Source organism: Macaca nemestrina, chromosome 2, assembly GCF_043159975.1.
Source record: "Macaca nemestrina isolate mMacNem1 chromosome 2, mMacNem.hap1, whole genome shotgun sequence".
Taxonomy (NCBI): Eukaryota; Metazoa; Chordata; class Mammalia; order Primates; family Cercopithecidae; genus Macaca; species Macaca nemestrina.
Genome location: NC_092126.1, coordinates 8,006,219 through 8,250,011, shown reverse-complemented (window position 1 = coordinate 8,250,011; position 243,793 = coordinate 8,006,219). Strand labels below are relative to the sequence as shown.

At 39.0% G+C, this 243,793-nt stretch overlaps 1 protein-coding gene, 2 long non-coding RNA genes, 1 other non-coding gene and 1 pseudogene across 6 annotated transcripts; 1 reads left to right on the top strand and 4 right to left on the bottom strand.

Annotated features, from left to right (window-relative positions):
* Nucleotides 1–7,085: 7,085 nt before the first annotated feature.
* Nucleotides 7,086–173,122, bottom strand: LOC105470865 (prolyl 3-hydroxylase 2). Of its 3 annotated transcripts, none has more exons than XM_011723133.2 (15): nucleotides 172,485–173,122; nucleotides 45,762–45,914; nucleotides 44,269–44,458; nucleotides 39,250–39,381; nucleotides 37,869–38,011; nucleotides 37,423–37,512; nucleotides 35,508–35,548; nucleotides 34,172–34,266; nucleotides 25,575–25,702; nucleotides 24,927–25,022; nucleotides 24,238–24,388; nucleotides 23,240–23,357; nucleotides 22,152–22,227; nucleotides 14,634–14,774; nucleotides 7,086–8,361 (listed from the first exon to the last, which is right to left on the bottom strand). In XM_011723133.2, exons 1-15 carry the CDS (start codon nucleotides 172,953–172,955, stop codon nucleotides 8,269–8,271), a joined length of 2,118 nt encoding a protein of 705 aa, XP_011721435.2. In that variant the 5' UTR covers nucleotides 172,956–173,122; the 3' UTR covers nucleotides 7,086–8,268. The 3 variants fall into 3 exon arrangements, with proteins under 3 accessions (XP_011721435.2, XP_070946761.1, XP_070946762.1); XM_071090660.1 differs by lacking the exon at nucleotides 172,485–173,122 and adding an exon at nucleotides 153,062–153,083; XM_071090661.1 differs by lacking the exon at nucleotides 172,485–173,122 and adding an exon at nucleotides 123,242–123,428.
* On the bottom strand, nucleotides 14,781–22,144 carry LOC139361832 (S-methyl-5'-thioadenosine phosphorylase-like; annotated as a pseudogene).
* Nucleotides 77,199–80,140, top strand: LOC105470864 (uncharacterized). Its single transcript, XR_011619542.1, has 3 exons — nucleotides 77,199–77,233; nucleotides 79,062–79,166; nucleotides 80,119–80,140. It is a non-coding gene; the product is annotated as an uncharacterized lncRNA (long non-coding RNA).
* Nucleotides 173,123–211,249: 38,127 nt separating the features above from the next.
* Nucleotides 211,250–211,356, bottom strand: LOC112424790 (U6 spliceosomal RNA). Its single transcript, XR_003015729.2, has one exon. It is a non-coding gene; the product is annotated as a U6 spliceosomal RNA (small nuclear RNA).
* Nucleotides 211,357–238,672: 27,316 nt separating this feature from the next.
* Nucleotides 238,673–241,970, bottom strand: LOC105470862 (uncharacterized). Its single transcript, XR_980820.2, has 3 exons — nucleotides 241,849–241,970; nucleotides 241,615–241,674; nucleotides 238,673–239,046 (listed from the first exon to the last, which is right to left on the bottom strand). It is a non-coding gene; the product is annotated as an uncharacterized lncRNA (long non-coding RNA).
* Nucleotides 241,971–243,793: the final 1,823 nt, after the last annotated feature.

Here is a 243,793-nt window from a genome sequence, read left to right as displayed (position 1 = left end):
TGGTCTTCTGCTCTAGGAGACAGAGGACCTGGTTTTGAGTCCATATTTCTACTACTAACATTTCAGTAAAGTTGAGTAACGCACATCCCTCTCTGAGCCTCCATTTCTCCAACTCTAAAATAAAGAGCATACGCTCAGGTGCTTTCTAAGGTCCCTTCCAACTTGGAGTCAGTTATTTGCAGTGTCCTTCATTTGCAAAGCTATAAATACAAAGCACAATTGTGGCTATGATTCTTCCTTGGGGTCCCTACCATGGACTTGATCTTCCCTGTGTAGCCTGCTCTGATGAGTTAAACGCTGACCTCAGATGAATGATGAAAAGCCCTCTGTGCTGAGTTTGATGTCATTCAAATATCATTCTATTTAATTTGTAAATCCTTCTACATACAAACGACGTGTTTTGACCACAGAGTTCAAGGCATGATAGTATATTCTATGCTGATTCTGAAGGCAGGGCAGTTTTAAGTTTTGGCATGCCAATTTGTCACATTTGACATATTTGACAATCAGCCTTTAGCTGGTAAGTGGCTTGGTGGGCAATGTGTCCCTGGTTGATAGGCACACCCGATAGCTCACAGAATCCAGGGACAGCCATCTCCGCAGGGTGCCTAGCCTTTGAAGCGGCTCACTCATTCTTCAAAGCAAACTTCCTGGTACAGGGCGCAACATCTTCTGTACTTTTATTACCCTTAGAGACAAAAAAAACACATCACTCAGAAGCCAAACATCTGCAAGGAAAAATCTGTACCCTGTGCTTAGCCCTGCGGCCTGGAAGTTCAGTGAAGGCTGAAAGTGCTCCCTGTGAAGAAACCAGGGCGTGTTTAGACAGAGCTTTAATCATGTCTGACCAACTCAGAGCAGTGGTGGCAGCCATCTTGCTGAAGATGTCGCCTCCTTCTGGATTTCCGCTGGAGTGAGGAGGAGTGGGTGAGATCTAGTGTCAGATAAGCTCAAATAATTCCTCCTGCTTCCTAGTTATTCAACACATCAAAACTGCAAAATATCCTTAGAGAGTTCAGCAACTTTTTTTTACTTGAGGAACTGACATCTACTGACTTTGACTTCTGTCAAATTATTTATCTATTCTGGTGGTTTTTTATCCCCTATATAAGAATAATAATCACATCTATTGGGATGTCATGAAAAACTTAGTGAACCCGATGCTAAACGATGAAGTGGACGACTTTCCCAGAAATCTTTACTCTGTCTAGACAAGGGAGCTTCAGCAATACTGCCCATGCCTGTTCTTGACTTAATACTAAGTAGCTAAAGTTAGAATACAGTGCAGATTAAGACCACTGAGAATCCAGCTGTCCTAAAAGATGTTAACACCTTTATCTTGGATGCTGAAGGGGTGAAAACCTCCAAATAGTCTTTATTTAATTAACCAATGTTAACTTCAAAGAAATATAATTCTGGTTCATATTACCTTGTGAAAAAAAAAAAGTCCTGAAATTCTGAACTTGAAATATAATAAAAATTCTAGCATCGATTCAGTAAATGCTGCTAAACACTGGACTATCATGATAGACCAGGATATCACTCCAGCGACCAGAAGCCTTGAAGTCAGCGTCTGAGCCTCAGGAACTCTATAATTTATTCTAAATCTAAGTAGTCTGGTTGCCTAAGACCTTCAAAGGCATTTGCAAAGTTTAACACACCAAAAAACAGGTACAGAGAACAAAATAAGGGTGATTGGATACTTGTTGCTTTATGTCTATTTGACCCTTTGGTTTTAAATGAGGTAAATTGCCCCAATTAACTCCTGTTGGAGATGATTTTCTTTCAATGATTCCTTCTGTTCCTCGTTTGACACTGGAAAAGATGTCATTAGTAAAGCATTACATGGCTTTCTGGTTTTATTGAAAGACTGACTGAGTTTACCAATTGCTAGGCTTTTCAGACAACGTACCTGTGTGCTACAATATTGTCATTATTCCCATTTCTGATATGAAAGTGTAATAATTTGAGTGAAGTAGATTGGCTCCAGGTCATGTAAGGCGGAAAGTGTCATGGACTCATGGGCAGAGGAATATGCTGCTGGTAGAGCCCACTGACTTTAGTCTGAATGATGAATTCAGATGAATTCACTTCGTCTAGTTCTGATAGTAGCTACTCCTCTGCTTTTCAGAAGGAGGCTCCGTCATTCAGGGCTTCACACTACCCACTTGAATAATACCTCCCTTGCAAGGGAATACAATAAAACTTACTCTTTAACTGGTACTGATTAAGATTTTCACAGCATTCATTAAACTGCTTTCCCAAGGCTATTTCATTCCACTCCACCCCAAAACACCAACTTTCTGAACTCTCATTTTCTCTGAAGGCTCAATCCTTTAGAACCCAAGAAATCATTCAATTCAAATGCAACACTTTTCAGCTGAGGACTGATGCAATGAGAGGTCAAGTGGCTCATTCCCACTTATTGGTGGCAGATCAGGCATGCCAGATCCAGCTTACATGTCACCTTTTCTCCAACTTTTCCCTACCACCAACCACTCCTTTCCCACTTGCATGACCTTTCCTCCTACCCCTTTCACAATCCTCTGCCATAACATTCACCTTACTTTAAGTTGATCATTTGTTTACATCTATTTTTTTTCTACTTCGAGGTCCTTAAAAGAAGGGATAAAATTTTATTCATCTTTAAATGCCTCCCTATGCCTCCAACCGCATGGCCACTCAAAAACTCTCTACGAAATGAATTCATACATGACCAGGGCTTTACGACATCACCTTCTCTGTGCCTGTTTGTTTTTTCCCATTTACACAATGAAGATGGCATTGATGCATCTCTCAAGATAATTAGGTAGTTACATATGATTGCTACATGCTTCAAGACCATAAAAAAGCTTTATAAAGTCAACCACGATTACAACCTTTGAAACAATGGAATATACGATTAACAAGTGGAAAGAGATGAGGCATACCTGGTTATACTTATTGTCCATTCCCTATTTCTACCTCCACCCACCACCAGGTAGTAACTCAGAGGTAAAGACATAAACTTGGAATAAGAGAGGAGGGTTTACCTCGGGTCTGGATAAGATTATTAGGACCGATGTCATCACGCTGCCATCATGCAGAAAGGCACCTAAGTCTGATGAGAGAGGCCCAGGGCAAGACTCCCATATATACAGGTAACACCCAATTCACTGTTGAAATGAGGCTCAAATCAAGAAGGCACTTGGCCTTATCTATTCAAAATTGATTTGCCCTTCAAAAGCAGAAGATATCAGATGATTAGAAGAGGGACTGTTAAGGTAGAAAGACTGTCGAACTCTAGGCTACCCTGGCTCTCCTCTGTGGCCATTCTACCAAAAAAATAAAGAGAGGGTAGAGCATGTCTTCTTCACCTTTTGTTCTCCCTTCTCCTAAATGTACCATATAAAATGACTAGAAAACATGTATCATATGTTGACTAAATGAAGCATTCATTTAGATTTTCCTCCCCAGCAATGTGTCAGGAAAAAAAAAAATGATAGGAACATCTTGTTTGGTTATTTTTATTGCAGGGCCTTAACAAGATTTTTGAAGCCAGAGGTGACTCATTAACCCAACTTTTCACAGCTGATGCCATCCATTGTAGAGCAAAACAGAATCAATAGTCAGATTGTTCCCAACTTGGCTGTGCCCGGCCGCAGAGGTCAGCAGTGGGCACGGAAAACTCTGTGAATTATAAGGAGGAGGAGGTAAAGGGGAAGCTCTGACAGAATGAGTGTGTAGCTCCAACCCAGCAGTGAACTCAACGAGTGGTTGAGCTCAACCAGTAATCATTTTGATGTGTTTGAAGAAATCAACCAGGTTCAAAAAAAAAAAAAAAAAACCGCCTATATGTCTCCTGTTGGAAACATCAAATTATCTGGGAGTAGAGGATTTGTGGGTGGGCAATTGGAACTATGTGAGACGTCATTTCACATCACAGGTCTCTTGGCAGGAGGCAGAGAGGGCTTGGAACACGGACTTGTGGTCTGGAGCTTTTGCCAGTGGCTCCTGTTTCCCTAAAGAGCTCTGGATGTGGGAACAGGTCCACATTTTCCCACTTCTCAGCCATACCACTGTCAGTCAGCTCGGAATGTTTAATGCTTTGGCATAAAGAATGGGTGAGGTGGCCCCCATTACCTCCTTTCTTGACGTCAGTGAGGAGTCATTCCCTGTGGCTGCCTCTCTTATGTGAAATAATTCAGCATTTGTACTTCAATTAAAATTCACAGGTATATATTATTAAATAGCACTGACTCATTCCATGGCTTCTCCTCAGCTGAGGAAGTGCCAAAAATGTTATGATGTTGATGATGAAGAGTGCATTAAAAGTCTTAAGAGTGCATTAAAACTGAGATTTCCTTGTCAAACAATGTACACTCCGGGCTGTGAAGAAAGGCCTTCACACATTCGCAGTAACACTCTGCCCTGTGTCAGGGTTTTCTAAAGAAGCAATTTAAGTTCAAGATAACTTTCGCCTTTGAGAGAGAGAAAAATGATACTGGACTAGAATCTTCTTCCCTTTTGTGAGGTCATAAAAGCAGCTCAAGGCTCAGGGTATGTCTTTTAAAACAGGGCTGAATCGAATTGAATAATCCAACTTGGATTGAATATATCACAGAGGAGAGAAGAGGAAGTACGCCAACACGCGTCCCTCAGCAGGAAAATAAAAGAGGAGAAAACGTTTTCTTGATTTTGTAAAATCAGACTTTTTATTCACATTTATTATTTTATATTTAGTATGCCTGGAAGCATGGCTGGGGAGCAACAACCCTGGTGAAGCCCAAAAGACTGTGCTTCTAGCTCAGACCTGGACACTCTGAGCCGAGTGACCCCAGGTAATCACCCCACTCCACTGCTCTCCATGTCTTCATCTGCAAAATGGACATCACAATCCACGCCCAGAATACCTCCTGGGGTTCCCAGTGTGTGAACACGCTCTGTGTTATAAGCATTCAAAACAATAATATAGGTGAAAATAAAAGCTTTGTGAGCTTCAGGCTTTTCACACAAGGGAAGGATCATCACCAAGACCAATGGTAATTCCTCAGGTAACGCAGATGAGATGTACTATTCATGCACATTGGACTAGTTAGCCTAGGCTGACTCAAGCGCATTCAGCATTTTGGGAGGATTAGAAAAGACACCCTTTCTGGAAGGATAGAGCCCTGCAGCTCCATAGATTGGTAAGAAGTACCATCTCTGGGCAAATAGAATAAGACATCCCTCCCACCAGCTGGACAAAGCCCTGTGCCAGGGTTCCAGCCCCCGTGTACACTCCTGCAGGCATTCTTGCATAACCGAGTTCAATAGTCCTGGCTTTGGCTCTGGCTCTGTTGCTCAAATTCTATACCCATGGGATCATCTTTACCACCTCTAAGCCTCACTTTCTACCCAAAAAGAAAGATGAAATTGAATTGGGATTTCTATGCCTTCCTTCAGCTGTAAAAGCAACAAGAGTCCTAATGGGCTTTTCCATCCTTCTGCACAAGGGATTATGTACCATACGAACTGCAATTTCTAAGCTTGACTTTTTTTTTTAAGGCGTCTGATGACACTCCCTAAATATTTGAATGAAATTATGTGTGGTTTGATGTGGAGCAGATTAAGGAGTAAATGCTTTAGTATATACATGATGTTTCAGGTGTAAAGCAACATGGTTAACCGGCAAAACAAGAATAACTACCCTGTGTTGTCAGCAAACGGCACAAGATGTGGCTCTAACACAACGACATCTATTCAGCCTTCACCCACGTTCTGTGGGACTGAATGTAAGCATCAGTGAAGTCCCTGCCTCTCCCCTGGTGCCCACTGCACCCAGGAAGGGGGATCTTTAAGATGCCAAACAAGACCATTTCTATGTTGATGCCTCTTGCTGCTAGAAAACAGAAATCAGATCCTCACCCAGATCCTCCAATCAGCAAATCTGAGTGCCAACAAGCTCTCCACAGTGGCGGGACAAAGAGCAATCTACCTTTGCAAAGCTCAAGAACTTGTAGGCCTAAATTTCAGTTTAAGGTTTTAAAAATCAGGTTCACACATAAAAAACCCATTCACGGCCGGGCGCGGTAGCTCACACCCGTAATCCCAGCACTTTGGGAGGCTGAGGCGAGTGGATCACCTGAGGTTGGGAGTTCAATACCAGCCTAGCCAACAGAGTGAAACCCCCATCTCTACTAAAAATACAAAAATTAGCTGGGCATGGTGGTGTGCACCTGTAATCCCAGCTGCTCAGGAGGCGGAGGCAGGAGAATCGCTTGAACCTGGGAGGTGGTGGAGGCTGCAGTGAGCCGAGATCGCACCTCTGCTTGCTTTCCAGCCTGGGCGACAGCGAGACTCCGTCTCAAAAAAAGGGGAAAAAAAAAAACCATTCACGACTCTCTAAATGTTAGCAGAAATAAATTTGGTTGTACTTGTGACTATTTCTAAAATTGGTTTTGGTTTCTTTTTTTTTTTTTCTTTTTGCTTTTTGCTTTGTTTGTATTTTCAGTAGGAGGGAGGGCCTAGTTACAATCAATTATGTCATTTTCAGAGAAGGGAACTAAAGTCTGGAAAGGGAAAGAGAGTAACTCCATGTCATGCAGCAGGGCAGATTTGATAGGGCTGGAAGTATAATCCAATGCTCTTTCCACTTCCCCACGATTAAAATACAACCAGAAGGTTCAGTAAAAAACAGATGGCTCATACATCACTAACTCAAATTTTCAATTTCAATGGATGAATGTTATTAACCATTCACCAAGATTGTAAATGGCAGAAAGTAAATCTTCCCTCCAGCACCGCCAAGGCAGGTGATCTCCCAGAGGCGAATGACAAAGGCTCCCCCAGGTTAGAAGAACCCCAGCCCCCATGAACTATGCCTTTGTAGTGTCTTCCTTAGAAGTGGGACCCGGAACCAAGCATGCTCTGGATCAATACCCAGGTTGGTGGCCCTCTCTGTTCTTCAAGAACGGTGTCCCCACCTTTCCTGAGGCCACTGCACCAGCTACACTAGTCATGTCCCAATGTTGCCCCTAGGTGGTCCCAAAAGCTCCTATGTAATTACAGAACCATTCTGTGATGATAAACCAAACATTTGGAAGAACAAAAATAAATGCTAGATATTAAAATGAGGCTCCCTTTATTAAACAAATAAGGCACAAGCACAAATCTGTGTGCTGGATAGCAGCAATGAGGAGGGGCCCCAAAATATAAGCAGATGAAGGTTAAAATCAATCAGAAATTTATTTTTCTTATGTAAGTACAAAAAACCTCTTTTCATCAGTGGACCCCACTCGTAGGCAACCTGGCCATGGTGCCTGGATGCAGGCAGTATTCAAGATTTTCTTCCAAAGTCACCAGGGTGAAAAGTCATTCTACTACAAAATCTAATGACCTTTTAAAGTGTACAACTTATAGGACAGTCCTTTTTGGAGTACTGTGGAGGGTGAATCGAAGCTTCCAGTGTAAGTTTATTGTCTGGTGAAAACACCAGAGCCAAAAATTCCACCAAGGCCCTGGAAAGCCTGGAGGCCCCTCTGTCTCATACAGTAATCATCCATGAGATCTCCCGGAGCCTGGGTGAGCATTACGCCCATGATACCTGAGGCAGCGCGGACTCTGCCAGGGGGTCCTCAGACCCAAAGTGGAGCTCACTTTGGAAAGTCAGAGCTCATGGCCGTTAGCACCTAAGAGGACGTGGCTGAAAGGCACAGACCAAGAAAGGGTTTCAGAGACCAGGCACAAGTTAATTTTAAAACTGGAGCACACATGAGAGTTATAGTTTCACCACCAACAAGCTTATTCTCTCTGAGCTTTTGGATTTGCAACAAATTAATTGTGTGTGTGTGTGTGTGTTTGTGTGTGTGTGTGTGTGTGTGTGTGTGTGTAAGGAGGTGAACTGGGCTTTGATAGATACATGAAATGATGAAAAACCAGGAAAGAGAGCTGGGCGTGGTGCCTGTGGTCCCAGCTCCTTGGGAGGCTTGAAGGATCGCTTGAGCCTAAGAGTTTGAGGCTCCAGTGTGCTATGATCACATCACTGCCCTCTATCCTAGACAACATGGTATAGACCATGTCTTTGAGAAGAGAGAGAGGAGAGAGAGACAGAGAGAGTGAGAGAGAGAGAGAACCCAAAACAAGAAAGATAGATTAAGCAAGGCAACACAAGCATCCTTAGGAACAGAAGGGAGATCTGATGACTGACATTAACCTGTGAATTTATACCATGGCTCTGTACAAAAATAAAAAGATTCTCATAAGATTAACAATTTAAATAAATATTTGATAGAACATTCTTTCTCATTTTTATAGCTCATCTTTAGGGTTGATATTCAGTTCATGCTTCCCTTGCTGTTCTTGATCCAGGATTGCAATCACTTCATCAGCCTGTATTCGCTCCTGCAAAAAAGACAATTTACACATTTCTGTTACAAGCATAATAATCAGTCTCATCAGCAGACGCTTCCCAAACACTTCCTGGCATCCATCTGTACATGGGTTGATGCTAAATCCAGTTAAGCATTGAACACCTCCTCTTCATCCCCAGACGGATGCCTTCTCCTAACATTCCTAGGTCCTAAGCAATTACTTTCTAAGATTTCTCTCCTGCAAGAACTATTGTATGTTCAATTGCTTCCTACCCTTTCTACTTCATGGCCCCATAGCCATCTCCAACTCAGTTCAGTGGTCAAGCTGAATTTACCGTTTTCTCCCCCAAGAACCTGCTCTGTTCTTCACATAGGCTCTCTCTCAGTAAAGACCAGCATTACTCACCTATTTGCCTTAAAAGCCTGACCATGGTTTCTTGCATCTGGTAAGTCACCTGAGCCGAGTTCTACTACTGTGTTCTGTCTGCTGTCTCTGCCCCTTTCTCCTCAATGCACTATTGTTGCCGTAGTTTAGGTCAGGGTTTCTCAATTTTGGCCTGATGGACATTTTTAGACCAGATAATTATTTGTTGAGGGGTGGGAGGGTGGTGCTGCCCTGTGTGCTGCAGGAGGCTCAGTGGTACCCTGTCCTCTCTACCTACTACAGGTAGTCAGTAATAACCTCCCCCAGCAACCCCCAGATAGTGCCAAATGTCCACTAGAGGTCACAATTGCTCCTTTTTTCTTCTTTTTTTTCTTTGAGATGGAATTTTGCTCTTGTTGCCCGGGCTGGAGTGCAGTGACACGATCTTGGCTCACTGCAACCTCTGCCTCCTGGGTTCAAGCGATTACCCTGCCTCAGCCTCCCAAGTAGCTGGGATTACAGGCGCCCACCACCATGCCCGGCTGATTTTTTATATTTTTAGGAGAGATGGGTTTTCACCATGTTGGTCAGGCTGGTCTCAAACTCCCGACCTCAGGTGATCCACCCTCCTCGACCTCCCAAAGTGCTGGGATTACAGGAGTCAGCCACTGCGCCCGGTCAATCGCTCCCTCTTGAGAACCACTGTTGTAAGCCCTCATCATCTCTTAATTACTGCCGCAGCCTCCAAATTGCTCTCCCTGTTTCACTACTCACCCTCACATGCTTCTAATGAATCCTACTGGCTTAAATCTGATTATATCTCTTTTCCTGCCCACAGTTCTTCAATGGGTCTCTATTGCTTGCAGTTCCAGGTCTACTTTTCTTGGTGTGCTTAAAAGAAGTCACCTTATGCCTGTCTCTTATTCATACCTTGCTCTCTTCTTTAGCTTTATTTTGTCTTCTTTCTCCTCACCTTATATTCCAACTTCTTAACTTACCTCAAGCTCCCTGAATGTGATACTTTCAAAAGAATTCCCTAATCTGATTCATGAATTAAGTGTTTCTCTGGATGTTCCCATTATATTCTACACTTCCTTTTATTCCTCACATTAATCCATCAGCAGGTCCAGTTGGTCTACCTCCAAATTGTATCTCAAACCTTCCATCTCTTTTTACTTTCTTTATTACTACTCCGGTCTAAGCCCATATATTAGCTAAAGTAATCTTCTGTATCCTGTAACTCTCGAGGACTGGAGGAGATGTGTGTGTGTGCTGGGGTTGGGGGACTACAATGACTTTCCACTACTTAGAATAAAGTTCACATTTCCTAATACGTCTGTGGAATCTGGCTCCTGCCTCCTCCATGTCCTCTATTCATGCCACTCTCCCTCTTGTCTGCCATATTCCAGATGCTCTGACTTTCTTCGTTTCTTGGCAACTCCAAACATCTTATTGTCTCTGTGCCTTTGCAGCTTGTCCTCTGCCTGGGATACTCTCCTCCAGACATTTATCTTAGTGGACGTCTCCTGTCTTAGGTTTTGGTTCACATGCTTGTTTGGCGAGGGCTCACAATTTGCTGCTCCGACCCTTTCACTCCAAAATTAGTTGTCTTGTTCCATTTTCCACACATCATTGGTCACTATCTGAAAATCTCTCGATTATTTATTTATTTATTTATTTTACTTTTTGGGGATCTGTTTCCTTCCACTAGAATGTAGGCTCGAGAAGAGCAGGGCATCTTATCTTCTTGGTCACTGCTGTATTTTCAGTGCTCAGAAAAGCCACTGACGTTTGGCAAGATTTCTATTTTCTTTGACGAGTAATTGTATAAATGGATGAAGCCTTTCTCTGTCTAAAATGCCTCTCCCTAAAGAAATTGATCTTTTAAAGCTTTTGTTCAAATGTCATCTCCTCAAAGAAGTCTTTTTGGATTGCTTTTTTTATATCTCTCAAACCATGCATTTGCTGCTAAGGATTCTTACCAAACCTTGCCTTGTGATTTAATTAGTTGGGTCCTTGTATTAGTTCTCCAATTTGACTTCAAGCTCCTTGAAAATAGGATTTATAGGCCGGACGCGGTGGCTCAGCTTGTAATCCCAGCACTTTGGGAGGCTGAGGTGGGCGGATCACGAGGTCAAGAGATCGAGACCATCCTGGCTAACACGGTGAAACCCCATGTCTACTAAAAATACAGAAAAGTAGTAGCCAGGCGTGGTGGCAGCGCCTGTAGTCCCAGCCACTGGGGAGGCTGAGGCAGGAGAATGGTGTGAACCCGGGAGGCGAAGCTTGCAGTGAGCCGAGATCGCGCCACTGCACTCCAGCCTGGGTGACAGAGCAAGATTCCGCCTCAGAAAAAAAAAAAAAAAAGAAAATAGGAATGATATCCTACTAGTGTGCATTCCCTATAGGCAGTCTTTAACACAGTGCCTGGGCACAGTAAGTTAAATAAATAACTATTTTATGAGTTGAAAACAAAAACCCTTTCATGCAAGAGCTTGTAATAAAAAACATTGACAAAAAGGCAACTAAAAGGACCAAATATACTAAATAACAGAAAACTAAATTGCTGCCATATCTAAGTAAAAAGCCTGAGTACTACTTTACAAATATAAGGAAAACAATCTTTTTTTCTTTTCTTTTTTTGAGACAGAGTCTCACTCTGTTGCCCAGGTTGGAGTGCAGTGGTGCGATCTTGGCTCACAGCAACCTCCACCTCCTGGGTTCAAGCGATTCTCCTGCCTCAGCCTCCCCAGTAGCTGGGATTACAGGCATGTGCCACCACGCCTGGCTAATTTTTGTAATTTTAGTAGAGAGGACGGGGTTTCGCCATGTTGGCCAGGCTGGTTTCGAACCCCTGACCTCAGGTGATCTGCCCGCCTCAGCCTCCCCCAAGTGCTAGGATTACAGGAGTGAGCCACCGCGCCTGGCCGAGGAAAATAATCCTGATGCTTAACAAATGGACACACACATAAAGCTTTCACATCTGTTGACCACAAAAAATTATTGTAATCCTGTCTCTCATTAAGGGAAAGAAATTCAAGAGCTGGAACCAATATATATGAAGCTTCGAACATCCTTGCATCCTTAAAAGGATGTTGCTAAATACTCCTTGAGAACTGAGAGGCTTTAAAGTAATTCATACTAAGCATGAGAATCGGCCAGCTCTAATGACTTCTTCATAGGTAGGCATTTTTTTTTTTTTCTCTCAGAGATTCAATCTAAAAAAAGACGTCTAGGCCAGGAACTCCCAAACTCTGCTGCTGCACGTTCGAATCACCTGGGGAGCTTTTAAAACTCCTGAAACACAGATGTTAGTCCGTGAAGCTCAATAGATGCTTTCCACGTGCAGCAAACAATCCTTCACAGCCTGGGATAATTTAGCTGCGGAAAAAGGTCTGCTCATTTCCCACCGTGGCCACTAGATGCCGCTACGGCCTGAAGACTGGAGAGGTTTTCTAGTATTTTTCCACCAGAGGAGGGGACATTGGCACTGATGTTTCCTGATCACAAAGGAGCAAAGAGAACTTACTTTGGGTTAGCTTATTTTGAGAGAACAATACCTTGGAAGAGAGAGTTTGGATAGTGAATGATGAAATAGATTAAATGTCTGCTGAATTGAATACTAAAATAGTGAGGTAATTTTTCAATAATTTTATCTTCACTGTCCACCCATTTACGTAGGTTCCTTAGTTAAAAAAAAAAAAAAAAAAAAAAAAAGATGCTTTGATGGAATGCTGGCATTTTGGAGATGGAAAATACCAGGATATAAAGTAATGATAGGGGAAGGCAATTGTTTGCTGCCCCTTGAGATTTTCAGGACTCTGTGCTCTGGTCCTTTTGTTAGGGCCATTCTTTCTTTCTTTTTTTTTTTCTTTTTTTTTTTTTTTTTTGAGACGGAGTCTCGCTCTTGTCATCCAGGCTGGAGTGCAGTGGAGTGATCTCGGTTCACTGCAACCGCAGCCTCCACCTCCTGGGTTCAAGCAATTCTCCTGCCTCAGCCTCCCAAGTAGCTGGGATTACAACCGTGCGCCACCCAGTCCGGCGAATTTTTGTATTTTTTGTAGAGACGAGGTTTCACCATGTGGCCAGGCTGGTCTCCAACTCCTGACCTCAGGTGATCCACCCACCTTGGCCTCCAAAAGTGCTGGCATTACAGGCGTGAGCCGCCGCGCCCAGCCAGGGCCATTTTTTCTGTGCCTGGTTATCCTCTTCGCTTCTAGGTCTGAGTTTCTAGAAGTCTTCCTTGATTCCCTGCTACAAAGCGTATACTGCTGTCTTCTTACAGCCTATTCACTAGCTGATCTGTCCAAGCTCCTCGTAGTCCAGGACCTTGTTCTGTTCACCCCTCTACCCCTACAGCCTACCTAGCAGAGTTTCCCAGGCAGATAATAATAGCTCTTCCGTACAATCAAAGGTCATAATAGGTCTTTTGTAAAATATATGAAAGAATGGCTTAGGGAATGTGGGCAAACACTTTGTGAGCTAGATTTGATGGTGAAAAGTATATGAGAAAAAGGCATTGTTTTTAAATAGTTTCTGATGACATTGGATTCAATTCAGAAAACTAAGAAGGAAAACTGGATAGAACGCCAGTTTTAAGAATAGAATTTCATAGCTTCATCAATACTTGGGGCTGGAGAAGATTTGGAGGTCATCCATTTAAGCCTCTGCTACGATGTTTTAGATTCCATTTCAGCGTTCCATGCCAAGCAGTTGCCGGGGCTTTGATTGGAGCCATCCAATCAGTGCTTCCAAAGCAGACAATTCTGCCAAACTGTGGTGACTATTTGAAAGTGATTCCTTGGATTTAGCCCAAATTTTCCCTCCAGGGCTTCTATCCATTGGTCTTAATTCTTGCCTCTGCAGCTCCACAAGTAAAGACTATGACATCTGCCCATGGGCTTCCAAAACGATGAGATCATGGTCTCCTCCTAGCTAAGTGTCCTCAGCTACTTTGCAATAATAATATTTAAATATTTAATGTAATAATAGTGATAAGTAATAATAATCTTTTAGGTTTCCTTGCCCTCTTTCAAATACATTTCATCAATGATTCAATACTATTTCTTATGATTTGCGAGAAAACAAATCAGTCTTCTGGGTGCCCAATAAAAAGCGATTCCTCCCTGATGCCACAGGGTTTTTGTTTTTGTTTTGAGACAGAGTCTTGCCCTGTTGCCCAGGCTGAAGTGCAGTGGTGTGATCTCGGCTCACTGCAATTTACGCCTCCCAGGTTCAAGTGATTCTCCTGCCTCAGCTTCCCGAGTAACTGGAACTACAGGCACCTGCCACCACATCCAGCTAATTTTGTATTTTTAGTAGAGATGGGGTTTCAGCATGTTGATCAGGCTGGTCTCCAACTCCTGACCTCAGTGATCCACCTGCCTTGGCCTCCCAAAGTTCTGGGATTACAGGAGTGAGTCATGGCTCCCAGCCTTACAATTTGTTAATAAGCTGAAGACAGATTAGTGACTATCAAATATCATTGACATAGCTATTTCTACAAACACCTTCACTTATTAAAACATATCTGATTAAGAACTGGCCGGGCGCGGTGGCTCAAGCCTGTAATCCCAGCACTTTGGGAGGCCGAGGTGGGTGGATCATGAGGTCAGGAGATCGAGACCATCCTGGCTAACACGGTGAAACCCCGTCTCTACTAAAAATACAAAAAATCAGCCAGGCATGGTGGCGGGCACCTGTAGTCCCAGCTACTGGGGAGGCTAAGGCAGGAGAATGGCGTGAACCCGGGAGGCGGAGGTTGCAGTGAACCGAGACTGCACCACTGCACTCCAGCCTGGGTGACAGAGCAAGACTCTGTCTCAAAAAAAAAAAAAAAGAACTACCTTTACCCTCTTCTCTTCCTCAGATGGAGCAATTTAAAGGACTTTGCAGATGAAGCAAGCCTAATTGGCTTTCTGGGTAGGTGAGAAACTCACCAATTCTCTATAAAGTGGGTCCAAGGTGAACCACAGAGCCACAGCACACCTCTTTCCCTTGGTGACTGCCTTCACCCCATGAGGGTTCTCTCCTCCAGATGAGAAGCTGATCATGCGCCCACATTTTGGTTTTATAGAAGCCTGAGAAAGAAAGCAAAAATTAGACCTTCAACTGCTGTATCATAAACATTTCCACAACTCCTGCCTCTCTGGTCTATGAGATTATTTGAGTTAAGGACTGAAGCGAAGAATAAAGGAATCCTGCCATTGAAGATGATGTAAATTATCTCAGTTTTCTCACCTGTAAAACAAAGGTAAGCTCAAAATAATATATACCTCAGAAAATTAAAAAAAAATTTCAAGTAAAACGTGTAGCAAAGTCCACATACATAGTAATCATTCAATACATGCTATATGATAGCCTGCAAATTCGAAGAAAGCAAAGTTTTTCTCTCATAATTCATTTCGGTAGCTTTTGCACTAGCAAAGCATCTGGATACAAGGTAGGTGTCCACTCCATACTTGTGGAATTAACAAACAAACAAACAGAACATCTGCAGTGCTGCCAAAGTTCTGTTATCGATCTAGGTAGGGGTTACATGAGTGTATCTGCTTTCTAATTTTTTAATTGTACATTCATGGTTTATGTGCTTTTCATAATATAAACATTTTTAAAAGTCAAAAGTCATAATTCTGTATGATATTTCCTTTACACTATTGTTTCCCAGTGATCTTTTAGGCACTGTTTGAACATCTCCAGAGGTGAGAACCCGACACCCCTTGGTGTGGCCTATTCGCCATCGCCTTTAAGTGTTTTAAGATTGACACAGTCCTTCGCAGCTTATACACTGCTCAGGTGGAGCTGTCTACAGCGTTTAGGTAGAAGAGCGTAGTGAGAGAAAAAGAAATACTGCTGGGGTCACTGAGCCAGGGTAGAACATCAAACAAGCTGCCTCTTCAAGTTGAGTGAGCTTAAGCAACTGTATATTACAGGCCTTGCTTCTGTGTTTAAAGAAGTGTCTCAGGTGAGTCGGGTCCATTTGGTCTTTCTTGGGAAATACAGAAAGTTTATTCATTCCTCTGTATAGCTCAGAAATATCAAGTAAAACCAAAAAGGCGGCGCTAGCCATTTTACTAGGTGAGAACATGGACTGGTTCTAACTGGCCATTTTCTGAATTGACTTGAGTTGACACATGCCCATAAATCTTTGGTTTCCTTCTGCATAAAATCAGCTGGCCGGTTTCTCACTGCTAGCTTCAGGAAGAACATTAGAAACATTGCCTAAAGTCCTTGATCGCTACATAACATAGGTACTCCCGGACTGCGTGACTCCATATGGAAGGTCAGAGGTAGGTGGAGGAGTCAGAAAGCCAGAGGGACAGGTGGGCGCATATGTGTTTATGTGTGCACGTATGTGTGTTTGTGTCTGAGTCTGCATGTGTGTGTCTATGTGACTTGTGTGTGAGTGTTAAAGGGAAGAGCAGAAAAAAAGCAGTTTCTCATTACTCTCATATTCACAATAACTGAAGATTTGTCTTTGCTGGAATTGCTTTTCCTAAACAGCTTTATCAAGGCAACTTTTCTGATGTAAATCTAGAGAGTTCACAAGTTAGTGGTATCCTCAGTATCAATCTGATTCTGTTTTTCTGGAGAAGGAATTTGTACATTTCCACAAGAAACAGCAAAATAAGCGAAATGTAAAACATATGAAGTAAGATAGAAAAGCCACCTGAGTAAGTGGCCTTGGGATGTTTGATTTCAGGTTTTCTGGGCTGCCCACTCCCTAGTGCTGGTCAGGACTCCCTCAAACATGCGTTTGCCAATGCTTCTATGTGATTACCAAGTCTTGGTAACATCTTTTAAGGTTAAAGAAAGGGTGTGGGGACAAATTAGTATTTTCTCTCTTCTGGAATTGAAAGTACTTTTAAACATGAATAACTTTGGGAAAGTTTAGGAAAAGAAGCTGTGAACTGCATGAGGCAGTTGGACTTGATTACAGATGTAGATTCACAAGGATCTCTAAGACCCATCTCATCACACAGCATACATCAACTGTTACATGTCAGGTATTTGGAGGAATAAACAAGTTTTAGTGAACCTGCTTCCATGTATGACATTGTTTCTACAGCAAAAATATGTTACGAAGTTTAGATAAAGGATTATAAACATACTTTTGTAACACAGTCCCGTTTATACTGAATTTAATTTTTCATGAAACAAATGGAACTCATTAAATTTTATCTTCTTTGAACCTGCACAGAGAAACCAACATCCTTGAATTCCCAGGTCTCATAAACAAATGCTGCTATTGAAAAGAACCCATGTATCTTCCAAGTATACTAAGCATAATTTAAAATAATCCTTTTGCTTTCCGTCTAACTGATGATTGATTTAGAAAAGCATTTGTGCTGTAATAGTCTTTAATAAAAGTAAAATTTCAGCCACCTTTCAGATAATTATACAACTTCCAGATGTTTCCAAAGTAAAGGACTCAAAAGACTTTGCTTCCTTGTGTGGCCTCAAGTTATGCCATTTCTCTGCTCCATTTGTCCCTCCACAGTTAAAGGGAAACTAAAACAGAAAAATACCCATTTCTTGTTGTTGTTGTTGTTGTTGTTGTTGTTGTTGTTGTTACTGGTACTAGAATAAACTTCCTATGGGGAACGAATAAGAACTGGCTTGCATAAGAATTTTAGTTATCTACATTATTCCCTAAAATGGCATTGTATGCATTAATATGATGTATAACTCATTTGAGGAAATAAATGTTCTCAAACAGGAACTTTTGGATTAAAATTTTTTTAAATCAGTTTTACCTATTTTAGGGGAGGCTAGATTCAGGGTTTTAAAAAATAGCTATAGATTTTAGTTAAAATTGTAGCACTCTAAAAGGAGAATATTATCTGCTTCCACATCTTTAAAAAGCAGAATTCCAGTTAACTTGACATTCAACAGTTAATGAAACAGGCATCCCCTGCTTTAAGCATTAAGCATTTCCAAATATGGCCACTAGATGGAGGAGAAGCGAAGAAATCTTTTCAACCACCTGTCTGACTTTCTTTGAAACTGCGAAATGCCAGGAGTTTTGTACCTCAGTTTCAGTGTTAGCAGAGACTAGAAATAAAATGCTTCCTACACACAAGCTTTCCCAGAAGTGAAAAAAAAACTTCTGGATTTTAAACTCCAACACAGATTGTCAGTCCTGATTTAATTTATCAGATTATGGAGCATTAAATTACTCCCATATTAACATTTAAGCTTTTTACCCAAAAAGTGAGGCATCATGACTTTTTAAGATACATTACTGTATGAAGTTACATGAAATATTTTTTCTTAGTTATTACAATGTTTCTAGACAATTTTAACCAGAATCCTTATAGGAATCACCTTTAAACCCAGTAATACATACTTTTTGATATTATCTGCTTATACCACAGTACTGTCATGAATGACATATGTGTGTCATGAATGATACATGTTTCACTAATGAGAAAAGCATGTAAGCTAAGAGAGACAAGCATAAAGTTCAAGAAAAGTTTAGAAATAGCTTCTATAATGCCAAAATTTTGAAGTTTATGACATATATGTCCTAACTACTTAGATTTTGTATGGTGGTAAAAGATACCTGGTTATCTATAATCTGCTTACTTCCTCAATTGGACATTTTTTTTTTATTATACTTTTAAGTTCTGGGGTACCTGTGCAGAATGTGCGGGTTTGTTACATAGGTATACAGGTGCCATGGTGGTTTGCTGCACCCATCAACCCATCATCTACATTAGGTATTTCTCCTAATGCTATCCCCCTGACAGGCCCTGGTGTGTGATGTTCCCCTCCGTGTGCCCACTCGGTCTCATTGTTCGACTCCCACTTATGGGTGAGAACATGTGGTGTTTGGTTTTCTGTTCCTGTGTTTGTTTGCTGAGAATGATGGTTTCCAGCTTCATCCATGTCCCTGAAAAGGACATGGACTCTGTTGCAGGAAGTCAGAGACCCCGAACGGAGGGACCGGCGTCAAAATCGAGAGAATGAACAAGCCTTCATCACCATGGTACATTTAAATAAAAAGAAAGGGAGAGATGTTGCGGGAAGTCAGGGACCCCAAACGGGGAGGGACCAGCTGAAGCCGTGGCAGAAGAACAAAAATTGTGAAGATTTCATGGACATTTATTAGTTCCCCAAATTAATACTTTTATAATTTCTTATGCCTATCTTTACTGTAATCTCAGAACATAAACTGTGAAGATTTCATGGACACTTATCACTTCCCCAGTCGATACCCTTGTGTTTTCCTATGCCTGTCTTTACTTTAATCTCTTAATCTTGTCATCTTCTTCATAAACTGAGGAGGATGAATGTAGCCTCAGGACTGTGTAATTGTGTCAACTGCACAAATTGTTTGTAGAGCATGTGTGTTTGAACAATATGAAATCTGGGCATCTTAAAAAAAAGAACAGGATAACAGTGATGTTCAGGGAACAAGAGAGGTAACTTTGAACTGGCCGCCGGTGAGCCGGATGGAACAGAGCTATATTCCTCCTCTTTCAAAAGCAAATAGGAGAAATATCACTGAATTCCTTTCCTCAGCAAGGAACATCCCTGAGAAAGAGAATGCGCCCTGAGGGTAGGCCTATAAATGGCCCCTTTAGAAGGCGTGCCGTCTTTTATGGTCGAAGCCAAAGGAATGAAATAAGCCCCGGTCTCCGGTAGCACTCCCAGGCTTATTAGGACGAGGAAAATTCCCGCCTAATAAATTGTGGTCAGACAGGTTGTCTGCTCTCAAACCCTGTTTTCTGATACGATGTTATCAATGACAATGCGTGCCCGAAACTTCATTAGAAATTTTAATTTCACCTCATCCGGTGGTCCTGTGATCTCGCCCTGCCTCCATTTGCTTTGTGATATTTTATTACCTTGTGAAGTATGTGATCTCTGTGACCCACACCCTATTCGTGCACTCCCTCCCCTTTTGAAAATCACTTAGAAAAACTTGCTGGTTTTACGGCTTGGGGAACATCATGGATCCTGCCGACATATGATGTCTCCCCCGGATACCCAGCTTTAAATTTCTCTCTCTTGTGCTCTTTCCCTTTATTTCTCAACCCAGCCGAGACACTTAGGAAATAGTAAAGAACCCACGTTAAACATCGGGAGTGGGTTCTCCTGATAGAACTCATCCTTTTTTATGGCTGCATAGTATTCCATGGTGTACATGTGCCACATTTTCTTTATCCAGTCTATCATTGATGAGCATTTGGGTTGGTTCCAAGTCTTTGCTATTGTGAACAGTGCTGCAATAAACATCCATGTGCATGTGTCTTTATAGTAGAATGATTTATAACCCTTTGGGTATATACCCAGTAATGGGATTGCTGGGTCAAATGGTATTTCTGGTTCTAGATCCTTGAGGAATCGCCACACTGTCTTCCACAACGTCCACAATGGTTGAACTAATTTATACTTCCACCAACAGTGGAAAAGAATTCCTATTTCTCCACATCCTCTCCAGCATCTGTTGTTTCCTGCCTTTTAATGATCACAATTCTAAACTGGCATGAGATGGTATCTCATTGTGGTTTTGATTTGCATTTCTCTAATGACCAGCGATGATGAGCTTTTTTTCATATGTTTGTTTGTTGGCCACATAAATGTCTTCTTTTGAGAAGTGTCTGTTCATATCCTTCTCCCACTCTTTGATGGGGTTGTTTGCTTTCTTCTTGTAAATTTGTTAAAGTTCTTTGTAGATTCTGGATATTAGCCCTTTGTCAGATGGATAGATTGCAAAAATTTTAAAACAGAAAACTGGGCTATATTCTTCAGGCTCTAGAGGGTTTTTGACCATTCCATGGACCCTACTGAGGTATGGTAGTGAGCAGTAAACTTTTGGCTTTACTAGCATTTTCTTTCAGGGTCTTTAAGTCCTGGTCCACCAGAACTACTTCCTTGTACTCCTTCCACCAGTCATAATCTGTCACCATGGCGATATTCGCATACCAAATTCCAGCCTCCCTAGCAAGGGCTGCCTCTGGAACTGTAGGCATGTTGATAGCATCCACCCCCAGGTGCAGAACACGAAGCTTTCTGCCCAAGAGCTAAAACAAAGTCCCTCAGTTGTGACCATTGTCCCCTTTGAATGGCACCAGAGTCCTAGCTTCTTAGCCATCTCTATAAGAACCTCTCTCATTTGGGGGCAAAATGGCTTGGCTATTGGAATATGGCACAGTCCTCTGGCACAAGAATGACTTCCATCATAGAAGGACTGAGGTCTCAAAGAGGTCCTGTCAATGAACTGATCAATTATGACAATATCGCCAGGTTGAATCTCCTCCCTCAAGAAGCCACAAGCTGTGGTCCCTATGACATGAGTACAGCCCTCTTCCTTCAAAGCCCAGATGTTCGCCTGGTAGCTGACCTTGGAAGGCATGATGGTGTGCTGCCTCCCATGCCTTGCAAGGAGGACACAATCAACACTTTTTTATCTTCCCCAAAATTAAGGCATCAGATGGCTTGCCAAATGAAGTATCCACATATTTTTCAGTTCTTCCTTCTAAAATTTCTGGATCATCCAGACCTGTTCCACCAATTATTACAATCTTCATGGCGGTGGTGGTGGTGCTTGAGGCCATGTCTGCACGGGAAAGGAAGCTGCAGTGGGTGAGCACTCGGCACTAAGGGAACGAAGTGGGCCAGAGAGCGGCAGCTGTTGAAAATATGTTTTTCTACCATTGTGTATGCTCTTTGGCTTACAGACCAAAGGATGCTAACTATATGGTCTTTAAGTAGGCTTCTTTCCAAAGGCATGGGTTTGCTTAGGAAGATGGTGGTTAAATTGAACTTTTGATTTACTCTTTATTTACATATTTGTGTGTGTGTGTGTGTGTGTGTGTACACCAATTTTCAGGTATAGGTTTATTACATACAGTCACAATCATATATCTATGCATATATATATGCGTGTGTGTGTGTGTGTGTGTATGGCCATGTCTGCATGGGAAAGGAAGCTAAAGTGGGCATATATATACACACATACACCTATAGGTATATATACACACGCATACATACACACATATATGATAATTTTTGTAACTAGATATTTGAAGGCCAATGTTCAGTCCAAGTATGTAGAACACCGGGTTACTTGAAAGACACCTTGTAGAATCATTTGACTTATTCTAGACTTGGGTGACTTAGGAACTGATGTTCTTATGTTTCCATCAGATTACTTGACAAATAATTAGAAGATCTAGGTTTTGGTTCCAAGTCTAACACTAACTGGCTATACAATCATGATAAAATGCTTAATATCTCAATTCTTTAACTTACTCATCTTTACAATGTACTAGATTTTTATGGCTACTTCTAACAGTTTATGATCTATACATTTGCTGAGACTCTCTTAACCTCTTGAAATCTTGAGCTCAGAAGTATTTGAAATCCAATGGTCTGTAAGTCCTTAGAAAAATGGCAATACTGAGCTTAAAAATACTAAATAAGTATGCAAGAATAGGTTTACTTACAGTCACAGTCTTAGCATCCATCTCGGTGAATATGAATTCTCCTCCTTCAAAGTCATCATTCATGTATAGGAGAGCACTAGAAGAATGAAGAGAAAACCATTTATCTTATTATATGCTTATGATAACATGGTCATAGAATACTGAAGACTGGTGATGTACTGTCCAGCCTCCATTAGTAAGTTTCCTTTGAACTAGACATTGATATAATTGGCCCTCCAAACTCTTAAAGAGAAGATCAGATAGAATTTGGGTTATACCTCTGAAGAGGTTACTTATTCCACCTTTATTAAAATTGTAATCATATTTCAAAGCTTGTCTCATATTTCACTTCCTCCACAGAAAACCTAACTAGTTTTAATTTAATCTAGCCCTCTGAACCTGCCCACCTATTTACAACTCTTCCTCCCTTATATAACTCTAAAGGATGTTTTTTTTGTTTGTTTGTTTTGTTGTTGTTGTTGTTGTTATTGTTTTTCTCCTTCACTTGCTGGAGAGTTCCTTGTGGCCCAGCCACGCCTTGCAGATAGCGGGCACTTAATAAATGTTTTGGAATAGAGTACAGTGTAGTAACGATGAACACATGGTGATTATAACTCCTGATTCCTTACACACTGAAATATCTCTCAGTAGGTTAGGACATTCTTTTCTCCTGAGTTTCTAGTGTCTTATTTATAAAATGCAGACATTGTTCTTCTTGGGTGTGAATAGATATGTGATGTGATAAAGTCCTTATGTAGGCCAAGACTCCATGCCCTTGTATTCTGACTGAAATACACATACCACAAGGAATATGTTCCAGGGAGAACAGGAATTTAAAAACAAAAAACAAACAAACATAAAATTTACTTTTCATATTAAAACAAAATGGACATTTTGTGAAATGGGATGCAAAATGTGCACAATTTTTAAGATAAAAGTGAGATGATAATGCCACTTATTGGTTATGGCAGCTGCTTCAGAAGATTATTTGAGAATTTCTGCCTCGGAGAAATGAACACGACATCAAGCAAAACAGAGCACCTTTCCAGTTTTCATTGTTTGAAAACTGTTAGGTAAAAGCTTTGTTTTGAAGCAGGTTCTAGCTATACCTATAGTCTCGAAATGTGTAAGCAGGAGGCTCTTTCCAGCATTCATTGGCCTCTGGATCCAACAAACAGTTGTCAGCGTGGATGGGATGACTGAGGTCATTTCTTCTATCCTGCTGACCTGCCAGAAAAGGGAATAGGGAAGAACAAGAAATGAAGTACAGCAACTTCCACCAAAGTGACTGACAATCTCTCTTCTCCCAGTCCTGATGATCTTTGCAAATGGGGGGAGGCGGACAACAGGAAAGAACAGATAAAAGAACAGTGGACCAGTAGTTGAGTCTCTGGTTTGGTTCTGGTGTGAAGTGGATGTGAAACCTTGAGCATGTCACACCTGTCTTTTCAGCTATAAAAGTTATTTCTGATATAAACATACATGAACAAAGGCCATGCATTTCATGGGTTGTACTTCATGTAGGGCAGCAAAACAATGGGGAGCAAGTGAAAAATTTAAAAAAAAAAAAAAAAAAAAAGATTTAATTCAGCTCTAACTTCCCAAGTGTAAAAGTCTACTCCTGTGACATCATTCTCCTCCCGCCGCCCAATTCAGGGGGGCATAAGACATAGAGGAGAAATAATGATGAGCAGGGACTGAGGAGGTCTCTGTCTTTTTTAAGATTATTTCTTTCAATCATCCCTTCATCTTCTATGCTTCCACTTAATGCTGCTAGACATCATGGTGACTGTGATTTCCATGTTCCTGATTCCTCAAAATGGCAAACCTACAGCAGAAGAGCATTTTTTTTTTTTTCAAGACTTCAGCAATTGAGGAAAATCGATTTGGAAGGGAAAATGTTCAGAATGAGGGTATTCTGGAACTTCAGAAAACCAAAATGAAGAAAAAGAGAGAAGCAGAATGAGAGTTCATAAGCTCCTTTTGTTTTAGAAATCTAGAATTCATCTAAAATATTAATCTACCATGCTGTAGAGCTTTGTTTCACCTTGTTTCATTTCCCAATGTATTATGGGTAAAAGGGAACCATTTCAGACTGGAATCTCACCAGACAGGGCTGTTCGGCAGACCATGTGTGTATAGGAAAAATACAGAGTTGAGTTCAGCATAAAATAAGATTCTACAATCCTTCGAGCCTTTTCGCTGATGTCATAAAACAGACGAGCACTCTTCAGTGGGACTCGACCTTCATAACCAGACTAAAAAAACAAAGAATATGAGAAACAAATGGGTTCATTGGAGGATGTAAGAAAAACAGGCACTACATTGCATTGAGCCAACACAGAATTATCATGTCTGCATTGACTAATGGGAAGACTACTACATGTTTGTGGATTTCGGTTAGGACATTGTGCCATTGGAATAAACTTCCCAATAGCAGATGGAAAGCTAAAAGCTACTTGGTTCCTCTTCTCTTCTATTATAATATGTTCTACTATCCTCTCTAACAACCCTTCCTGCAGTAGAGAATAATTACTTGTTTGAATATGTTTTCACTATTAGATCGTGATCTTACAAAGAAGGCTTGTATATTTTTTGTCAGGAAATCTAAAGTTTGATAAGTTGATGGCTGAATGGAGGAATGATTAAATACAATGAAGGTTCCATTTCACGCTTGCTTTCTTCACTGTTCTGATAGGTACATATTTGAAACTTTTTTCTTTCCTATATCTGCCATTTACAGAAGCCTTAGGCTGACACTAAGGAATTCAAACCCAAAAGAAGTTAAGACTTTACTTTGAGTGCTTTCAGGACAGTTGCACCTTCAAACTTTTCATTGGGTGTATGGGGTGAAGTTTTTCCTCTGTATCCATCACCAACAAGCATGATTCCCTGGAAGCAAATACAAGAAGATACTTCATCAATGATAACTATGAATTCATTGGGTCATTTTCTGCTTTGGTTGCCAGAAAGCTGAGAACTCTAGTCAATGCTAAGAACCATCTCCATTTTATTCCGAGATGCTGGTAACTATTTCTTTTAATTAAAAGAGACATCTTTATTTAATCTTCATTCTACATTTTTATTATCAAATACTATCACCTTTTATGGAAATAAAAAGAATGTAAATTACTGATATATTGGCTAATTCTTAATTAAAATAAAAGGATTTATCCAGCAACTTTATATGATGGGCAAGGACCTTGCTAGATGGCTGTTGGCCTAGGAAACATGCCAGTAGCTATTCCAGATCCCACCTGGGAGAACTAAAATAATCCCAACCCGAAGGCTATAAAAGTTCCTCAAAAATAATTCATGTCTTTCTCCGAAAGAAAGCAATATCTCAGGGCTTTTTCCTCGGCTCCAGATGAGACCAGGACCAAAGCAGTTCCAGCTTCTTGGCAGACCAGTGCAGTGAGCTCCCCTCCTTCTCCCGGTCCTCACAGTGGCCACACTGTGGAGCTCCCGGCACTGTTCTTCCGACAGGACATTATCCAGGAGAACCCGCTGAGTCCCATTCAGCTGCTCTGAGTTGTAGACGAATGTGATGTTTTCATAGAGCAGAGGACCACCTAAAGGAACAGAGCACATTGTCTTCCCTGTTACCTCTGTCCCCAGAAAGGAAGCACAGAATACCAAATAGCTTTCAATGTGCAATTCGAGTGAGTTCGTTTCCTCATGAATATTTAGAAATGCAAAGACAAATTGTGAATTAGGGAGCTTGATAAACACAATATAGATTCAGGAGAGAGGCAGATGTCTGACTATCAGGTTTCCTCATAATGTCATAATAATATTACATGTATACATTGTTTGGGGAGAGAGAGAACTATTTTTGCATTTGTTTCTAATGCTGATCCCAAAAAGTCAACTGGGCATCTCATGGGACTCTCTTCTGAGAAAGCCCACCCTTGTTCACAGTCCCTCATTCATACCTCTGTCACAACACCATAGATTGCATGTTTGGGTCCCCAGGTATAACATGCACACCTCAGTTTCACTGGTGTCTAGAGCAACACCTTCACCAGGTAATTCAGGTAGTCACACCCAAGTCAGGAGTCACTTGACGACTCCTCGGTCTTCTTCCCACCACATAACTGACCCTAGGTTGTCTTGCTTTTGGAGTGTTTTTCTCTGTTCTCTAGGCAAAATCTTCACGTTTCTATTTCCGCACAGGAGGGTTTCCTTTAGGCACCTACTGTCTTCCCAGAGAGAGACCACAAGTTTATAACATTAGCTCCAGATAGGCTCTTCAGAGGGTGATGCTTTTGGATCACATTTTAGGTTGTGAAATTACAAAATCCAGACCTGACAAAGTCCTTCTCTCATAGAGTAGTACTGAAGGACAAAGCCTGTGATAGAGAGGAAATCTCCTGATGTAGCATAGTGCAGACATTTTGAACCAGAAAATCGAACAGAAAAGAAAACACTGCTTCTAACCATTTAGCATACTCCCAAGGGGCCTGATGCGTGCTTGTCCATAGCAACAGCTCAAGATAAGGACAGCAGGGGTAGGGAAGGCACAACTCCCTGCCACCCCAGGTCTAGCAAAGGTCACCAACACGTTGGCCTAAAACACTTCTGTTGGAGGAAGAAGAGACAATTGAAATTGATGTCTACTTTAACTCTATAAAATAGATTAGTCAGCCTAGGGAAGAGCACTAGCTAAATGTTTATTAGTCTAGCTAGGATAAAAGACTCACTACAGCCCATGATTAATGGAATATTAAAAGAATGAGGCAGTGTTTCTCAATCTGGAGTAACGTTCATTTCTCTGTTAAAGCAAAAGTTCCCTAAGGAGCTCCAGTGCTGACAAATTATTTTTACTCTAATTTTACTTCTATATATGCAATCATAAAACTATGTATGCATTATTTATTTTAGTAGTTTCATACAGTACCCAAACCAGCTTACAAGACTAAATAAAAGCAAGACCATAAAATGAACTAAATTCCAATCAACAAATGAAATGGTGAATGTTATTTCTCTGAAAATAAAAAGCTACTTTCCACATGAATATTCTACTCACTGATCTGGTCTGGGTTCTTTTGAGCCAGGATTCCTTATAGTACTGTTGGTGTGTAATTACTATTCTATCACTACGTTTCTCTAGTTAAACTACTACACAATTTTAATGTACCATGATTAATTTTGGCCTTTGTATCAGTCCATTTTCTTGCTGCTGATAAAGACACACCCGAGAGTGGGTAATTATAAAGAAAAAGAGGTTTAAGGGACTCACAGTTCCACATCTGGGGAGACCTCACAATCATGGCGGAAGGCAAAGAAGGAGAAAGTCATGTCTCACATGGTGGCAGGCAAGAGAGCTTGTGCAGGGAAACTCCCATTTATAAAACTATCAGATCTAGTGAGACTTATTCACTACCAGGAGAACAAACCACCCCCATGATTCAATTATCCCCACCTGGCCCTGCACTTGACCTGTGGGGATTATTACAATTCAAGGTGAGATTTGGGTGGGGACACAGCCAAACCATATCAGCTTTCACCTGAGCCTAATACATTATTTATAAGTTCATCGTATTGCATTTATTTCTAGTCTTTAATCACTGAAGTGTTATTAATTGGTATCAATATGACCATAACTGTGCCCACTGAACTATGGAATCCCATGATACCACCTGGCTAGAAGTTGATCCCTTATGTAACCCCTAATTGCTTCTCTTAATTTTTGAAAATTGTCATCAAAATTTATAAATATGGAATTTTTGGAACCCAAGAATATATCCATAAGCCGCCTGTTTCAGTATCACATCTTTTAGTTGAATAGAAAAATATGCTTTGCTACAATTCACTATTTCTCAAATTTTGTTTCATTGAAAGTTCTGGGAAAGTACTGGGTTAAATAAAATATAAGAGGATGTCTCAGAACTTTTAATATGTGAACAGCCTTATTAATGTTCTAAACAGTGATATAATATGCAGCAGTTTTTAGCCTTAATTGAATACAACGCTCTCCCTCCCTGACTCCCCCAACTTCCTTCCTGTAGCAGAGACTTTACGATGGACTGCAATGATCATTGCCTGCCGACATTCATACAGCTGTGCAATTTGCTTCCCACAAGTGCAAGCAGAACCTGGAACTTACTTCTAAGCAGCAGAATATGACAAAAGTGATTAGGTGTCATTTCTGTGACTACGTTACATAAGAAGCAACTTCTATCTTGCTAATAGACTCAGTCTCTTGCCTTCTCCACTGGCAGGCTGTGAAGCGAGTGGTCATACTGGAGAGGATCACATGTCAAGAAATAGAGGGCATCCTCCAGCCAACAACCAACTAGAAACTAAAAGGCCATAGTCCAACAACTTTTTAGGAACTGAATTCTGTTATCTAACTTGGAAGAAGATCCTCCCCAGTCAAGCCTCAGAAGAGACCTCAGCCCTGGTCAACAGCTTGACTGAAACCGGTGAGAGAGCCTGCAGCCAAGGACACAGTTACATTCTCTGCAGACTCTTACCCCACAGAAACTATGAGATAATAAATGGATATTTTCATAAGCGGCTATATTTTTGTTATTTTTTTCACAACAATAAAATAGTAGTCTTTAAAAAATTTATTTGACAAGGTCTCACTGTCACTCAGGCTGGAGTGCAGTGGCACCATCATCATGGCTCACTGCAGCCTTGACCTCCTGTCCTCAAGTGATCCTCCCACCTCAGACTCCCAAGTAGCTGGAACTGCAGGCACATGCCACCATGCCTAGATTTTGTGTTTTTTTGTTTGTTTGTTTTTGTTTTGTTTTGTTTTGTTTTCAGGGTCTTGTTATGTTGCCCAAGCTGGTCTCCAACTCCTGGACTCAAGCCATCCTCCCTCCTCAGCCTCCCAAAGTGCTGGGATTAGAGGCATGAGCCACCACGCCCAGCCAAGTAGTCTTTTAAAAATCCCCCCAAAACATCTTAGCATGGAAGGCAATTTGGAAAAGGCTGCTCTAATCTATGTAGCTGATTAAGATTTGTAGTCAAATTGAGATAGGCCTTCCCTCGAATATTTGGAAAAGTGAACTGTATATTCCATTCCAATTTAGAAATATAAAAAGAAATGTTCCTTCAACAAGAAAGATGAGATACTTGTAGATTCACTGAAAAGCATTTGCTAATATAAAACTAAAATATAAATGAAAGACAGATGAGAGATCTAGTGAATTAAGTTGGTTTATACTTTGCCAAGTTTTTCTCTTTTTCTACATTGAAGGTGTATTATTTTAAACATAATTAGCTTATTTTCAAAATATGATTTTGAAAGTTAGCAAAACTAAAATATTTAGGAAAATGTCTATCAGTCTTAAGCTCCATTATAAGTATATATTATCATTACTATCATTATTGTTGAATTAACAAGCTACACTTGGAATACTGTAATAAGTTCTGACTGAGATACCTTAATAAGCATAGAGCCCTAAGAGAAGGCTACTGGGAAATAGACAATTCTCCTAGCATTTCATAAGTAACATGCAAAGATCAAGTGAAGGAAGAATTTCCACATGGAGTCTTAAATATCTGAATTTTGGGTTCCAGGAGAATCTGCATTAGAAATCTGCCTTTCATGTAGCTAACGTAATCATTAATATTAGTAAGTATAGAATTTTACACAGATATTTCCCACACATACATTTAACAAAAATGACCCCCTACCCATCCAGTAACCAAAAGGAAAAAAAAGATAAATGAAACCCTATCATTCAACAGACAAGTCAACCAGCCTACATACGACTAGTAGCACACCAGACAGAGGAAAACATGAAAATAAAAATTAAAATGTAGTCCAGTAAATTGTGGTTTCTGGGGCCTGATTTGATGGCTTCAGCCAATTCTTAACCACAGTCCAAGAAGATTGAGTCAAACAACTTAATTCTTCTCTCATTCATAAAGTATGTGCCTGGCTCTGACTCTCTGGTTGCAACAAAAAGGGATCATCTAAGAAAGTACTCCCTTGTACTCCCTGTCTGGCTCATGGCAAGAAGAATCACTTTATCAGAAATTCGATAGTGTCATACAAAGCATGATGGGGTAGGCAGGCTAACAAGCCCTTATATGAATTCAGCCTTTCACAGTTTAAGAAAAAAAAAAAAAAAAAAAAGGCCAGACACGGTGGTTCACACCTGTAATCCTAGCACTTTGAGAGGCTGAGGCGGGCAGATTGCCTGAGCTCAGGAGTTCGAGACCAGCCTGGGCAACACAGTGAAACCCTATCTCTACTAAAATACAAAAAAAATTTGCCAGGCATGGTGGTACGTGCCTATAATCCCAGCTACTCAGGAGGCTGAGGCAGGAGAATCACTTTGACCCGGGATGCGGAGGTTGCAGTGAGCCAAGATCACCCCCACTGCACTCCAGCTTGGGCAACAGAGCGAGGCTCTGACTCTTAAAAAAATAAATAAATAAATGAACTTTTTATGTTCACCATCTTAAAACAGTTACTATCCTTCTTTCATAGATAAAAATCACGGGGCCCGGAGAAATAGAGTCACTAGATCTTCATCACCATGGAGCATATCAGACTAAGATAATCCCAGAAACTAAGCTTCCCAATTCCAGGTTTATTCAACATTGTTTCTACTATCCCTCTACTGACTTTGGAATCATATCCATCACAACCTTTAAAAATCTGGTGGGTGGGCTGAGCATGGTGGCTCAGGTCTGTAATCCCAGCATTTTGAAAGCCCGAGCCAGGTGGATCAGCTGAGGTCGGGAGTTCGAGACCAGCCTGATCAAGATGGTGAAACCCCGTCTCTACTTAAAAAATAAAAATAAAAAAATTAGCCGGGCATGGTGGCATGCACCTGTAATCCCAGCTACTCGGGAGGCTGAGGCAGGAGAATCACTTGAACCCAGGAGGCAGAGGTTGCAGTGAGCTGAGATCACGTCACTGTACTCCAGTCTGAGTGATAGAGTGAGACTCTGTCTCAGAAACATAAAATAAAATAAAATAAAATAAAATAAAATAAAATAAAATAAAATAAAATAAAATAAATCTGGTGAGTGAAAGGAGAATGGACAAGTGACAGCAATGCTTTTTAGTGACTTACCATATCACGCATGTTTCATGGACTGAAGCCACTGTGGGATGTAAATAGCCCTGAGTCACCCCATCGTAATCCTTAGGAGCTGTCCAGTAGGAATAATACTAAATACTAAACACTATTAGGCATCCAGAGTAGATGACGATCTCTTTGGGGAAGATGAGAAAAGCTGAAGTATACTTTATTCTGCAACACATGCCTCCCTGACATCCCATTTTAGTGAAATTAAGATATGAAAATGTTGCTGAGCGCAGTGGCTCACGCCTGTAATCCCAGCACTTCGGGAGGCTGAGGCGGGAGGATAATGAGGTCATGAGTTCGAGACCAGCCTGGCCAATATGGTGAAACCTTGTCTCTACTAAAAACACAAAAATTAGTCTGGTGTGGTGGCCCACGCTTGTAGTCCCAGCTACTCAGGAGGCTGAGGCAGAAGAATTGCTTCAACCCTGGAGGCAGACATTGCACTGAGCCAAGATCATGCCACTGTACTCCAGCCTGGGGGACAGAGCAAGACTCCATCTCAAAAAAAAAAAGATATGAAAGTGTTTTCTGGTTGGAAACTTTGTCTCTATCTGCAATTGTTCTTAATTTAGATCCTAATTAGGTATCTGATGACTGGACAACAGGCTTTTTAGTGGTGATATAATAAGAAATATGCTGGTCTTTATCGCTTGTTTCTGGCACAGAACTCCTAAATCCCTTGGAATTTCCCAAGGGATAAGAGTGTCCATTTTTACTCATAATGAGATCCTTTTAATCACACTTAAGCTTATGCCGATGAGGTGAATTAGGGTAGGGACCCTGAAAAGACTCAGAATGGGGCTGGTCACCAGAAAGACCAAGTGATTAGGAAAGTGAAACCTTTAGCCCCACCCACAGGCCTCTGGGAAAGGAGTTTGGGGCCTGCAGATCAAGCTCTATAAAAACTCTTGAACGACAAGATTTGATGAGCTTCTAGGTTGCTGAGCACGCGGAGATGCTGGGAGGGTGGTTTGCCCACGGAGGGCATGGAAGCTCCTCCTCCCATCCCCCCATACCTTGCCCTATGTACCTCTTCATCTAGCTGTTCATCTGCATCCTTTGTGATAAATCAGTAAACACAGGAGTTCCCCTGAGTTCTGTGAGATGCTCTAGCAAATTAACCTAACCCAAAGTCAGGATCACGGGAACACTGGTTTGTAGCTGGTCAACAAGAGGTTGGTCAGAAGTACAGGTAACATCTTATACTTGCAATAGGCATCTGAAATGGGAGTAGTCTTGTGGGCTAAGCCCTTAACCTGTGGGATCTGACACTATTTCCAGAGAGTGTCAGAACTGAATTGGATTATCTCACACTCAGTTGCTATCCACTGGAGAATTACTGGTGCGTGTGGGTGAAACCTCACACATATCTGGCCACAGAAGTATTTTGTATTGAATATGAGAGTGTGGTAGGCAAAAAAGTTTGTTTGTTTTTCCTTCAGACCAGTAGTTTCCCAGAAAACATTCCATCCTACAATCCATTAGCCACTTCGATCTAGACAATTCTGTAGAAGTGGTAGATTTGGGTAGCCCAATTAATCATGATCCTTCTCCATCACATGTAGTCTTCTGTCCTGCTCTTCTATTAACCTTCCAGCCAGTTACTGGACACCAGATTCCCTGGTAGCCAGGGGGAAAAAAAATGCTTTGAAATCTGGCAACTGTCCTGGAGTTTCCCAAACATTTACAGCAATGTGTTGGCTTATTGGCATGAACTTCCTGGGTGATTTCTCAGCCTAAAAGGCAACATGAACTCTGGCTGACCATGAAGCTCTCTGGCATTTGTAAAACAGCCTGGGCTTTGTGGCTGCAAACTGAGGTCCAGGTCAGATTAAATGAGCATATTATCCTGTTTACTGCTTCAGACTGACTTGGAAGCTAAGGAAGGAAAGGGATGGGAAATGTGAGAGTTGTAGGGAGCCAAAAGTTTTCAAATCAGAGGAATGTGCTGACAAGGTCTCCTGGGGAAAGAAGTACTGTACTTCTTCCCAACGCAGCATTTTGAAAGCCTCTTGTTGTCTTGCAATTATTTAATCAATAGGTGATACATTTTTGTTACTACACAATTCTGTTTCATGCAGGAGGTAAAGAAGAGAAAATGGGATTTTGGGTCAAAGGTCTGGGTTCAAGTGCCTGTTCTGAGCTTCTGAGACTTTAGAGAAGTCACTAACTCTTCCTACATGAGATGCTGTTTAATATTAAAATAGTGTGCAAATAAATAAATTGTGTGCAAATTTGCTGGGAAATCATAAAACGTATAGAAATAATAATTGTTAAGAATTACTACTGCTGTTAGCATTACTATTGCTAATAGTTTTTATTAATCGAACAATGCTTGGCTCTACTTAAAAACTGTTTTCGGCAACATTCCACCTGTGTCCCCACTAATTTTCATCTTACATAAGTAGGCACATAATGTTCCCTTGCTTCATCTCTGTGCCTTTGCTCAGTTTCTTTTAACCACTAGAATGGTTCCCTCTACATCCATGCATCCTACTACATTCTGCTTTCTCTGAAGGCCCTGCTCAGATCTACGTGTTTCAAGCATCTAAGGTTAACTAATCTAATATCCCATGTGGCTGGTCTCCTCTCCAAGTTCCTCTGATATACAGTCTGTCCCACACTACCTAGCTCTTACTGACTGTGTAACAGAAGTAAGCCATAGGAAATTGCTAAGCCTCCGGTATTCTGAGAATGGTGATGACCATGCAAGATTCCTTGGGAAACAGACCAGGGAGTGAATTTGGAGGTTTTTTTTCTTTCTTTCTTTCTTTTGGAAACCTACGATAATAATACACAAATCTAAGACATTCTTTTTCTTTTTGTAATCTTGCTTTCAGACTACTAGGGAGTGTAGTAGTTTAGTCCTATTCTTTATTTTCTAGAGAAAGTGGGTTCTTCCTTGATCTGGAAAAGAACTGGTCAAGCCCCATCTTCCCCTTCCCCTCCTTTATAGAGTAAAAGCCCACAGCTACTTACCTTCTCTTAGGTCTCGATCTATCTTGGGTGATAACTTTTTTCCCATTGACAATCCGTGAACTTCTGCTCCCTCTACATTGACCCCTGAAGGGACCCTGCGCATTCAAAAAATTTAAAATGGCAATTTGTCATTGAAAAACGATGCTCAAAGGCAAAGAATACTTTACCCAGGTAGTCTATGACTCTATATTGTGTATTTTGTTGTACACAAGTTCACCCATCTTTTAAAGTCAAATTAAATGTCACTGCCTCTATGAAGTTCTCTATTTCCTCAGTGAGTTTGCCTTATTTCACTCCTCTAAATCTTCTTAGCAACCTTTATTACAATTAATTGTATTCATAATGTAACCCTTTTCAGATTAGTCGCTAATCTCAAGTAGGAAAAATTTATCATGCGCATCTTTATAATGCTCAGAGTGTCCAATGGGGCCTGGAACATGGAGTGCATCATTGAACAATTGTTGGATTGAAATCAATTATGTCATAATGTAGTAGTTCTTGACTATTGTGAGAAAGAAGACTCAGGTTTGTCATTTGCAAATGCACAAATGATAGCAGGCTGTCCTTTATATTTGTAAAAATCAAACAAATCCAGATGTGTATATACATTCTTGGATCTCTTGAGGTTATCTTATGCCACCGAAGGATTGAGTTTTTGAAGCCTAGTGAAAGACCTCAAGATTCTAAGAAGCAGATCTGGATCTGTCCTTCCTTTGTGATGAGACTCTAAGCAGGTTGCTTGCTTTGTCAGGACCTCAGTTTCCCAATTTGAAAATCAATAAGCTGGACCATGTGATCTCAAGCAGGTGTTTCTAACCTTCTGAGTTTCAGTTCTTTAAAAGATGTAAATTGACTTTTGTCACCTTAAATAATGAGCTTTCTTGATTTCTGATTCAGTTAGTGACACCTAATATTTTAGCTTGCAGTGTAACTTTCTGAACTTCATTATTTCAAGTAAATACGGTAAGGGAATTCACCATCAAAAAACCCATTTCATAGTTTTTTCTGTTAATAAATCAAAAACAATATCCAATCTTCTCAGATTTGGAATCATGGAATGTTAGCACATAGAGATTGCCTGATTTAACTCTTTTTTTTCTGGAAGGAAGAAAAAAAAAAAAACATGAGACCCAGAAAGCAGAAGATATATTACCTAAGGTTACAAAAATGTGGCAGGAAGAGCTGGGACCCGGCTGCAGAACTCCTAACTCACAGCTTACAATTATTTTACTATATCCCCTTGCCTATTTCATAGAGCTACATTTCTCTATGATAGGTTATGATACTAAGTATTTCTCTTCATAAAAAAACCAGTTTGTATTCTGAATGGACTTACCGATTCTCATCCTGTCGTCCTCCATACCTGATCCAATAATTCTGTGTTTTGAATCAATTAAAAAAAAATGCAGGAATTTTGTCACTAAAACATCACTTACAGAATTAAGGTAAAATAAAATATGCACAAAACATTCAAAAGATCTATAATTTAGGAATTTTGTATATTGTGTAAAGATACAATATATTTATATTTTATAGATTAATGCAAAAGAAGGCTAAAGTTAGTGGAGATTTGGCAAGGACAAAATGAAATACAAATCAATGTTTTAAATAGTATGGAATTAGCCTGGATATCCATCCTTTTGTCCAAGAAAGTGACTTGGAATTTGGTGGCAGAAAAACATTTCAAAGAGTATTCAGTTCAACTTCTTTATGTTTTCTGAATAAAACAAACAAACAAAATCCAGCCTGAATAATCATCTGCATATATCATGAAATTAGTAAACAACATATTCTAAGGTCTCTTGGATAACACAATTTTTAAAGAATAATAAGTAAGACCAGATATAAATATTAATATATTAGAAGGTGTTGTATTGGAAATAGTACATTAAAATTAACCCATTTTAAAAAGTGTGCCTATAAAAACATGACATAAGAAATGAAAAAAGGTCGTAAATGGACATATTATAAATAATTTTATAAATGTATTAACTTGTATATCATTTGAAGAACTTACATAGTAATCAATGGATAAATGAACAAACCCATGGCCAAATAATTAAAAGAAGAGGAAAAATAGTTAATACGTGAAAAGGTTTATTCTTGCTGGTCATCAAAAAATTATAAGTTAAAATGATGTATTATTTCATATATAATATATAAATAATAAAAGTGATTTTAAAATGTTATTTCTTACTGCTGATAAATTTGTGGTAAAATGGTACTTTTGTGCATTACTAGGATTCAAACGCCTGTTCAATCTGTTGTGAGGTATGAGACTTTAGAGGAGTCACTAAATCTTCCCACATGAGATAGTGTTAGTATTAAAATAGCGTGCAAATAAATAATTCCAAGAGAATTATTTATTCTCTTAGTAATCATATATGAGTATATATATAATTGTAAATTAATAATAAATAATTTCTAAGAAAATTCTCTTAGAAAAGCAATTTAGTTTCAAGAAATTTAAAACCTTATATCCTTTGATGACAGAATAATTCCACTCTTAGGAATTTATTTTAAGGACATAGTTCAATAGAGAAAAATGCTTAATGCATTTCGTATAATTCAAAAATCAGAAATAATTCAAATGTTCAGCAGAAGAGTTCATTTATTTATTGTACATCAATTCTACCTATCTAAAATTCTAAATTCTACCTACTTTTTAGATACTAAAATGTATCTAAAAATACCTTTTAAAGTTATACAAATGTAGAAATTTCTTATGATATCTTCTTAAATAAAAATCAGAATACAGATCTCTTTATACCATAGCATATGTTTCTGCAAAAGATAAGTCTTCATATAGACGATGATTAGAAGACAACATGAAAAAATGGGGTGAAGTCAGCGTGATGGGTGGTAGGATTGTGACTGACAGTATTTTGAATTCTCTTTAATGTTTAGGTAATATACAAGCATTAAAAGAAAAACTAAAACACCACATCTGGAATTTAGGAAAATGAAACATTCCCGGGGCAAATGAGTTATACACAAAACACTTTTACCCAGTAGATTTGCTTTTGACTTTGGACCTCATTAACATGGAATGACAGATGTGGAAATCCATTAGTCTTTTAAAGTTCATCAGATATATTGAGTAAATATCTCCCACCCCTATTTTTACCTCAAGGAGGGCATTAAAATCTTAGCTTTTTGAAGTAAATGGCAAAAATGGAGGCAGGTAATAAAAACATAAAAAGAATTCCACTGAGTCATTATTTTAATAAACATTTCTTCTTTCCTCTTACCGGTTCAGTGTATGAAAACCCCAGACCTTCTGCAGCTGATTTGATCAGCTCAGATTCTAGCTTATGACGTTTCACAAACATTGTTAAATCCTAGAGAAAAATAAGTAAAGAAAGACAGGTAACATATAAATAAAGACAGGTAACATATCTGTTAAATAACAGGTAACAGATATGATAAATGTTCAGGTGGCAATATTTTCATTAGATAGTCACAAGTGAGCTAACAAATATTCAGAGTTGCAAGACATGGCCCCATCTCAACATACTTTCACTCGCTAGCATGTGTGAATAAAAATGTGCCTCCGGCGTAAATAAAATTGGAAAGAACTGAGTTCTAGAACCTTTGCTAAATTGTTAGGTATCTTTAAGACCAGGGTTATATTTTTGTCACCTCTTCCCAGAACACATGCAGAATCAAGAATTTCTTTTCAAAACATTGGTCTCACCTCTCTGGCCTCAATGGATGCTGGGTCAATGCTATCATCCAGCAGACTCTCATAGTAATCCACATTGTCTAGGACATCCTCGTCATCTGGGTGGCACAGAAGATAGGCTTTGGCACATTCCAGGGCTTTCACATACTCACCAACTGAAAGACAAAGGAGTTGCAGCATTAGAGTCAGCTTAGGTCTGTCCAAAGGATTTTAAAGGGAGGCCATCAACATGTCTACAGAAGTCAACGTTAAACATGGATAAGAGGGAAGATAAATTGAGGCTCAGCAGAAAAAGCAGAAACAGTCACAGATAAAAGGAAAGACATTATTTCAGGTATTCAAAAGTTATTACCTTTGGTCTGCTTTGGTGCTAGTTGTTTTGCACAAATTATCAAGTTTTTATCTGAAGATGTTTGCTGATAACTTTTATTCTTTAACACAGATAAACAGAATTGTATGAGTTAATTCTGGTTTTTGTACTGAATTTGGGTTAAGTAAACATCCAGAAGATGACCTTTGCAACAGTAATGTACCATTTTGTACATAATGTATGAGTAATATAAGTGCTTTTAAAATGTTATTTTTCATGGCTGCAGTTTGTGATAAACTGGTACTTTAATGTAAAGTCCTTCATAGAGTCCCAGATGTTCTGCAGGAAGCCCCTCAAATCCCTCACTATACAATTAGAGCAAATCCAACAGTAGCAAACTACTAAAAGGAACTAACAAGGATGTTTCCAATATAAACTTTTCATTACAGAAATATTTAGCTATTACAAGGGAAATTGTAAATGTATGCTTTGTTTTGAAAAAGGTCACAACATTGGATTTCTTCTAATGGAAATTTACAATATATGTATGTGTGTGTATATATATACACGTATGTATTTATATGTATGTATGTATTTATACACACATACACGCACGCGCACACACACATATATATACTCTGAGATGACCCTGATTTTTAAAAAGATTAATAAAAATTAAGCAACTCTCTCAACTTTGATTCACTGTTTATGACTTCAGCACATGATTCATTGTGTGCCATCAACACCAGGATAATAAATAATGTTTTGTTTTGGGGAAGGAAGAGGATTTTGCAAAGTTCTTTTTAAATTGAGTTAAGAAATATTAAGTCTAAAAAATCATGCAAAATGTCAATCTAGTATAATTTTCAGTAAATTATCACAGCATTACATTTTGTACTTTGCCCATTGGTGATTTCCCCTTCTGCTCTTCTTGTCCTGCAGCTCAGAAGAGAAGAAATGCATACATTCCTATTGCTTTGATAATAAACTGAAGAAGTCTGGACGCTAAATTACAAAAATGTGATGTCTGTAGTGACGAACCAAAACCCCCCAAGAAGTCTTCACGGATGGTCCACGCTTTACCTCGATAGTAGGCAAACTGTAGGTAATCATAGTGCAGAGGAAGAAAATTCTCAATGGGTGAGAGGCGGCCAGGGCGGGTGGCAAGTTCCCTCACACATTCATGCTGACAAACAAGCACCTGCATGTAGTGATCTGGAAGACAAGAGCCAATACATGTGTTCCTCCAGGCTGCTGAGTCCCCAGACGTCAACGTCACAGTCACAGTGACACAAGGCATTCCTCACCTCACCACACTCGGAGAGCAAAATTACTCTAATCCTCACTTCCGGACTGCAAAACCTTTTTACAAAGAAAGTAGTTGACTTGCCAAGGTCTCCTGATCAGTGATCACTAGAACGACAGCAGATTCCAAATCCTCTAGCTCACAGTCTGTTCTCTGTACCTCACTCTTCCCTTCCCATGCACACTCTTTATACCCCACAGTCCACTTTCCCCCACCTACACCCAGCTGAATGTCAGTTTTCATATTTAACAACTTTGGGGCCCCTCTTTGGATATCTTAGATGGTTCGAAGGGCCCTGGAAGTGGAAATGGAAGTTCAGATGCTAGTAAATGTTAAGGAACGGTTCGGAAAAAGAAACAACCATGGATGTGGGAAATCCAGGCTGAGAAGTGAAGCAAAAATGCTCTTTTTCTTTGTTAACATTTTCAAGCCAATTTGTCCTAAAGGAGAAATAAAAACTCTTTGTTTTTTTAGGCCTATTGGTCAGAAACCTATTCTACACAGTTATAAATTAGTCTATCGCCTAGACATTGTATATTCGAATATTAGGGATATTGTATATTGTTTACCAGAGACTGGTAAACTAGGGAGAAGGATGAAAGGAATTTAAATGAGCATTTTATTTCCTATTTCTCTTCACTCCCCTTTCTATCGCTCCCATTCTTCTTGCTGGACGGTCCTGAAGTGTTGGGGTTTGCATGCCCCCTTTGGCCCTGGACTCTATCTTATCAAAGCCTGCGATGAGGAAACACAAGTGGTGAATGTCCCAGAGAAGAAAATGCCTCCTACGTTTCATCTTGACTGATTTTTACAACGAAGATGGATGTATTTTCCAGAAAGAATAGTTCCTTCATGCCTGTGCTGAGTCTGTTCTTTTGAGGATGATGATAAAATCATTTGATCTCATAGCTGTGCAATTTAATTTACCACAACTGCCTTTTTTTCAAAAGGTTCCCTGTTTAGTCTGAGTTTGGCTTGGATCTTGATGATTTTGCAGAGGGACCCTAAAACACAACAGGAAGGAAATGTGCATTTTCTGGTGTGGGGCAATATGCCAGTTTTGCATAACTTGGCCAACTGAATGATTTATAGCACAGCTAATAGAATCCCTAAAGCCCACTGGTTATTAACCCCAGTCCAGGGGATGTGAAGGAAGAATGAGTTCTATTTATTTGATTAGCATGTTAGAAATAAATAACCAGCTGTTTTATTTCTTAAGAAAACAAAAACAAACAACCTTCAACTGTTTTCTCCTCCTCAACTTACCATTTGCATTTCTATTTACTTTCTAATACACATTCCTTTTAATTCCAAGTGACAAGCAAAAGGTAAAGGTGAAAGATACCCACCAAGAACTCAAAATCTGAATGGGAATATTTTTTCAAAGCGGATATAAATAGCAGCAAAACAGGAGTGACAGAAACATATCCTTTAGGGTTTCACAGCAGGGCTGGTAATAAATAACCGCATTCAGGAGCCATTTGTATTTTTCCCCAACTGTTAATGTCAAACTCTAAAATTCAAATATTCTGATATTCTAATACATTTGCTATTTAAAAAGCCAGTTTTATTCCTAATTTAGGACAATTTTGAACCAGACAAGAATTTATATAGTGAGAACTGTCATATTACTTTTATTAGGTATATCCCTTGCCTTCTTTATATCTTAAATGACACTGTGCAATTAATATGTTTTAAATAAGTTTGAGTCTTAAAAATTAAAGAACCTGAGTTATGAGATCTCTATTCTTTTCCAGTTACCAACATGCTGTGGTGACCTTGAGCAAATCACTAAATGCTCATCTGTGGGAAATCGTCGGTCAATCTTCCTAAACCAGATCTAGGACATTGGCCAAAACTCTTCAGTGGCCATTGGTAGAAGCAGCTGTAGTGGCCAATGTGGGAGCAAACGCAGGATGCATATCCCACCACAACCACAACATAGTTAACTATAATAAGGGAAGAATCTGCCGTTTCCAAATACAAGATCAAGTGTACAGAAATAGCAATTAAAAGGTGAACCACACATAAAACTGACATTCCAAAAATTTAGGCAACTGGATCTTGCAGAGATCCAAAAGAAAACAAAACTTTTGGGAAAATATCCTCAATAATTGAGATCGTTGTATTGAATTTAGGTGAACTGAGTTGATTTTGAGTAACTGGGTGTGACACAAATTGGTCATTTGACATATTAATTTTCAGTCTACTTCCTAGTCTAATTTTTGATAGCTATAACCTAATTGTCTCTATAAGAAACCTTAACAGTAATTCTTAACAATAATTCTAAACCTACATTCTCATAAACATGGAGTATTTAACCATTTTAATCCCTGCTATGCGATTGATGGCTATGTCATCTCCTTCCTTCCTTCATTCATTAATCAACCCATTCATTTAACCAGTATTTACTAAGTACCTACTACAGTCACTCTTCTTAGGCACTGAAGATTGAGCACTAAACAGGACAAGCCTTTAGCCAAGAGATAGAGGAAAACAACACTTTGAAGATCTGTAAGTGGAAATAAGCATAGCATATTTAAGGAATCAAAAAGCAAGAGGGAGTGTGAGAGGGAGAGAGAATGAATGAAAACATACACACGTGCCCAATCATGAAAGTTCTTATTAAAGAATTGGATTTTAGTAGAGATGGGGTTTCACCATGTTGGCCAGGCTGGTCTCAAACTCCTGACCTCAGGTGATCCACCTGCCTCGGAATCCCAAAGTGCTAGGATTACAGGCGTGAGCCACTGCTTCCAGATGAGTAGTGCTTTTTAGGAAGATTGGAAGCATTGGAAGTTGGGGAGAGTAAACTGATTGTATTCACTGGCATTTTAGTACATAAATGAAGTTGAACATTGCTTTTCATATATGGAAAACTCAGAAAAAAATGTGTCTTCAAAAATATTTGTGAAAAATTTATTAATAAATTATCCTTTGCCTGCTTTTCAATTCCGTAGACCTTAAAAGTATAGATTCTAGATTCAGAAAAGTCCAAATATGAGTTCCAGCTTCACTCTAATCACATCACTTAATCTTTTTCAGATAAAAATTCCTCATTTACAAAAGGGAGAGGAGAGTAAGTAATAATAGTATCTATAAGAGTTGCTTAAAGCATTAAATAGATAAAAATATGTTAAGTGCTTTGTACGTCACAATTGCTACATACGTGTTTGTTATTATTATTATTATTGTTTGTTTTTTCTTTCTTTGAGATGGAGTCTCGCTCTGTCACCCAGGCTGGAGTGCAGTGGCGCGATCTCAGCTCACTACAAGCTCTGCCTCCCAGGTTCACGCCATTCTCCTGCCTCAGTCTCCCGAGTAGCTGGGACTACAGGAGCCCACCACCACACCTGGCTAATTTTTTTTTTTATGTATATTTTTAGTAGAAACAGGGTTTCACTGTGTTAGCCAGGATGGTCTCGATCTCCTGACCTCATGATCCGCCCGCCTCAGCCTCCCAGAGTGCTGGGATTACAGGTGTGAGCCACCTCACCCGGCCCGCATTGGTTATTATTACTACTGATAATTAAGAAGTAAATTACTATGAACAATAATAATTTACAGGCTCTCTTTGAATATGAAAGATATTAACACTTTGCCTACAAAATATTTTGCAATACTTTCTATTTGTGTTTGTAGATCAGCTTGGTTTATTGTATAAATCTGTACTTATAAATCTTAGGTAAAGTTTTTAACTTGTTTTTTATTTTTCTTGTCTTTTGTCATGTTTAGAAGAGCTTTTCTGCTGGGCATGCTGGCTCACGCCTATAATCCCAGTACTTTGGGAGGCCGAGGTGGGCGGATCACCTGAGGTCAGGAGTTCGAGACCAGCCTGGCCAACATGGAGAAACTCCATCTCCACAAAAAATACAAAATTAGTCAGGTGTAGTGGTGCATGCCTGTAATCCCAGCTACTCCGGAGGCTGAGGCAGAAGAATTGCTTGAATCCAGCAGGCGGAGATTGCGGTGAGCCGAGATCGCACCTTTATACTCCAGCCTGGACAACAAGAGCGAAACTCCGTCTCAAAAAAAGAAAAGAAGAGCGTTTCTTCTCCTAATATTATACAAATATTTTCCCTCATTTTCTTCTAACAGTTCTATATTTTACACTTATATTGTTATTACAAATATAACTTATTTTTGTGTAAGGTATACAGGAGAGAACCCACTTTCCCCTCATAAGTGGTTAACTAGCCAATCTCCCAAATTATTCTATAATGTGCATTACCTACTATTTTAAATGCTGCTTTGTAATATATTAAATTCTTATTAAATAACAAAACATTTTAAGTAGTTGAAGACTATACCAAAGTGTTCACTACTACATTGTTTATAATAATGAACAATTTCAACCTCTTAAATACTCATCAGTAAAGGACTAGTCAATTAAATTCCGATGTGTTTATATAACAGAGCATTACCCAGCCATTAAATACAATAAAACGACTCTATGTACTTACATGAGAAGAAGTCCACAATATATTGTTAAGCATAAAATAAAACAACAAAAGTTGAAAAACAATATATATAGTATTGTCCTATTTTATAAGAAATGAAATAATAACTATAAATAAATACACAAATATTTTACATAAGGACCTGAAAAAGCTTGGGAAGACAGTCACCAAAATTTTAACTACATAAATTTCTCTACAGGAGATAGGCTGGGATAGACACATGAGAGTCTTTTATTTTTACAATATATTCTTCTATTTTGCTGGAATAGTTTTTTATAAATCGCAAGTAGTATTTTTATAATCAAGAAACAAACAAAATGAAAAACTAAGCTTTACCTGCAATAGCTTCATACAGACCAGTCTTATACCCTAAATACTCATATTCTTCAAATCTCTGAGGCCCCTCACATAGGGTTCGGCATTCTATATCTTCAACGAAATATTCTCTTAGGGCTTGTTCGAAGTGCCTGATAGCCGACTCAAAGTCATCAGCCTCATAATGTTTAACTCCTGCATTGTAACTCTCCTGCAATGAAACAGACAAAACAAAACAAAACAAAAAACAGAACAAACAAACCACCTCTTAGTTTCAAAGAGAATAGTTTATGCTGACTGAGGATCATTTCGGTAGGTGGGGTACTGACTGCTTGTGCTGAGGAGGGATGAAGAAGGGTCGCACTGGGAGATAAAGAACAGCATTCCTGGCTTCAAATACTTACAAGTGAGAGGGGTCTTACTGAGCAAATAGGCTGCTATGTGATCAGTCAATTTTGGTTTTTTCCCTTAGCACATGCAAGACTGTATTTTTGAAATCATTTGCCATGTAACAAGTGCAGGACAACAGATGTCGGTGGAAGTGACATCCACTTTTAGGCCTGGCCTGTGTTTTTTTAAAAAAAATATTTCCTAAAGTCTTCCCTTATCCTTTTCTGCAGTAATTTTGGAGGCTACATGTTGAGAATGGTGATGTCAAAAATTTTTTAAAAAGGCCAGGCGTGGTGGCTCACGCCTGTAATCCCAGCACTTTGGGAGGCTGAGGCAGGCAGATCACGAGGTCAGGAGATCGAGACCATCCTGGCTAACACAGTGAAACCCCGTCTCTACTAAAGAATACAAAAAATTAGCCGGGCGTAGTGGCGAGCACCTATAGTCCCAGCTATTTGGGAGGCTGAGGCAGGAGAATGGTGTGAACCCAGGAGGTGGAGGTTGCAGTGAGCCGAGATTGTGCCACTGCACCCCAGCCTGGGTGACAGACCAAGACTCCGTCTCAAAAACAAAAACAAAAATTAAAAAAAAAAAAAAAGGGGCTTTCAACATGTGATTTCAAGTAATGTTTAGTGTATACAAAGAATTACACCACTTTTTAAAACCTCAGTTTGAAATGTATAGGTACAATGGGCAAACCACTGGACTGGGAGCTGGAAAATCACAGTATAATCCTGAACAATTTACACTGGCCTCACCTCCTAGGTATAAAATAAAAGTATTGGAAAAGTTCAGAGAAGATTATAGATAATTATATGATGTTCTAGTTTTTATCATATTTTATCAAATTTCTAAGTTAATTTTTATTTTCTCTTAATTTTAAAATTTTTAATTTTTTAGTTTTTTTATTTCAACTTTTAAAATTTTAATTAAAATTTTAAAAAATCATCTCAATTTTTTCAGGCCTGATCATTATATTCTGAGAACTCTGAAAGTCTAAAAATGTTACTAAAATTTGAGAATAAATTTTATGAGATATGCATTCATAGAAATTTGCTTCGACTCAAATGAAACTTAGGAGCACTTAGCTCCCTGTGGTGAGGGCAGGGGTCCACAGAGTTTACCAAGTGCGGTTTGGCTTCTCTGTCTACCAGTTGCAATGCTTCAACACCAGCTGTTGCTCTGTAATTCTCAATGTTCTGCTGCATTTCCATGTGCTCAGGGTTTGCCACGAAAAATGTGTGAGCTGCTTCCACTGCTTTTTCGAGCTGGTTAAGCTAAAGAGAAAACAAAAAAAGACCAAATGAAGGCAAATATTTCTAAATCACACTCAGAGAAATACAAAGATCAATCCAAAATCTCACAGTTTAAGAACGAAACTAGGAGCCTAAGATTTTTTTTTTTTTATCAGACAGGCAATAAAAGTAAAATAGACAAATGAGATTACATCAAAGTAAAAAACTTCTGCACAGCAAAGAAAGCAATCAACAGGTGAAGATACAACCTACAAAATGCAAGAAAATACTTGTAAACTATATATTCATATCCAAAAGGGGTTAATACCTAGGATATATAAGATATATAAAAAGCTCAAAAAACTCAATAGCAGGAAAAAAAAGGTTAAAAAATGGGTAAAAGATCTGAAATGACATGTCTCAGAAGAAGATATACAATTGGCCGACAGGTGTGTGAAAAAATGCTCCACGTCACTAATCACCAGGGAAATGCAAGTCAAACCCACAATGAAATACAACTTCATTCCACTTAGAATGGTTATTAACAAAAAGATAAAAGATAACAAGCGTTGACAAGGAAGTGAAGAAACGGGCACCCTTATACATTGTTGGTAGAAATGTAAATTAGTAAGACCATTATGGAAAACAGTATGGAGTTTCCTCAAAAAATTAAAAATAGAACTACCATATGATCCAGCAATCTCACTGCTGGGTATATATTTCCAAAGGAAATGAAGTCAGTATGTTGAAGCTATATCTGTACTCCCATGTTTACTGTAGCACTATTCACAATAGCCAGGACATGAAATCAACCTAAGTGCCCATCAGCAGATGAATGGATAAAGAAGATGTGGTACATATACACAATGAAATATTATTCAGCCATAAAAAATAATGAAACCCCATCATTTGCAACAACATGGATCAACCTGGAGGATATTATGTTAAGTGAAATAAGCCAGACACAGAAGGACAAATACCACATGATCTCACTCTTACATGGAATCAGAAACAGTTGATCTCATAGAAGTAGAGAGTAGAGTGGTGACTGCCAGAGAGAAACATAGGAAAGGGAGAGACAGGAAGAGGTTGGTCAAAGAGTACAAAGTTACAGTGAAACAAGAAGAAAAATTTCTGGTGTTCTATTGCACAGTAGGATAACAAGAGTTAACAATTTTGTATTATATATTTCAGAATAGCCAGAAGAAAGCATTTTTAATGATGTCACCAAAATAAATGGTAAATGTTTTAGGCAACAGTTTTGTTGATTACCCAGATTTAATCATCATATAATGAATACACATATGGAAACAACACCTGTACACATAATTATGTATACTTATGTGTCAATTAAAATAAGACAAAACTTTCTAAAAAATCAAAAGGATAAATTATTCCAATGCATAAAGATGCTAAGAACAGCACATAATGCTCTACCACACAGCTTTGAGATATTTTATTCCAAACTTACAACTTTGATTCTCATTAATATCTGATTCTCATTAATAAAAAATAATTTTGAACAACCACTACACAGACACTGCCAACTGTCTCCTAAACCACTTAATACAGTGATCTCCATGTAACAAGCAATGATCCATTTTTTTTAATGGAATTAATTTACCCATTTTAACACATTTTTAAAAATTATTTTTAAGACAGAGTCTGTCTCTGTTGCCAGGCTGGAGTGCAATGGCGCGATCTCGGCTCACTGCAATCTCTGCCTCCAGGGTTCAAGCGATTCTCCTGCCTCAGCCTCCTGAGTAGCTGGGACTACAGGCGCCCACCACCATGCCCAGCTAATTTTTGTATTTTTAGTAGAGACGAGGTTTCACCGTGTTGGCCAGGATGGTCTCTATCTCCTGACCTCGTGATCCACCCACTTCACATGTTTACATATGCTTTAGCCATGGAGAATTTCAATAGACAGATACATTTCCCTCACATCAGAAAAATAAAAATTCACATTAGTTATCTTTTTCATGGTGGAATCTAAACTATGTTCAATCCATTTTAAAGTGTGAAGAAATGAAAACTAATTGTTATTGAGCAATATAAAATTACAGAATGGCATGTAAGATTCAGCTGCATCTGCTTTTGACAATTTTGCCCTCAATTATTAAAAAATAGAAGTAGTAGACTCACAAGTGCCCAGTCCCTGCAGTGTTGTGAAATATAAAGACTCTTAACACAAAAACATAAACTGCCCTGTTTTAAGACCTGACATCCTTACCTTCATCCCATAATAGTAAAGCCTTCCCTTTTTAAATGTGATTTGCATATTCTTAGCTACTGACTTTGCTTCCATTAAATCTTGCCTGAAATGAGCTCTTCCCGCCACTTTTACTTTTGTCCTCAATTCTGTGCACCCAGAATTAATTTGACTGTCAAAATCACTAATTTCGGACTTCATCTTTCTCAACTTGAATTTTCTCAATCTCTTACATATCAATACAGATAAATATGAATTGCATGCATCTACATAGTAATAACTATATAGGTATAAAGAATGGGTTCAAAAATGTGGCCATTTATTGGCCAAGTGAACCTGGAAAAAGTTGTTTAAACATTGGTGCTTTAATTTTCCCTAAAGAAAAAATGCTCAAAAGAACTACATACCGTCACTTACTATGGAGAATTTTGGAAGGATTCAATTGTGAAATATGTATGAATGTGTTCAGCAGTCACTAGAGCACTAGAAAAAAATAAATAATAGCATACAATATATAAATGATCTGTTTCAAGGATGTGAATATGTTCCTATTAACAAAGAGTAGAGTTTATAGCTCCCATGAACACATCATTTAAGAGGATAGAGTAGGTGCTTTTGGTGAAAACTTTCTCTGGGTAACAGCCAATCTACAATTTATGAGTAAAACAGGTTAGATTCTACAGCACTAGACGTTATAGTTAATGGAACACAAATAAATATTTATGTTCTTAATTTTCCTACTTTTATGCTTTGACTCAGGATATTCCACTGACTTAGAGAACCTTTGTCCCTCTGTCTTTTCTTACTGAAATACGTCATGTCCTATAAGGCCAAGCTTAAATCCTACCTTCTCTAAGAGACCCTTTCCCATCCCTGTAGCCACAGTTAGGCACCACATGCAATCTCAACCCTGTTCCTCTATTGGTGCTTACCATTCTGTACTGTATATATTTATCAGTATATTTGCTTCTCCCATTAGAGCTTTCTGTGGATATGGATCATATGGTATATTAATCTTTTTATTTTCTACCTACTTTACATGTAGAGTATATCTACGATATGTCTTAGAAAAGAGAAAAAACTGGTAAGAAGTAAATCTTGTATACATAAGTTAAAAGGTATATTACATGTGAGTATGCTTCATAAATTATGAGGCAGTGGTCCCCAACATTTTTGGCACCAGGGTCCAGTTTCATGGAAGACAATTTTTCCATGGTTGGGGTGCGGGGATAGTTTCAAGATTAAACTGTTCCACCTAAGATCATCACGCAAGATTCTCACAAGGAGCACACAACCTAGATCCCTCACATGCACACTTCACAATAGGGTTGGCGCCTCTGTGAGAACCTAAGACCTCCACTGTTCTGACAGGAAGCAGAGCTCGGGTGGTAAGGTTCATGTTCTGCTGTGCAGCCCCGTTCCTAATAGGACTGGTACTGATCCAGGGAGCAGCGGTTGGGGACCTCTGCTATGAGATACTAAAAGTTTGTACATTTAATAAAAACCTCTGTGAAATCATCACTCATATTGACAGCTTCCAATGTGGTTATCACAATGAATGTGATTCAGTAGCTCTTGAAAACAGTCAATGTCAACAAACTGGGTCCTTTTCTCAAATTTGACGTTTTGCTTATTTGGTGCTTTCCTCCTTTATAATCCAGAATTGAAGATACTACAATCTATAAAAAAGATTCCATGACTTAAGGCTGAACCATAAAACTTCATGAACTGGCCCTGGCTTTTAAACTATTGTGAATCAGTTTAGGAAACTAGAATTTGCTGCCAGGGTCTATAAAATAAACCACTGTTTTAACTGGAAGCTTGATATCTCTGTCTTCCATTTTATAAATTAAATACACACATCCAAAGTGGTAAGAAAAATCCACATAAACATGTGCATGCTACATATAATGTCATATGATTGGATGGAGGTTATTACAAGGCTTTGTCAGTGCTAGGTTTCAGCTAAGGAAGGACCTACCCACTCCTCCAATGAAACAAACCAACAGCACACTACATTTAAAGGCTTCAGACTGGACTTCCTTTAAGACCTAATTAAAACAAACCACAGGAGCGAGTAACTCTGATATGGGGGTAACTCTATGCATTAGAAAAATAAATTGTGACATAAAGAACAATGGAGGAAAGGGGAATAATCTGACATGAAGATGGTATTGACTTTTAGAGGAGGCCACTGAGATGTCAGAAATACTGGTAAAAATGCCTGCAAGAAGGCTCGGGCCATTTCCTCTCAAGCTGTGAAGAACGAAGGCAAGCATTTTCTCTTGCCAGCCCAGAAGCATGACTACGCGGTAGTCACGCTGCATGGAAAAAGAAATGAACATTGACTAAATCAACAGCCTGCTGACATTCAGAAGTTATACTGCTCTTGAACCTGTGTGTAAATGAGGCTCCTCTGACACAGAAAGAGTTTTCCATAGCTAGTAATAAAGGAGGGATTGCTAAAGCACGCATTGACTATGCAAAAATCACCAGTAGCCATCCATTGACCAGAAAAGAGGTTTCAGACACTCCACCCCACGACATTCAAGAACTCTGGGATTTGGCTCTGATTTTCCTAGCATCACTTCTTCCTCTCTGCCATTATACCAACTCTTTCCAGAGAAACTGAACTTCTGTAAGTTTTATAACTTAGCACCTGTCTATTCAAGAACACACACATAGGTCCAATTCTCCAGTCATGCCCCAATTCATTAGTTCACCCATTTACTTATTCAGCAAATATTTATTTTGCACCAACTCCGTATCAGACACTAAAGAGAATACCTACATGGTCAAGACAGACAAAGGCCCTGCTTTCTATAAGAAATGTTGACATTCTCATAGAAGGGGATACATCCCAAGTCAATACATAAGTAACGAAAGTAACTTCAGATTGTATTAAGTGCTATGAAGAAACAATGAACAAAGTTGTGAGCACTGGCTGGGACTGGGCTGGAAGGAGAACACCTTTAGATTCATTCATCAAAGAAGATCTCTCTGCAATGTAATTTCTGAGCTGAGACCTCAAAGTTGAGGAGCCAGGCATGAACTGAAGCGGAGGAAAGGCATTCCAGGCCCAAGAAATGTGAAAGGTGAAAGGTGCCTGAAGTGGAAAAAGCCTTGGTGTGCTTTCAAAGCAGAGCAGAGATGAAGGAGGGAAATGTTAGAAGTTAGAGAAGGACAGATCATTTGTGCAGGCTATGGTAGAGTTGAAATGTCATTCTAAGTGCACAAGGAAACAGTATTTTAAGGAGGGCTATAATCAGCTCTGATACACATTTGAAAACGATAATTCAAACTTCTTTGTGGAAAATAGATCTTCCTCGCGGGCAGAAGAGCACTGCAGTAATCAGGTCAGAGAAGATGCTTTTACTTTGCAAAATAATGCAGCATAGCATAAGTCAGTTGTCTGTTTTACTTTCCTTCCGTTCCCTGCGTCCATTCCTTTCTCTTGGTCTCCATTTTGCCCATCCTTGCTATAATAATGTTTCTTAATTCAGAAGGCAAACACATAACACAAAAGGAAACACTTCTAAAATTCCCAAACATTTTGCATGGAAAATGTACAAGTTCCCTATTTTCTGAATTACGATATGTAGCTCAGATAGTTTGAATATGAAATTAAGAACAGCTTGTCAGGCATGTGCAACAAAGAAAAGGAGGTAATAATTCTAAAGCACATTAAAACTTCTAAAATAGAATATTTGGCAGCACTTTTTACTCTTTTGAAGGTTTTTTGTACAATCAGAGTAAAACATCAAGCCTAAAATAAGTAATTTCCATTATTCTCAAACATCAACATTTTCCATAAATGAATGAATTCTTTTTCTACTTTTGTTACCCTAACTTTGGGAATTTATCCATTACATTTTAATAAAGTGTTATAGTTTTTGCCTTGGCTTTTTTACCTAGATTTCACAATATAGTAACTTTAGAGATTTTTAACTCCCAAGTGACAAGCATGTAAGCTGACACTGAAGACATCCTGTTTCTAAGCCACAGTATAAGTTTTAAGCTCTGGCTAGCAGCATAAGCACAACAGCTAGAGAGAAAGGAAGTCATCAAATTACAGCACGTATATCACACTAAACAAGGAAATTCATCCTTTGATGGACCGGTAAGATGAGTGTGTGTATGTACTCGGATGCACATATATGTCACAAGGTACGTTTGTAGACATTTTCATTACTTGCTAAAGTCTCCAAATTTACTCGAATTTTTGCCAACTTGGGTTAATTTTTCTTCACAGATCCAAATAAATAAATACATTTCTTACAACATGAACAATATATTAAAAGAATATTCTTAAGATTTACAAAACATTACATTTTGAAAGAAAATTTGGGAGCAGTTTGTTTAACCTACTGAATTAAACTAAATCCTGTAAATGACAGTCTTTAAATGTAAAGAACGGGCTGTTGAATGAGAATTCAATCTTATTTTAGGAAATTCCTAAACAGTTCTAAATAACAGTCAGATTTTTGCAGTAAAATAATAGCCATATAGCAAATAACTTTGCATTTTATTTCACAATTACTGAGGATGTTAATACATTAATATAACTTGTAAAAAGATCCATATTTGAAATTCTTTTCATAATTCAGTTATAAGAAATAATTGTTTGTTTCTCTTGGCGAATTTATAAAATTAATTTTTACATCCATTGAGAGCTACCTAATATATTGTGTTTCCCCTTTTGCCTTGACTACTGGGAAGCTCAGGACTACATTCACTGTCATTTACAGTAACTATATTATGTTGGGTTTCTAATGTGTCAAACTAAAGTTGGCATATTTCACTTTTTTATTTGAGTGTTTTCGTTTCCATTTCAAAAATCTAACTATACAAATAGTTGCCTTAGCAAGGAAACTCAGGGACATAGAAAAGATACAACCTATTTAAAATATATACTCCCATGGTAAGGGAAATTTTTATACAGTATATTCCTTTTCTACCTCTCAAGGCAGAACATTTGAAACTTTCTAGCTTTGAAGACATGTTAATTCATGAGTTAGGTGGCTATGCTAATGTAGAAAATGAACTTATCTTTGCATTTATGGAATGTTACTGTAAAATATAGTCATAAGTAAATATTTATAGTTTTCAAAATGCAATTTGATAAGGATTAAATGGAAAATGACATTTCTAAAGAGTACCATTTCCTCCGTGGAGTATATTGGAAAGGAAGAAACTGCTTTCTTAAAGTGCTTTCTTTTGCCAAACTGCTTCTGCTCTTTACCTCAATTACTTACGGTCCCAATTCTGATTAATAGATTCCTGCTCTTTCTAAACACTCTAGTGAAGTTTTAATCTGATGTTTACATTTTAATGTTAAGCACTGATGGTGAATAGCCACAGCCAAATGAGGATACTCTTAGGAGCTCAGTGAAACAACAGATTCCATCAGCTTTCTAGAAAATTTCTTATCTAAATAGAAACCATCTTTCTGGGTAAGGAAAACATTAAAGTGAAGAAACAGAACTTTTAAACATACTATTTCTGAGTAGAGACTATTTAAAATGAAATGCCCTTTATGTTAAAAACAAACAAACAAGCAAACAAAAAACCAACTATCAAGTACTAGCCAAAAATAAGTGTGTGCTTTTAATTGGACAGAGTCGCACAACTCATCTGTGTATTGTCTAACTTCCTACCAAGGCAACAGCCAAAACTTGAATGGCTGCTGGGTAAGAAGGAGAGCACATTATCTTAGTGATGGAATGTAGACAAGTCATCTCTGCCTCGGGTCGAAGTTAGTGTGCATGGATTATTGGTACGTTGCTCTTGTTTTTGGTTCTAAATGCTAGGACACGGTAAGACTGAATAACTGGGCAGGGATCTTAACCTCTGCAGTGTTTGTCCAACACTCTCCCTTGAGGTGTCAGATGATGACTAATGGTTACCGAAAAGCAGTGTGGGCCAAGACCTTGCTGACATTTGCTTCCTGCTACTGTTTTTGGAATCAGCTTTAATCCTTTTCAAAGTTTATTCTGAAGGTAGTCATCATTAATTTCATACTCTAGTTTTGCCAGCATCCCATGACTATTGTAGTAGTCATTACCTTAACATCCAAAGAATCTAGTTCATGTCAGATTTTGAAAAATAAATAAATAGAAATCCAATGTCTCTCTATGTGAGCGCAGAACTCTAATCCTCTTACACACGACCCTGCCAGTGTCTCTCTATGTGTGAACACAGAACTCTACTCCTCTTACACACGACCCTGCCAGTGTCTCTCTATGTGTGAACACAGAACTCTACTCCTCTTACACACAACCCTGCCAGTGTCTCTATGTGTGAACACAGAACTCTACTCCTCTTACACACGACCCAGCCAGTGTCTCTCTATGTGTGAACACAGAACTCTACTCCTCTTACACACGACCCTGCCAGTGTCTCTCTATGTGTGAACACAGAACTCTACTCCTCTTACACACAACCCTGCCAGTGTCTCTATGTGTGAACACAGAACTCTACTCCTCTTACACACGACCCTGCCAGTGTCCCTATGTGGACACAGAACTCTACTCCTCTTACACACGACCCTGCCAGTGTCTCTCTATGTGTGAACACAGAACTCTACTCCTCTTACACACAACCCTGCCAGTGTCTCTATGTGTGAACACAGAACTCTACTCCTCTTACACACGACCCTGCCAGTGTCCCTATGTGGACACAGAACTCTACTCCTCTTACACACGACCCTGCCAGTGTCTCTCTATGTGTGAACACAGAACTCTACTCCTCTTACACACGACCCTGCCAGTGTCTCTCTATATGAGAACACAGAACTCTACTCCTCTTACACACGACCCTGCCAGTGTCTCTCTGTGTGGACACAGAACTCTACTCCTCTTACACACGACCCAGCCAGTGTCTCTCTATGTGTGAACACAGAACTCTACTCCTCTTACACACAACCCTGCCAGTGTCTCTATGTGTGAACACAGAACTCTACTCCTCTTACACACGACCCTGCCAGTGTCCCTATGTGGACACAGAACTCTACTCCTCTTACACACGACCCTGCCAGTGTCTCTCTATGTGTGAACACAGAACTCTACTCCTCTTACACACAACCCTGCCAGTGTCTCTATGTGTGAACACAGAACTCTACTCCTCTTACACACGACCCTGCCAGTGTCCCTATGTGGACACAGAACTCTACTCCTCTTACACACGACCCTGCCAGTGTCTCTCTATGTGTGAACACAGAACTCTACTCCTCTTACACACGACCCTGCCAGTGTCTCTCTATATGAGAACACAGAACTCTACTCCTCTTACACACGACCCTGCCAGTGTCTCTCTGTGTGGACACAGAACTCTACTCCTCTTACACACGACCCAGCCAGTGTCTCTCTATGTGTGAACACAGAACTCTACTCCTCTTACACACGACCCTGCCAGTGTCTCTCTATGTGAACACAGAACTCTACTCCTCTTACACACGACCCAGCCAGTGTCTCTCTATGTGAACACAGAACTCTACTCCTCTTACACACAACCCTGCCAGTGTCTCTATGTGTGAACACAGAACTCTACTCCTCTTACACACAACCCTGCCAGTGTCTCTATGTGTGAACACAGAACTCTACTCCTCTTACACACGACCCTGCCAGTGTCCCTATGTGGACATAGAACTCTACTCCTCTTACACACGACCCTGCCAGTGTCTCTCTATGTGTGAACACAGAACTCTACTCCTCTAACACAGGACCCCTGTACTGCTGAGCACAATCTAACTTGTGAGGTTGCCGATAATTAAAATTGCATTTGTCATACAGTTTGTATGTTTTATACAGTTCGCAAAGCATTTTACAATATTAGTAATAAAAATAAGAGAAATAAAACTGGCCATTTATTGAGTGTCTGCCCAAGAGAACCGTTTGAAAAAGCTAGAGGAGCCGTTACCTCCACTTCAGGACCAGTGCAGAAAGTGGCTGATAATTATTGACAAGTGTATATTACGATACAAACAATAATTTATAGCATCAAGTCAAAACTTGTCCAGGGACAGAGTTCGCCTTAAAGAACTTTAGGGTACAAAAACAAATTTTGTTGTGATAACACCTGACTCATATTTTTCCTGGTTTTCATTATAATAAAGGGAGAAAAATATTGTCTTTCCTTAGTGACTCAATAAAAAAAAAAAAAAGTTTTAGCGGGCCATCAAGTTACTAGAGCCAAAAGCCAGCTTCCTAATTGTTCACTATCAGTTATGTCTCTGCAACCATTAGCAGCCAGATCACATTTTTTCCTCAAACTGTATGTCACAATCTTTTGAATTTGTCAATTACGATAGCAAAATGGCAATTAACTACGGGTTTCTGTTTCTAAGATACCTTCTTGAAAATCAGCAGTGAAATAGCTTAATGCAGGCCGGGGAATGATTTTTCTGGTCTTGAGAATATGAAAAAGAATTTCAAAAGTTTGTGGGTTTGTCTGCAACATGGTTTTGTGAAACGGCAAAGCATCAGACATAAAATGCTTGTCATAAGCAACTGTGAATCAAAGTATGGGTTTATTTAGTGCTTCTCCTGTAAGTCCACATGTTTCCTGAGTAGATTGCATGGGGGCATATAGATCAGGGGGAAGAAGTAATCATTTGGGCCCTGGCCTGTTGAAAATTGTAACTAGGGTAACACTGAAAATAGCTTGGCAATTTTGATGATTTGAGGAGGGTTTTCGGGTTTAGTGAATGTACAGATAAATTCTGTCATTACAATTTCCAACACGCTTGGTCTCCCTTCCATTTTGTGTTTATGAAACAAACTTAACATTCCACTCAAATCACTTTACTGTGAGCAATGCAAGAAAAGCAAACAAGCAAATCAAAAGCCTTTCCACTTGTACCTTTTTGGTATAAACATGCCACGTTCTTCTGTGAAATCTAAACTCTTGCTTATAGGAGTGGGAAGATTTACTTCAAAAATTATTTCCAAACACTCATTTCAGCTCATGCAAAGGAATGCATCGTGGCTGCAAGCCAAGGGGAATTTTATTCCACAGACCCCTCCTGGAGGAATCTTTAAGAAGAGACTAAGGTCTCTGCAGGTATGTAACCCACCAAGCTCACTAATGGGTACTCCTAACCTGACAGGCCACATGCTCTTACTAAAGAGGTGGTTTTGATGATAGAGTTCTTTCATTTCAATGTTTCATAAATTCCTCTGGCATCACACCTGCACTTTTATAAGTATCCAGCCACAGCAATAACCTTCAGGCTGTACAGTATATGAAATATCCTTGCCATATATACGGGTTAAACATAAACTCAAACATTTTCTTTGTACCTCAGCCAAGAGACTATATTACAAAGAAAGTTCTAGTCCATGTAAATTCTAGAGAAAGCTGAAATTTGGGAGAGATCTACTTACTGACTAAACATATCTGGTTGCATCAGTTCTGTTATTTTTGTGGCTCTTGCATTGATCTTATAAATATTAACTGCAATTAACTATAGAAGACTAGGGCTGGATAGACTATCTACATCATATAGTCCCACCGCTTCATTTTACAGGTGGGTAAAGAACCTGCCTAGAATATTAGCAGGAAAAGTATAATTAGAAGCTACCTCTTTGATTAAAATAAACATTCACAAATATACACTTGGGATTTTAGTCACCACGATTTCCAAGTAGAGGTGAATTTTGCATGTCTTGTTTATGGAACAGGTTTGCTGGTCACTTCAGGCATAGAAAGAACTGTGATAGATGACAAGTGTCTGAGGATACAAAATAAATGCGACAGGATCCTAATCTTTTATTAAATATAGCCCAGTTAGGACAAGAAGACATACACAGACTATTAATATCAAGATCTGGGAATTGGCCGGGCGTGGTGGCTTATGCCTGTAATCCCAGCACTTTGGGAGGCCAACGCGGGTGGATCATGAGGTCAGGAGTTCAAGACCAGCCTGGCCAACATGGTGAAACCCCATCTCTACTAAAAATACAAAAATTAGCCAGGTGTGGGGGCGCATGCCTGTAATCCCAGCTACTTGTGAGGCTGAGGCAGGACAATCGCGTGAACCCGGGAGGCAGAGGTTACAGTGAGCCGAGACCGTGCCACTGCACTCCAGCCTGGCAACAGAGTGAGACTCCGTCTCAAAAAAAAAAAAAAAAAAAAGAACTGGGAATTTACAAGCTTTTAGGGCAGAATGGGTGGGTGGCAGGCAACACAATGCTGTCAAAATTGGGAGACATGTGAAATACAGTAATCTGGAAGGTTCAGGAAAGGCCTCACTGAGAAAGTAGGACTGAGGGTCTTAACAAACAGAAAACATGTGGATGTCCCAGCTGCAGAATAGCATCACAATGGTACAGTAGAAATGTCTCAGATGTATTTATAAGATAGTGTTTTGGATAACCTGGCTCATGTGGAAGGTTTCGATTCCAGAGTAATGGGAAACAAGGTAGAACAGGACTGGATTATGGGGATCTTTGATTCTAAGCTGAGTTGTTTTGATTTTTATTCCTGGAAAAGGGGAAACAGATATATCTATGTATTATCTATATGTGAATGTTTGTGAATGTAGTCATGAAAATATATCTCTCTCATTCCAAAAAGGACTGTGAAAAATAAAAGCTAACATATGTGAAGTAAAACTTCACTTATTGGCAGGAAGAACTTCCTCATTGGCAGGGAGAAGAGTGTAAGACTGGAGGCCTACGATAAACCTGATTATATCATTTTAGTTGTGGAAACATTAGCCTAGTTGTTGTAGGACAAACTGAGAGTAAAGGGATACTGAAGAAGAGGCAACATTTTGGGGAAACCATTGTATTTCTCTTTCTCACATAACAGAGAAGAAGTAAGTTGGTCAAACGGAAATGCAAAGTTAAAGGCATACTTAAAATTTCAAAACTAGTTAACTTGGAATATGGTGGTAATAGCAATGGAAACAGTATTCTTTAGGTGGCTGCAAATTTTGGTTGTGGGTTGGAGAAATTTTTCTTTTCACTTTGAGCTAGTTTGTGTTTGATATAATGAAAAGGCGTCCAAATAAGTACATCTTCTTAGCAGTCAAGAACCTTGACAAGAGATCTGATATCAAGCAAAGTCTTCACTTGAGAAAAGCTTGAGGTCTTTTCCCAGAGAGAAAGCCAGAGAAGAGTTTCCTAAATGAAGGAGCAATCCGTTATTATAAATAAGTTAGAGCAACCAAGAAGGACAGAAAAAAAAAAAAAAAAGTTTATTTTGATGTTTAGTCAGCCCTTATCTTGCCAAGAAATGTATTGCCCTAGATGTTCATAAGACTTATAAAAATGCTTTTATAATTAACAAAGTGTAAGAGGAACTGTAGTAAGAGTTAAACATATTTCTTTAGGATACAGCGTTCAGATTTTTTTTTTTAAATGTACTACTGTAACAGTTAATCTCTGTAAATGGGACATTGTATTTCACACTTTTCAATGTATTTCACATTTTTCAAACTCTTTCAACCAAAACCCTTCCAGTCTTCTTTCAGAGTGGCTCAAAAAACCAATCAGCTGTCTGCTATTTGTTGACACACATATATATATATGTGTATATATATATATAGTAAACTTCAGTAACGTTGATGAAAGAATGACTTTATTATAAAACAATGACCTAAGTGATCCCAGAATCCCGAATGCAGATATTGAAATAGCTCTTCACCTGCTGTGACATCTGCTTCCCTAATATACTTACATGAATAAGATAAGTATAGCGTGAAAAGTGGTCTTCTCAGGGTCACGTGGGTTCTGACAGATGAGCTGAAACCTGGTCTTCTAATTCCGAAGTTAATAATGTTTTTAGTGTAGTCCACTGTGCCTGAGACTAAGTGGACAATCTTCCTTCTTCAGCAGGAAAATTAAGAGTCTACCATTTTTAATAAGTGCATATAAAAAAGTCAGACCCAAAATGCACCTCTCCAAAAGTCGGTGGCAGACATCACTTCCTCCATGCCACCCAGAATAACGCAAATCAAAGTTGCAAAGCGACTGCTCATAAGTATAGAAGAGTACTATAGGATTGGGTTTAAATGAAGAGACTGGCTTGAATTGAACCACAGCCTAGAAAAATCATATCAAATAGACTGTGAAATTATATTCGGTGGTTAAAAAAACTGAGGGTTTCTGATTTCGATTTTGTGTATATGTGGGTTTACACTGGCTCCCTTCCCCCTTGAAATGTTATCGTGTGGCAGAGTGTAGCAGCTGCATGTTTGGTCTGTGCTAAGGAAAGACTCCTGCTGTGCACTTCCACACATGGAGTCCTGCTGTGTCTGCAGAGAGGACGACAAGCTTTCTATTCCTAGAGGTTCTGAAGCTCAGGCTGCTGTACTTCATCTTCCCATTCCACCCGAGCAACATTTAATGAGGGGCCTGTGCTGGGCATTGGGTAGGCGGAAACCGTGGGGAGAAATCCGAGATAATTCCTGCGTTTCAGTCGTGAATCTGGGGGATGGGGTGGGAAATCAGGCATATACCTATAATTCGGGGTTAAGCAAGGGCCCTTAAGGGAAGTAAAAAGAAATTCTGTACGTATTCAAAGTAGGAGAAAGAACTTCTGAATAGATGGATCTAGAAAGTCTTCATGGGGATCTTACTACAGATATGGCATCTGTAACAGACCCTGATGGACAGATGAGATTTCAACAGGCAGAGGTGCTGGGAAGGGCATTTCACCACGAGTAAGACACAGAGGAAAAGCGTCATCTATAGTTGAGAGTTAGTTTATTGGGAGTACTGGTGTTGGGAGTGGGGTTTGAAAGAGCAGAGAATACTAACATGGTAGTCTGATGCCAAAGTGGGGAGGGGTTTGAAAGTTAAGCACGTATTCGGTTTTATTTTGGGGAGCACATGAAAATTGTAAAGCAATTGAGTCATTTGTAGCTCTTAAAATTTCCTGCCAGAAACATCTCCATCTGAGAGAGGAGAAAGTCTAGGTTGCTAGTTTGTTCCAGTAGCATAGGATGGTCTATGAGAGAGCTGGATCAGATCAATCTTACTGAGCAATACGTGCCAGTATACTGTACTCCTTCCAACCGGATCTCCACCTGGCCCTGAATGCTGAGTGTTATGGAATCAACCTGCATACTCACACTCTAACAATTCAGTTGGTAGGGCATCCCAATAAGGTACTACACTTCCACATTTCACATTTCTGGAAGACTCACTTTCTGTTCATTTAAAACGTTTCCTATTTTGAAGACTCCATAGCAAGCCCAATTTTAAGCCAGAGAGAAATTTTAGCCAAGTCATGAAAATGAATATAGCCTTCCATCTGAGAGTTGCCATTTCTACTCTTTCTACCCAGAAAAACATGTGGTTTTATTATGAAATAATATAAGCAGTTTTTGTTCTTTTTTATTTGGAAACACTCCCATGAGGCACTAGAGGAAATCTCATTTGTCTCTACTTGGAGACAGTGAGGCAGAGAGATTCTGTTCCACTTTCACTAATCTTTGCTCCTTGCCCCATGTGAGCAAAGGAAGTACTGTGGGAAAGGCTTGAAACTTACTAAATGTGTGTGTCTAGGAGCTGAGGATGCGGAGACCCTATAAAAATAAAAGGAAGATGACTAGGAGCCTAAGTCCCACCCTTCTAACTTCCAGCTTTAACATAAAAAGAAGCTAATAGCAAATGCCTGGATGCAGTTTGCATATTCTCAAAGAGAAGATGGTGAGAATATGTGTATATGCCTAAAATGCCTGGACGCAATTTGCATATTCTCAAAGAGAAGATGGTGAGTGTATGCGTGTACGCCTAAAATGCACAAGAGTATTCTACCATTTAATTTAAAAAGAATGTTAACATAAATAATCTTAAGTCATCATCATGTGTAGACTGGGCAGATATTAATATCCCAATTTTGCAAATGAGAAGAATGAAGTTCAGAGAGGTCAAGTAATAATAGTTGCTACTATTATTAAACAGGTAATACACCAGAGACCTGAAATAAATGTATTACATATTACCATGTGTTTTGCACTAAATGGTGTCTCCCAAAATTCTTACGTACTAACAACCAGTATTTTAGAATATGACTGTATTTGGAGATGAAACCTCTAAAGAAGAAACTGAGTTAAAATGAGGCCATAAGGCTGGGCCCTAATCCAATCTGTCTGGTGGTTTTTTGGTTTGTTGGTTGGTTGTTTGTTTTTGAGAAGAGGAGATTAGGACACAGAGAGACACCAGGGGAACGAGTACACACAGAGGAAACAATGCATAAACACATAGTAAGAGGGCAGCAATCTGCAAGCCACGGAGAGAGGCTGCAGGAAAAAACAAACCTGACTCCTTGACTTTGGGCTTCTGGCCTCCAGAACAGTCGAAGATCAATGTCTGCTGTTTAACTTACCCAGTCTGTAGTTTTGTGATGGCTGTCCTGGCAAACTAATATACGCTGAAAATAATGAGTTTAGCATCAATAACTTCATTTACAACTAAGAAATTTAAAAATAATAAGTAATGTAATGTGACTTTAAACTCATTTCTGTCTTTTTTTTTTTTTTTTTTTTGAGACCGAGTCTCGCTCTGCCGCCCAGGCTGGAGTGCAGTGGCCGGATCTCGGCTCACTGCAAGCTCCGCCTCCCGGGTTCACGCCATTCTCCTGCCTCAGCCTCCCAAGTAGCTGGGACTAGAGGCGCCCGCCACCGAGCCCGGCTAGTTTTTTGTATTTTTTTAGTAGAGACGGGGTTTCACCGTGTTAGCCAGGATGGTCTCGATCTCCTGACCTCGTGATTCACCCGCCTCGGCCTCCCAAAGTGCTGGGATTACAGGCTTGAGCCACCGCACCCGGCCTCATTTCTGTCTTACACCAGAAATCAGACCGCTAAGCTCTATGACATCCTCCCAGCATGATCAATGACAATGCTAGCAACTAAAGTATCCTAACTTTTAATGCAGTGTTCTTTCTACAAAAGTATCAGAAAGTGACCTTGTTAGACTCATTATGACATTAAAACAGAATGGGAAACAAAGTTAAGAAAAAAATATAGTTCCTTGGGAGGCCAAAGCAGGAGGATCACGAGGTCAAGAGATCGAGACCATCCTGGCCAACATGGTGAAACCCCGTCTCTACTAAAAATACAAAAAATTAGCCGGGCATGGTGGCATGAGCCAGTAGTCCCAGCTACTCAGGAGGCTGAGAGGAGAATTGCTTGAACCTGGGAGGTGGAGGTTGCAGTGAGCCGAGATTGCACCACTGCACTCCAGCCTAGCGACAGAGCGAGACTCCGTCTCAAAAAAAAAAAAAAAAAAAAAAAAAAGAGTTCCATCAAAAATGAAAATGTCTGATTTTTCTTTATACTTTCTCGGAATAAGACTAAAAAATTCAAGGTAAATTATTTTTGTAGTCATTCTGGAGTGATACAGTCGTTTTTATTTATGGTCCTTAAACCTTCCATTTTAGTTTATCCTAAAAAATAACTTTGATCAAGACCCTCTTCCTTTAGGCATCTCCATTTATTTTATTTTAAGTAAACAGTTTTCCTAATGCAGAAAGCTTCCCAAAGGGAAGATACTTTTCTGATATTATTTTGATTAGCTGGTAAAGTTACTGAAAAGTGCTGGAAACCCCAAATACCACAGCATCCAACACAAAGAGCTGCCTGGAGAATGTCATCTTAATTTTGTGAAGCAGATTTTTTAAGACTCCAGATAAACGATGGTCTGATTAAATTAAAAGCAAAATTTCTAACAGGCATAGATTAACTTACAACACAATCATACGGTAGAATATTATATGCCCACTGAGAATAATTAGAATGCAAACATGCTCATGATATTCTCTCGAATGAAAAAAGCAGATTGTATGACAGTCTGTATAATGATTCTACTCATGTAATATAAATTCATTAGAAAAATTTTATACACCAAATGTTAATAGTCATAGTATCCACGTGGAGAAATGAGACTTAATAATTGACTACTTTTAATTTTTTTCTTGTTCTCTAATTTTAAAAACAAGCATATGTATGGTATATGAAGAAACAGGAATGGAAGTAGAATGAGAAAGTAAGCAAAAGTAGAGCTTAACCATGATTTCCTAAATAAATAAATATTTCAAGCATGCAAGGGCTTCATCTTGAAATTGGGTCAAATTAGGCCACCAGTCAATTTAATTTATATAAGACAAGTGAAATTCTGAAAAGGTGTGTGCTTGTGTGTAGGTAGAGGTGTATGGGGGGGCGGGGGAAGGGAGGGGACATATTTAAATGTACAAAGGAAAACAGCTGTAGGAAATTTTCTTGTGAACTCCTGCTCTCCTTAATCTATTTACCACACTGCAGCCAGAGTGATCTTTCTAAAATGCAAATCTGATCTTATCCCTCTCTGATTTAAAACTTCCAAAGGCTCCCCACTGGTCTAAGGATAAAGTTCAAATTCCTAAACATGACTCACAAGCTCTTGCCTGACTGCTCGTGGTTTACCTGCCCAGACTTAAATCTCATTACTCTCTGCTGTTTTCTAAAATATGGTCCTGATGAATTTTGTCTCAGTTCCACTCAGTCTCCCCTCTGGGTTTGTAGTGTCCCTCTTCTTGGAAAATTCTCCTTCCAAATCTTTGACTGATTATTTCTCACTCATCTGGAGTGGCTAGCTTAAACATCATTTCCTCTGCTATGTCTTCCGTGAACAACTAAATCCGACAAGATCCCATCCACCTCTGGGCTTCCCCTCATGGTACCTCTTTTGTAGTATTGTGATCATCCACTGTTATGTCCGTATTCCCCCCAGTGGCCCTCTGGGGGCAGAGTTCTGAAGACACTGTTTACCAGTGTATAGAAGATTAAGAGATTTTGTAAGTCAAAATAAAAACTCATTTGTATGAAAAACAGAACTAGTTTCTCTCTTTAAACTTGAAAGTCTGCTTAGCTCTTAACAAGCTGTGTCTCTGTGTGTCTCTGATTGATTGTTGTATTCCCAGTGACTAACTCTGCTTGGCACACTTTGGGCTCTCAGTAAGGGCTGTAAGAAAAGCTGTCCACATGGTTGTTCACTCATCAAACACTGATTGAGAGCCCTGGATGGGCTACTGTGGGCTAGTTACCAACTATGCATGATAGGCACACAGGGCATGGGTGTGCTCTTCAATATATATCAATAGTAATATAATAAGAGATTATAGCATTGGGAGGGCTATAGCAGTAAATAAACATGACAATTACCAGGTAGTGAGTCAAGTGCAAAGGAGAATGATGCGAGAACACATAGAAAGGACACCTAACTCAATTTATTTTACCACCAAGTTTTTAAAATTATGGCAGCTGGTTACAAACTGTAGCAGTCTCCTGATAGCTGTTTTTCAAAAGCAGTTTAGTTAAACTGGAACTAGTAAGTTACTCTTAAGAATTCGTTAAAAGTAGAAATAAACAAATGACACTTGAAGATCTGTTAACAAACTTTGATAAACTGAAAGGCATTTACTAAAAAAGGTGTAGAATTCAGTCAGCTACTGGATGATGGATCCTTCTGTGGAAGGACAAGTGGGTCTGTCTTCCTGCCACATAGGACAGGGCAAGGGTGAGACATGTAAGAAGAGAAAAATAGACAAATAAAAATCTGTAAATTCCAAAGAGAAAACAGATTTTCCTTGTAAATATTTTCCCTTAGGACTTTTAACATCCTTTAGGGAAATGGCGATTTTAACAACCCTGGCTTTGCCTGCTGCTCAGTTTTCAAATATCTTTTCCAGGTCCAGAGAGTAAGTGGAATGGTCCTGGCTGCCAAATGCTAATAGCCTTGAAAATCCTCCACGAGAGAAGAAAACCAATTAAGATGTAATTAAATCATCACTTCATCATTTCCGCATATGAAATATTACACTGAGATCAAGAATTTGGTGTGAGTAGAGGATTGGTAAATCTTAACTTTGATCTTATTTTTTTTAAATAGGAAAAAAGTAGGTGTTATGTTTTCTTGGTATTTTTCCTGAAGAAAATTACTCTCTGGGCATTTGCTGTCTACTAGGGAGAAAAAGAAAAACTTTTGGTGGCAAAATATGGACAATAAATAGTTGATTTATGAGAAGTATTTATTGCTTACAGGTGAGGAATTAGGGAATGATTCATGAAGAATGTAACATTTGTGCTGATCGTGGAGGAAAAGATGAGGTTTGAATATGAGAAGCAGGGCTCGGCCCAGGCTTGTTAAACTAAAAGATTGAATGAAGGAATGAATAACTATTTCAAGTCTTTGTAAAGTTACGGGATTTCTTGTCATCAAAGTTTCTGTCTCCTGTTTTTATGCAAATAATGTCACCCCTTCTGAGAGAAAAGTAGACAGGTGATCCACAGGTATGGCTATGTGAGAAGCATATCATTCAGGAGAGAGAAGTAAAGCTCCACATAAAAGAGCAGACGCTTAGGATCAACCTTGACAGATGGATAGGGTTTGGCAGCTTCAGGTGAAAAGATTATCTTCTAGGTAAACAATCGTAACTGACGAAAGCAGGCTGCTCAAAAAGTGCAGGCTATGTACTGGGAAAGAAGCTCAGTTGGCTGCATCTGAGACTGATGACTGGGGAGAAATGGGACATTAGGAAAGAGGAGAGATTTCATTCACATCGTGGTTGTATTTGAGTGAACACAGACACCAATCTTGAGCCCACATCTTCTGTGGCTTGAGTCATAATGAAAAGCTGTCTTCTTTGCCGCTCTTCGTGGCCTCGTGGCTTCTCTAATTCCTTAGCCTTAGCATGGAAGCCTCTTTATCATTCTGCTCTGTGTGATTCTTTCCATACTCCCTGGCTGGTGTCTTCAGAGTCACAGAAACTTCCTTACTAGACGTGAGGAAGGAGGGAGGCTTGGTAAAAGGGGATGTGTAAGACCGGAAGTCAACAGAGAGGAATCCTAATTTTGGCTCTGCTGGCAACCTGCCGAGTGACCTTAAGCAAACCATTCAATATCTCTGAATCTGTTACTTCATCTGTAAAATGAAGGGTTGGGCCAGATGATTTTATTTTATTTTATTTTAATGTTTAGAGACAGTCTCACTTTGCCACCGAAGGTGGAGTGCAGTGGCTGATCATAGCTCACTGCAACCTGCAACTCCTGGGCTCAAGTGATCTCAGCTGAGACTCCTGAGTAGCTGGGACTACAGGTGTGCACCATCATGCTTGGCTAATTTTTAAAAATTATTTGCTGACACGAAACCTCACTATGTTGCCTAATTTCCTGAGATTACAGGCATGAGCCACTGTATCCAGCCCAGGACACATGATTTTTAAGACGACTTCTAGTTTCCTATGTTTATCTATTTAGTTTCTATAAATTCTAAGAATTAAAGGCTTAAATAGTAAAATCTGCTTAATCCACTTTAGAAACTAAATTGCGAAAAATGTAAAGCATGCTTCAGTGTGTAACAAGCCTTACTCAGAGCCCCTTTGGCTCTGTTTACTCACTGCAGAATAACTGATTCCAACCCAGGGTTTTCCCTTCATGCCAACACGAGAGTTCTATGGTAGAAATAGCACTGACCCAGGAGTTTGGCATGAACATTTTTGTCTCCCTCAATCATCTTCTTTCGACCAACCTTGAACTACTCCTCAAGATAAAATGCCTCCCCAAGAGTAGGTCCAGCATTTCTGATTTTCCCAAGCTGATATTGGTAGGATATGATTTATCTCAGCATCATTGCACTCAGCCTGGAACTGTCGTATAGAGGGCAGAGATTACTTCAATCTTTTGGTTATTCCCTGACCAAGCTAAGGCTGAACCAGTGCCCTTGGAGAGCTGCTTGAGACAAGATCATAATTGCTACACTCTGCCTGGACTGAAGCTCTGCCCAAGGATAGGACTGGAGGTAAGTGGTCCACTGGAAGTACGCAGTTACGGGACATTTGGGTGGAGAAATGTGTGTGCGTGTGCGTGTGCGTGTGTCTGCGTTGGAGGGTGGGGGTGCTTGCATTCTACTTCTTGACTATTTCCCATAAAGTTCAGGCATGAGGGTAGACCTCTATTAAATGTCCTTACTCTTTAGCTTGCTGTTTTGCCTCTTTATTATCTGCGGTATCCTGGAAGGAGAAAAAATCCACAACATGTATCATTGATGGGATTTTCTATTCTTGTTTTGGTATGTGATAAATCCTAATTTGTTTTACCTTAATTGCCTCATGTGTATAATGGGAATATTAATACCAAATCCTAATTTTTATTTTATTTTATTTTTATTTATTTATTTATTTTTGAGATGGAGTTTCACTCTTGTTGCCCAGGCTGGAGTGCAATGGCACAATCTTGGCTCACTGCAACCTCTGCCTCCCGGGTTCAAGCGATTCTTCTGCCTCAACCTGCCAAGTAGCGGGATTACAGGCACCCACCACCACGCCCGGCTAATTTTTTGTAATTTTAGTAGAGATAGGGTTTCACCATGTTGGCCAGGCCGGTCTTGAACTACTGACCTTAGGTGATCCACACGCCTTGGCCTCCCAAAGTGCTGGGATTACAGGCATGAGCCACCGCACCCGGTCTGCTTATTTAATTTTTTAATCTGTCATGTGATTTGTGAAATGAATGCCAATTGTGATCTAAACTGGTTAGAAAAAATAATAATAATGCCAAGTTTGCAAATTAAAACTCCAACATATGTTTAATGTAGTCTCATTGCTTTTTTCCATTGAATCTGAGACTGAAAAGTTCTTAAGACTCATCTGGCCAAACCCCACTCTCTCTTCTGGTACGTGGATCTTCTGCAAAGTTCTGTCAATTGTCCTGTGACCCACTTCTTGCATGCATTCAACAACAGGAGATTCACTACCTTCCAAAACAGCCCATTCCGCTTTGGGCAGCTTTGGCCATTCCAAAGTCCTATACTTTGTCTTCTTAGAATATCTACCAAATTTCCCTTAATCTATTGGTCACAGCCATTCCAGATAGATCTAAGGTAGCCATTCAAGTGTGAGTACACTGAATCAATGTGGTTAATTCAATAGAAAATGTTGTTCTTCTAAGAATGTTTTTATCATGAGTTGCCAATATCTTAACGTACCTTCAGATAGGTACATGCATATCTCTATTATGGGAGCTGCTGCATCTTCTCTGTGTTTCCTTGCATTTGTTCCTTAGTCCCTTTCCAGCTGTCCTGTCAGTTAGGAGAGGTCTCTCTATATCCTGAAGATTTTTGTCCAGAGAACCAGAGATACATGATACATACAGCAATGTCATTTCTTTTGTTCTTCATAAATTAGCCATTACTGGGGCCGTGAAATTCTATCTAGTAATATAAATTTAAGCCACCTCAGCTGCTCTCTCAGGGGAAAAAAATAATACTGTTGCTTTCCCAGTTACAAAAGTTTGGGAATCATCCCAAAAAATTTTTCAGAAAGAGGTATTATCTCCAGAGGCTAACGAGCATACACACGGATGCAAATGAACTGTTGACTATATGGAACCAGTAACAGCATGGTAAATATATTTGACTCCTGACAATAACAAAAACAAGTCTTGAAGACAGCTTATATAATGGGAAATGGATTTTAACAGAAATTCTCCTCTGGATTTCTCTTTAGCACATTCACCACCGGCAGTACAGTTATGTGTTTGCCATTGAGCCACACCCCTAAGCCACAATGTATTATGCAAGTGCTGAGTTGCTGAGTATGGCTGATGCTGCAGCCCTTGTTAGTTAGTCTTGGAGAAGGAGGAAACACTTTGTTTGTGGATTCACAAGAAAATCTCTATAATCTATTTCCTGAAAGGTTTTTCTCTTTGACTTGAATGATCCTGACTTTCTGATTAAAGCCAAATTACTCAGGACATTGGAATGGTGAAAACTGGCCCCAAGAGGGCAGAAAAGTGCTTCAGTGGCAGAGAGAACTTGCTAATGCCATAGACACATATGTCTCTGTATATACACAGAAATACTAGCCCAACTACAACAGATCTGAGCACGTCAATGGATAAAGGTGTTTAAATTACCCTTTTCACGAAATGTCAGGTGGCTGAAGTCACAGTGACTGATTCTGTAGTTCCTTATGAATTCATCCTCTTATTATGAAAGGTTTCACAAGCAGTTGATCAAGAATTATATGAAACTTTGTAAGGAAGTATTGTTCTACTTGGCAAAGATCGTTTCTATTTTAACATCGATTTTAATTTATTTCACCCATCATTGTGGTCTACCTTGATGAACTAATCACTCACATTTGCCACTAATTCAATCTCCCTTGCATCTAGATGCCCATTTCTACAAAATCATAATAATAACAAAATTGTGGTTATCATGTATTGTGCCACCTTGCTAAGCACTTAAAATGCATGTATTGTATTTAATCCTTTTAACATCATTATAAAGCAGGCGTTCATATCCCATTTTTACAAATGAGAAAATCAAGGCTTAGATAAGTAGGCCAGGTGTAGTGGTTCCTTCTTGTAATCCCAATACTGTGGGAGGCTGAGGCGGGAGGATCGCTTGAGGCCAGCAGTTTGAGACCAGCTTGGGCAACATAGCAAGACCACTGGCTCTATAAAAGATTTAAAAATTAGCTGGGCATGGTGGCAAGCACCTGTAATCTTAGCTACTTGGGAGGCTGAGGATAGAAGATTCCTTGAGTCCAGGAATTTGAGGTTGCAATGAGCTATGATTGTGCCACTGTACTTCAGCCTGGGCAACACAGCAAGACCCTGACTCAAAAAAGGAAAAAAAAAAAAAAAATAAGTGCCTTTCTAACTCCACTACTTAATGCTGCAGTTTAAGTTAGATAGAGGCATAAAAGGGAATGAACCTAAGTGGTTGTTGATATATTTATGCACACATCACTTAAGACTGTTGTACTCCTTTCGTTCTTTGTTTTTTTTGTTTTGTTTTGTTTTGTTTTGTTTTGTTTAGATGGAGTCTCGCTCTGTCGCCCAGGCTGGAGGGCAGTGGCACGGTTTCGGCTCAATGCAAACTCTGCCTCCCAAGTTCATGCCATTCTCCTGCCTTGGCCTCCCGGGTAGCTGGGACTACCAGTGCTTGCCACCACACCCGACTAATTTTTTGTATTTTTAGGAGAGACGGATTTTCACCATGTTAGCCAGGATAGTCTCAATCTCCTGACCTTGTGATCTGCCTGCCTCAGCCTCCCAAAGTGCTGGGATTACAGGCGTGAGCCACTGCGCCCGGCTCTTGTACTCCTTTCTAAATTATTCACTATTTTAGGTCAGAACAAATATTTCTATCTTTCCTTAGAATACAGCCATCGGCAAACTTCATACACAGTAATGGCCCAGGCTATTATGGAGGTACATACAGAAATCTTAGTGTCACTGTGGCAGACACAGGAAGAAACTACTGGATCCTATACCACTCATCCTTCTCCAAAACACGTATGAACATGCTTTGACCAAAGCCTCCCTTGAGAAAGCCAGGAAATCTGCCATTCATTTCAATAGCTGGGAAGATTCAGTGCAGTCACTTTTTTGACTTGGCATTTAAGGAAGGGCTAGTCAGACAAACAGAAGCGAGGGAAGCCAAAGAAGACTGGCCCTCCCCACGTCTGGGAACAACACTCCTCTCAGGCAATGGAGGTTAATGATGCTGATGTTATTTTTAACCACATTTCCCCTGGAGTGCATGCCACTTCTTATGCCAAAAAAGAAGTTCTTTCTTTCCATTCCAAAACTCCACTATGAAAATTTCATATTCAGAACACCTGAGAGAGCTTAAACTTAGTTTTCAGAACCGAAAAATTGTCAAAATATTCAATAGCACGTGTTCAGTGACATGTATTTATTGTTACATGAGACTGTCCCTTTATCCCTATATCCACAGAGTTCTGGATGCTCATTCTCATTTCTATTACCATTAATTTTGCACATTTTAATAGTAAGAAGACAGATGACCTGGGTCTGCCTTTCATTTTTGAAACTTCAGCAAGCCACTCCATTGGTCGCCTCCTTTCAAAAGCCTCATTCATCATAATAGCAATGATGATCCTAGCCTGGGTTGCCTCAAGAAGTTGCTGTGAGGAAGAAAAGGAAAAAATCCAACTGACATTACCTAGAAATTAAAAAAAATATATATATATATATATACTCACAAACCCACAATCGATGCTTCCGTAGTTATTTCTATTTAAGTATGTCTTGTCTCCATCCTGATGACAAGAACTTGCCATATGTTTCATGTTATCTCAAGTGCTTAAGAAGAGTAGGCATTCAGTGGATATCAATGATAATGATGAGAATGAAATTTAACATACCTTGCCACATGAATACAATTCTGCCAGTAGTCATGATCATTGCCAGCAGGCGGGGGCACAAGCCTGAAGACTTTAATTAGAAAGGTTCATAGTTGGTCTACTGCCGAAATATGGTGAAAAGCTATCAAATTAGTTCAAGGTTTCTTCCATTATCTGTGGTGGCTGCCACCTTCAGAAAGGCTACGCATTCAACACCAGGTTTCTGGCGAAACAGAGACTGTGTTTCAGGAAACCTACATCAGGTATCTGAACAGCACTGGATATGAAATCAGGAATGAGTCTTAGCACACAAATGTGTGATCTTGCTAATGTAAAAGTCAAAGGATTTAGAAAAAAAGTAAAATGAATTAGAAATTTTCTTTTGCAAAAGAGTGGAAGAATTATCTCAATAGCCAAGATTGCCTTCTCTTTTCCATCTTAATCCAAACATGTTTTTTTTCTTCTTTTTTAAAAACTAAAGCAACTTACTGGATTCCCAAATGTAGTATTAATATCAGTGGTAGCTTCAAAGAAACCACGATGAGTTCTTTAGGGGCTTTCCCTCCTAGCATCTTTTTCATGGTCAATACACCCGACCTCCAGGTCTCATCTTAAAAGTCAGAGCTTTCCCCTTTCGTGAAAGCCTCCTATGTCTCATCAGTGCCAGACACACAGCAAAGTTAAATAGGGTCACAGTTTAGTGTGGGTCTCTAGGGTGAAGCCCATCCAGGGTGTGGCGATTTTTCCTATGCATGCTCTGGCTGGGCGGCTGCTACACACACGTTGATTACTTTAAGCCTGCTGAAGTGCTTGGAGCCTAACTGGCCTTTTAGAAAGGCTTCCTAAGGAGTCCTTTTCCAAGGAGGAGTGGACTCTGTCAAAAATGTCAAACAAAAGAAAGCAATGTCTACAAAATCCCTGTTAAAATATTGGGGTAAAAGCTGGATGGCTATGGAACTGCAAGGAACTTTTAAGCATACTTTAGTCTAAATCCTTCAGTTTTACAAAAAGAGAAACTGAGACTCAAAAAGGCAAAATACTGTTTTCAAAGTCACTGGAAAAATCTCAGACCACAGGACCCTAAGTAACCATCTTTGCCTTACGCCAGGCTACAGTCCCCCAGATGTTTATTCTAAATAATGCCCAACTACAGCCGTCTGGAAACCAATATTGACACAATAGCCACCATGAACTGTTTCCAATAATCAGAAATTCGGTTTGAAAAATTAATATAACGACAAAGAGTACTTGAGAGGTTCCAGAGATTTCACACCCTTTATGCAGATGTTTTACTCTGGTGGAGAAATAAGCACAATCAGGAAGAACAAATGTGGTTCCCTTTCTTACGCATCAATGTGGCTCATTAAAACAATAATTTGCCTTTGTCTCTGTTTATTTTTTGCCATCTCCTTAAGACTGAAAAAGTAAAATTCAATTATTAAACTATTTCAGTTTGTTTTTAAAGTCTTCCTTTTTTCAATTTTTTGTTCTGTAACAAATAGATTTTCAATAATGTTATAATGCGTAAATTCTAGCCAAATATATTTTTTCTTTTATAATTTCCTTTTTTAAAAAAGTAACTTTCTCTTCTCTCCAAATATTTCATCCCTAAATTATGTAAACTATTTCTCATTCAGTTTTAAAAAATAAAATCCATACTTCTGGCTTAAATTGCACACATTTGTAATATTCATACCAACAGATGCCTATCCAGCTAGTTGTACATCTGCCTACCCACCCATTCATTCATCCATCCTTCCATCCATCTTCTCAGTTATTCATTTTTTCAATAAATCTTTAATGAGTGTCTTTCATGTGCCAGGCACAGTGCTAGGTACTGGTGACCTAAGTGTGTAAAAACTAAGCATCTCTGACCTTGAGGATCTACTCCAGTGGTACTAAATTTGTAAATCCTGGATTTTGTTAGACAACTACGTACAGTATTCTGTGATAGTGTGTTCCTGTAATGTAACTCACATTACAGGACAGTTCTCTTTTTTTTTTTTTTTTTCTTTTGAGGTGGAGTCTGGCTCTGTTGCCCAGGCTGGAGTGCAGTGGCACAACCTTGGCTCACCGCAAGTTCCGCCTCCCAGGTTCACGCCATTCTCCTGCCTCAGTCTCCCGAGTAGCTGGGACTACAGGCACCCGCCACCACGCCCGGCTAATTTTTTGTATTTTTAATAGAGACGGGGTTTCACCGTGTTAGCCAGGATGGTCTCGATCTCTTGACCTCATGATCCACCTGCCTCGGCCTCCCAAAGTGCTGGGATTACAGGCTTGAGACACTACGGCCCAGCAGGACAGTTCTTAAAAGCTGTCAATGATACTTTATTGCCTATTCATTCAACAAATATGTAATGAATATATATCATGTGCCAATCGCTATTTTAGGGATACATTGATAAAAATAATGTTCTTCTAGGAAAGTGTAATGACATTAGCCTCTAAAGGATATTGAGAGTATCTTGGTTACTAATTACTATCTAACCAGACTTCTCCCAATAACTGAGAAACAAATTTTACCATAGATTTACTTTTCTCATAATAAACATTAAATAGCATCTCACAAATAATATTCCATATAATAAACAGTAAATTCTTAAAATTTACATATATAACATTTGTGACTTTAGCTCTCTGGAAATCACCAAAGGCTTTTAAGAAGTAGTAGATTTGTAGTTTAAGTAAGGTACAAATGAGCCCCTCAGGGGTTGGGTGCACATTCGAGAAAATAGATCCAGCCAGGGGACCAAAATGTTCAGCTCAAAGTGGCTTTACTTTTCTAAACTCATGGTAACTAATGCAGTAACTCTCACGATTCCGTAAGACCATTGTTTCTTTATGAAATATAAATAATGAAGTGAAAGTCTCCTTCAGGTATTTTATACAGAATAAACTTGTATATACTCTTTTCTTTAACATATTATCTTCAAAGAAACATTATTTGTTAGTTAAATGCACATACACAAATTTCTCTGTTTGCAAAGTTGTCAATTTAGAGGGTTTCTAAATAGATCAAAACCCCAACTGCCTTTAGAGGCCAGGCAGATAATATCAATAACCAAGTGGGTACTTTATAAAACCATTAGGCAGTGGTTATCAAATTTGTTATGCCTCAGAATCACCTAAGGGTCATAATAAAACAGATTGCTGGTCCCCTCCTCCAAATTTTCTGATTAAGTAAGTCCAATATGGAGCAAAAAAAAAAAAAAAAAATTATATATATATATAGTTCTAACAAGTTCCCAGGTGAAGCTGGTGCTGCTGATCCAAGGACTACACTAGAAGTCTGCTATAAGAAATGGTGAAACTCATGACAAATTAAATAGCCTTACTCAATTGCCGTTTTGGGAATGGAGGTCAAGTACTGTCAGGTGATTCGATTGTTATAGAGATGATGAGTGTATGACTCTATTTTCATATTGCTCTAAAGAACTGCCCAAGACTGGGTAATTTAGAAAAGAAAGAGGTTGAATTGACTCAGAGTTTACATGGCTGCAGAAGCCTCAGGAAACTTACAGTCATGGAGGATGGCAAAGGAGAAGCAATGAACCTTCTTTACGAGGCGGCAGGAAGGAGAACTGCCGAGTGAAGGGGGAAGAGCCCCTTATAAAACCACAAGGTCTTGTGAGAACTCACTCACTATCAGGAGAACAGCATGGGGAAAACTATCCCCATGACTCAATTATCTCCACCTGGTCGCTCCCTTGACACGTGGGGATTATGGAGATTAGAATTCAAGAGGAGTTTTGGGTGGGGACACAAAGGCTAACCATGTCAATGAGAATCTATTTATCTATGTAAAATTTGTTGGCAGTATTTAAAAGTATTGTGCAAGTCTACACTTGGAAGCCCAAAATATTAAGTCCATAGTTTGGATTTGCTATGAAGGCCAAATATTTGTATATTTTGTTCAACTGTATTTAATTATGTTAGGTTTAATGTACTAATGTTTTTATATAGTATTACAAAGGCAACATGATGTCCAGAAAGCTCTGTTATCAATATCACTTATTTTTATGCATCCACTACACATTGCTGGTGAGATATAAAGTGAATTACTTAACTGTTACGGTCCCATTTCATCATCTATAAAATATAAACATATGTGCTTTAGAGGATAGACTATAATATTAAATATAATAAGGAAATGGTGCATGGTACCCCTGCAGTTTTTTTAATGCAGGGGCCCTGCTTGGTATGAAATAAGTTAAGTGTATAAATAATTGTTCCTGAATTTTAAAATATCTATCATAGTACACATGGTGCACATAGTACACAGCCAATATATAAATGTTAGCAAATAATGTAACACGTAAATCTTACTCTTTAAGACAGATGGATTGGCCAGGCACAGTGGCTCACACCTGTAACCCCAGCACTTTGGGAGATCGAGGCAGGTGGTTCCCGAGGTCAGGAGTTCGAGACCAGTGTGTCCAACACGGTGAAACCCTGTCTTTACTATTAGTAAAAATACAAAAATTAGCCGGGGCGTGGGGGTGCATGCCTGTAATTCCAGCTACTCATGTGGTTGAGACTGGAGAATCGCTTGAACTAGGGAGGCAAAGGTTGCAGTGAGCCAAGATATTGCTACTGGGCAACGGAGTGACTCTGTGTCTCAATAAAAAAAAAAAAAAAAAGGAAAATGAAAGAAAAAAAATTTTTAATAGATGGATTCCAACAGTCTGAATTTCCTTTCCTTTTTCATATGCATTGATGGAGCTCTTGGTAAATGTGTCTGATGCCTTCTTTCTGCATTGGGTATCTCTACAGGTTGTCATACCTGCCATGATGTGAACTTGTAATGCTAGCAGAAGAAAACTCTAGTGTCCCAAATATAAAAGAAAGACTGAGAAGATAAAAAGAGGATTTCAAGCAAATAATGTGAGAGAAAACACACTGAATTACATTTTTCTTAAAGACAACGTTAATATTGGAGTCATTTCAATTTACCTACACGTGGTCATAAGTGGAAAACTTTCTCCACCCTAACACTACCATAAATGTGGTAAGTACTTTTGTCCTTGATACCCAGAGGAAAATCCAGTCCAAAAACAGACTGACTTACCAAAAGACAAAAAAAAAAAACCTTTTAAAAAGACTCTTAAAGGAACTATAAAGTTGGCACTCTGTCAAGTTCTTGATATATGCTGTCATATTTAGCTCTTAAAATAGATCTATAAATATGTAAAGCCTACAAAATGCAGGCTTCCTGCTTAATGATTCATTTCCTCATCTGAATTTTTTAACCGCAGTCACTAGTAGAACTTTTTTTTTTTCTCTTTGCCTCTAACATAATGTTTCTCCAGAAATAATTTCCCTCAGAGACCATACCTTTTCATCCTTTGTAAGCCAAAAGTCCATAAAATTATTATCTTTTATTTTTCTCTTTTGCAGGCTAAAAAACCAAACTGCTTTATCCCTCAATTACTTTTGTAATTCTTAATATTTTAATCATTAATAAGTAGCATGGTGAGTTAGTCAAGACTGTATACTCGAAAACTAAACTGGCTGGATTTTAATTTTAACTTAGTAATTTACTAGCTTTGTTTTCTTGGATCACTAATTAACCTCTCTGTGCCTCATTTTCCCCAAGTCAAAAGACGACATAATAATAGTATTCACCTGTGAGAGTTATGATGAGGATGATGTAAATTGGTATTTGTTATGAACTTAGAATTCTCCTTTGCATATAAGTGTTTGATAAAACAATTATCATTATGTCTCATTTATATCTTCTTCTCTTTATATTGCAGCCCCAAAATAGATAAAAGTCAAATAGAAGTATGAATGAAAGAAAATAAAATGAATTCAAGAGATATTTTTGAAAACTGATTCATTTACAAATGAACTAACACATAATAAACCTCAGTTGGGAATCTTAGCAGATTCAATGCTTCCAACAAGAATCAAAATTATCTGTAAATCAAGAGTGGAATCCTGACCATGTATTTAAAAAAATTTTTTTTGAAAAGCTAATTTTAGAAATGTACTACTGAATTTACAGTACACTTTTGAAGACCAAAATAATAGGTATTTGTCTTTAGTAAGGGAAAGTACCTTTTAGAGTTGCTAACTTTATTTTGATTTGATTTTTTGTTTTTATTAACCATTATTTCTCAGGCTCCTGAAAACATTTTTCTTTCATCTGGAGAGGCTCTGTTAGTCAGTTTATAAAACTTGCAGCATTTCATTTTTTTAAATGAAATTTAACAGAATTTTGTCTCAGTTTTTACATGATAGGTGTGAACTTGAATAAATTCATCCCTTTCTTTTAGCCTGTTTACTTAAAAGTCAAATTGTGGGGAATTCCTGTAATCTCTTTCTCATAGTATTGTTGTGTCAGAGACGTTTGAACCACAGCAACTCCATCTTGAGTAATGGCTAGGTAAAATGAGCCTGAGGCGTACTGGGCTGCATTCCCAGATGGTTAGGCATTCTAAGTCACAGGATGAGACAAAATCAGCACAAGATACAGGTCATAAAGACCTTGCTGATAAAACAGCTTGCAGTAAAAAAGTCAGCTAAAACCCACCAAAACCAAGATGGCACTGAGAGTGACCTCTGGTCGTCCTCACTGCTACACTCCCACCAGCGCCAGGACAGTTTACATATGCCGTGACAACGTCAGGAAGTTACCCTATATGGTCTAAAAAGGGGAGGCATGAATAATCCACCTCTCGTTTAGCATATCATCAAGAAATAACCATAAAATGGACAACCAGCAGCCCTTTGGCTACTCTGTCCATGGAGTAACCATTCTTTTATTTCTTTACTTTCCTAATAAACTTGCTTTCACTTTGCTCCATGCACTCACCCTGAATTCTTTCTTGCAGGAGATCCGAGAACCCTCTCTTGGGGTCTGGATTCAGACCCCTTTCTGGTAACATAAAGATTAAACTAAAATAAGAAGTGCTTCATACACTGAACATATCATACAGGTATTAGTTGTTCTAATATCCAGGTCTGGTTTCTTAATCCGTGAAATGTGTAGTATTTATCAAAACTCAATGAATATTTGCTGGGTGTATGAAGCTATAAAATGAAAAGGGATAAGCTAGGAGAAAATATTTACATTTTATTTAAAACATAGCTGCCATCTATAATACAAGCCAAGCACCGTTTTAGGTGATTTCACTCATTTAATACACATAACAATTTAAAACATTCACTCATTTAATACACCTAACAATTTTATAAGGTAGGTACTACTATCATTCTCATTTACATATGACAAAACTGAGGCACTGAGAAGTACAACTAACGTCACCAAACAAATGCGTTGGAAATAACAGAAAATGTAATGCAAACACAGGCAGTTTGGCTCTGAGGCCTGTAATTTTAAACTATGATACCTAACTAAATCTCCGCCACTTAGCTCGTGAGAGAGAAAGCACCCAACAGATAATACTATACTATGAAGCAAAGACGATGTAAACACATCTTGTGGCATTTTACCTCCGTGTTCTATCCACAAGGGCAAGAAAAGGGTTTCACAGCCAGCTAATTCCACCACTGTGGAAAATACAGTAACCCATTCTTAACCCATGTGAGGGACAGTGGTTGGGTCCCTGAAAAGTACTGGAATAAAATAAACTCTGAGGAATTATGACCTTATAAAAGAAACATGAAGTTATAGAGAAAGAGGGATTCATTGAACTATAAAAGTGCTGGTACATATTTGTTGTATTTTCACTAAAATTAAGTACATATTTAGATACAGGTTGGTGCAAAAGTAATTGTGGTTTTTACCATTTTTTTTTTTAAGCAATGGTAAAAAGCGCAATTACTTTTGCACCAACCTATAGCTACTGTTAACATTTAGTGTTTAGTGACTCTTAAGTGGGTAATGCATTCATAAAATATTATTTTCTATCATCATTCACTGCTCAGGATTTCCCTCTGCTGCTCTTCCCACCCAGTGCTGGTGCATGTGTTTTGTGCACAGGAGGTCCTTTGTGCTGGGTCTGGGCATTTGCCTCCTCTCTGGCTTCACAGAATACATTGTAAGACCGGGCACTTGAACCCGGAAGATGGAGATTGCAGTGAGCGCGCCACTGCACTTCAGCCTGGGCGACAGAGCAAGACTCCACCTCAAAAAAAAAAAAAAATCAGGCTTCCACTGCCTCCTCTGCTCATATGGTGTCTTCAGCCCTCTGCTCTCTATTCCTCGGCCTTTTAAGGTGCTTTTCTATTCCTGTCAATAAGTTCCCTCTATTTCCACACATTTCCAGAAGAATGATTGATAACTCTCACAATTTCCATGATATGGAAGCAAAATTTCACAGTTCTATGCCCAATAAGAGACACATCATAATGTTACTCCCACTTTTAAAGGAAAAAATTACTGTGTTTAGCAAGAGAAATAGCAAAGCCGTTCTCAACGGGGGAATACTTTTTAGGCTGGCCTCTCATCCAGCATAGTGAAGAGAAAACACACATTATTGATATTCCCCTCAAGCCCTACTCTTGCACTCAGGTTTAGAGGCTTAGTGAATGTGGGGACCGGAAGAAACAGAGAAACGTGTTTCAAGAGGTATCCCAGCCAAACTCTGGAGACCTGACATCCTCTATCTTTTTTGTTGACACACAATCAGAGGGGAACTTGTCAAATAGTTCCATGCTTGAGAGGCTCTCTCAGTAGCCACAGATCAGAAGCCACAACTTAGACCAATGATCTTTTTGACCACAAGTGCCATGGTTTAATCTTCATAGTGCCTTGCATAGGATTTGTCATTCATTGAATGCTGTCAGAATTAATTAAAATTCTGTGCTTCTTAGAATGGAGACATTCTATGTTATACAATGATTTTATTATTTTAATAATTATTTGAATTTTCTCTGAGTCTCCTCAGAAAGTTCACTCCTTAAAAGCCCCAAACATACCTCTGCTGACTGATATGAGAGAAGAAAAGGATGGTATGTTTGTACTCGGGCTACACAGTCTAGGGAGAGGAGTGTGAGGGAAGCCAGGGAGAAATTTCCAGGAAACTGAGGTAGAGGTAGAAACCCTGAACTTACTACTAACTCAAAAAGTCATTTACATGACTTAAAGAAAATGTTTCTCTGGTTCTTGCCAAATCCTAGGGTTCCGGCCTGAGTTTCTTAAGACAATATTTGAATATCTCTTAAGAGTTCGAGTGGGGGTGGTTAGTATTTATTAAGTGTTCATTGTGAGTTTGGAGCTCTCAATATCTGAATAGAAGCTGATTATCCAAGCAGCTGAGAACCATTGATTCAATCCACCATGAAGTGTTTATACCAAAGGTGAGATTCTTATTTAATCTCAGTCTCATGCTGGTAATTACAAAGAAGATTTTAAGAAATCAGAGAAATCTGGGGAGTTTTAAAAGTCACCATACTGTTACCCATATCTATTCTTAAATATCATCAACTTGACAATTTCATTTGGTGAGAACTGTTCACATTCACATGCCAAGTTTCGGGCTGTCACAACTCATAATCCTCTAGAAATGTCAATAGGCAAAAGGAAATTGGTGACTTTCCTTTTTTTTTTTTTTTTTTTTGCTTTTTTAGTTAAAGTATCTGACCAATGCATTTAATATAATTTCTGACTCAAAAAAAATCATGCTTAATAATTAAATATTAGAGAAATATTTATCCACATTGTTATTTAACCCTGTTGTAGAAATTCTGACCAATAAACAAGATGTCAAAAAATTATGGAAAAGTAGAAGACAAAATGTATCATTATTTGAAGAAACAAAGATAATTTGCTAGCCAGGCACGGCGGCTCACACCTGTAAGCCCAGCATTTTGGGAGACCAAGGTGTGTGGATCACTTGAGGTCAGGAGTTTGAGACCAGCCTGGCCAACATGATGAATCCCCATCTCTACTAAAAATACAAAAAATTAGAAGGGCCTGGTGGCGGGCGCCTGTAATCCGAGCTACTTGGGAGACTGAGGCAAGAGAATTACTTGAATCCGGGAGGCAGAGGTTGCAGTGAGCTGAGATCCTGCCACTGCACTCCAGCCTTGGCAACAAGCGTTAAACTCTGTCTCAACAAAAAAAAAAATAAAAAAAAGATAATTTGCTGAACTATTAAACTTAGTAAGAGTTCAGTTAAATAGCTGTATAAAAATATATAATTACATAAAATGTTTAGCTTCTCTATATTCCTTTAAAACCAAATTTAAATATATGAGAAAATATAATATCTATATATTCCATATACAAAACCTGAACACATGATCTTTATAAGCAACGTGTGATAGCTACATGAAAAAATATAAAATTTCACTGAGATATGAAAAATTAAAATATTAGAAAAACAATGAGATTTTGGCTGGGGTGCTGGCAAATGCCTATAATTCCAGCAGTCTGGGAGGCTGAGGCTGGCAGATGGCGTGAGCCGAGGAGTTCAAGATGAGTCTGGGAAACACGGTGAAACCTCTTGTCTACAAAAAATGCAAAAATTAGCTAGGCGTGGTGGCATGCACCTATAGCCCCAGCTAATCTGGAGGCTGAGGTGGGAGAATCACCTGAGTCCAGGGAGGTCAAGGCTACAGTGAGCTGTAATTGTGCCACTTCACTCCAGCCTGGGCAACAGAGTGAGACCCTGTCTCAAATAAATAAGCAATTAATTCAATAAATAATAAAAACAATGACATTGTATTGGAAGTTGGCAAAATGATTTATCATGTTTGAATGGAAAGATGAAAAGGCAAAACGGAAGAGGTAAAATTTTGAAAATTAAAAGTAATGAAAGTAAACATGCTATAAAAAAGTTACAATAACTAAAATAACCTGTTAGTGAAAGAAAATTGGAGAAAACAATCAGTGGAACAAATGAGCCCCCAAAGAGATCTTAGACTATAAAGGAACTTAATAAAGGAAAACTGAGATTATGTCAATTAATGAGAATATTACATAAAATCAATAAATGATGTTAGAAAAATTGGTTGATCATTTGGAAAACATCAGTTTGATCTTAGCCTCATATCCCGCTAAAAATAAACTACAGATGTGTTAAGAGTATGTACTATAATTCATAGTGAATGCTTTTTCAAGTTGTATATTTTTTTTAAAAGCTGGAATAAAATACATGTGAATATTTCTAACACTTAGGTAAGGATGTATTTCCTATGCTGAGAAGTGATGAAAGACAGCACAATACAATAAACTACAAATGAATTAAAATACTAAATTCTCTAAAATAAACATAAAACAACAAGACTAAAAGATATGCAGATATTTCTAATTTATAGATGAAAGGATTTCTCATGTTTAAAAGTGATGGAAGAAACAACCAAAAAATGTCATTCAACATGCATATACATGAAATGAAGAAAAATAAAACCAAAATAAACCCTTGTGTACATAAAATTACATTATCATGTTAGAAAAAATATTTTTAAAGAAGTGTAAGCCAGGAGCTGTGTCCCATGCCTGTAATCCCAGCACTTTTGGAGGTCAAGATAGGCTAATCACCTGAGGTCAGGAGTTTGAGACCATTCTGGCCAACATGGTGAAACCCTGTCTCTACTAAAAATACAAAAACCAGCCAGGCATGGTGGCAGGCGCCTGTAATCCCAGCTACTTAGGAGGCTGAGGCAGGAGAATCACTGGAACCTGGGAGGCGAAGGCTATGGTGAGCCAAGATCACACCACTGCACTCCAGCCTCTGTGACAAAGTGAGACTCCATGTCAAAAAACAACAACAAAAAAAATGTAATTTCTGTTAATATCTTAATATACAAAGATCTTTTCTAACCTTTTTTTTTTTTTTTTTGAGATGGAGTTTCGCTCTTGTTGCCCAGGCTGGAGTGCAATGGCATGATCTCGGCTCACAGCAACCTCCGAATCCTGGGTTCAAGCTATTCTCCTGCCTCAGCCTCTGGAGTAGCTGGGATTACAGGCATGCGCCACCACGCCCGATAATTTTGTATTTTTTAGTAGAGATGGTGTTTCTCCATGTTGGTCAGGCTGGTCTCGAACTCTGGACCTCAGGTGATCCGCCCGCCTCAGCCTCCCAAAGTGCTGGGAGTACAGGTGTGAGCCACCATGCCCGGCCTGATCTTTTCTAACTTTTAAAGAAAATCACCAGAAGTCTAATAGATACAATCAGATAAATTTGCAAAGAAAAAAATGCAGAATGGTAACAAAAATTTAAAATTTAAGCTAAGATTTGGGACATACATATTTCAAATGACTCAGCTAGAAATAATTGATCAGAACTCAATGTACCAAAGTCATGTAAGACAAGTATAGAACAAGAAAGTGGCACAGAGTAGAGGAGACGAAAAAGACAACAATTAAGGGCAATGTGGGACCCAAGATGGGCTTTATCATTTTTTAGTTTATTCCAAAACATTCAACAAGTGCCTACTAAGTGCTAGACCTACTGCTCTACCTCATAATGCAAGAATGATTGAGACAAGATCCCTGTCTTATGGGAATAACAAGGCATTTAGCTGGCATGAGCTGAAACTCCAGAAAAGCATGTCCAGTGTGATGAAAGGTGTGCTTCCTTCCACATCCTATTCTGAAGTGGATTTTTAAAAATTATTTGTTATCTCTACAATTCTAGAAATGTTTATGGTAGCAGTGCCTGGTCTACATTGTTTATTTTCAACAAATTTTTTTTTTCAAAGCACTATATTTCTATAGGTGTGTTGTCAAAATGCTGATTCATTCATTCACGTATAAAATTTACTATATGAATTGCCTTAGGAGCCTGAATATTTTCTAAATTCCATGTCCTAAATCAACATGTGAAGATTTCAGTTCCACAATTTCTGTGATTTAGTCTCAAGAAATTCAGAGTAAAAATTCAGGGTTAAAGTTTTGGTAACATCACAAAAAGGAGGAAGAGAAGGATGAGAAAGAGGAAAAGGATAGGAAGGAGAGGAGAAGAGGAAATGTAAGCAAGCAGGTTGGCTCACAACACATGAAGGTAAACTTTGGACACAGACTCAAAACACATGAGAACATTTATGGGTACATTTAGAGCTTTGGATTTGTAAGATTAGAATTTGAAGCTTTATTATTTTCTCTTAGAAACTTTGTCTACAATAAAATTAAATTATCACCCTACAACGGAGTCACCAAGATGGAGTGTTCAAGTTTTGGCTTTTTTTGTAGGTGTGATTTAACTCAGCGGTCTCCAACCTTTTTGGTGCCAGGGTTTCATGGAAGACAATTTTTCCACGCACTATGGTGGGGATTGTGAGGGGGTGGAGTAGGGGGATGGTTTGGGAATGATTCAAGTGGATTACATTTATTGTGCACTTTATTTCTATTATTATAATATATAATAAAATAATTATACAACTCACCATAATGTAGAATCAGTGGGAGCCCTGAGCTTGTTTTCTGAAACTGGACGGTCCTATCTGGGGGTGATGGGAGACAGTGACAGATCCTCAGGCATTAGATCTCATAACGAGCGCGGAACCTAGATCCCCCGCATGCAAAGTTCTCAACAGGGCTTGTGCTCCTATAAGAATCTAATGCCACTGCTGATCTGACAGGAGGCGGAGCTCAGGCAGTAAGGCAGGCGATGGAGAGCAGCTGTAAACACAGTCGCTTGCTCACCTGCCGCTCACCTCCTGTTGTGTGGCCCAGTTCCTAATGGGCCACGGACTTGTACTGCTCCGTGGCCTGGAGGGTTTTGGACTCCTGATTTAACTGAATTAGTAATATTGTGGTGTTTTCTCTTTTCAAAATAACCAGAATATACACCTTTATTAGAATTAATTTTGGAAATTTAGAAAAATATAGAGAGAAATCTGTGAAAGAAAATAAAATATGTAGAACCAACTGGGTACTTTTCTCATACTCCTTGAGAGAAAATTATCTATCATTTTTAAATATTTTTGTCATTTATGACTGCAAAAAGAAAACTTATGATTTTTTTCTTTCACTAACCTCATGTTTAGTACATGTCTATTGCTTTATGGGCTCAGGATCCATTCTGTATTGTTTGGCCGTAGCATTTCAGTCTTCATTTGCAAACCATAGCACTTTCATTCCATTTGGATGTGGCTGGTTCTGTCAACTTGGCTGTAAAAGTCCCAAAAGTAGTAACTATTCTTATCAAGTGATCTGTACCTGGTTTTGCTGCCTTTTAATCCCCATGATTTAAGCTATTTTCAAGAGACTGCTGAAGACCTCCTATCCTAAAATCCCATGTTGTTGTTTATTTTTCCAACCAAAAGTGAATGATATTCACATCCTATTGCCCAGGGTGAAGACAATCTCCTCTTTTCAACAATTTTGTTATTTGGTCACCAAATATTTAATAAACATAAATTTGCATACAATGGTTTTTTTGGCAACTGGGGAAGCTTATCTTTTCTGCCTTTAGATATTTACGTTCCTAACATGGGTTTTGCTACAATTTCAAGCTCACATTACAGAATACTTTCGTAAACAATATTCAGACAGAACACAGTGGTATAAAAAAAGATTTAAAGTAGTTATTGGGGCAAGATAAGACTCAACATGATGTAAAGATACCTAAAAATTTGCATAGACCCCTTTTATAAATAATCCTGTCCAAAGGACTAGATAAAGGGATAGGTGAAATAATCACATGTCAATAATTATTCCTCATAAACTCAGTCAAAAGTCAGATTTAGTAATGAGAGAGACACCTAAAAAACATGACAGCTAGACTTGCACTTTTGGTGGTAGTACTTTCTCTAGGCATATTAGGCATAATCTTTAAGCGGCAGAATTTGACAACAATTTGTCTCAGAATTTGGACATTGAGTTTCACAATAAACACAAGAATTCAGAAATTTGTGCAGTATTGCACAGTTTCAGATATGTAAAAAACATAGGAAAATAATCACATACTTTCCATGTGATTTCGGTCACCCATATAAAATATTTGAAAACAGAAAGAAGCCAGAAATAAAATGTTTCATACTATTTGATCCCATTAATAGACTCTCGCAACAGGCAAAACTTGAGGAAGAAAGAAAACATGGTTGTCACAGATTGGGCAGGAGGGAGGGGTTGATTATAAAAGGACTGCATGAGGGAATTTTGGGTGGTGACGTAACTGCTCTGTATCTTAGTTTCTGTGTGGTGGTCAACATTACTCTGAATTTGTTGATAGGAATAGATCTATACATCAAAAATGGGAATTTTGCTGTATGTTTATTTAAATTACATTAAATAATTTCAAATATTTAAAAATATCTGATTTTTTTTTTTTTTTTTTTTTTTTTTGCGACAGCCTCTCACTCTTGCCCAGGCTGGAGTGCAGTGGTGTGATCTCGGCTCACTGCAACCTCTGCCTCCCGGGTTCAAGTGATTCTCCTGCCTCAGCCTCCTGAGTCGCTGAGATTACAGGCATGCGCCACTATGCCCGGCTAATTTTTGTATTATTATTAGAGACAGGGTTTCACCGTATTGGTCTGGCTGATCTCACACTCTTGACTTCAAGTGATCCGCTTGCCTCGGCATCCCAAAGTGCTGAGATTACTCGCGTGAGCCACCGCGCCTGCTCCCAAATGGCTTTTTTTTTCTTCTTTTTTTTTTTTTTTAATTGCTTCCTTGGCAACTAGAAATAGTTCATAAAACAGAAGCTTTTATATCAGAAGACCAGTGTTTAAATGTTGGCTCTAACATTATTTGCTGCATAACTTTACAAAAATATTTTAACTTCTCTGGTTCATTCTATTTAATATAAGTATTAGAGGATACCTGACACCCAACCTGCCTCAATATATTTGATGATTGAGTTATTCTATATAAAACCCTATTAAAATGTTATGTGAATGTAAAGCTTATTAAAGAGATATTTAAAATTTTTAAATTCTTAAATATTAAACAGTCTTAAATTCCTAATTTTTTTTTTCTTCTTGTAAACCCTTGAGTAAATTTCTCAGGGCATCTCTTTTAATCTACCGGCTATGATGTATATAGCAATTTTCTGTCACCCATTAATAATCTTATGCGTTTTATTTTTTACTTTTGCTCTTTTATTGATACTATTATGTCCTTTGCCTTAATTTACACTAAAGGACAGCAGGATGGGGGTATTGCACTACTGATAACTCAAAATAATCCCCATTTAAACAAAAGGCAAAAGGCTAAATATCTTCTGTTGGGCTTTAGGCTACTTGGGGGATTTAAAGCAAACCCAGATCTTATACTGGAATGTCTTATTAGAGTTTTTCCTTCAACATGTGCTTCTAATTAGCAGTAATATTTGGAGTGGGGGCACGGGACAAAGGGTAGATACAGGTTATGTTCTCAATTGTTAAGTTACTTAGTGTAAATTCTACACAGTAAGCTGCAGGGAAGAGTCCCTGGAAACTATCTGTTGGTTGGATGAATATTTCCTGCCGGTTACTGTGTTCAATTACAAGCACTGTCTCCACTTCTACACCATTTGGTTTCCCATTTTTCCATATTCAGAATGAATTTTGTTCTTCTGAAAGTCCCAGTTGCCACCAACATCTCCGTCCCACTTCTGTTGTTTTCTAAAATGAAGTCACAATTTGTGTCTCTCTTTTGTATAACCACGTGACCCTTCCTCTTCTCCCAAACTTTCTCATTTTTCTGTTAGTCTCTAATTTCCAATTTGAGCATTTTGCTGTTAACTAATGATGCATTCCACATTATTTCTTGTGTCTCCAAAGGAACAGTAAATCATGCATATGGACTACATACATGTTTGAATAAATACAACAGTATTGAAAACCCATCAAAAGGAAGACCAAGGGAGTGATCAAATTATTTTGCACCTTAGAATTTTGTGCAAATGACTATGCCTTAATAATTAATAACATCTAAACTGGTATATCACTTTATAGTCAACAAGTTTCATCCCACAGATATGATAATTTCATGCTTAACATAATCTTGTGAGATTATTCTTTAAACTCTTCATTTTAAAACAATTAACATTCGGTCTTAAAGGAATTATGACTTGCTTAAGATTGCATGATGGCAAGACAGAAATTAAAACTCATAATCTAATGTCAAATCACATTCATTTCCACTTTTCCATTTCTTCCTCAATCTCACTCACTGAGTCTACCTTTGACTTCAATTATAAGGAAACAGAATTAGTTCCCCAAAGTTCCCTCTGTAGAATCTGACAAAGACCAGGGACATCCTCTGCTCTGCCCTTGAGCGATGATCCCTCCTCCCTCCTCCACTGTGATGTAAACCAGGCAGCAGCCATGGTACATTAGATACTTACAATGATTTATTTAACAACAAAGGCCTCCAAAGGCATGGAAAAACTGAATCATCATTCTTTGAGAAACTATGTTGGCAACGTTGGAAAGATAAAATATATGTATATATATTTACTTGGTAATAGAATAAAATTTTCAACTAACAACAACAACAAAGTATCATGGATTGGCAGATGCAGAAGCCCAAACAATAGTAATAATCTTTGTGTCTGCAAATATTTTGTAGTTTATTCTGGCCAATCATGTAGCTCATCTCATTTGACACTTAGGAGTGAAGGGATTATCTGCCCATTTCATACATAAAAACAACATTGTGGTTGGATAACTTGAGATCATACAGCTGGAAAGGAGAGCATTGAGGTGCATAATTTATGCCTTTTCAACTTAACTCTAGAATTCTGACACTGCCTTCCCTAAAAGAAGAAGCAAATTATAAGTAGAAATCTATATTAATGATTTTTTTTTTTTTTTTGAGATGGAGTCTTGCTCTGTCGCCCAGGCTGGAGTGCAGTGGTGCATTCTCGGCTCACTGCAAGCTCCGCCTCCCAGGTTCACACCATTCTCCTGCCTCAGCCTCCCAAGTAGCTGGGGCTACAGGTGCCCACCACCATGCCCGGCTAATTTTTTTGTATTTTTTTTTTTAGTAGAGACGGGGTTTCACCATGTTCACCAGGATGGTCTCGATCTCCTGACCTCATGATCCGCCTGCCTTGGCCTCTCAAAGTGCTGGGATTACAGGCGTGAGCCACAGCACCCAGCCAGTGATTCTTAACATTACTGGATCATTACTTTCAGAATCTAGTATAAGTTCTAGATTTTGCCCCAGAAAGATGCTTGATGTCAACACCTCAATCTGTCACATCTATTCACCTGATTAGCATGATTCTATTTTCTTTATACAATTACTGATCGGCATGACTTTAAAGATCATTTAAAATTACTGACACCTATTAGTAATTTGAGATATGAATGTTAATGCTTATATGGTAAGACATTTTAATAAAGTCAACTTATAAGCAATTTAACTATGGATATTGTGTCTAAAATATTTTTTGCATCTCCTTTATGTCACATATTGCAGACACTCAATATTTGTTAAGTAAAGTAATAGTTTCTTTAAAATGAGACAACAGAATATTTCTATAGCAATGGAAGCATCACACATGGGTTCAAATAATAATATCGATAAGCCATTACCAACATTTATTTTTGTAACAAAGCCACTCTCCTGCCTAAGTTGAAAATTCTCCACTGATCTCAAAGATCTCCAAGATCTAATGACAAGCTAATTCACACAGGCAATGAAAACTATCTTTTTAGAAAATCAGCAAAAATAAAACTGAATTAGAAGTTGGTATTGAGATAGAACTAAATCCAAAAGAAAATTAGATAAAATTACTTTTGATTTCCACTCATACTGTTTCACAAAATGCTCATCTACTTTGCCTAACACACTGCAAGTCAGATCTGTCGTGAGCCTAGCCGAGATTGAGCCACTGCACTCCAGCCTGGGGCACAGAGCAAGAATACCTTAAAAAAAAAAAAAAAAAAAAATCTGTCACAAACAAGGAAACCTGATTGGCTGCAAGCTTCCTGGAGACTCTGAGTGAGTAACATGATGAGATAAACAGAACTTTTGGCACTAGAAGTGCTGTGGCCTCTCAGCCTCCCGAGTATATAGTCTTCCTCCAAACACCAGATACACCCCCGCATTATCTCAATCACCCCAGGTGTCCTCCTAGATTAAAAACCTAGATATCAACAAGAACTAACAGCAGGATGAAAAAGAGAAAAGTGAAACCCAACCAGGAGTAGAAAAAAGTCACATAAAATAAAAGCTGATGACTTTTCAGTTCCCTTTCTGCCTAACGCTCCAGGGATGAAATAAGGATAAAAACTGGCCTTATAGCTAAAAGCAAGTTGGTCCTCTAGGATGCATTAATCACTGAAGCCAGAGATGGAAATGACTGCAGAGGCCATTTATTTCATCCTCAAGACAAGCCAGAAATATACCTTATAGTTTCCTTCCTAAAGTACATACAATATTTATCATACACTGAATGAAACCATACGCCACAGTCATTCACATTTATGGACAAGGCAGAGGTTAAAAGTTTTAAAGAATAAACTGGAGTTAGTAAGCTTCATGAAATCCTACTCTTTAATTCTGTGTTTAAGAACTGAGGACTGTGGCCGGGTGCGGTGGTTCATGCCTGTAATCCCAGCACTTTGGGAGGCCAAGGTGGGTGAATCACCTGAGGTTGGGAGTTCAAGACCAGCCTGACCAACATGGAGAAACCCTGTCTCTACTAAAAATACAAAATTAGCCAGGTGAGGTGGTGTATGCCTGTCATCCCAGCTACTTGGGAAGTTGAGGCAGGAGAATCGCTTGAACCCGGGAGGCAGAGGTTGCGGTGAGCCGAGATCACACCATTGCACTCCAGCCTGGACAACAAAAGCGAAACTCCATCTCAAAAAAAAAAAAAAAAAAGAATAGAGCCCTATAAGGAAGAAAATTTTAGGAAGCATATGATTGCTGAGTTCTCCACTAATAGTAACATCCCACAGAATCCCCCAGACATAACTACCAGCCATAGTTAAATGGCAACTCAAGTTTAAATGAAAGCACATACTCAATTTTAATAAGAATAAGTCTGTACCTTGGTACAATGCTTTGCTTCTCAGTTTGCAAAATTTAATGCATCTAATTCTGATATAATAGCTTCATGAAATATAACAGGTGTTATCTTCATAGAGGAGGAAACAGGCCCCAAAGATACAAAATTACTGGCTAAGAGTCTTATATATTGTTAATGACAAAACCATTGAACCTTTTATTTAAAAACATGTGTTAAGCACATAGCATGGAGTACCCACTACACTGGGAACCAGGGATATAAAGGTAGGCAAAACAAAGTCTTTGCCTTCCAGGCATTCAATATCTACCAAGGAGCATAAAAGAAATGCCCATAAACTCTAAAGTAATATGGACTACGGTAAATCCCTCCAAAGGCTTCCAGAATGCATGAGGACTCACAGGAAGGAGGAATCAATATGAGATTATTTGGGCTGATGTTCTACTGATCATGAGGTCAGTAAGGGGAGAAAATTAGATTTATTGATTCTTGTTTCCCCAGTGAGCCTAGAACACTCTGTAGGTGTTCAGAGTATTGATGGAAAGGAATGAATAACGAATGCATTAAGCTCTCTGTTCCCTGTATTTACTTTCTACGATATTCATTCCTAAAATGATCACTTTATACTCTAAGAATAAAGAACGAACAAAAACTCACAGGACTATGGAGAAGTGAGAACAGCGACTATAGTTGCATTAGATATTTCTTAAATAGATATTTAGCCTTTTAATCCTTTTTATGTAATAATTCAAGATGTGTATGTCCTTAGTAATTGGTATCACACACACACACAAAAACCGGTCTTACACTTTAATGATATCAGGCGACCATCAGTTCCAGAGCAACTGCACATTTGGCTGCATAGATTCCAGGGGAGATTCGCAAAATCTGGGATGGAGATATTTGTAAAGCACTACCAGATATTTAAACAGTTTTTATTGGGTCTATAAACCATTGTGTTACTCATCTGGTCCATAAACCTGGTGTGTACACAGGATTACCTGAGGCTTGTAAGGGAGAATGCCAACTAATGGTTACTGAATCCACCACCTGCAGAATAACTTTGGAAAAGCAGCTTGTTCCATTAGAGGCAAGACACGAGAGCACCATCTTTTCATAAAAACATGGAATCTGATCTGACTGGTTATCTAAGGGCACCAGATAGATGACTAAAAATGTTCATATTCATCACCTAATGAAGACAATGCTTTTATGTTCACCATCACAAACACAGACAGTAGTGTTTTTCCAGGAATGGTGATAATATTTGTCTTAAGTCATTTACATCTTCTGATCTCTTGGTTTCACACAAAGTATCCCTGACTTAAGAGAAACTGCATTATTGCCTGTGGAAAGTTATTGGAATAGCAGATACACTGGATACATTTCCGTTATGAACTCTATGCAAAAAATGAGCTGATTAGCATGCAATCCATTCAACAAATATTTAATTTATGATTATGATATATCAGCTACTACAAAGCTAGTACACATAGTACCAGTTAATTTCCATATGATGATGTGTGTGTGACCTTCAAGAAGGCACTAAAGGTCTGGTATGGTGGTGCACACCTGTAAACACAGCACTTTGGGAAGCTGAGGCAGGCAGATCACTTGAATTCAGGACTTAAAGATCAGCCTGGGCAACATGGCAAAACCACGGCCTTATTTTATATATATATATATATATAAAATATATATATTTTTTTTTAAAAATATATATATTTTTAAAATATATATATTTTATATATATATATAAAATGTATTAGCTAGGCATGGTGGTGCACACCTGTAGTCCCAGCTACTTGGGAGACTGAGGTAGGAGGATCATTTGAGCCTAGGAGTTTGAGCCTGCAGTGAGCCAAGATCGTGCCATTGCACTGTAACCTGGGCAACAACAAAGCGATACCTTGTCTTAAAAAAAAAAAAGCACTAAAATTTGTGTTTACGTAAGTTCTTCATTTTTTATTTTCATAGGCTGTTTCTTTTTAGCATATTAAGAGTAAGTTTTTGAAAGGAGGGTGGCAGTGAAGAGAAGAAAACTTTACCGCCTACTCAGCAAAATGCTTAAATTCTTAGTCCAATAAGGGGAATCCTGAGAGGTTCACAGCTGGCTCTGCTTACTGCAATTACAGAATGCAAACCAGTACTTCAGTCAGAGCCTGCTCAAAACTTTCCATGCCTGACCTGCAAATGCTTAAGGAGAATAATAGCTACTTTGCAACCTGAAAGGCCTCAAAGACCTAGGTCAATAGCACAGCTGGTCTAGTCACTGTTGCCCTCTATTAGCATGTTAAAACCTGAATGAGCTAATTTTTCCCTATTACTTTTACATGGCTTTTTATGTTCTCAAGTACCAGGAAAGAGATACTCTGCTTTTTAAATTTTTAATTTTTCACACAAAGACAATTTTTAATTTTTAAGTGAAAAACAATGCTGCGAACAGAACTTAAAAATTCATGGTCATGGGAAGTTCAACTTTAAAAAATTTTTTACTATATAAAAAAGCATATGAAGTGAGTAAAAAGAAAGTAATCACTTACCCAGTTTGTTTATTTTTCTTACCTAGTTTGTTTTCAGTTTAGAGCAGCATATGCGTGGAAAACACATTCCCCACGGGGCAATTCTTTATTCTTAATGATTAAAGTCAGTAAGTGCCTAAACCAATGGCTTTTGGTAATTAGCGGCTTTCAACTCTAAAACTGGCTTCTATTGTCTGAATGCAATGGGGGAGGAGTGGAGGGAGGGGTAGAAGAAAATTATTTATTTTGGTTAAGACCTATTCTGACTAGGATCTTCTGATGTGTAACTAACCTAATAATCATGAAGAGGAAGTTGAGATTCTGAACTGTATTAGGGGCTGAGGATTATTGCCATATTTGATGTTTTATGTTTAACTTATCCAGTCCACAAAGTCTGTGGCAAGTAACCATGAAATTGACAGCAGAAAGTGTATGGTATTAGGAATCTGAGGACATGGTTCCAAAAATTTTTACTTGTTTACTCTGTGTGTCCTTGGTGTCAGGATATCCTAAGAACTTCATTGTCTTGTAAGATTGTGTGTGTGTGTGTGTGTGTGTGTGTGTGTATGTATGTATGTATGTATGTAGAATCTGGCCATCTATCTCACAGGCATATTGTGGATTATATCAAAGTATGTCAGAATATACTGCGAACTCTAAAGCTATATAGCAATATAAGATGTTAGTATATTTGTAATAAAAGATTTTCAAAATTAATGTAGAATCTTCCTTCAGAACAACCTTACGAATAAATGTACAGTATGTTCTACTTTGCATCATTTCCAGTCCCTACAGTAAAGCTTTTGGCCTCAATTCAAAGGAATGGTTCCTATTTTACATTGGCATAGTTACTATTCCCTTTTAGGGGTAAGTGGGATTCCAGCATGCTGACTGTTCTTAGAAACAAGAGGCAGAAAAGGCAGTGAAAATTTATCCCTGGAGTTCCACATTTTGGAGAAAACTGTTGAGCCCTTAACACTTTTTTTTCACTCATAAAATAATACTTTGGTAGAAAGCCAGACTAGAAATGAAGACTAGTCAATTTTATTGCTGAAAATGAAGGCAGATTGTTTTCATTTAAAATGTAATCACTAGAAATGGCCATTAATTTTTCTTCCTACACTGATCTGCAGTGGTAGAACAGAGTACCGTACATACCCTATTAGCAAAGGGTTGTGAGAGAGTAAGTATAGGAAAGTGTTTGAAAATGTAAGAAATGATACAATTTCAAAATCACTTTTATATTATAATTATCACAAATAGAAGTGTGTGTGTGTGTGTTCATCCCTCACCTTCCATAGTTACCTCTATCCAGCCCTTATACTGTTGTTGATATCAACCAAGCGTTTATACATCATAATTAGAAACAATAATGAGAGTAGGAATTATGAACCTTGAGCCAACATGTTCCACAAGTTCACAGCTGTGTCTCCCAGAGTCAGATGGAGGATTCCCAGGGCAGCAGACTCTGACAATGTACCTCAGGAGCATTTTTCTAGCAAATCTGCCTTAAAATCATGCTTTTGTTACTGAAATAGGAGTTTTATAGTGTTATTTGGATTAATTTAAGGGAGATGTCAAAACAAAACATCAGAATTGTATTGCTTTCCTGAACTTCCAAGGTAGTCATAAACACTTTACAAACAAGTATAAACCGAAAGAGAGATTGTTGTATTTTACTTCATTTTTAGTTACCCTATTGCACACCTCTTAAAATAGATGTGGGGTCAAACAAGTGTTTCCTTAAAATAAAAACAAAACAAGAGCACAAATAAGAGAATGAATAGGTGTTCAACTCCATTCCCAGGATATTCTGAAAATCATTAGCTAACACTTGAGCACTTGTTAGGAGCAGATGTTATTTCCCACATGCCCACTGGCTTCTCACCACTCTGCATAACCCTCACACATGACACATTCGTTTTAGATGAGCCAGATGCCAAATGGGAGACATTTTACAGTACAGAGAAATCAGAATGGTGGAGTAATACAGAAACTTTAGCCAAGGCACGTTCTCTGGGCTCTCAATCCTTTGCAGCTGCCACACCTCTCGCTAGAATGCAGCGCACACAGAAAGCAGTTCTGACGCCTGCCTCCCTTGCGGTCCCCGGTAAGAATTCTCGACATTGATATATGTTGTTCCACTCAGGACTGGAGCATGAGAATCCTCACCAGGGACACTTGATTAATTCTGCCAAAGCATAGATTTATCAATAGAGTATACACTAACAACTTCCAAAAACAATAGTGTAAGGTAACTTACAAGACTAATATACGTAGCCAGAAAATATAATGGTACAAGCTAGGACAAAAACTATCACATATGAAGGAGTGACTGATTGTACTTGGAAAGCAAATTGGGATGCCTCTATTTATTCCATGAGTATGAGGTAAACCCCGACTAAATGTCAGGTAAGGCTATTGTCACTATAATTTAGCGGAGGGAAAAAAGAGTCTCTGTTCTCAACAACGTGAATAAAGTGAACACATGCAGTAACTAAACAAACCTGTGAAATCACTAAGATTAATATAGGTACAACTTTTCACTAAAAATTGAAATTGGATGGGAGGATGCAGTAATTTGGGAGGAGGAGACTCCTTTAGCTAAGGTAGCCGGAAAGGCCTCTGAGTAAGTATTTAATAACAATTGAGCTAAGAACGCAATAAAATGCCCAGGAGAGAAAATACATTGAGGAAGATCTTTAAGGCAAAGAGAAAAGCAAGTGCAAAGGCTCTTTGATGAAGACCTTTGGCATCTTTGAGGAAAAGAAAAACATGCTAGATTTTATGGGACCTAATAAAATTAGGGAAGGCTTAACAAGCAGGCAAGGCCCGGACCATCTAAGCCATTGCAGGCCAATGTGAAAAGCTTGGATTTATTTTGAAATGATGAGAAAATTAATGCAATTGTGTGGCACACTTAGATATAAGCTTCGTGGCAGCTAAGATCTCTAAACATTCTTTTCCCTCAGCAAGAATAAATAGGGCTCTTGCGGTAAGAAGAGACATCTGAAAAAAATTCAAATTTTCTTCTTCCCATTAATCTGCATTCCTGTTTGCTGCCTTTTACTCATTTTTCCTTCCCCCCAACCAAATCCTTCATATATCCTAGTTCTAAGTATGACAGAAAGAAAGATAGACATAGAGAGGCAGAACAAGAACCAGCTACAGAGCTGTGATGTGTCAACTTAACGAGACTACAGTCCCCAAACACCAATATAAGTGTTTCTGTGGAGGTATTTTTGTAAGTATGAGTAAAGTCCATAATGAGTTGACTTTAAGTAAGACAGAGTCTTTTAGATAATCTCGGTGGGCCTGATCCAATCAGTTGAAAGGCCTTAAGAATAGAATTGCAATGCCTTAGGAAGATAACTTCTTCTTTCCTGAAAAAAAGAGAAATGCCTCCTGTTGACAGAAGCCTTAACTCACGGTTAAGAGTTCAAACCTAGGCTGGGCGAGGTGGCTCACGCCTGTAATCCCAGGACTTTGGGAGGCCGAGGCGGGCAGATCACGAGGTCAGGAGATCGAGACCATCCTGGCTAACAGGGTGAAATCCCGTCTCTAAAATATATATATATAAAAAAATTAGCCGGGCGTGGTGGCGGGCGCCTGTAGTCCCAGCTACTCGGGAGACTGAGACAGGAGAATGGCGTGAAGCTGGGAGGCAGAGTTTGCAGTGAGCTGAGATCGCGCCACTGCACTCCAGCCTGGGTGACAGAGCGAGACCCCGTCTCAAAACAAAACAAAACAAAAAAAAGAGTTCAAACCTCCCCTTCCTGGTGCCTGCCCTAAGGATTTCAGACTTGCCAAGCCAGCCTCCACAATCGTGTATGCCGTTTCCTTGCAGTACATCTCTTATGATCTATCTGGTTCTATTTTTTCTGGTTGACTCCTGACTTACACAAGATATCACACTTATTTTGAATAAATGTCCTAAAGATAACTTATGTCAAACACCAAAGCGGTAAAGATCAACATAATCCCTTTATTTCTGAGACCCATAAAATATGGTTTCAAATATGTGGAAGACGAAAGGAAGAACAGTCTACTCAGGTATAATGCTGCCAGATTGCATTGTTCTGGCCAAACGAAGTAATGGTAGACGACGATGAAGAGAGGAGCGGAGTTAGAGAGTCCGCATCCATTTTGGACGTGTGGGCCACTGTAGCCATAGATGCTATTGCCAGAATAGCGGGTCATAGCGGCCAGTAACATTATAAATAAACATTTCAACACCATAATCTCACAGGTAAGAGTTTACCTTTAAGAAACAATCAGATATTAATTCAAAAGGTGATGTAAATGGATTTTTCTCAAATTTGTAATTGAACCACAGAGAATTAAACTAAGTAAAAGCCCAATATTAATGTGAATTAAAGAAATTTATGGTAATTTATGTTTAATTTAATTATTTAATTTAATTTAATTTACCCTATTAAGCCATTCTAATTGGTATTGTAGAAGACCTCAAAAGCTTAGGTAACCAAAACAAAAATTGACAAATAGAATTATATTAAGCTGAAAAGCTTCTGTACAGCAAAGGAAACAATCAACAAAGCGAACAGATAACATACAGAATGGGAGAAATATTTGCAAACTATTTATCCAATGAGGAATCAATAACAAGAATATATAAGAAACCCAATAGCAAAAACAAACAAAAAACAAACAAAAAAAACCAAAAACAAACAAAAAAACAAATAATCTGATCTAAAAATGGACAAAAGATCGGAATAGACATTTCTCAAAAAAAGACTTACAAATGACCAACAAGTAAATGAAAAGGTGCTCATCATCACTAATCATCAGAGAAATGCAAATCAAAACCACAGTGAGATACCATCTCGCCCCAGTTAAAATGGCTATAATCCAAAAGACTTAATATAGCAAATGCCGACCTGACAATGATGTTGGTAGATATAAATTAGTGCTGCCACTATGGAAATCAATATGGAAACAGTATGGAGAGTCCTCAAAAAACTAAAAGTAGAATTACCATAAGATCTAGCAACCCCACTGCTGAGTATATACCCAAGGGAAAGGAAATTAGTGTATTAAAGAGGTATCTGTACTCTCATGTTTATTGTAGGAGTATTCACAATAGCTAAGATATGAAATCCACCTAAGTGTCCATCAATGAACATGAAAGTGCAGATATCTAAGCATGAGAGTTCCTGCAAATGACAGGGTTCTGTTCTTTTCTATGGCTGAATAGTATTCTTGTGTGTATATATACACCACGTTTTCTGTGAAGAAACATTTGCAGCAACATGGATAGAACTAGAGGACACTGTGTTAAGGTAAATAAGCCTGGCACAGAAAGACAAATATTACGTGTTCTCATTCATATACAGGTGCTAAAAAATTGATCTCATAGAGGTAGTGAATAGCCTCTGGTGGCTACCAGAGGCTGGAAAGGGTAGTGGGAGAGGTGAGAATGAAGAGGCGTTGGTTAATGGGTATAAAAATACAGTTAGATAGAAGGGATACGTTCCAGTATTGAATAGCACAGTAGGGAGACTACAGTTAACAATAATTTATAATCTATTGCAAAATAGCTAGAAGGTAAGATTTGGAAAGCTCTCAACACAAAGAAATGCTTTTACCCTTGTTTTATCCTTTTTTTTTTTTTTTTTTTTTTTTTATGTATACAGGTCTTTCTTCTGATTTCTCGCATTTGAGAGAAGCGGTTGTCACAATGACTTCCGAAGGTACTTCAGAGATGCCTCAAGGACCGTTGAATACAGAAGAGGAACAGTTTCACCAACACAGCTATCTTCCTGTATTGTTATTTTCTCTCCTCTCTTTTTAAAAAAATTACAATCACTCAAGAGATTTCATTTTAAAAATAGCTTCTGCTAACTTAAACATGGTTTGAGCTGGTGTGGTGGCTGACACCTGTAATCTCAGCACTTTGGGAGGCTGAGGTGGGCAGATCACTTGAGGTCAGGAGTTCAAGACCAGCCTGGCCAACATGGTGAAACCCTGTCTCTACTAAAAATACAAAAGTTATCTAGGCGTGGTGGCAGATGCCTATAATCCCAGCTACTCGGAAGGCTGAGGCAGGAGAATCGCTTGAACCTGGGAGGCGGAGGTTGCAGAGAGCCGAGATCACACCACTGCACTCCAGCCTGGGCAACACAGTGAAACTGCCAAAAAAAGTTCTGAAAATAACTGTAACTACAGTAGATTTTGCTTTATTTTACTAGATGATTTTTGTACCTGGCAGGCTATTGATGGACTAGGACATTAATAACCAAGTATATTAAAAAACAAACAAATGAAAACAAAGTTAAAATGTAAACTTGATATCATTGACTATAAAAATTCTCCTGGAGAAGATGATCATAACTGAAACCTTTTAACTTTTGGGTGGACTATAGCGACCACAACAGAAGATCAGCTACATATCCTAGAAGCAGTGTTTCTTCCAGGTCAGGATCATATCATTCACAAGTGAAAAAATAGAAACTAAAAATAAATAGAAGTTCTATAACAGAGACAGGAAAGGCACTCTCCTTGCTGTCTCCTGTCTACATGTCCTTTTAGCCTTAACACCTTCCAAAAGAAGGAGAAAAACAGCTTTGCAGGTGTGCAAATGTGTGTAGTTAGCATTTTAAGAACAAAAACGGGCTGCCTCTCACAGCTGTGTTGGGATTTGCTTCAGATTCTGCCTTCAAATTACAGAAGACGTGAGTAAGGGCACGTCCGTGACTCAGTCCTCAACCCTTGCCAAAGTAGTAGTTTTCTAGATATAAAACTACAGGGAAAGAAAAATAGAAAGTCAGAAAAGAGAAGAGGAAGAAAAACTGCACATTCATAAATCTTGTACAAAACTGAATCTCGAAGGTGTGATAAAAAGATCAGGATCCGGGAGTGTTTAGGAAAGAGAAACGCACATACGTGAGGCACTACCTAACATTTCAATAGACACATTTTTTTTTTCAGTCATATTAATTAAGTTCTGTGCACGGTGCTTGCACATAAATAAAACCAGATGCCTAAATTGCAGCTCAGTCATTACGCTGTATTTGCTCACATCCCCCCTTGTACTCCTGTATCACTTTCAAGAAATTGGCTTTTTGCCTAAATGGCAGGGGAGGGAAAGGGAAAAAAAGAAGAAAAAGAAGTTCTGGAGCTTTAGCCTTATTCTCAGGTTGATGAGTGGTTGTTGATATGTAACAAATACATTTTGCTTTCATGACATCTCTATGGAAAGTAAAGAATTATAGTTTTCTTGAGGCAGTTGAGATTCTTAAAGGAGTATTTATTCATCATGCTATTAATTTATTGGCCCTCATAAAAACTCTTTCAAAATTGTCACCTATATATATATAAGCCTTAAAACCCACCCTCGGCTACACAGACACACACAAACACAAACACACAGGTGTATGTGTGTGGATTTATAAAATTAAGTGTCAATACATATGGAGAAAATAGTTTCATGGAATCAAAGTCATCTGGTTCACCTCCTTTAAGTGCATTTCCCAATGTGTGTTCTGAAGCGTACTTGTTACATGACATGTGAAAAACTGAGGGACTTAAACAAATTGGGAAATGCTGGGTTACACGAAGTTAAACAGCTTTCCTTATTGTGGAACTTTCAGAGTCTCTAATATGCTGATGCACATTGTAAATATTCAAGAAGTCAACATACTATATAATATCTCAAGGCTAGTTGACCCTGAAACTTGCAAAATATCTTAAGAGGACATGCAGTGAAAAATGCTAATATAAGTCAATCCAAAGTGTTCATCCAGTCTCTGGTTAAACTTTTCCCATGCGAACAAAACTGCTACTTTCCGAAAGAGTTCATTCTGTCCTACAAAAGACCTAAGTCAAAATGGGATTTCTTTCTTACGCTGAACCATAATCTATTTCTCTATAACTTCCACTATTGCTCTTGATTTTGCACTTTGGAAGAACAAAAACAAGAGTAACGCAATTCCTTTTTCCTGCAATAGCTTTTTAGATATTTGAAAGCGACAATCATATTCACAAACTCTTCCATTTTGCAGGAAAACACATCTCTAGATCTTAAATGAATGCGTCAAATTAATCCTCTCTACTTGTCAATGTCTTATTTAAGATATGGGGCTTCAAAATGATTACAGAAATTCAGATCTCTAGACGTATCTATGCTTCTATAGATGCAGACTTAGATGTCAGGTTTTGTTTTTTTCTGGAAGGCATGTCTTCTCGTTGATTTCAATTAATTTACTAAAACTTTTGAGTACTCATAAATATTGTGGCTAAGTCAATTCTCTACAGTTCTATATCTGTATGATCATTTGTTTGTGTATATATCAGTTTTTTGAGGAATATCAGGAAAATACAAGTCCATTAGATTTCATTTGCCCTTCATGACAGAGACTGTGCTTTATAATAAAATTGGTCATCTTTTCTCAGTTACCTTCTCTTACAAAGTTATCATATCTCAGCTTCATGCAAATTCGATTACATTAGGAGAATGAAGAGTATTAGCCTGAAACTTACTACCTATACTAGTGACCTCCTTCCACCTTAATACCAATTCATTACTTGATACCAGGTAAATTATTTCACAAACCTACACAATACCAATAATAATACATTATCTAGATGGTCATGAATATCATAATATAAAAGACACTGTCAAATGCCTTCTGAAATTAGTATATTAATCTGTAGCAATTTCCTAATCTGTGAACTCAAGCAGCCCAGTCATAGCTATAGGTAGTGCAGGTCTTGTTAGTTCCCCTGTGGCATCAATAACTGTATCATCATGTCATTTGATATGTTAGAATCAATAATGTGGAAACAGGACAATGCTAATGCCATTTGGTGTGGGTACAGGTTAGGATTTGAAGGAAGTAGGCTATTAATAGCTAGCAGGTTACTTTCGATGAGAAACGACTGAAGAGGCAACTAAAGAAAAAGTTAATATTGTCAGGATGATGAACCACCAATACAAAATAACACTTGTTGTTTTTTTTTCTCTATAAAAAAATAGAAATAGGAAAAAATGACATAGAATTTTGTGGCATTAAGATAATGCCATTTAATCTTTGGTCAAACAATGCAATTTAATATGGAAAGGGTAAAAATTTGCTCAACTTTTCATACTAGAGGAAAGCATATAGAGATAAATCCTGGGCATTTAGTAGCTGTAATAAGAAGGTCTTGCTTAAAGAAGAGCCAATTTTTACAAGTTACAGCTTATTTTCTTTTAAAAATTAAAAGGAACAAAGGAAACCTGCCATTTGGCAAATTCAAGGATCTTGTAACTGATCTTCAAAATTCTCAACAATTTAATTGGAACACAAAAAATAACAGAAACCTGCAATACTTGTCATTTTTAAGAACAAACATTACTTTCAAATCACTTTTCCTCTCCAAGATCTAATCTGCCAGGTTTCAGCCCACAGTGAATTCTTGCAGCTGGGTTAGGATCCCCCAAGAAAGGGCGTTCAAAACAAAAATGCTGAGGCAGGCATTTCAGCCAAGGGAGGCATTTCAGCTGTGGAGGAGGATGGAAAATTTCTAAGCACAAGGACTTCCCCTCTCAGGCCTGGGAATGCCATTTGAAAGGCTCCTTCACCCATCTGTTCTATTCACACTTGCTGAGGAGTCAGACCTTCTAAAAACCACATACTACAAAATAGTCCTTGAAGAAACACAATATCTTTCCTGGTAACAAATATCCTCAAAAACAAAGAAAAAAATGGAGAAATAGAATAAACAAATCATTTTTTTTTATTGTACTTTAAATTCTGGGATACATGTGCAGAAAGTGCAGGATTGTTACATAGGTATGCCATGTGCCATGGTGGTTTGCTACACCTATCAACCTGTCATCCAGGTTCTAAGTCCCGCATGCATTAGGTATTCGTCCTAATGCTCTCCCTTCCTCTTGCCCCCCACCCCGACAGACCCCGGTGTGTGATGTTCCTCTCCCTATGTCCATGCGTTCTAATTTTTCAGCTCCCACTTAAGAGTGAGAACATGCGGTGTTTGGTTTTCTGTTCCTGTGTTAGTTTGCTGAGAATGATGGCTTCCAGTTTCATCCATGTCCCTGCAAAGACTAAAATACCGAGTAATAGTTTCAGCTCACATTGATTGAGATCTTTCTCCATGCTTAGCACTGTTCTCCATGAAGTAAGTCATATTATATCCCCAATTTATACAAATGTAAATCAAGGATAGAAAGGTTATTACCTTGTCTAAGAACATACTACTGTGTGTGTTTATGTGTATATAAGTATATATACTTGTATGTATAAGTATATATGTGTGTATATATACATATATGTATATATAAATATGTATATAAGTGTATATATATAAATGTGTGTGTATATATATGCATGTGTGTATACACACATAATCTATCTATCTATCTATCTATCTATCTATCTCTCTCTCTCTCTCTCTCTCTCTCTTTAGTGAGGATTAATTGATGACCAGTAAACTGTACATGTAAAAGAATATAATTTGATGAATTTCAGCATATGCACTCCCCCATGAACGCACACAACAATCAAGATGATGAATATATCCACCTCCCTAAAAGTTTCCGTGTGCCACTTTCGAATTCATCTTTCTTCCTTAGTCCATATGGAGGCAACCATTGATCTGCTTTCTATCCTATAAGTTAGTTTAAATTTTTATAAAACTTTATATGAAAAGAAAAATACAGCATATCTTTTTATCTGGCTTCTTTCACTCAGAAGAACTATTTTAGGATTCAGTCATGTTGTGGCACATATCAATAGCTGACTCCTTTGAATGGCTGAGTAATATTCCATTCTAGGACAATACTACAATTTGTTTTGTTATATATTTGTTGAGGGCCATCTGTTTCCAATTTTCAGCTATTACAGATAAATTTGCTAAAAATATTCAGATACAAGTCTTTAATTTCTCTAATGATGTTGAGCATTTTTAATGTATTTATTTGTTATCCACATATCATATTTGGTGAAGTGTCTATTCAAATATTTTTGGTTGTAAAATTGGATATTCCTATTGAATTTTAAGAATTCTTTATATATTCTAGACATATGTCTTTTGTTAGGTATGTATTTTGCAAATGTTTTCTCTCAGTCTATGACTGCCTTTTTATTTTTATTTTTTAAATAAAGTGTTTTCTTTCTTTTTTTTTTTTTTGAGACGGAGTTCCACTCTTGTCACCCAGGCTGGAGTGCAGTGGTGTAATCTCGGCTCACTGTAACCTCTGTCTCCTGGGTTCAAGAGATTCTCCTGCCTCAGCCTCCCGAGTAGCTGGGATTACAGGTGCCCGCCATCATGCCCAGCTAATTTTTGTATTTTTAGTAGAGACAGAATTTCACCATGTTGGCCAGGCTGGTCTCAAAGTCCTAACCTCAGGTGATCCACCCGCCTCGGCCTCCCAAAGTGCTGGGATTACAGGAATGAGCCACTGGACCTAGCCAAAAGTGTCTTTTGAAGAACAACCACTTTTAATTTTTATGGAGCCCAATTTGTTGATCTATTTCTCCTATAGTTTATGTATTTTATTTTCTAATCAAGACATATTTTTCAAATCCAAAGTTACTAAGATTTCCCTGTTTTCTTAAACAAATTTCAAAATTGTAGCTTCTGTACATAGGTCTACAATCTATGGAGGTTTTTTTTTATATCAATGTTTCCATCACCATTTACTGAAAAAAAAATTCCTTCTCCATTGCACTTCCTTAGTACATTAGTAGAAAATCAGTTGGCCATATATGCAGGGGCTTTATCTGGACTGTATTCTAATGTTCTTAGCCACTATGCTGCATTATACTCCAAGGTCACTAGTATAGGTTTCTATTTGGGATAATGAGGTTACTGAAATAATGCCTAATCAAAGCCCTCCACCCCCACCTGTAGTTTATTTTCTAAATGTTTTATTTATCATCATTAATCAATTTAGGAAATGAAAGATTCTGCCTTATATAACTATGGTATTCAAAGGAAGTTCATAGTCTGAGAAAATTGAATCTTGGATAATTTGCAGGGAAACTAGCCTGGTCTCTGAGGATCTGGTGAAGCCATCAGCCACGACGCAGACCGATCTGAGAGCCGACGTCAGTAGTGACATCCAGCCTTTGAATGTCCAAAGACATTCATATCTTTGGAATGTGGTGGAGAAAAAACAAAAAGATCATAGAATCTCAACATTGGGAGAGATACTACTGGGCCTATAGTTTAGCTATTTGCTACTAGGATCTTTTTGTTTTGTTTTGCTTTTTATCATGTAAAATACCTTTGCTCAGTCATGAAGCTTTGATTGGACCTCTACAGAGAGGTCAATGCCACTCCCTCCACTACTCCAGGCAGCTCATTTATCTATGGAGAGTCCTAACTGCTTTAAAGATTGTTCTCACGTATAATTTCTAAGACCCTGAATCTTTCACCCATTCATCCACATCTTGTATCCCCTCATGGCTTCCAGCTACCTGGGCATCAGGCATATGAAAAGACTCAGGCACTGCCCCCGTCTCCTCACCTCACTTCGTTCAGTATTATGAGTGGAAACAAAGGGACCTAAGCTTACTACCTGCCTCTTCTTCACATTACAGAATTAGATGCCCCCCACCATCTTGTCCTCCATCTGTAACAGCCCTTCTCTTTCAATATCCCTCTTAAATGCCCCCAAACAGACCCCAAACAGACACAATTCTCCAAGGATCTATCCATGAGAAGTACATTGTGAAAGTCAAATTCCATGTTCATTAGGCCTCCCAATTCCTTTTCCTTCCTTCAGCAGTTAAAGTGGGTGCACCTTTCTTGTTCTCTAAGGCACAGGCCTCTCTTGAACAGGAGACTCCCCCATCTTCCCCAATAGAAACAGGAAAGCGTAACATGGGCATCAGATATTAAGGAGACCACTGATCTCTGTGTCCACAGACAACTTTTAATAGCGCATTTTACAATCGGGAATAATTACAAGGTGCACATAATATAGGGTCTCACATTCAGCAGTCTCCTCAATTCTTAGCCAAGTTTGTTTTCGTTTGGATAAAAACTTCTAAAAATTTCCCACATCAGTTTTCTTCTGCCAAAGAGTGACATTATATTTAATTTATAAAACTTCAATTTGAAAAATTGAAGTTCACATCAGTGCATTCTCAATTTTACCCCTTTACTTAAAAAAGAATCACCATAACAAAAATGTTTTAAATTCATTATAACAAGTGTCTTTAGATACTAAACAAAACGTGAAAAAAAAAATGGGAATGAAACTCTATACAGAGTGCTATTTTTTTTTCATTTCTCTCATTTCACTGAATACCAAAAAGTCCAGTACTTAGAAATGTAATTACATTTCAAGAGTCAGGCAATGGCCACAGTTACATTTTATAAAATGATCATATTCTCTTGAAGGAAGTCAAAGATTGTTATGTGGGCCTTGAGGCAAGTACAAACAAAATAGATTCAGCATTCCAAAAAAGAATACAGAATACTACATCATCCTCAATTTTACTCTCCCGGCTCTTCTGATTTATATTTTTAGTGGATAATAAAAGTAAGCTTTCTATAGCAATTCCATGGAATGCAGCTCTAAAAAGAGTCTCTTTTTCCTTCTTGGGATGTCCTATGCTTTGTAATTGGGATTTACTTGTGTGTTTACTTGTACTATGGAATGTTTGTGTCCACCCAAAATTCATACGTTGAAGCCCTAACTTCAGTGTGGCTATATTTGGAGATAGGGGATACTAAGGGAGTACTTCAGGTTAAATGAGGTCATTGGGGTGGGGTCTTTTGGGATGGGGCTGTGACATGATAGGATTAGTAGTATCCTTATAGGAAGAGACACCAGAAAGCTCTCTCTCTCTCTCTGCCTCCCACATGGAAAGTCCATGTGAGGAATGCAGTGAGAAGATGGTCATCTTCAAGCCAGGAAGACAGCCTCACCAGAAACTAAACCAACTGGAACCTTGATCCCGGACTTTTAACTTCTAGAACTGTGAAAAAATAAATGTCTGTTGTTGAAGTCATCCAGACTGTGGTATTTGACCTGGCAGCCCAAGCTAATACAGCTTGTTAAGTGGCTGTCCTCCTGATAGAGACCATAGGCAGTTCCTTATGGTCATGAGGGCAGTTATTGCCTTCATTTGGTTCACCGCTATATTCTCGAGTACTCAACACAGGGTCCACATAGCAAGGGCTCACTAAACATTCATGGAAAAAATATGTAGTTTTAAATTAGATTGTTCTCAAATGAATTCTGGAAAACCTTTAAATACTTTCATTGCATTCAGAATGTTTGATATGTCGACTCTTTCTGAAAAGCCAAATCTACAGTTCAAGAAGTCGTGATGATAATCTGGATTAATCCATTCATCACCAGTCAAACTACGATTAAGCTTCTGGGGGCCAATAGAAATGATAGAGACTTTGGTATGAGCCTGGATAGCTCAGTCAGCAATGATGGAGACTTTTTCTCAGTTTTTTCAGACTTTTTCTCAGTTCACTGGGATGCCTTAAACATGCCTGTAGTCCATTTCTATAAATCCAAGGAGCTGCACTGGAAAAGCACATGCAGCTGCTCTGAGCCTCTCCACTTCCTCTGCCTAGGGAAAGTCCTCAAATCCACACTCTGCCCAGACTCCGCTGTGTTTTACAAAGGATACGCTTCCCAAGCCTCAACTGTTCAAGCAGACCCTCCCCCTTCGCCAAAGACCAAAACGTGCTTTTGGAAAATGTGACCTCATTCCAGGGTAACTTGGGTTCATTTATAGCAGAGAGGACTGACGAAACGGCTGCCAACCTTTCAGACATGAGAGGAGGGGAAGTGGGGAACTGGAGCAGAAGGAGAATGACTTGAAAAGGGGATGTCTGTACTACCCACAAATCAACTTGAAAAATTTAGTAGGCCTAACTCTAAGTATCTTCTCATCCTGCTTCTTTTTACATAATGATGGATAGTTTAGAGTCTTGCTACTTAAAGTGTGATCCTTAGACCAGAAACAAAGGGAACTCGTTAGAAATGTGAATCTCAAACTAGATCAGACCTACTGAATTAAAACTGCATGTTAACAAAATCCCCCAGCTGATCTGTATGGGCAGGAAAGTCTGAGCAGCACAGTTTTCAGTGTTAGGAGTAAGAACCATGGAAGGCTAAGTCCCAGGGATACATCTGAACCTCACTAGTTCTGATTCATTAATCACATCTGGAGTGAATTTCTCTGCTCCTTCTCATAACTTTCTTCTAAGGTCTACCTTCCACCAGTGTTATTCCTTTCCCTGGTTCCCTGGAAACAGAATCCCACATTACTCCTCCATCTGAAGCAAGCTATCCTTTGAGAGTTTCATATAGGTTTCTATTTGGGTAATGGTGTGGACGCTGAGGGGAAAGAAAAAAGCCATCACACTGTATCTCACAGGATGGTCCTGCAGAAGGAACGGTGGGACAAACAGAGATGATGTGGTGTGGCCTTTGTTTTAGACAGCTTTACATTCATCTACATTTCAATAAAAACCCAAACTCTGGCTACTAAGAGCATTTTTCCATCAAAACATGGGAGTGAAAGGAAAGATGAAGGAATCGGTAAGGTATTCAGCAGTAGGAATCTATTTTCAGAGTGTAAGGAAGATAGGTGAGGTTCCTTCTTGAGTTTCTCTTCCTTCTTCCCTCTCTTCCTCAGTCACTCCCCAAACTAAGGCATAGCTGACCTTCAACTTGAAGTACCCATTAATGAGAAAAAGAATCTGGGTCTATTTGTGAAAGATGGGAATATTAGAAATGGAGGAACAGCTGGGGCAAATAAAAAACAGGATTGAAAGGGCCTCCCCAACACCAAAAATAAATAAATAAATCCCAATATCACCTCAGTCATTCCTGACTTAATATAATTTAGGAGAATATACATGAATATATATTCCTTAACACATATCCCTAAGGGGCCAGCAAAATGCCTTGTACGCAGATTTTAGTCCGTATCTGTTAATTGGCTTGAAGTCCTAGTTTTTTTTTCAATAAGATGGGGAAAAGCTACTCTCTCTTGTGTAAGTAGCATTTATCAAGTTTCCTATAGATCAATTTATTCGCCTCACAGTGAAGATACCAGTTATTGATGATACCTATCCCTGCCCCCAAGGAATAAAAGTATTCATTCCTGTCCCAAAACAAGGCGAAAACTACGGAAGCCATAGGAACTACAATGGGTTAAACTCTTGAAGTTTCAAATGTGGGTCAAAGTTGGAAAATGGAATGGGGAGTAAATGGTCCCAGGAATGCTAGAAACAATTTGGTAACAGAGTGGGAGTGAGTAGATGTCCAGGAATGGAAAGGGTAAAATGTTACATCAACTTAAAAGGGTAAAAAGACTTAATTGCCTTGACAGCTTCAACATTACTGGAGGCTGTGGGTAGAAGGGCGACCTGCTTTGCTGATGCAGACAGCAAGTTACAGAGAGGATGTAAAACGGTCAGCAAAATTCAACCTTCACTTGAGCTACTGCTGTTATTTTAACCCTGCGCAAAAGGTCGCAGTGTTCTGTCCCTGATAATCAAAGGATGCTGGGAAAAGACTCCAGAAGGCACACACACAAAGGAAACTCACTAAACAAAGGCCAGATTTAGTTCAGGGAGAAAACAACTGATTTTTGCTGAAGAGACTTTACAGCGAAACACAATGGCTTCCTTCTTTCCCTGCTATCCTTTTAGCTTAGTGGCTTGGGGAAGGAGGGCATTCTTATTAGCTACCAACATTGTACATTCAGTTGTTAAAGCTCTGCTTTGATAATCCCCTTTCTCGATCATTTTCTGATACCCAGGACTTCCTTTGCACAAAGGCTGGGCTACACAGAGGATGCAGACTCAAGACAGGCAGTCCCTGCTTCATGGCAGTTGGTGAGGCTGCAGCAGCTTCCTACCTTACACTTCTATAGCCCTGTGGGCATTCCCCTACTTCCCCCAACCTGTGCCATGATAGTATAATTATCTGTCTTCATATCTGTCTCCCCTACTGATGGGGAGTTCCTTGAGGAGCAGCTCTGTGTTTTAACGACTGATGCAGACAGGAGGTGGTCAGTATGTGTTTGGTAACCGTATTCCAGGAAGATAGTCTCATGAGTAAGAGACTCCCAGCACAGCTGCACCAAGAAGTATCAAAAGCACAGAATTGTCATACAACACTGGAGAATGGAAAATTGGAAAGGTCACTTGTTTTAGTCATGAGGATCCTTTTCCTTCCTGCATCTCCAGCCATAGTGTCATAGTGAAAGGAGCAAAAACTAAGGGAATGAGAAAGCTCTGAACTACCAGAATTGGAAAAAGTGACATTTTCCTATTTGTCATCATTCTTACTTCACTGCTTTCCTCCACTGCCAGCATCATTCACCTTCACTGCCTCTGCCACCCACCCCTCCAACACTTGCCACCAGTTGCCACTAATACCGGCCTCCTCATCCTGTGGCATCTTTAGGATATGAAAGAAACACTGAATGCTGGCTAGGGGACAAAACCAAACATATTCTTGATCTTTTTTTAGTGTCCTGCAAGGGCCCTAACCACTCTCCACAGTGTCTTCTTGTTCACAAGTCTGACTAACTTCTTGGTTTTTACGCTTTGGAAATGAAGATTCCTGCTCATTGTCTGAGATTTTGCAAAGTCACATGGTACCATATGAATGAAGTACGTTACACTGGGACACTCTAATGAGTATAGTTCAGTTTTAGGAGAGAAGACAGGAAATTTTCCCAGGTATCTGCCTTTTGCCAACATCAAGAATTTTCTTCTAAAAATGGCTTTATCTAAGACACTTAATGTAAGAATTTAGAACATTTTGATGAAAACATTTTTCTTAAGACTAATCCAATGCCTGAAAAATACCCAGGTTTTAGAACAAATAGCTGACAGTGTTAGTCCTGAAGCAGATGAAGCGCCCAATTTGTTGAAATTCACTGCTTTGGAGAAGTCACAGAAAAATACAATATTTGCCACTACTAATGAAGTATTTGGCTAAATCCTAATGCACAGCATCTATTTTAAACCTAGGTTAGAGATCTGTAAGGAAGCTTACAATGCATTCAGCTTCCAAGTCCGCCAATTTTCTGGAGGTTACGAGTGAACACAAAATCTGTTCAAGTTCACATATTAATTTTCTGGGAATCAGAAGAATCATGAATGCCAAGCCCGACTTAAGAGGAAAATTTCCTGGATATTTTAAATAGTCAGTGACTCCTGGAAGTGGTTTCCCTTCAATTCCTCTAATTCCAATTTTGTATTTTTCAATAGTTATCAGTGCTTTCAATCAAGCACTCTGTTTTTATGTAATTGGATGATGCACTGTATCTTGGCCACAATGGCCTAATTTAGCCTATGATCTCTACTTACTCAAATGAAGTATATATATCTCCAAGGGAAGAACAAAGATTTCACATCAAACTATAATTTGGTGCTATATTGTTCCACTGTCTCGTAATGGATAAAGATGCTTAAAAGAACTTCTAAGAATAAAAAACTGGCCGGGCGCGGTGGCTCAAGCCTGTAATCCCAGCACTTTGGGAGGCCGAGACGGGCGGATCACGAGGTCAGGAGATCGAGACCATCCTGGCTAATATGGTGAAACCCCGTCTCTACTAAAAATACAAAAAACTAGCCGGGCGAGGTGGTGGGCGCCTGTAGTCCCAGCTACTCGGGAGGCTGAGGCAGGAGAATGGCGTAAACCCGGGAGGCGGAGCTTGCAGTGAGCTGAGATCCGGCCACTGCACTCCAGCCTGGGCGACAAAGCGAGACTCCGTCTCAAAAAAAAAAAAAAAAAAAAAAAGAATAAAAAATTGATTGTAAATCAAAATCCAGGTACTAACATGCTAAAAATATAGGGAAGGGGAGTATAGAAATGGCAGGAACCACTACATGGTTTGTTTTATTTTGATGACCTTTATGGAACACTGAGAGCCTGCTTTATTTATTTTATTTTTTTTTATTTGTACAAATTTACGGGGTACATGTACACTTTTGTTACGTGTAGATTGCTTAGTGGTGAAGTCAGGGTTTCTAGGCTATTCCACCACCCAGATAATGTACACTACGCTCATTTACTAATTTCTCATCTTGCTTCATTCTTCACTAAAGGACCCTAGGACATTCCATTGTTTCTGACTATAGAGGAATATACAAGGTAAAATTGAACTGGAATTTAAAACGAAACTAAAACACCTTCTTCCTCCACTCTTCATCCTCCTTACTTGCTCCACAATTGCCTGAGAATAGCTCCTTCACTTTATTTCCTCTGGACCTTAGGAGAGCATTTAAATACTGTTCTGTGTTTGGGAATTAACTCCATTGGAATCCCAAAGGAGGTAAAACTGACATCCATAAAAACACACATTCCATTGAAAGGTTGATGCCAGGAGCTGTGGGTGGATTTTATTTAGTGCAATATGGTTCTGTTTTTAATGCAAACCCTCATATGAAGGTGAAAGTGATAAAAATGGCTCAAGGAAGGTTCCAGAATTACAAAGACTGGCAGCTAGATGACAGGAAAGTAGGTTCAACCACAGACTTCAGAGTTAAAAACAGGTTATCCAGTTTGTATTTATCAATACCTCCTACTATACTACAAAATCTAAATAGTATTACACCTTTTAGAGTTCATTTCTGCCATGTCCCGAAGATGATTTCTTACTCTTCATTCACCTGCTACTTTCCTGCTAAGGACACTCATATCCCTTAGTCTTGCCTCCTTCTAACTCAGGGAAATTGGTGCCAGATACCATGTACTATCCTAAGAAGTCTTTAAGGGCTTCTTATTGCCTTCAAATGAAAGAGGTCATGATGAAATGGAAAGAACAGATGCTAGGATCCGCACAAGCATGAATTCAAATCCTAGTGGATTACCAAATGACTTTGAGAAAGTTCCTCGGTCTGTCTAGGCTTTTGTTTTTTTCCTGGTAGAACACAAAACACAACTACTATTTGTGGTTGTGAGAATTACATGAGAAAAGTATATAAAATGCCTGGCATATATTAGCTACTTAATACATGGTAGTTGGATTTTCTTTCTCCTCAAGGTCCTCCATGATACGCTAACTTACTTTTCCAACCTCAGCTTACCTCTACCCTTCAACAGGCAAAATCAAAGAGATTAAACTCTTTCCTCTAAGATTCTCCCATAGCCTTCTTAACCCTTCATCACAGCTGTTTTATATCAAGTGTTTTCATATGCTATCCATCCTTCAAAATTAAACTGCAATACTATCTCTTTGCTCCGAAACCCTTCCTTATTTACTTCAACCCTAACCTTTCCCCCTGTATCCATGGATCCTTATAATTACCTGTCTTTTGGCACCTCCTGATTCTGTGCCCTATATCATAAACTAAAGTATATGACAAATCCTCTCCTAATACAATCCTTGATGCAAGCATCATTTATTTAATGCTCTAGTCTCAAAGTTCCTTGCACAGAATATCCCCATGGAACAAATTCAAATTGAATAAATAAACAATTTTTCACTCTTAAGAACTAGCTCTAATAACTAAAACTGTGGCCCATACATTACCCACTGCTCTATCACTAAACGTAGAATATCCACACTTGTAAGTCGTGGACTTCATCGGTGTCCTGTGAATACTTACTGATTAATAATAAACCTGGCACTATTATTAGGTATAAGCATTTTGAGACAAACTCAGACTTCCTTTGTTGGAATCCCAGCTTTCCTTCTAACTAGTGACATAACCTTGGGCAAGTTACTCAATCTCTCTGGCTTGGTTTTCTCTTCTGTAAAATGGAGTTAATAATAGTATCTTGCATCAGTGAGCTAACTTTATTCCCCACCTATACAATCTCACATTTACAAACCCCATCCCCTAACCATCACCAAGGACTTGAACAGGAAGCAAGACCCTGGCAGAATGAACTGGTGGGAAAAGAATATACCAGAATACCAGAATGGGATAACACCAGACTTGGGAGCAGGAGTGTGGAACAGGCAGTAGTTGAGGGCCATGAGCAAATTCTATTGAATAATTTTGTTTATGATTAGCTCTGAGCTTTCATCATTAAGACTTTTAATCAATCAGAGAAGTTATATAAAGCTATTCTTCTATTAAGTCAGTGTATTTGGGTCCAAACCACATTCCCCAACAAATGGCTCCTGAGACGTTTTAGTTTAAATTTAGGAGTTCTACTTTTTAACCAATGGCTTCATAATCTATGAAAATGGTGCCAGGGGGTGAGTGCAACTACTGGTAAATGATAAGCTGCTTCTAGTTAGTTAGTGCTGGAGAGTCTGCAGACAGCAAGGGCTGTGGATTATTAAAATGTGATCAGTAATCTGACATGAAGCGACAGTATTAATCATTTCCATGCCTGAGCACAGCATCCTGCCTGTCAGCATTCCGCAGGCAGAAGCAAATGTTCTTGGGAAAAAGGCATTTTGCTAAACTTTTGCTCTGGTCAATACATTTGGCTACTGCATTACAGACAGTACTCATGGTTCTCTTTAAATAGGACAGCCACATCAGACACTGCTTGGTACAAAAGTTATTTTTAAAACTCATATCTGCAGTTGCTTTCAGACTTCCATTTTTTAAGTTTCCAAGCTTCCCTTTGCATGATTAATGTGTTATGAAATACCAGGTGTGTGCTTTGTTAGAGATTCAAATAACAGTGCTTCAATACAATTTCCACCCTTAATGTTCTGTGACATATAAATGTGTCAAAGTCTCCTCACACCCACTGTGGTGGCGGTTGTAACTATAATGTTTATTTTTGGAGTGAGTGAGACCTGTATGGTGACCATTAGAGACTTCCGAGCTGCCTCTGAGATGTAAGCTGCTACCTCAGGATATGCAGAAAAGCATTGGGAGGAGATGGGCAGAGGCTTTAGAGAGAGCAGTCAATTTCTTACTTTCTGCAAGAAGTGAATTTGGAGAGGCTCCTTGCTCTTTTCACCATGAGTTAGATTTGAGAATATTTACACTTCATTATATATCTATTTAAGCATTTAAATTTAAACAAACATTTTTAAAAACCATTTTAGAATAAACTTTTTTTTTTTTTTTTTTTTTTTTTGAGACAGGGTCTCGCTGTTACCCAGGCTGGAGTATAATAGTAGAGCAATCATAGCTCACCGTAGTCTTGACTTCCCAGGCTGAAGTGATCCTCCTGCCTCAGCCTCGCAAGTAACTGTGACCACCACACCTAACTTTTTTTTTTTTTTTTTAGTAGAGAAGAGGCCTTGCTATGTTGCCCAGGGTGAACTCCTGTTGCTCAGGTCTTGAAATCCTGAGCTCAAGTGATTCTCCAACCTCGGCCTCCCAAAGTGCTGGGATTATAGACATGAGTCACTGAACCCAGCCAGAATAAATATTCTTAATAACTCAATTCTTGGCTACACTTCGGTAATTTTGTTTCTGATCCTTCCTAGGGAGTGAGTCAACAAATAGGGCTGTGCTGGAAGGGCTAGGCTGATAGCTGCTCAGTAAATCTCATCAGGGCATGAATCTGCTGAATCTGAAGTTGACAGGTTTAAGCAAGGGGATATTTTGTAACTTAAGATATATTTAAATAACATCTGATGTACATTTCCAGTCTTTTGCATTCACATGTATATGTACCTATGTAGCCTATTTTTATTGAGACAATGGTATGCCAGATGCTCTGTGAGGCACCAGGAACAAGTGGAGAGCAAAAGTTGGTATACTTCCAGGCTTCACTGAAGTAACAGTCTAAATGTATATACTTATAATAACAAAGATGTCTATATTTGAAAAATATAAAATTTGAGTCATTCCATGTAGTTTTGAAAATCCCTCCTAAATTAATACGTGATCTTAAGCATTTTCGTGGCAGCAGGAAGTAACAGGACATATCAGAGGCTATAAGATACGCCTTGTTTTACGTCAGCAAGTCTTCTGATATACAACAAAATCAAAATGTAAAGCAGGTTCGTTAAGCACAAACAGTAGACTGCAGGGGCTGTTCAGCTAATTCCATCTTCTAGGAAAAGCCTGTTGTTGTGTAAAGAGTTTGGGCTCTTGCTTTCTGGTAGGCTGGCTCTCCCTAACTGGAGGACTCCCTGCCTAAAAACTGCTTATGCCAGAAGGCATTGATGTCCAAGGTCTCCAGGAGAGCACTGTCTCCATTGAAAAACTGAGTCTCCCCAAGGCAATGACAGCATTTCAGAGTCTGTCTAGTTGTTCACTAAACTGGCTTCCCTGTCATCCTGGGCAACAAGTGAGACAATATTGTCCAGTCCTTTTGCATTAATGTGGCCAGAAGACTGAGTTATATATGAGAATATGGATGCAGGTGATACATGCCATTCCCAGGCTTGGCCCATAAAAACCTTCCATGGAATCCATTACCCTCCCTCTCTTCCCTTGTCTATCAACTGGCTGACCAGTGTCAATACCCAGGAGGATTTTGAAGCCATTTACTGAATATGTCAGAGGGAGAGTACTCCTCCCCATCACCCAACACTTCTTGAACTTTATATGCGAAATAACTTTTATTGTTTTAAGCCATTGAGATTTAGGAGTTTCTCTTTTACAACAGTCAGTGTTCTGTTCATCAGCAATGACATAGAGATTTTTTTTTTCAGTACCTGCTCCTATAGAATTACTTTCTAACTGAAGACTCTCTCTAGCCAAAGTCTTAGTCAATATAGGATTCAAAAAAATATTGTTTGACTTATTTTGTCATTTCCTTAATTATATGAAATGTCCTACACGTATTTGGTCATCATATCTTCCTCTGTTACCAAGATATAAGTAAGCCATTCTGGACTACTGCAATAGCCTCCTATTTGGTCTTTCGTCAGTCTCCCCTCCAATAATCTATAATTTATAAAAGTTTATGAAACACTTTTTGATGTAGACATTTAAGGCTATGAACTTTTCCCTTAGCACCACCTTTGCTGTATCCCAGAGATTTTCATAGGCTGTGTCACTATTGTCGTTCAGGTGGAAGAATTTTTTAATTTCCATCTTGATTTCATTGTTGGCCCAATGATCATTCGGGAGTGTGTTATTTCATGTCCATGTATTTGCATGATTTTGAAGGTTCCTTTTAGAATTGATTTCCAGGTTTATTCCACTGTGGTCTGAGAGAGTACTTGATATAATTTTAATGTGGAACCAATCCAAATGCCCATCAATCAACGAGTAGATAAAGAAACTGTGAGATACATACATATATATACACACACACATATATACATACATATATATATCTCACAGTTTATTCACACAGTTTATATCACACACATATATATATGATGGAATACTACTCAGCCATCCAAAGGAATGAATTCATGGCATTCACACCAACCTGTATGGGACTGGAGACTACTATTCTAAGAGAAGTAACTCAGGAATGGAAAGCAAAACATTGCATGTTCTCACTCATAAGTGGGAGCTAAGCTATGAGGATGCAAAGGCATAAGGACGACACAATGAACTTTAGGGACTCAGGGGGAAAGGATAGGAAGGGGGTTAAGGGATAAAAGACTAAAAATTGGGTTCAGTGTACACTGCTCAGGTGATGGTTGCACCAAAATCTCACAAATCACCACTAAAGAAATTACCCATGTAACCAAATACCACCTGTTCCCCAAAATCCTATGGAAATAAAAAAAATAAAAAAGAATGCAATATCAAAATAGTTTATGAAAAAAATCTGATAATGAAATCCCTCTACTTAAAATAATTTGGGACTTACTATCTATAGTCCAAATTTCTTAACATATCATTGTCAGTAATCAGACTCCAACCCAGAGCTCCAGCCCTGTCTATTCATGGCTCCCTGAAAAAGTCAGAGAACCCCTCATCTGTGCTTTTGCTCATGTTGTTCCTCCTGCCCAGAATGTCTTCTCCTTCCACCTTTCCAGTTCCAGCTCAAATGTCACTTCCCGGGTGAAGCCTTCTTTGACAGTTACTAGATGAACAAGAATTCTCTCCACTATATTCAAACATAGTTTATTCTTTTTTAATTTTTTTTTTTTTTTTGTAGAGATAGGGTCTTGTTTTGTTGCCCAACCTGGTCTCAAACTCTTGGGCTCAAGTAATCCTCCTGCCTTGGCCTCCCAAAGTGCTGGGATTATCGGTGTGAGCCACCACACTCAGCCCTATTCTTACATTTACCTATTATTTGTGTATTTTTGTAGATGTCTCTACTATCAGATTCACAGCTTTTTGCAGACATGATTTGAGTCTCATTCATCTTTCAGGCTCAAAGTATTCAAGAAATATTTACTAAATAAAAAGTGAAGAAAGAGAAAGGGGAAGGAGGAAGTGGGAGGAATACGAATTATCCAGCAGTCTTCCTGTACCTAGGAACTTGAGCTCCATGTTTCTTCCACAGAAGCAAAGAGACAAATCCTTGCATGACCTGCATACCCCTTTTCCTAATTATTTCCCTCATACACGCAAAACAAAATAAAAACAAAGAATTAGTCACTCAAAAACTCCCTATGACAAATTCTCAGATAAATGCTACCATTCTATGTTATCTCAATTTCTCTAGAGTTTTTCTTTTGAATAACTAGTGATTCTGTGTCACTCTCTGGTACATTAATTTAAAATGAATCTCCTCTTCACCTCCCCTCCAGCCATAAAATTCTACATATGGTGCTGGCACATTTACCTACTGAGCATATACTTCTGATTCTTCTTCTCCTCTTAAGGGTTTGTTAAAAAGTTTTAAAATTATTTATGAAATCTTTCTTGGGGGGGGATATTTTCTTTATTCTTAAGTATACAAAAATTATTTCTCTATATCTGGAATCCAATAAAAAGATAAAATATTGCATTTCATTATTTACATAATAAATCCAAGTACAAGTTGTATGCATCAGCATCTCAATATTTATGCTGAAAAATGAATTTGAAAAGAAGATCTAAGAAAAAATGTACTTAGTTATACCCATTTAAATATAAAAATTAGGCTTCATCCACAAATAGCATGAGTTAGATTTTTCATATGATAACAATAAAATACACAATACTTTTGACTGAATTTTAAGTCAAATTTATGCTTAAAATGTTTATTTAATTTTTTTCAAATCAAGAAAGTTTAAGATGAATGGGATAGCACAATCTCATGTCTGAATTACATTGTTTATAAAAATTTTCTAAGATAAATCTTATAAATCACTTACAATTTTCTCAAAACATTTAAAGAGAATACATTGTTACCAAACATTTGAAAGGGTCTTCAAAAGAAAAGCAATCTGGTTGAATTTCAACAATAATTAAAATGAAAAACAATAGCTAAGTAACAAGTACTGAAAAGAAGGTTGGGAAATCTACCTTGTCCCATCCTCTGAAATATTACTAGATTCCTGATACCTCAACCTCGACAGCCACTCTACAAGTGGCCAAGCGGTCTGGTCACATGAGGGTTGACTCAGCCCCCTGGACACATACATATGTTGATGGGAAGTTACCCCACACCCTTTGTCTCCCACAAAAGTTATTGAGTCTTAAAACTGCTAGATTTGGTAAATTAGGCTTACTCTAAATCTTCAGTGATATCAAAACTAAACAGTTACTAAGGAGCTGGCAGAAATACATAGAGAAAGTCTATGCAGGAGATTTGTTTTCTTTGAACAACTACTGCTTGCCCAGTTCATTCCTGGATGAAGACGGACGAGTAGATAGAGCTGTCTCATAAAAGCTGAAGTTGCGATTTCCTGAGCGAGAAGGCTTATCACTTAAAAGAGTCACCAATTGTTCTCAGTAAAATGACAGCTATTTGCTGATCTACATAACGTGTTTTCTTCTTTGGCAATAATTTTCAGCCTCCCTACATATAGATGCTTTTGCACCCAAGAAATTCAAACCAATATATAATTTATAAGACTTTTACAAAAAAAAAAATTGCAAATACGAAAAAGAGAACAATCACATTTAATATCCTATTACAACCAACTAAACTTTTGCTATCGATACCATCCCATGTTTGGTAGTATACTGAAAAACCATGGAAAAAAATGTTTTATATGAGTGAGGTCAGTATTTTCAGAGGTGGCACCTTAGTTCATTCTAACAAAAATTCTGGTATATTAATCCAAGATAGCTTCACCTATCTGTGCCTTTCACGTGGTAAAGTTCAATAAATACTCAGGTAATTAAGGATTAAATATCTAGAGGCTCAGCTCCAGACCCTACAGTGTCTTCTGAATAAACTATACCACGAAGCAAAAGTCTATGATGACACAGTCTTGGTTTCTCTACTGGGACATTGCTAAGACTTGGGTTTCTAATAAAAGGATATTGCTGCCTTCAATATGAGGCCTAGTTAACTTCCCAACCCCACTAAGTAAGCATCTTTTGACATTTCACTGATTTCAGGACTAGAAAAAAATTGGAGGTTCACAGTCCCTAGAAATCTCCTAGTCTCAGAGTAAATCTTATATATTTGGTGGGATGTTTTAAACTTCTCCCATAAATGAATCTCCTCTCCAGCCAAACAGAACTTCTCTGTAAAATTTATAGCATGTTTACCTTTTCTTCTTTTCCCAGTCCTCCTCATCTTTATCTCTGTGTGTTAAAATTCTACCCATATCTTTAGCAACCAAAATGTTGAAGCACACCAACTTTCAGAGGACCAGCAGAAGAATCAACAAACAAATAGAGAGAAACTGTCCAGTTAAATAGAAGGAAATCTAGCGAGGATGGGAAGAAATGTCCAGAGAAGAAAGGTTTCAAGATGCAAGGTCATGAAAGTGAAATAGTGCTAACAGGCCAAGAAAGCTGATGGCCAGTAACTGACCATTGGCTCTAGCAAGGGGTAGACAACTGGAAACATTTATGAGTGACATTTCAGAGCAGTGGTGTAGATGGAAATCCAATTAGCATGGATTGTGGAGAAAACTGGGAGAAACTCAGCCAGCAGGTAAAGCCAGCAAGAGTAGGCAAGTTTTTTGTTTTTTTTTTTTTTTCCTCTTAAGTTGTGGTAACAGAGAAGTGAGATGAAAGGTGGTTTACTTGTTTTAAGATAGGTGCATTAAGGTTGTGCTGATGTCAATCACGTGGTGGTTATGGAGAAACTGATGACACAGGAAAACAGAAAAAAAGGATAATTCCAAGCATGAAGTCCTTATAAAGGATAGAGGAAATAGGTCAGATTCAGAGATTTAGTCAAAAATGTTTAACTTGTGTTGATATCACATAGAGATCTATTATTATTGTTATTGTTATTATTATTACTAATGAGAGAGGAAGAGAAGCATATTTTGGCTAAGTGCATTGGCGGAATTGGTGGTAAGAGGATAGGATTATCCTTATCTGATCTATCTTGTTTTCTTAGAAGTCATAGCACATAGGAAGATATAGAAGGGGTTCTAGTAAGCATCAGGTTCAACTTTCTTGCCTTGCATTTGGGGTAACTGAATCACAGGAATATCAAGTGAGTTCCTGAAGTCATAAAAATGTGAAAGTGTCCTTCATGAGGGTATCCAGGGTCATCTAGCCATGAAGCTTCCTCTCATCTCTTCCAGCATTATAATCATAGTGCTGTAATCAAGAGCTCACTGTCCAAGGAGGGAGTGGTCACAGTTACATCAAAGAGGAAACAACTTACAAGACAAAAAACTTGACTATCTATATGTAGCCAATTCCGCTTCTCACATTACAATTCTTATTACTAAAAATCCATATTAACAGCCAGTATTCTCAAAAAAGCTCTCTTTAAACAACACATTGTCTGCCTGAAATGGGAATTTCCATTACCTCAAACTTGCCTTAAATTCCAGCCCCTTGCTACAGCTTCAGTTTTCACGCTTATGCGTTGCTCACACTTCATTAACTCCTGTGAATTGAGAAAAAATGTTGTTCTTTCAGCTGACCCGATCAGAACACCATAATCATATTACATGTGGGCTGCATGCAGTCTTTTTAAACGACTTAAAGCAGAATAAATTCGATGAGGGAAAACAATTTATTAGAACAAATTTAATGAGTAAAATAATTTTGGGTTTTTTCTGGATTATAAAACATTTTCCACTAGTTTCTAAGATATCCATCAAATCTGAAGTATCTAATTTTCTCAATAAATACCATCATGTTACAGGATGACATCTTTGCATTGAAACTGATGAACTAAGCAAATCCCTGTGACACTGACTTTAGCTATTATGGTTTGCTTCAGGCACTCTGATAGTATCCAAACATTTACTAGGTAAATGTTGAAATAAATACCCTTCAAAGGGCCTACATTAATTTTGAAATGTCTTATTATAAGCCATAATAAATAGACTTTTCAATGCCAGTCCTTAAAAAGACTCTGTCACCTAGAATAAATATCGAATTAAAACTTAAAATACATTTAAGTTCTTTCCTGGCATACCAGTTGAATCTACTCGTAGTTCTAGGAACATGTAAATCCAATCAGCTTCCTTATCAGTCCTGAATAACATTAATCACTAAGCAAATATTAGTTAATAGCCACTATAAATTGTATTAGAAAAGTTAAAAATAAGGCAATTAATTGTATTCCAAATTATTCCAATGAAGAACTTAAAAGCACGATTGTGCTGTTTTACTCCTTTCCATTTGAGGAAAGATCATAGTAACAACTTATTGCGCTATTCATGGGTTTTTCCCAGGCACATACATATTGAAATCAAAAAGAAAAAGTTGCAAATGTTAAACAGTCATTTGAGAGTGATGAAAAAGAACATTTTTTTTTTTTTAGTATCTAGGATTCACATCAAATTAGCTCTGGTAAGTCTGTTGATCTCAGCTATCATTATAGGTGATCAGCAATTGAAAGGACAACAATGAACTGGGAACAGTACCTGTATACCTATAGCAATAAGAAAAATACGTCAATAAAATGGACAAAAGACATAAGCAATGAACAAGAAACATTTAAATTTTTTATATTGATAATAAAAAATGCATATTAAAATAAGATGAAGATTTTTTTGTTTTTTTTTTTTTGAGACAGAGTTTCACTCTTGTCGCTCAGGTTGGAGTGCAGTGGTGCCATCTTGGCTCACTGCAAGCTCCGCCTCCTGGCTTCTCCTTTCTCAGCTTTCTGAGTAGCTGGGATTACAGGCATGCGCCACCACGACGGGCTAATTTTTTGAATTTTAGTAGAGACGGGGTTTCACCATGTTGGCCAGACTGGTCTTGAACTCCTGACCTTAGGTGATCCGCCCACCTCAGCCTCCCAAAGTACTGGAATTACAGGCATGAGCCACCATGCCCAGCCAAGATGAAGTTTTAATCCATCAAATTTTAAGTCTCTTTTATTTAAAGTATAATTTAGAGCATTGGCAGTGGCTCTAGGAATCAGAGAATCTCGCCCACTGCTGTTTAGAGTATTAAGTGGTACCAACTTTCTAAAGAATGATTTGGCAATATATATCAAATATATTAAAGTGTGTTTGCTATTTAATCCAGCAATTCTACTTCTAAGAATGTACTTAAAAGTGATAAAAAAAAAATCTAATAATCAGATACAACAGTGACCATCAAACAATATTTATTAGTGCAAAACTGCACACAAATAACTAAAAATCAGTATTTATTAAATAGATGCCAATATGTTCATATAACAGTTACACTACAGCTATTCAAAAATTTTGTAAGTATCATTTTATATTTTTTAATTAATAAAAGTTACTAAACAACATGCACAATATAATTCAAATATTGTTTAAATTTATATGTACATGTGGTATATGTGCATTTCTAATGATACACTGGAAAATGTTATAGATGATTAGTTCTGGATGATGATGTTGAACATTGATTTCTGAGATTTATTATCTATACTTTGCTTCTCTATATTTTGCAAATTATCTACCATGAACATAAATTATCCCAGAAAAAGTAAATATTCTTAAACCACTATTGTAACAGTCTCATATCAGAGTACCATATCTCCTGTACCATTTTAACTGCATTCATATAACTTTAAAAATCACAAAACAAAGCCACATGGTGTATATACAGGTAATAGAAACAGTAGTTTGTGATCAATGTGGTGAAAATATTTATTATCAGAATTTGGCACTAAAGAACAGATACATATAATTTGGAATTTTAAATAGTCTTCATTAAACGGCTGCTCACCTTGTGATTTATAATCAATGTACTTTTCTGTGTGTGTGTGTATGTTATACTTCAATTAAAAAGATTACAAGTAACTCCAGCCTGTTATTTCTTAGATTCATAGCAAAGCTAGCGGGAAACACAAGAGGTCATTTACTCCAATCTCTCATCCCATTTCTTCAGTTCTACAGATAAGAAGTGCTGCAATGCCTTGAGTATCATTCCATTGCTTCGCAGTCCTGATAAAAGCCCTCTTCCTCAAAAAGAACGGTAAACAATCTGCTCGTTTTCAACTTCCAGGCGATTCTGAGCTCATCAGTTACAGGCATGCTTGAGCGCAGACGGTAAGAGGGTCATTAACCACCACGGCCTAGAGTATATCCTGTCATTTGGCCTGGGAACTGTGGCTGCCACAGCAGCTCTGGTGGGCATGACTAAAGGACGCCGACAGCAATGTGCCCAGAAACTGCAGCGTGATCAAGGAACATAGGACGAGTATAAATGGTAGGGCCAGAATTTCTAACGCTCAGTTATGGCAAACTGAGTTTCATTTCAAAGCCAGTGGTATATATACACTCAATAAATGTATGCTTTTAAAGGAAGAGATGCTTGCAATAAAGGAAATGGTTCAACTGCAACCAAAGACTTTTGCTCTTTTTATGCCAAAGCCATACCTCAAATGAGCTACAAATAAGGCTGTTTGGAGAATTATGTCTGTAGCTGTATGAACTTTGCCTGAATTTTTAAAGTGATAAACAAAACTTAACAAGTAATGCTTTTGGGGATAGTTCACTTTTTTGAGGAAGGATTAGTTATTGAAGCACATCATGCAGGGAATCATTTGTCATTAGATTAAGAAATACTCTTGCATCAGTAAAAGACAGGACAATTAAACTATAAGTTAGGACACTTGGATTTTACCTTTGAGCCTTCATGTACAAGCTATATGACTCTAAATTAGTTGATCTTGTAGTGTTTCAGTTTCTGAATTAGTAAAGTGTGATTGAATAACTTAATCTTGAGACCCCATTTATTCCAATAATTGTGAATTTAAATCTAAAATACTATGATTCTTGGCCAGGTGCAGTGGCTCATGCCTGTAATCCCAGCACTTTGGGAGGGCGAGGTGGGTGGATCACTGAAGTCAGGAGTTCGAGACCAGCTTGGCCAACATGACGAAACCTGGTCTCTATTAAAAATACAAAAAAGTAGCCAGGTACAGTAGCACACACCTGTAATCCAAGCTACTCCAGAGGCTGAGGCAAGAGAATCATTTGAACCCAGGAGGTGGAGGTTGCAGTGAGCCAAGATTGTACCACTGTACTCCAGCTGAGTGACAGAGCGAGACTCTGTCTCAAAATAAATAAAATAAAATAAAATAAAAAGCATCACTGTAAAAAAAAAAAAAAAAAGATATCGCCAAATTTATCATAACACAATGTAATTCCTATATTTATTACAGACCCAGTCCCATCTCATTATAACCAGAGGGAAAAAGTAAAAAGAGAGGGAGTTTGCATGTACAACTGAATGTAAATCTAACATCTTCTTAACCAATCTGTCTTTTGATTTTCAACAATTTGCTTTATGTCTTTTCTCTCACTTCCTTATGCATCCTCTAAGTTCTCTTTAATAGATTATAAAAATAAAATTAAGAAAGATCTGAAATCACCAGAGAAGAAAATATACACAGATAATCAATGAAATACATGGTTAATGTGTACAGTGCAGTCTATGATCACTTCTTTTTGAAACTTCTTTTCTTAGTCAGAGGGGATTTGCTCTCTAACTTTGCACTGCACTGCTCTCAATTCGCCCTGAAGAACATCTCACCAACAGCACCTCCTCAGCTATCATTCACCCACTCCACTCTCACTTTTTAGCATGTAATGAGAGTGACGCTATGACCAATACAGAGGTAAAACTGACAGAGATGGTGTTCTCAAGCAGTTCACAGCCTAGTAGTGAAGAAAAGGCTGGGATATGAAACAAATAACTGTCATGCAAAGCAGAAAAGTGCAGCCGGGCACAGTGGCTCACGCCGGTAATCCCAGCACTTTGGGAGGCCAAGGCAGGTGGATCCCCTGAGATCAGGAATTCGAGACCAGCCTGCTCAATATGGTGAAACCTAGTCTCTACTAAAAATACAAAAAAATTAGTCAAGTGTGGTGGGCGCATGTAACCTCAGCTACTTGGGAGGCTGACGTAGGAGAACCACTTGAACCCAGCAGGTGGAGGTTGAAGTGAGCCAAGATTGCACCATTGCACTCCAGCCTGGGCAACAAGAGGGAAACTCCATCTCAAAAAAAAATGAAAAGGAAAAAAAGAAGAAAGAAAAAAGAGAAAGAAAGAAAGAAAGAAAGAAAGAAAGAAAGAAAGAAAGAAAGAAAGAAAGAAAGAGAGAAAGAGAAAGAAAGAGACAGAGAGAGAAAGAAAGAAAGAAAAAGAAAGAAAGAAAGAAAGAAAGAAAGAAAAAGAAAAGAAAGAAAGAAAGAAAGAAAGAAAGAAAGAAAGAAAGAAAGAAAGGAAGGAAGGAAGGAAGGAAGGAAGGAAGGAAGGAAGGAAGGAAGGAAGGAAGGAAGGAAGGAAGGAAGGAAGGAAGGAAGGAAAGAAAGAGAGAGAGAAAGAAAGAGGAGAAAGAAAGAAAGAGGAGGGGAGTAGAGGGGAGGAATAAGTGCACCAAGAGAGATAGGTACACATAAAATCTCATGGGATTTCTGAGAAGGGAAAGCTTCCTGGTAAACTGCAGGGATTAGGGAAAGCTTCCCGAAATATATGGCATTGGAGAAGTGCCTTGAGAAAAAAGGTAGGATTTGGACATGTGGAGATTAAGAGGGAGAAACATCAAGAAAGAGAGAAGTGGAAGAGACATTTGGTATGTACTTAGGGTACCCAAAAAGGATTAGTAGCAGATCAGGCTGAAAGATAGGTCGGATCAGATCCTGAAAGCCTTGAATCTCAGTTGAAGACTGTCACACTCTGTGTCCTACAGAGGACTCATTACAGATTGTATTTTAGAGAAATAACACGATTGAATTTTTACTTTGGAAACGTGTAAACTTCCCAACACTAAAACATTTTTTTCTGCAGATGTATCAACTACCTTTCAGAAAAATCCTCTAGGGAAATTTGAGCATACCTTTGTCTTGTATTCCTCATGATAACACAAATGGTCACTCTGCAAGGTATTAGACCTGAATTGGGCAGATTTCATTTCATCTATTCAGTTCATATATTTTGGAGAAATTTGGGTTTGTTTCTCCCTGGGCTGAACCTTCAATGTCAGCAGTGGTGATTTCCAGCCATATTAATATATGAGAAAAAAAGAAACTCCACCAAACACACATGCGCACACACACACACACACACACACACACACACACACAGAAACAATTAAAGACAAGTGTCCTTAATTTTGAGATATTTATGTGCTTTGGCAGAAGCACACTCTAGATTTTGAGGGCCAAGTGCTCCCTGCTTCCTGGAACCTTGACAAGAAAGAGAATGTGTTTGACCATAAACTATCAAAAGCCAGTACATTCCCTGAAGTTCTTTGCTGGCTCTAGGAAATGGAACACTGGGCAGTTCTTCAGTACAGTGCAGCGCTACCTTAATCAGGGAAAGATGGGAAAGATGAGGCAGCTATTACCACAGCCGCAGCAGTGAGAATGCCTGCTCACTCATCCACATATCCACCTCTCTGCGTCTACCTTGTGATCCCAGCATCCATGTGCTTTAGAATTAATATAGGCACATCTGGGTTGTTGACATTTGCCTGTGGCCCCACAACCAAATAAAGCTGAATATTTTATGAGGTGTTATAACCCACAATTCTAGCCTCATTCATCTGAGAAAAAGGAGACTCCTAGAGAAAGATGACATGTCCAAGCCCACATGGTTGCTTGGTGGAAACAAGGATTAGTAATGAGTTCTTCCAAGTCCAGGTAAGGACATACCACAGCCTTCTCTTATAAACACTGCAAAAAGTCTAGACTCTAACTCAGTAATGATGATTCATTTTATCAATAATTCTGACTACCTCAAAGTAACTCTGATGACATGCAAGTTAAGACACCTCCAGCTTAGTCTTTTGGAGGAAAGGGTTTTTCATTCTGAATGCTGATTCACACACACAGTACCATCTGCCTCAGGGTGTTACTAAAAACTTTTAAGCATCACATATATACTGCTGAGTCTTTCATTAGGCACGAAAGAAAAAAAAATTAAGGGAAAAACCAAAAAGAGGTAGAAAAACTTTCCTGTTTTTAGCTTCAGTTGATTCTGACTTAATCCTACTGGCATGCATGATTCAATAGTTTATGTCAAACACAAATTCCAGCCCAGTGCCCTCCATCCGACATGTTCTCATTCCTGAGCCTGACAGCAGACCTGGTCTCCTAGCAACACTGAACATTTTCTCTGCCTAGTCATCTGTAGCAATTGGTTCTTTTCCATGGCTGTGCTCTCATCTTCAGTCCAGAACAACCAAAAACCTTCCCTGTAATCAAAGGGGTCTGACGTCTAAAGTCAGACCTGGAAAATCAGTGGAAATTGAATTTATTTTCTTCTTTCCTAGGTCTCCAGCTCCCTTTCTCTCTCTTCTTCTTTCTCTTTTTTACACACAAACATTTGTATGTACATGGACACACACACAAACCAGCAAAAGAATGGCCTGAAATCTGTCCTGGAGATGGGAATACTATCTAGTACAACAAGCATAGAATTGTTCTTATCTATTGAAGAAATCAGACACGTCCCAGTGCCTCTTTGGTTGCCTCATCATGTAAAAGGGAGATGATAAATACTCAACTCAAAGTATTATTGTGAGACTCAGAAGATACAGTGAACGATGAAAGGCTTGGTAACAATAATGGCTATACCGATTAATACAGTTATTACACTATAAGCAGAGGAAATGTTTTTAGACATATATTTAGGAAGAGATACAACTACACAAGCCTGTCAAAAAGTCACTACTCACTTAAGAACAAAGCTCTTATTAAGATATAAATGGAATTTACTCTCTTTTATCATCCAAATTTCAACTTGTACCAGAGCCTTCCTGGGACCCACAGAGAGTAGTGATTGTAACTGATGAGGCGTGTATAAGACCAGAGGAAGCAACATATCATTAAATTGAATAATTGTTGCATGACCCAAAACTGCTCCAATTGGCCCAAGGCAAATAAATCAAGGGCCCTTCCTATAGCTCTCAACATAGTTCAAGAGATGAAAGTATTGATGGGTAGCAACTCTCAATCCTCTCCATCCCCTTTCTCAAGGGCTAATAGAGTAGAACTAAAATTTGGAAGTAGATAAGGTGAGGGAGTGAGACTTATTCAGCACTCAAAGTCCCTGGACTGTAAGCTCCACGAATCCAAAAATTATGTCTGTTTGTTTGTATTATTTTTTACTTCTTGTATCTTCAGTGCTCAGGACAGTGCCTAGCATTTGATAACCACTTGATAAACATTTGTTGGAAGAGGGATAAATGCAGTAGTCAGGGCTATGAAATTGATCATTTTAGCAGTTTTTACTGCATTTATGATGAATTTGATTAAAACTTGTAGGATTACTATTAAACAAGAAAATATATGTCAATCATTTAGCACTTAATTGGATTTCAATAAATGAAATCTGTTGTTTTATCTTCTACTATTATCAATTTCAACCATCACTCATTACCACTGACTAAAGGCAACTGATTAGAGGGAATTGTGTATGAGGAACTTTCTAATCAAGCAAAGGAGACCAACAAGCAATAATAGCCCCATGAGATGAGGGAGACATACTATGACCCAATGGCGTATATATTCACAAACTGGAAAAGGATACAGAAATGTAGTGTCATTATCTTCACTCATAATTTCATAGATAAGAAAAAATAGGCTCAGTTCCCTGAGTTCTAATTGTACACCTGAACTTTTTATTTGTTTTTTATTTATTCTTTATAGGATCATCATTCTCTTCCTTCCCATTAAGACTTTGTTCTACCAGGGAAGTAGCAAAGAAATCCATGTGTATGTCCTAATGTTCTTAGTTAAGGGTGGAAGAATGGTCAGACAGCTCACTTGAACCCTTGACTGGGAAGTGCAGGAGGGTGAAAGGATTGTTTACATGAGACTGTAGGCTCAGTGGTTGACAGGATAGGCTCTGGAGTCCACATGCTCCAATCCTAGCTCAGTCACTTGCTGGCTATGTGACCTCTGACATCAACACTCTATGACTTAATAATCCATATTTGAGCTGAGTGTGGTGGTTCCCACCTGTAATTCCAGCACTTTGGGAAGCTGAGGCAGGCAAATCACCTAAGGTCAGGAGTTCAAGACTAGCCTGGCCCACATGGTGAAACCTTGTCTCTACTAAAAATATAAAAATTAGCTGGGTATAGTGGTGCATTCCTGTAATCCCAGCTACTCAGGAGGATGAGGCAGGAGAATCACTTAAACCCAGGAGGTGGAGGTGGCAGTGAGCCGAGATCATGCCACTGCACTCCAGCCTGGGTGACAAAGCAAGACTCTGTCTCAATAAATAAATAAATAAATAATCTATATTTGTAAAGCTGGGGGAATAATGGTACCTACCACAAAGAACTATTATGAGAATTGAGTTAGTATATGTAAGCACAGATGAATGATACATCAATTTAAATTTTATTAGTAGTAGGCTATGATTTGGCAGAATCATTTTAGATATATGCCAAAAGTTTGTGAAACCTTATTTTCTTAATACCTGATATTTATGAGTTGAAAGTCCACTAATGTCCAAAAACACAGAGACACTGCCCAGTGTGCATCACCCTTTCCACCTTCCCAACGGAGTACCTACCAACACCACACCTGGGGCTCGCAACTGTTATACAGGAATGCATTAGCCATTGAACCTCCCCCTTCTTCATTCACTGATTTCAAGCTGTATATTATAGAGGTGAGAGCCTTTGCTTCAAAGCAGATAGAACTGACTTTAAATACTGGCTATCATTTGCTAACTGTGACCTAAGCAGTTAACCTGTCAGGGCCCAGTTTTCTCATCCATAAAAGGGGGCAGGAGAGTATTAATGGCAATTTCAGAGATTTGTGATACATCGTTTAAATAACATAATATATGAAAAGTCCTTAGGACAGTGCTTGGACAATAAAACTACTCAATGAATCATTGCTGTTATAATAGAGTAGGAAAAGGCAAGTTACATATTTCTCTTATAGTAGAGGCATAAAAGATAGTATGACAATTCAAAGGCATAAATGGGTAAGGAAAGTAGCTGTACAATCTTGAAAATCAGTTCAGAGGTGGCATAAGGGCCTGACAGGTAAAAGGAAGAGCACAGACAAAAATCACAAATACATGGGTGAGCATGATGCATTCAGGCAATCCCAATATTTGACTGGAGTTGGATAACAAGATGCGGGCATAGCAGAGGGCACTGAGGCTACAGAGTAAACCAGGCTTTATTGTGTGAAGGACTTTGGGTGCCAGGGTAAGAGTTTTGGCCACACAATATCTGATCTTGTTGGCAGAGCTGGGAGAGAATTAAATTTGAGCATTTTTTCTTTTTCTTTTTCTTTTTTTTTTTTTTCTTTTTTTGAGACGGAATTTTGCTCTTGTTGGCCAGGCTAGAGTGCAATGTCGCGACCTTGGCTCACCACAACCTCTGCCTCCCAGGTACAAGTGATACTCCTGCCTCAGCCTCCCGAGTAGCTGGGATTACAGGCATGTGCCACCACACTGCGTTTATTTTTTGTATTTTTAGTAGAGACGGGGTTTCTCCATGTTGGTCAGGCTAGTCTTGAACTCCTGACCTCAGGTGATCCTCCTGCCTCGGCCTCCCAAAGTGCTGGGATTACAGGCATGAGCCACTGTGCCCGGCTGAGATTTGAGTATTTTTTTCTAAACCCAACTGTAGATGGTGTCTGTAAATTTGAGAGGTAAATCATAAAAACATAACAAACAAAAGAAAAAAATATGGCAACATCTGTAGTGGAAAAATAAAAGAGAATGAAATAAAAATAATGATTTTCCCATCTGTTGAATTCACAGAAACCCTCCAGAACCTCATAATTAAATAAAAAGAAATATGCTGATGTTTCTTTCTGTCACAGACAATAATTTACTTCAAAAGAAGTTCAGAGTTTAGATTACCATGTTTATGTGAACAGCTCTGGCTGATAGTCACACTTAGAATACCGAATGCTTACAGATACTCTGAGCAAACCCTTGGCTCTTCTCTTTGTTAGTGTCTCCATCTGCATAATAGAAAAAGCAGAAATATTCCTGTCCTTTACATAGAACTAAAGAAATTATCAAATAAAATGATGAATATGTATCAATCTGTAAACTAAAGATTGTATGTGTTCTGTGATATTTATTATTATTGTTAGTTTGTGTATGCAAGGTACTTGGACACATAGAAATCTAGAAATAAAATGGAGATTATAGTATTAGGCACTTAAATAGCTAGAAGTCTTTAAGACTTTCTTATCTGAATTATTTTTCTTACTTTGGTGTGTGTGTATGTGTGTGTGTGTGTGTGTGTGTGTGTATATATATATATATATATATATATTTTTTTTTTTTTTTGAGACAGAGTCTCGCTCGGTCGGCCACGCTAGAGTGCAGTGGAGTCATCTCGACTCACTGCAAGCTCCACCTCCCGGGTTCACGCCATTCTCCTGCCTCAGCCTCCCGGGTAGCTGAGACTACAGGCGCCCGCAACCATGCCAGGCTAATTTTTTTGGTTTTTTTTGGTAGAGTTAGAGTTTCACCATGTTAGCCAGGATGGTCTCAATCTCCTGACCTCGTGATCCACCCACCTTGGCCTCCCAAAGTGCTGGGATTACAGGGGTGAGCCACCGTGCCCGGCCCCTTACTTTGGTATATAATTAAGGGCAAAAACAAGATAGCTTCATGTTACCATCAACCCCAAAGTAAGTGGATTATTTAAAAAAAAAAAAAGGCTTTCTAAATGGAATTGTATGTATGTAGTGTATCTTTACAATAACAAAATGAAATGAAATAACAATTTGGTTATTTACAATAGCAAAATAAATGGAAAGAAAAAAAGAATGATTTGGAAAAGAGAGAAAGGGCCTTCAAATTTTTTCAAGAAAATGAGTCTGATTTCTAAAAGTTGACTACCATGTAGTGTCACCACTTTCTCCTCTTCAGGCCTGAGAGACAAAGTGACTAGTGACAAGTGACTATCGTTCTAATCTAGAGGAGAGGCACTATGATACAGATGCCAACATTGTTTCTATGCCAGCCCTACATATTATTGTTTTGCATTGCATTAACTTCCTCAAAACCTATGAATGATGAATTTAGCCACTTCTGTTTTAGAATATGAACTAAGTTATAACATGAAATGCAGACAAGTTGAAGAGTCAATCATAGGGCTGGGGCTGTAGGATTATACCCAGACACTCATTCTAGCAAAATTATAATTTATGAAGTAGAAAAGTGTGCTGAACAGCTAAGGCTTTCTGAGACATCAAACTTAAGGTATTCATCTGTGCATGCTAAACATGGTTAAAACATTGGCCTTAGGTTGTGGCGGGGCACAGTGGGTCACGCCTGTAATCCCACCATTTTAGAAGGCCAAAGTGGGCAGATCACTTGAGGTCAGGAGTTTGTAACCAGTCTGGCTAACAGGGTGAAACTGCATCTCTACTAAAAATATAAAAATTAGCTAGGTGTGGTGGCGAGTGTCTGTAATCCCAGCTACTCAGGAGGCTGAGGCAAGAGAATCACTGGAACCTGGTAGACAGAGGTTGCAGTGAGCTGAGATCACACCACTGCACTCCAGTCTGAGTAACAGAACAAGAGTCTGTCTCAAAAACAAAATTAAAAAAAAACAACAACAAAACAACAAACATTGACCTTAGCTTGAGATGAACCTGGATGCAAGTCCTGAGTTTGCCTTCTAATTGTGTGAAAACACACAAGGTAGTCTTGGTTTCCTCATCTGTAAAAAAAGACTAATAATAATGCCCACCCAAAGATTCTTGTTTTAAATTGATATATCATAGTTGTACATATTTTGGAGGTACATGTGATATTTTGATATATGCATAAGGTAGAACAATCAAGTCAGGGTAATTGGGATAGCCTCCAACTCAAACATTTATCTGTTTTTTGATAAGAACACTACCATTCCTGTCTTCTAGCTACATTGAAATATACAATAAATTATTACTAACTATAGTCTCCCTACTATACTATTGAATACTGAAATTTATTCCCTCTATTGAACTGTATTTTCAACCTCAGGATTCTTAACAGCAATAAATGAATTTGTGAAGGTGATGAGCTTAGCAGAATGCTTTGCATAGAGTATTGAGAGCCAATGTTGTAGACAACAAAGGTGGGTTTTTTAAAATGTTTTTTTCTTGTTGTTTAATCAAGTGGTAAGAATATAATTACCTTGTGTTTACCATTAATATGAATAATAAAAGAATGAAAAATCACTTTAGAGGGATTGTACACATATATTTATAAACAAAAAATAAAATTGTATCATACTCATGATTTGATAAAGGAACATAATACTCCAAGATTAGGTGAATAAATATGTACACATAATCAGGACCCCATCATGGAGCTTATCTGCATTCACCTAAGGTCATCAAATTCTCACAACCAAGCAGCTCATAACGGTATCCAGGTCTTTCTCTTATGATAAAATTAATTTTCTAATGTCTTGAAAACACAATTATGAAAATAACTTGCCTTTTTTGCCTCTGTAGCCTAACTTACCAAGAAGACATGTGTTCCAAAAAATGCAAAACATCTTATTTTACAGGAAAGACGTGGAGAAGGGATGGGATGCTCACAGTGAATTTCTAACAAAGAGGAAACACCACAGCCATCAGAAGTGTTAGGGAAGAAGTTATGCCTTGTCCACATCAAAGAAGGAAAATCCACACCGTTTCTATTTTGGATAAGGAAAAGACTCAACTCCTGGTGTGTTCTTTTTGGCTAAAAACTACAGCCTATATAAGTCTCCTAAAGACTGGAAAAAAATCTGCATGTATAAAAAGGATCAAACCATTTTCAAAGGATTTTTAACTGGTAATCTTTTAACTGGGGAGAAATGAGGGGGTAGAAATTACATCTGTCATCAAAGGATCCACCCTTCTGAAAATGTGTAATTGTGGTGTATCCCGCCCCATCACAGGCATAAAAGCGGCTCTAAATAAAAGTTCTTTCTAAAATTAACCGAGTATAAGAATTCCCTAGTCACCCATAGATATTTAATCCATTCTCAAATCATGTATGGCCCCTCAGAGACATTTCAGATCAACATCAAACCTTTTTTCTCTCCCTTTTGCCAACTGGACCTGAGAGCCACTCTCGGCTACGTAAGACAACAGAGCCCTCCCTTGTGGCTCCCACGGGGGCTGTAGCAGTGTTCTGACAGAGACATGTTTGTTTAAAGTGAAGGAACAATAACAAGCTTGGTTAGATTTTTAAATGGGGACATGGATGTTTTCATTATAGTAACATTCTTTTAGGTTAAGAGTCGACTTAATGTACTCCATTCTCATTATGTTTTTTTAAAAAGTCATCAAATCAAAAGGTATTTCTTGTAGCAATTTGGATTCTCAGTAAGAAGATGACTTAAATGGTGGCATATTCCCTCAGTGACTTAGCCAAGGTCAAGCCGCTATTAAAAAGCCGAGAAAGGATCTGAATCTACACATGAAGTTAGGACTCAAATGAACTCATTATGTAGATTGCATATAGAGCGAGGATTTCCTGAATAATTTCTCACCCTTCACTTCCTTTACAGCGTGCCAAAACCTCTTCAACGTGTTTGCAGCTAACAACCTTCAGAGTAGGAAGACGACATAAATAAGTGATCTCTGCGCTAAAGAAGAAAATAAGGATGGCAATTAATCTGATGATTTCACCAACTTTTGCTATCATTTTAAGTAGCACACTAATAGCATTATTTTGTATCTTATTTTCTTCAGAAAGTTGTATTAATTTTCTCCATCCCTTGGCCAGAAGAACTACCTGTTCTCTTAGCTTACGTTACTTTCAAGACCTAAAAGCACATTTAAAAGGTAGGTGTGGAGATTGTAGAGGCTCTGATGCTGCTGACTTAATAATAAATTAATAGTCATCGGTGCTGAATCTAAAATTGTTACTCTGACAAGTGGTTTTGCATTTTTAAAATCTTATCAATATTAAATGAAGAATAAAATATTATTGTATAAAAATGAACCAACTCTGTGAAATGCCTTTATTCCATATCTTTATTTCTCCTGTAACGAAGCAATACGAAACCATGCAAAGTATACAAGTTTAGGGTTAACACAGACCTTGGTACGACTTTTCTGAATTGAGGGTTTTTTTAGCCACAGTCTCTACAACCTGTGGAACAGACTTAATACCTCTGTCAGCAGGTGTTTTCTGGTGTAAGATAGTAAATACAAGGTGCATAGCACTGTACCTAAGGGTGATTCCTTTTAGTCAGCTTTTGCTGAGAGCTAAGAGAAACAAACAACAACAACAAAAAAAAAAAAAAGAAAGAAAGAAAAGAAAAAAGAAAGAAAACTAACTATAAAGCTTTCAGATAAAAATTTAAGATGGTGTTCACCCCAAATACAGAATTACAGAGTATGTAGTGCCTGGGCCTAAGGTTCTTTTTGGGTAGTAGACATCGAATTATTCGTGTGTTGCTTCTGGTAAAACTCTCATTCCATAGAAGTAACAACCAAAGCACAGAGAAAAATCGTGACTTTTGCTTGGGGGCATGATAAATCAGAGAGAAGAAGGAGCTAGAACCCAGTGTTTTTTGTTGCACAACATTACCTCTAATGACGCAGTCATTGGTGATGTCTGCTATTTTATTGAATTTTTAGTGTAAGTGTGACGTTAACTAAGAAGGTCAAAATTATGACATTTCTGTTTATTGATACAGACATACTCAAAGGTAGCTTACCGCTGATTAATCGTCTCTGGACATATGTGATAAAATATATAAACTTCTGAATGGAGAACAGAAATGTTCCCAAAGCAGGAAAAGGATTGATTTCCCAATTGCTTGACATGTGCTTGCACAAATTATCTAAACATTTACAGCTCCATGCAGTCTGATCGATTAATATGCTCCTTCCTTGTAAATAAATAACTCTTTAAAATTGTTGTTCTTACTGGAACTGAATACACAATTTTCCCTTTTGTAGCTTATTTTTCATTGCTCAGTAAGAACTACTTCTAACCCTTTGTTTGAGACAGATTACAAAACCTAGAGAGAGAAAATACTAATATTTATGTATCAAAGTGACTTTCGAATTATTGGCATATTTAATATATTTATTAATTCTCCCTCTATTCATTAATATAGATAAAAAATAATTAATAATAAGATTACATTAAATAATCTTATTAATTAAATTAATTAGATTAATAAAGTAACATTAATACAGATTTTAAAATCATGGCATTATTTTACTTTGTTGATAATATTCTCTTTACCTTACTTGGATCTCAAACCTAAAACTCCATCCTTGTATATATCCCTAGTAATTTTACAAAATTAATAATATGTAATGGTCTAATTCTTGAATTTTTAGAGTAACACTTTTCACTGGACAGGTAAAGACAGATGGGAATATTCCATTGGGTGCAGCAAAATTTACCAAAAAGATTTAAATAAAGATTATTCTTCATTACCAAAACTGCCCTCACTAAATTCTCCCCCAAACCCATCACTTTGCTCGATGGTACCATTAGCTACCCCATGACCCAAGCAACAAATGTTGAGGTCATCTGGAACTACTCATCCCCCAAATTCAAATGAAATCTGTTTGATTCTAATCTTCCTAATACATCTTGGACTCATTATCTTTTTTTATTCCCCAAAGCCACTATCCTATTTTAGAACCTCATTGTCTCTCACTTGGAGTCTCTTAGGGGCTATCACTGAATACCCTCTAACTGCATAACAAAGAAGATTGACAGCTCAGAGTGAAACCTCTCTAGAAAGAAACAGATACTTACAAAAGACAGTACCACAGCATGAGGTGTCTGCTTCTCTGAGTGTTTCCTGGGGCAGTTGCTGACCTCCAGATGCCCAGCTCATCTCTCTAATTCCCAACCTTCAGCAGTTCTCCTGGATTCCTTACCCAGCATATAGCTGAATAAGAATCAGAACTCCTGCTTGCACAGAAGCAGCTTCAGAGTTGATTAGATCGTGGCTGTGCGTAGGCCTGAGGTTCTGTGGTAAGGTTTCAGCATACACATTTCTCAATTTCACAAATGGTTCGGACTAGGGAAATCATGAATCCAAATTCTCCCTTAAAGGTCAAGCGGGACACACCATACCTCAGTTAGTGTGAGCCCAGGGACTCAACCAGACCAGCATCCAGGGGACTCCATGAAGACCTGAAAGAAACATACTCTCTGCTACCAAGAAGTCACACAAAGCCTCTCAAATATCCAGGCATTGTGTTGGAAAGGGGCATTGAGACCAGAGAAGAAATCTGAAAGACCAGGCATTCTCCCCAAAAGACTGAGCCATTTAAAACAAACAAAACCAGAAGGGGACTGATTGGCAATTTAAAATTATTCTCCATATCCCAGCCTAAGTAAGATGGGAACTTGAGAAGCAGACTCTATCTGCTATGGAGCATAAGCTTTAACTTATTTACACATAAGAGTAGGAGTAATTACATCTGTAATCCCTTTATGAAAATCCATGCTATTTCCTCCACTTTGAAAATCCAGCAAACTCCTGTTCATCTCCCTAGACTAAATTAAGTTAGCCTTACAAATACTACCAGGTAGAACAAATTCTTACTCTGCATATTTTATAACACATCGAATTTAACTCTATAAAAATATTCTTCAAACTCTATCACTGCTGTTTATACACCCGTATCATCTGCTTTAATAAAATACCATCAAGAAAAGGCAATGTCATCCATTTATTTGGCTCTTCCTTATAAATTAGATATCTAAATGCATTATAGAAAGTCAGTATTTGAATACAATCAGTATTTCTAAATTCAGATCTACAAACTCCCATAATGATCCCAATTTTGTGGGTTTTTGTTAGTTTTGTTTCTGGTAATGATTCTTGGGTAGGAGAGGAGTGGGAAAAAGTAAGCAAAAGTGGAAGAAAGAAGATTTCAAGACAATTGTTCTGGCTTACTGTAAGTTAAAAGCAGACCTGATCATCTATGCTTTCACAGCTAATTGATCTCAAAGATGCCTTATTATATATCACACATTAACAAATATTGGAAATAAAGGCACTGGTCCAAGTGTTCAACAAGTTCCTGAGAGTGATTACTTTCCGCCCTCTCAACACGAGTTCTATTGTGCAAGTTTTCTTAACAAAACTTAATGTGCTAGTTTTCAATTTGGCTTTACTCAAGGTAAGCGTAATAGAGACCAAACATATAATTTCATATGAAACACATGGAAATAATCTTTATTTCAGTAGACTAAAGTCTCATTGATGATAATCATAAAATTTAAAGCCATTTTTAAAGGCGTTCTTTCTTAGGTTCTTAAAATGAACACATCATTTAAACAAACTAAATCCCTAAAATATTATTTCCTCAGAATATTAATATGTCTAATACATCTGGATAAGCATGCTATGGAGTAATTCCTTTGGCAATATTAGGTGAAAAACCTTAACTGGACACATTCTTAGATGTCTAGGGAGAGAAGGCAGGTTATTCATTAAGCTCAATGATTCTGTATTTCTTTGTTAATTTGGAAAGTGGTAAATGCAAGCAAGGTAAGCCTGTGCTCCTTTTTACAATACTGATGTGTAAAGAAAACACATAGCTCTCTCTTGTATTTAGGTGCTCACCAAAATTAGTGATAATTGGGAAGGGAAGGATAAAATTTGACTCTGCTATCAGACCCTGCTCTTGAATGGTACTTGATAAATGAATTATTAGTGTCAAAATTAACAGAACATTAACAGAGACCAGAACAGAAGGAGGGCAAATGGGTATAGGTTTTTCGTCCCAGAAGAATAGTTATGGGCTTGTGAGAATGTTAAAGGTTGAAAAGAATGACCCTTGTACTTGATTTTCTCATTTTTTTAAAAAAATTAAGAAACTTAATGAGATTACTTCTTATTAAAATGAAAATTTTTATGTAGCATTTTTATATATACTACAGCCATGAAAACAGTTCCTATAATACTTGCAGATGTTCATAGATGAACAAACTCCCTCTACCTTTGGAATATGCCGTGTTTGACCCCTACCTATCACACACTTCCACTCTCCCACACTTACACCACCCTAAGTACTTAAAGTGTATGAAAACTAGAGGGAACAAGAAACAGACCCAGTTTTGTCAGAAGTCTTCACCATGGCCCCTGCGGTGTCCCCAGGCAGATACTGGGAGCTCCACACTGACACCACATTCTCTAGAACTTTATCTTATCTCCTAGGGCCAGCATTCGTGCCAAATGACTAAGGAAGTTTCCAAATGAGTGAATCAGATGTTGAAAATTCATTGTTAATGAGAACACTTGGACACAGGATGGGGAACATCACACACCGGGGCCTGTCATGGGGTGGGGGAGTGGGGAGGGATAGCATTAGGAGATATACCTAATGTAAATGATGAGTTCATGGGTGCAGCACACCAACATGGCACATGTATACATACGTAACAAACCTGCAAGGTGGGCACATGTACCCTAGAACTTAAAGTATAATAAAAAAAAAAAAAAGAAAGTAAATTCATTGTTAAATCAGATGTTGAAATTTCACCAAAAATTCCAAAGTAGTTATCTGAAACAAGGGCAACAGAGGATGGGCACACACGTCCAGAGGCTGGTTCATTAAAAAATGCCTTAATGTCTCCTTCCTTGTGACCTTCTGTTCCTGCCCTCCCAACGGGAGGACTGGATGGATGTTCTGTCCTGACTCTAGAGGGTGGTCACACATACTTACCTTATGCCTCTTTCTCCACCTCCCCTCTTTCTGTATTTTGTCAGTAAAGGGATGTAGCATTTATAGGAATAAGTCATGGGCGCCTGAGACATGGGAGGGTAAGTATGTCAGAAACTTGGAAACAAGTGCTGGTTGTCATGTGGGACTTTCCAAACCCATGGAGTCATAATAATATGGGCAGGACAAGATGGGAGTTCAATTTGTGGGGCCTGTTTAAAAAGACCTGGATACCACAAAGCTACCATCCTGGTGCAGTTGGGGTTTTTGATCCCATATTTAGCTAGTAACGCCTGACACCACATCACATTTTAGTCACCGAGTGAAGAAATGATGAATGGGGACGTTTGTTGGGGAGGTTTTCTGGGTCTGGCGGAGTCTCAGTGGTCAGTGAGGTAAAGAGCTTGTGGTTTGGTGTCTGTGTCATAAAGTAGAAAGACTGAAGTCAATGAATCTTCTCTGTAGGTAGATTTATCTAGGGGTTTGCGTGTCAGCCTTCAGAACTGCTCCTTCCTCTGTGCCCCTAAAGAGCCTTTCCATTTCTCATTATGCATCACGTCAAACATGCTTCTTCACTAAATAAACATGGCTACATCCCCAAATAGATTGGAAATTTCTTTAGGAGATATCACTCGTTTTTATTTTTTTTCCATTTCTTCTTTTCCTTCTGGAGTATTCCGGATCAAAGGCACTAAAAAATATGCTGAGTAAAATGCTTACTAAAAACAAAATACTAATCCGCACAGAAAGGCAAATAAACGTCTTATGGACATATTTTTCACAGTTCTCACTGAGCATATTTTACACTCAAAAAACATTTACCACCTAATACCTTAGAAAACAAACTGTAAACCTAGTAGAATTCTTTACCACGCACTTAAACACTTCCAAGTCTTTATACACATGATTCCTTTTTCTTGGAGAGCCCCACCCCATTTCCTCTGTGTGGAATGTTTTACTCCTTTGCAAGGCATAACGTCAATGTCAATTTCTCACAGAAGTTTTCCTTCATTCACTCGGTTACCTACTCCCTCATCAGAACTATCATAGGCTTCTCACGTACTATTTTTTTTTTTTATTCTGCCTGCTGTCTCTCAAAACTATGAACAAATAAGGTATGTCTGTGTTCTTTCTACCTGCCAACACAGGTATTCAGTCTTATTTGGAATATAATGTTTGTTCTATAAATAAAATAAATATCAAAGCTAGGTTTTTATTGTGCAAATGAAGAGGAATGTCAGCCACAAAAAAATCAAAAGGCAAGTAATCCAAAAATTATGTGTTGGCTTTTAGTATTGATTTGGATTTGTGGAGACAATTTTAGCTTCTGGATTGTGTTTGCCAAGGTAAAGCATTAAGCTCAAATTTGCGAAATGCTTTCTGGTCTGATATAAAGCATTCAGATTGATGGAAGTGGTTCTAAGAGTCCTGATTGCCATATGGAAACACGAAGTGGACACATTTGTTACCTTAACATTAACTTATTTTAATGAATACACACTCTCAACTTCACACTTCTGCATAATTCATAGTTAATGAAATAATATAATAGGATGTCCCAGACTATTTCCCAGTACTACTAAGAAAAGAAAGGAAGTGTTACTACAATATCAATTTAGCATAGGTGACAATTTAGGTTATAAAATGATATATCTTAATGTCTATAAATGGTTATTTGTTTATATAGATTATACTGGAAAGTTTTCTTTAAAAATACCAATCAAAATAAGTTTCAAAGTAAAGATGGCACAAGCCAGATCCTTAACAAATAGACTACCAGATAATTCTGAAAAGAATGATGACAAATGAGACTTTTTAAAGAGTACACAGCCTGGCAGAGGAAAACAGTATGCTGACAGTACAAAAGCAAAGAGATGTTGGAAATGCCATATTTGTTTCTTTTGTTTTGTTTTGATATTCTCTGTGAAGTAGGAAAGGTTACATACACAGAGGCTGAGATATTAAAGAAAACACTATAGATCCGGGCACAGTGGCTCACGTCTGTAATCCCAGCACTCTGGGAGGCTGAGGCGGGCGGATCACCTGAGGTCGGGAATTCCAGACTAGCCTGACCAACGTGGAGAAACCCTGTCTCTACTAAAAATACAAAATTAGCCGGGGAGTGGTGGTGCACGCCTGTAATCCCAGCTACTCGGGAGGCTGAGGCGGGAGAATCGCTTGAACCTGGGAGATGGAGGTTGCAGTGAGCCAAGATTGCACCACTGCACTCCAGCCTGAGCAACAAGAGCGAAACTCCGTCTCAAAACAAACAAACAAACAAACAAAAATCCAGTTGGTCTTAGCAACTCTATATTTCTATCAAAGGAGAAATATTTCAGCTGAAATAATATACAAGGACCATGTACTCAGGGCAAGTAGTTTATACTAAAATAACCCCAATGCCATGAGTCACTTCCTCACCAACTCTGTCAATCTTTGGCAATCTTTGGTTTGCTAAAAAGCAAAGCCCTCCAAGAAGACAGTTGCTTAGCAAAATAGCTGGTGCTTAAGGCAAGGAACAAAGTCTAGAAAATACTCTCATTAAGAGGTGCATCTCGCTTACATGGGTATCTTTAAAAATAAGGAAAAGTGCAAGGGACTTATGGCATTTTTCCAAAGGCAGAGTGCTGTTCTAGTTATCCAGCATTAGAGAGCTTACAGCTGCCTTATTAAGAGGATCATTCTTTCAGGAAGCCAGGATCTGAACTCTTTTCAGTCACACTGGTATGTGCCCTTTTATTTTGAAAGCTCATTCATTTCAAGCAGTAAATTTTTCTATGTTATTTAAGGCAATTAGGCAAAAATAATGAGACTTTTAAAAGGACAAAGCGGAAAAGAAGTGGCAAAGGAAAATAATATCCTTCCTTCCCATTCTACATCCGCTCCTGTAGTTCTTGTTTTTGCTCATAGAATCACAATCCATCAATCACCCAGGCTTTAAATATCCGAGTCAATTCTGATCCCCTTCCTTTACTTTCTAATCTCCCCCAAAAATGATACAAATAGCTATTAATTTCACCTGCTTAGTGTCTCATACATGTGACCTCTCTTCTCCTATCCCAATTCACCACCCTAAATTCCTCGCTTTATTAGAGCTTTCCTTAGTAGTGTGGGAGACAAAATCATGAAAAGAATGAAGGGATACAGTTTGAGAAGTAGAAATAATTCTGACATCAATTCTAAGAAAAAATATTAAGCAACGATAATAGAAAATTGATAAACAACTCTAAAACCTTAGCTGTGATCATGCAGTACCAATACATAGTAGACGGCAGAGACATAGCTCTGTGTCATTTGTCTGCAGTGCTCAGTAAACAGTGGTTGAGTGCTGTAAAGCTCGACAAGACAGACAGTTGAGGAAAAGAATGATCATCAATCCTGATTGCAATACAAATGGCCCTACGCTTCTATACAAGTGAATAGCTAAAGAGGTTGACCATGAGTTGGAGGTTGGTCTGGAGAGAAAGGGAAAGAGGAGTGAAGGCCATAGAGGAAAGTTCTTCTGGACAGCTAGTAAGGGTGAAATCAAACAAAGAAATATGAGAAAATTAAAGGAAAATTATTAAGGCAGTGTCCTCATAGTTGTTGAATTCACAGGCATTGGTAGCTGGAGAGTGGACAAAAAGGAAGGATCGTAATGAACCACAAGCCAGAAACTGAAGTCATCAAAGGCATCCAGGATGAAGAAGAGAGAGAGTAAATGGTACTGCTGAAAATGTAACTGAGTGGAAGAAACAAAGTGATTGCTACTATTTATAGTGTTTGTTTGCTTTGTTTTGGGTTTGGTTTAACATTGTTGTCAAAACGATTTGCAGTAGATACACTGAAAATAATTAATGTGCTGGTGGCTTTTTTAGTAAGTTTTATAAAAATTCACCATATTAATCATTAATGAAAATTTCATTAAAATTGAAGATTATATGCTATAAGTTTAAATGGTTCACTGAAAAATTCTCATGAAGTCATTCAGTTTTCATTTTATATGATAAAAATTTCACATCCTTTTCCCACTATCAAGTTGGCTCCCAAGAATAAAAAGGTGGTGCCATGTAGTATAAACTAAAATAATTTTGATTAATTCTAAGAATTCCACAAACGCTGATACAGAGCAATAGCTGAAAATCTGATATACTGTAAAACCAGAATGGAGAATGTGTTTCTCTGGAAAAATTAACATCTGCTCTATTGACTGGAACTATGGAGCTATATAAATTGCAATGACACTAATCAGTAATCCAATACTGATACTATTTCTTCCACCCAGGAAAGCAAAATCTTGGACCACATCCTGGTGACAACATCCAAGTGACAAGCAGGAAATTCCAAGCTTAAAGTTATAGTTTCTATTTAGCTTTGTTTAGTATTGCAAGTAGCCTCGGGATTCTTGCAGAAGGCATTACTTTGAAAAGTTATTTTCCATTTCTCTTACATGTCTGATGTCCTTGAATTCTATGACCTTGGTTGCTGATGGCAACCAGAACCATTCTAGACAGACTTGTTCTGATTTATGAAACAGTGAACCAAATTTAGCAGCCAAGTAAAACAGTCCACTGATTCACATTTTCCCTACAGGTTCCACAGAACCCAGGCACAGCTCCATAACCATTGGGACAATGGTGGCCTTGGAAAGGCTGACTCAAGCTCATAGCCTTGATGTAACAATCTGGTTGTGCTTAAGTACAATATACCAACAACAGCGGGTTACTGGGTCTCTCTGATATTCTGCCCAACCCAAAACAGGAACTGATAAAGCTGAGATAATAAAAAGACATATATAGTACTTTGCAATTTGCAAAACACTTAACACAGCCAACACAAAGAAACATCCTTCTGTTCATCCTACAAAGGGAGAGGACTGCTTGTCTTCACTAGAAGACAAAAGAAACAAGACTCAGAGGTGTAAATGACTGGTCCAAAGTTAGACAGCTAGAAAAGGAATGACTAGAACAATTATTCAGATTTTTTGACTGATCATCCACAATTATGTCATTGTATCAAGACAATTCTGCCATAGCCAAGCCAAATATAATCAATATCACAAGTTTGAAAACTTAGTAAAAGAATAGAGCCAGTATTTCCCAAAGCAAGATCCATTAGTTTTAACAGAAACGTTAACATGTGCTTTATGCTTATGTTTCGACAGTCATATCTAAGCATTTTATATGCATTAGCTTATTTAATTATTAAAACATTTTTAGAAGTTGCTCATTGTACAGACATGAAAACTGAGACTTATTATTATGTTCATTTTACAGGTGACAAACCTGAGTCTTACAGACATTAAATATCTAACCCAAATTTACACACCTATATACAGGAACTTGAAGTTGACCCATGTCTTAAAGATAAATTGTCTCAAAAAAAAAAAAATATATATATATATATAAAAAGATTATCATCTCAAAATGGTAAGCAATGAACCTATATCTACACTAAAAAGAATTATACAACATTCAACATTTTGCTTACAATTCTGCAATGTAAGCAAACAAAAAAAATCTCACCCAGAAGTTTATGAGGAGAATTTAATTTCAAATTTCTGTTGGGTTCCACAGTGAGCAACAATAAGAGAGAGCTAAGTCCATGAAGATATGTCAATTGAGAGGGAAACTAAAAAACAAAAACAAGTTGTAATTCTAACTCACTATGACTCAAGCGAAAGGCAAGTAAATATAGCATAAAAGACAACAACAACAACAAAATCCTGTCTCATTGTAAACCATCTCTTTTGATGCCCTATCTTGGATTCTGAAAATCATGTAGTCCTTTAACTGATTAGGGAATGAAACACAGCACTGCACATCAGTGTGCACACAGAGCACAAACAGAATGTTTACAAACAACGCAAACATACGCCAAGAACCCGACAAATAGACCTAGGCCCATACAACTGCCATTTCCTTTAAGTACAATAATGAACGACTGGAAATATTATTCAGTGATACGATGTGGATTTGTGTCCCTGCCCAAATCTCATGTTGAACTGGAGAAGGGGCCTGGTGGGCGGTGATCAGATCATGGAGGCTGATTCCCCCCTTGCTGTTCTCATGACAGTGAGTGAATTCTCACAAGATCTGGTGGTTTGAACTCCCCGCTTCACTCTTTCTCTCTCCTGCTTTGCCATGGTAACACGTGCTTGCTTCCCATTTGCCTTTCACTATGATTGTATGTTTCCTGAGGCCTCCTACCCATGCTTCCTGTGGAATTGTGTCAATTACACTTCCTTTTTTCATCAATGACCCAGTCTCAGGTAGTCCATATATGGCAGTGTGAAAATGAACTAATACATTCAGGATGCTTAAGAAACAAAGAGAAGGGTGTAGCTTTCACTTCAGATGGAAAAAAGTTTTTGGGTAATCCCACATTCAGTCATGTGACTGTGTTAGCAACTGGCTGGAAATAGTATTCTCACACCCACCTTCTTCCATGCCTATCACAGATCAATGAGCAGAGACACCCAACAAGGCCAAAAGGTTTCCATATATTAAAGAGTGGGGTGAATTGCTAAATTATAATCTCTTCAGCTTAGAAATACCACCTATCAGAAAAGATAAAGACAGCATCATGAAAAGACAACTTTTTATGAAAAGATAAAAGCAGCATCATGAGAGATGAGAGCCTTGAAAGAAATTTATTAGTTTGTAGTTTTGTGTCTACAAAGAACTTCAAATCTGAACAGACAGCAACTGTGACATTTTGGCAAGAGCACTGGCCTTGGAGTCAGGAAACTTCTCTACTGAGCCATAGTCCTGTCACACTCTCGGCGTCTGACTGGACAAGTCCCTAAACCTCCGATTTCTCATAGGGCTCTCGTGAGGAAGGGAAGATGTGTGTGATGAAGTTTCAGAGCATGAATTTCAGAGCATGATGCAAACATGAGAGGTGATTATCTTCCTTCTCACTGTAATTGTCACCATTCAAAAGCAAGGAGAATCAATGTAAAACTGAGTGCTGGAACATACCATGCAAGCACTGACTCTCACAGATGTGCTGCATTACTTAAAGTAAAACAAACAATCAAAAAAACTGCTATGATTTTCCCAATACTGATTCTTCCCATATATTTGAAAATCAGAAATAATGTTGCTGGTGTCTCCTGTATAGTTCAATAAAGAAGTCAATAAGAGACTGACTTATACCTACAAACAAACAAACTATGGACTAAAAAATAAAACAAAACAAAACTTATGATTATACCTGCTATGACATGAAAAACCATGAGGCCCCCACATACTGTGCTCTGGGGCCAATTCAGACCTCCCTCACAGGTACATATTCCCCTTCTTTCTTTCTGCCTCAGGTATCATATCTACAAAGTCTTACTTGAAAATCTAATTTTTATTGTTGTTGGATTACCCACAACAGTAAAATTGTTTTATTGTTGTTGGATTGCTACAAAATCTTTGGGAGTGGATATTATCATAAGAATTCAAAACAAGAAGCTGCAAATATTCTAACCATTGGCCTTATCAAACCATTCCTACTGGAAGTGTTGTTTTAAGCAGCAGCTTCCATCCCCCACTCACACCCCCCCAGGCTAAAGGCATGCATGAGTCTGGAATGTATTAAAGGAGGTCAGAAGCCTTAAACATTTCAAGGCCCCCCAAAAACCCTTACATATGCTCTCTGTGTCTGCACTATCCATGTCTGATTTATGCAAGCGCAATAGCATTTGAAAAAATACTTTAGGTCACATTAAGCTTTGTGGCTAGTATGGGTATTGTCATTGTTAAAGTAAAAATAAGCAATTAGTGTGGTGAAAAATAAAAAATATGTTTTATTAATAAGGTAAAAGTAATTTTTAAAAAATGAAACAATTTTAAGCTATGCAAATTCTCATATAAATGAGAAATAACTTTACAATCATGTAAAATGTATACATTATATTTGTATACATTACATTTGTATAAAACTTGAACATTTCAAAATACTTTCCTTAGTCCTTACTGCAAACTTGTTCCATAATCAATATTAGTAGCCCCCATTTTACAGAAAGGGAAACTAAGTTTCCAAAAAATTTACGACTTTTGCAGAGATCTGTGGAATCGCTATTATTGTTTTATAATCAGATTGTGTACAATTTAGGTTAAATGACAATAGGTTAATCTCATGCTACAAAATTGAAAATTAAGAGATGAGGTCTGAAAGTGACAACAGTCATAATTTTCCTTAGTTGATACAAATGAGACAGGATAATAGATGATAGCCCATTAGAACAATGATAATGATAACACCAATAACAATTATTATTTACTGGTGCTTACTATAAGCTGTTAGTATTCTAAGTGCCTAACTTGTATTCACTAATGAAATTCTCGCAGTGCCACTGTCATTTACCCCTCCTTTCCGGATGAGAAAACAGAGGCAAAAGAGACTTCGAGTAACTCGTCCCTAATCAAAAAACAGGTTTTCATTTATTTCTCTAGATCAGTGTTTCTCAAAATATATTGATCATTCATAATTTATTACATGGACCACCAACAGTTTCAAACTTAAAAATGATTTGGTTTAGGTGTATTCCACAGAATTAATATGCAAGTTTAATTATGATTTTCTTAGCAATCCCATTATATTCTTAATAATTATGACATTCTTAAGGTCATACAAGCTCTTCACTGGATTCTCTCAGGCATTTTCTGTCATGTACCACTTAGTTGTCAAGGTTTATTTAATCTTGCTTACTTAATATTGATACAATGTTGTTTACTTTTATAAAATTTGCAGTTTTAATGCCATTGCCATATTTTGCTGTAGCTCTGTTGTTTTTTTTTTTAAGAAAAAGTGTTCTTTCATGATTTACTGAAGCCTAATAGTAGATATAAAAATGATAACAAATACTAGATCTAAAAGTCATTTAACTAATAAAAACATTTTGTAAAGTTTCACTTCTTACAGCAAAAATATTTACATTAAATATTATTGCCAGGAAGCTTGTAAAAAATGCCTCAACATGAACAACAAATTATGAGTGGAAAGAAGAATACACTTCTGGCAAAATTTCATCTTCAAATGACGTTGTAGAATATCACATAATATAATATAATATAATATAATACACACAATGGGGAAAGACAATTACTACCACATGTTTAGATACAACAGATATTGCTTTATAGTTGGACAAACCATGAGAGAAGAATTACATTTGGACAACCGGTATACATGCCAGGTATATACGGGGAATAACTTCTTTTTTCTTTATCACTAAAGCTTTATATTTTTATAAAGGTTTTATCAGCAAAAACTTCTTGTTTCTTTATCACATAGCAAGAAAGATTCTGTTGCTCTGGTTTAATTCACAATATTGTGTAAATCAAAACATAGATGTGTTGAACCAAGGTTCGTTCCAATAAAGAATGATACAGAACTGACCGTTTTTGTGCAGCAAAAAAGCACATTTCTAATAAGAAGTCTTACCTGAATGACAATCCATAAACTGCTTTACTCGTAGAAAAAAAGTTGGTATTAACAATACGTATCTTCATCTTTTTTAGCATTATGGAAAATAAGGAAAATTGTGAAGAAAGTTGAACATTAACCATTGGTTTATATCATTTCAGAGCAGAGTCTGCAGAACTGTGTGGCAGGTACAATACTTTAACACTAAAGTTAAGAGGAAGAGGTACTGAGGCTAATTGTAGAATTGAGTGATGAAACTAGAATATTTCTTCAGAACTCTGACACTGCTATGAAAGATCACTTTTGGCTGGGCGCAGTGGCTCATGCCTGTAATCCCAGCACTCTGGGAGGCTGAGGTGGGTGGATAACCTGAGGTCAGGAGTTCGAGACCGGCCAGCCCAACATGGCGAACCTCCATCTCTACTAAAAATACAAAAATTAGCCAGGTGTGGTGGTGGGCACTTGTAATCTCAGCTACTTGGGAGGCTGAAGCAGGAGAATTGCTTGAACCGGGTAGGCAGAGGTTGCAGTGAGCCGAGATCATGCCATGGCACTCCAGCCTGGGTGACGAAAGCAAAACCCCGTCCCCGCTCCCCCCACCAACACACACACACAAAATCACTTCCATGATTGCATAGGGCTTGCCAAGGTCACTTTTCTCTACAATATATTCAATATTTTGTATTTCCTAAGCTTATTATCTTAATGTTTAAATGTCACAGTTTTTGGTATTGAGGATAAGATACAAGGATTTATTAAGATCAAAACGAGAAATGAACAACTGCTGTTTCACAGTTTAGTAGCATGTAATAAATTTTTTTATCAGAGGAAATATTCTGCCAAATATTAAGATACATTGAAGCTGGCAGAGACTTCCAAGATTATACATTACAATCACCTCAGTTTATTAAAGAAGACACTGAGGCCAAGAAAAGGTTAACTATTATAAAGCCCTACAGAGTTAGCGACATAATTAAAACTAGAGCCACACTTTCTATATTCCTTCCTCTAATACAGTTTCCGAGATGTTCCACCCAATTTCATGCTATTATTCTCAAATCGACCTATGAAGTTGGTATCATCATGAAAGATCTGTCTTTACAAAACTCTGATCAAGGGCAGAAAATGGTATTTTTGAAGTGTGTAAGTACAGGCATACCTCTTTTGATTGTGCTTCATTTTACCACACTTTCCAGATACTGTTTTCCACAAATTGAAGGCTTGTGGCAACCTTGCATCAGGCCTCTGGATAACTTGTTGCAGCTTCCACATTAACACTTGCCGCTTCATCTTGCACTTTCATGTTATGACGACGGCTTCTTTTTTTAGACCTCATGAACCAACTTCTGCTTGCTTCAGACTTTTTTCCTGCAGCTTCCTCAGCTCTCTCAGCCTTCCCTGAATTGAAGAGAGTTCGACTCTTGCCCTGAATTAGGCTTTGGTTTTAAGGAATGTTGTGGCTGATTGGATTTTCTATCCAGACCATTAAATCTTTCTCCATATCAGCAATAAGGCCGTTTCACTTTCTTCTCGTTCCCGTGTTCACCGTAGCAGCAGTTTTCATTTCCTTCAATCGCTTTGAAGGCGAGCCTTTCAGCGCCACTTTTCCACCAGCATGCGCTCACCCCATGTCTCCATGTTACATTGTGGTCATTCTCACAATATTTTAAGCTTTTTCAGAGTTATCATTACTGTTATGATGATCTGTGATAACTGATCTTTGATGTTACTATTGTAATTGGTTCAGGCCCCACAAACCACACCTATATAAGATGGCAAACTTAATAGAAAAATGTTGTGTGTGTTCTGACGGCTTTATCAACTCACCACTCACCTGTCTCTCTCCCTCTCCTCAGGCCTCCCTATTCCCTGAGACACAACAATACTGAAATTAGGCCAATGAATAATCCCACAATGGCTCTAAGGGTTCTAGTTAAGTGAAGAGTCACATGTCTCTCACTTTAAATTAAAAACTAAAAATGATTAAGTTTACTGAGGAAGACAGGTCAAAAGCCAACATAGAATAAAAGCTAGGTTTCTTGCATCAGTTCACCAAATTGTGAATGCAAAAAAAAAAAAGCGATTGAAGGAAATGAAAAATGCTGCTACGGTGAACACGGGAACGAGAAGAAAGTGAAACGGCCTTATTGCTGATATGGAGAAAGCTTTAGTGGTCTGGATAGAAAATCCAATCAGCCACAACATTCCTTAAAACCAAAGCCTAATTCAGGGCAAGAGTCGAACTCTCTTCAATTCAGGGAAGGCTGAGAGAGCTGAGGAAGCTGCAGGAAAAAAGTCTGAAGCAAGCAGAAGTTGGGTCACGAGGTCTAAAAAAAGAAGCCGTCGTCATAACACGAAAGTGCAAGATGAAGCGGCAAGTGTTAATGTGGAAGCTGCAACAAGTTATCCAGAAGATCTAGCTAAAATAATTAATAAAAGTGGCTGCACTAAACAACAAATTTTCATTGTAGATAAAACATCTTCTTGGAAGAAGATGTCACATAGGACTTTCTTAGCTAGAGAAAAATAAGTTAAATACTGATGTTAAAGCTTCAAAGGATAGACTGGCTGTCCTGTTAGAGCTAATCCAGCTGGTGACTTTAACTTGAACCAATGTTCATTTACCATCCCCCAAATCCCAGGGCCCTTAAGAATTATGCTAAATCTACTATGCTTGTGCTCTATAAATAGAATAACGAAGACTAGATGACAGCATATCTGTTTACAGTATGGTTTACTGAGTATTTTAAACCTACTGTTATCTGCTCAGAATAAAAGATTTCTTTCAAAATATTACGGCTAATTGACAATGCTCCTAGTCACCCAAGAGCTCTGATGGAGACGAACAAAGAGATTAATGTCGTTTTCATGCTTACCAACATAACATCCATTCAGCAGCCTGCAATAGAGGAGTAACTTTGATTTTCAAGTCTTATTATTTAAGAAATACACTTTGTAAGGTTATGACTGCAGTAGACAGTGATTCCTCTGGTGGATCTGGGCAAAGTAAACTGAAAACTTTCTGGAAAGGATTTACCATTCTAGATGTCATTAATAGCATTCGTGATTCATAAGGAGAAGGTCAAAATACCAACATTAACAGAAGTTTGGAAGAAGTTGATTCCAACTCTCACGGATGATTTCGAGGAATTCAAGATTTCAGTGGAGAAAGTAATGGAAGTGTGGTAGAAATAGCAAGAGAACTAAAATAAGAAGTGGAGCCTGAAGATGTTAGTTAATTACTGAAATCTTATAGTAAAACTCGAACAGATAAAAAGTTGCTTCTTAAGAATGAGCAAAAAAAGTGGTTTATTGATGTGGAAACTACCCCTGGTGAAGATGCAGTGAACACTGCTGAAATGACAACAAAAGATTTAGAATATTACATAAAGTTAGTTGATAAAGCAGTGGCAGGGTTTGAAAGAATTGACCACTTTGGAAAGAAGTTTACTGTGAGTAAAACACTATCAAACAGCATAGTATGCTACAGAGAAAGTGCTCATAAAAGGAAGAGTTAATTAATGGGACAAACTTTGTTTTTTTGTTTTCGTTTTTGTTTTAAATGCCATAGTCACTCCAGCTTACAGTAACCACCAACCTGATCAGTCACCAGCCACCAACACGGAGATAAGACTGTCCACCAGCAAAAAGACTGTATCTTGCTGAAGGCTCAGATAATTTTTAGCAATAAAGTATTTTTTAAAATTAAGGTATGTACATTGTTTTTTAGACATAATATTATTGCATACTTAATAGACTAAATTATAATGTCAACACAAATTTTATATGCACTGGGAAACCAAAAAATAAAAATTGTGAGGCTTGCTTTATTGCAATGGTCTGGAACCAAACCTGCAATATTTCTGAGGTGTGCTAGTTTTCGAAATAGCTATGTGTAAAAGCATATGGGCAAACCTATGTCCTAGGAGAACTGACAATTCAAATTCAACAAGAATGAGTTTCCATCACGTCCAAGACTCAGATAGTACTATCAGCCATATGTAAATGTTTAGGTCAAAGATTCACACATAATGATCTGGAATTTAGGAGGTATTGATCATAAGACTATCACACTTAATCTGAAACAACGGGTTACAGGAAAAAAATCATCACTTAGAAACTTTTTTTCCTATTCCAAACTCTGAGTAAATTGATTTTCCATAAATAACACATTAGGGAAACCTTTGCTAACTATCCTATTGGGAAAGTGGACCAGGACAATCGAATCTGTATTTATTTACCAAGAGTTAAATCACAGTGTCCTAGAGGAGCCTCATCTACGGACACATAAACAAGGGAAAGGGCAGGCTGGTGGCAAGGCTGAAAGAGCTCTGGGACTTCTCCGTACTTCTAAGGCAGAGGTAGGAAAGAACCCTTAACAACTTGACATGAACTATAGCACAATCCAGTTCACCTACTCATGGTTGATTTAGTGGTGGTGACAAAGTTGACTTAGAGATTTTTACTCAACATTAGAAAGGTTTTTCAGTAGCCTTTTATTCTTTTTATAGATGAAGTCTTACTCTGTCACCGAGGTTGGGGTGCAGTGGTGCAATCTCGGCTCACTGCAACGTCCGCCTCCCAGGTTCAACTGATTCTCGTGCCTCAGCCTCCCAGCTAGCTGGGATTACAGGTGCCCACCACGACGTCTGGCTAATTTTTGCATTTTTAGTAGAGACAGGGTTTCACTGTGCTGGCCAGGCTGGTCTTGAACTCGTGACCTCAAGTGATCCGCCAGCCTCAGCTTCCCAAAGTGCTGGGATTGCAGGGGTGAGCCACTGTGCCCCTCCTCCAGTAGCTTTTTGTGGTAAAGTATTGGTAACAAAACTCTGCTAGAGATCTGAAATCATATCCATTCCAAATTATATTCATCATCATCATCATTCAAAGATTGTTTAGAAACCATGCTCTCTCTAGTCAAAGGATTAGGCATAGCAGAACAGAAATATTTATAATAATATCTATTCTACTCCAGCCAAACAGCATGGGGCAAAAACCATGGCTCAATTCACCTTTATGTCAGCTGGTCCAAGAGACAGCATGGACTTCCACCCATTCCCCTCCACTCCAGTGGTGGTACCAGGGCACTCCTCCTCTCCCAACTAGAGAGTGAGGGAAGAACTTCAAAGAGGAGGGAGCTGGATAAAGGGATTCTTTAAATATTATCTTAAAACATTTAATATTTTAATACCCTTTAAATTTCTTTAACAGTATAAAAGTTTGAGAAATGAACTACAGTGTAGTACATCACCAGGTTTAAAGATTGGCCTCTGGACAGCAAATCAGAATAGGATTGCAAAGCCTCTATAAATGAACTTGCTTTTACTTAGTATATCACAATATATTTGCTCAGAGAAGCATATCTACTTTCAATTCCTAAGCATGGATGTCCCGATCAGTTGCAATAAATTTAACTTAAAACCCCCAGCGGTACTATGTAACCACAACTAAATCCATCTCAGATGTCATCTCATGGAGACATGAGTCAAAAATCAGAGGACTGATGTCAATCACGCATGTGGATATTATTGCTGCTAAATATTGCATGCACGCGTGTTCTGGCATGTGCGTTTTAGGGCCTTGGTACTGTTTTTTCCTCTTTTCTTTTTTGCATTATGTAATTATTTATAGGGAGTAGGCTGGTAACCATGGCCTAAAATACATTAACTTGAATTCAAAAGCAAGATAGAAAACTGTACGACTTTTTCAATGAAAAAGACTTCAATGATCCCTTCTGTGGGTACAAGACAAAGTTTCACTTCACAAAATCATGGAGTCTTATAGACTTTGGATTGGAAAATATTTTCAATCTCACTATTTTCAACATCACTCTGGTGCTTGCACCTTAAATACAACCTCTACGTTAGGTGTTTGTTTGACTCATGTTTGAACACCTTCTAGGACTTCCTATTAGATCTCAGAATAGCTCTTAGTGTTAGGAAACTCTTTCATATTTGAGCCAAGATCTTGTTTTCCGTAATTTCTGTTACTTGGTCCTAACACTTCCATTCTTCAGTGCCATAAAGATCAGGAATAATCGCCTCAAATGATAATCTTTTTTGAACCTCCAAAAGGAGATTTTTTTTCTTGTTGCTTGTCTTTTCTTCATTAGCTTACTCATCCTCTATATCAGCTGTTTCTCATATATGGTTTGAGTCTTTTATCTATCTTCTTTGTCTTTCTTGAACATGGCCTAATTTATTCTGTCCTCTTAAAGTACCATTGTGTAACTCCTTTTCAAGTTTTACTTTAAAGTGATTCACTGCCCCAAGTTGAGGACCAGCATTAGATACACTGGAAGTCATTCCTTTCCTGTAACCTTTTAAACTATTTTATGTCCATTGCATTTTATATTCCATTATTTTATAATGTCATCAATGTTCTGTTTCCACAGGTAGACTGTTGGCTTGATGTACCAGTCCACTAAAGCATTTTAGCATCTCACGCTGGCAGATGCAGAAGAGCTCTTATTAAGCAACTGGCCCAATGCTGCCCTAGTCCAAATGCAAACCCCAAGGACTAGAGAAAGCTATTTATGACACAACTGGGTGAAGAGCCTAAATTGCTTGATTCCTAGACTAGTAACCCTCTACTTCTTTTTGTGAGCTGCTCTCCCATTTACCTGACTGCTAAACAAAAAGCAGTTTCATTTCGGTGTCTATGATGAAGAAATGTTTGTTTATTCTCAAACTTAAGTCATCTCCCATGGGTACAAGAAATCAGGGTAGGAAGGAGGCTTAAAGAGGTTTAAAATTCCCAAGATGTGTCTGTGGGAAGAGATTTTATCTGTTAATATGAAACAGAGAAGATGTGGAATGTGTTTGAACAGAGTCCATTTAAAAAAAAAAATACAAAGAAGAGGACACAATCTCAAGGAAACTGAAATCAGAGAATGGGAGAATTTAGTGGGGAAGAAAGAAAAGAACATTTCTTAACATAGCAAACACACAGCCTCGAATTTCCATTAAGAGGACGATTTTTGTTTTATCTTGATGGTGAAGAGGCTGGTAAGTCTGTGCTACAATGCACAGAGTGTTGAACGTGAAGCCAGTTACTGAGACTGAATGGGTCAAGTGCCTGTTTTATGTGTCCATTAGTGTTGTGTAGCTGTTATAGATGTAATTAGTTTCTCCACATATCATGATATATTTGCCTCAATATTCTTTTGCCCTTCATCTTCTCTTAGAAATTCACCACCTGCCTAGAAGCTATGAGGCAAGGAACAACCTTTTTTTTTTTTTTTTTTTAACTTCTCACAAGTACCTTGTAAAATAGGTGCGATTATCGCCATTTTCCTGATAGAAAATTCTGATTCATGTAGACAAGTTTCATACAGTCTCAGACAACTGATATAAGTCAGAACTTTTTTTGACTATGTATCTGTTTGATGTCAAAACTCAAGCTATGGGAAGTGGATGACAACTCAGGATTTGTGATCAGAAAAATCTGGATTCAGATTCTGATTCTGTTGCTAGCAGTATAATCTCTGACACATTATTTAATCTTTCGGGCTTCAGTATCCCTATTGAAAAGTGAAGAATATACTAGAGTTTGTATCTTACGATTGTTGAAAGAACTTGATGAGAAAATTTACAGAAAGCTTTTAGCATAATGCCAGGTACATAGTAATAGTCAATAATATCCGTTATCACTAATAACTATAGTCATAAAAAATAACTGCCTTCAAAACTAAGATCAAGTGTTTGATTTCAGTGACTTTTTAAGTCTGTTAAAGGAAATATCATTTTGCCATTTCAGGTTTCTTTATAATCTGTTTGTAAACAAAGTGCATCAAGAAGATAATATAATATGGTCTTCAAAGGCTAACAATTTTTTCTATATGAATATTTAGTCTGATTCTTTCTGTACATACACAAACCATTTTTCGTTATTAGTTTGATGACTTTATTGAAATATATTTAGATGATAGATGATAGATAGATAGATAGATAGATAGATAGATAGATAGATAGATAGATAGACATTTACACCTATTGAGGTAAAAAATAATTCGCCAAGTTATTTTGATAAAGTAGGAAGATTCTTTGACCTGTGTTTCAGCTGTGTGAAGCAATAGAAGATTTTCTTCTTGTTGTGCTTTCATAGCATTTTTGTTTGAATAATCCAGTCTATGAGTAGAGATTTTAATTTCTCCATTTTCTCACTCCTAATTTTATGTATCCTATCCCTCATAAATGACTTTCACAGATATTTCCTCCTTTTGTCCTTTCATCAACCCTATGAGTTGGGTAATTTTTATTATTTATCTTTTCACCGAGATAGAAATTGAGACACAAAGAGGGTGAACAATCTGGAGAACTGTAAAAGGGAAGGTGGCGCTTCACCTAGAATTTCAAAGGAACCTGAAATGGCAAAATGACATTTCCCTTATCAAACTTAAAAAATCTTTAAAGCTACAATTCACTTACATTTAGCTTTGAGGTAATAGATTTTATAACTATTAGTAAAATTCCCTAAAAGGCATTGTTTCATACCTTACTATACATACATTTCTTTCAAGCCTCAGAATAGTACAGATTCTTTTACAAGCTATGATTAGTCAAATTTATTCTTAAAACTGCCTGCACTTGATTAAATTAATTCTCCAAATTTTTCACTGTCTCTGTCTCCAATAGTATTTTTTGTTTTTTATCCCGTTTTCTATCTAAGTATTAAAAATTACCAGTATTTTATTTTTACTTTTTTTTTTGGAGACGGGGTTGGTCTTGAACTCCTTTACTCAATCAATCTTCCCGCCTCTACCTCCCAAAGTGTTGGGATTACAGGCATGAGGCATTGAGCCCAGCCTAAAAATTACCAGTATTTATTTTTTAAATGGCAGGTTTCACACACTATAATTTTCTTTTTCTTTTTTGAGACAGGGTCTTGCTCTGTTACCCTGGCTAGAGTGCAGTGGTGCAATCATGGCTCACTGCAGCCTCAAACTCCTGGGCTCAAGTGATCCTCCCACCTCAGCCTCCCAAAGCACTGAGATTACTGGTGTGAGTCACTATGCCCAGCCTGTAAATCTTTAATTTTTCTTTCCCATATTTAATTTCACTGTTTTGATACAAAACATCTCTGAATTGACACTACATAATCACATAGGAGTGCTTCTGTTTATTACGTTAATCAATATTATAGCTATATACACATTTGTTTTTTTCAGTGGACTGTGACTTACTTGGAGATAGGAGGAGTGTCTTACTCATCTTCATATCTCCAGGGCCTTAAAAAAGAAGGTTACATCTAAAAGGCCTCAGTACTTTTTTTAACTGCTGATAGAGAAAAGAGTTCAATTTAATGAAAACTAATAGCTAGCATTCTTTATTTGGGATCTTTCTCTTTCGTTTGTTTTTGTTTTTTTAGAGGAGAATTATATCATTTGGTAAACATTCAGTGTTGTGCATGTGGAATCTCTAGCCGGAGGAATTATTTCCTTCTTTTTTTTTTTTGAGACAGAGTCTCGCTCTGTCACCCAGGCTGGAGTGCAGTGGTGTGATCTCGGCTCACTGCAAGCTCTGCCTCCTGGGTTCACACCATTCTCCTGCCTCAGTCTCCCATGTAGCTGGGACTACAGGCGTCCGCCACCACGGCCAGCTAATTTTTTTTTTTTTGTATTTTTAGTAGAGACGGGGTTTCACCATGTTAGCCAGGAGGGTCTCGATCTCCTGACCTCGTGATCCGCCCGTCTCGGCCTCCCAAAGTGCTGGGATTACAGGCCTGAGCCACAGCGCCCAGCCTACTTCCTTCTCTTTCCTGAAGAAGCTGATTAACTCTGCTGTTCTGCACTTCAGCAAGGCAGAAGTGTCTCCACAGAATATGGCCTTACAGCAATAGAGAGTGGAAGAAAGACAAACATCTGTTCCCCAACTATTAATTTTACAACAGAGGCAGATATTAGAGTGGGAAACATCCTAGTTTTCTTTAGTGAGACTCTTTTCATGCCTGAAACCTTTGGACTTCAATCTGATTGCTCTTGGCGTTCCTTTGCTTCATTTTGTTCATTATCTCTTCATCCTTCTTCCTCTCTTTCTGTATCACTCTTTGGCTCCCTCCTTCCCTCCCTCTCTCTTTTTCTCTCTAATATTTTTTTCTTTCACCTGACCTCCTCTTATTTCCCCCACTTCGCAGTCTTCTGTGAGTTGGCATTTTTGTTTTGTGACAAGCTGCTTCCTAAGAATATATGTGACACAGAGCTAACCCAAAGAAAACTTACAGGTTGCAGTGGATTATTTATAAATAATTGGGTTTGGGAACTTTACAAGTTGAATAAGAAATATAGTCATTCTGGAGTTTGAAAGTCAAAACTAAGATGTGTTAGTTTGTACTGTTAAAGCAACCTGTCTCATCATGTTAGGACAATAAGTAGAGAAAGCTATCTGATCTTTTCTATAAGCGGAGCTACTGCAGCTACGGAGAACTAGATACGGGATATGAGCCCAGCGCTTTGCATCTTGAAGACAGAAGTTCTATTTCCAATAGATTTCTCCTCTAAAAGTTATCTAGCTGGAGCCAAACTTTTGAAATAAACATTATAATTCATCAGTGGGCAAACTGTCATCTAGTATAATCCAGTATAAATTGTCCTTATCTAACTATCTAACCTTGATGTCCAGTCTTTTTTTTTTTTTTTTTTTTTTTTTTTTTTTTTTTTTTGAGGCAGGGTCTCGCTCTATTGCCTAGGCTGGAATGCAGTGGCATGATCTCGGCTCACTGCAGCCTCTGCCTCCCAGGTTCAAGCAAAAGTAGCTGGGATTACAGGCATACCACACTCGGCTAATTTTTGTATTTTTAGTAGAGTCGGGGTTTCACCATGTTGGCCAGGTCGGTCCTGGTCTCCTGACTTCAGGTGATCCACCCTCCTCAGCCTCCCAAAGTGCTGGGATTACAGGCATGAACCACCACACCTGGGCCAGTCATCTTAAATATGGCTAAATGTTAAAATCAGTGTTTTTCTATCTAGGGTGATTTTGACCTCCAAGTGCATTTTGCAATATATGGAGACATTTTTTGTTATCACAGCTTGGAGAGGGGTGGAATGTGTTACTACTGATATAACATGTAAAGGCCAAGAATGTTGCTGGCCATCCTAAAATGCACAGGACAGCTTGACACAACAAAGAATTATTCATCGCAGAATATCAATCAGCCCAGGTTGAGAAACTCAGACTGAAATGCTTATTGACCTGAAAACCTGTAAACCCCACTGTTTAACCGAGCCCTTGGTATTCCTATAGAAACAATGATTGATTGACTGTGAAAGTCTCTGTCCCTGGTGGCATTTATAAATAGCATGTATTAGAATCAAATGCTGATGTTGATCCTGGATTTCAAATAAAAATATTATTTTAAAGTAGCATATGCTTCAGTGGAGAAATAATTTGTATGGTCTACTGGATTAGTCTTTGATACCATAATTTGAGCTCATTTTTTAAAAAATAGCCAAATCTGGTTTTAAGGTAATTCTCTGTGCCTGGGGTCTTAATTGTGTGTCAGTTTCTCTATGCAAATCTATTGATTTTGGCAGACTTACAAATTTGGCATTCAGGCAAGAAGAATATGTCAAAATTGGCTCAAATTTCCTGTGCTTCCAGATTTGTTAACAGTTTCTTTGTTTTGTATTCATTTATTTTATTACACATTTTGCTTTTATACATTCCTTTCCAGGGTCCCAGTACAATTAAACTGCAATTCCCAGAAGTTTTCTGCTATGTGCACAAAAACGGAATCTAATATTTGTAGATAATGAATTCCAGCAGGATCATTCTGATAGCTCTGCACTTCTAGAAATTCTGACGTTTTGGATCTCCCCCTTTCTGGCTCCTATCCCTCTACTTCCCTTCCAAAGAAGATCCTTTGCCTCATTCATTTTCATTAAGCTAACTGGGAGACAGCATTGACTCACGTTCTTGTTTCTGAGTTTTTCCCAGAAGTAGGCAGAACAGAGTGCAAGAAATAACATTGCATAAGAAGATTGTGGCTTTTATTTCAGGGTCTCTTTCATTTAGCAAATAATGCAAGTGGCACGCTGTGTGTTTCGTTTTAACTTCGTTAAGCTTGTGTTTTCACAGTGGATCTTACAAATAGTGGTCAATGGCAATTTCACAGAAATGGAAGTCAGCATTCTTGGATTCTAATCCTGGTCCTTCTCTTACGGTGCTGTAAAATTTGGGCCACTCAGTTCTCTTTTGGCCTTTATTTTCCATCTGTAAAATGGATGCCTGGAATACTAATGTTCCATTAATGTGGCAGGGTGCAGCCGCAGAAAGATAGGGTGGTAAAGGGTGGGGAGAAAGAATGCCTTTAAAAAAAATCCATCAGAGGGGCTCTATTTTAATATACTTTATATAGAAATGACACTGTAGCTTTCATCTGTGTATCCAAAAGCCCAATCTAGAAACTCGCATTGGCCCCTCTAGAATAAAAGATTTTAAACATCACTTCCTCCATGAAACCAGTTTCTGGTCTTCCTATTACTCACTTAAATGTGACTCTTTCTTTCTTATGAACTTTCAAAGACAGAGAAAATTTTCTAAAGAATCCCATGCATCTAATTTACCTGATGCACGAATTCTTGCCATAAACAATATTCTTGACAGCTTCAATGTCAGAATCACACACCTGAAGGAACCTAAATAATTAAGCTGGTCCAGCCACTTCAATTCACAGGAATTCATAGAAGATGCTCAGAGAGAGAAAAGTGAAACTTGTTGAAATCGTTAATGTACCTAGGGTTAAGTCACTTGATCATTAATGGAATAATGGGGAGTGCAATAAAAATAATCCTATAACTTGTATTATGGTTGACAATTCTCCCCATGGTTCTCATGTTATAATTATGGGCCACTTGAAATCCTCTATATTAGAAGTGAGCTCATTAATGGGAGGAACCCTATTCTAGTGTGGATCTTACAACTAGTGGTCAATGGCAATGTCACAGGGGTTGGAGGGTGTCTGGGTTCCTGGATTCTAATCCTGGATCTTCCATTTGATTGCATTTACTTTGATCAACTCAATTCTCTTTTGAGCTTTATTTTCCCATCCATAAAATGAAATGGTTGGAGTACTTATGTTTCATGACTATGGCAGGGGGGCAGTGGCAGAAAGATAGAGAGTTGGTGGGGAACATCTTCTTCCAACCCATACCCAGGTCTTGCACAACACACATGAGGGTAAGTGACATAAAAACAGTATCAAAAAGTAGATACCTATGACTGTTTATCAGATTAAATAAGAGGCTCAATGACTTTTATTTTATTACAGCTGGAAACCTGAGCTTAGGTCTACCAACATTTTCTCTTTCCCCATTTTCTCCTCTGCTGTCTTCTTTTCAGATGTGCTTTCATTGTGTAGACCACTAAGAGGACAATGCAGGGGGAGGGCCAAGGAAAAACCGGGAAATAACTAGAGGTAACAATATAGTACAGTAGAACAGAAAAGAGTGTGGTCAAGAGAAGTAGCTTCGTTCAACAACAGTCTGCAGTCCTCTTCAGTACTAAAACCAGCAAAACAGACACACAACACTAGGAATGCCACTCAGAGGGCTGACACCAAATTATTTTTTTTTTAAAGATATGTGTAGGCTATTTGGCAAATGATGACAAGGTCTGGCGGAAAATACTCGGCTAGAAAATCAGACAGCAGGAAAGGAGGGATGAAGAAAAATACAGAAAAAGAATTATAGAAGAAAGATGAATGGAAAAAAAAAAAGACAGGAGAAATTATTTTTCCTAACGAGAAATGCAAAGTTTTCCACCGGACAACTGTGACTCTTGGCTGAATAACTTATGTATCATGTGAATGAAAGTGCAGGGTGGAGGGGGCAGTCCAGGAACATGTGACTTACGTCCACTTTGTCTCTGAAGGCAATGGGTTTACTGCAGGTCTCAAGTGCACCACTGAGTCACCAGATCACCCCTCAAGGAGGTAGCCATGACTGTTACATAGAGGCTGGAAAGAGCAGGAGACTGGAAGTCAGAAACCTACATTCTGGACCAAGCTCCATTTGCTGGCCCTTCTTGATTTGTTGTGGAATCTACGAGGCCAGTGTCATCATCTGTTAAGTGACAGGGATAGATTTTTTCATGATCCTTGAGGGCCTTTCAAGCTATAGCATTTTTATAATTTTAATAACTACCACTTCCACCCTTGTTAGATTACGTTTCTTGAACAAAATCGATATCCTTCCGTCCCTCACTTCTACGTCACTGCCCCAAAGCGGTTATATGACTTGAAGATGTTCCTTTGGAGTCTTTTCCAGCTCTAAAATCTGTGACTCTAAGAAATCCACAGTTTACTTAATTCCTTAGCAATACAAAAGAACAGTCATTATGTCAAATCCAGTAAGTTTTCATTTTAGGTGAACCTATCCATCTTTCAAAATGTATCAAGTCTCACCTATGAGGAAGTTGACATTTTATCAAGCATTTCCAAGAGAATTTCACAGTTACCCCTTTGGAGTTTATAAAAGAGCAGATGATATTAGTAACAGAATCCATTTGACTCTAAGAGACGAGGTCTATGAAGAAAGGGAGAGAGCAGTTTATTAATTTCCTTTGTTAAAGGCTAGGAAGGAATCCTGATTAACCAAGCTGATTAACCATGGGAAAATATTTGCAAGCAGTTGCTGCCCTCATTTAATTAATTACTTTTTTTTTTTTTTTTTGAGATGGAGTCTCACTCTGTCGCCCAGGCCGGAGTGCAGTGGCGCAGTCTCGGCTCACTGCAAGCTCCGCCTCCTGGGTTCACGCCATTCTCCTGCCTCAGTCTCCCGAGTAGCTGGGACTACAGGCGCCCGCCACCACGCCCGGCTAATTTTTTGTATTTTTAGTAGAGACAGAGTTTCACCGTGTTAGCCAGGATGGTCTCGATCTCCTGACCTCAAGATCCGCCCGCCTCGGCCTCCCAATGTACTGGGATTACAGGCGTGAGTCACCGGGCCCAGCCTCATCTAATTAAATTTTAAGCCTCTGTGGCACCTATCACTTGTAAGGGCAATGGATGACTGGTAAGGAGCTGACCAGGCTTTCAAATATGGGACAATCCCTATGAGGAACAATTGTGATTCTAATTCCTTAGCGCACAGGACCTAAAAACTAGCCAGACCAACAATCTCTCAGGTTTTCTTCCTAAGGAGTGAGACATAAAGATAGTGACCTGTACATTTTGACGATTTGAGCACAAAAAAGTGTTCAGTTGTTAAAGAGAGGGGAGAAACGCTTCATCTTTTGAGGAAATAACCATTAGAGAAATTTCATAACAGCTATTTCAAGAAGCTATGAAATCAACCTTCTATTTGAAATAATTTGCAGATAAAATATACATATTCTACAAATAGGTAAAAAAAATTTAAATACGAGATTCAGGAAAGCATTTTTATTCTAAACTAATAAGATCTATATGGTGCACTTGTCTGGGTTTTCAATTTCTTTTTAAGGCATTCGTTCTAGAAAGAGATAGCAATTGATGAAACAGAGTAAGAGTCAGGAAGTTCCTAGAGTTTACTTTTTTTTCCCCTAGGAACCACTAATCAAATAGATTATGGTCCAGATAAAGGAAGTTTCAAGAGGACTCTAGAACCAAAACAGAATTGCCTAATGTAATTGTGTCTTTATTTTTCCCCTTTCTTTGAATCCTAATCAAATAGATTATGATCAAGATACAGGAGGTTTCAAGAGAGGACTCTAGGACCAAAACAGAATTGCCCAATGTAATTGTGTCTGTATTTTTCCCCTTCCTTTCAATCCTAAGAAGAAAAACGAAGGTCAAATGGAACAAAGCAACAATCCAGAAACAAAAGAAGCAGGGGTAAGCTTGCTTTGAGTAGAAAAATGAATAAATAAACAGCACTAGGTTTTTTTTCTTTTCTTTTCTTTTCTTTCTTTCATTTTTTTTTTTTTTTCCTTAAATGGCTGGGAAAAGTGGGAGGCAAAAAACAAAACAAAAAAAACAGACCCTGTCAAACCATTCCTGATTATAAAGGACACAGATAAGAAAGAAAAATATCCCTCATGTTTGTTTAAATTCCAGAGTTGTATATGAAACAAGTACAATATGTCAAGGGTATTTTGAAGTACAGTTTTAAGTAATAAGAACTAAAGAAGAAAAAGGGCTGTGGGAAAGGGGGTGAAAGTTTGCAACATTAGCCAGAACTTGTAAGTAGAAAGTAGTGAGAAGTCAGGTAGTCAACAGTCCTGTGACGTTCTCTCCCAACTGACCAGCCGGGAAGCCAAACTACTAAAGTGAGAAAACCTCCTGCCACTGTGCAGAAATCTTCCTCAACAACATTTCATATGCATGGAACCAAGTTATTATTCATTCAACAAACGTACACTGAACGTCTACTGCTACCATCCCCCGCTTTAGGTATTTGGAGGGAAGATGGTTGCCGATGATCCAGCTCGGACCTATTGAGCCTTTATCTCTAATTTTAAATCACATTTTAATGCCCCTGATGATTAATAATAATTACTCATTTAGTATTCATCCAAATCTGGGAACCTCTGCTTTAAGAGATGCAAGAATTACTAAGACAATTCTTGATTTTGAGAAGCTCACATAAGTAATAGCAAAATTATCAGTTTTTCCAAAATGAGGTTAAAAATGAAAAATGACAGAAGAGGAACAAATTTGTTGCTGTGGGAATTCAGAAAAGGGAGAAATGATGTACTTTTGGGAGTTGTAGATGGAGTGAAGGAAGAACTCACAGAAATAGGTGCGTTCCTTAGGATGTTATGATTTGAACATGTAGAAAAGGAGGAGGAAAGGTCTATTATTTTAACTAATAATAAGAACAAACATGTCTCCAATGGTTACTGAGAATCAGGACCTATTCTGGGTGCTTTATATCACTCATCTCTTACACTTAACCTAAAACAGGAAGGTAGGTCCCATTATTTCCCTATTTTGCAGATGGGAGAACTAAAGCTGAAAAATCTGATGTAATTTGCTGACAGTCACACAGATAGAGATTGGGAACACTAAAAATTAATCCCATATCTATCCTATTCTAAAGCCTCTACACCTCCCAAGAAAGACTAAACAAGGCCAAGAGATGCAGAAGTGTCAGGCATAAGACAAAGCACTCATTGTTACCTTTGGCTGGAGGGTGGCAGAGTTGGGGAAGATAGGGCTGGGAAGGTTGAGAGGGAGCCAGGCTGTGGATGCTATGTTAAACTGTTTGAGCTTTATATGGTAGCAAGAGGAAGGTCACTGAAGGTTTCTAAGCAGAGAATGCAATGATAAAAGCTATATCTTACATCTTAGGTTATGAATCATGGGTTATATCTAACAATCTTAAATGATAAAAATCAAAAGTTTGAAGAGTCTCACCCCGCCTTTAAACAAAAAGTATGGCTAGGAGCCAGGTGAAACTACTGCCTCATAGCTGTCTAGGCAAATTCCCAACATGCCAGGCCTTGAGAAAATTCAACAGAGCAAGGCTTATGAAAGATACAGTGAGTATCTGTTACCCTGCAAGACAAGGACATACTCATCCCTGGAGCTGTCCAAATCTGGCATAAGGATAGCCCTGGGGTATGCAGCATTCTCTGGGCCCTGATGTGAACCCACAGGCCAGTGGGCACAGGAAAGCTATGGGAATCAGTTTTGGAAGAATCCAGACTCCTGACTCCCAGCCCTGTGCTCATTTCAACAAATCATTTGGTATGCCACTAAATATGTGACACTGAGCAAACCTCTTTACCTTTCTGTTCAACATTTAGAAACATCCCTTTCCTCATCTGTGAACCAAGAAATTGAACTCTGGGTCTCAGATTTCATGATTCTTCATCCTTCTTCCCCTCCAACATACCAGCAAGAATAACCTGCTTTCATGAGAGGCCCACTCAGCAGGATTTGGGGGAGAAGCAACATCTCCTGAGAGCTTCTATAGTTGGAAAATCTCTTAGCTGAGAATAATTGTACTTTCTTAGCTTTATGAAGCATTCCAGTCCTCCCTCACTGAATTTGATCTGGTCCAGGGTTATCCTTTAAAGTGCAAACTGGATCACTGATGTCAAAAGCAATTCAGCAATACAGGGCACTATGACCATATCCAGTCACATGCAGGGAGTTCCTCATCCTAACGTCGGGGAATTAATGCCCTAGAATCCAGACCTGTCAGAGCTCAAGGATATTCTATTATTATTTGAGAGAGTTTTTTTTTTTTCAGTCTCAAAAGATGGTGTGTGCGCATATTCATAAGTGAAATTCCAAGGAAGTTAAGAAAAGGCTAAAATTGTGGAGTTCTTGGGGGCTGGGGGAGGGGGGTGCAGGGGGGGAGAAAAACCGTGATGCATTTTTAGATGTTCACAAACTCCAACTTTCAAAAATGAATTTCCAAAGGGATAAAAATGTTTTCTTCCTAAGAGATTATCAATTATGTGGATCCAAGAAACTGCCAGAGAAGTAAGGGAGAAAATGCAAGACTTGTTCTGCTCTCAGAAATATTGCTGGTAGAACTGAAATGAACATATGAAGCCACACACCTTTGAAAGAACGTCTTAAACTTCATTAATTCATTGGACAACATCCAGTAATTCACTTACAGAGTGTGACTTGTTCCTGTAATCAATTCACCACAAAAATCTGAGGTATGTTAAACCTATGGCTTCACCTTCTTTGACCTCCAACCAGGGAACGGGAGGGGAAATGACTGACAAATGCTAACATTAGCAGTGAAGCAAGCAGAATTCCAGGACCAGGGAAACCCACATATTGAGAGTTACCTCATGGTTATTTATTTTTATAGGACTGACCATGAATATGTATTCTTTCTCCACATACGAGAAAGGAAAATATGTCCAAAATTTGTGACAGAATTAACAGCAGGACTGCTAACCTCACATGGGAGACTCCCGGGAGAAGCAAGCTACAGGGACCACCCATGTTCTTCTCTGGGAACTAGCTTATGATAACGTCACTGTCAGACACTCAAGGACCCCTCTCTGCCTGGTGTTGACTGATTTCTGTGAGACCACCAGAAACTGTGTAAATCACTTAGAAGAAATCAGAGTTATGCTGCATATATGTCTCAGCAATCAGGAGGTACAAGCAAGTAGAAGACAAGTCCTGGAAAGGATTCAGGCTTTCTCCTCATTTCTTGCCCAAGATACTAGTCCAGTAACTCCAACACCTTAGCCACAATACACAGGAGGTTAAGATTTATACTGAGTTGAAATTTCATGCACTCCACCAACAGTTGCCAATCTGAGAGACCCCTACCACATATGAGGGCAGAGATTTTGCGGGATGAGCTGCAAAAGGCATTTGGATATTTGAACATGGTATGTACTTTCATCTCCTTAGATATGCAGCCTGGTCCGGCTGTGCTCACGCCTGTAATCCCAGCACTATGGGAGGCCGAGATGGGTGGATCACCTGAGGTCAGGAGTTCGAGACCAGTCTGACCAACATGGGGAAACCCCGTCTCTACTAAAAATACACACACACACAAATTAGCCGGGCATGGTGGTGCACACCTGTAATCCCAGCTACTCAGGAGGCTGAGGCAGGAGAATTGCTTGAGCCTGGGAGGCGGAGGTTGCAGTGAGCCAAGATTGCACCACTGCACTCCAGCCTGGGTGACAAGAGCAAAACTCCATCAAAAACAGAAAAGCAAAGCAAAGCAAAGCAGCCTGGTCCATTGGCTAGCATGACCAACCAACCCCAAAGCTTCCACTTTTCCAATAGTTGTAGAAGAGACTTTGATATATTAACATAGAAAACCAGAAAGAGGGGTTAAGAGTGTCAATTTGAAGCAAAATTGGGTGAGTGGCAGTGCAGGCTGAAGAACTCATTCAAATTCCCTCTGCTGAAGCATCCAGAGAGATCTTCAAAGTTACGTATGTGAAAAATATGTCAGTATGCACACTATACCTCCTGTCACTAACTTTAGGTAAGATAGGTATATAAAAATAAAACTAGAAGGAGAGGACTGATGCCCAGTAACCCAGTCCAACGCCTACCACCAGAAAACGGAAGCCCTCTATCAAAGGAGAAAAAGTCAACACTTAGGATGGATACTTTGACTGAGACTGCCTCAAACAGCTTGGCCTCCTCCAAGCATACCTTCTCTTTAACCTTTGATCTTTACTTTTTTGTAGGTGAAGGGGAGAAGAGGGAGAAATTTGTTTTGGAACAGGTCTTTCAACTTCACTATTTTGAAGATTCTTTTAAACTTCAGAGAAAAGGTGCAGACTACAGTATAGGAAGGATGAGAGAGGAGACAGAAGAGAAATGGGAAGGGAGCAGGGAGAAGATAACTTGTACTAGATTCAGCTTTGTCAACGCCTCCTGAATTCGTGCTGAATGCGTACTTTAACCCTCACCTTATCAGGACAGTCCTCTTTTTGAGAGAGAAGTTGACGCTGAGAAAGAGAGAAAAAGACTTGTCCAAGTTAATCAATTGTTGCGTACAGAGACAGGGCCACCAGATATCTGGATTGACAAACTGAGACACATATTTAAGGACACCCAATTTGAAAGATGGAACAGAGATGACGGGGGCAGCAGGGAGGGCTCAAGAGAGCATGTGAGAGCCGCAGGGTCTTTGGAGTGGAGGAGCGCTCTGTGGGTACCTTGATGTAGGCCCGCTGCAGGTAGTTGTAGGGCACTCTGCGCTGGAAGTCGCTGCGCACATCCTCGCTGACGCGGTGGCGGGATGCGGGGCCCCCGAGGCGCTGGGTCTCACAGCTGCGATAACAGCGCGCCCGCCCCAACAAGGAGCGGAAAAGGGGCAGCTCGGCTCCGGGGCCCTCGCCGAGGGGCGCGAGCGGGTGGCGCGCCGCGCAGTGGCGGGCACAGCGCGTGCGGATTTCCCGCAGGCGCCGGTGGCTGCGCAGCGCCGCTTCCAAGTCGCGCACCGCTTGCCGGTAGTCTCCGCTGTAGTAGGCGGCCGCGCCGCTGGCGTAGAGCAGGTCGAAAGGCTGCAGAGGCCCGGGCTCCAGCTCCAGCTCCCGGCGTGGGCTGTCCGGGGGGCCGGCCCACAGTGGCGGCGGCAGTAGCAGCGGCAGCAGCAGCAGCAGCGGCGCCCAGATGCGCTCCTGCATCCTCCGCCTCCGAGAGGCGCGGGACGGGTACGCTCAAGAGGGCTTCGGGGCACCTCCCGTCCGGGTCCCCTCTCCCACCTTCGCTCGGGGAAGCGCGCCGACCCCGCCGCGATCTGGCTACCCCGCGAGCCCCAGGTGACCGCCGGCGCTCCGCGTACGGAGAGGCGGAGGCCGTGCCTGGCCAGCCGCTCTTAAAGGGACGCCCACAGCTCACACGCTCCTCCTGCTGCCTGAGCCTCCGAGAGCCGCTCTCCCAGGCTCCCTGCGGCAGCGGCGGGGCTGCCGGGGGCGACACACTCCAGCGCCAGCCAGAGAGCTAGCGCCGCTTGAGGCCAGCCGGGGCGAGGCGCTTTACACGAGGGTTCCCTTCTAGTTGCACAGTGGATAGTATTAGCCTTCTTTTTGGGAAATAAAGAAAATCCAGCTTAGCAAGTTAGGGCCTTCATCGTATTAGGGAATCTGTGTATGGCCTCGCAGTTTGCAGAGTGCTTCACCTTCTAACGAAGCCTGGAACGCCATTTCAGACTGAATAAAACCATAGATGCGATGGATACCTATGCAACAACCCCGCACATTCTGCACATGTATCCTGGAACTTAAAGTTAAAAATAAATTAATTAATTAATTAATTAACTAAAAGTCACAGAGGCCCTGTAGGCCCAGATGCGGAGGTTTGAGAAGTGATTTGCCCAAATGCATACAGCTGAGAAGCGGCAAAGGACAAACCCAGGCCCTTTAGAATCAAAGCTTACCGCTCCTTCTCTTGGGGAAGGCTCTCCCTTACCTTTTCATCCCACTTTGTGTGGATGTGTGTCCGGGCATTGGATCAGGGCGCTGGGCCAGGGGAAGAACAATATATAGCCTGCGTTTCCTGGGCAGCCGTGGTGTTACAGGGCCCAGAGAACCTTTGGAGGCAGGAGGAGCTGTACTCACATTCTGGCTCCGTCCGTTTACCAGCTGTGTGACCTTGGCGACTGAGGGCCTCAGTTTCCTCATCTGTTAAACAGCCAGACGCCTAACCGTGAAATGCTATTCAGAAATAAATTCTTGCTGTGGACCAGGTGCAGTGGCTTACCCCTGTAATCCCAATACTTTGGGAGGCCAAGGCGGGTGGATCACCTGAGGTCAGGAGTTCAAGACCAGCCTGGCCACCATGGCGAAACCGTCTCTCTACTAAAAATACAAAAATTAGTCGGGCGTGGTGGCGCATGCCTGCAGTCCCAGCTACTCAAGAGGCTGAGGCAGGAGAATTGCTTTAACCTCAGAGGTGAAGGTTGCAGTGAGCCGAGATTGTGCAGCCTGGGTGACAGAGTGAGACTCCATCAGAAAAAAAAAAAAAAAAAAGGAGAAGAGGGGAGTAGAGGGGACAGGACTGGAGAGGAGAGGGAAATTCTTATTGTAAGAGTTGAACAAAGAGGCAATTTAGTATATCCCTTACCTCAAGGAATTAAGCAATGGGCATCAATCTAGGAATGGAAAATCTGACAGAAATGGTTGCCAGATTCCAAATGACTAGCTGGAGGCTTCCTGTTCCTCCCCTTCTCCTCTATCACAAATACGTTTTTAGCCAAGGTGTTCCTCTCTTTCGTGTTCCTTCACATTCTCACAAGAGTATGTGTTGGACCCTGGATCCCAGCCTGCCTCCTGGAGGCATTTCTGCGGTCTTCTCGTACCTGTGAGAATCTCAGCAGTCTTTCAGTGCCTGCAATGGTGAGCAGAGGGACAGGCAACGGGAAAAAGACCCACGAAAGTATCTAGTTGCCGTGATTTTTCCGAAGAAGACTTTTGTGTGGAATCACCACTATGCTGAGGGGCTTGCCAGAGAGTCATGCTCATTCCTTCATTCATTTTGTTAGGTTTGACCACTCAGGCCATGAACAGCCTGGCTATGTAATTCCAAGAGACACTGATAATCATGCTCTTTTTTTTTTTTCCACCAAACGTTACTAATTCGGCTCATATCGCTGATGAAAAAGCTCCAGTTTGGAGCTGAATGTATATTGAATGCCTTGGATGGTCAGTGTTCCAGAATTAGCACATCAGTCATCTGCCCAGACTTTTTCTCTAGAGATTGTCTCTGTCTTCAGATAAAGATTTTGGAGTCTAGTCCAGGGTTATCAGTCCACTTGTGGAAGGTTTTGAAGCACATCAGGCTAGGAACTCCTGCTGTGGGACTGAGGGCAAAGTGCCAGGATTCCTTGCTACATTCTATTTGTATATTTGGTGACATTTCTACATCGCTTAATATATTTCAATTAAATTAACATTTTTTGATGCCTACTCTTAAAGTAAATATTCTAGATGAAAGAGAAGATGAATAAGTCAGGATTCTTATCTCTGGGAAGCTCACAGTACTGTATAGGAAACAAATTTGATATATATGATGTATAGAGCTTTAATACAAGGTAGAATGTGGTACATGTTAGATTAGATTGAAAGTGTTGGCCGAGCATGGTGACTCACGCTTGTAATCCCAGCATTTTGGGATGCCAAGGCAGGCCGATCACCTGAGCTCAGGAGTTGGAGATCAGCTTGGCCAACATGGTGAAACCCCATCTCTACTAAAAATACAAAAATCAGCTGGGCGTGGTAGTAGGCACCTTTAATCCCAGCTACTCAGGAGGCTGAGGCAGGAGAATCACTTGAACCCGGAGGCAGAGGTTGCAGTGAGCCGAGACTGCGCCATTGTACTCCAACCTGGGTGACAGAGTGGGACTCTGTCAAAAAAAAAAAAGAAAAAGAAAGAAAGAAAGAAAGAAAGAAAGAAAGAAAGAAAGAAAGAAAGAAAGAAAGAAAGAAAGAAAGAAAGAAAGAGAGAAAGAGAGAAGGAGAGAAAGAAAAGAAAAGAAAGTGCTCTGGGAGTATAGAGGTTGCAAAAATAGCTTGTGGCTGGAAGGATCTAAAAAGACTTAGGGAAAGAATCGGCATTAGCACACAGTCAATAGCCTATAGACTGCAACCGTATCCTACTGATTCCCAAATTGGCCAGGTTCTTTCAAGCCTTCTTCATGTACTACTACCTTTTTTTTTTTTTTTTTTTTTTTTTTTTTTTTTGAGACGGAGTCTCGCTCTGTCGCCCAGGCTGGGGTGCAGTGGCCGGATCTCAGCTCACTGCAAGCTCCGCCTCCTGGGTTTACGCCATTCTCCTGCCTCAGCCTCCCGAGTAGCTGGGACTACAGGCGCCCGCCACCTCGCCCGGCTAGTTTTTTGTATTTTTTAGTAGAGACGGGGTTTCACCTTGTTAGCCAGGATGGTCTCGATCTCCTGACCTTGTGATCCGCCCGTCTCGGCCTCCCAAAGTGCTGGGATTACAGGCGTGAGCCACCGCGCCCGGCCCACTACCTTATTTCTTAAATCTTTTTTTTTTTTTTTTTTTTTTTTTTTTTTGAGACGGAGTCTCACTCTGTCGCCCAGGCTGGAGTGCAGTGGCCGGATCTCGGCTCACTGCAAGCTCCGCCTCCCGGGCTTACGCCATTCTCCTGCCTCAGCCTCCCGAATAGCTGGGACTACAGGCACCCGCCACCTCGCCCAGCTAGTTTTTTGGTTTTTTTTTTTTTTTTTTTTTGGTAGAGACGGGGTTTCACCGTGTTAGCCAGGATGGTCTCGATCTCCTGACCTCGTGATCCGCCCTTCTCGGCCTCCCAAAGTGCTGGGATTACAGGCTTGAGCCACCGCGCCCGGCCTTATTTCTTAAATCTTACTACAAGTAGTAAGTAATATACCTTGCCTACAATCTCTGCCTGACTTGAGAGAAACTATTAATTGACAACTCAAATTTGCTTGAACATTAGAATCACCTAAGAAGTTAAAGTATTGTTGTCTGGCTCCTGCTCTGAAAGATTCTGATTTATTGGTCTGGGATATGACCTGAGCGCTGGGAGTTTTAGAAATTTCCCAGGTGATTATAATACGAAGCCAAAGTTGAGAACCACAGGTCTACAGCTAATGCCACAGCCCAAAGAATCAGTCTATGAGTTGGGGCTCCAGGTGCTGTGTAGAATTCATGAGTAGGTAGGGTTTTGTGTAATCCCCCCGGGTTCACACCATTCTCCCGCCTCAGCCTCCCGAGTAGCTGGGACTACAGGTGTCCACCACTGCGCCCGGCTAATTATTGTATTTTTAGTAGAGACGGGGTTTCACCGTGTTAGCCAGGATGGTCTCCATCTCCTGACCTCGTGATCCGCCCGCCTCGGCCTCCCAAAGTGCTGGGATTACAGGCGTGAGTCACCGCGCCCGGCCTGATCTGCTTTTTAAGGCTGGATCAGGACAAAAAGTTCATGATCCTATGGTAATAAGAGCCATGCAGTGCAAAGAAGCTGATTCCAGGTCATGCTCTCCCAGTGGTACTTACTCTATGTTGGAACACACAGTCGTCCTCGAGTCTCTTATACTCCTTAACTTCTTGTAGAGTATGCCGAGAATGTACTTTTTCTTACCTAATGAACTGACTTCCATCTCAGAGTTCCCGATTCGCGAAACCTGGGGTGGAGCTTTCAGATTTGCATTTCTAACTTGTTCCTTGATGATGTGCTGGCCATACTTTATCTGATTTCTTATGAACAATGGTTCTGAAACTTTGTTGTGTTGTTAAAAAGCTAGTAAAATCATGGAGATTCTGGATTTTTGAACTAGAATCTAGTCTGGGCCTTTACGTTTTTACCAGTTTCTTAGAGGATGCAGATACTAACAAAAGTTTAAGAACCACCGCTTCAATTAGAGCAGCGGTTCTCAACTGAGAGTGATTGTACTCCCCAGAAGACATTTGACAATATCTAGAGGCATTTTTGGTTGTCGGATCTGGGGCGCGGTGGGTCGGAACATTCATATTGTTGGTGTCTAGTGGGTAGAACCAGGAATGGTGCTGACCATTCTGCAATACACAAGACAGCTACCTAGAAGAAGTAATTATTCAGTCTAATGTATCAGCGGTGCCAAGCCTGAGGCATATAGCATAGTTTGAGCATTGCAAGGCTCGTCTAATTCCCTTAATTCAAAAAGGAGGATACTTAGACCCACAGGTAGGCAGTAGCAGGAGTACAATGCTTCATTTGATATAGCAAAATATAAAACATATATGCTAGATGTCATGGGGCAGTGGGTGATAGTATTTTTGTAAATTCTTTTTTAAAAAGCGAAAGAAAAAAGCACATGACAGTAAGAAAGAAAGAAATATGATTTGAGAAGAGATGACATTGGAACATAAAATGTTGACATTTCTAAGATAAGTATGAACTGGGAGACTGAAATTTTGCTTTTGTTCCTATTCTTTATAAAAATCAAAGAATAACCAGAGCACAAGAGAATCCATCCAAAAACATTAAAAGAGATTCTGGGTGACAGAGCCCTTTTTATTACATTTGGAATGAGTCTTGACAGAGCTTGGATTTCCTTTTGACTTCTGTTTACAAGTCAACAGCATAATTGCACTGTCTTGCTTTAGAGAACCATTAGCAAGTAGGAATTCAGAAGAGATTTTTAAGGGCCTCTTATTTTCTCCAAGTCAACTTAGTTTTAAAAAACCAACTTTTCTCCATTCTACTAAATATTTTTGGAACAATAAAAGTGTACTCGGACTTCAGCAGTAGACTAAAGACTTTCCAAAAGCAATATTTTGATCACATGTAACCAGGGCTCTCGCTTGCCCCAAACATCTTTGATTCCTTTGAAATGAAAGGAATAATTATCACTGTGCAACAGCCCACCGCCTTGTTCAGCTGCTGTTGATGCTGGTGACAAGAGAGTTGTTTTTTTCTTACGCAAATAGAATCATCTGAAGACTTTCTTTTCTCCAAAAAGTTAGCGTGACAGGCAAGCCACCAACAATCCGTCAACATAAGAGAGTGAGAGAGAAAGCCCTCCCTGGAGAAAGAGAGGGTTTTTTTTTAGAAAAATTAATATTTAACTTACATTTAAAATCAAACAGGAGCTGCCGCATTCCAGGACTGGCTGTTCCTTTCCAGTGTCTTTAATAGCTCCATCCTTGTGCTTACCTTAATTCTCAGATGAGCTTTAAAATTCCAAATCAAACAAAACATGCAAACCCTCTGTCCTCACACTCATGTTGTGGAGACATTCTAACTTCATTCCTTGGAAGACTCACATTTAGTTGAACAACAACAACAAAGAAGTGAAACAAATAATGCTGGCCAGGCACGGTGGCTCACACCAGTAATCCCAGCACTTTGGGGGGCCAAGGCGGGTGGATCACCTGAAGTCAGGAGTTCGAGACCAGCCTGGCCAACATGGTGAAACCCCATCTCTACTAAAAATACAAAATTTAGCCAGGCGTGGTGGCCCCCACCTATAATCGCAGCTACTCGGGACTCCAAGGCAAAAGAATCATTTGAACGCAGGAGGCAGAGGTTGCAGTGAGCTGAGATCACATCACTGCATTCCAGCCTGGGAAAAAAAGAGTGAAACTCCAACTCAAAATAAATAAATAAATTAATTAATTAATAATGATGCTAAGTATTCCCCAAATCATTGAAGCTAAAAACACAATTCAGATTGAAATCTAGAGTATTGGGTATAGCATTTTACCAATTATTTTCACAAACATTAAGTTGTGTAACCTTCAAGGGTCCCTTTGAGTAAGACATTTGTACTGTAATGTTACCATTGAAATAATTGAGGCTTGTAAAAGAGAAATGACTTGCCTAATGCAATAGTTTGAACGTGACAGAGCCAGGACTAAAGCTTATTTAGTGCTTTTCTCACTGCTTCTCAGTGCTTGCTTCCAGGCCTAAAATACCTTCATAGCTTCTGTCAAAATTCTGCCTTGGTTCAACTTATACAGACCACATTTTTGCTTCAACCACCAACTTGGTTTTATAATAATCATTCAGCTAGAGTCCCAGACTCATAAAATTATTTTGCAAAATAAATATAGACAAGAGGGGGGGTGTGTGTGTGTTTGTAAAGCCATAGGTATTGGACAGAAGCTGAATAGAACTTTGAACTCAACTTGATAGATGATGTAATGTGTACAGGAACACTCACGACAATATAAATAAATAGGTCTTAATTCATTTCTACACAAGGGATGCCAGAACACTGTTCATGGGTGCAAAGAAAAACCTTATGTATCAGAAATTCTGGAAGAGAAGAATATTCTGTATGCATGGGACGTTCTGTCATCCTGAGATAACCCTTATGCCCTCCCTGTCCCTGAGACCCTCTTCCCATTTCCATCCCTACACTCTCCCTCATGAGGGCTCCCTGATATCACATTTCAGAAGCATCCCTGTTGCAGGCTCCAGGAACCGAGTCTGGCTCTGGTCATTCTGTAGTTCCAGGAGTCTTTGTCCCATGGCAAAGTAGATACCACTGTTCTCCTACTGGCCTACTCTACCTTGGAACACTGGTTTAGAAACTGAACCCTTGCATTTCCCTGTTTAGGTATATTAGGGTTGATAATTAATGACTTATCTTTTCCCAACTTCAAATTTGGAATCACTTGAGATAATTACCCAAATATTACGTTTATTGCTGAATAAGCAGTTTTGTAAGAACATGGGTTTTAATCTTTAGTAAATGGTTTTTTTATTTCTTCAGCCAACCACACCCTCAAATCAAACTTACCTGCCTACTCCCAGACCAAGTGTGAAGTATTACTGTAGAAATTTCTTCATTGAGACATTTAAGAAAAATAAGGGCTTCCTTCAACATTCTACTTATCTCAATAATTATCACCCTATTTCCTCTGAAATGGGTCCCTTGCCTTACTCATTCTGGCTCTAACTGAAATTGCTCCTAAACCTAAGTCCCTTTCATAGCTTTTAGATATCAGTAATGCCACTAACCTACGTGGACCAGCACCTAGTCTTGCTATCAAACTCCTTGGGTATGAGCTTCGTCTCTCTGGTATGGCATCTTCCTGTCTCCCCTTAAAGCCACCCGAATACTGACTGCTTTGCTACTGGACATCTGCATTTCATCCTGTTGCTTGCTGCCTATATACCCCTAAGTCTGGTCCACTTAAGTGTTCTGACCGGTTGCTAGGACGTTCCCTCTGGATCTGGGCTGCCCTGCTTCTGACAGGGCCCCTGAGCTGACACAGAGCACTGAGGCGTGTTCTGGCTACAACAGAGCTATTGATGTGCTTATCTCTCTGGCCTCAGCTTCATGGGAAAAGGATGGAGATGCGCACTTCAATTGTGAATCATATCTTGTTCCCATTTTCAGAAAAATGTAGGCTGCTGCAGTTTTTACATTTTGTCAGGGATCTAGATGGAAAGCCAAATATAAAAAGTGCGGGAAGGAATACAAAGATATTAGTTGACTGACAGAAAATTTACATTAAGTTCCCTTCTAACATTAAACTTCCATTTTTGTTCAGGTTCAACTAATACTAATTGAAGATTCTAAACTGGAAACATTTTTGTGATTTTATTTGATCCCTGGGGTTTAGAGAGAGGGAGAAATTAAGGATATGATATTATACAAACTTTACGAATGAAGACATTTGTAAAGATATTTGTCTTTACTGCCTAATTTATGATTTTTTGTGGATTTCAAAAATAATTTAAGTCCACAGGAAAAAAATAAGTTAGGCAGTAGAGAGCTGAATCTGAATCCAGAGCTGGAGATGTCTTCCTTCTCTTGTTAGGACCTCCACACAGGAATTCCTTTCAGCACCTGCAAACAGGAGACTTTGTTCTAGTCAATTTCTTCAGACTTCTGGTAGCCTCCAAACTCATCATCTGATAGGATCACAGGGAAACTAAAAGAGCCGAATGCTAGGACAGTAAAGCCTCAGCTACTAAGACCATCTGAATTCTACTGCTGGGTATCCACCACTCTAATGATTCTAGACTGCTTTGCCCACCTTTATCACCATTTCCCCACATCTACATTATGAATCATGTAACCTGTGGTACCCTGTAAGCTGGCACCAAGTTTTCCCACCCGGTCTTGCATCCCTGCTTCTCTGAATAGCATCTAGATGTGCTTCCCCCAGGACTGTGGAGCCCCCTCTTGTGTTCTCTTCTTTAGTGCCTGGTAGGTACTAGCAGCCCACTCCAGCCAGACGGAGGACAAGGCCCCTCCAAGTCTCAAGGAAATGCACAATCCTTCCTTACCTCTGGCCTCAGAAATCTCAGCATCTCATTGATTAGCAGCCTTGTCTGTGGCAAATCTAAGGAAATTGCTTTGAAGGTAATAAAATGATGTAATACATAATGTTTTTACTTTAAATATATATAAAGCATCAGTAGCTCATATTTTATGATTTGTAGTCACAAAGATTAACAACTCGTATGATTTACTATCAAGTATAGATTAAAAGCTAATTGGATAAAGAGTCAACTTTATAAATATATACATATATATTTTTTTCCTCCCATATATACATGGGCAAAAAAAGGTTCAGAGGAAAAAGAACAGATTTGGTTTTTTCTTAATAAAGAAAAGTGTCTTGAATTCACTCTGTAGAAATTTAAAACTACTTGATGTTTTAGTGATCAAAATAAAATTATCAAAGCTAAAATACCAAATAGATATGTCACTAAATTGATTATTTTGTTCCTCATAGAATTTTAAAAAATACATTCAGGCTGGGTGTGGTGGCTCACGTCTATAATCTCAACACTTTGGGAGGCCAAGGCAGGTGGATCACGAGGTCAGGAGTTTGAGACCAGCCTTGCCAATATGTTGAAACCACATCTCTCCTAAAAATGCAAAAATTAGCCAGGCATGGTAGCACACACCTGTAGTCCCAGTTACTCAGGAGGCTGAGGCAGGAGAACCACTTGAACCTGGGAGGCGGAAGTTGCAGTGAGCCGAGATCATGTCACTGCACTCCAGCCTGGGCCACAGAGCAAGACACCATCTCAAACAAACGAACAAACAAAAAATGCATTCAGAGGAAAACATTGGCAGAACTTGCCAATGTGACTTCTGGAGAAATCTTCACTCATCATACCTGAGTATTTTATATTCTGACTTCACTACTCATCTTGGCTACCCTTAAAATAGATCCCATCTTCCTGATTACCTCACCAGCCTGTCTGTGGTTTCTTTAAACAGGCTGCCCCTACACCAGTTCAGCCCTGCTGTGTTTATTTCCAAATTACCTCTCAGTAGCAGTATCTGACCATATGCAGATTGCCCATATGGAAATGTATTTGAAGAGATAAACTAGTGATTATCATTCTCTTAGCCTCTTGGGAAAAAAAGAGATCTATTTGATGTCAACACTGTGTCTATGTTCTAGCAAATAGTATTTTGTTGAATGAACAAAATAAATTTATATTTCAAAAGAGATGTGCACATAAAATTACCCTGGATAGGAAATTAGAGTATCTTGGATCCAGTCTGTTCCTTCTGTTAAGTAGGTCTGATATCTTAGGCAAGTCCCTTTCTGGGCTTCTTTTACTCCCATCAGAAATGGAAAATGTGAAACTAGACCTCTGAGATGCCTCCTAGATCTCCATATTCTTTAATTCTTTCATTTAAAATATATGCTTTTATCACATTCCTGGAGATCCCCAAAGCATTGCTCTCCCTCTTCCTACATCTGTCTCTGGGATAAAGTTAAACTTTGGTTCCCAAGCAAATTTTGAAGCTCCCACTGGGGTCATTAAAAGTCTCAGTTTACTCAGAGCTTGTTGGTTTTGCCTAGAAATCTCAGCTGGACTCAGCCAGTAGAGCAAGAGACTACTGTTATCGTTTTGAGCCAGCCCGTAGCATAGTAACAATTCTAAGCAATACAGAATTGATCCGTATGCCCAGCTCCCTAGGGAACCTCCTTACTTCAGTCTGTCCAGCATGCGTGTTTGCCTTCTGTCTTTGGACCTTTATCCATAGGAAAGAAGAAATATGAAAATAATCCAGGACTGAGGGAAAATAATGACTAGAAGTGCAGCTACTCTATTCTACCACTTCACATGATAAATAGAGAAGCTAAGACCCAGGTGCAATGAGGAAGTTCACCTAAAATAATAGCAAATGATTGGTTAAACCAATATTTTAACTCCTCTCTTCTATTGGATTGAACCCCTTGCCACTCTGTTCCTTGGAGAAATTCAGAATGTAAGTAGTAAACTAACTGAGCCAGTTTAATTCTGAAGGAGGGAAACACTTTATATTTTAAAATAAACTTATTTAACTCTAAACCAGTTTCAAACTTTTAATCAATACTTTTGAGGTACTATAAAAATAAACATATGTGTGCTTAAAACCTTTTTAGGCTCAGAGGACTAGGACTAGCTTTAGATGACTCCTTACTTTCAATTATGCAAGTTGTATAAACAAAATCTCCATTTTTGTTCCCACTTCAGTCCTAATACACCCATGAGAAAACATGAGTCACTAATTTGACATTCTACTTCTGGAAGACTGCCAGCCCTCAGGTTCTATCACATAAAATCAAATTATAGGTTGATTTGTTAAAATAAATATCAAATAAATTACAGTTAATTTCCTTCAAAGTAGACACCTTGGTGTTACATATGCTGATCTCGTTGATGATATCAATGCTTTGGGAAGGACTTGTAGAGAAATTTCTTATGGTTTTTTTTAACCAAAACTGATTGTTTTTCGTTTTTACCAAAGAAGAGTATTTTTAAATTCATTTTCCAAAATCAACTCCAGGCAGCATTTAGATGTTTCCTGAATTTGAGTAAACTTCAAAAGATAAAGAATTACCCTTATTAAAAATCATAGCAATTGAAGCCAGTCTTCTAAACGTTCAAAGACCTTTCTTTTGATTAATGAATAATCATTTCATATGTAATAATAATCAATGACTTTTTAAATATAATATTACTTTAATTTTTGTAGCCCTTGATCATTTTCAAAGCCCTTTCACATGTGTAAAATGATAGTGAGACAGCTGTTGTATCACCACCTGGTCTGGTCTTCTGGGCATTTCCTATATAAAGGCTTTGGGTTGTGTTGCAAAGCAGGAGAAATTCAAAATCTTGCTTGCCCCTTGGGACTGCCATTAGTAAACCGATGACAATCTGCTTACCTATACCCTGGGACTCTATACTTCAAAATAATGTAGTCCTCAAATTTCCATCATTATTGAAAACTTTAGCTAGTAGGAAAACAATTTTATTAAAGCAATACATTTATCTTTCTAGAGACATTCTCTGCACTCCCAGAGTTTTCCCACATTTTGAGAAATAAACTTAATAATATGAATCTCAAATGTTAGGATATATGAAAGAGATGCTATTTAATATCTTCTTTTTTCTCTGTTTTTTTCCTTACTTCATTCCTGTTATATTCACTAGAAAACAATTGCCGAACTCTGCATCTGAAAGACTGCCAGACCTCAGATTCTGTTACACAAAATTTGAAATTCTCCAAGGATCTGCTTCTCGATTATTGCAAGATAACAGAAAAGAACAGTAGTTTACCCTTGTATTACACTTGCTACCTCATGTTCATTGGCAAAAGTTATGACCCTTCTCTTGGAAGATTATGCTGTAATTGACTAAGACTTTCTGATAAGGACAGTAGAATTCAGAGATAAAATTTTTATTTATTCACTTTTTTTTTCGTGACGTTCCTTGTCAGAGAGCCTCTGATCTGACATTTTAGGAACAGAACTATGTAGCCGGATTATGTATTTATTCAAAATTTCTATTTTTTCCCCATGATTAGAGATTAAAACTCAGATTTTCCTGACAATGAAACAGACTATAACCTCAGGATATGCTTTATCCCAAATCTCACAATGAATCTAGAACTAAATCAGCAAATGAGGCTCAGTGACTAGCTTTCCAATAGTGGTTAGGAAAATCACACGGTCTCCTACTATCATACTTGTCCAAACTTCCTATTACCTTCCCTTTGCCCTACAACCACACACTGACGTACTATTCCAAAAGAAAGTTGAAGAGCTCACCATGACCATGGAAATTATACAGAGATAATCTTGAATGCTTAAGCTCATTGGATGCTCCAGACTGAGAGAATCTTTTAAGTTCATCTAGTCTGGATTCCTGATTCAGGTGAAGACTCTGCAGCCTAGATTAGAAAGTGATTTACATACAATGTTATAGTGATTGGTGGCCTAACGAGATGAGTTACGATTTGGGGAGACTGTTGGGAAGACATGATAGTGTTTTGAAATATGAGGACATGAGATTTGGGATGGGCCAGGGGTAGAATGATATGGTTTGACTGTGTCCCCACCCAAATCTCATTTTGAATTATAATTCCCATAATCCCCACATGTCATGGGAGGGACCCGGTAGTAACTGAATCATTGAGGCAGTTTCCTCATGCTGTTCTGGTGACAGTGAGTGAGTTCTGACAAGATCTGATGTTTTTATAAGCATCTGTCATTTCCCCTGCTGGCACTCATTCTCTCTTCTGCTGCCCTGTGAAGAGGTGCCTTCTGCCATGATTGTAAGTTTCGTGAGGCCTCCACAGCCATGCAGAACTATGAGTCTATTAAACCTCTTTTCTTTATTAAAAAAGAAAAGAAAAAGAAAAAGAAAAAGAAAAAAATCATGTTTTTGTAGATAAAGCTCATTTTTTTTAAGAATGACCTTATCAAGATTGAGATTTAAAACTCTTCCTTGCTGATTTAATGAAAACCATAGTTAAACTCCATGTGGAGTCCTTAGATGCTCTTTAGAGTCTCTGAGGCTTTTTGGAACCCCTGCTCCCACTTTGGCCAGAGCTCTTTGATTTTATTTGCATATAATGTATTAGAAAAATAATAAGATACTGCTACTTCACACTTTGGAAAATCTTAGCTTCAGAAAAGCCACGCATACCGCCAACACACCCCATAAACTCCAGGCAGGATCTGTGAAGAAGACATTTTTGAGGACAAAGAAAACAAACAAGATTTATCAAGGGCTCAGAGTTGAAAACATCAATGTTGTTCAACTGCACAAGAGTTTAGAAGTTGCTTTTGCTTTTACTTTCCATTGCATTTCTGGTGTGTTTTTCTCCATTTCCATGGAGAAGAATATTATCAGTTACTTCTAGGTTATAGGTCAAGATGACCAAGAAAGCAAATCAGGCAACTATGATCCAGCAGCAGAGTAGGAAGATGGATCTAAATACAATGGGGATTCAGTGAAGGGTCAGGGATAAACTCTGAACAGTAATGTTAAATCCAAGAGGCAAGTTGAAGAAACTTGGAAAAACAAAGGCAGAACCACCGGTCAATCAAACACATTAATCTTGGAACACTAGAGAAATAAGAAGGTGTCTTTATTTTGTGCCCTTCCCCTTAATCTCATCTATTCTTTTACAGTCTCTTCCATATCATTAAATCTCTCAACATACACCGAGTTGCTCAAACAACAACAAAAACCCTTAAAATTATTGTTGAGATCGATTTTTCCTCATACTCAATAGCTAATCCCTCAGCCTTGTCCACCGAAAATTTTTAAAATATCTCACTAAACCAATTTCTTTCTTTCTAATGTAGGCCACTACTCCACAACAAACAACCAATATCTCTCACTTGGTAAACTGCAATAGCTTCTTACCAGTCTCCCAGCTTCTATTCTTGTCCCCTGAAAATTTTTCTCCATACAACAAACAAAAAACTCTATTATTAAAAACGTCTTGGAGCTAATAAATAATTACAGTAGTTTGCAGGATCCAAAGTTACTACACAAAAGTCAGCTGCTTTTCTATGTACTAGCAATGAACAAGTGGACTTGAAACTTAAAATAAAATGCCATTTACATTAGCAGTCCCTAAAATGAAATACTTAGGTATCAACGTAACAAAATATGTACAAAATCTATATGAGAAAAACTACAAAACTCTGTTGAAAGAAATCAAAGAAGAACTAAATAGGTAGAATGATGGTCGATGTTCATGGATAAGAAGACTCAATAGTGTCAAAATGTCAGTTCTTCCCATTTTGATCTACAAATTTAAAACAATCCTAATAAAACTTCCAGCAAGTTGCTTTGTGAATATTGACAAACTGATTTAAAAGTTTATATAAATAGATGAAAGACCCAGGATAGCCAACAAAATATTAAAGGAGAAGAACAAAGTTGGGGGACAACCACTAGTCAATGTCAATACTTACTATACAGGTACAGTAATCAAGACTGTGTGGTATTGGTAAAAGAATAGACAAATAAATACGTGGAACAGAATAGAGAGCCCAGAAATAGACCTATATAGATATATTCAATTCATCTTTGACAGTGGAGCAAAGGCAGTACAATGGAGAAAAGATTCTTTTCAACAAATGGTGCTGGAACAACTGTATAGTCATATGCAAAACATAATAACAAATCTAGACACAGACTTTACAGCCTTCTAAAAAGTTAACTCAAAACGGATTACAGACCTAAATGTAAAATGCAGAACTATTAAACTTTAAGAAGATAACGTAACAGAAAATCCAAATGACCTTCAGTTTAGTGATAACTTTTTCAATACAACACCAACAGTACAATTCACGAGGAAAAAGAATTAATAAACATAACTTTATTAAGATTTAACTTTTCTGCTCTGTGAAAGGCACTTTCAAGATAATAAAAAAAGAAGCTACACCGGGAGAAAATACTTTTGAAAGACATATCTTGTGAAGAATTGTTATCCAAAATATACTAAAAAAATCCTTATTGGCCGGGCACATTGGTTCATGTCTATCATCCCAGCACTGTGGGAGGCCAAGGCGGGAAGATCACCTGAGGTCAGGAGTTTGAGACCAGCCTGGCTAACATGGTGAAACCCTGTATCTACTAAAAATACAAAAATTAACTGGGCATGGTGGGGCGTGCACCTGTAATCCCAGCTACTCAGGAGGCCAAGGCAGGAGAATCACTTGAACCTGGGGGGTGGAAGTTGCAGTGAGCTGAGATGATGCCACTGCATTCCAGCCTGGGTGACGGGGCAAGGTCCTTCTGAAAAAAAAAAAAAAAAAAAAAAAAACCTAAACTAAACAAACTTAAAATTCAGCAACAAGAAAAAACAAAATAACAGTGATTAAAAAGTGGTCCAGGCCGGGCATGATGGCTCACGCCTGTAATCCCAGCACTTTGGGAGGCCAAGGCGCGTGAATTACCTGAGGTCAGGAGTTTGAGACCAGCCTGGCCAACATGGTGAAACCCCATCTCAACTAAAAATACAAAAATTAGCCAGATGTGGTGGTGCATGCCTGTATTCCCAGCTACTCAAGAGGCAGGAGAATCTCTTGAACCTGGGAGGCAGAGGTTGCAGTGAGCTGAGACTGCGCCATTACACTCCAGCCTGGGCAACAAGAGAGAAACTCTGTCTCAAAACAAAAAAAAAAAGTCCAAAGACCTTGACAGACATCTCACCAAAGAAGTTATACAGATAGAAAATAAGTACAAGCATAAGGAAAGATACTCCATGTCATATGTCATCAAGGAAATCCAAATTTGAATAACGAGATACCACTACACACCCATTAGAATGGCGAAAACCCAGAACACTGACAATACTAAATATTGTCAAAGAAGTGGAGCAACAGGAACACTCATTCATTGCCAGTAGGAGTGCAAAACTGTACAGCTGCTTTGGACAGCATTTGGCAATTTATGACAGAATGAAACATAGGCTTATCATGTGGGTCAACAGTTTTGTGTTTCCTGATATCAACACAAAAAAGTTGAAATATTATTGTCCACACAGAAACGTGTATACAAATGTTGATAGCAGTTTTATTTATAATTGCCAAAGTTAAGGAGGGTGTTCTTCAGTAGGTGAATAGGTAATAAACTGTGGTATGTCCAAACAATGGAACATTATTTGGTGCAAAAATAAAAAAGTTATAAAGTCACAAAAAATAGAAGCTTAAATGTATCTCATTAATTGAAAGAAACCAATCAGAAAACGATACATACAGTATGATTCCAACTATGTGAAATTCTGGAAAAAATAAAACTATGGAAACAGTACAACCAGTAGTTGCCAAAGGTTAGCAAGAACACAGGGTTTTTAAGGCAGTGAAATTACTCTATGATACTATAATGGTGAACAGATGTCATTATGTATTTGTCTGAACATAGTCTATACAGTATCAATAGCAAACTTAAATGTAAACTATGGACTTTGGATGATAACAATGTGTCAACGTAGGTCCATCAATTGTAACAAATGTGGCACTTCCTTTCCTTAGGAGATGTTGATAATGGGGGAGGCTATGCGTGTGTGAGGGCAGGGAGTATTTGAGAAATCTTCATATCCTCCTCTCAATTTTGTTGTGAATCTGAAACTAACCTAAAAATAAAATGAAATATAAAAATATAGTATCTTAGAACAGAAAAGATATAAAAAGCCTACAGTTTTACAGGATTAATATGGCAAAACATTCAAAATAGTTAACTTATTTGAAAAATATTGTTTTAAATAATAGTTGTTAGATATTGCTGAAATATAATGTGATTAAAACAAAAAGACACTATGAAAATAATTAGATAGTATTATGTACATATTTTTATATTAAAGGCAGTCAGAATTAAAAATATCTTTGGTAGAATTTGCCATGAACTTATCAAAAACTTCAGCATCAATTAACTGATCACTTTCTTACTTAAAAATATAGTTTCTAGAGAAGAGTCAATTGAAGTCAATAATTTCAAGTTAATTAATTATAAAAAAAAGTTTGGAAGAATGTTACCAGTAATTTTATAAAGTTAAAAATATAAATCCCTTGTGATGATGTTTGCACAACCCTGGAAATTTATTTTAAAATATTAAATTGTACACTTAAAACGGGTGAACTTTATGGTATATAAATTACACCTCAATAAATCTGTTAAACATTAAAAGTAAAAGAAACCACATTGAAAATCAGCATATATTCTAGGAAACAAAATTAGAAATATAATAGTAGAAGTAAAATAAGAAGACATTAAAATTTGTGAAAATGTATCAAAATAACTATTCTATTGTGTTTCTTCATATTTAATAAACAATTTAAATAATTATATTTTAATATATATGAATATATGTTATGTTGTTTTTAAGAAAGAGGTTAATTTTAAAAAATAATATTTGAATTAACTGTCATCGTTCATTTATGAGGAAACCATTTACTGTGATCAATAAATAGAAATTTAAAAAATTTAAATACAAATATGATTATGTCATTGTCCAGCTTAATATTCTTCAATGATTTTTCACTGCAATTGAGCTAAAATATGAAATCTTCCATTTTTCTACAAAATCATGCATGATCTACCCAATGTTAAACTCATCCTACTTACTAGTCTATTTCTATTGGACAACTCTCCTTTTTTTTAACTTGCCCAAATATTTCCCATCTCAGATCCTTTCTATAGTCTCATTTTTTAGAAATTTCCCCTATCAATATTGTCAATTGACTAATTAATTGAAAAAAATGATGAATAAATACAGAACTAAAGAGAAAAGTAACAAACACTCAGCTGATATACAGCCTAAAAAACGCAGGAAAAGCTTCCTTTTTAACCTCCATGCCTGATGCAACTTCTATCAATTTGCTTTCATTATCCCCTGGGAGAACAGTAGAAAAAACTGAAGTCCATTTATTTGATATCTCCTCACATATTTGAAAATAAGACTTTATCATTGGTAAGATTCTTAATAATTGAATTAATTTACTATATATCCCTTATGTGTCTGTTATGTGCAAGGGACTTACTTAATTCAGTGGAGAATGCATCAGATACCACACCCTTTACTCAAAGAAGACAATCGAGGGGACATAGAAACAAAAACAATTCAAAGAGAAAGGTGGCTTGTGTTATAAGAGACTTCAAAAGAACATATTATACTAATTCTAGCTAGTGGCCAGAAAATTCGTGGAAGAGTTAATATTTGAGTTCACTATGTAGGACAGGTGAGATTTCAACAGAATGAAGTTAGGAGAGAAACAACAGCATTCCAGAGAAAGAAAAAGAGTATGATATGATGTGCACATTTAGAAATACAGGACACAGTTGAGAAACAGAAAGGAGCCCAGTTTTCCTGCAACATATGTTATGAAAAGCAGTAAGACATAGACTGAAAGGAGAGATGAAAGCAATTTTTCAAAGCCAATGATTCACAAGCTTTAGGTTCTATTTATTTACAGAGAATGGCAATCTGTTAAAGCTCTTTTGCACATGGTAGTAGCACATTCACAAGACTGGGACATATACATTAATTATATTAAGTAGGTACTCTGGACCCCTTGACCAGGAGCTTTTCAGTAAGATGGTTACTGCAATTGTCTTAGAAAATAGTACTATAAACCCAAAGTAGGATGTGGTATAGGTAATGGAGATAGTAAAGTTAGACCTCAGTTGTGATAAATGAGACATGTTCTATATTCTGTGAGGTTTCTCTGGTATAACTGAGCCTCGATTGCCTATAGTATTAACACGTTCCATAATACAATGTTCGCCAGCTTCCTTCCATTCTCTCTCTCATTTCACCACTTTCCTTACAGTTCTTCCTGGGATCGTCTTTCAACTCTGCTGCTTGCACTCATATACTTGATTCAGGGATATGAGTGCAAGTAGCACTTGATTCTGAAAACGATACCACCACCACCAACAAAAACTAACCTCAGTCAAATAACATTAATAGTAACAAATACAAAAATAAGAACAACTTGAGGGTGGAGGTTGGAAGGAGAGGATTAGCAATGATTTTTGACATTTCAGCAGAGTGGTAATTTTTATTATCTATACTTAGCTGAATCAAATCAACATAAAATATAAAGTATAATTTGAATTCATAAGATACGCAAATATGTATAAATGATGATGAATTGTAAAGATTTTACATATGTAAATATTGTACACCTCTGTTTTCACATTTTTAATTAAACATTATTTTTCTATCAAACTGATCATAAATCAAAGCAGATGAAGGCTGTGGTTCACACACATACCAGTATAGCCCCAAACTGAATTCCAAAGGTCCTCTGAAATAGCTCCACTTGTCATAGGGAAAGCTGAAGTATAAATTGCTCCCTTTTATCAAACATATACCAAATACAATCTCAATAGAATCTAAGTTCAATATAAAATCTGTAGTTATAAAGGGATAGGTAAAAATGAAAGTCACTGCTTCATCTGTAAGTGGGGAAATAACTTCTGAACATAAAAGCAAATGAATAAATTTCAAAATAAGACACTTAAATACTTAGCTACATAGATAAATTTCAAATCTTAAAATTAAATATAAGTAATGAACTTTGAAAGTATGAAAACACATACAGTATTATTATTAATATAAAGAATTCTGACAAATTAATAAGATAATTTGAAGATAAATGCTTCAACTATGAAAGAAAAAAGGCATAATAGGGATTCTGAATGAAAAAAATATAAATAAGTGTTAAACGTTAAAATGTTTAAATATTCCTATTTTAGCTTATCAAATTGGCAAAATCTAAAAATAATCCTGGCTGAAAATTCTATGAATCACCATTCTCATCTACTCTGAGAAGGAGTGTAAATTTATATGGATTCACAATCCCTCATCCACACTTCCAAAGTTCAAAGGTTTTTTCATAGCTCATTTGCCACTAAACACTGACTTGAATTCATATGATGCTGCTCATAGTTTTTATTGCTTCTACTTTATGAGACTATCAATATATTTTGCTAAGGAAAGCACTTCCCTAGACTCCAAATAGGATGCTACTTAATAGATGTTAAAGGCAACACATTACCTTTCTAAAATCCAAAAGTTGGAGATCCTCAGGACCTTAATCTAAGGAAAAATAGTAGCATATAGAAATACTTATAAATAATGAGGTTGCTGAGTGTTATACATAATAGTAAAAAACCGAAAATAATCCATTCATCATCAAGAGAGTGTAAGACAAACAATGGTATCAATGAATGCTACAATATCATAGTAAAAACACACTTTCAAAAAAATTTGATGACATGAGTCAGAACTGAGGTAATAATAAAATACCTATGCATACATGAAACAATAATCCCAACTACATATTTATAGAAAAAAGCATTTGAAGAAAAAGATTATCTTTGGGAAGTAGAATTATGAGTTGTTTTGATTTTTTAAAACCTTAACCCTTGTGTTCCATAAATATTCCACAAATTACATATTACTCCAAAAAGAAAAAAAAAAACCCTTTCTTACGTTTAAATTTTGAGATGTTTTCACTTATTTGAGCTCAGAATGAGCTCTAGAAAATAGAGCCCAAGTTCAGAAATTTGGACTAATATTTGCATAGTTCAGACTCTCAGACTTGATGAAATTAAAGGCCATATGTTACCCTTTGTATTTAAAAGAAAATATTTCTCTTTTCTTTATAATTTCATCTTTTACTTTAGATTCAGGGGGTGCATGTGCAGGTTTGTTACCTGAGTATATTGCATGATGTTGAGGTTTGGAGTATGATTGATCCCATCACTCATAGTACTTAACAGTTCATTTTTCAACACTTGCTCCCTTACTCCCTGCTCCTTCAAGTAGTCCACTATTGTTGCTATCTTTATGTCCACGAATACTCAATGTTTAACTCCCACTTATAAATGAAAATATATAGTATTTGACTTTTCATTCCTTCATTAATTCACTTAGGATGATGGCCTCTGGCTGCATCCATGTTGATGCAAATAACATAATTTTGTTCTATTTTTATGGCTGCATTGTATTCCATAGTATATATGTACCACATTTTCTTATTCAATTCACTGTTGACGGGCACCTAGATTGATTCCATGTCTTTGCTATTGTGAATAGTGCTGCAATGAACATACAAGTGCATGTGTCTTTTTGGTAAAATAATTTGTTTCCTTTTGGATATATAGCTAGTAATGGGATTGCTGGATTAAAGGTTAATTCTGAGTTCTTTCAGAAATCTTCAAACTGCTTTCCACAGTAGCTGAGCTAATTTATATTCCCATCAAGAGTATATAAGCATATAAGCATTCCCATTTCCCCACAGCTTTGCCAGCATCTGTTTTTCTTTCTTTTTTTTTTTTTTTGAGACAGAGTCTCACTCTGTTGCCCAGGCTGTAGTGCAGTGGCACAATTTCAGCTCACGGCAAGGCTGCCTCCCTGGTTCACACCATTCTCCTGCCTCAGCCTCCTGAGTAGCTGGGACTACAGGTGCCTGCCACTACGCCTGGCTAATTTTTTTTTTTTTTTTTTTTTTTTTTGTATTTTTAGTAGAGACGGTTTCACTGTGTTAGCCAGGATGGTCTCGATATCCTGACCTTGTGATCCACCACTTCACTCTCCCAAAGTGCTGGGATTACAGGCATGAGTCACCGCACCCAGCCCAGCATCTGTTGTTTTTGACTGTTTAATAATAGTCATTCTGAGTGTGAGATGGTGTCTCATTGTGGTTTTGATTTGTAAGAAAATACTTTTCATTTACCAATTGTTGACTCAGGGTATTTGTTATTCTTTGTTATTTATCCAAAAGGAATGTATAAAGAGCTTGAACATAGTTTAAACCGCAAGATTAAAAGTTTTAATATGTTAGAATATTATTATATAATGTTTATGTAACATTTGTTTGCAGTTTGTATACCACTAGAACATCTATTTTCTAATTATTTATGTGTGTGTATGTGTTTCTGGGTTTATAAAAATGGAGTTTAAAAAACACAAACACATACAAAGAATAACACATTTCTGAGTTCTCACACCCAGTATTAGTATCTATTAACATTCTGCCAATTTTTTTTTTTTTTTTTTTTTTTAAAGGAACACCTTCTACTTAAAATTGAAGTCTTCTGGGCCGGGCGTGGTGGCTCACGCCTGTAATTCCAGCAGACTTGGGAGGCCAAGGCGTGCGGATCAAGAGGTCAGGAGTTCAAGAACAGCCTGGCCAACATAGTGAAACCCCGTCTCTACTAAAAATACACAAATCTACTAAAAATACACAAATTAGCCAGGTGTGGTGGCACGTGCCTATAGTCCCAGCTACTCCAGAGGCTGAGGTGGGAGAATCACTTGAACCAGGAAGTGGAAGTTGCAGTGAGTCGAGACCACACCATTGCACTCCAGCCTGGGTGACAGAGTGAGACTCTGTCTAAAAAACAAACAAAAAAATAAAATTGAAGTTTTCTGTGACTTCTACCTTTCGCATTCACACACATATCTCACATGCAAGTATATGTATATACACACATATATCTTTATGAATAATATATAGTATTCTTTTGTATTGTGTGTGTGAGGGGTATTTAAACTCTATGTAACTTTCATCGTATATATTGTTTTTCCCCTTATTTTTGAATTCAACATTATATTCTAACTTTTATCCATGTTGGGAAGAAATACACACACACACAAGTTTGTTATTTATTGTGTAAACTACAAAATTTTCTTGTTATTTGTTCTTTGAAATAACCCTCCCACACCCACTTTACAAATAGGATATTAAATGAGTCGCCAGGATTTATAAAAGAGACTTAACTAGAATGGTTGTAAACTTAGTTAGGTGTCTGATATTCTTTCTCTCTCTCTCTTTTTTTCTTTTTTCTTTTTTTTTGTTTTTTAGATAGAAAAGCCAAGTTTTCAGAAACATAGAAATTCATCACTGATTATCAATTTTTGTCATCCTGGAGAACATTTGGAGATTTGTATATTTTTGAGGGATGAGTTAGAAATGATGGCTTTAGCGTTTACTAGTATAATTTGTATGTGAAACTTCTGGCATAAATGAAATATAACCGCATATATGTCTCCCACTGCCCTCCAAAGTTTCATCAGTGGAGCGAGTCCCCAGGGGCGTTGGATGACACTCCCGCAAGCCTGTGGCTTAAACTCTTGGGTTACGGTCTTCTGGTGACTTTAAGTGTAAACACAGTCCGAATTTGGAAACTATAATGTGCTGTCCAAGATACCAGACAAAATCCTGGGCCTGATGTACCTGCTAATTGTCTCCCTGGTGGAGTCCGGGTCCACTTTAGACTGGAGGCCTTGAATGAGTCAAGGGTGAGCTGCAAGGGGCAAGGTCTTTTCTCTGTTTGCCCCCTCTCGGCTTGCTGTTTCACAAACTCGCTAGTTGTTTTCAGGTTTTATTCTCTGGAGGAATCTTATTAGGAAAAGGAGAAAAGACAAAAGGATAGGATATTTCATACTTGGTGGGGGGTTTTCTTTTCTATGGACCTGACAGACAAGTAAAGGTGCTACCCCTAAGTGGGCTGGCAGATAAGAGTCAGATCTTTTCTCTTAGTGAAGCTTATTATTATTATTATTATTATTATTATTATTATTATTATTTGAGATGGAGTCTCGCTCTGTCTCCCAGGCTGGAGTGCAGTGGCGCGATCTCGGCTCACTACGGAGCTCCACTTCCCGGGTTCACGCCATTCTCTTGCCTCAGCCTCCCGAGGAGCTGGGACTACAGGCGCCGCCACCCCGCTGGGCTAATTTTTTGTATTTTTAGTGGAGACGGGGTTTCACCGTGTTAACCAGGATGGTCTCGATCTCCTGACCTCATGATCCACCTGCCTTGGCCTCCCAGAGTGCTGGGATGACAGGCGTGAGTCACTGCGCCCGGCCTTAGTGAAGCTTTTGTGACTTCTGTGGAGATTCCTTCCTGGGTCTCTGTTTTAAATCACCTTGAAGCCTCCTTTTCAGGCGGCTGTTTGTAATTCCTTTATCAGCACCTGGCTATCTGCAGTTACATATGCAGCGGTTTTTCACTGAGGTCTCCTTGCCCCTCCAGGCAACACCATCAGACCGGAGCAAGAAGGCCCTTTGTGGGCTTTCTCTCATGTGACCTTTATCTGACATTGGAAAGCCTCAGCTGCCCTACTTAGTGTGAGGTGACAGATTCCAATGCGGAAGCCCTCTTCAGGCTCTATCACCACAGCCAGGCCTGCTTTAGCCTTCAGATTTTCTAGTGACAACTTGATAAAGCTTTCTCAAAACTGAGGCAAGCAAAGTGCTTTATATCTCCCGAATTACCGGAAGCAAATTTCTGAGGTCCTTCCGTTATTTCCTTGAAACCTCTCTGGCTATATTCAAAGTGAGAGGTTGACAGCCTTCCATCATAAATGGGTAGGGTGGAGATTTAGAGCATAACAACCTATTCCCCAAAAGAAGGCTCTGCAGACCCCCTGATCGTACCCTCTTACAGACTAGGCATCATTTTATGTATAAAACTGCACTGATGGGAAGGGGTCTGATTTATGCTTGGGTAATTGATGTTATTTTATCAACCCCTCAGTCAAAAATAAGATAGGAAAAACGTCTTTCTTATTTCCTGTATTACCTGACCAAGTGTCACAGGCACAATGTTTTAATGACTCTACAATTTCCCCACGCTTAAAACGAGGATTAAGTGAGGTAGTAGCATACTAATAGTACTTAATTCAGATGGCTGTTGTGAGGATTAAAGGAATTAAAACAGTAGAGGCTGAACACATGCCTGGCTTGTTGCAGAACTCAGTAAGTATTAATTGTATTGAGTTATCTTTCAAAATTCAACTCAACTCACATTTTCCTAATTAGCTTTTCTTAATTTTTCCTTTCAGTGTTACGCATACTCTCCTCAGTGTTCTCAAAGAATATCAGGTGAGTTCTTTTTTGCTTTTAACATTTATGTATCAAATTCCTACAAATTTGAGTGTGTATGTCTGTCTTCCCTCTTTAACCTCTCAAGCCAGGGACTTTAATCTATGTATTTTTGTTTCTCAAGCATTTATCGTGTTTGAGGAGTGAACAAATGGACAGGTCTGATTAGATGGCTAGACACTCGAGAACAGATAAATCAATTTGCTTAAGAGTGTCCATAAGGTTGAGCCAGAAGAATCACTTAAACCCGGGACACGCAGGTTGCAGTGAGCCGAGATCACGCCACTGCACTCCAGCCTGAGTGACAGAGGGAGACTCCATCTCAAAAAAAAAAAAAAAAAAAGAGTGTCCATAGATGGTCAACTTTGCTGAGGTAGATGAATGAATGAGTAAAGCTTGCAGAGCAAACAAATCTCTGAAAGCTTTCAAAAAGCACAGAAATATGCACAGTTTACACATAGCTGTGCCAATGTTTTCCTATTAAAGCCATAAGTATTTGTAACAAAAACAAACTAAGAAAGCATTGGATTCTGCTAGATGTTTAATGATACTGGGCTGTGTTCAGAAAAAAAAGCAAATATCTTTATAATTATTCCATTTGAGTAATTTACTGAAGGAATATTGTTCTAAAAAATGATGGCCAATGGCTTCCTATTGCTAGTAGATAATTCTAGCTGTTCATCATTCTTTAGGCCTCAAAGAGAAAAAATAGATATTTATAACTGATTAAATTAGCTAGATGATGAAACTGTTGAGTATTAACACTGAAAAGTATAATAAAATTAGAAATAATTCTTATTTATATAAAGTTAAATATAGTATTACATTATTTTTTTCTTTTTATTTATGTGTCTTAGTAGTAAATACATTCTTTAAAAATAATATGATATTGATTGGGACTAAAAGGCACCTATACAGAAAGAAAATTGATTTATTTGGCATTTTAAAACTATTAAGTTATTTTTCAAATGGAAACTTTCAATAGTTATAGAAGATAGCAGATGAAAGTCATTAGTAATCATCAAGAGAAAATAATAGTGAAGTTTTTTGCTTTTTTGTTTTCCCCTTTTAAGCCAAAATCTTCCATTTGTTTAGTTACATAAAATCTGAAGCATTGGGAATTTTTTTTTTTTTTGAGCCATGAAAAATAAAATTACCTTAGGCATCAAAATTCTCCTTGGATTCCTCTTCAGAGTGTAGTTTTAGCAACAGATGTGGAAATTATGCTGGCCCTTTGGATATGTCATCATTTTCCTGCCTACTTCAGTCCTCGTAAGATAAGCTGCCCTGCAAAAGTTTAGATGGTACAATGGGGAATGAAGACCTGGATTTGACTCATTCTTCTTTCAATGTGCTCTTGAACTTTGGGCAAGTTATTCAACCTCAGCTTTAGTTGTAAAATGGCACCTCTGTTTAGCTATTAGTACATTGGAGATGAGTACATTTACTTTCCAGGGTTATTTTGAAGCTCAACAAAGTCAACTTTTATTAAATGCCTTAGAAGTTTCTACATGCCCTATTTTTTCTTGCAAAGAACAGAAACTATTTTAAATAAAGGGATACTATTTTAAACAAAGGATAATACTCTTCATGGTTGGTTGGGGGTGGGCCTACTGTCTTCTGTTCTCAACTTGGGACATACTAGCATTGTCTAGTCCAGCTTAGAGGGAATTAGCTCTTAATTCACCAGGTAACACCATACTTATTTTGGTCTATGAAAACTTGAAGCGTAGAGAATGTATTTAATTCATTCACAGTTTGGCTAGATGTTTAATTCTGAAGTACATGCAGAACAATGTTCCTCTTTATACAAAAGCAGCTTTTCCTAAGGAATCAGCAGCTGGTCAAGGTACTGAGTCAGTTCTATTGAACACAGCTCTGGGCCCTTGAATGGTCCTTGTCAAGGTCCTCAGACCCTGGTGGTTTATATGACGCAGACCATCAATGGTCCACTTTAAAGAATGGTGTCTATAAGGCATCATTGCTTCCTTTCTGCTTTCTTGACGCATCTTCCTTAGGCTTTCTTCCTCAAAACTGCTGTTCAGTTTCTAGTCCTTCATGGGCTTAATGACTAATCGTAAAGAATTTAATGGCCCAATCGCATGGAAATGCATGACTTAGCAACATAAAATACACTTTATGCCCTCATTCAATGTGTGGGGGTTAAATTCATAGGAACACAACTGCTGCATTTTTCTAGCTGGAGAAAAGGGAGAGTGATTTACTTCCTTCTTGATACATGATCAGTTGGCAAGTAGGCTTCTTGGTAAAGCAGCATAAATAAATAAGTATATAAATTCCCCAAACACAAGAGAGTTTCTCTGCCTTATGACACCACCAGCATTTGTCTGGATTTCTGAGTTGGGAAATAAGGTACTATACTCAGGCCTCACAGAGAACAGAGATGGAATACCGGATATGGAAGAGTTTAACTCTCAGAGGCCACACCATTTTTCCCATTGCTTCTCTTTGCATAAGTTTGCTCCATTCCCCTCTCTTTGCACTCCAGCTTCCTCTGCATGTTCATATTGCGCTTAACCCAGTATGACTGTGATCCCTTGCTATACATCATGACTTCTTAGGTCCAGCACCTACTGGTGACAGTCTCTGGGTCTCTTAGATCAGAGAGGCAATTGGCTTGGCCCAGATTAGTGGTTCTATCTATTTCCCACTCCCTGAAAATTCCATTAAGATAACTTGTTGGTCACCAAAATAATCTCTTGATAAAGCAAATCAGAGTTTATTGCTTGCTGTAATAAAGGAATACAATGTCTTGACCATCTCAATAGCATCTTACAAAGGTGTGATGGATTTCAGGCATGGATTTGAGGATTCGGAGGTCTATTTTAAGGTGAGTCTTTCAATGCTGGAACCAACTTTGGATTGGGCAAGTTAGTGAAAGAAAAGTTTAGGGCTGGTCAACACAAGAAAGTGAGGGTTTCTCAGAGTCTTAAAGAGTAAACAGTCTTTTGATGAGCCTACTAAAGTGATCTATTGTCCTATGAACAGGTAAGGAGAGCTAGAGGAGTATCTATTGTTCAGAGAAATGGTTTCTGGAGGAAGTTCTTAAAACAGACAATAAAGTCAGTTGGAACTTCTTCTTCCTGGGCTAGAGTTTTCTAAAGTTCTGTTAATTTACTCAGTGAGCTGTATGTTTTAGATTGTTTCTTTTCTCAATTCGGAATGCCATCTCTTATTAAAACTGTGTGGCAGAGGGAGGACACATATTGTTATTTACCCCATTTCAGGACATGAAATTTTTGTCTTTAGGGGAGGTGCTTGGCCACTGGTAAATTTTTTTTTTTTTTGAGACGGAGTCTTGCTCTGTTGCCAGGCTGGAGTGCAGTTGCCCGATTTCGGCTCACTGCAACCTCTGCCTCCTGGGTTCAAGCCGTTCTCCTGCCTCAGCCTCCCCAGTAGCTGGGATTACAGGCACGCACCACTATGCCCAGCTAATTTTTGTACTTTTAGTAGAGACGGGGTTTCACCATGTTGTCCAGGCTGGTCTCAAACTCCTGACCTCATGATCTGCCTGCCTCAGCCTCCCAAAGTGCTGGGATTACAGGCGTGAACCACCATGCCCAGCCGACCATTGGTAAATTTTTATAAAGCTTCCCAGGTGACTCTAATATTCAGACAGGGCAGCAACCCAATGGCCTAAATCAACAGTTAAAGCCAGGCCACATAACCCAATGGTTTTTGTGTGTGTGTTTGATCAGTTATCCATCTGTAATGGTGGTGGTAAGGGTCAGGTAAGGCACGTAATATATAAGATCACTCCCTCTAGGGACTGTGGAAGTGGCAGGAAACTGAAAATGTGTCTATCACAGGTATTCATTGTCTCTAGGGAGTGCCTGGTCTGGGATGAATCACAGTATGTGCACTCCACCCACATTTTTAATACAGGTGTTAAAAGGCCAACACCCTTTGGAAATCATAGGGGTTTAAATTGCCAGTACGTGAGTACTTTGTCTAGAGCTTGTGTAGGCTGAATACACCAGGTGCCACTACTGTTGATGACTAGAAGTGGGTGGAGGCAGCAAACGGGATCTTGTTGTTCCTGGGCCATGGTCCAGAGGCTCCAAAGAACAGACAGTGAAAAGATTATGAATCAGCTAATTGGTGTGGCAGTGTCAAATTATGGTCAGGAAAAGGCTGTTGGAAATATCAGGGAAATGCAGACGTGGGAAGAGGTTGGAGGCCTGTTGGTGCAGAGAAGGGACCGGCAGGAATTTAAACAAGTATACTACAGCGTTCTTGGTTGAGGAGGGAAAGCCCAGTAGGAACTGAAAGTGAGGCCCTAGGGAGAACACAAGGAATAATCTAGCCCCATATTATCAGAGAAGAAAAGGATCCAGTCCAGGTACAGCTGTTGGTGGTGCTTCGGTCTCAGGCTACTTGAAAAAAGCAGAACTGTAAGTGTTATATACAATGACCAACCACTACAAGCAGAGAATTCAGGATTAGTAGCATAAAGGGCATGGAGACAACCTCCCAGTGTTTTCCCCAATGACAATGAGCCAAAACAGGAAAATAAAAATTAAGTCAGGAAGGGCGTGGTTGCTCACACTTGTAATCCTAGCTCTTCGGGAGACTCAGGAGGGCAGATTACCTGAGGTCAGAAGTGTGAGACCAGCCTGGGCAACATGGTGAAACCCCATCTCTACTAAAAAAAAAAACAATACAAAAATTAGCCAGGTGTGGTGGTGGGTGCCTGTAATCCCAACTACTCGGGAGGCTGAAACAGGCGAATCGCTTGAACTCGGGAGGCAGAGGTTGCCGTAAGCCAAGATGGTGCCACTGCACTCCAGCCTGGGCGACTGAGTGAGACTCCATCTCAAAAAAAAAAAAGTTAAGTCAAATGAAAAAGACATACCTAGAGAAACATTGTTCTCAAGGAGGAATCTAAGGGGACCAAATCCATGGATTTAGTACTTATGGGCTAGGAGGAAAATTAGAACGAAAGATGAGAAGCCATAGATTGACCCTTCCAAAAACATTATGCAAATACTAGTGTGTCAAGATCATGGACACACAACGATTTAACATACTGCCAGTTTATAAAATGCCCTTCAAGAGGAATATATCCTCATTTACTAAATCAGAAAATGACCCAGCAATTTCACTTCTAGGTGTAACTTCTAGATAAATGTTTCCATGTGTACATGAGAGGACATTTGCAAGTATGCTCATTGAAATGTTGATTGGAAACCAAAAATTTAGAAATAGTTATATTAGTTACAGAATAACTAAATTTATTGTGTTTTATTTCAATAAGATAATACCATATGTCCATTAAATAAATAACTATAAGAATGGACATTTATAGATAATAAGTGAAAAAGCAAGTCAAAAAAGGATACATTCAGTATGGCAAAATTTATATATACACATACACAAATATATAGAATGGTAGCTGGGTGTCATGGCTGGGTATCAAACCTACATTTCTAGCTATTTTGGAGAACTACTTGAGACCAGGAGTTCAATGCTGTGGTGTGTTATGATCATGCCAGTGAATAAGCCACAGCATACCATGACCTTGACTCTAAAAAGTAATGACAGTAATATAATTCATTTATTTTTACATACATATTTAGAAAAGGAATAAAAATATAGATTGCATATGCACCAAATCAATAAAAACAATTTCCTCTGAAGAGGGAATTGGGATTTGGGATGGTATCACACAAAACTATGTATAATATTTTATTTTTTAAAACATGAAGTACATTTGTTATAATGTTATCATTTATAATTTCAGTATAGTGGGCTTGTAGGTGTTGTTTATATTTTTGCTGGTCTTAAACCAACTAAAAGTAAATATACAAACATGAACAGAAAAAAAATCACATGGTGCTTTTTACGATATTTAATCAATGGTATTAATTCAATGTATCTAATGCTATATAGGGTATTAACGATGTCAAGGATAACATTTAGTGCATGCTTCCAAGGAGCATCCGATATCTAAAGACAGACACACACACACTCACACACACACACACACACACACTAATACACACACACACGCAATTACAAGAGTAAGTATAAACTTTTATGAAAACATGTATGAAGAAGATATTACTTTTTGTTAGAAAAGGGAAGTCAAGAAAATCTACAAAGAAGAAAACCATTTTCGATTGGTCACTCAGAAAGAGTAGGATGTTCAGGAATGGGGGACAGCAGGAATAAAGGCATAGAGGTATAAAACAAGTAGACATTTTAAATAACAACACAATGTATTGTGTGATTGGATTATAAATTGGGTATGGGTTATAAAGGTAAATGACAGAAAATAGACCTGGAAATTGGGGATAGTTAATAAAAGGCCCAGAATGTCGTATTAAGGAGTTTGGGCTACAGATGTACATCTCGGTAAAATAATGCTGTTGCTGATATGGAGGATGATTGAACTGATGTGAGTCTGGAGAAAGGAACACAGGAATCTAGGTAAGAGAAACCCATCATTCATTACTAGATGATGGTCACTATCTAGTGAGTCACTTCTGCATCACGTACTACAAATATAGTCTCAACATTTTGGAAATGAACTGAAGGTCAGAACTGGAATTATTACCCTGATGGTGGCTGGTGGCAACCTCAGAGAGAAGCTAATATGAGCCTCAAAACAATCAGAAAAGTTGAGTACAAAACTGCTCTTTACCCAATAGAGAAAGCTTTCTGTTGACCATCTATTACTCATATAAAGAATAAATACATAATCCACACTCTCCAGGCAAAGAAGGTTTATTTGTGAAGAAAAACCAGCTTTCTTGGATGGTTGTACTGTAAACAAGAGCCCCTTTTCACTACATGCTTAAGAGTCTGTTGAACCTGCCAAAGGGTGGTTCACCTTGGCTGCAGTAATAATGCAGACTGGCTCCTCCACAGGAAAATTAGGGATTTGCAATAAACCACCAAAGACCCTGAAAGCATTTGTGTGAGTGGCCTACATATTTGCTGGAGTGACATTCTGAATGGAGACAGAGTTTTTTCTTTGCTCTCATTCTCACCCCACTCTCCTTACCCTGTGGAGATAACATTGGTCTGAATATCAGAGGCCTTTGAGTTAGTCTTACTTATACCTTTTCATCCCACGAGATTTTTAGAAAATTGCTTCTCCTCTCAGGATTCCAGGGCCCTCATCTGAGAGTAAATTTTTTTTTTTTTTAATTTCTCTCAACTGACTACATCTTGACCTTGGAGCAGAGAATATGATAACTACATTACTCAGTCATTTTATTCAGCAAGCTGATTCAGCGGCCTTTCAAATCCTTTCCACTAATTCACGCAAAGGAAGCACAATTCTGAAAAATATGTGTCTGAAAAACACGGCTGTTTACCTTCTAGCATTTCAGGGGAAAGATGATCTAAACATGGCCACTGATCTTTAGAGTGTAGGGAAAGAGCAATAGTTCAAGGCCCAGTTAGATGAAGATGAGTGCAGCTCAGCTGACCCCAGAGGTCTGAGATCTTGAGTCCCAGTGACTCTCCCTGGCTTTTTCTACACTGCTTGGGGCAGAGGCTTCCTGTAGAATTCCTTCAGGGACAAATTAGGTGCTTGGCTACCACCTTGAACTATTTTTATGGTTCTTGTTCTATTTTTAACATCTGGTCCAATCAGATAATCTTCTCTCATTTGATGATGTTGGAGGCTTTACCCATCTTACATCTCAGAGGTTTGTGAGTCAATTCAAAGTAAGGTCTGTGCTTCTCTTTAAAGAAATAATTTGGAGGCCGGGTGCGGTGGCTCAAGCCTGTAATCCCAGCACTTTGGGAGGCCGGGGCGGGCGGATCATGAGGTCAGGAGATCGAGACCATCCTGGCTGACACGGTGAAACCCCGTCTCTACTAAAAAAATACAAAAAACTAGCCGGGCAAGGTGGCGGGTGCCTGTAGTCCCAGCTACTGGGGAGGCTGAGGCAGGAGAATGGCGTGAACCCGGGAGGCGGAGCTTGCAGTGAGCTGAGATCTGGCCACTGCACTCCAGCCTGGGCGACAGAGCGAGACTCCGTCTCAAAAAAAAAAAAAAAAAAAAAAAAAAAAAAAGAAATAATTTGGAAAGCATAATGTAAAGGTCTTTTCAAGATCCACATTGTCACTCTTGCCAAAGGCTTTCATCTCTATGCTTGGGAGATGGAAAGCAATGTGGAAAATGTTGATAAAGGTCTTTTATTAACTGTGAAACCAGGGGTGAATTATTTACTTTACAGGATCTTCAATTTATTTGTAACTAAAATCGGAGACAAAATGCTCACTTATAAAATTGTTACGATCATCACTTGAAGGATAAAATTTGTGTAAGAGCTCTTGAAGTAACGGAGATGTTCAGTACACAGTAGTTCATGTCACTAGGCTGCTCAGGATAATCAACCAAGAAAAAAGTGCTATTGCATTTTAGTATTAATAGCAAATTAATTTCAAATTTCAAATTTCAAACTTCAAATTTCAAAACTGAATTTTTGTAAGTCATTTTTCTTTCAGTTTTCTTTTGAAGACAAGGAGTAACATTGTTGCGAATAGGTTATAGTAGGTGAGAACGGGGTAGAAGTGGGAGGTGGGATGGAGAGCTTACTTTCTTATTTACTGATCTCCTCATCTAACTACACCATGATGGACTGCTGTCATGCATCACAAACTGATGCTTTGTACCTTTCTCTTTCCATTAATCTCATTTATGAAAAGATAACTTTGTTATCACTCTGTGTTTACACCTGAGTAGCCAAACATGGCTGAAGGAAAACATGGACTCACTTTATGTTTACAACTCACTTTAGATTTATAACCTCAGGGCTTCTAAGCAATTCACCTAGGTCTCATGATTTAATATATTCTCCTCTCTTTAGACACCTATTTAGTATTTTCCCCATATCTGAAAACCTTGCTTACCTTCTCACTGACAGCATAGGACTTTGTTTTACATAAATATTCACTTGAAAAAAATAGAAGTGATTAGAACAGAGTTTCATCATCTTCCCTCCAGCAAACTGTAGCTGAGCTTACATCAGAATTCATATTCTGTGCTGTACTTTCTGTTAAAATGATGAGCTATATCCCTTTTCCGAATTAAGATCAGAATTTTCACTTATGCTCTCAAATCTACTTCTTGGCCGGGTGCGGTGGCTCACGCTTGTATTCCTATAACTTTGGGAGGCCAAGGTGGCTGGATCACTTGAGGTCAGGAGTTTGAGACCAGCCTGGCCAACATAGTGAAACCTCATCTCTACTAAAAATGCAAAAATTAACCAGGCATGGTGGTATGTGCCCGTAGTCCCAACCACTCAGGAGGCTGAGGCAGGAGAATTGCTTGAACCCTGGAGGCGACCTGAGATCATGCTACTGCACTCCAGCCTGGGCGACAGAGTGAGACGAAAGAAAGAAAGACAGAGAGAGAGAGAGAGAGAGAGAAAGAAAGAAGGGAGGGAGGGAGGGAGGGAGGGAAGGAGGGAAGGAAGAAAGGAAGGAAGGAAGGAAGGAGAAAGAAAGAAAGAAAGAAAGAAAGAAAGAAAGAAAGAAAGAAAGAAAGAAAGAAAGAAAGAGAAAGAAGAAAGAAAGAAAGAAAGAGAAAGAGAGAGAAAGAAATCTACTTCTTATTATCTTCTCAAGAACTTTATTCTTACATCATGAATGTTATATTTTCTCTAAAATAATTTATATCAACGTAAATGTGCTGTAATATATTTTACCTTTAACAAACCCTTATGGATATGATGCTTTCTGCTCTTCAGAAAGTAGTCCATACATTCTACCTTCACCTTTTTCCTCCTGTTAACTCCAAACACACTCTAATCAGGAATCCCTTCCACTCTACACTGAATCCACTTACCAAAGTTACCAACAAGCCTCATGAACCAAATCCAGTCATCAGTTCCCTGTCTTTATATTATTTAACTCAGAACAGAAGCAGCATTACCAGAGTGCATTATTCCTGCTTTGATAAGCTTCCTTTTTTTTTTTTGGTTTTCAATGCCTTGTCAGTTAGGCCAAAGATTCTAAGTTCATAAGGGGCATCATTTCATAGTTGTTTTACATGTAAATTTCCAGAGAGTAAGATCTTTCTCAAAAAAAGTATTGACGTGGCTTTTTTTGTGGGTAAGTAGTGATATCGAATCTGTTTTCTGGGAAATAAACAAAATTTAAGATAGTTGAGGCCGGGCATGGTGACTCACTCTTGTAATTTCAGCACTTTGGGAGGCCGAGGCGAGAGGATCACTTGAGGTCAGGAGTTTGAGATCAGCCTGGCCAACAGATTTTAGTGAAACCCTGTCGCTACTAAAAATACAAAAATTAGCCAGGCGTGGTTGTGCACACCTGTAATCCCAGCTACTCAGGAGGCTGAGGCACAAGAATTGCTCGAACCCAGGAAGTAGATGTTACAGTGAGCCGAGATCATGCCACTGCACTCCAGCCTGAGGGACAGTGAGACTCTGTCTCAAAAAAAAAAAAAAAAAAAAAAAAAAATTAAGAGAGCTGTACTGACAAAAATACTACCAGCTTTTTAAAATTTATTTATTTATTTATTTATTTATTTATTTATTTATTTATTTATTAGAGGGAGTCTTGCTCTGTTGCCCAGACTGGAGTGCAGTGATGCCATCTTGGCTCATTACAACCTCCACCTCCTGGGTTCAAGTGATTCTTTTGCCTCAGCCTCCTGAGTAGCTGGGATTACAGGCATGTGCCACCACACTTGGCTAATTTTTGTATTTTTAGTAGAGACAGGGTTTTGCCGTGTTGGTCAGGCTGGTCCCGAACTCCTGGCCTCAAGTTATCCATCTGCTTCAGCCTCCCAAATTGTTGGGATTACAGGCAAGAGCCACGGCACCTGGCCCATTTAAGTCTTTAATCCATCTTAAGTAGATTTTTGTATATGGTGTAAGAAAGGGGCTTTCTAGTTCTTTAAGATGCATCACTAAGTTATCGGTTGGAAGTTTTTCTACTTTTTTGATGTAGGTGCTTATGACTATGCTTTTACCTCTTAGTATTGCTTTCACTGTCTTCCATAGGTTTTGATATGTTGTATTTCCATTTTCATTTGTTTCGAGAAATATTTAAATTTTCTTCTTAATTTCTTCATTAATCCACTGGTCATTCAGGAACATACTGTTTAATTTCCATGTATTTGTAGAGTTTCCAAAATTCCTCTTGTTTTATTCCATTGTAGTCAGAGAAGATACTTGATATTATTTCAGGTTTTTAGAATTTTTAAAGACTCATTTCGTGGCTTAACATATGGTCTTTCCTTTAGAGTGATCTACCTGCTGAGGAGAAGAATGAGTATGCTGCAACTATTGGATGAAATGATCTACAAATATCTATTATATCCCATATTAGTCAGCGTTTGCTAGAGAAACAGAACTAATAGGAAATATATATATATATATATATATATATATATATGAGTTTACTAAGTGTTTTTTTGTTTTGTTTTGTTTTGCTTTGCTTTGTTTTTGATGGAGTCTTGCTCTATTGCCCAGGCTGGAGCGCAGTGGCACAATCTTGGCTCACTGCAACCTCCACTCCCAGGTTCAAGTAATTCTCCTGACTCAGCCTCTCGAGTAGCTGAGATTACAGACATGCATCACCACACCCGGCTAATTTTTGTATTTTTAGTAGAGACAAGGTTTTACCATGTTGGCCAGGCTGCTCTTGAGCTCCTGACCTCAAGTAATCTGCCCACCTCAGCCTCCCAAAGTGCTGGGATTACAGGTGTGAGCCACTGCGCCCAGCCTATTAAATATTAACTTACATGATCACAAGGTCCCACAATAGGTTGTCTGCAAGCTTGAGGAGTAAGGAGGGCCAGTCCAAGTCCCAAAACTGAAGAACTTGGAGTCTGATATTCAAGGGCAGGAAGCATCCAGCATGGGAGAAAGATGTAGACTGGGAGGCTAGGCCTGTCTTGTCTTTTCACGTTTTTCTGCCTGTTTTATATTCAGTGGAAGCTGATTAGATGATGTCCACTAGATTAAGGGCAGATCTGCCTTCCTCAGCCCACTGACTCAAAGGTGAATCTCTTTTGGCAACACCCACACAGATAGACCCAGAATTAATACTCTGTATCTTTCAATCCAATCAAGTTGACACTCAGTATTAACCATCACAGGTCCATTTGGTCTATCATTATCTGTTCAATGCTCAAAGTGGGATGTTGACGTCTCCAGCTATTATTGCATTGGGGATATCTCTCATTAGCTCTAATAATATTTGCTTTATATATCTGGATGCTCCGGTGGTGAGTGCATATATATTTATAATTGTTATATCCTGTGGCTAAGTTGATCCTTTTGTTATTATATAATGACCTTCTTTGTTTTTTAATAGTTTTTTGTTTTCACATCTATTTTGTCTAAGTATAGCTACTCCTGCTCTTTCTTGACTTCTATTTTCATGGAATATCTTTTTCCATCTCTTTATTTTCAGTCTATGTGTGTCTTTATAGGTGGAGAGTGTTTCTTGTAGGCCACAGATTATTATTCTTTAAATCCATTTAACCATTCTATGCCTTTTAATTGGAGAGTTTATTCTGTTTATATTCAATGTTACTGATAATTAAGGACCCCTGCCATTTTGTTATTTTTCTTACTGTTTTGTGACCTTTTCTTCCTTTGTTCTTTCCTTCCTGTCTTCCTTTTTAGTGAAGATGATTTTCTCAGTAGGTTTGCTTCGATTTCTTGCTTTTTATTTTCTGTGTGTGTTTGTTTTTTATTTGAGGTTATCATGAGGCTTGCAAATAATATCTTATAACTCATGATATTAAAGTGAAGAAAACCTAGCACTGATTATATAAACAAACAACTAGCAAAGACTCAAAGAGAAAACTAATAAAAACTCTACACTTTAAAAATATGGACTACTTCACATAATTGCATGTTATTCTTTGACAGGGGCCATGGAAATCAGCTCTGTATGATTCTACTTTTATTATATGTGCTGCCAAAGTAAACACTTTATTATTTATGTGAATAAATTAAATTCTCCAATCAAAAGACATAGGGTGGCTAAATGGATTAAATAACAATATACAACAATATAATTCCTGCAAGAGACTCACTTTAGCCTCAAGGAAAAACATAGCCTGAAAGTGAAGGGATGGCATAAGATATTCCATGCAAATAGCAACCAAAAGAGAGCAGAAGTGGCTGTACTTACATTAGAGAAAATAGACTTTCAGTCAAGAGATGAAGAAGGTCACTATATAATGATAAAGAGGTCAATTCATCAAGAGCATATAACTATTGTAAATATATAAGCATCCAACTTCAGAGCACCTACATACATAAAGCAAATATTAACAGAACTTAAGGGAGAAGGAGATAGCAATACAAGAGTAGAAGACTTCAGTACCCCACTGTCAACAATGGAGAAGTTATTCACTCAGAAAATCAGCAATGCAACAGCAGCCTTGAATAACACAACAGATCAACTGTCCTAACTGACAAATACAAAACATCACATCCAACAGCAGCAGAGTAAACATTCTTCTCAAGTTTACATGGAACATTCTCCAGGATAGATAATATGTTAGGCCACAAAACAAGTCTTAACAAATTTAGGAAGATTGAAATCATATCAAGTATCTTTTCCAACCGCAATGTTATGAAACTAAAAATCAATAACAGGAGGAACTTTGGAAAATTAAAACATATGTGGAAATTAAACATACTCCTCAATAACCAAATTACTTATTCTGGTTCTGAGAAGAAATCAAAAGACAGTGAAAACAGACACACAACACATCAAAACTTATGGAATGCAGCAAAAAACTTCATTCCCTGTGAGGGAAATTTACAGTGATAAATGCCTATGTCACGAAAAAGAAAGGTAGAAAGAAAAAAGAAAGAAAGGAACAACCTTACTTTATACTCAAGAAACTAGAAAAATAGGGAAAATATAAATCTAAAATTGACAAGAAGAAAGAAGTAAAAATTAGAGCAGAAATAAAGGAAACAGAGATTAGAAAAACAACTTAGTCTCCAGGAACACTCAGGCTGGCGGGCAGTGAGGGTGTTAATTACAATTTGGATATAAAACCATTTTCCTAGCCCACCTTAGAGAAGACTGTTGCCACACTAGTTGAAATGGTTTCAATAGCCTCCCTTGCAAGACACTTCAGATTCAAAGAATTTTCTTTGTAAAAGCAGCAAGGGAGGTGTCACAGTTTTCCATTCAGAGCAACAACTTTAAGTTCTTGCCATGGAAAATTCGGAGAAGACAAGTGGTTCTCTTTGCTTGTGGTTCCTTTAATTCTCTCACCAACATGCACCTCAGGTTGTTGGAGCTGGCCAAGGACTACATGAATGGAATAGGAAGATAAAGAGTTGTCAAAGGCATAATCTCTCTTGTTGGTGATGCATACAAGAAGAAAGGACTCATTCCTGCCCATCACCAGGTCATCATGGCAGAACTTGCCACCCAGAATTCCAAATGGGTAGAAGTGGATACAAGGGAAAGTCTTCAGAAGGAGTGGATAGAGACTGTTAAGGTGCTAAGGCACCATCAAGAGAAACTGAAGGCCAGTAACTGTGATCACCAGCGGAACTCACCTGTGCTAGGAAGGCCCGGATGAAAGAGGAAGTGGACTGAACAAAGACAAGATTCTGATCAAAAGGAATCCCCTAGAGCCAAAGATGAAAGGTGCGCCAAAGGTCCATCTGCTGTATGAGGGTAGATTTCTTGGAGTCTTTGGTGTTCCCAGTTTGTGAAGAGTGAAGATATCATCCAAATCATGGCAGATTATGAGCTCATATGTATTACTTGATATATATTACCACGGGAAATTCAGATTAAATTGAAAATGATGCTCAGAAATTCATCTATGAATCTGATGTGTTGTGGAAACACCAGAGCAACATTCATATGGTAAATGAATGAATGACTAAGGACATCTCATTCACAAATCTGGAGCGTCCTCAGAAGGGACCAGAGCATTTGCTAGTTGGCACCAGATCTTGTCCAATAATACACTGAAAAGCACAATTTGTACAGCTCTGAGAGTGAAGACAGGAATGTTGGGATCATCCTGCCCCTTTGCAGAGAAACACTGCAGAAGCTAAGGCATAGGAATTCTACAGCATGATGTTTTGGACTTCCCTTTTGGGGATTTGAAACAATCTGGGTATTGGTAACGGGGGCAAGAAATTGTGATCCGTAGCATAAAATAAAGCTTAAAAGTTTAGTAAAAATCAGTGGCAAGTTAAAATCAGGATTTATTTTTATTAGAAGTTGCTAAGATGAATGTTTTCCACATGTTTTGGTTTTTTTTTTTTTTTTTTTTTTTTAGAATGTACAAATCTCTTTATCTTTAAGCCAAGAGATTAGCAGCACACTAAAACCAGAAGAATTTTCAGTGAAACTAGCTAGAAATAAGAAGTAAAAAAGTACATTGAACTCTACCACATAAAAGACACAGAGTGTGAAAAGTAAAAGTTCATTTAAAATTCTAACTTTGGTTATGAAGGGAATTGACATCTTCTGGCTGCCTATTGCTGGGTAATCAAGAGCCAGGATAGACAAAGGAAGGAACTCTTATAGTGGTGATCTTGTAAAATGCACCAATGATAAATCATCCCCAGTTATGCAAAATAATGATTGTGAATTTGCCTGGCAGAAACATTGCACCAATAGTGAGTTTTCTGTGGCACACATCAGAATGGTCAAATAAACTTTGGCAAGACTTAACTGCCTAGAGCTCCACCTTTGGAGGCAGGGAGTGAGGTCCAAGCCCTTGTATGTTTAGAAAGGTATGTAGATATTTCTGATGCCCACCAGAGATAGAGAGTTGCTGCCTTACAGGTTACACACATTCACTTAGCCTTTTGTGAATCATGTTCTGGCCCTGGCCGTCTGCCACCTCTTTATCTTCAGAAACAACTTCAGAGATAACATCATGCTGCCTTGAAATGAGAAAATCACAGAGAATGAGGGGTCTCATTCAAGGAATTTATAAGTCTGAATGCTCTCAGCCTTTATTGATAGTTTAATTAAAAGATCTGAGTGGGGCACGGTGGCACATGCTCTGTAATCCCATGTACTTGAGATGCTGTGGCCGGAGGGTCGCTTGAGCCCAGGACTTTGAGACCAGCTTGGGAGAAACAGGGAGAGTTCATCTTAAAAAAAACTCGGGAGTTTCTGAAGAGCCCTGCTCTTTCTCTGTTCCAGCCCACTGTGAATCTGCCATTTGTGAATTTAAGCAGAAAAGGGATCTGTTTTCTTATACTTTTCCTTTTCTTGCCCTTTTGTATGAAGTTTAACTAAAAGTAGTACTCTCAAATCATTAGTCACAGCTGTATGATAAAAACTGGGTAAAATTTCATGGAAGTTCTACCAATTGGGAAAATGAAAGACTAGAAATAGCTTTTTGTAAAATAGTTTCAGGGTTTGTGAAAATAGTTCTGCGATAGAAACAGGACTAAAATTAAATTTCTAATGAAAATAGAATAATTTGCTTTTTTGTAATTTCTATTTCTTACCTATACCACTCCAGATTAAGGGTTTGAATTGCAGAAGAAAAGCATAGAATTGTGCAATTGCATAGTCAGACCTGAATCTACAGTTTAAAAAAGGAAAATGTTAAATAAGGTTAAGCAAATGTTTATGCTATAGCTCCCAGCTTATTCCCACTAAAGCCATCGGGCCAACTCCCAAAGACAGGGAAGGCGAAAAGCCCCACACCTAGCAGGTTTCATTATCCATCTGCTGAGTGAATGAAAGATTGGAATCTCAAATCCTAGAGATGCGAGTCATTTTTCTACTCCTTAGCCTTTTGGAGTTTAAGAGTTGAAGCAGCACTGAAAAATAACAATTGAGCAAGATGAAGCTATTATAACGGAGCTTTAGTTTCTTCTGGGCAACTTCTAGTTCATCTGAAACTTCTCTCATGCTGTCATGCCTTCTTAGTTAGAAGTGCCCAGGCCCTGCTCACCTGTGACAGCATTGACCTCAGAACCTCACTGGATGAGGCATGTGCAGGAGGCCTGGTAATGGGGAAATGGAGCAACAACGTTATACAAAGGACAAACTGCTTGGCTTTTTCTCCCAGTTCTGAGGATGCTGCTGATGCTGCCACATAATAGTATAATTTTGGGTGTCCTCCTGAACAGAACTTCCCCTTTGAATAATGGAAATAAGAACAATGAACTTCATAGGAGAATAAATATTGATAACTGTTGTGACTTTCTTTAGGAAGAAGAAAATATGTCATTGTTTATTCCCTACTTCATCATCCACGTAATTTGCTTTTGCAATGTGAATTTAGAGGAAATATGTGATGCTGGTATTGTGTTTTGTTTGTTTTTTTGATGCTGGGGGTTTTATTTGTTGTATACTTTACTCTGTATATTGTGTAATTTGAATGCAACAAACAAAGATGCAGGAAAAGTCCTTTATTGGCATCTTCAAAAACAATTTAAAAATCAACAAAACTGAGTTGGTTTCTTTTGAAATAAACAAAATTACCAAACCTTTAGCTAGACTAACCAAGAAAGAAGAGAGAAGCCTTGAATAAATGAAACTGAAAATGAAAGAGATGTTACAACTGATACCTCAGAAATACAAAGGATCATAAGTGACTATTGTGAACAATTATACTCCTAGTTTCTAGAACGCAAAGTAGCAGCGATGTCTTTATTAACTAGGACTAAATGTTCAATTACCCCATATGGTAATATACTTGTAAAAAGGATCATTGTGTGTTAATTGTTCTTGGCCAGAATATCAGGTGATGGAGAATAGTAATATCATCTTAAGAGAGTTGACGGCAGTAAGAAAAAGATATTAACAAATGTTATTAAGATAACATTATAATTTTTGATTTTACTACCATTTATAGTTTCAATGGCTGTCATTTTAAAATGTTTTTATAGCTACAGCTGAGGCAGCATATGTATTTTGGAAAGCAGAATACCATGCTTAGAAGTTAATAATGCAAACTTAGTCACTTACTAGCTCAGTGACATCTGATGACTCAATTAACCTCATTGTGCCTTGGTTTTCTCATGCATAAAGGGGAAAATAATAATAGTGCCTTTATCTTATGGAGATAAAGTAATGTTTTATGGAGTTAATACCAATACAAATCTTAGAAGTGTGCCTGGCGTATAGTAAATGTTACATCTACATTAGTTCTAATTATTTGTAGAGAGAACATTAGTATTCTGGTCTTAGCTCTGCTGCTCTCTGATTATCTGTAATTCTGGGCAATATATTCTGATCTCTGAGCAGCCTCCATTTTCTTCTGTAATAGGTGCATAATATTTCTTTATAATGTTTTAATGAGAAAATGGATACAAAACTATATATAAAAAACTCCACATGATTTAAAAATTTATTTATTGCATAGTATAAAAAGAATATGTGATCTCCGGTTCCATCCATGTTGTTTCATATGACTGGATCTCATTCTTTTTTATGGCTAAATAGCACTCCACTGTGTATATATAATACATTTTCTTCATCCAGTCATTTGTTGATAGACACATAGGTTGCTTCCAAATCTTGACTATTATAAACAGTGCTGCAACAAACATAAGAGTGCAGATATCTCTTTGATATACTGATACTGATTTCCTTTCTTTTGAGGATATATGTACCCAGTGGTGGGATTGCTGCATTGTATTTATGCTAAGTGAAATAAGCCAGGCACAGAAAGGCAAACACTTCATGTTCTCACTTATTTATAGGAGCTAAAAATCAAAACAATTGAACTCGACATAGAGAGTGGAAGGATGATTATCAGAGGTTGGGAAGGGTAATGGGAGTCGGGGGGAGGTGGGAATGGTTAATGAATAAATAAAATAGAAAAACTGAATAAGACCTAGTATTTGATAGCACTACAGGGTGACTATAGTCAGTAATCACTTAATTGTATACTTTTAAGAGCATAATTGGATTGTTTTTAACTCAAAGGATAAATGCTTGAGGGGGTGGCTACCCCATTCTCCATGCTGTGCTTATTTCACATTTCTTACCTGTAACAAAACATCTCAGGTACCCCATAAATATATGTACATCTACTGTGTACCTAGAAAAACTAAAAATAAATAAATAAAAAGAATGTGTGAAAATTATGAAGAACAACAAAAAGAACGCTCTAACATATAGAGAACAGACCAAAGATGATATAATCTTGATTGATAGTTTGAGATAGTTTTTAATTCCATTCCACCAACCATTTTTTACTTCCTTCCTTCTTTCTTTCCTCTCTTCCTTCTGCCCTCCCTCCCTTCTTTCTCTCCTTCCTCTTTTCTTCCTCAGTAGATATTCAATAATCTATCACACATTTGCTGAGAAACTATATTCTAACAGGCCCAGTGCTAGCTACAAAAGCATTCTCCACATGTGGGAGAGTTCAGGCAGATAGTAAAGAACCAGTCACACTGAACATCCATGGACGAGTGGGTAACACAGATAATTTAATCTTCAGATTTGAAGTTTCACAAATTAGTGGCCTCAGGATAATTTGTGTGGCTTTTAAAAAATACAAATTTCTAGACCCCACTTCTTGATTCTACCAACGGGAATTCTGAAAATAAGGGAAGGGAAATTGCAGAGAGAAATGGTCTATACTTTCTAACGTTTCACCAAAGAATTCTGATGCAGCAGGTCCACAGACCTTGGCCAGTTTGAAAATTTATTGAAATATCTTATAGTTCATTCCAATGTAAGTATATGATTAATCATTTTTAAAAGATAATTTTCTATAAACCAAAAAATATTGTCATTATTGCTTTCTTAATTTCAGCATGTGGGTATTGTGATATAGGTTCCTTTCATGATTTTCCAAATACAATGTCATCACTTAAAATGTAGCAATACTAATCACAATAGTAGAAAAAGAAACACATTCCAGCACTTTCTATACCTAGATCCAGAATTTTTGTCCAGTGATATCAATCACCTTGTTCCACAAATCTAAATTAGAGATAAATCCTCTTTTTTTGCTTAGGTGGTTTTGTTTCATTTTTATTCCACATCTGTATTAGTCCAAACTGTTGATAACAAAGGAAAGAGGTGAAGAAGTATAACTTGATTAGCCTAAATCCATTCCCACTATGAAAAAGAGCATGGAGCCAGCCTGTGAGCAATGGTGAGTAACATCATCGTTACTAACAAATGTGGGCCATTTTTAGGTATTCTAATCTTGGGCTTCAAAGTCTAAAACATTAAAAAATAAAAGAATAAAACTTTTTTTGTTTAAAGCAATGCTGGTTTTCTAATGGCTCAAAGGTCAATCATCAGCTTAAGTCTAGTAAAAATGAGGATTACATGTTATCTCTTTTAGAACCAGAAAACAAGATAATATTGGAATGCAGATTGTTAGAAATGAGGCATTTTTGATGTGTCTGATTATTCTCTCATTCAACATATGTCTAACCTGTGTGATTCTTCTGTTAAATAATATCTAGGCCAACTAGAAATCTACACAATATTCCTAGGAGTGATTATTTTCTACGGGTTTCAGAGCAAGTACCAAAAATGTATAAATATCTAACATTTATTTTTCATTTCTTGAATGCTAAAGCATGTGAGCATCTTGGTCTATTATATTTAGTCAAGAATATCTTTCCACTATTTCTGCATTAAACATTAATGAGTAGATTCCTTCAGAAATTTGGCATTTTGTCCTGCACTAGAATTAGAAAAAGTTTTCTCCTCAAATAACTGGAAACAGCATGTGTTCTGTTTATTGCTTCACTTCAAAGCCAGCCTTATAATTCCTTTCTGATTTTGTCTGGACAAGTTCAAATTAGCTACTACATGACTAGCCCAGACAGCCTTTCATAATCAAAATTGGTTGGCAAATGGTAAGACCTTTGGCTAAAACTGTGTTTTCCTGTGCTGTTATTAATTGTCTAGCTTAGAGGAAATGGAGAGTTGTACAACTGCTCGTTTTCTAATGAAGTTTCTTAAAATCATAAAATGGTATAGTAGAACAACAAAAAAAGGCGCTCTGAGGATAAATTTCATCCTGTGTTTCTGTGGAAATAACTAGATTTTGGTTGTATTTTTCCCCAATCTGTGAGACATCAATGCTTTTGAAAAAAAAATGAGTTATTAGATTAAAAAATACTAAAAATTAAGCTCCATGTTTTATTAAATTCAACAGAAATAAAATTACTCTGTCAGAATGCTGTGAAAGGTTTTTAAACATTTGCTCTCACTTTCTGTACTCATTTAATCTCATATTAGTAACAAAAATTTTCAAAACTGGCATCATTCTGCAGGTCATATGTTGCATAATAGTAACACAGTTGGTTTCCCTCATTTAATATATGGTGTCTCTGAGACTCCTGGAGGAGTCTCTGAAAGGAGCTGGGCACATTCCTCAGCCCCGGGCTCAAAACTCCCTGAGCCTAGCACAAACACATCCCATCCTCCCATCCCACCACCATATATCTCTCAAACTCCCTGAGCTCAGTACAAACACCACCTGGAAAGTCTCCGATAAGGAGACAGCCGTACAAGGTTACTGAAAGCGCAGGAATTTCTTTGTTCCCCTACAACTTTCGGGCTATAAAAAGCAAACGCTCGCATTGTTCGGGGCCCTCTTGTATACTGTGTAAAGGAGGGACCAAGTTCGAACTTGTAGTAAAGATCCTTGCCGCTTGGCTTTGACTCTGGACTCTGGTGGTCTTCTTTGGGGAACAAACAGTCTGGGCATAACATCTGGGGGCTCGTCCGGGATTCCCCAAGCCCACCAGACCCCTGGTCAACGGATCTGCTAGGATCGATCTACTAATAGGTGAGCTGGCTCGTCTCCGTTTGTCTGTCTGTGTCTGTGTGTCTGTTCTGAATCTGAATCTCTGACTCGCGAGGTCTGAAACTGAGGCTGGCACAGTCCTGGCGGACGCGCTATAGGACAGCCAGTGGAGACCGGTGGGAGACGTCCCCTGGCTCTCTTCTGATTTAAATTGCGATCTGAGTTGCCGGAGCGGGTTCGCGATCCGGGCAACAGTCTGAATTGCCCCGGTCCCCGGGTGCGCGCCTGCCGTCTGAATTGCCCCGGTCCCCGGGTGCGCGCCTGCCGTCTGAATTGCCCCGGTCCCCGGGTGCGCGCCTGCCGTCTGAATTGCCCCGGTCCCCGGGTGCGCGCCTGCCGTCTGAATTGCCCCGGTCCCCGGGTGCGCGCCTGCCGTCTGAATTGCCCCGGTCCCCGGGTGCGCGCCTGCCGTCTGAATTGCCCCGGTCCCCGGGCTCCCGGCTTCCGGCGCGCGCTCGCGGCCCCGGTCCCCGGGCTCCCGGCTTCCGGCGCGCGCTCGCGGCCCCGGTCCCCGGGCTCCCGGCTTCCGGCGCGCGCTCCCGGCCCCGGTCCCCGGGTTCCCGGCTTCCGGCGCGCGCTCCCGGCCCGGTCCCCGGGCTCCCGGCTTCCGGCGCCACACTTCCGGCCCGGTCCCCGGGTTCCCGGCTTCCGGCGCGCGCTCCCGGCCCGGTCCCCGGGCTCCCGGCTTCCGGCGCCACACTTCCGGCCCGGTCCCCGGGCTCCCGGCTTCCGGCGCCACACTTCCGGCCCGGTCCCCGGGCTCCCGGCTTCCGGCGCCACACTTCCGGCCCGGTCCCCGGGCTCCCGGCTTCCGGCGCCACACTTCCGGCCCGGTCCCCGGGCTCCCGGCTTCCGGCGCCACACTTCCGGCCCCGGTCCCCGGGCTCCCGGCTTCCGGCGCCACACTTCCGGCCCCGGTCCCGGGGCTCCCCGGCTTCCGGTGCCACACTTCCGGCCCCGGTCCCCGGGCTCCCCGGCTTCCGGTGCCACACTTCCGGCCCCGGTCCCCCGGCTCCCGGCTTCCGGCGCCGCACTCCCGGCTAGCTATCAGTAATAAGTCAGATCAGATTTCCTCTATTGGGATTCTAACCCACATTCCTTTACAGGAAAGGACTACAAATCGTTACAGGATGGGCAATACCCAGAGTACTCCTCTATCTCTCCTTACAAATAATTTCAAAGAAGTTAGAGCAAGGGGCCATGATCTTGGTATGGAAATCAGGAAAGGAAAGCTAATTACTCTGTGTCGCTCCGAGTGGCCTGCCTTTGATGTGGGGTGGCCACCCGAAGGGACCTTCCGACTTGCTGTCATCACTAGGGTAAAATCCAAGATTTTCCTACCTGGACATGCGGGCCACTTAGACCAAATCCCATACATCCTCATATGGCAGGACCTTGTTGAAAACCCGCCTCCTTGGCTGTCCCCTTTCCAATTAGCCTCTGAACCCTCTAAGGCACTGGTTGCTCGACCACTAAAAACCAAGCAACCAACTGCCCCCTCCCATCCTGTTCTACCTGATAGCGGGGACCCACTGTTCACAGAACCCCCTCCGTACCCCTCCGGGCCCCAGGTTCCGGCCCCTCGGGCTGAGTCGCGGGAGAGAGCAGGCGGAGAGGAGGCGGCCGCCACTCACGGGCCTGCTGAAAGAGAAAGTAACTTTGAGGGGCCGGCGGGGCGGACGCGAGGGCGCACTTTGCGGACTAGCCCCCCCCAGCCGCCTGACTCCACGGTGGCTTTACCCCTCCGGGAAATAGGACCCCCAGATGACACAGGAATCCCCAGGCTCCAGTACTGGCCATTCTCCACCAGTGATCTGTATAACTGGAAGACTCAGAGTGCTCGGTTTTCAGACAACCCCAAAGATTTACTGTCTTTACTGGATAGTGTCATGTTCACCCACCAGCCCACTTGGGACGATTGTCAGCAGCTCCTCCGAATCTTGTTTACCACGGAAGAGCGAGAGAGAATACAGGTAGAAGCTAGAAAGCTGGTCCCGGGGGACGACGGTCAACCGACTGCCAACCCCGACCTCATAAACGCGACCTTTCCTCTGACCAGGCCGGCATGGGACTACAATACGGCAGAAGGTAGGGGACGGCTACGCCTTTATCGCCAGACTCTAATGGCAGGTCTCCGGGCAGCTGCTCGCAAGCCCACTAATTTGGCTAAAGTATATTCTATTCTGCAAGAAAAGACAGAGAGCCCAGCCACCTACTTAGAAAGATTAATGGAAGCTTTTAGACAGTACACCCCCATAGATCCAGAGGCTCCAGGAAGTCAGGCAGCTATTGTAATGTCATTCGTAAATCAGGCAGCCCCAGATATTAAAAGAAAACTCCAGAAATTAGAAGACTTGGAAGGAAAGCGGATTCAGGACCTCCTTCAGATAGCCCAGCGGGTTTACAATAACAGAGATACTCCAGAAGAAAGGCAATTTAAGGCCACTGAAAAAATGACCAAGGTCCTGGCAGCAGTAGTACAGAAAGAGCATCTACAGCCAGAGTACACCCAACCCAGGCGGCCCCCCAGGCATGATAATCTGAAAAAAGACCAATGTGCCTACTGCAAGGAGGCTGGCCACTGGGTAAGAGACTGCCCCAAAAAGAAACAACGAGGACAGGGACCCCCTAGGTCTACACCCGTACTAGTCACTCAAAATGAAGACTAGGGAAGACGGGGTTCGGATCCCCTCCCCGAACCTAGGGTAACTTTGCAAGTGGAGGGGTCCCCAGTCCAGTTCTTGGTCGATACGGGAGCACAGCACTCAGTCTTAGTTAAAACTAATGGAAAATTATCCTCCAAGTCCTCGTGGGTACAAGGGGCCACAGGAGTTAAGAAATACCCATGGACAACACAAAGAACAGTAAACCTCGGAGCCAAGAATGTAACCCATTCTTTCCTGGTTATCCCTGAGAGCCCCTGTCCCCTATTAGGGAGAGACCTGCTAACTAAAATGGGAGCACAGATCCATTTCCTCCCTGAGGGGCCCATCGTGACCAACTCCCACAATCAACCCGTGTCCGTCCTAACTATAACCCTAGAAGATGAGTACCGGCTCCACCAGGAGCAACCGGCCCCTGACCAGGACATAGCAACCTGGCTCCAGCAATATCCAGAAGCTTGGGCGGAAACGGGGGGCTTAGGACTAGCAAAACACCGTCCTGCTTTATTTGTTGAACTTAAACCTGGGGCAGACCCCGTGCGGGTACGCCAATACCCGATGCCCCTAGAGGCCAAGAAAGGAATTGCCCCGCATATCCGCCGGCTCCTTGACCAAGGAATCCTCTGCTCATGTCACTCACCCTGGAATACTCCATTGTTGCCGGTACGAAAACCTAATAGTGGAGAATACAGACCTGTACAAGACTTAAGAGAAATCAATAAGAGAGTTGTGGACATACACCCAACTGTGCCTAACCCATATACCCTCCTAAGCACCCTAAACCCTAAACATCAATGGTACACTGTTTTAGATTTAAAAGATGCTTTCTTCAGTTTGCCTTTAGCCCCTCAGAGCCAAAAGCTCTTCGCCTTCGAGTGGAATGACCCTGATAGAGGCATAAGTGGCCAACTGACATGGACCAGACTGCCGCAAGGATTCAAAAACTCTCCTACCCTGTTCGATGAGGCCCTCCATGAAGACCTGGGTGAGTACCGACGCAAACACCCTGAAATAACCTTACTACAGTATGTTGATGACCTCCTGATTGCTGCTGAGACCCAAGAAGCTTGCATCCAAGGGACCAAAGGTCTCTTACAAGCTCTGGGAAATCTAGGATACCGAGCCTCAGCAAAGAAAGCTCAAATCTGTAAATCAGAGGTAACATACCTAGGATACCTGCTTAAAGAAGGGCAGCGCTGGTTAACAGACGCCCGAAAACAAACTGTTCTGCAGATCCCCAGGCCGCAATCCACCCGACAAGTGAGGGAATTCCTGGGGTCAGCGGGGTTTTGCAGACTATGGATACTTGGGTTCGCAGAACTGGCTAAACCCCTATATCAGGCAACACGGGGGCAGCAGCCATTTAAGTGGACAGACGAAGCCGAGTCGGCTTTCCAACAGATTAAAACTGCCCTACTCTCCGCGCCTGCACTAGGACTACCTGATGTTACCAAGCCCTTCCACTTATACATAGATGAAAATAAAGGTATCGCTAAGGCAGTAATAACTCAAAACTTAGGCCCCTGGCGGAGGCCAGTTGCCTACCTGTCAAAGAAGTTAGACCCAGTGGCTGCCGGGTGGCCCCCTTGTCTCCGAATGATTGCAGCCACGGCTCTGATGGTGCAGGATGCTGATAAGCTTGTCATGGGGCAAGAATTGCGGGTCGTTACCCCACATGCCATCGAAGGTGTACTCAAACAGCCACCCAATCGATGGATGAGTAACGCCCGACTCACCCACTACCAAGGATTACTACTAAATCCTCTCAGGATAACTTTCCTGCCCCCAACGACCTTAAACCCTGCCTCGCTGCTGCCCAACCCGGACCTGGACGCCCCACTCCATGACTGCACCGAGATACTAGCTCAGGTGCACGGAGTTCGAGAAGACCTGCAGGATCGCCCACTTCCTGACGCCGACCTCGTCTGGTTCACTGATGGGAGCAGCTTCATGCATCAGGGCCAGAGGTACGCTGGAGCGGCAGTGACTTCAGAGACTAAGGTAATCTGGGCGGAACCCCTGCCCCCGGGGACATCGGCCCAGAAGGCTGAATTAATAGCGCTCACCCAAGCTCTTACCTTAGGGGCGGGGAAAAAGCTGACGGTATATACAGACAGCCGATATGCTTTTGCAACAGCGCATATACATGGGGCCATTTACAGGGAGCGGGGGTTACTAACGGCTGAAGGAAAAGAAATAAAAAACAAGCAAGAAATCCTAGCCCTGCTAACAGCCCTATGGAGGCCAGAAAAGTTAGCCATTGTGCATTGCCCAGGGCATCAGAAACTAACTACTCCAACTGCTCAAGGCAACTTTCTAGCGGACCAAACTGCAAGAAAGGTGGCGAAGGCTCCCAGCCAACTCCTTGCACTCCAGCTCCCTGACCCGGGCCCCCGGGACTTGCCATATTTCCCTGATTATTCAGAACAAGATCTCCAGTGGATTGAAAAGCTTCCCCTGAAACAGATCCAGAATGGGTGGTGGACTGATACTAATGACCAAACCATCCTACCAGAAAAATTAGGACAACAAGTGTTAGAACACATCCACCGAACCACCCACCTGGGTGCTCGGCGGATGATAGACCTGATCAGACGCTCTAAGCTCAAATTCAGACATACAGCCGAGATGGCCAGCAACATCGTGACAAGTTGCAAAGTCTGCCAGCTTAACAACGCCTACCCCCAATCCCAGGCTGCAACGGGAACAAGGCTCAGGGGAACCAGGCCCGGTATCTACTGGGAAGTAGATTTTACTGAGATAAAGCCAGGAAAATACGGGTATCGGTACTTACTTGTCTTTGTAGACACTTTTTCAGGGTGGACTGAAGCATTCCCCACCAAGAAAGAGACTGCTCAGGTTGTAGCAAAGAAAATCCTGGAAGATATCCTCCCCAGGTATGGCTTCCCCGTCCAGATAGGGTCAGATAATGGGCCGGCCTTCGTCGCTAAGGTAAGTCAGGATTTGGCTTCCATCCTTGGGGCAAATTGGAAACTACACTGCGCTTACAGGCCCCAGAGTTCAGGACAGGTAGAGAGAATGAATCGGACCTTAAAAGAGACCTTAACTAAATTGACTATGGAGACTGGCGCTAATTGGGTAGTCCTTCTCCCCTACGCTCTGTTCCGGGCCCGTAACACCCCTTACAGACTAGGCCTTACTCCTTATGAAATTATGTATGGCAGACCCCCACCCTTAGTTCCCGGCCTAAAAGATGATCTGCTCAAGTCCGAAACAGAAAATGTCTCTGAACTCTTGTTTTCCCTACAAGCCTTGCAGAAAATTCATCAAGAAATCTGGCCCAAGCTGAAGGAACTATATGAGACCGGTCCCCCGCCGACACCCCATCCATACCAGCCGGGAGACTGGGTCCTGGTCAAGCGACACCGACAAGAGACCCTAGAACCCAGGTGGAAAGGACCACTCCAGGTACTCCTAACCACACCCACCGCCCTGAAGGTAGAAGGCATCGCATCGTGGATCCACTACACCCACGTCAAGCCAGTGGACCCAACCTCTGATCTTCTGGGACCAATCACGGCGGCGGCTGAAGCACCGGACACGTGGACTGTGGACAGAGCTAAGAACAACCCCTTAAAACTCACCCTGCGCCGACAACATAGCTCACTGCAAACATGCAGTTAGATAGTCTAACCCTAATGTTAGTCGCCCTAGTGGCCGCTGGAGAAATCACAAAACCAGCTCATAATCCCTTTGTCTGGAGATTCTGGCTTTATGAAAACCGAACCCACCCTGGGCAACCTCATAAGCCCGGAAAATTATTGGCCAGTGCTGATTGCCCTTCCTCAGGGTGCAACAGCCCAATTCTACTAAATTTTACCGGTTTTCAAATAGCCAAACCTATGACACCAATAATATGCTTTGAGTTTGATCAGACTAAATACAATTGTAAACACTATTGGTGGCACCAAAATGCTGGCTGTCCTTATAACTATTGTAACATCCACAGGCCCCGTTATTGGGGAGAGAGAAAACAGTTAGACCCTAAATGGCCCTTCTATCGTAGACGGGATAAAGACTTTCCATATACATGGATAGTTAGAGACCCCTGGAACTCCCGCTGGACCACACCTCAACATGGGGCTGTATACTACTCCCCCTCCTCCACATGGCCTAGCAGTCACCTCTATCTGTGGCGAGGCCTAGTGCAAGTACTGCCCCTGGTCCACGGGAATATCCAACGACAGGAAAACAGACTAACACAAGACTTACGTCCTTTCTCCTGGTTAAAGTTATTACAAGAAGGACTAGAACTTGCTAACCTTACAGGACTTCATAGCCTGTCTGGCTGCTTCCTGTGCGCCACTCTAGGGCGTCCACCGCTAACAGCTGTCCCTCTGCCATGGGGACCCTCTACCTTTGCCCAAGCTAACAACCTCCGAAACCACTCGTATGCTCCTATCCTGAACGTGCCCCTATACCTAAACCCCAGTCAGGAGAAGTTTCCCTACTGTTTCTCAGGAACCAATTCCAGCCTCTGCAGCATCACTGCAACGCCCCCTAATATTACCTTAAGAGCTCCATCAGGCATATTCTTCTGGTGTAATGGAACCTTATCTAAGAACCTACCTAGTCCTTCTGTTAATAACCTACTATGTCTCCCTGTCACATTAGTTCCCCGGTTGACTCTACTAACTGCTGGCGAGTTCTTAGGGTATACCGGTAACTGGACTAGTGCTATTATTCACCCAGACCCTAGACCAAGACCTGCACGAGCCATATTTCTCCCCCTCATTGCAGGAATCTCCCTCACCGCATCCTTCATTGCGGCCGGACTGGCGGGGGGAGCCCTAGGTCACACCCTCATAGAAAGTAACAGGTTATACCAACAATTTGCCGTTGCTATGGAAGAGTCGGCTGAGTCCCTTGCCTCCCTTCAGCGGCAGCTCACGTCCCTAGCTCAGGTAACCTTGCAAAACCGGAGGGCCCTAGACCTCCTCACTGCAGAAAAAGGTGGTACATGTATATTTCTAAAAGAAGACTGTTGTTTCTACATAAATGAATCAGGACTTGTAGAGGACCGGGTCCAACAGTTACGCAAGTTAAGCACTGAAGTAAAAACACGGCAGTTTGCTTCAGCTGCAGACCAATGGTGGAATTCCTCTATGTTTTCTCTGTTAGCCCCCTTCCTTGGACCCCTGCTAAGTCTACTATTTCTGCTTACCGTAGGACCTTGTGCTGTTAACAGAATTTTACAATTTATTAGGGAGAGATTTGACACCATACAACTCATGGTCCTCAGAGCCCAATACCAACCTGTAAACGCTGAAACAGAATCAGACTTATGAGACCCAAGATTGGCTCTGAAGATACCTGAAAAGAAGGGGGGAATGAAAGGAGCTGGGCACATTCCTCAGCCCCGGGCTCAAAACTCCCTGAGCCTAGCACAAACACATCCCATCCTCCCATCCCACCACCATATATCTCTCAAACTCCCTGAGCTCAGTACAAACACCACCTGGAAAGTCTCCGATAAGGAGACAGCCGTACAAGGTTACTGAAAGCGCAGGAATTTCTTTGTTCCCCTACAACTTTCGGGCTATAAAAAGCAAACGCTCGCATTGTTCGGGGCCCTCTTGTATACTGTGTAAAGGAGGGACCAAGTTCGAACTTGTAGTAAAGATCCTTGCCGCTTGGCTTTGACTCTGGACTCTGGTGGTCTTCTTTGGGGAACAAACAGTCTGGGCATAACATCTCAAAATCACAGAGACAATTGCTGGCAGAAATAGGGCTTGATTTTATGATCTTCAATGCATAGGCCAAAGTACTTTGTAGTAGAGTGAGCTGCTTCAACTACTAACTCTTAATGAAGATGTAAGGAGAGCCTAGAAGACTCAAATTCAGGCACCTGTGCAAGTCACTGCCAGAGTTCAAATTGATTTTCAGTCTTGTATAAATTCCAAAACATGTAGGTGTTGAGTTCCTGGACACTTCCCTCAGAAACTTTTGACAGATAAAAAAGTACTTTGAGCATTTTTACTATAAATTTTATACTTTTATTTTAAAATTAGAAGCATTACCTTTGTAAAATAATTAATTTGGATGACTGTATAATCATTTCAAATTTTGACTTTGCCTGGAAATTCAAAGGATAGCAAGTTCATGTGATTTATGCATTTCTTTTTCTTCTTTCTTTCTCTTTTTTCTTTTCTTTTCTCTTCTCTTTTCTTTCCTTCCTTCCTTCCTTCCTTCCTTCCTTCCTTCCTTCCTTCCTTCCTTCCTTCCTTCCTTTTCTCTCTCTCCCTTCCTTTCCCTTCCCTTCCTTCTTTTCTCTCTTTCTTCTTCTTTTTTTGATGGAGTCTCACTCTGTCACCCAGGCTACAGTGCAGTGGCATGATCTCAGTTCACTGCAACCTCTGCCTCATGGGTTCAAGAGATTCTCCTGCCTCAGCCTCTCAAGTAGTGCACGCCACCATGCCCTGCTCATTTTTGTATTTTTCGTAGAGACAGGGTTTGCTGTGTTGGTCACGCTGGTCTCAAACTCTTGACCTCAGGTGATCCACCCGCTTTGGACTCTTAAAGTGCTAGGATTATAGGCAAAGGACTGTGCCCAGGACTTTCTTTTAAAGAAAATTTCTGGATACAGACTGATATTCAAACTGACAGCACTGGTTTTGTCTTTTTAATTAAATCTTCCTTGGGAAATAGACTATCTAACTGACACTGTTAATTTTTATAAATGTCATTAACTATCAGAAGATTTTTGAAAAATGAAACAGCTCCACAGATAAGTCTGCAAGTTGAAAATGTCTGAACTCTTAGATTACCCAGTCAAGCTCTAGTTCTTATCTTGATCTGCATGTTACTGATTGTCAAATTAGAAGAATTAAGTTAATTATATTGTCTACCTTCTAGCATATACTCATAAAAGTATGTATAAGTATTTAGTTTCTAACTTACCAATACATTCATATATTAATGTTCTAAATGTTAGTTTCTGAGTAGTATATTTCTAACTTACTTTGTAATTTTCCAAAGGAAAAAAATTCTATAAATGGTTTCAAAGTACCCAAATTATTAAAGACATATTTTATATATCAGATACCTCAATTATAATACATAGAGCATGATAGAAACTTACCATCATGCTTAGCAGTGTGTGAATGTTTACAACATGCACATAATTCCAGGAAAGCAAAGATAAGCCTGACTCATTCTTAATTGAACCAGGGATTACTTCATCCCAATGGGCAATGCCTTTCTGTTAAAGTAGAATGAATTCTCTTTCAGATCTATAACAATAGCAAATCTTGTCACTTTGAAGGCTGTAGAGGGCAAATAGATGGATATCTTTGTTAGGCACACTACGCTTCAGACCAATTAGTTGTAGTCATTTAATAATTATTCAAAGACCTGTTCATCCCAAAGTAGAGATGGAGGTCTAGCTATGTGGCCCAGGATGCCAAGCATCTTCGAGAGTGGGAATAAGGAAATCTCCAAAAGTCTCCAGAATTGTTATGCATGCCAAAGTTTGAGAAGCACATTCCTAAACCATTACCAGGAACTAACTTATAGATTGTGGGAAGATGCTGACTCATGTTTCATTTAATAAAAATGTGGTTATTTAGCCAGTGCCAAAACACCAAGGCTGGGAATTCCATTAGTTGGTAGAATCTTAAGACATAGCCAAGATAAAGCCTGAGTATTGGCAAAGGTGGGACAAAAGCCAAGAATTTTTTAAAGTCGCTTTGCTTATGATGGCTCCAGCTGTAGGGTTCTGCTCCACTCCCAATGAAAAGTAGCAAAAATCAACACTTGCTAAGTTCACACAACATAATGAAACTCCCCTGTAGTGTAGTATTGATGTGTGTTAGGCAAGAGCCAGGGAGGTGTTGATATGCTAAGCCTCACAGAAAGGACAATTTTATTTTATAGGAACCTTTATAATATCAATCTTTTATTCACTAATTAGATCATTTATTATTTCCACTAATATTTATTGAGAGCCAGTGATGTGTAATCTGTGTGCAAACTATTGTGGAGTTACAAAAATAAGTAAAAGGCACAGTCTTCATAGTTAAATCGTTGACAGTATAATGGAGGTAACACACAATGAATATGCAATTTTAAAACAATGCCATTTGTGTTAACTAGGAGTAAATAGCAGCTGTCAAACCACCCGGCACATGAACACTAACCCAGTTTAGAAGGCTCAGAGAGGCTTCCTGGAAAAATTAGTAGGTTAGTTGAGGCCAGTAGCATCAGTAGGAATTATTTAGGCGATGGGTGCAAGGAGAAGGAATGAAGTGGGGAATGGGGCAAAAGGATGTTGCAAGTAAAAGATATTACATTAATATAAGCCAGAAAACAGGGTGGGAACCGCGGCAAGGTGCCTTCATGGGACTGTAGGTTGTTCATGCTGGACAAAACAGAGAGTACAAAATGGAGTGAGGAGAAATGAGGGTGGTGAGATACAGGACCAAATTGTGAAAGTCTCCCAAACCACAATAAAGTCTTCTAAACCGTATTTGTGCCGGAGAAGGAGTGAAGGAGATTAGAGTGGGTGGGTGGCAATCAGCCAGAAAGAACTGAAAGGTTTTAAAGCAGTGAAATAGCTACAGTCTATTTCTGCTGTAGAAGTAGTGTGGCTACAATGTGTGTAACATTGGAATGGGAGAAGACTGGAGGCAAGGAGGCCACATAGAAGAATGGTGACTTGAATTAAGTTGCAATGGAGAAGGAAGAGAGGTGGACTCAAGAGGGTAAGTACTAAGAAGCAACAGCTTGATGGTATACTGGATGTGGAATATAAGGTGGTGCCTAGGTTCAGCCTTGGGGAAAACAGTGGGTATGGGTTCACTGACGTAGGGAATTCAAGAGTTGTAGTGCAGTGGGGATCCAGGGTTGAAGCGGACAGAAGTTTCGAGACAGTGATGACTAAGTGACCTGCTTTAATTCCAAAGTGAGAGCATATTTGAAAGCTGTAAGCCTGTTGCTCTTCAAAAGCACACTGTGGGCCTGGTGCGTTGGCTCATGCCTATAATCTTAGCACTTTGGGAGGCCGAGGCAGGCAGAGCACTTGAGGTCAGGAGTTCGAAACCAGCCTGGCCAACATGGTGAAACCCCGTCTCTACTGAAAATACAAAAAAATTAGCTGGACGTGGTGGCAGGTGCCTGTAATCCCAGCTACTCGGGAGGCTGAGGCAAGAGAATTGCTTGAACCTGGAAGGCGGAGGTTGCAGTGAGCCGAGATTGCGCCAGCGCACTACAGCCTGGGCAACAAAGAGAGACTCTGTCCCAAAAGACAACAACAACAACAACAAAACAAAAACACACACACGCACTGTGAAACTACCAGTTCTCCTCTGCATTTCCATGCTATTTCTGAATGAATATGCTTCATTGCACAGAGCAAGGGCGTGCTGGGCACGCTGGATCAAAGGTGAGGCTTAGCAATAACATCGCTTTTTGTCCCACTATCCCGTTCAGTGAGCCAAGGAAAAGACTGAAGACCAAAGACTCTGCTCTTGTGTTGCTCTATAACCTGCATTTTAATTTTTTAGTTTGTGAAGTGGGAGAAATATTAACTTATTTTTCACAGCTGACCTAAAAACTTTTTAATTAAATATAAAACATCCTAAAAATTGAATTTGATTATAAATGCCTAACAGCAAACTTGCACAACTTAATTTTTTTAAAAAATCCTAATCTGCAAAACTTAATCATTGTGGAACTGTTTTGAAGCCACAAGCCCTGAATTTTACTGACTTTTGTTTGTTTGTTTATATTTTTTGATATAGGGTCTTGCCCTGTCACCCAGGCTGGAGTGCAGTGGTGCAGTCACAGCTCACTACAGCCCTGAGTTCCTAGGCTCAAGCATTCCTCCTACCTCAGCTTCCCGAGTAGCTGGGTCTATAGGCACATGACATGCCATCTAGCTAATTAAAAAAAAAAAATTGTAGAGGTGGAGTCTCACTGTGTTGCCCAGGTTTGTCTCAAACTCCTGGGCTCAAGCAATCCTCCTATCTCAGCTTCTCAGAGTGCTGGGATTACAGCCGCGAGCCACTGTACCCAGCAAAATTTACACAATTTTGTAAACTGTGTGTTTGCCATGCCATCTCAAGCTCAGGGAGAATATAATATTCCATCTACATATTTAAAAACAGGTAATATGTTAACCTAAGAAAACCTTGCTTTGGGATTAGAAATGCAGAATACTTTTCATACATTGCTGCTGCATATCTAAGCTTTTGGCCACTGGTTCTACATACTCCTCTGTTTAATGATCTATTTTCCTACTTTGATTTGAAGATGATGTTTTGAAGGGAAAAAAAAAATCCCATGATTTGTTTCAGAGAATTGAGACTTGAATATTGGCTTTATTATTGCCTAGATGGGTGACTATTGGGTGGGTTTCTTTGTTGTTTATACCTCAACTATTTCATCTGGGCCTGTAAAAGTATTCCCTTCAGACACTCTTGATTCATAATCACTTTCTCAAGATCATCACTGGCATTCAACTTGGTCCTGTGCTACATTAGTGCAATCTCCTCAAGCCCGCATTTTTGTCCTGGTAACATCTCTGTTTTTCTTGACTGCTTTTTCCTCTATCTGCTCATGCACACACAAGCTGTTTGGTTGGATAATTGAAACTAAAAATTATAAATTCTGGAAAATCCTAAGATACTTCTAAATGGAACCTATTTTTTTTTCCTCTTTCTGTACCCTACATCTGCTAAATAGCTTTCTGGAGCCCAACTTCAAAGTAAGCATCTTGGAAATAGCAGAAATATTTAAATTGCCTCTGAATTAGTTGTGAAAACAATAAGACATAAGATATAGGTATTTATAAAGGCTTCATTGATACTGCCAGTTCCTATAGAGTTCCCCAAATATATTGGCTCTTGCTCCAGTATAAAGAAATGAATAGTAGTAATTTACAATGAGATGAATTGACTATTACATTTATTAAATTCAGCAGGAATTTCTCCCTCTGGATTTAAGACCCACTTACCACGCAGCTCAAACTCTGTCATTAGTTCCATCTTCTATTAAACCCCAAGGCCCTGTGAGATAATATGGATTATGTGCTTCATTTGAATATGCCTTTGCATTCTCATTTCATGTCTATTCTCATGTTGATCCTTTGACTTGGCAGAATAATAGCCTGATTATTAACAAGAGTCTACATTTGCACAGGCATCTCCATGGCCTTTACAATAGCTGATTCCCATTTTGCAAAAGAAAAAATGAAAACTCAGGACAGAAATGCCACATTGCTAGAAAGTTACAGATCTGAGATTAGAAACTAGGTTTCACAGCTTCACCATGGTCATATTGCCTCTCCTGGTATGACTGAAACACAAGGAAAGGTACTTTTAATAAATGCAGCCACATATTATGTTGTTTAATAAATTATATAGGAACAAATATACACATATTCTGACCCAATATGTCAACAGTGCTGAGGTTGAGATTTATTGGTCTACACTGAGGGTACAGCAAACTTTTGAACTGGCATTCTAAGCACTGGTCTTTGAAATTACTAGCAGTACTATATAATTTGCTGATGGAAGAAAGGACTGACTCCTCCACAAAGTGCTTTAATTGCTTCAAATTTTAGTAGAATTGTGACAAATTTGCTCGTGAGATTTGAGGTTGAATTTTTTAGAATGAATTATATAGATTCTCAACTTTACTCTAGAACAGCAGTCTCAAAGACATCCAGGCACCCTTAGAGGATCCTGAAACACTTTTAGGCAGTATTAAAAACTAAAACATTTTTGTAATAATATTAGAATGCTGTTTCACTTTTATTTTCTTATGAGATTAGAACAAAGTTTTCCAGAGTCGACATGATTTGCAATATTGCAGCAAATTAAATTCAGAAGCCTATATGAGCATCCAGCTGCTTTCTATTAAGCCAGACATAAAAGAGATTTGCAAAGATGTATAACAACGTCACTCTTCTCACAATTTTTTATTTTATAAAAATATAATTATATTACTAAAAAAATACATAAAACTAGCCGGGCGAGGTGGCGGGTGCCTGTAGTCCCAGCTACTCGAGAAGCTGAGGCAGGAGAATGGCGTAAACCCGGGAGGCGGAGCTTGCAGTGAGCTGAGATCCGGCCACTGCACTCCAGCCTGGGCGACAGAGGGATACTGCGTCTCAAAAAAAAAAAAAAAAAATATATATATATATATATATATATATATACACACACACACACACACACACACATATATATATATATATATATACAATTATTTTTTGGCCAGGCACAGTGGCTCATGCCTGTAATCGCAGCATTCTGGGAGGCCAAGGCAGGTGGATCACATGAGGTCAGAAGTTAAAAATCAGCTTGACCAACATGGTGAAACCCTGTCTCTACTAAAAATACAAAAAATTAGCCGGTCACAGTGTGCGCCTGTAATTCTAGTCATTCAGGAGGCTGAGGCAGGAGAATCGCTTGAATCCGGGAGGCAGAGGTTGCAGTAAGCTGAGATCGCACCACTGCACTCCAGCCTGGGCAACAGAATGAGACTTGACCTCAAAAAAAAAAAAAGTTATTGTTTATAAAAATGTGATTTATGTTAACATATAATGGGTTTATTCAATAAATAAATAAAATAAATACATACATACATACTTTGGAAAGTCCCCAGTTTTCATTTCTAATATAGGAAATAGCAATAGATGTAACCCACAATAACAGAAGCACTTTGGAATCCTGAATATTTTCAAGAGTTTAAGGAGGTCAAGAGACCAAAATGTTTGAGAATAGTTATTACAGTGCAGTGCTTCTTAAACTTTAGTATGTGTATTAAATTTCTGCATATGTATAATACGTCAAACCACATGCTGATTCTCTAGGTGTGATGGTTCATTTTATGTCAACTTGACTAGCACACTGGGGTGCCCAGATATTTGATCAACCATTATTTTGGGTGTGTCCATGAGGGTGCTTTTACCATTTGAATAATTGAACTGAATAAAGCATGTTGCCCTCTAACATGAATGGGGCACATTCAATCAGTTGAAGACCTCAATAGAACAAAAAGGCTGAACCTTTCACGAGTAGAAGTGAATTTCCTCCTGCCTGACTGTCTTGAGCTGGCATATCAATTGATGTATTCCTTTGAACTAAAACTGAATGAAGCATCTTGGGTCTTGAGCCTGTAGGCTCTCACACTGAAACTATACCATTGGCTCTCTTGGGTCTCCAGCCTGCTGACAGCATGTTTTGGGACTTGTCAGACTACATAATTTTGTGAGCCAATTCTTCGGAGAACCCTGATTAATCCAGTACTTCTGGGGTGGTACCTGAGATTCTGCTTTCTATCTACCTCCCACATGATCTTGGTCCATGGACCACACTTCTAGGAGCAGAGGTCAGAGCATCAACGTAACCTGGGAGTTTATTACAAATACAGAACCTTAGACCCTGAGTTCAGACCCACTGAATCAGAATCTTCATTTTAACAAGATTCTTAGCTGGCCCATTTGTACACAAAAATTTAAGAAGCACTGTTCTAGAGTGGTGGTAATCAGTCCTGAGTATGGAGTAGAATCGCCTGAATAGCATTAAAAAACAAACAAATGCTGTCTAGACTCCACTCCAATTAAATCAGAATCTCAGAGAATAGAGCCTGGATGGGTTGTAAAAGCTGCACAGATGACATTAATGTGCAGTCATGAATGAAAACTGTAGGTCAAAAATAAAGACTGAAGGCCAACAATGACCGTCTTTGAGGCTCTTAATGAAAGAAAATTAATTATCTAGATGCTAGGATGTAAGTCAAAGATCTCAAATAAATATAGTATTTCTGGAAATTGAATCAACAGTTAACCAGGCAGCCAAACCCTTGAGTGAAACACCAAAGGAAATATAGCACTGCTGTGTATAAGAAAAAGACTGTACAATTTATTTTTTATATTTATTTATTTATTTATTTTTTGAGACAGCATTTCGCTCTTGTTGCCCAGGCTAGAGTGCAATGGCGCAATATCAGCTCACTGCAACCTCCGCCTCCTGGGTCCAAGCGATTCTCCTGCCTCAGCCTCCTGAGTAGCTGGAATTATAGGCACATGACACCACACCCAGCTAATTTTTTTGTATTTTTAGTAGAGACGGGGTTTCTCCATGTTGGTCAGGCTGGTCTCGAACTCCCGACCTCAGCTGATCCACCCGCCTTGGCCTCGGAAAGTGCTGAGATTACAGGCGTGAGTCGCTGCACTTGGCCGTACAATTTATGTGTCTGATATCGTCTTCCTGGCATGAGGACTTAGCTTTGAGTGTTAACTGAAAATTCTAAGTCTAGGGTTCTTAAGTTGTTCTGTGCTGTACTATACAAGCAAACCTACAGAGATGGAAGTGTTCTTAGAGATTATCTAGTCCAAGCACTTCATTTATAGGTAGAGAAACTGGTGCTCAGAGAGGGCGATTCACTCACAATAGCAGGCAGCATAATGTAGTAGCAGCAACAGATCTGAGTTAACTAACTCACAGCCCTTGTATTTCCCCTGGAGTCAACCCTTTGTTCCAACAACAAGTTACACACTTTCATCAGTACTGCCTGCAGCCTTTAAGTACAGTGATCACAATGCCTCCTTGAAATTCTGCTCATTGTTCATTGACTATTATATATACTACGCATTTATTTATTTATAATTGTTTTCCTAGTCATTCATTCAACAACTGTTTATGGAGCCTCCGCCACACGGCACCAGGAAACTAGTACACATGATTGAAAGTACTTATTTCATCACATTACCATTATTTGTAGAATTGTTTAATAGATTTCAGGTCTTCTGATTTCCACTGCAGTGTTCATTTAACTGCACGTCCTGCTGTCCTGCTTGGCACAGGAAGATGGCTGAAAAAATTGAACTGTTCACCCAACTGGGCAAGTAGGACGAGGACCTAGATTTCGGGACCCATTACATTGTCCTCTCTACAAACGAACTATGACTTTAAGAGCAAACATTGATGCTGGAAATAATTAGTAACTGAAAGCTCCTCCCAGCTTTTCCTCTTTTCTCTGAAAATAGAAGTATTTAAAAAGAGAGAGAGGGAATATGAGAGGAAAAGGAAAGAAAAGAAAAGGCACACTGTTTGCTGTACTGTATGTTGGAAAGCTTTGGAAAAATTTATAATGTGCTCTGTACTCAGAGACAAAATTTTCCAAGAGGACATTTATACAATTTCTTCCAAGAGTCTGCATCCTGTTATACTCTGGAAGAAGTGACCTCATGGTGTTTGTATTTGTCTCTCTCACAAAACCTCTTTTATAGTATTAATGCATGTGCAGATCTTAGGATATGTAATCCATGAGGCCCTGACTTGGGTAGGTCATTCTGAGAACATGCTGCTACTTTCATAATGGCATCATCTTGTTTTATAGTGGCAGAGGGGATGGGCGGAGGAGAGCTGGCTAGGAGAAAGTTCTATGCCAAGTCATTTGGAAAATATAAGCTACAAGCAATTGAGGGAACCTAATAAAACTTGAAGGATATTAAAACGCGATACATGTTACTAGTCTCAGAAGAATTAACAGTAATCACTATAACCCCTTACAGCATATTAGAATTACAGTAGCTCCCTCTTACCTGGGGTTTTGCTTTCCATGCTTTCAGTTACCCACAGTCCAGAAATAATAATAAAAAAAAATTCTAGAAATAAACAATGCATAAGTTTAAAATTGCAAGCTGTTCTGAGTAGCATGACAAAAATCTCACAGCATCCCACCCAGGGCGTGAGTCATCCTTTTGTCAAGGGTATCCGTGCTGTGTATGCTAGGCACTCACTAGTCACTTCACCCTTTTGGTTATCAGATTGCTATAGTGTCAAGTGCTTGTATTCAAATGACCCCAATTTTACTTAATAATGGTTCCAAAGCACAAGAGTAGTGATGCTGGCATATTGTCATAATTGTTCCATTTTATTACTGTTGTGTTTACCTAGTTTATAAAGTAAATTTTATCGTAGGTTTGTATGTATAGGAAGAAAACAATATACAAAGGGCTTGGTGCTGAGGTTTCAGGCACCGAGTGGGGGTCTTGGAACATATTCACTGTGGATAAGGGGGGCTACTATCTACAGTGATTGTGTGCATCCTACCTCATTTGTACATCAAGTTTCCAGTTTATAGAGTGGTCATCCCTAGAGGATCTTGATTGTTTCTTCCAACATCCATGTGAGCTATTCAGGACCAGCATTATCCCAAATTTATAAGTGAGAAAATGGAGGCTCTGAAAGAAATACAAATAGTAATTAAATTTTACATAGTATAGGGCATTAAAAGCTCTTATATATATGAATTCCTTTGATTTCTACTGAAAATCCCTGTAGTAAACAAAATGATTATAAATCCAATTTTGCATATAAGCAAGTCAGTAGACAGAGATAAAATGACAATGCAGATTTCACAGCAAACAAGTGGCAGAGAAAGAAGTTAGATCCAGATTATCTGACTCCTCAAACAGTGCTCTTTTCATTACATAAAACCGCCTGTTTATAGAGTGCAGGCTTTGGAGTCAGCCAGATTTTGATATAAAACTTGGTTCTTACACAGGTGGACTGTAGGTGAAGCCTGGGAAACCACTTAGCCTCACTACTACACCTTTCTAATTGGTAAAATAGGAAAAGTAATTCCTACCTCAAGGAGTGAGCTAATGTTTGTATAATACAATGTTTAGCATAGTGCTTGACATACTCGAAAGGGCACAATGACTGTTATTGTAATACATTTTATCTCTGTTCCCCATTAGTACACAAGCCCATTAGAAAATGACATTTGTTTTTTCTAGGTGAAGCTGTAGACTTCTATTGGAACAGTGCAGAAAGATCTGCATTAATCTCTGGAACAGACGCAAATATTTGAAGTGCCATCATTTTCATCTTCCTTCTTTCATGTCTCCTAGAACCCAGGCAATGCACGCCCTCTCCTTTCCAGCCTCCATAGCCAGCTGTAGCAGTCAGTGACTGGAATGAAGTGAAAGTACACTCAAAGGGAAAACAAACTGGGGCTCTGTCAAAACATATGGTTGAAATTCCAGAGCCCAGGACCCCACACGAAGAGGCTCCTCCCTGTCCTGCATCTGGGGCATCTCAGTTAGCCTCAGCTGTCTCTACTGCACCTCTACTCTAAGAAGTCAACCACTCAATTCTTAAAGCAGTTTTAAGACCAAAACCAGCACTTGTAGATAAGGAATAATTAAAGTTTGCAACTATCAGCCTAGGTCACTTAGTTGTTAAACACATGGCTAATTCTCCTAGGAGACAGAAATGACTAGGTAGATACTACTATTAGAGATAATACTTCTCGAGCCTTTCCCCATCTTCCATGTTGAGGCAGGGTGGTGTTTGTTACCTGGCTCCTGCTGGGCTTTGCAGCCTCAGGCTCTAACGTTACCTCATATACACCTTACAGCCCACTTATCCTAAAATACTTTGAGTCCTTGAAACGCACCTTGCTGTCATATTTTAGTACTTTTGCACAGTTGTTCTTTTTTTTTTTTTTTTTTTTTAAGACAAAGTCTCACTCTTGTCACCCAGGCTGGAGGGCAGTGGCGTGATCTTGGCTCTCTGCAACCTCCACCTCCTGAGCTCAAGCAATCCTTCTGCCTCAGCCTCCCTAGTAGCTCGGATTACAGGTGCCTGCCACCACGCCCAGCTAATATTTTATATTTTTAGTTGAGACAGGGTTTCGCCATTTTGGCCAGGCTGGTCTCAAACTCCTGACCTCAAGTGATCCTCCCGCCTCGGCCTCCCAAAGTGCTGGGATGACAGGTGTGAGCCACTGTGCCCAGCCCACTTTGTTCTTTTTACCAAGAATTCTCCTTTATTACTTGAACTATGTTTGCAAGGTGAGTTCCTGTTCTTCTTAAAGATGTAGGCCAGGCAACTCTTCTTTTCAGAAATGACTCCTGCTTGCTCCTATTCCTGAGGAGTTGTCTGAGGTAACATTGGTACACTGGTAATTTTGTCCTTTGTCGCACCTCCTCTTCTATGGCCTTTAAATGCTGTATTTATATTTGATATTCACACATCTATTTCTTCCACAAGTCTCTGATCTCACTAAGGGTAATTTTTTCTTTTAAAGTATAAACCCCCAGTGCCAGGCACGTCGTAAGGATTTAATGTTTCTTTAAGGCAGTAAAGAGTTTAGGAGTTTTTGAATTTTAAATATTTTTATGCCGGGCGCGGTGGCTCAAGCCTGTAATCCCATCACTTTGGGAGGCTGAGACAGGCGGATCACGAGGTCAGGAGATCAAGACCATCCTGGCTAACACGGTGAAACCCCGTCCCTACTAAAAATACAAAAAACTAGCCGGGTGAGGTGGCGGCGCCTGTAGTCCCAGCTACTCGGGAGGCTGAGGCAGGAGAATGGCCGGAACCCGGGGGGCGGAGCTTGCAGTGAGCTGAGATCCGGCCACTGCACTGCAGCCTGGGCGGCAGAGCGAGACTCTGTCTCAAAAAAAAAAAAAAAAAAAAAAAAGTAAAATAAAAAATAAATAAATAAATAAATAAATATTTTTATATGCTGGTCACCTTTGGCTGCCTTGGACCTCCAGTACTACTGTGATTTTTTGTCATCATTCATAGGTAAAGAAAATGCTAAATTTTAGTTAAATATTAGCATAAAGTAATACTTCTTTTTTTCCTGATCCAGGTTAGTGGAGTAGAATTCTTTCCTCATGTCTCTGAAAGTTTGGGATTTTAAAATCAAACTGATTGAGATTCAAGTATCAACATCCTTCTACACTGCATTAATATAAGCTTTCCGAAATTCTGTTTCAGATTGTTGTAATACCTACCTGTGTGAGTTGGCACGAGAACAGACAATATCTGTAATAATATCTAGCCGAAGGTCACTGCTAAATAAATATAACATATTGTTAGTTTATTCAGACTTTATGGACAATGCAAGATGCAATGCAACCCAACGCCCTGAATTTGAATCCCAGCATTGCTTCTTATTATGAGACCTAAGCCACTTTAAATCTCAGTTAACGCATCTGGAATACGAGGGTGATAATATTAATACCTACTCTTCAGCCTTTTTGTAACAAGTACACAGTCAGAAATGGGCTAGCATGACCTGGAAAACAGGAAATACTCAATAAACAATTAATTGAATGAATGAGTGACTTACATCTCTAAATAAAATCAATTCTACTTCGACTCTCGCAAATTTCGGTTCCAGTTGAAACTAAAAATTATCCAAAACATGACATGTATTTTATCTACTCATTCAAAATCAATGAAAGATAAATAATATATTGATTATTTTAAAACAAAAAGTTAGCATCTGAAGACAATGTTAATTCTTAAGTTAATAAACTCCTTCTGCAATATTTTTACAAACATCTTTTTACCAGATGCCATACTTTTTCTGAAATAATCTGAAGAAGTTGGTTAAATAAGCAGAGCATATTTCAAATGAGAGATCAATGCAATTACAAGATAAAAATCTTTTAAATGAACAGATGTAATTGTTTCTTAGTAAATTCTATTTTTATGTATCAAAAAATGCAAGTTTCAACATATTAGCTGAGGATGCATAGTTTAAAAATAAACAAACAAAAATAAATAAAAAGTTTGGGGAAAAAAACACCTAAAGAAATGCTAAGTGCTTAATGAATGCGAGGACTAAATATTTATTAAACAGAGGTCCCAGTGATACACAACGTAGTGGGACCAGCTAGATTTCACCATCTGATTGTTCAGGAGAGAGACCTAATTGCTCAAGCATACCCCAAATCTGCCCTTCAATTAAGTGCTGACTATTGGATTTCTTTCTCGCTTGCCTGTTAGTGCCCCCAGAGTCTGAAAGGCCAGCGTGGATGAAATGTGTTGTACATGTGTGGCACAAGTCTGGCCACCCCAGAGAGCTCTTCCTCAGTCTCTAGCTGATGTTTAACAGGAGAAGAAAACATTAACAGATGCTGTGTCTTAGCTTTGCCTGCTGTCTTACTGTCTTCTCTAATGGGTCTCTGTTGGCCAATGATCATCTAACTTTAACTTTGGAAAGCTTCCTGGTAGCGTCAAAGGAGGGAGAGCAGGAGAGACAAAAAGAGAGAGAAAGGGAGGGAGAGAGGGGGATTAGAAATAGGAAAGAGAGCGGAGATAAAGAAAGGGAGAAAGAGGGGGAAAGACAGCGAGATAGAAAACTATGTGGTGTCATGCTGAGAATTAAGACAATTGGAATGTAGTTCAATTGCAGCCTCTAATTTGCTGTGAAAAATTGAGCAAGTTACTATTCTCTATGCCTCGGTTTTCTGATCTATAAAATGAAAGTCCAGGGAATTAGGCAGCTTCAGATCCTATCTAGGGCTAATGTAGTGGTGTGCAATGCTTAAAAGGCAGTCTTTAATTACAATCTATCCTGCACAGTTACGACCTTCCCAAAACAATAAAACCTCTCGTAGTAAGTCTAGTCTAGGCATTTAGAAAGATGTTTTATTATAGCATCAATAATACGCAGAAGGAAATTAATAACAAGTTTGCTATCTGCCATAGATTTTCCTACAGTTCTGCTTCTACATGATGACAGACCTAGAAAGTAGCCTATTTCCGTTTAAGGAAAGGTAAAATTAAGTTCACAGGTAAATAACTTGACTAGGGTCAGAATATTAATTAGCAAAGTGAGGATTTGATTCTTTCAATTCATTTGTTCCTTCCCTCAATAAATGTTGCTGAACACCATGTCAGGTAGTGCTCTAGGAGAACAGAGCAGGGAACAAAGTATTTCAAAGATCATATTTCTTTTTCTACTACACTGAAGATATGTTCCTGCCAGAATTTCTTGAGAATGTCAAGAAATCAGATAATTTAAATTTTCTAAAACACATCAAATATTTGGGAAAAGAGTCCTCCAATTCTCTATTATGGTAGCTTTGTGACATTTAGGCTCTAATTTTATATTTCAAATGTGAATTTCATCATGAGAAAAAGTGGATTTTATTAATCTCTTCTCTATACAAGCAAAGCATA

Excerpts from the sequence above, each read along its gene's own strand:
- LOC105470865 (XM_011723133.2), bottom strand. The coding sequence starts at position 172,955 with ATGCAGGAGCGCATCTGGGCGCCGCTGCTGCTGCTGCTGCCGCTGCTA. Across the intron at positions 35,549-37,422 it reads GGTTTTCATACACTGAACCG|AATTATTGGATCAGGTATGG; the intron begins GTAAGAGGAAAG and ends TTCAAAACACAG. Across the intron at positions 22,228-23,239 it reads TACACATTTCGAGACTATAG|TGCTCTCCTATACATGAATG; the intron begins GTATAGCTAGAA and ends TCATTCTTCTAG.